Raw genomic sequence first — 288,358 nt, forward strand, 5'->3', positions numbered from 1 at the left:
CTTAACTGTTTCCCCATAATGCAATATTGATGGGGATCAGAATTTATAATGCGGTAACACAAATGTTTGTGATTTTTTTTTTTTAAATGTAGGCCAAATTTAAAGTTACAGTTTTTTAAGATACTTTGCTGAATAAACGACAAAAACATTCAAACATAAAAACAGTAATGTGTTGATGATTGATTAACCTTTAGCTCCATGCTGTAGCTGTGGCTGCAGGGAGTTTAGTTATAGTATACATCCATATACACTTCTCTATATTATGTATGCAGACCCCTGTTTCCTGCAGAGGGATGATGGAGATGTGGGAGGCAGAGCTTCTATTTTAGGGTCTTTGAGTCGAGCTCACTCTTTGCTTTGCCTCTCTTTCCCTCCTAACCTCAACTGGCAATCGTGCCATTCGCTATGTGCCCATTCCCCAGTGTCCCCTGAAGCACCTCCACATGTATTCAGCTCCCATTTGTCATTCCTGGGAATGTGGTGGCGTCAGCAGTTATGTCCCAACCTCCACTGATGGCACCTCACCACCACTACGAGGAGTTCCAGCCCCGCCTGAGGTCACCCTACTCCCTTATTACAGTTTTATACCTTCAGCGTGATGGATAATGATGATGTTGTTGCCCTATTTAGTCTGCTGTGGCAACCGTACTCACGCATCAAATGCTCATTCAGCTGCTTTTCATTTATGTGCTGGCTCACTTTTCATACATCTGTTAGCTGCACGGGTACATTTAATGCCACGGCTGAATTTGCTGAGCAGTTTTCCCTTTTCAACTAATAACCTATTTTCTTGTTATTAGATGAAAAAGGTGTGTGGAGAAGACTGGTGCGAAAAAAAGCCAAGTGGGCATTAACAAACAGTTTGACCTGTCATAACCTGTCATAGCAAGAAGACATTAACAACTCCTGTTCTGTTGTTTCCCACTCAGTCCCAACAATGTGACAGCGTGTACAATAGCAGGACCCTGAAACTGAGCAGCTAAATGGAACTCAGCCGCCGTGTTAATTATATCTGCTTCTTTCCTACTGTGACATTTCAAAATGTCTTCTGTGAGAAATCTTGTTGAGTCAGCATTTTCAATCTGACATAACTGAAATGTTCAATACAAAGCAAAGATTGGATCAAATGCTTAACAACTAAAATAGCCCACATTTCTACAGCCTTACAACCAGGCTTGGAATTTTGTCATTTTAGGGGCAAGGCCATTTGGCCTTCCTGTTCACACTTATTTTAAGGGCACAAAGGCCACATGAGAGGGCATAAAGGCCGTTTGGTTAAATTACGCTGGTTTTACCTTTCAGATTAATACCTTAACATTCTCATTCACCAAGAAACATTCATGCACAATATATTAAATATATTCAAATGGACCTTTTTGGAAAACGACAAATGAACCCGTTTTGAAAAGACAGCAAATGAATATATTTTGAAAAGATGGCAAAATGAATCTCCTGCCTGAGTTCATCTAAGAGTAAGGAAAGAGAAATGCCTCCTGCTGCCATAAAAAGGAACCTGCTGAGGTGGAATTTACATCAGCTAAATGTGGAGCCCTTGTTCCTGAGGTAGGGAAGACGTTAGCGCTATCCCAACTAGCTAGCTATCGCTAGTTTTCATGACGCAAAAATGTAACGTTAACGAGTCGACTTTAAATAGGCAAATACAATGGTAATTACCTATCAATAGTTAATAAGCAAGGAATATAGTGGAGGCTCAGTGTCTTTTTTATGTAGGACATTATATATATATATATATATAAATGCAAAATACCAACTTTTAAGGTTAAATTAAGCATTATTTGTGTCATTTTTTTTAAGGCCGACATAAATATTCAATCAATATCACTTTTAAATGAAAAATTTAAATTTCCTCATCTTTGATTGCCTACTTACAAAAAAACTAAGGGGAAATGGTCCAATGACTGAGCAAGATGGGCAATTTGGTGGCCATTTGATACAAATTAGAAGGTCAAAAACTCAAAATTTCGCTTGGGAACCATTTTTTTTTGGACTCAGCACCCTTGAGATATGTAAGGTAGGCCGGTTCCTGACTTGTACCCATAAATGCTCCTCACTTCTTATAGGAGGCCTTTATTCTGAAATCCGTCTAGACTATAAGGCCAGATGACATGAAACTGAGGGCCAGAGAGCCTGAGTATGCAACGAGGGATGGAGCAGTGCTATAGGCGTGCACAGTCAACGTTAGCTTGTGCTAAAACGCAACTATGCCACTACACATGCATGTAGTGGCATAGGAACATTATGGGAAGAGATTCTACAATATTGAACAAACTACAAAAATGTATTGTTACATTTCCACCAGAAGACATTGTTTTCTTTGTTAAATCAATTAAATTCTGTTCACAAAACAAAAGACATGATTTGTAAGATAGGCTTTTTACATAATGTAGAATCCCATCAGCTGCTGAGAGAAGATGTTCAGGCCTGCAGTAACTTGTTGAGCAGCTAACTGCAGCTAACTGCAGCTAACTGCAGCCTCATCTGAAAAGCTTTGACAGCTCTGCTCTCATCCCTCGTAGCTCCAACATCCACCTACAGGAACACAAAGGCCCCGCGGCACTGTACACTGATGACGATCTAATAAATTAAACTCAATTAATTACCATGTTTAGCATAATTCTGGAGTTTAACAAAGGTCTTTGTGGTAGATGTATGTATTACAACAATTATTCATTTTGATGAGCAGGGATTATAAATGAGGCAATTAACACGCTGTCAAATCGGAGGGAAAAAGCCTCGCTGCTCATTCTCGGAATCCTATTTTTTGCATGTAAACTTCAGACTTGGCGTGCAGCGGCGACGGCTGGTGTCAGGCTGTCAGACGCGGGGGGGAGGGGGGGGGGGGGCTGAGGGTCAGCTGGGACAGCCGTGGACAGTTGACCCCATCAAAACTCAGAGCGGCCGAGTTAAAGTGGAGATGTGGCGTCCTTCCATCCTCTCAAGTTAACCCGGTTTAACTCAACAACAACACAGACAAACACTTAGGATGTTAAACCCCTCCTTGCTACACTTGACACACACACACACACACACACATAGACAGAGACACACACATACTGGCTGCCAGCGAGTCCGGTCCCCAGGCGAGAGCTGGGGCTGCAGAGAGGGGGAACACATTAGCCTAATAAGGGCCATCTGGTGGCCATTCATTAACTTGACCATCCTTGAAGTCCCCGACCCAAAATGTCATTTTTCACTTTGCAGAGGAATCTGTTAGGTGACAAGATGAACTTGGGCCAAATTACCAAAGATGGAAAACGTGAGCGAAACAGGAAGACAGAGAGAAAGAGAGAGCATGATATAGAGGGGATGAGATATCCTGCTAGTTGGCTGTTGACACTTTTTTTTTATTATAAAAAAAACTGATATTGGAAAACTGGAAGAATAAGGAAGCACCGTCAATAGATAGATAGATAGATAGATAGATAGATAGATGGATAGATGGATAGATGGATAGATGGATAGATGGATAGATAGATAGATAGATAGATAGATAGATTACTTTATTCATCCCCGAAGGGAAATTCGGTTGTCACAGCAGTCCGGTATTCAAGTACAATAAAATACAATAGAATAAAATACTGAGGTAGCATAAATAAAAACAACAATAGAAAAAAACACAGAATAGAACAAGAACACTTAAGAAGTTAAAAAGAAGAACATCAGTTGGTAGGATGGTTGGCAGATGATGGTAATAATTAAACTGGTGATATGATATGATAGCAACTATGCTATAGTGGCTAGACGGTATATAATAATAATAATAATAGTACAGTATATAATATATATAATATAATATAATATGTAATAATAGATAACAATATAAAAATAAAATGAAAAATATAAATAAGGTAATAAGTAAAATAATATGATATATAATAATAATAGTAATAGTAATAATAATAATATATAAATAAGGCCACTATAATAATAATAATAGTAGTATATTACAGTATATAGTAATAATAATAATAATAGAGAAGAATAGAGAATAACAATAGAGAAGTGGAAGGCTTTCATGAAGTATTACTTGTGTATTGAAAGTTCAATGTCAGAAGACAAAAATAAAAAGAAACAATTTAATAGTCAATGGGGTTGTTAAAGGAGGGTCGGTACAACCAATTATTAGTATAGAACATTATAAGACAGATAAATTCTGAAGTAACTTTGATTTTGATGAAATACTATGAAACTGATATTGATGAAATTATGAAACTGCTATTTGTTTTATTTATTTATTTATTTATTTTTGTTCTTATGTACTTCCTGGTACCTAATATGATGACCCACAGAAATTAATAAAATAAAATTCAAAAAAAAAAAGAGAAAGAGAGAGCAGAGAGAGAAAGGTGGAGAACTGGTGGTGGAGGAAGAAGAGTGACAGGGAGTTGGAGCACCAGCGAGGCCAGAAAGGGAAGTTAATTAGCCAAAATTGTATCCGCTGGGGGCTGATCCCAAGCATTAGTGACACAGTGAAATGGAAAAACACATTCATCCCATTAGCTAATTCCTAAACATGTAGTCAACATTGCGGTCCAAACATTTAATGAATATAAGTTTTTCGGTAACACTTTACAATAACCATTATTTATAAACGGTAAACAGATCTATCTATTTATCATCATTTATAAACCGTATATAGGCCATTTAGAATGGTAAGTACATCATTTATTCATGTTTAACAAACTACATCATTTTTAAATGGCAAATAGATGGTATATTAATGTAAGTTTATAGTTACTTTACCATTAAGAAACCAATAAATTATAATCAATAGTTTATTAATAGTTTTCGTTGTATGTTAATGATTTTGAAATGATTCATATACCTTTAAGAAATTGGTTGAAAACATTTAAAGATTAAATATGTTTAGCACTTTGTAAATGGTTAATAATTAGTCTATAAAACATCTATAAACATCACTTAGATGGTTATTGTAAAGTGTTACCAGTTTTTCCTCTCCTTTATTTTGTGGAAAAATGTACACTGTAAAAATTTTCTGTAGCTATTACAGTGAAAAACTGCTAAACCATGACAGTAAAAGACCGTAAAATGATAAATGAGTTAATTCAGTTTAAGTAACAATGAAACATCGTAAATGTATATATATATATATATATATATATATCAGCCAAAACAGTATTTTTTTTTTTACAGTTTTTTAAAAATACATTACTTCACTGTAAAATACACTGGCACCGTGATTGTAGCAAAATATACTGTAATATATATACAAGCCATAATTTTTGCATTTATTATTTGTATAAATACTTTTTCTCACTGTTAAATTAACTAACCAATCTCTAACAGAAATATACTGTAATATTTAATGATAATATCTTTAATTTATGAAGCATTTATAAAGATTTTCTTGTCAATCATAATGCAAAACAGCGTTTCTTTTGATGGAAAAACTTTTTATTTTTTACGGTAAAATATGAAATAAAATGGCAATCTTTAATGTGAAATCAACAGTGCTAATATCCTTTTACCGTAATATTGGAAAAAGTTGCACCATATTTACTACGGTAAAGTTCTGGCAACCACAGCTGCCGGTTTTTTACCGTAAAAACAACAGTTGCTTTTTTACAGTGTACCATTAACCCTATAAAGCCTGAACCATTAAATAATTGCCAGATTTTTTATTTTTTTTTTTAAACTTGAGTGTTTATTGAACCTGCTGACAGATAATTTAAAAAAAAATCCAAAAACAATAGGGATATATGATTCTAATTTGTATCATATTTGATACATCAGTTCTTTTTGTGCAATTTGTTGCTCACAGTTTGTTTTTCTTGAACTAACAAAAACATATAAAACCCAACATTTTTAACCTTTTAAGACTTTACTTTCTTTTAACATTTTCCTCAAACATGCAAAATATTTTTTTCCATATAACACAACATCGTACATCTGCTGATATGAAGTTTTCACGCAGCAATGACTGATCCACCAGTGGAACCTGCATATCATTTTTGCTATATCTTGTATTTTTGTGCAATTTGTTGCTCGGTTGTTGTTTTTTTCCAACACATGTCAGGTTTTTCAGGAAAAAAATATCACACTGATGATGTATACTGCCCTACAAAGTCTAACTGCAGTAACTACGCAAAGGGTAAAACTGAAAAAAACTGCTTTAAAGTTTTTGAACTGGCCAGCCAAATGGGTTTTAGGTAGGTTAGTGATATGACACTTATTTCTACATGTATTGATGTGATTTTTATGCTCAAAATTACTGTCTAGATAATAATTTCCCAATCAAATAAACCTAAATTTTCTGTTATTCATGTCTTCAGTTTTCAACACAATGAAGAAATACAAGATAAGAAATACAGGCAGACTGCTTTGGTTTTGAGTTGGATTTTGTAGTTACTGCAATTTTTATATAATTAATTCTCTGAAATAAAGCAAATTTGAAATTTAAAGTGTTGTCACAAGATAAAACAGACATCAAGTAGTTCATTTTTAGTTATAACTCAATTTCGACCAAAATGTAGTTACTGCAGTTAGACTTTGTAGGGCAGTATAGGTCTCAAAAACTTGTGTATCAAATATGATACACTTGGCTTTATAGGGTTAAAAAATAACTTGACGCCTTAAAATAAAGCAAACATTTCCTCTGCCCAGTGTCCACCAAGACTCAGAAAATGCTTTGAGACTGGAGGTGGAAGGATTAATGAGGAGTCGCTGTGACAGTTACCTGTGTAGAGCATTTCAGACCTGGACTGACACTCATTTACCATGATAAGTGATTCTTAAATGAGTGTTCGCTCCGACACGTGAGCTGCAGAGCCCTGGTGCAACAGGGGGTCTGCACGGGTTTAATCAAGCTGTCTGATTAGATGCGTGCACAGAGAACCAGCAAAACACTCCACAAGGTCATATGCAAATGCACAGAGACGATTTCTTACTGTCTTAAATTCTTTCAAATGGTAATGTGAGTTTATGTATTATTTTATATAATCCTTGGTGCTGAGCGGTCATTGCTGTTTTTGCTGCAGTTCCCAGAGGATGAATGTGTTTTTATTTTAAACATCTATTGCTATCTATGTTCAAGGTTATTGAGAATTAATAGAATCGTCTTAGCATGTTAGCATGCTACAGCTAAGGCTGGTTTTGCAGATATTTTGACAATATTGTACCCAATTTGACCAGATGATGATGCTTAATGAGTAATGAGTAAACTGTTAACTGTAGCACTCTTACTCAAGTTACATATGTGGTTCTGCTTTGAAAGACATTGAGATAGGTTTAAACCTGCATTGTCTCTAACAGCCAGCAGGGGGCGACTCCACTGGTATCAAAAAGAAGTCTGTTACACTGCAAAAAAAGAAAAGTTGGGTGAACTCAAAATTTCAAGGCAACAAACTTCGATAAAATTTTAAGTTGGACAATTAAACTAAATATTTTAAGTTTTGTTTTTGAGTTTTCTCAACTCTGAATTTCTCTGGCACGATTGTAAAGCCGCTATGAATGTCAGCTAATGTTGTGACCACAATTTTGAGTTAGCATTGATACGCTAATGGCTACTCTTGTAGCTGTAACAAGCAGCACTGCTAGCATCAGTTAGCCGCTAGCATCAGTTAGCCGCTAGCTTTCGCTAATGACCGAATTTCCCAACAAAGAAATAAGAGTTATCAGAACTATTGTCCCTTGTTGTGAACCCCAACTTAAAGATATAAGTAACAACAACTCACCAACTTGTTTTTGAGCAGACAACTGGCTTCCTTTGTTGTGCTAACTTACATTATTGCCCTAAATGTCAATCATTTATATTTCCAAGTTTTACCAAATTAAATCACTGTTTTAGGCCAAAAAATACAACTTGGCTTTTTTTTTTTACAGTGTATCGTCAGGTCAAACAAAGGTTATTTGTCAAAATTTGGGGTGAACATAAGGAGCTGCTAAAGGGGACATTCAGTCGCAGTTTACCACCAACATGACTAAACACACAGTGGATTTATACTTTTGATTCTGACACTGCTTAAATATGAAACGATAACCGCCATGATAAGCGCAGATATATTTATATCTTCATCACTGAAGTCGCAGCAAACCAAAGCTGCAGACGACTTTAGAGCAAACATGCCATGCATAATTATTCCTCTCACACACCTGTTTGTGTCCTTGGGGATAAGGGGAAGCAAAAAAAGGTATTTTCTGCTGCTCAGAGACGGCTCCTTAATGAAGGTCTTCCTCCACAACAATCTAGGTTACCGACTGCATTTGCTCATCAGCGAAAACCAGATGGAGAGATTCTCAGTGGGTTGGACACGGGTCTCAGGAAACAAAAATGTCTTCACTGTTCTCTCATTATCTATTCTCACTATGGGCTTCAAAGGAAAGCATTTCCTGCAATGTGTCTTAAAGATGCATCTTTTAAAACATTTTGCACTGAAGCAGGTTGGGTAGAGCTTCCTCAAGGGCGATTTAATTCCTGTAGATGAGAAGCAAAGAGGGAGGTTTTCATTTACTTTCCCTGGTTGCTGCCACTGAGCTGCCAACCATCACACTGTGCTTTCCAAACCCTGGAGGTTGCCCAGTGGTCAAGTTGCCAGGCCGAAGGACTTTTTAGCCATATTTGTCTTTTTACCATCCAATAAACGCCTTTTGTTTGATTCCCTGCCAGAGTTTTTGCTGAGATATTCCCATTAGTAGGGCTGGACCACAATACGGCTGATTATCCCGTCCTTATTAAAGCTGCAGGGATGCCAGCAGTGGAGTAAACTGTATTTGCAGCACCAGGGATTTCTCTTTTGTTCTCGCAATAAAAGGGAAGATACAGGAATGTTGGCTAATGATGGCACAGATGACCATCTTGGCCCTCATTTGTAGTTAACAGGCAGCATGAGGCGTCACTCTTTCCCTCAGACCGTCACCCTTTCACTCCTATCTCCCACTACATGGTGTACCTGCAGGAACATCAAAGATAGCAGGAATTAGCCCGCTTCTTTGAAGGTGAACAATGCTACAGTGATGCTAATTCTCTCACCTCCATCTCCTCCGGAAACTTCAAATGAACATATCACGATCTGTCAAATGTGGCCTCATTTTTTCTCTCAAACAATGATTTAAAGCAAACAGTAGAGAGGGGATTATTTAGCTTGCATGTGAAAACATCAAGCGACAACTGACAATTTTTCTATCACTGACTGGTTTTTAATTTGTCATTCAAGAAGCTAGTGCAGACGCTGGTGTGGTTAACAGAAGCCAAAAGCTGCAGTCTCACATGTCTGAAACCGATTTTTGCACATCAGGTGTTTTGCCGTGGGCATGGCACCGAATCAATTCTATTTCTGACGAGACAGCTTTCTCTGGTGTTATTAGTGCAACACAGTGAGCACTGATGGAAGTGCCTTTAAAAGATGTGAATGAATACCTGGTGCGCCGACAAATTACTGTCAAAACAAATCCTCCGTCTGTGACAATAATATGGCAGAGATGATTTTCGCTCACATCTTTGATTCATTTAATTAGCTGGTTAGTGCACATGGCAACGATTGTGAGATAAGAGGATTGCACTTTATTTAAAGGTGTGATTAATGCGATCAAAATGGGAAAAAATATGGAAATGCGTTGAAACTAAAGATAGAAAACAAATCCAGTTTCACAGGATTCAGGTTTTTTTTTGGCATGTGAGCGATGTGACTTTTCCTTTGACCCTGCGTTTGTTCAGTCTATCAGTATATCAGAGTGTTGACTCTGTGGTTTGCCCACAGCACACACTACATCTGTGGAAAACGGCCAGTGTGTACTCAGGTTGATACTATACACACTGCAGTGACACAGAAAACAAACACAATCTGTTACTTCATATCTCTGCACTTTTATATTCAGTCATTTGTTTTATTTTTGACTTTGATATGAGAACTGGGTGAAGTGTGTTGAAGCTGGTTTTCTCTCAAAACGCCCCACAGAATAAATCATTACAGGACATTCACTCTGACTTAAACTGTCTACCATCAGTAGTGGAACTAAGACATTTGTATCCCACTAAACACACACACACACACACACACACACACACACACACTGTAGAGCTCTGCTTCACTGTGACACATGCAGGAAATGTGTGACATCTTGGGGCTTTTAACCCTTTGGCGGCCCGCGGGCCACATCCGGCCCGTTGGCTGTCCTTGTCCGGCCCGCGTGAAGTTACCCAGAAATTACAAATTAATACAACCGTAGTGCTTTTATTTTGAAGGCGATTTACGTATATCTGAGTTACCCGAGTTACCTTGGTACCTTGTGAATCCACCGTAAGAGCTAACAAACATTAGCATTAGCACTTGAGCAAAACAAGTACTTTTACTACAGTTAAGACAACAAATATAGACAATAATATATATGACAGAAGAAAATAAACTTTAACAAACCTTATGTCCTGTCAGCCACTTTAGAAACATTTTTCATACTTCATATCAACTTTATATGAGTTGCGGCGCACTCGTTATTATTTACCGTTCGTTTTTCATTTTCATTTTATTTCCTGTCACTACCTTTCAAAATTAAAACACCCGTTTCACACTGGACGGCACCTTTTCAAAATAAAGCATCACAACATTGTATATTTTCTAGGTGTTTTACAAACATGAAAAAACAAGCTATATAATACGAAAATACTAATAGGAACCTTGCTAAAGGTCATTTACAGTTGTGTTTAAAATAAATGTTAAAGTGATATAGTGATTGGAGTATTTACTACTTTTTACTGCTATATTTGATTTACTCCACATTAACAGTCTCATCATAACATGTGTTCCTATCAGTAGCAGCTCAAAACCAGATAATTTACTGAATTTTATAAAGTGATTGAATTAATATTGAGCAGAATTTAGTTCAGAATTTTGGTCCGGCCTCAGCAACCTTCGTGGTATTGGTCATGTGGCCCCTTGGGAAAATTAATTGCCCACCCCTGATCTAAAGGCTAGCAGTTGACAAGGATTGTGAAAGCTTTACATGCCTCCTGTGCCTTGTTATGCTTGCCAACATAGGATTGGACAGTGGCCATTCTGGGGCGGGGCTTAGTGAGGCCTACAAAGAGGATTGAATGAAAACAACCAATATTAATGTCTTTTATCTCCAGATTTGTGCCTACACAGTAAGTCCACCATAATAAAAACAGTGTAATGCTCCAGTCTTCATTGACATTTATGTAGAACTGAGCCCGAGTCATGGTTTATCATCCTTGTTGGATGTGCAGGTTCCATGTACACTGTTTTGATATTTTCCCTTGCAAGTTAACATGACCATCTAAAGCAGCTATTCTCAACCTTGGAGTCGCAAGATGATTTCTGGGGGTCGCCAAATCATTTTGGAAGTCAGCTCTGTCTCCACTGTGTTAAAGTGTTCATGTGTTTTAGTCTGTTTGGTCACTTAATGTCTTTTTTTGGTCATTTTGTGTCTTTTTTTGGTCATTTTGTGTCTTTTTTGGTCATTTTGTGTCTTTTTTTGCCATTTTGTGTCTTTTTTTGATCATCTTGTGTCTTTTTTGGTCATTTTGTGTCTTTTTTGCCATTTTGTGTCTTTTTTTGATCATTTTGTGTCTTTTTTTGATCATTTTGTGGTCAATTTGTGTCTTTTTTGATCATTTTGTGGTCAATTTGTGTCTTTTTTTTAATCATTTTGTGTCTTTTTTTTATCATTTTGTGGTCAATTTGTGTCTTTTTTGGTCATTTTTTTTTCCTTTTTTGAGCATTTTGTCTTTTTAGGCCATTTTGTGTCTTTTTTTGATCATTTTGTGTCTTTTTTTATCATTTTGTGGTCAATTTGTGTCTTTTTTGGTCATTTTGTGGTCAATTTGTGTCTTTTTTGGTCATTTTGTTTCCTTTTTTTGTCATTTTGTTTCTTTTTCGGGTGATCCGAACTGTGCATGTGAGATTATGTGTGAGTGGGGGTCGCGGACAACATGCATGTTAAATTGAGGGTCGCGACTCAAAAAGGTTGAGAACTACTGACCTAAAGGCTAGCAGTAGACAAGGATCCTGAAAGCTTTACATGCCTCCTGTGCCTTGTTATGCTTGCCAACATAGGATTGGACAGTGGCCAAAACAACCAATATTAATGTCTTTTATCTCCACATTTGTGCCTACACAGTAAGTCCACCATAATAAAAACAGTGTAATGCTCCAGTCTTCATTGACATTTATTTAGAACTGAGCCCGAGTCATGGTTTATCATCCTGTCTGGTTTGTATGTATTACCAAGGTATTTCAGCCAGCATTACTGTCTCAAACAGGATTATTTTCTCAATCCTATTGTAATTCCATTCACAGACTTGCCAGTTACATTTGGCGGTGGTTCCCAGTTACAGGTGCATCATTCCGCGGCCCAGGAAAAGGTTGTCATCGCCAAACTGTCACATCAAACCGTCTCTACCGCGTGACGGCGGCTGGTGTCGACTCCTGACTCTCGTTGGCATGAGAGCAGCATTTGACATCCATCAACCGTGTTGAGCCACGATGGAATTTTACTCACTTTACATTTCAAACATTCCTGGCTCACAGCTGGAAAATCATCATGAGTGTCAAGTATTTTAAAGTAGTGGGGAAAAAAAAAAAGCACGGTGACGCTCGAGTCCCGATGGCTTCACTCTGTACTACAGCGTGATATTTTCACTTCGGAAAGATGTCACCCCTCAGTCTCACTTCTCAATCACTTTGTCTCCCATGTGTTGTCTCACTGTGTGATGTGATGGGGCCCAGCGCTGAGTAAACACACTGCTGATATTATGTGGATCACAAGATAATGAAGAAGTCTCCACAGCAGTGTTCCTGCATACAGAAAAGAAAGATGTCAAAACCATTTCTCTCTTTTAAGAGTCACAATATCAATGCAATACAATATCACTGCAACAATAATACTGCCTTTGTGAAGCCAGGAAACTCATTTCTGACACCATAGTTTGAATTGGATTACTATTATTAGTATACACTGTAAAAAATGTTTGTAGAAATTACAGTAAAACACTGTCAAATTATATCAGAAATAGGGCGTGAAATTAAAAATGTAATATCACCGTAGTAGACACTTTTAATTACCGTAAATCAAAGAATAGCACAAACCTTTTACTTTTTTCTGTCATAAACTTTAGAAAACACAGTTTTGCTGTAAAAAATATTAGATTTTTTTATTTAAAATGAATGGAGAAATACCATAACGTCACAAGGACATAACTACCCTAAAAATAATAGCAGACCAAAGGACCTAACAAAGGACCTAAAATGACCAAAAGAGTCACAAAACGACCAAAAGAGACATACAAAAAAAATATATAAAATTATCAAATGAGACACAAAATTACCAAAAAGAGACACAATAGGGATAAAATGGCAAGTGATTTTTCAGTCTTAATGACAGATTTTGCTGATATTTACATTTAAATTTACAGTAGAAAACCCACTCACTGTATTTTTTACGGTAAAGTTCTGGCAACCACAGCTGCTGGTATTTTACCGCAAATTAAACAGAATATTTTTTACAGTGTGTATTATAATATCATGCTCCTACCTTTAAGAATAAGCTGTGTTTCCGAATGCTACAGGAACGGACTATTTGACATTTAGCCAATGAAAGAAAAAGATACAAGACCAGTATGTTCCAGCCAGATAAGGATCCTAGCAGGGAAATACTTAATCACCAGCAGGGAGACATATTACCCCGGTAACATCACCGTGGAAACTCTCAGGTGTCCTGGTCTCCAAAGGAATCTGCACCTTTGAAAAATGGAGCCTTGAAAGTGTTCATTAGTTAGCCAAGCATTGAGATTACCCTGCTAATGCTAGTGCGATTTAAAAGGAAAGATGTGGGCCAGGTGGAAAAAAATATTGTAAAAAGAACCATTTCTAAAGCAAAGTCGAACAGTTTCAGCAAATCTGTGAGTATTTCTAGCTGAGTAGCAGCTTTAGTAAGTATCCATTAATGGACATACTGTATGTCTTGTTTGAGTGTGGAGGAACCACTCAGAGGCCAGTGTAGGAGAAAGAAACACTGTTCAATAAGTGCTGTGTGCGGTTCAATAAGTGCATTGATCATCACACAAACAAACACATCACAGCCATGGCGGGAATCAGAGTGCTGGGCCAAGGTCAATACCTCTCAACCCGACCCCATGAAGTCTGCTTAGACTTGTTTTCCTTTGATCTCTAACACATCAGTCATTGGAAGTGAAATAACTAAATATACACTTACATCAAATGTTCAGCATGTTAGACATGTCTGCAGTCAGCCGAGTTTCATGCAGTTATGCAGATTATATTCTGTGATCATAGCAGATTGTTATTAAGATATGCAGAGTAAATTATTTTAGCAACCAGGATCTATTCTCTTAACCCTCTGGAGTCCATGAAACAACTGGCACATACACTGCAAAAAAGCCAACTTGTATTTTTTGGCCTAAAACAGTGATTTAAGTTGGTAAAACTTGGAAATATAAATTATTGACATTTAGGGCAATAATGTAAGTTAGCACAACAAAGGAAGCCAGTTGTCTGCTCAAAAACAAGTTGGTGAGTTGTTGTTACTTATATCTTTAAGTTGGGGTTCACAACAAGGGACAATAGTTCTGCTAACTCTTATTTCTTTGTTGGGAAATTCGGTCATTAGCGAAAGCTAGCGGCTAACTGATGCTAGCGGCGCTGCTTGTTACAGCTACAAGAGTAGCCATTAGCGTATCAATGCTAACTCAAAATTGTGGTCACAACATTAGCTGACATTTCATAGCGTCGTTACAATCGTGCCAATTCAGCACATTGCAGAAGTAAGGATTAAAAGTTATTACTATGTAAAATTATAAGTTAGTACAACTTACAGTTGAGTTGACAAAAATCTGAATTCACAGTTGAGCAAACTCAAAAACAAAACTTAAAATATTTAGTTTAATTGTCCAACTTAAAATTTTATCGAAGTTTGTTGCCTTGAAATTTTGAGTTCACCCAACTTTTATTTTTTGGAGTTGCCCCCTGCTGGCCATTAGAAATAATGCAGGTGGTAATAGGGGTCGATAAGTCCAGTGAGAAGTCGGGTCATATTTGGCGGATGGAAAAAGCTTATAAAAATGATTATTATTTTTAACAGCTTAAAATTGTCCAGTCCTTCAATGGCTACTATCCAAGGAAGCTTGATACCTTTCCTAACCCCACATATCCACAACACAAAATATGACAACACGTTAAATGCATTAAGGAAGGGCCACCTCTGTGCTGTGGGGACGTAGGCCTGAGGGAACATAGGGCCTAATTTTGACGGGGAGAAACATTTCTTAGAAATGAGGGAACAGGGCTGACCCACACTGTCAGAGTTTCAGTTCAGAGTTTCAGTGTTTCTACTGTGTCACTATCACTTAGTAAGTGACAAACTGAACTGAGGGCCAGACACAACAGACTGTCTTCTCATGCTGTTACCATCTCAGCTTGTTAGCTAGTTAGCTGTTGGTGGAAAAATGGTGGAAAAGGAGCAATGTTTAGGAAACATATGAAGTGTATTCAGGTTTTTTTTTCCCAGCCAATCATTTTAACCATCTCAGAATATCTTGCTGTCCCTCTTTGTGTCCTCAGTTGGCAAGATATCCAACAGCTGAACTCCAAAACACACAAATCCAAGGATGGCGAACGAATAAAGATCCCTAAAATTTGCTTGCAATGAAGCATCAGATGGCAGGTTGGCTCTGTAGCAAATGGAAAAAGTCTCAAAAGTCCCTGTGAGAGTGAGTCATTAGGGTTTACTCTACAAAACTTAAAACTTTTAAATGGTGACGAACACAGTCTGCCTCAACGTTTAACGCTCTTGATTTATTTAGACCTTTATTCTCTTTACAATAGAACAGGGATTCCCAAAGTGTGGTGCGTGGACCCCTGGGGGTGCGTGAGATGCTGCTAGGGGGTGCACGAGATGAAAAATGTAATTGCAGTCGGATAAATACACAATTACATTCCCCCCCCCCCCCCCCACACACACACACACACAATAAAGAATAAAATAAATAAACATTTCCTTTGTAAAATCAAAAACTGTAATATTAATTAATTAATAAATGCAGGCTATTCAATTTTGTGTAATTTTTTGTTCATTTTTGCATCTATTTTGTGGTTGTTTGGTAATTTTTACATGTATTTATGGTCAATTTGTGTCTATTTTGATAATTTTGTGTCATTTTTGCATCTATTTCTGGTTGTTTTGTGTCATTTGAGCATGATTAAACATGCTGCCTTTAATATGGCGATAAAAAAGCTTATTACATTTTGGTTTGTTTTTGAAGGTGTGGGGGATTGGGGGTGCGTCAACCTGGTTGGGACATAGAAGGGTGTGCATGGCTAAAAAAGGTTGGGAAACACTGCACTAGAATAACAGAAAATCCTCCACAAATTTTCCGTTGCGTTACTGGATTCAACACTCACCTTTTATCCGACAAAGAGACTTGTCCCCTTGAGCTACGGTGGCCTGTGAGTGACACAAACAGTTGTTACATTACAGGAGAGTCCAAACTAATTACAGATAGATCCAGAGAAAAATCATTGCCTTTATCGCCGAAATGCCTTTGTTGAGTGTTTGATTCCCCACAGATAAATGTGACTGCCACAGGGCAGAAATAAAAAATAACGTTGCCCCTTTAAACACATTTCAGCAGTCATTTCCACAAAGCACGTTACAGCGGGGAGATAATCCAGCGTTGGGATGGTTTGCTGTGAGGTATTTGGGTGATGCTTCATGGTTGGGTCAGCCAGCAGCTGCTGGAGGTGAGATATCTGGGATGAAGTCCTCTCCCCGAACGACGTCAACTCTATTTTAATTCTCCACGCAGCATGGTGCATTGACACCTGGGCTGAACACATGGTTAAAATTAGGGCCACTGCAGGGGACCTTGACAAACAAGTGACTTTGACTGAATTTATCAGGGCGTCCCTGGAGTCAGACACTTCTCACACACACAACAGTGGTGCAGGAAATGGAGTTTTGTTTTAGTTTGTGTTATCTAGCAGTGGCCATTTCCTGTCGAACACTGCAGTTATACAGCAGAAATGCTGCTTATCTGTTAAGTTAAACTAGTGTCAGCTTCTCTGGGTTATTGGTTGAAATGAACATGAAAATCTATGTTTATATACAGTTGAAACCAGAAGTTTACATACACTATATGAAAAGACACATATGCTTTTTTTCTCACTGTCTGACATTAAATCATTCAATCACTTTTCCTGTTTTAGGTCCGATAGGATTACCGAAATTATTTCTATTTGCTAAATGCCAAAATAATGAGAGAAGGATTTTTTTAGACAATTTTTTATTACTTTCTTAAAAATCCTTCCCTAAAAAAATCCTTCTCTCATTATTTTGGCATTTAGCAAATAGAAATAATTTTGGTAATCCTAACGGACCTTAAACAGGAAAAGTGATTGAATGATTTCATGTCAGACAGTGAGAAAAAAAGCATATGTGTCTTTTTATATAGTGTATGTAAACTTGTTTTAGTTTGTGTTATCTAGCAGTGGCTATTTCCTGTCTAACACTGCAGAAATGATGCTTATCTGTATGTTACTATGCATCTGCTTGACAAATGTATACTGTGGAATTAATTGTCATTTTTATGAGCCATAACATTCAGATAATAGAAGTACTATATATGCATATACACTACTGGTCAAAAGTTTTAGAACACACCAACTTTTCCAGAATTTAATTGAAAATGATGCAGTTTAATGTCTCAGTGTACTCTGAAATTAATGCACATTTGCAACATTTAAAATTCTTTATTGAGCATGATAGTGTTTTGAAAGTAAAAAAATGATTCAAAATCACATTTTATGTTGGACTAAAGGACTAAAAAAAGACACAAAATGACCAAAAAAAGACACAAAATGACAAAAAGAGACACCAAAAGACGCAAAATGACTAAAAAAAGACACAAAATTACTTACAAAGACATGCAAAGAATTCAAAAATGGACAAAATAGCCCAAGACTCCATAGAGTTAAGTTGTTAACCCATTTCTTGTTCCCTGAAAAAGGCCTACTTGTATAATTCTGAAATGTACATTATTTTCCAGTTTTGGTTAAGCTTACCTTTTTTTATTTACCTCTGGCAGTTCACCACTTACCTTTGGACCCTTTCAAGCTGTTCATTTGACTTGAACTGCTTGAATTTCAATAAAAAACTGGAAAAATTGGGGTGTTCTAAAACTTTTGACCGGTAGTGTATAATTCAGACTACTATTAAGCCTTTATTAAAGCAGAAATAAAACAAAAATACCTTTATTCATTTAATAAAAGCAAGGCTGCAGTAAATGAAGTAAAATATTAAAGACAAGAAAACAATATTTGCAGAATTTACAGTCTAAATCCGATAAAAATCAAAAGGTCTTTTATTTTCATTTCAATAAAGGTATTACAGCTTTTTCAAAAGGTGAAGTTTTTAATTTCATTTGTTTTGTGGTTTTGGATTTGGTGTCACCGGATCCGACACAAATAGGAATATAAAACATTTTTTGGAACCAATTAATTTGGCATAGCATAACAAATGCTCCTAAATTATTTTATTTCTTCCGAGTGAAACTTTAAAAAGAAAAAACCCCAAAAGGATGCAGTCTGTTTAGCCGGAGCTGCGGCTTGAATATTTCAGATTATGGATGAACTGTCGAGTGTCTGACAAGAGCCACTATATAAACTTTGAACACAGGCTCTCCGGGAGACATCGATAGTTGTAAATATTTAATTCAGTGCCTCCGACAATGCATGCCACTGAAACAAATCTTTACCAGATTGAATTCAAGATAAATAGCACGGAAATATCACCAAAGCTGATACACACATTTTTGTGCTGTCGTTTTGTCCGGGTGGCCTTGTTTGGGTTTCTGTTCCACGGATCACATGTTCCTTTATCTCACGTGTCAGCACTTCTTAAGCAGCACCTCAAGTGTTTGTCGCATATTATATGTGCAGATATAAATCTGATAACAATACGGTATTAGACGGCTTTTATACAGTCATTTGCATCACTCGAAGATTTATAATGAGTAATGCAAAGGTCAAATAGGTTAAATATGATCAGAAATGAATCTATATAAAAATAAAACTTATAAAATGACAGATTAAGAGATTATTATTGGACCCTGGGCCCACCACGTAGGACTCAGACACCCAGACTGTCTTTCAACAATATGTGAAGGTGAACAGGACTCTCGGGTGCTGCTGGTAGTTGAAAAACTGCAGCTGAACTTGAGTATTTAGTATTTAGTTCACAGCGGAGATAATGAGAGCTTCCTGCCACAGCAGACAACATTTTAAGGTGGTTCAGTTTTCAAGTAAAAAATAAGTTTCCCTGCCGAGAGTCAAGTCTGGAGATTACAGCCAAACATGATGACGATAAATCAGAATTGTGTTTTTGTTTGTATCTTATCCATATCATTTTTTAATATCTCCATTTTGTGTGTGACATTACTGAAGTTTGATCTGTTGCTTTATCAATTGTGTCCACACTGCAAAAAAGCCAACTTGTATTTTTTGGCCTAAAACAGTGATTTAATTTGGTAAAACTTGGAAATATAAATTACTGACATTTAGGGCAATAATGTAAGTTAGCACAACAAAGGAAGCCAGTTGTCTGCTCAAAAACAAGTTGGTGAGTTGTTGTTACTTATATCTTTAAGTTGGGGTTCACAACAAGGGACAATAGTTCTGATAACTCTTATTTCTTTGTTGGGAAATTCGGTCATTAGCAAAAGCTAGCGGCTAACTGATGCTAGCGGCTAACTGATGCTAGCGGCTAACTGATGCTAGCGGCGCTGCTTGTTACAGCTACAAGAGTAGCCATTAGCATATCAATGCTAACTCAAAATTGTGGTCGCAACATTAGCTGACATTTCATAGCGGCGTTACAATCGTGCCAGACAAATTCAAAGTTGAGCAAACTCAAAAACAAAACTTAAAATATTTAGTTTAATTGTCCAACTTAAAATTTTATCGAAGTTTGTTGCGAATTTTGAGTTCACCCAACTTTTCTTTTTTTGCAGTGCACTATCTGCACCTGTGCTGAAAAAAAAAAAGTTTTCCCTCTGAAATCACAGAAAACAAATCAATGTATTGAATTTGTTAGACACCCAAATTAAAAGAAGCAAAAAAAAAAAAACACAATTAGGATTCCCGCACTTCCATCCATTACTGCAGTGTCCAAAACAGTAAATAAAACAAGACCTACCTGATCAACAAATGATCAACACGGTTTCATTTTTAAACTTTTATTCACTTAAATTCTCAAGTGTTAAAGCAAGAACAAAACATTTATAATGTCCTTTGGTGGGATTTTATTACACTTTATTAATACTGTATATGTAAACTGATATTCTTTGATGCCAGCACGTTGCCAATACAAAGGAAAATCAACTGCACAACTAAAAGTATTATCAACAAATAAAAGAAGTGAATGAAAGAAATGGAAATCAAAAGAAAATAAAAAAACCATAAACAATTGCTTCTGCATTTGGATGTTTTAAATAGATACATTAAAGGTTGCCTTTTTTCCATCACAGTTCGGCAAAGATACAAAAGGACTACATGACTCTTTTTTTGTTTGTTTGCTCTGTCGAGAAAAGAACTTGCAAATACACCGATGGTTTTCTATGCACTTCTCGTCTGCTCGGGTGAAAACTATCCTCGGACCATGATCGAAGGGAGCGTGGCGCTCTAAGATAGAAAAGAATCAGACAGCTTTTATTGGAGTATCTTTTTGCAGGAGAGGAGAGGAAAGGAGGAGGAGGAGGAGGGAAAGGAGAAGGAGAAGGGGCTTCTTACACATGTGCATCACTAACATCGGACAAAAGAATCTTTCAACCAACAAGGGTTTACAGAGTAACGTTCACGAAAGCACAGGTCTGTGGCAGCATGGCGAGGAGGAGGAGGAGGAGGAGGAAGAGGAGGATGAACAGGAGGGAGGATGAGGAGCTCCAAGGAGAGACAGAAAGCTAGAGAGGGGTCGACGTGGGCGAGGTTTTGTGTCACAAAGTGGCAGTCCGGACAGATTTCCTTCTATCCACAATGCACTGACAGCAAAGAATGCTTCCTGTGTTTCCTCCTCGTAGTGTTGAAGTATAACGGTAACCAGTCAGTCAGCGGGGAAACGTTTTCTTTTCTTTCACATCTCTTCGGCGTCAGTCCAGCCAACATTAACTCGCAGAAGCGTCCCGCGAGGGGGGGGGGGGGGGATCGGCGGCCACTAGCCGGCTCGTTCTGAGAGCTGATTGGTCGCAGCTGTTGTTGCCGTGGCAATAAGAGAGGAAGTGAAACGAGTCTGTCATCTTCAGTTATCCCTTCTCAAACTGGAAGGAGCTCAGGTACCTGTATGGCTTAGAAGGGAGGGGGAGGGGGTCTCATTGTCTCTTTGCACGTTTTTTTACTCTTATTATTAGGCTCTTTTATTTTATAATATCTGGCATTTTTAGAAGTATATGTTTTTTTTTTCATTTCTATATATTCTTTGAAATTAAATGAAAAGTTTTTGCACTCATTTGTCTTTGTCTGGCACATTCCCTTTATCGTCAGCGCTATGAGAGTGTCCATTGAGTCTGGCGGCGGAGAAGCTCAGTACAGAACGGTCCAGAAAGCTCATGGTGGTTCTTGTTTTATGGGTGTTGATTATTTGAGAGAAGGGGGATGGGGGGGGTTAAGGTGGAGGCGGCCAGGCGGGGAGTTGATCACTCCCACCAGGTCCCGGGTGTCTTTAGAGCACGGCGGGCCAGCAGGACGCCTCTCTCAGCAGCGTGGAGCCCAGCAGCAGCAGCAGCAGCAGCCTGGGGGCCGATGGAGGCGTCAGGGGGCCCTGGCCTGAATCTGGGCCCCCGCAGCCGCCCAGCTCCGCCTCGCAGCGGGACTTCTCACACAGCAGGCCTGAGTAGTCTGAGGGACAGCTGCAGCGCACGTTGTTGATGCAAACTCCGCCATTTTGGCAGCGCAGGAGCTCGTTGTCACACACCCGGGCTGCACAATGTTAAAGACAAGAGACACGAGTCAGAGACAGACATGCAACAGAGTTTTGGGGCAACCTGGTCTCACAGAAATCCGTGGAATAGCAACGGATTTCGCTTAACTCAAAATCCGTGGAATAGCCACGGATTCGCTCAAATTTCCGTGAAACTGACACGGATTTCGCTACAATGCAAGTTAATGACATGTCATATCCCATCAGAAAAAGACACAAAATGACAGAAAAAAACTAAATTACTTTAAAAAAGACGCAAAATGTCCAAGAAAATATACAAAATTTATTAAAAAAAGACACAAAATGATTAGAAAAGACACCACATGACCCAAAAAAGACACAAAAAGACACAAAATGTCCAAAAAAATACACAAAATAAAAAAAAAGATACAAAATTATTAAAAAAGACACAAAATGAAATTCCATGGATATTTGTTCCTATTGGTTTGTTCCAAGTCACGTGACTTTCAAGGTCCCGGCGGTCAGAACAAAAAACATGGCGGACAGTTCTCTCATTTTTAGTGAAAAATCAATATTTTGACTTAGTTTCTGCATAAAAATGGATTTTGATCACATTTCTAGCGAGAAATATATGTTTTATTTTCTAAATATTCACTCAGTGAATGTACATAATCACTTTGTATGTTGGAATAGCCACGGGATATGACTGGCATTAACTTGCATTGTAGCGAAATCCGTGTCAGTTTCACGGAAATTTGAGCGATTCCGTGGCTATTCCACGGATTTCTGTGAGACCATGTTGGTTTTGGGTGACACTTTACTTGAAGCATATCATCATCAGATCAAATTAATTTCATATGATTTAATTATCTACTCAGAAACCTAATTAAATCAAACTTCAATGATCCCTGTTGGGGAATTAAGATTCCCTCATGCTCTTATTCTACAGAACCAATTAAAAAAACTCACTCTTCAAGTAAAGTGTTATCACATTTCAGATATGTTTCATCTGAACTCTTACAAGAATAATTATGTATTTACATATTGGGAAATAAACTCTTTTGATGTCTTCCTGTGCATTAGATGAAACGTCGTTCCTATTCTCATATTTGTACGGTAATTATGGAGCTAAAAAGCAGCTGTAGGTTATCTATGCTTGAAACGCTCTAAACTCTTTTGTTTGATCAGTATAAAGTCTGAGGTGTAAAAACATTTCGCTGTATTTTTGTGCCAGTAATTTACTGGATTGTCTGGTGGTTGCTTGGTAACCAGTAACAACCGTTAAATGCTAGTCTGGAAACCAGTTGAAAACTTACTGTTCATGACATCAATATTTCTCAAATATGTGTTTTTATTTTTAAGGTATATTCAGATCATGAAAACTTTCCAAAGCACTTTAAGACTTATTTTAAATGTAATTCTCAGATTCACTCTTATTCAACGCGTCAATCTTTAGATCTTCATCCTCCAAGATTTCTGACATGCAGAGGTCAATTTATTGTTCAATTTAGGGATTAAATTATGGATAAAAACCTTTTCCCATCTGGCAAAGGACTCCATCTCTGTAAAATGGTTCAAAAGATGTCTGAAAGCTCATTTAACTGCTATTTTGAAATTCTAGTTCACACACAAATACACTTGAGCTTATTTCCCAAAATGTATAATGACTCCTTCAACATCTCATTATGTAAAATAAAAAATCTGATATTAAATAGAAATGATCCTTTAGGCAAATTCTGCAGTGCATACATCCTAGTTACAGGTCAAACTGGACTCTATCAGGTTAGTAATGTTAGTATAAATCATGTTGGGAAGACACCATGTGGACTATTTCAACATTTCTACCTTTGGTCCCCATGTCGTGGTACCAAAACATGTGTGAGAGGTAATGACAACCTCATACATTTAAAATAACATCAAGCATTTGATAACACCATATATTGTACTTGACAAATTTATTAGACCACCTGTCATAAAAAACGAGAAAACATAAATATTTTAGAAATCGTTGTTTAAAACTAAAATGTTATTGTTATTTATTTGGCAAATAACTAACAGAATTCACCTTTTATACCCAAATTTGGGCCGACTCACTGGGAAGTCAGAAATGAATCAAACATAACATTCAACCACTAAAACTCGTTTTTCTCTTCAGGAATGCAAGTAAATAACTATGATTTGACATCTTAAACAAGGAATAATAATGTACTTTGCTGTTTGTTTGTTTTTTTACAGGTTAAATATATATATATATATATGGGTCAGTGACGAATAAGGGTTGGCAAGATGTCAAATGGTGTAACCACAAAAGAATGATTAATATTGAATATTTTATCCACCTACAGTGGACTTATACATACAATTGCTTCATTTTAGAAAACAGCAAATTAAAAAAACTTTTTAGTATTTCTTCATTTCCACATTTCGTCAATATTGAGCAGAACATATTCTAAAAACAAACATTTTTTATAGACCATAATGTTGCAATGCAGACATGGATTTTTTTAATTTTTTCTCTCATTTAAGATCACATTTATTTTCCTGTATATAATAATTACCGGTTATACCAACTGACACTGGGTTAGATCACGTCATTGACCCATATATATAAATAAAAATATTAATTTGCACTATAAAAATGTGATATATATGTATGTGTGTACCACATATTTATAGTCCAAATTTTTCCCCATTTACCCCCCCCCCCGAAAAAAAACCCTACAATTTGACATTTTCCTATAATAATGCCATACAATCGAACATTATTTACCTTTAAAAATGGCAAGAAAGAATCATAATCATTCCCTAGTGTGAGCCAAATCCCTTTTAATCATTTCCATTTCTTTAATAACAAAGTTGTCCCATCAGCAGCATTACAGCACAGAAATCCTCAAAGCCTGACAGGTTTTCCCCCAAACAGCAGCGTCTTTAGACAAACTGAACGTCAGGTGAAAATTGGTGTATATTTAGCGCTGGGACAGCGAGGCCACTCTATTCCCAGTGGAGCCAAGCTGTCAAGCAAGCTGGAGGCAAACAAAGCAGCGGCGCACAAACTAATAAACCAACAGAGACAAATAAACAGTGATAAACACAGGGGCCACTTCTGCCCATTCCACTCCTTTATGGGAGTGGAAAACAATGTGGTGAGCAATCTATGAACTCTATGGGACATAAATATCACAATAACAAATATCAGGCCTCTCTCCTAATACTCAGGATTGGATGCATGCTGTCTCCCAGGAATAGCCAAATAGGGCTTTGATGGGAGGCTTGTTAAGAAACATTGACTCTACGAATCCTATTTGTGCCACGTCTGTTCTGTAGGAGAATCAGCGAGCTGCTGTTTGCCTCGCTAAGTTTCGCTTCAGGCCACAGAACACCAATTACCATGCACAAGTAGATCCAAATAAGACATCTGAACTCTATCTTTTGTCTTTTTTTTGCCAACTGACATATCAATTTCATGACCAATTCTACCACTCAACAGAGACTAAAGTGATGAGTCAATCTATAAAAGCACTGTTTCTTTCTTTCTTTGGAAAGCTACACTGTAAAAAAATGTCTGTAGATTTTACGGTGATTTAAGTTGGTAAAACTTGGAAATATAAATTATTGACATTTAGGGCAATAATGTAAGTTAGCACAACAAAGGAAGCCAGTTGTCTGCTCAAAAACAAGTTGGTGAGTTGTTGTTACTTATATCTTTAAGTTGGGGTTCACAACAAGGGACAATAGTTCTGATAACTCTTATTTCTTTGTTGGGAAATGCGGGAAAGCGGTGAAATTCGGTCATTAGCGAAAGCTAGCGGCTAACTGATGCTAGCGGCTAACTGATGCTAGCGGCTAACTTTTTTTTGCCAACTGACATATCAATTTCATGACCGATTCTACCACTCAACAGAGACTAAAGTACACTGTAAAAAATGTCTGTAGATTTTACGGTGAAAAACTGCTAAACCATGGCAGTAAAAAACGTAAAATGATAAATTAGTTAATTCAGTTTCAGTAACAATGAAACACTGTAAATGTATATATCAGCCAAAACAGTATTTTTTACAGTTTTTAAAAAAAAAAATACATTACTCCACTGTTAAATACACTGTAAAATGTATATATACAAGCCACCACTGTAATTTTTGCATTTATCTTTTGTAAAAAAATACATTTTCTCACTGTTGAATGAACTAAACACCATATCTCTAACAAAAATATACTGTAATATTTAAAGGTAAAATCTTTCATTTATGCGTTTTCATTTATGAAGTATTTTCTTGTCAATTATATGGCAAAATAGCGTTTCTTTTGATGATAGAGTACAAATTTGAATAAAATGGCTTAAATCTTAAACGTGAAATAAACAGTGCCAATATATTTTTACTGTAATATAAAAAAAAGTTGCACCGTATTTATTACGGTAAAGTTCTGGCAACCACAGCTGCTACCAATTATTAACCATTTACTACATATTTAATCTTTAAATGTTTTCAATCAATTTCTTAAATGTATATGAATCTTTTCTTAATCATTAACATGCTTAATATGGTGTTAAAAATGTTATAATGAGTGCAACTAAAACTATTAATAAACTAATAATTATAATTTAATTGTTTGTTAATGGTAAAGTAACTATAAACTTACATTAATATACCATCTATTTGCCATTTATAAATGATTTAGTTAGTTAAGCAGTAATAAATTATGAATTTACCATTCTAAATGGCCTACATACGGTTTATAAATGATAATTAAACATTAATAAACTATCTGTTTACCATTTATAAATGATGGTTATTGTAAAGTGTTACCAAAAATGTTTTCTTGTGATTTTATTGCTATTAACATATAAAAAAAATGCAGAAATAACTACATTATGATGCTATTTTGAAAAAAAGTCTGAATTTATGCTTTATGCTAGGTCTGGCAAGCTAATAGCTTTTAAATTGCTTGTTTTTTGAACGTTCACTTGGTTTTCTCTTCATGATGAGGCAGCTCAACTTGAAATAAAGACGTCTCCTTCAGGATGACAAGAAGCAGATATGTATTAATTAATTAAAGCATCATGTTTTCCCCAAGAGGCCTTGATATGATCAGGGTGCTTTAATTAGACAATGACCTTTCATCTTGTCCATCTTATCTCTCCTTGCTTTCATGATAAATTGCTAACATGCTGTGTTTTTTTCTTCAAAGTGGTTTGTATTCCTTCTGTGCTCTAAATGCATCATAAAAAACACTGGAAATGCTCAAAGACATCATTGTGTATGCACACCTTTCAAAGTAAAACCCGCCCAAGGTCGACCATGTGCAACAGGCGGCCTGCAAGCTACGCTAAAGCAATGCTAGTTTGATAAAATATGCAAAATGATGGCAGCGTCAGGGTGGCTTTTTCTATTTGGAAGGCAATGGAGTGCTGCAGGGAGGGCGTATTTTTAGAGGCCAACCCAGAAGTTAGCATCACCCTGGTTTCCTTTGACAAAAAGCCAATGGCGCTTTTCCAATGGATTTTGGATTCTTGCAGAAAATAAGCTCTGTGGCAAACAAAAGTTTATGATACTTAGGTTTTGCTCAGCAACATAACCTTCACAAATAACACTTTGATGACTTCTAAAGTGCAATCTCCAGAAGAAAAAAGCTGACATAAAGAGGCTATAAAGAGGCTGTGCCATGGCTTCATAACTCAACATTTACCTGTTTAGATCCATAACTCAGCATGTGTTCAACATTATATCACTTATATAGAATGTGGTATGGTGTTTTTACCACAGAGAAATCTTTAAACTAAATTATGGAACCCATCCGTTTTTCAGTAGTCATCAAAATAACTCTGATTTGTCTTCTTTTACTATGTGCTTTTAAATGTGCTCACACCAAACATTAATTATGCTACTTGCGCAAGTTCAACCGTAGGATTGCATTTGTGTTTATTCATGTCCTGAGGTTGCATTGAAGCTCTATTTAGAACCGGTTCACTAAGGCGTGAAAAGACACTAAGTGTGAAAAACTGCTATTTTCTTTTAAAAGCAGAAAAACAGACAGGAACGAGTTATCCACAAATAAAAATGTTGTCATTTTCGACCCATTTTTAGCAGTTTCCAATGAGGGGCTGCAGCCCATGCGAGCTTGATGTTTATTATTCTTATATTGGGAGTGATGAATGATTTTAAGGTGAGCCACTACTTTAAATATTAACTATGAGGCTCAACACGGCGCAGCATGTTCACTTGACTTCAAAGTAGAGTTCAGGTAATGGCTGACCCCTGCAGGCAAACGCATTATTTGCTGCCAATCAAGCAATGCTAAAGTCCAGAATGTAACAGACATACACTACCGGTCAAAAGTTTTAGAACAGCCCAATTTTTCCAGTTTTTTATTGAAATTCAAGCAGTTCAAGTCAAATGAACAGCTTGAAAGGGTCCAAAGGTAAGTGGTGAACTGCCAGAGGTAAATAAAAAAAGGTAAGCTTAACCAAAACTGAAAAATAATGTACATTTCAGAATTATACAAGTAGGCCTTTTTCAGGGAACAAGAAATGGGTTAACAACTTAACTCTATGGAGTCTTGGGCTATTTTGTCCATTTTTGAATTCTTTTCATGTCTTTGTAAGTCATTTTGTGTCTTTATTGGTAATTTTGTCTCTTTTTTTGGTAATTTTGTGTCTTTTGGTGTCCTTTTTTGGTCATTTTGTGTCTTTTTTTAGTCATTTTGTGTCTTTTGGTGTCCTTTTTTGTCATTTTGTGTCTTTTTTTAGTCATTTTGTGTCTTTTGGTGTCCTTTTTTGGTCATTTTGTGTCTTTTTTTAGTCATTTTGTGTCTTTTGGTGTCTTTTTTGGTCATTTTGTGTCTTTTTTTAGTCATTTTGTGTCTTTTGGTGTCCTTTTTTGTCATTTTGTGTCTTCTTTTTGTCCTTTAGTCCAACATAAAATGTGATTTTGAATCTTTTTTTTACTTTCAAAACACTATCATGCTCAATAAAGAATTTTAAATGTTGCAAATGTGCATTAATTTCAGAGTACACTGAGACATTTAACTGCATAATTTGCAATTGAATTCTGGAAAAGTTGGTGTGTTCTAAAACTTTTGACCAGTAGTGTAGATTTTTTTTAAAACACCAGTAGAAAGTTTGTCAAAGATGTGTAACAGGGTCAATGAGATTAAAGGCAGTGTGAAGAAAGAGCAAAACCTGAGGGCTCAGAAAGTACCAGCAGGTGTTTTAAAGATGAGGAAGAATCTTTCAGTCTGGGTAGGAAGAATTCTTCTGAAAAGCTCTGCACCTTTATCTCTCTTCAATCTCTCACATTAACCATATCTCGGCATGTAAACAGAGCCAGCACAGGCAGTAAATGACAAGATTTGTAGCGTTTGCTTTTGATATGAGTGATAATATTTAGAGAGGGGAGCGATGAACTAGGTGTGCCTGTCTGGGACTGTGAGGTGTTTGACGAGAGATTTGAGTTTTAATTGCATTCTTCAGTCTGCATGCAGATCGAGTCTTGTCCATGCACATAAATACTGCAGCAGCAGGAAGCAAGGCGAGGTCAAGACTGAAAAGTTTTTGATATATTTTAGAGAAGTTTTCAAACTATTTCAGTAGTACAGGGGTGTCAAACTCGGGCCAAATTTGTCCTGCAGTGTAATTTTATTTGGCCCGCGAGGCAATACCAAATTATTATCTTATTATTGTACTATAAAAGCTGACCCGCCGGTATTATACGGTACATTTACCGCTAATACTACAAATCCCACAATGCCCTGCTGTTGTTTTGGCGCGTCAATCAGGACAGGACCCAGAAACGCTCCTCTGTGACAGTCGTCATAGCAACCTCAAGCTAGAGCTGTCTCCCAGCTACCCCTTCCCAAAAATGGAGAAAAGAAAGGCAGAATTTATTAACCTGTTGAAAAAGTTTATTTTGATATTTAAATCAGAAGGATGCAAATAGAAAAGAGGCATACGATTTTTATTTAATTTTTATTTCAATAAATTAATGACATTGATGTGTTTTTTATTTGAAATTTGATTTTGCATGTCTGCACTATTTAGTTATATATTGTATGTTTATAAGCGTTGCTGGTTCCATATTTAATGTTAAAGCAAAACATGTTTGGTATATATTAAAAGGTTTATTTGTTCAATGTTGGCCCGCGATTTTATTCAAGTTTTAAATTTTGGCCCATTGTGTATTTGAGTTTGACACCCCTGCAGTAGAAGCTCCTTGGGCAGGCATTATTTTAGGGGGTTCCCTTTTTTGTAGAAACCATTTCCTAATGACATGAATATACAAATGCCTGGGAACAATTAAGCACTGGCATTGTTCCCCCTGCAGAATGGCTTGAATCTTGTACCACAGCTAGAGTACTATGGTAATGACTTAATTGGGAGAGAGAAATAGGATGGTGACCACGTTTTATAACTCTGCCATAAACTGTCCATTTAATTTAATTTCATTATTATTATTGTTGTTATTTAATTAATTAATTAATTTTAATTATGTATACTTTCATGATTATTATGATTGTGTATTATTGTTTTATTGTTGTTTATTTATTTCCTCTCCATTTTTTAAAATTATTATTATTTTTTTTAATTAATTAATTTATTTTTTAAATATTTCATTTATTCATTATTATATGATTTAATTTAATTTAATTTATTATTATTATTTATTAATTAATCCATTTATTTTATTTTATTTTTTATTAACTCAAGTATTTGTTTTATGACTGTATGTTCGTTGTTGTGTTCATCGTGTATTACTTTTTGGGAAAAACCTCAATAAATAAAGTAAAAAGAAACCATTTCCTGTGGCCAGTGTGATGCAAACTCCCAAAGTAATAAGGTAATTATATTAGTCACTAAAACATTAACAAGAATACATTGAGAAATCTATAATAAAGGCAGAAATACTCAGTTGACCAGAATGCAATGCAGCCGGGTCTTTCGTCTTTAGAGACTGCTAGAATGACCAGAATGACACTATATATTCTTCTTCTTTTACTTATTGCTATGACACATGTAAAGCACAGAAAACACCTTCCCTTTGAAACAAAAAAAAAGCTAACTGAAATAAAAACAAACTAACTAAAAAAAATGGGAACACGAGGCTAAATCCAAATGAAATCACAAAAGAAAACATATCTTTCATGTAAATAAAATGTCCCCATGTTGGATTTCTACTCTTTCAAGTGTTGCAGTATTACTTCTTTAAACCTCTTTAGTCTCATTGTAGGAAGAATGAAAGTTTGAGGCTTAGAAGTTGTTGAGAACATACAAATACTTCACACAATAATATTTGTTTGATTTTCTAATCACTGCTTCATAGCTAATCTGACAAATAAAACTACTGATCCATTCTGTGCTCTGCCTCGCTGTATGTGACTTCCCATCTGTTTCCCTCGGCCCCGCATAAAAACACTTTTTTTCTATTTTCTTTCTTTCCTTGTTACTTGTAAACAATTAATTACTGCTGTTGTACAGCTTAGTATTATCACTATTCCACTGTTTATATGTGCATTTATCATATGATGGCAGCATGTGATGTGAGCTTTTCCCTTCACCTCCACCTTTTCTGTAGAAACAGATGCGTGCGCTGACAGAGAGTATTCACAATATACACACTGAATATATTAGTCAAAAACAGTGCATTTTTAATGAACATCCATCTGTGTCACGAACCTGTTAAAATAAACATATTATTCATTTTACACTGAATTTTCATCATAATGCACCTGACTTTAAAACACCTTTCTGTTGTTAAGTATTGTTATTATTTCCATCATGCTGCAGAAAACTGTGAAGAATTTCTCTTTGTATTGTTCAACCCCAACAGAAAATCAATTTCCTAAAAGGACTTAACTCTATTATTTGAGGGACTCACATCTGAACCTGTGATTTACCTGTTTAGATCCAAAGCTCAGCATGTGTTCAACATTATATCACTTATATAGAATGTGTTATGGTGTTTTTACCAGAGAAATCTTTAAACTAAATTATGGAACCCCTTTGTTTTTCAGTAGTCATCAAAATAACTTTACGTGATTTGTCTTCTTTTACCTTCTTATACCTTTTTACAATAACCAACTAAGTTATGTTTATACATGGTTTATAAGCCAATTATTAACCATTTACTACATATTTAATCTTTAAATGTTTTCAATCAATTTCTTAAATGTATATGAATCTTTTCTAAATCATTAACATACTTAATATGGTGTTAAAAATGTTATAATGAGTGCAACTAAAACTATTAATAAACTAATAATTATAATTTAATTGTTTGTTAATGGTAAAGTAACAATAAACTTACATTAATATACCATCTATTTGCCACAATGAGTTTATAGAAGGCGTGTGAATGATCAACAACTAATATTATTGGCAGAAATAGAGGGCCCCAAAATCGAATTCTGCTTAGGGCCCCATGGAGGCTTGGGCCGGCTCTGACAAAAAAATAATGCAGCATAAACAGTTTTTAATGGTGATTTTGTATCTCAAAGAGTTAAAATCTCTCCTCATGAGGTGTGTACTTTATTTATTACGGCTACCTCCTGTAGAGTTGTCACCAAAGTTCGACTTGGAAAAAAAACAATGAAAAATTGGTGACATTTGAAAACAAATGACTACACAAGGCATGCTTTTGCAAAAATGACCGGGGGAAATATAAACGGTAGACAGAAATAAATGGGCTGGAACTCAAAATGACCTGCATTCTCCTTTGAAAATGTTAGTGTTGGATGACATTGTCCTGGTGTGGACTGGCGAGGGGCTGATGGCTACTCAAACAGATCACAGGCAGCCTGTCAAGCAGTCAATATTGACTCAGCTGTTGTTTTGTTGGTGTGCGACATGGCTGAATAACTGAGTTACCGAGCAGCATGCAACCTGCCATGCCGTTGCCTTATTTTCTCTATGTGGCAACCTGCTGATTTTACATTGTAACGCAGCCGCAGCAATTGTGAAATGCATTTTTAGTCCGGCGGTTTAGGACCAGATTTGGGAATAAAGGGGACACGTCGGACAAAAGCACCACATTTTTTCCACATGCTCTCTATCACTATAGGTTTCAATTTTTGGTAGGAGCCACAGATCGGAGATGGCAGCCATATAAAATCTATGAGAACCAATATATCTTCCAAGCCACTTAGAAGGTCAATCTTTGTGTCAAAATATACATTTTCTGGGTGAAAGAATAATTGAAAGCTACTGAGAATATCACTAGATGATCAAATCCTGTATCTGCCCACATTAACGAATGTTTTTGACTATTTATGACTATTTATTACCATCCATTCACCTACCTGCACTGCTGCTTACTGTACATATCTCTACTGTATATATTTCTATAACTGTATATATCCTATAGCATATTCAATTCATACCTGCACTATATTTATACTCTGTGTTCATATGTAAATACCCTGCACTTTACTACTCTGCACTTCTGGTTAGATGCTAAACTACATTTCGTTGTCCTAGTACTTGTACTCTGTTCAATGACGATAAAGTTGAATCTAATCTAATCTAAAAAAAAATAGATTTGTTCATTTTCGCCATGTATTTACATAATTATTAGATTCCAAACATTTTCAGCTCAGGATTCTCTGCTGCAGCACTTGAAGCGAGTTGCCTACACTGTAAAAAAATGTTTAATTTACGGTAAAATACCGGCAGCTTTGGTTGCCAGAACTTCACTGTAAAAAATACAGTGAGCGTATGTAAATGTAAATATCAGCAAAAACTGTAATTTATACTAAATAATCCCATTACTTTTAGGATAATTGTGTCATCATGGTATTTCTCCATTCATTTTACATCAAAATTTTATATTTTTACACTAAAACTGTGTGTTTTCTGCAGTTTATGGCAGTTGAATTTAAAGTTTTATGATATTCTTTGATTTACAGTAATTAAAAGTATTCACTACGGTGATGTACAATGTTTCATTTGACAACCTATTTCTGATGCAATTTGACAGTGTTTTACTGTAATTTCTACAAAGGTTTTTTTTACAGTGTACCAGTCTGGGTGAAAATGAACATATCTATTTGATCAAATAATCATCTAGTGATATTCTCAACAGCTTTAAATGATTCCTTGACCCAGAAAATGTAGATTTTGACACCAAGATTGACCTTCTGAGTGGCTTGGAAGATGTATTGGTTCTCATAGACTTTATATGGGTGCCATCTCGGATTGGCCAGTTCCTTCCAAAAATTGAAACCTATGGTGATAGAGAGCACGTGGAAAAAATGTGGTGCTTTTGTCCAGCGTGTCCCCTTTATTTAGCTAAGCCGCCTGACTAGTTCGTCACTAGTTAGTGAATCAGATGACTTAGTGTATTGAGTTAGCTTATGTCATGTGTTAGGTCTGGGCCAGTTCTGAGCATGTGCAGCACATTCTTCCAGCCAAAGCTCAGGAATCACACAGAGGGAAGAAGAAAGAGATAGCAGAGAGAGATATTAGAGGTGAGGAGGAAACAGTCGGAGCTTCGTGTGGAGGTTTTGTGGTTCTACTTACATTTGCAGCCATCGTCCCACAAATATCCAGGTAGACACTGCTGACACTTAGGCCCTGTAGTGCCCTCCTTACATATACAAAATCCTGTGCCATTACAGCGAACACTGACTGAGCCAGAGGGATTACAATTACACTCTGGAAAAACAAGACACACACACACACACACAGGCTGGAAACAGGGTGTAGCTTTGACTTCCCGGCACACGTCTAAGGATTTTTTTCACATCGCAATCGGACCACATTCGTCAAACTCGACTATTATAACAAGGCGCTTTGTTAGGTAATACTTTCTATGAAGACTACATCTATAGTGCATTATGAGCGCATTCATAGTGAATTATAATGCTCATTATAATCAATCATAATGCATTATGACTGCATTCATAAACACATATAAAGCTTCATGATGCACTATATCAACAGTTATAAATATAGCTTATAATGACTTATAAATCCAAGTGTCTTATGAGTGCTCTTGACTGGTTATAAACTACAGGCTGACTGATGAGGCTTATAATACATTACAACTACTCATACCCCTCTATACACACACCTCAACAATCAATTGTTATAAGGACTCATAGGATGCCATAAGTATAAATAAATGATCAATGTATGCTTTAAGTAAAGTGAGGTTCATATAGACGCATCTATAATGCATTATAGCTAATCATGATGTTTCATGGTTAGCTATACTTAGTTTATAACCAGTCAAGAGCACTCATAAGACACTTGGATTTATAAGTCATTATAAGCTATATTTATAACTGTTGATATAGTGCATCATGAAGCTTTATATGTGTTTATGAGTGCAGTCATAATGCATTATGATTGATTATAATGAGCATTATAATTCACTATGAATGCACTATAGATGTAGTCTTCATAGAAAGTGTCACCCTTTGTTATTTAAAAAAAATATATCAATAGATTTAAAGACTCATACAGAAAAAATGCTACCATTTCAACTGTAATGGAGACAGAATGAGAAAAGAATGACTTATGCTAGATGCATGAACACTTTGTATTCACTACAGCATATTTGTATCATTCTAGAAATATTTTACTATATTTATATAGCTATACAACGTGCAATGAGCAAATATGCAAAGCATTATCAGTAGCTTTGAATAAGGATGAATAAAGTGAGCTAATCTGCACATGCTTTTCTAAAATCTGAGTCATTCATACAGGTAGAGATAGAAGAAGATGGAAAGAGGAGATGATATTAGATGGATAATGCAAGAAACAAAGAGAGTGAATGTTAAGGTTTCAGAGGAATGAGAGTATAGCACATTGAAATGGGCATTGTTGTAATATGTTCTTTAATTCTCTCTCATTTAAAAAATATATATTGTTTGGCATAAACTACTAATGCCTCATTATCATTAGCAGAAGAGAACGATCATTTGCCACAATTAGATTCTAGTTTAGTATCTTTAACCCTCTATGGTACGCATTATGAGGCCAGTTAGGAAAAATATGTTTGGAGTGTTTTTTTGTCTTAAAATAGACTAAATAAACATAATCTGAAGAAATTTCATAGTCATTTTTTTTGGGAAGGTTTTTGGTGCACACATCCACATCATTTATTTACTAAATATGTGTAAAAGATTCAGTAGCTTCAATGCGTAACATTTTAAATTCAATAACATTATAAAAGGAACTTTTTCAACTGGTTTTTTGTCTGAATTTTGCTTGTAGGCAACATTGAACCATTGAACCAACGGCCCATTGAAATGAATGTTTTCAACAGTCTAAGTGGATGAAACTATCAAAAATAAAGGTCACCTACTAGTCTAGACGGATTTCAGAATAAAGGCCTCCTATAAGAAGTGAGGAGCATTTATGGGTACAAGTCGGGAACCGGCCTACCTTATACATACCTTTACATATCTCAAGGGTGCTGAGTTCCCAAGCGAAATTTTTTGTTTCTGACCTTCTAATTTGTATCAAATGGCCACCAAATTGCCCATCTTGCACAGTCGTTGGACCATTTCCCCTTAGTTTTTTTGTAAGTAGGCAATCAAGATGAGGAAATTAAGTTTCTAGATCTATAGTCTAGAGTCAGAGCAAGGATATAGTGGAGGCTCAGTGTCTTTTTTATGCATATATATATATATATATATATATATATATATACATACATACATATATATATATGCAAAATACCAACTGGAACATTTAAAAGTGATATTGATTGAATATTTATGTCGGCCTTAAAAAATGACACAAATAATGCTTAATTTCACCTTAAAAGTTGGTATTTTGCATATATGTATATAGCCTATATATACATAACCGGCAACATTTTTTTAAAATTCAATATCAATTTTCATATATGAATTTAATTTGGATCATATTTGATACATCAGGTCTTTTTGTGCAATTTGTTGCTCACAATTTGCTTTTCTTGAACTAACATAATCACATAAAACCTAATATTTTTAACCAAATAAAACTTTGACTTTCCTTTTAACATTTTCCTCAAACATACAAAATATTTTTTTCCATATAAAACAACATCATACATCTGCTGATATGAAGTTTTCACGCAGCAATGACAGATCCACCAGTGGAACCAGCAAATCATTTTTGTTACATCTGGTATTTTTGTGAAATTTGTTGCTCAGTTTTTTTAAACATCAATTGAGTAATTAATCTGGTTTTTCAGGAAAAGAAAATATCACACTGATGATGTAGAGGTCTCAAAAACATATGTATCAAATATGATACACTTGGCTTTATAGGGTTAAGTACAGTACTTGAGTAAATGTACTTAGTTACTTTCCACCACTGGCAACACCGTACCATAGAGGGTTAAAAAAACAGGCTGTCAAGTCTCTGGTGTCCTACACTCAACTGACCTTCCAGCTTTTCCACAGCGACTGGAGCACTCTGCAGTCACTGACACCTATTTTGACAGTCCCTGACCATCACATTGCACCTTCTGTGGCGGTGCTGGCTGCACGTGGCTGCACCCGAGTGGCGTCCGGGGGTCAGGCACGAGGCGAAAGGTGACGGCGAGTGACAAACGGGGGGGTCAGTGAGCGAGAGGCAGGGTGACGGCTAGTCTGGCACACGGAAACGCCTCGGTGACTCTTAACGCCTTGTGACGGGTTTCAGCTGCTACTCTTGAGGCCATTTCATGTATATGACATATGCACTTGCGTGGCACCTCTGACTGGCGGTGTGACTTCTCAGCGACATTTCTCTCAGAAGTCTTGTTGCTTGTCAGACTCTCCCCTCAGGACTCACAAATGCACCTGGCACTGAGCGCCGAGAACTCACACTCCACATGCTAGCTAAAGAATCCAATAGGGAACCAAACTAATGCCTTAGGAACTACGTGAAATGCAATTTTCACACATTTTACACGTAGGAAAAACAGATGATGCAGTGTATGAATGCCTGCATAAAGGTCATGGACAAAATAACAGAAACACCAGATGAAAACGGCCTTTTAACTTTGACATCCACTACAATGGGGACACTGTTTTGACAGGTGAGTCATATTAAACTGAATGCATGTTTTCAGACAAGCATGAGGTAAATCACAAGCTAAATAGTAAAATGACATGTGCTATGTTCACAAATGATATACTGTCGTTCCTCAGAATACCATTTTGGTGAATATTAGCACAAACATGGGAAACAGCTAACCTAGAACTGCTAAATTGCTTGTTTTTTGAATGGAAAAATAACTACATTATGATGCTATTTTGAAAAAAGTCTGAATTTATGCTTTATGCTAGGTCTGGCAAGCTAATAACTTTTAAATTGCTTGTTTTTTGAACGGAGTTGGGATCAACCGAAGCGACGCTTTGCAGGAAAGTCTCAAAGCTAAAAGGTTATATGCGCACCAAAAATTCACTTTGTGTCTGATGTGATCACACTATAAGATATTAAATTGTTAGTTTAATTTTTTTGAATTACTCATAACCTTCATTTATCTTTTCTCATATTAAACTGAATGCATGTTTTCAGACAAGCATGAGGCAAATCACAAGCTAAATAGTAAAATGACATGTACTATGTTCACAAATGATATACTGTCGTTCCTCAGAATACCATTTTGGTGAATATTAGCATAAACATGGGAAATAGCTAACCTAGAACTGCTAAATTGCTTGTTTTTTTAATGGAAAAATAACTACAAAAATACTACGAAATAACTACATTATGATGCTATTTTGAAAAAAGTCTGAATTTATGCTTTATGCTAGGTCTGGCAAGCTAATAACTTTTAAATTGTTTGTTTTTTGAATGGAGTTGGGATCAACCGAAGCGACGCTTTGCAGGAAAGTCTCAAAGCTAAAAGGTTTTTTGCAACACAGCATCTTGAAAAGATACATGTCATTGACATTGCACAGTGCGAATGGTACAAATTTAATTCATATGCGCACCAAAAATTCACTTTCTGTCTGATGTGATCACACTATAAGATATTAAATTGTTTGTTTGAATTACTCATAGCAAACCAGATATTCCTCAGAATACCATTTTGGTGAATATTAGCATAAACATGGGAAAAAGCTAACCAAGAACTGCTGTGTCGCTTTTACTATTATGTTTTTTTTTGGCCAATTAAACAAAGGAGATATAACGTGTTAATTAGTTAAGAGAAAGGTGCTGGCAGGTGGAATTTGTCACCTTTGGACTAGCTGTTTCCAGTCTGTGCTACGCTAACCTGCTGCTGATTCTAGCTTCATGTTTAACATACTGACACAAGACTGTTTAAGGTGTTTCTATTAGTTTGTACACATGCTATATTCTTCTATATCTATCTGCAAATCCAATCATTTTAGCTTTGAATCAATGCTTAGCACTTTATGACCCTTAAATACAAGCTAACAGCTAGCAACTACTGCTGGACATTGATTAATAAATACAAACTAGAAGCTAGAAACCAACTATAACATAATAAATCAGTAAGTACAAGTTAGCTGCTCGAAATCAATTGTAATGCACTACATTAAAAAACACAAGCTAGCTAGAAACCAGTGTGCTACATGATTAAATACAAGCTAGCAGCTAAAAACCAACTATAACATGCTAAATCAATAGAAATATCTGTAATACCGTACCAGGAACTGGTCATTGTTCTTACTGTCTATTATTCCAAAACCCCAATAGTCCAAAAAAGGACTGAAAGTCCATTTGTTGCTCTGAATATACACACTGTAACCCTATAGTCCTAACAAAATCAAGTACGTAGCTAATTATTATGCAGAATGTAGATGACCTTAAGGGTGTTGTGTTCATGTTGTGGGTTTTAGTCTAGACGGATTTCAGAATAAAGGCCTCCTATAAGAAGTGAGGAGCATTTATGGGTACAAGTCAGGAACCGGCCTACCTTACATATCTCAAGGGTGCTGAGTCCAAAAAAAATGGTTCCCAAGCGAAATTTTGAGTTTTTGACCTTCTAATTTGTATCAAATGGCCACCAAATTGCCCATCTTGCACAGTCGTTGGACCATTTCCCCTTAGTTTTTTTGTAAGTAGGCAATCAAAGATGAGGAAATTAAGTTTCTGGATCTATAGTCTAGGGTCAGAGCAAGGATATAGTGGAGGCTCAGTGTCTTTTTTATGCATATATATATGCATATATATATATGCATATATATATATATATATATATATGCATATATATATATATATAAAAATACCAACTGGAACATTTAAAAGTGATATTGATTGAATATTTATGTCTGCCTTAAAAAAATGACACAAATAATGCTTAATTTCACCTTAAAAGTTGGTATTTTGCATATATATATATATATATATATATGACACTGAGCCTCCACTATATCCTTGCTCTGACCCTAGACTATAGATCCAGAAACTTAATTTCCTCATCTTTGATTGGCTACTTACAAAAAAACTAAGGGGAAATGGTCCAACGCCCAACGTCCGCCATTTTGATATGCAAATGAGAAGGTCAAAAACTCAAAATTTCGCTTGGGAACCTTTTTTTTTTTGATTCACCACCCTTGAAATAAGTAAAGTAGGCCAGTTCCCGACTTGTTCCGTCTAGACTATTTGTCTGTCTGTCAATATGTGTTTATCTCACGTGAGAGTGGTGTTTCTCTTAATAAAATGAATCAGATTACAGGTTGGGATTAGGGATAAGGTTTGGTTCTGATTAAAGTAGAAATACATTGTGACAAAATGATGATTCTGTATAATAATTACTTCTGTTTGTTAGGCTTAAAGGGTTATTTCTATATATTTAATTTTTAGCAGTGAGCCTGGGGCAATAGACAATTGATTGTTTTTGGGTCAGAAAAAAGTGCTTTCACTCTAATGGTCAGACGAATGGGGTTTCAGAATAAAAGGGCCACTATATTAACCCCAAATCAGTCTACAGTTATTGAAACCGCGCCTGAAAGGAATGATTTAAAATCACTCAAGCATTATGACAGTGTGTGTCTGACTACAGCTGAATGATCTTCCATAAAACACTCCTCCATTGTGCGAAAGCAGAAGAAACAAAACAGGAAGATGTGGAGACCACTGAACAGGGTATCCGCAGGGTCTTGAAAAGTATTAAAAGGTGATAAATCAATTTTGGGAAAATTAAGACCCTTAAAAAGTATTAAAAAAGTATTTTCACCACTTTGCTAAGTCTTAAATTTTGAAGGTATTTTTTCTCAATTCACTGTCCAATAGTTTGGGTCCTGAAAACATCGCAAGCGTGTGTGAATTTATTTGTTTCATTTAAAAACAAAGATGAACCGGTACATGAAAAAACTACTCTCTTGTGGATGCATTCGGAAATAATCTCCGAGAGCGCACTCCGAAATTCATGAAGCACACTCTGGCGCTCCCAGTGCATATTACGAACGCACCTTATGTCACGCGACGCCCGGAAAACGGAAGAGAAGGCTGGAATGAACGGTCATGGGCAATTGCAAGTTTGCGGAGTAGGGCTGCAATGATTCGTCGACGTTGTCAACAAAAATCGATAATAGAAATATTGTCGCCAGACGTGTTTTTCCAACAGAGTGAGGCATCTCACTTCATTACAATCTGTTATAGGAATTTTTTAGAGTGACCCTTCCATAAAGAAGATTGGATTCAGAGTAGTAAAGTTGAATTAGAATTTATTATTCTTATACAAGAAGGAGCGTTTAACAGTGCAACACACAACGAGGGGTTACAGAGAAAAAGGCTCCCAGAGGAGCTCTAACAGTTGGTTCTTATACTATTATTGATAATGGGCTGTCCTAACCCTTGCAAATTGTTAACAGACAATTTGCATACAGTGCATCTAGACGTTTTCCTTTGTTCCCTTAATCAGTAATCAGGATATCCCCAATCTAAATGTCCTCTGACCTGTCTCTAATCCTCACTCTGTTCTAGACTTCCTTTATTGATACTTTAACCTGAACCTTACCTCACCCTGCCAGCCTCAGCAATAAAGTCATATCAGAGAAGTATAAACAAGACATGTAAGCAATGGGGACTCCCATACTCATTGTAGGATTAAAACATCTGAAACACTGTATAAACCTAATTTTTATAACACAATCTCTGCCGAGCGCGAGCGGTAACGTCCACAGAAATGGCGGCGTCCAACACAGCTACGCGTACCAAAACTTCGGAAGTTTGGGAGCATTTTAGCCTGGATAAGGCCAATAAAAAAATTAATAACTGATGTAAATGGTTACATATTGAAGTGGCGGTGAGGTATTAAAAAGTATTGGGAAGGTCTTGCAAAAAAAGGCTTAAAAAGGTATTAAAATTAACTTGAGGATTCCTGTATCTACCCTGCTGAAAGACGTGGAGGCAGAAGGGTGTGTGGATGATGAAGCAGTGAGAGATGAGAGGTGACACTTTCTCTGGTGACAAGTCAAAGACAGGAGGAGGTGAAGGTGGAGAAAATGTTTGTGTGAAAGCAGGGAAGAGGCAGTGAGAGGGGCCGGGTGGCGGACTAACCTATGCAAACATTTTCATCATCCAGTTCTGCAGAGGTATTGCGGTAGTAGCCCAGCTTGCATAGCTGGCAGTGCTGGCCCCTAGTGTTGTGCTTACAGCTCACGCAAATGACGGTGTTTAGCAGCTCGATGTAGCTGCATCGGTTGGAGTGGCCGAAGCATTCACAGTCTTGCAAAGAGAGTGTGAAGGAAGGAAAGAGAGAAAAAGAAAGAAAGAGAGAGAGAGAGAGAGACGCGGTAGGGAGTGTTGGCATTGTTGCTGTTTGTTGCTGCGAGTGCTACGGCGGCGGTGGGGTTAGCATTTTTAGCGAGGCACAATAATGGCATGCAAGGTTAAATATGAAGGCTGCGTTTTGAGAAAAGGGGATGCTGGGAGAGTGATGATGGGGAGGGTCACTCATGGTTAGTCTCAGCCAGAGTTAGAAGACATCACATAAAGAAAGCACGGCGTTAGTAGGACTGGAAGAGGTCACATGACGTCAACACAGCACAACACGAGGCAAAGGGAGGCTCCGAGATGATGACACAGAAACACGGTCACACCGGGCGGGGAACACCACACAGCGAACGGCAGCTCAAACCAGGAATGAAATGGATCTTTTTCAACTCAGGGAATGGTGTTGGGGAGTTTTGAAATTGTTGTTTAATTGATCTGCTGAATGTCCTGAACGGTCGATATGGTTTGAAGATGAAACTTTCTATGGTTGGTGCTTCATATCACAACCCTCTGTAATCACATGCATGATGAATTCCACATTTGAGAAACCTTTAAGTCATCCAAGAAGTATTTTGAAATTGGCTTGGTAGCTGCTTTTAAAGGCTAGTTACAACCTAACTTATACTGTCTTTGAAAGCAGTCACACTCAAAAAAAGCAAACTGGGTGTCTGTCACCTAATCCTAAAAAAACATGTAGCTTCTACTATATGAAATTATGTTTTGTGTTGTGCTACGTTCTGGGAACAAGTTATTTTTTTGAGTGCAAGTACAATCAAAAAAATAACTTGTTCCCAGAACGAAATAAAATTATGGAAATAATTTCCACCTAAATAAAATGCTTTAATTAAGTCGTTGAGTGAACAAAACATAAATATGTCGGGTCAACATGATGTGTTTGGGTTACTGTTAATTAATTACCAGGGGTCAGTCCAACTAGATTTGTAAGGGTAATTGTAACATACTAACATAATTTTCTTGGGCCATTTAAACGTGTATGACATTATTAAGAGTTACTTTATTTGATAGGGTAGTTACAACTACTTTTTAAAATAGTGCAGGACATGAATTAATTGTGCTGAGCCAACAAAACAAAGTTAGGTTGAAGTGGTTTAGCCTAAAAGATTACCTTTATCATATGAAAATGAACATAATAGTAATTATTCAGGGAATAAATCATTTTTAAACAGATTATTATATTCAGCAATTTAACTAGGTTGTTTTAACATAAAGCATTCTAGTAAATTTTAAAGTGTTGCATTTTAAAACTACATGTTTTAAAACTGTTCAACCACAAAACATCATTTTATTTAGTAGAAGCTACATGTTAGACTAAGGAGAAGGTAGCAGACACCCAGTTTGCTTTTTTTGAGTGTATGCTGAGTTGCACTGCTAGAGAGTGTGTCGCCGCCTGCCATGCAGTGTTATGTCATGCTAAATTAGATATATGGAGTTGTAGCTGGAGTGTAAAACCTCATGCTGCAGTCTATGATAGTCTCTGGCAGCCCCGGCCTAAAGGGCTGCAGCCCCGGCTCGCCTCTCTCCGGCTGAGGATCAGTCCGCCATGCTGAGTGACCACTGACTCCACGTGTCACAGCCCAGACAGATGTGACCCTTAAGCCTCGCTGGCAGCCGCTTGGACAGAAAGCCCACGGATCCAGGATGGGGGGGAGGTGGTGGACGGGGCTTTGGTCCAAGGGATTGTGGTTATTAAGGATCTGTATTGAGGTCAGGTCTCTCTGTCCGGACACTAACAACCAGACGAGGCTTGGAAATGAAGGACTCCACTCTCACCTGAAGCAGAGAGAGTCTTATAGTCCACAATTTTTCCACATGCTCTCTATCACCATAGGTTTCCATTTTTGGTAGGAGCCACTTCATCAAGATTGCGGATCGGAGATGGCAGCCATATAAAGTCTATGAGAAACAATAAATCTTCCAAGCCACTTGGAAGGTCAATCTTGGTGTCAAAATCTACATTTTCTGGGTCAAAGAATCATTTAAAGCTACTGAGAATATCACTAGATGACTCACTGTAAATAATTTGTTGAGCAAGATCTGACATGAGATGAAAGCTTTACCTTGATTTGTTTGAGCAGTGTACATGGCAGCTAATCCTAATGCTATGCTAATGGAACATAGATTCCAAACATTTTCAACTCAGGATTCCCTGCTGCAGCATTTGAAGACCTACCAGTCTGGGTGAAAATGAACATATCTATTTGATCAAATAATCATCTAGTGATATTCTCAATAGCTTTAAATGATTTCTTGACCCCAGAAAATGTATATTTTGACACCAAGATTGACCTTCTAAGTGGCTTGGAAGATATAGCATTTCTCATAGACTTTATATGGCTGCCATCTCCGATCCGCAATCTTGGTGAAGTGGCTCCTACCAAAAATTGAAACCTATGGTGATAGAGAGCATGTGGAAAAAATGTGGTGCTTTTGTCCGGCGTGTCCCCTTTATTTAGCTAAGCCGCCTGACTATTAGTCCGAGTGTAAGATAAGATCTTCTACATTAGATGCTTCACTCTAACAGTCAGACTCTCAGAAGACAAATAATCTCTCCTTTCCAGAAATAGGCTAAGGTCATAAATCATGCACGCACGGGGAATAAAAAGTCTCGAGTCTCGGAAACACGTTTCCCAAAAATAGTTGTAGTCTCAAGCACTCTCTTTATTTGCACTGAAAAAGATATGATTCCAAGGGACTTTTATAGTGTTTAGAAACAATTCCATAGACGGATGAATCCTCAATGTGCCCTGTACAGTGAAAGGCATCAGTCCAGAACTGAGCTGGAGATATGGAGCATTGGGTTAGTGCTGCAAGGGTTAGGGGGCTTCCAGTTAAACAGAAACATCAGATCAGACAGTGAGCAGACTTCTGGGGGGCATTAATGTATGAATTCCAGCTCCTACCTCGCTTGCTGTTTGCAACGTGGACAGAAGGGGCAGTGGACAATGCAACCTGAGGAGCTACTAGACAAATTAAAAGAAGAAACAAACAAACAAAACAAAAAAACATGATATTGCAATTAAACATAAAACATGTAATGTCAGAGAATTAAGAATACTGAGCATCATGCTTAATAATAATAAATGTAACTGTAAAAAAGAGAAAAAAGAGAAAGAAACACACGCAATAATGATGAATGATGGCTTTGGGAAATAAGGAGTGACATTGCCAAGTGAAGTTGGCTGCATGTAGCAGCATCTGTTACAAATGCCTTAGATGCCGAACAATTCAAATATTATGGTCCCTCTTTTATGCTTCATTTCATTAACAAGTGCTTTGTATAATTCAAAAGCCTCTGTGTATGTTTCCCCAGACAGAAACTATCCCCTGACAAACTACTCTCCACCTCGGTGGAGGCCAGCCAAGAATTTTCACCCTATAAATTTGTGCACAGGAGCGTGGGCAAGGAAACTGGCTAGCAGTGAACACATCAATCCCTCGATTCCTTTACGGTCATAAAACAAACAGTGGGAAAAAGAAATAATAGGCCCAGCCTCTGCCATTGTACTGGGTGACATAAGCCCCTGACACATACACTGTGTGCGCTTGGCTGCAGTCATGGAAACACAGAGCTGAGTGGTTGCTGTGCTAGTTGTTTGCACATCACATCTGCACGATGGATTAAGCTGAGATGAGCCTAGCATCGATCTGCATAAAAAAACCACAGTGAAACCTTTTCTTCCTGATACGGTAAGATGGGATCGAGAGTCCCTGAAAGCTCTGCAGCTAATTAAAATCGAGTGTGTATGTATAAACGCACAGAGAGGATAATATAATGTACGGCACTGCAGAATGTTGCAACATGAGTGCCCTGTGAATGCACAATTCTCCTCTGAAGGAGTTAAAACCCTTTATCATGAGCAAGACAAGCAGGCTGAGAATGTTTTGTTTTTTTTTTGGTTCAAGAAAATAACCAAAATTGGAACTGGGGGAAGATACTAACCACAAATACTCATATCTATCAAAGAGTATTCTCTTTTCACACAGGATAAATTAATTAAAAGGTGCAATAAAACGGACATGTGCAATACAATTGATATGTGCAAAACACTCAATTTACCTCATGTATAAATTATACACTATAAAAAAAAAATCAGTTTCATTTACGGTAAAATACCGGCAGCTGTGGTTGCCGGAACTTAACCGTAAAAAATACAGTGAGTGGCTTTCCTACTGTAAATTTAAATGTAAATATCAGCAAAAAACTGTAATTTAGACTGAATAATCCCGTTATTTTTAGTGTAATTGTGTCATTGTGAGAACATGCTATTTCTCCATTAATTTTACATTGTATATTTTTACAGCAAAACTGTGTTTTCTGTATGTGTATGACAGTAAAAGTTAAAGTTTTGTGCTTTTCTTTGATTTACGGTAATTAAAAGTGTCTAATACGGTGATATACAATTTTTAATTTTACACCCTATTTCTGATGTAATTTGAGAGTGTTTTCCTGTAATTTCTACTAACATTTTTTACAGTGTAGCATTTTAAGTAGCCATTTATTTATTTTTACACTTATTTATTACATCACATGTCCTTGTTCTTGTTCTTGTCCTTGTTTAGAGTCGGTATTTTTTAAATGTTTTTACTCATGTTGTTTTTGTGTTATGATTGTCATAACTATGCACCTGATGCAGTGGCACTTTCAATTTTGTTGTATAGTGAACTATATAAAGACTATTTGATTTGATTTTGATTTTTGAGTATTTTCTTTTGCTTCTATGCAAACACCCCGAGATAAATGAATCTGTGAAAAAACAAAAAGTTGTTGCATATTCTCAGATGCCTACCTTCTTTTCGGTTAGCGACACCTAGGGATGACACATTCGGCCGAACTGCGTGCAATTGAGAGAAACCAGGAGTTATTCATGTGCACTTGTGTGATTTCTACAGATATTCTAGAGGTGTGTGAGGGGGGGGGGGACTACGTGGTAGTGTACACACACATAACTGGAGACACGGACATGTCCAGCAAATCAGTAAATCAGGAAACAGCAAATACAATGGGGGCAGGGCTGACATGGACGAGCAAAGAGATGCATCCAAAGACCCAGTAAGGACATTGGAGAGACGTTGTATGTAATTTGTGTGACTTCCATGGGCTTGCTGTGTATGTGTATGTTTATGAAAATGACAATGATGAGTGAAAAACTGAAGGAAAGAAAAAAAGAAAACGATAAAACCCTCTTAAAGTTGGTATTTAAGTCATGATTTATTTATGCAAGCGAGTCTAAACTATGTATAGCAAATGAAGAAGTTAGGGGGCATTTTGTTTAATTCATCACATCGACTATGTAATCAATATCTAATTACAGTGTATTTCTGGTGGAGGAATAACAATGAATAAATAATGGCAGGTGTTGGGACTTGGGATGACGGACTGCTGTGGGTAGCATAACCTCATAATTACATACAAGTCCGTATTTCCGTGTCAGGGAAATACTTTGCGGTTGGAAATGGAGAGGAGTCAAGCAAAGGGAGGAATACGGATACGTTTCCTCTTTGTGCCCCTTCATCTCTTCACTTGATCTTTCTGTCCTTTTGCTATTGACGCCATGAATCATGCAATCTTGGGTAATTAACATCCAGCGGAGTCTTGGCCAGAAGCCTATTAACCCGACTATGTGTGAATGGAATACAAGGCTGGATCATTTTAGACTAGTTTCCACATTGAATACCTGTTTCAAACCTTTTTTTCCCCACTTATGTTGTACATTTATTTTGCTGTACACTCAAAAAAAGCAAACTGGGTGTCTGTTACCTTCTCCTTAGTCTAACATGTAGCTTCTACTAAATAAAATGATGTTTTGTGGTTGAACAGTTTTAAAACATGTAGTTTTAGCATAAAATGCAACACTTTAAAATTTAGTAGAATACTTTATGTTAAAACAACCTGATTAAATTGCTGAATATATACTCTTTATTATTATTTATTTCCTGAATAATTACTATTATGTTCATTTTCATATGATAAAGGTAATCTTTTAGGCTAAACCACTTCAGCCTAACTTTGTTTTGTTGGCTCAGCACAATTAATTCATGTCCTGCACTATTTTAAAAAGTAGTTGTAACTACCCTATTAAATAAAGTAACTCTTAACAATGTCATACACGTTTAAATGGCCCAAGAAAATTATGTTCGTATGTTACAATTACCCTTATAATCTAGTTGGACTGAGCCCTGGTAATTAATAACAGTAAGGCAAATACATCATGTTGACCCAACATATTTACGTTTTGTTCACTCAACAAAATTGTTTCTCGCTAAATTAAAGCATTTTATTTAGGTGGAAATTATTTCCATAATTTTATTTTGTTCTGGGAACAAGTTATTTTTTTGAGTGTACATCAGGCTGGATCATTTTAGACTAGTTTCCACATTGAATAACTGTTTCAAACCTTTTTTTTCCCCACTTCACTACTGCATTGGAATTAAATAATACATTAGCTTTGAGCTTGGCATGTCTACACACTGTGACAATCACTTTTAAGCCCACCCCCCCCTCGCTAACATTACCAGTCATTGATTTCAAACCTGCATGAACAAACGACTATCATGCACTATCTCCTGTCTCATCCTTTTCTTTCATTTTTTATCTTCCCAAAAAATGTTTCTCAGTGGATCCTGCTGGGGGATTCTGGCATCGGTGACGACTGCGACATCTCCAGTGGGTTAAAGCCACTCGAGTCACTCGATCAGAGGCTCTTTGAAAATGACAGATTAACAAATAAAGAGAAGAAGGGCACACCACATCACCACTCAGACTCTTGTCTTATGTCTCGTAAATTGTCAAGTGATTTTTTTTTCACATCATTATGTTTAGATCCTCTGTTGCTCTGTTAAGTGTTCAGCAGCGAAGCTTAAAAACTCACTTATGACAACATGAGCAATTAATTAATAGCGTGCATTATCGGAGAAAAATAAAACACACATGAGCAAACCCCACTGTCCAAATCTATAACATCTAATTGGTAAAGTAGGTTCATTTTTAATTATTCTGTGGTGGCAATTGATTGGATGTAATACACATCTGGGTTCCATTAATTATTTTGTTATGGGGAATATTCAGGTATAAAGCGAGCTAAATGAGTGGTGACGGATTTTAATCAATGCCATACCCATAATGAAATGCAATCTTGCAGAGCAAGAATTGTTTTTTAAAATATTAATTTCACTTTAATGGTCCGCATTAGGCAATTCTGCCTGGCTTAATAAACTTGAAATGGAATTGAGAAAAGTCAATAAGGAATTCAATTACCTTCAAACAACACCATGGAAAGTGCTGTGCTTTCTTTCCTCTTCCACAATAGCTTTACTCCAAGTCTATTTAACAACCTCAAGGACCTCCTAACCTTTTTTTTTTTGGTCCACTCTCTTCTTACTTTATTAATAACGCAGACATAAAATTGCTTTGTGTTTGCACAGCCTCATCCTCTTCAAGCCTGTGCAGTTTTTAGTGTCCTGCCGGTTCTTTGGGAAGCTGCTGTGACAAGACAGCTACTCGTGAGAACTCGTGAGAACTCTAAATCCCTGTGGGCCAATCTGGATGAGAAGTGAAGACTTTGGTTTGTCAGAGTGTCCTTTCTACATCACCCCCACCCCAAACACACACACACACACACACACAACCGCACAGACACACAGCCGCACACTTATCAGCATGCACACTCTCCCCGTGAAGGATTTGAGGACAGCCTTTGGACATGGTCTGGCCTGGCATTTGGATGGGACCGGAGAGGACTGATGTGAATATGTATGCATGTTTATACAGAATGTATGAGGAGCATGCACACACACACTAAGCTGTCGTCGGGCCATGCGTGGAGGAGAAGTTTCATTTTTTAAAGGTGAGAGGAGAGGTGAGGCAGGGAGGCAGGCAGGGGGAGATTGGGGAAGGGGCTGGTTTTGGTTTTCTTGGCCACATGTCCATTTCTGACTCATGACATAGCATCAGACTTTACAACCAGTGTTCACTTAAACTCTAAAGCCTGATTAAAAACCACCTGGGAATAATCTGTTTTGTCCCCGTGTCTCACACAGCGTGTTTTGGGAAGTTGCCCAATAATCATCTTAGCCTTTAAATGATGAAAACAAGTGTGCCTGGTCGTCCATGTGTCCCTCGGTGTGTAAGAACTTGGCGTGGTACCACTTGGGCATTAACGAGATACTGAGTGGAAATAATTCAACATTCACAGGATATTTTTCAATTAAATTTTTGCACAAAATATTTTCCCTTTAGTTAACACCTTTTTGGGAGGCCAGAGCTTTTCGAGCATATTTACAGTATTTGGATACTTTTACTTTTTACAAATATTGTCATTCTTTTGATTCAACTACTCATATTTTCTATGAGAGTTCCAAGAAGCTTTGAGGTCAGTAGATGATTTTTTTTTTTTTTTTTTTTAAATGCAATGAGGTTTTTAAACTTTGAGACTGTGGGAATGGCCACACACACACTCAGAGACCCTCACCATCCTTACTTTAGCTGCTTAGTTTCACTGACATTTTGGATCATCAGATGGTATCATGATTATGTTATTGAACCTTATAGCTGCAATTGAGCCAACAGAGCCTAATATTCCTGTTTGACATAACTTCAGACTAAAAGAAAAAACCTTAAATAAAGGTCTGTCCTGGTGCATTTATTAGTTTTTGAATATAGGAAAGTGGGAAAAATTAACCAAATCACACTAATTATGCTATTGCAAATACTGACTGGAATTTTATAAAGGTTGTTTTTGCAATAAATTTTTTGGCTCGAGCTCTGCCTGGATATATGCATGTTTTTTGTTGCCCACTTTGGTGTTTATTTGAACCTGGTCTCACAGAAATCCGTGAAATAGCCACGGATTCGCTTAACTCAAAATCCGTGGAATAGCCACGGAATCACTCAAATTCCTGTGAAACTGACACGGATTTCGCTACAATGCAAGTTAATGACAGTCATATCCCGTGGCTATTCCATGGATATTTGTTCCTATTGGTTTGTTCCAAGTCACGTGACTTTCAAGGTCCCGACGGTCAGAACAAAAAACATGGCGGACAGTTCTCTCATTTTTAGTGAAAAAAATCAATATTTTGACTTAGTTTCTGCATAAAATTGGATTTTGATCACATTTCTAGCGAGAAATATGTGTTTGTTTTCTAAATATTCACTCAGAGAATGTACATAATCACTTTGTATGTTGGAATAGCCACGGGATATGATTAACTTGCATTGTAACGAAATCCGTGTCAGTTTCACGGAAATTTGAGTGATTCCGTGGCTATTCCACGGATTTTGAGTTAAGCGAAATCCGTGACTATTTCACGGATTCCTGTGAGACCATGTTGGTTTATTTGTATGCTAGAGTGGATCATCAGAGCCAATAATATTACAGCTCCATTACAGATGACTATACACTGTCATCATTTAACAGGTATGTTGATCATTGGGGCCAACTCATCAAAAACTTGCATTTCTCTTTAGCCCTCGTCCTGTGGGTCAGGATCAGACAGGGAAGGGGGCAATTTGCTAATCAATCTGGCCCGGGAACAGAGGATACTCCCGAAGAACAGAGCAATGAGAAAAAAGATAAAGAGAATTGAGCCAGGCTGTGAATGCACTTTGACTTGTTCAATACAATCCTACGGTTCCTGCATCACACAGCCTTCCAGGCAGCGGTAACTTGAGACATGGCACCTCTCTTCTTCCTCCCCCTCCTAAGGGGCTACTGGTTGACGAAGATAATACCAGCCGAGGCGCTTGCGGCTTATATTAAAATGACCTCCTGTGACATTATACTGCCAGAGAGGTCTTGGCACTTTAATAAAGTCTAGATGCCATTTATTTATAATGCATGGGAGAGAAGAAAAAAAAAAAACAAATGACATTCTGCATGCAGAGCCAGGCAAGTGTTATCTGGTTGAGTTGAGTCTGGATAAAGTAAATTAATACGCCCGTATCACGACAATATAGCCCCCAGCTATTGCTTATCTGTCTCCCCAAAAACCAAGGTTGGTCAACAGTTGTTGAGTGATCCGTCAAAGAAGATTGGAATCAGAAATGAACACTTGGCACCAAGTTGGGGGTTGTATGGTGAAGGTTGGCACAATAGGCAAAGCAAAGCATCAAGCATTCATATAGCTCATTTGTAACTTGTACTTACTAACTGGACCAATGTTATTTGGAATACCTGCAAGAGAAAAGAGAAAAAAACACCAATTAAGACATACAATTGGTTTTCAGAAAACAACTACAGCATTTGTCCTTGAGACAAGCAGTGTATTATTAATCCTGCCATCCTCCCTCAAGGTTGACTGAGTTCCCACCCGAATACTCGTGATTCATCTTCAGCTGTATACACTTGGAATAACACATACTGTAGTGTGCGGCATCTAAAGCTGCACTAGTCTTGATCATGATTTGAAAGTGTTGTCTGCTGCACGTTCAGCGTCACGGTTCTTTGCTTTCTTCTGCTTCCCTCCATTATTCCTGCTTTGATGTCCCTGTTGTTGCCAGAAAAAGGTCATTGTTGCCCTCTCACACAGCACAAGGTACACACCTCCCAACATCAATGAAAAACCAATTTCAGCAAACACCACGGGCTCACAGACAGACAGTCATATTTTAGTAATTTTCAAGTAAAAAAGTTTCATGCTGCTTTAAGACACTGCTCAGCACCAATTGTGGTCCCAAACTAGACAGTTTTTCTCATATGAAACTAGACGCCCATCCATTTGTACCAACATGTGATGATATCTTGTTAGGAAGGGGGTTAAATGACACAGACATGGCCAGTGGTGGTTCTTCACAGGGGCCTCCAGGGGCCACTGCCCCTGTGAAGAAGCCTTTGGCCCCTGCTGTGGCCCCTGTGTCAAATTAATAATAAAATGGTCAATTTATAACAATGAACAATGGAACAATTCAAACCTTTTTTTTTGTTCAAACAATATCTCATTGCACACAAAAGGAACCCAGAATGTTACATTGTATAATAGTTTAACTCTATGGAGTCTTATAGGGCTATTTTGTCCATTTTTTAAATCCTTTACATGTCTTTGTAAGTCATTTTGTGTCTTTTTTTGGTCATTTTGTGTCTTTTTTGGTCATTTATATGTCTTCTGTGGGTGTTTTTTTTGAGTTATTCTGTCTTTTTTGGTCATTTTGTGTCTTTTTCAAGATATTCAAAGATTTTGAATGCTTAAATATCATCTTTGCCATTTTTTCATGTGCTAATGTGCCCCTCTGATTAAACACTGGCCCCTCTTTGGCCCCCACAGTAAAATTGGTCTAGAACCGCCACTGGACATGGCCATTTTCGAAGGGGTCCCTTGACCTTGACCTCATGATATCCGGGTGAAAATGGGTTCTACGAGTCTCCCATTTACAGACATGCCCAGTTTATGCTCCTCCCATGTAGTTTGGGGCCAGAACAATGCCGTTTTTCTAATGCAGTACATATGTATTATTTTCACCTATTATATTTGAATATTTCTGCTTACTGGGGTCTCTATGACTGGAAAGCTAAGGGTTTTGAATAGATTTTTTCAATTCTTGGGTGGTAAAAATGGCAAAACCTAGCACCAAATCTGTTTCACAAAGGATATCAACCCATTCTGATACCCTAAAATCACATTTAGCCTGGACTAGAAGTTATCTAGAACTACCCTGCTCAGCACATCACTCTTTAAAACATGTTGCCATGCAAACATTAGACTGATGTCTAATGCTCACAGACACACAACATATCAGTTGCCATCAAACTCTGCCTCTGATGCCATATAGGAGGACATATCCTGCTGCCTTTCTGCCCATTCCTCGATCAAGCAGTCCCTTGTGCCAGACAGCCACTGAGCAGATAATACAGTCTGTCTCATCCCCATGGTGACCAGATCTCTCCCACACCAGGACGTTGGCTGGCTGTGGATCTGACGAGATTGAGACGTTCACAGGATTCCTGAGCGAACCATTTTACCATCTGATCTAACCGTCGACATCTTGGTTTGGGTATTAATTAGGACTAAGGCAGCTTCAGACACCATGAAGCACAGGCGGCGTCTGAAAACACTTTGCCATGTTTCTGTTTGCATCTGTGTGATTCAAAGGAATGTGAACACACTGTGTACGGTGTACTTTTTGTCTGCATTCGTTTTCAGAGGAATTTGCTTTCAGGACATCGATGCCAGCTCCACTTTTTCTAATCATCTGTTTGAACGGAGGCCCTCCCTCCCATTTGCTCTACCCCCTGCCCTCAATAAGGCAGCCGGCCCACAAAAACAAACAACTCCCTCACCATGGGAAGAGGAAGCATGCTGGGCGAAAGGAGAAATGCGCCCACGTAAACTAGAGAGGAAGAAATAAAATGAAATGGGTGCTTTCTTCCTCTCTAGCTTATGTCTCTCTCCCGTCATCCGCTTACCAGCACACCTTCGGCTGAGGAAGACGAGGAGGCAGGGAGGCATCTGTGCAGGATTTTTGGGTTGGGCCTTTCATCTAATGGAGCCGTCACGAAATATCTCCAAGTACTCAGGGGAAACATGAGGATTTCCTGAGTGTGTGCATGTGTTTGTGTACGTGGACTTTGATCAAACTCCTGTCATTCAATCACTTTCCCTCTGATCTCTGCCTGCAAGCTGTGTTTAGGAGCCAAATCTGTGACCTGTCGGAGAGCTGGAGAGTGCAGGAGGCTACGCTGACATATGGAGGAGGAGCGTAATGGATGTCAAACCTCAAGGGGCTGGGCAGATGCTAACCAGGAGACAGGAAGGACAAGAGCAAGGACAGTCACAATCACAATCACCCTATTCTAAAAAGTACAGTTTGATTTGGCAGCAATGGTTCTGAATGTCACAATATATAATGATAACAGAATAGTCTACATCAATTTACAAACACGATAAACTATTAATTAAAGGTGTGTGAAGTATAATAGCACTATAATACCAAAATAAGTTGGAATCAACTGGCTGATCCCACTCTGAAAAGTACAACTACCGTAATTTTCGGACTATAAGTCGCGCCTTTTTCTCCATTTTTCGATTCTGCGGCTTATATAACGGTGCGGCTAATCTATAGATTTTACAGGTTACAGTCCACCAACTTTAACTCTCTGGGCTCTATGACCGGTCCGCGAGGAGCGGCGGGCTCCAGCAGGAGAAGCTGGAGGCAGGTGTACGTACCAGATCGACTCGGGGTCCTTCATATACTTTTAGGCTATTTTTCACTTGTCTGTGTGTATTTGTGTCGAAAGCTACTTAGTTTGTCGGCCGTAATCAGCGGCAGACGAAGGACCCCGAGCCAATCTGGCAGGGCGCCGGAAAAGAGTGAAACAGGTAGCGCGCAAAAGTAAAAGCGAAACCGAGAGACAGAACGAGAGACAGAACGACATTACGAGAGCGAGATAGTTTGTGCAAAGGAAGTTTTCATGCACAAACCCTCATTATGGAAAACAAACGTAGAAATGCATATGATGCAGCTTTTAAGTTAAAGACAGTCAATCTGGCTGTAAAAGAAGCTTCCTCAAGCAGCCATCTCTTTCCCCACAATCCCCTCTGTGCACCAACCCTTACATATGGTAATTAAACATTAAAACACCTGCGGCTTATAGTCCAGTGCGGCTTATATATGTACACATCATTCAATTTAGCTGCTGCGACTTATACTCCGGTGCGCCTTATAGTGCGGAAAATATGGTATTTATACAATATGGCTAATTATGAAGTTACGAGATTCATGCACGTTTTTGTAATCAAGTAATATTTATGCCTCTTTGACTGTGAAGGCTACAGTCCAAAGACATGCACTCAGGTTTAATTGGTGACTCTAAATTGCCCGTAGGTGTGAATGAGAGCGAGATTGTCTGTTTCTATATGTCAGCCCTGCGATAGCCTGCGACCTGTCCAGGGTGAACCCCGCCTCTGTCAGCTGGGATCAGCTCCAGCGGATAAGCCGTAAAGGATAATGAATGAATGAATGAATGATTGTGAAAACTACAACATAGCAATCATTACAGTTGCCCCAAACGGTGTACATGGGAAAAGACAAACACAGCAAAAGAAGCTTACAGAAAGTGTTGTCTTTATTTTAGCTATTCAGTGGAAACCCACAGCCAAAAGTGTTATAAATGGATTATATATATTATTATATTATATAACAGTCATTTTAACTCTAACATAAGCTACAAAAGACCAGCTAACTAGCTACATCATGACCAAGCAACATTTCCAAGGCCAAAAGTTCATTTTTGCATCTTGCTAACCAAGCTAGCTAGCTAGCTAGAACCAGCAGTAGCTAATAACCTAACCCTTTTGTCCAAATATGGTCATTGCTTCCTTGAAAAAGCCCCCCAGCCAAATAGCCAAACTTAAGGTATTAGAACAGGAGAGCACAAACCAATGGGTGACTTTAAGGTGACTTTGTCCACTCCTTAGATACAAAACCTGGCAGTAACTATTTTAGTAAAGCATAGCAACAGCAACTAAGGGATGCAGGTGAATTATTGTTGATTTTACATAATGTGCAATACTAAAGTAAAATGTGTACCCAATTATTTTGCTATTATTTTAGATATACAGCAGAAGACAGCATTATTATGTGCCAACACATTCTTCTTTCTTATAAAGTCAAAAGTGTGAGACTGCAAGTGTTTCTTTAACTGACCTGTGAAAAAGGAGAGAGAGAGAAAAAACCCAGTAACGCAGTACTAAAACGGGCTGGTTAAGTAGCTGACAGTGCAACAATACACAGGCGCTATCTCCATCTAGTCTGGAGATAAGCAGGGGACCCACTGCATTAAATGTGGAGGGATATAAATATAAAAGCAGAGAGAAGGAGAGAGAGGTGACTCCATTTGTGTGCATCACCAAACTGTAAGTTCACCATTTGAGCAGAGCAAATATTCTCCATAAACGTATTTATACAGAGAAAATAAACACTGTGCTGCACTGTACATGAATGCTGTTTGCTTTCTAAATGTCTGAAGGACTGAAAGTGTTGAACCCATCATACCACTGTGAGAAAAGTGATGTTACAAAGGCAGTGGTGGAAAGTACATTTACTCAAGTACTGTACTTAAGTGCAATTTTGAGGTACTTTTACATTACTTGAATATTTCTATTTTATGTGACTTTATACTTCTACTCCACTACATTTTTAGGCAAATATTGTACTTTTTACTCCACTACATTTAGCTGCCAGCTTTAGTTCCTTTTCAGGTTGAGATTTAACATAAAAACTTTAAAGTCATTATACATTTTTTTAAGTTAATCCTCACAACAGTATATTAAGTCGTTAAAATCAGCCCCATCTTTAAAAAATGAAAGCATGACTTGCATAAATGCATCAATACAAATAAGCTAATAATATATTAGATCAGCTATTCTCAACCTTTTTGAGTCGCGACCCCCAATTTAACATGCATGTTGTCCGGGACCCCCGCTCACTGAACAGAATCTCACACGCACAGTTCAGATCATACAAACTCAGTTGATACAACAAATTTTGGACAAATAATGAAGCACAAAATGACCCAAAAAAGAAACAAAATAACCAAAAAAAGACACAAAATGTCTAAAAAATGATCAAAATAAGACACAAAATGATCAAAATAAGACACAAAATGACCAGAAAAGACACAAAATGACCAAAAAGACACAAAATGTAAAAAAAAGACACAAAATGACCAAAAAAGACACAAAATGACCCAAAAAAGACACAAATTGACCACAAAATGATCAAAATAAGACACAAAATGATCAAAATAAGACACAAAATGACCAAAAAAGACACAAAATGACCAAAAAAAGACACAAAATGTAAAAAAAAAGACACAAAATGACCAAAAAAAGACACAAAATGACCAAAAAACACATTGACACATGAACACTTTAACACAGTGGAGACAGAGCTGACTTCCAAAATGATTTGGCGACCCCCAGAAATCATCTTGCGACCCCAATTGGGGTCGGGACCCCAAGGTTGAGAATAGCTGTATTAGATAATACATAACAATGAGTGGGGCCGTTCTGCATAACGAGTACTTTTACTTTTGATACTTTAAATACATTTTGATGCTGATACTTTTGTACTTTTACTTCAGTAAGTTCTGAATGCAGGATTTTTACTTGTAGTGGAGTAATTTCACAGTGTGGTATTAGTACTTTTACTGCAGTAAAGGATCTGAATACTTTTCCCACCACTGTACAAAGGAGAAATGACTACTCATTTGACAAATGACCCTTTTGTCAAACGGTCTGGTTCAAGGCCAAATAACCTTTTCTTCCAGGTCACGGTGTGGAACACCAGTCAGTGCAATTATTTGATGCTTTATGAACAACCTGTGGGGTTCCAGCAGATGTCCAGGATCCCATGTCGGGTCATTCGATTAATTTTCAATCACCGTCATTTCCAATCCCCTTCACCTGCCTGGCCCCGCCATTATGGGCCACGGCTGCAATCTAATTTTGTCCTATCACACAGGAAGAGCATTAGGAGCTGCTTATGTTGACGGTGTGCTCCATTGATTTTTACGAGTTGTGCTGGGATCATAGTTTGCGAGCTGCTGGGTGGTGAACATGATCTCCGAGGGGGGTGTGCGATTCACCGAACATGATCTGTGCACGTGAGGCTTCAGTGCATGTGACACAACACACACTGTAAAAAATGTCTGTGGATTTTATGGTGAAAAACTGCTAAACCATGACAGTAAAAGACCGTAAATTGATAAATGGGTTAATTCAGTTTCAGTAACAATGAAACACCGTAAATGTATATATCAGCCAAAATAGTATTTTTTACATTTTTATTTTTTTTAATACATTACTACCACTGTAAAATACACTGGCACCGTGATTGTAGCAAAAATATACTGTAATATATATTTACAAGCCATCATTTTTGCATTTAATTTTTGTAAAAATACTTTTTCTCACTGTTAAATATACTAAATACCACATCTCTAACAGAAATATACTGTAATATTTAATGGTAAAATCTTTAATTCATGCGGCATTTATAAAGTATTTTCTTGTCAATTATATGGCAGAACAGCGTTTCTTTTGATGGAAAAACTTTTTATTTATTATGATAAAATATGGAATAAAATGGCAATCTTAAACGGGAAATCAATAGTGATAATATCATTTTACCGTAATGTTACAAAAAGTTGCACCGTATTTATTACGGTAAAGTTCTGGCAACCACAGCTGCCAGGTTTTTACCGTAAAAAAACTTATGCTTATGTCACAATAAAGTCGAGACCAGCATCACTCTTTGCTTAGCTTGTCTTTCACTGGCATTTTTTACTTGCATATTTATATATGTATATAAAACTTTACCCTGACTGAGGTCTGAATGCATCTTTAATTGGAAGAGTTACTAAAAAGTTGGCAATCTGCAAAGGGATTTGAATTTTTTTGATAAATAATGAATCCATTGCTGTGCATTTGGCAAATTTAATTTTTTATTAGTCTGTTTCAAAAATAGTATTTTTTACATTTTTATTTTTTTTAATACATTACTACCACTGTAAAATACACTGGCACCGTGATTGTAGCAAAAATATACTGTAATATATATTTACAAGCCATCATTTTTGCATTTAATTTTTGTAAAAATACTTTTTCTCACTGTTAAATATACTAAATACCACATCTCTAACAGAAATATACTGTAATATTTAATGGTAAAATCTTTAATTCATGCGGCATTTATAAAGTATTTTCTTGTCAATTATATGGCAGAATAGCGTTTCTTTTGATGGAAAAACTTTTTATTTATTATGATAAAATATGGAATAAAATGGCAATCTTAAACGGGAAATCAATAGTGATAATATCATTTTACCGTAATATTACAAAAAGTTGCACCGTATTTATTACGGTAAAGTTCTGTCAACCACAGCTGCTGGTTTTTTACCGTAAAAACAACAGGGTTTTTTTTTACAGTGCACAAACGTGGGCATTAAAATACAGTAGAGAGCCTGAGTCATGGCGGGCATCAGCCCATTTATAATAATAAGTCTCACACATCACAGAGCCGTGTGGTTGATGTTCATCCTCCACTGGTTCAGTTCCAGTTACGCTGTCATCCATCCAACACCATCACTGTAACCTTGCTAATGGATTATCAGAAACCAATAATAAAATGTTCTCCCATGGCTCTATGGGCTTTAAATCTTTGGCACACATCCTGTTTTTCCTCACTGAACAAGCTATTTCTATCATATATTCATCCTCAATGTGTCACATGGACAAAAAGAGGACATGAAATTTGCAATATAAGATTCTACTGAGCAAATCCAGTTGTTGGCGTGGAAGTCAGATTGTGGGTAGGCGTCATTACATTGTTTCTGTCAGTATCTATTCCGCTGCTTTGACCTTCAATGTGTCTCACCTGTTTGCCTTGGCGCTACCTGGACGACTCTGGAAAGAAGCTTATCTGCTGAATTTCCACCCCAGGCAAAGTTGGTAATTACTTTCCCTGGCTGCCATCATTTTATAGCAATCCATCATCATCTGGAGCTCTTTGGCTATATAGAGCCCAGTGATGGTGACAGGCATCGCTAACTGGTTAGCAGCGGAAAGGCTGCCAAAACACAAGCACACAGCATGCAACTTGATTGAATTCCTCAGGAGCAAAATTACGGCTTGCCTCGCTGGAGTGCCCGGCTCGCTCGTTCCCACTCGATGTGTAGATCTGAATTGAAGGTGGCAAGTCTTAAAGTGCCCAGGAGCCAAGTTGGAAGAAGAACAGTTTAAGATTTCAGGGAAGGAATGAGGTGTACGTCGGTGGCGGTAGCTATGGGGGAAGGAATAAAAAAAAAAAAAAAAAAATCTGGAGATGGAAGAAACAAATATTTGAAAGAAAGATTACCGTCACAGCTGCACAGAGCCGAGATGTGGAAAAGACAGAGTAAACAAGCTCGGTCTCTGGGGTGGTTGGGGGTGTTGTGGGGGAGAGAGAGAGAAAAAAAACGCGAGCATGAAACAAAACCGAGAGATGGAGCGAGAACAGGCGGAGGCAGAAGAAGAAGTAGAAGAAGAAGAAGAAGAAGAAGGTGGTGGGGAAGAAGGGCAGAAAGAGCAACAGAATGAGAGGATGCAAAACAACAGGCGATGAGTTTTACAGAGAAAAAAGAACACGAATGGGGGTAAAATGAGAATTCAAATAGCTGTGGATGAAGGAATAAAAGCGTAAATGAGTGGGTGTTGAGAGGGAGACGATGGAAGTGGAGCTATGTGCAGAAAATGTGTTTATGTGTGTAGTTGCATAAACACATGGCACTAAATGAATACACAGAAGAGCTGCGAGCCTGATGAAAAAACTCATATTCTACTCAGAGCCGTCTGGCTCACAAGCCTCACTCTATTTAGATTTTAAGAGCAAGGACACTCAAATTAAAAAAAGTCAAGAAATAGGATGGTATGGGAAAGAAAAACATTAATTTTGCTGAAACTCTAAATGGAAGACGTGTAATGTGATTACATGAGTGCTTCATTAGTGCTTCATTAGTAAAGTAATGTGATTACATGAGTGGACCACATAGAACACATTTCTGATGTTTAAGCCTCCTCAAATTGACCCAATATGTTTTGACTATTCCTTCTTTCCTCCCTCCTCCTGCCTTCCTCTCTTCTTTCCTCCTTCCTTATTTCCTTCCCTCGCCCCTCCTTTCTTTCTTTCCTTCCTTTCCTCCCTCCTTCCCTTCTTTTCTTTCCTCCTTTCCTTTCTCTCTTCTTTCCTTCCTCCTGATTTCCTCTCCTTTCCTCCTTCCTTCCTTCCTTCTTCCATCCCTCCCGCCTCCATCCCTTCCTCTATCCTCCTTCCTTCTTCCCTTCCCTCGCCCCCCTTTCCTTCCCTCCTTTCTTTCCTTCCTCCTTCCTTTCTGCCCTCTTTCCTTCCTGCCTCCCTCCTTTTCATCTTTTATTTTTTCCTTCCTTTCTTCTCCTCCTCCCCTTTCTTTCCTCCATCCTCCTTCCTTTCTCTCTCCTTTCCATTCTTTCTCCTTTTCCTCCTCTCTTCTTTCCTTCCTCCATCCTTCTTTCTTTCCTACTTTCTTCCCTCCATCCTTTTTTACTTCCCTTTGCCTCCTTCCCTCTTCTTCCTTCCTTGACCCGAGGAAAACAGGAGGGTTAAAAAAAAAAATATATATACTACCCCTAAATGTCTAAGATCTGTGATATGACATATATATGTTACAATGGGCTTTTATGGCATTTATGTTTATAATATTTTAAAATAAAATAAAAACTAGACACATTTCCTGCTTACAGAGACACAAATTTGCCTTTTTCTTTTGCATCTCCACAACATTTATCAAAATTGTGACTTTAATTTGTTCAAGAAATATGGTCAGAACAAGTGAATGAGTTAAGGTGAAGCATAAAGCTGAATATGGGAGATTCTAGAAGACTTAAAATGTTTGTTACACCCGTGTCACCGTGGGTTCTTATGGGTTAATTAGTGCTTCATTAGTAAAGTAATGTGATTACACTAGTTAGTAATGTGCTACCCGGGGCTCATTAAACCATTTTAATGCCCCTAATAAATATTTAAACACATTTTTAAAGGCAGATTGCTGTGTTCCAATCTGAATCTCAGAGACCCATATACAGCAATGGTTATTTGTCTTCACACACAAAGGAATAAGATTTATTCTACAGTGGCATTATCAGTTCCTGAGGGATTTGGTGGAGTCATTGAAATATGTATAGAATCCTACTTCCCCATGCACAAGAGGGAATATTAATCAGGAAAGTATAAATTGGTGTGTATAGAGTATATCTGTGCAAATGAGTGTGTGTGTGTGTGTGTGTTTGGTTACATTTCCATGATCAGCACCTCCCAGTTGGACTGATAATAAGGCTGTAGCATCTGGTAGCTCCACATTATGTACACTAATTAGAGAACAATGGAAGAAAAATGCTTTTAGCACGTCATATGAAATAATATTTGTTATTATTGTGACTGTCACCTCCAGATACACTGTAAAAAAATTGTTTTTTACGGTAAAAAACCAGCAGCTGTGGTTGCCAGAACGTTACCATAATAAATAAGGTGCAACTTTTTTCTAATATTACGGTAAAAAGATGTTGAGACTGTTGATTTCACGTTTAAGATTGCATTTATTCAATTTTTTACCGTATAAATAAAAGGTTTTTCCATCAAAAGATTTGACATATAATTGACAAGAAAATACTTTATAAATGCCGCATAAATTAAAGATTTTACCATTAAATATTACAGTATATTTCTGTTAGAGATATGGTGTTTAGTACATTTAACAGTGAGAAAAAGTATTTTTACAAAAAATAAATGCAAAAATTATAGTGAAGGCTTGTATATATATTACAATATATTTTGTTACAAACAAGGTGCCAGTGTATTTTACAGTGGAGTTATGTATTTTAAAAAAAAACAGTTTTGGCTGATATATATATTTACAGTGTTTCATTGTTACTGAAACTGAATTAACTCATTTATCATTTTACGGTATTTTACTGTCATGGTTTAGCAGTTTTTCACGGTAAAATCTACAGACATTTTTTAAAGTGTAGCTAGAACCAGCAGTAGCTAATAAAAAAATTAAGCTAATTAAGATTGCATTTATTCAATTTTTTACCGTATAAATAAAAGGTTTTTCCATCAAAAGATTTGACATATAATTGACAAGAAAATACTTTATAAATGCCACATAAATTAAAGATTTTACCATTAAATATTACAGTATATTTCTGTAAGAGATATGGTGTTTAGTACATTTTACAGTGAGAAAAAGTATTTTTACAAAAAATAAATGCAAAAATTACAGTGATGCTTTTTGTTACAAACACGGTGCCAATGTATTTTACAGTAATAGAGTAATGTTTTTTAATTTTTTATTTAAAACCTGTAAAAATACTGTTCTGGCTGATATATACATTTACAGTGTTTAATTGTTACTGAAACTGAATGAACTCATTTATCATTTTACGGTCTTTTACTGTCATGGTTTAGCAGTTTTTCACCGTAAAATCTACAGACATTTTTTACAGTGTATGACAACACTTATTTTCATTTTAATCCGGGACCAAGAGCTGCAGTGAGACGGTGAGAGGGCTAATGTGGATCTTTTCTGCAGGCAGAGGATGAATCATTACAGTGAAATCCAGTGCATGTCCACGCCTCTTACTGCTTTGATCAAAGGAGATCCGTAAACTCTGAGGCTGGCTTCCGCTAAATCCGAACAAGTGTTTCCTAATCCTGTCCTGACAAGGAAATCGACTCATTTTATCAAGCTGCAGACGGAACAAATGAACACCTCATTTCTAAAAAGTTTCTGAAATAATTATTGAAATATTTTGTTGTTGTTTTAATGAATACACTTATTTGCAAAATGAAAAAAAAAAGCTTATTTTTCGAGACAATGCGATTTGTTCAACTAGATCAGAGGTGTCAAACTCTGGCCCACGGGCCAAATTTGGCCCGCAGTATAATTATATTTGGCTCAGAAAGGCAATACCAAATTATTATTATTATTATTATTATTACACAGTAGATCAGTGTGTAGCAAACTGAGCAACAATTAAAGTTGTCTTTATGCACTTTTTCTTGCTAGTCCAAGGCTTGAATGGCTGCACATTCATTGAAGGATATTATTATTAATCATTTGGTTTATTATTGTTATTTTATTCTCACATTTATTTTTAGCCTGTGTAAAAAGATTACTGTTAAATTTAAATTTAAAGAAGGCCGCATATAAAATAAAGGGACATACGATTTTTATTTACATTTTATTTAAGAAATGAATGCCATTGATGTGTTTGTTTGTTTTATTTGATATTCGATTTTGCATGTTTGCAATATTAAGTTATATCAAGCTTTGCTTGTTCCATTTCGTTTGAACTTGTTAAGGTCAATTTTTTCAATAAATATCAATGTTGACCCACGACTTTGTCCAAGATTTAAATTTTGGCCCACTGTGTATTTGAGTTTGACACCCTTGAACTAGATGGATACATTGTGACTGAATTACCTTTTAGTGTCTAAATACTGGAACCAGAAACAGTCCATTTGTGCATAATCATCAGAAAAGGTAGTCTTAATGATGATCCATCATCCAACTCATCTCTTCAACCTTGGATGCACAGCTCTTATGTCACTTAAAATGACTATGTACATGCTTATGTCACAATAAAGTCGAGACCAGCATCACTCTTAGCTTAGCTTGTCTTTCACTGGCATTTTTTACTTGCATATTTATATATATACACTACCGGTCAAAAGTTTTAGAACATCCCAATTTTTCCAGTTTTTTATTGAAATTCAAGCAGTTCAAGTCAAATGAACAGCTTGAAAGGGTCCAAAGGTAAGTGGTGAACTGCCAGAGGTAAATAAAAAAAGGTAAGCTTAACCAAAACTGGAAAATAATGTACATTTCAGAATTATACAAGTAGGCCTTTTTCAGGGAACAAGAAATGGGTTAACAACTTAACTCTATGGAGTCTTGGGCTATTTTGTCCATTTTTGAATTCTTTTCATGTCTTTGTAAGTCATTTTGTGTCTTTTGGTGTCTTTTTTTGTCATTTTGTGTCTTTTTTTGGTCATTCTGTGTCTTTTTTTAGTCCTTTAGTCCAACATAAAATGTGATTTTGAATCTTTTTTTTACTTTCAAAACACTATCATGCTCAATAAAGAATTTTAAATGTTGCAAATGTGCATTAATTTCAGAGTACACTGAGACATTAAACTGCATAATTTTCAATTAAATTCTGGAAAAGTTGGTGTGTTCTAAAACTTTTGACCAGTAGTGTATATAAAACTTTACCCTGACTGAGGTCTGAATGCATCTTTAATTGGAAGAGTTACTAAAAAGTTGGCAATCTGCAAAGGGATTTGAAGGGATTTTTTTGATAAATAATGAATCCATTGCTGTGCATTTGGAAAATTTAATTTTTTATTAGTCTGTTTCAACAGGGGGATCTCCGGGTCTGAAAAGTGAAGGCAATTAAACCTGTCTTCAACGTGCATTATTTCTTATAGCCAGCAGGGGACGACTCTACTGGTTAGAAAAAGAAGTCAGATTTTGTAGAAGTCTATGAGAAAATACCATACTTCTTATTTGAATTATTACTTCAGTAAACCTACACATCTTATTCAGCGTTGGGTTGTACTATAAGACACTAAGGAGTCGGCTGATCATTTTCTTTCTGTAGGTACCTTTTATTTTAAGCTTGTTTTATGCTAGCCAAACTTTCCTGTTTTTGTGCATTTTTTAAAGCTTATTTTTTAAGTGTAAAGAGTGGTAGTATTGTCATTCTAGGCAAGAAAACCATTTGGCATATTTTCCAAAATGCAAATGCTGCAAATGCAACTATGTTTTAGAATAGTAAGTTTTACAATATTCAGACTTTCTTTTTAAAGTCCCATTTGATTGTTTGTCTGTTAATTAGCAGGATATCTAATAAGTAGCTACATGACAGATTTCAATAAAATGACATAGCCTATGAGCTGAACTACACTCAAAAAAGCAAACTGGGTGTCTGCTACCTTCTCCTTAGTCTAACATGTAGCTTCTACTAAATAAAATGATGTTTTGTGGTTGAACAGTTTTAAACATGTAGTTTTAGCATAAAATGCAACACTTTAAAATGTACTAGAATACTTTATGTGAAAACAACCTAATTAAATTGCTGAATATATACTCTTTAAAAATGATTTATTTCCTGAATAATTACTATTATGTTCATTTTCATATGATAAAGGTAATCTTTTAGGCTAAACCACTTCAACCTAACTTTTGTTGGCTCAGCACAATTAATTCATGTCCTGCACTATTTTAAAAAGTAGTTGTAACAACCCTATTAAATAAAGTAACTCTTAATAATGTCATACACGTTTAAATGGCCCAAGGAAATTACGTTAGTATGTTACAATTACTCTTACAAATCTAGTTAGACTGACCCCTGGTAATTAATTAACAGTAACGCAAACACATCATGTTGACCCGACATATTTACATTTTGTTCACTCAACTAAACTGTTTCTCGCTAAATTAAAGCATTTTATTCAGGTGGAAATTATTTCTATAATTTTATTTCGTTCTGGGAACAAGTTATTTTTTTGAGTGCAATCAGGACTTTTTATGGTTAGAACCAACATGTGACCATTCATACAGTGTGAGCACATCTGAGTAACTCTGGGCAGAGTTTTTAGTGATCCCATAGACATTCAGCACTAAAGCTCAGCTTATCTGTTCTTCCGACATACTACACCCATTTGCAGACACATACAGGGTGCAAAAAAAGTACAATTCTCCAAATCCACTTATCAGTTTAAAGTTAATTTAAGGGTTTTTCCTTTAAAATTACATTCAGGATACATTTTTACTATTTGAAATCAACTTTTCAAAGGCCACCCATTACTGCCCTCATTCACCGCCGGCTCCTATCTCCCTCACTATCCTCAGCCCTACAGTGAAATGAACTGCCATGGTTAATTCTCAAACTGATCCCTCTCCTTCTGTCTCCACAGAGGGAGAAAGTGAGAACGAGTGAGGCTGAGAGACGGGTGGGATGGTGTGGAGGGGGGTGGGAGACATAGATGGAGAGAAGGAAAGCGAGAGAGACAGAGCCACCCCAGAAGGCTGAGTTAGCTGTGACAGAGAGTGATGCCCACTTCCCCTCCTTCTATCTCCGCCATCCTTTTCTCTCTATCACTTTTTAAATCCTGTTCTTCTTCTTCGTGCCATTGTACAACGAAATATCACTCCCTCCCTCCCGTGCTTCACACCCCATCCGGATGATGATTCATCGATCTCCTTATCGCATCAGACGACTTGATGGGCATAGTAAAAAGAAATTAAATCTTAATTAAATTTTCATCTTTGACAAATTTGTCTCCGAAGAGCTGCCATATGCTCACTGGGTTTGGGGGAAAACATTGAGAGAGAAAGAGACTTCTGGAATTAGACTTGAATGGGCTTGAGAACTACAAAACAGCACAAGGTGCATTTTTCTGTCAGCCTTGTGCATTTTTTTTTTTCAATTCAGGAGGGATAGCCTTGCATTTCTATAGATTTTTCACTGCGTTATTACATTATGGATTTTTTCCCCTCCAAGACAAAGTATAATAATGCACTTTATACTATGACTGTTTTTCATCACTTGCAGGGCATAAGGAGTGTGTGTCCTTGTGCAGTAGTTATGAATGTGTGTGAATGCTTTGAGGAGTGGAGGTCTGGATGAGCACCTGTGTGTGTGTGTGTATGTGTGTGTCACCTTTTTTAATAATGTGCTGTCAATCTGGACTCTGGGAATGGCCATTTCACTAACCCTCCCTAAGTCTCATAACACGGATCCTCCGGGAGGGAGAATAAGTCATCAGCCGCTGGCCGAGAGTCCTCGAGCAGCGCAGGGGAAGGCAGAAATCACAGCGGATGCAATAAGCGGACAGGGCGGGATAAAACTTTGGGCTTTCAAATGAATGCCAGCACACCTGAACTTATAGAACTGCTGCTCTTCTCCTGATGCTTTAGCTGATTTATGGCAGGAGAACTGGAGGAAATAAACAAGAACAGGATTGATGTTTAAATGCTAAATGTGAAGGGTATATCTGCAACCATGTCCATCCATCCATCCATCCATCCATCCATCCATCCATCCATCCACCATCCATCCATGAAGCCAAACATCCATCAAAACATTCATATATCCATGCATCCATCCATCCATCCATCCATCCATGCACCCATCCATCCATCCATCCATCCATCCATCCATCCATTCAACCATCCATCCATCCATCCATCCAGGAAGCCAAACATCCATCAAAACATTCATATATCCATGCATCCATCCATCCATCCATCCATCCATGCACCCATCCATCCATCCATCCATCCATCCATCCATCCATCATCCATCCATCCATGAAGCCAAACATCCATCAAAACATTTATATATCCATGCACCCATCCATCCATCCATCCATCCATGCATGCATCCATCCATCCATCCAACCATCCACCCATGAAGCCAAACATCCATCAAAACATTCATATATCCATGCATCCATCTATCCATCCATCCAACCATCCATCCATGAAGCCAAACATCCATCAAAACATTCATATATCCATCCATCCATCCATCCATGCACCCATCCATTTATCCATCCATCCATCCATCCATCCATCCAATCATCCATCCATCCATCCATCCATGAAGCCAAACGTCCATCAAAACATTCATATATCCATGCACCCATCCATCCATCCATCCATCCATCCATCCATTCATGCACCCATCCATCCATCCATCCATCCATCCATCCATGCACCCATCAATCCATCCATCCATGTACCCATCCATCCATCCATGCACCCATCCATCCATCCATCCATCCATCCATGAAGCCAAACATCCATCAAAACATTCATATATCCATGCACCCATCCATCCATCCATCCATCCATCCATGCACCCATCCATCCATCCATCCATCCACCCATCCATCCATCCATCCATTCATCCATCCATGAAGCCAAACATCCATCAAAACATTCATATATCCATGCACCCATCCATCCATCCATCCATCCATCCACCCACGCAACCATCCATCCATCCATGCACCCATCCATCCATCCATGAAGCCAAACATCCATCAAAACATTCATATATCCATGCACCCATCCATCCATCCATCCATCCATCCATCCATCCATGAAGCCAAACATCCATCAAAACATTCATATATCCATCCATCCATCCATCCATAGCTTTTCTACCCCTAGCGTTTTTAAAAACTCCACCTGAGGACCTGGCTCGTAGCTCAGCTGCTCACCTCAGCGCCACTAGAGCGCGGTACATGGGGAGTACTGTGTGACACTGTGTCCTTGTTTTGTTCGTACCCCAGGAAGAGCAGCTGTTACCTTTTCTGTGGGAGATCCAAATAAATAACAAACAAGCCAGTTTGGTATGTGAGAAGAGAGAGAACTGAGATATTATAATATATTCCAAATTTTGCATGACTTCTAAAAAGCTTTGCATTCCTCCTTCTACTCAAGGAAAGTTTATCTGAACAGCCCATTTTACAAAGGGACGGCCTCATGAGGGAACATTTTTATATTCTTATTTGAAATCGTACTAATCGAGTGCTGCAAGTCAGATTCAGCACTCTCTCTCAACTGATGAAAGCCAACTGTTTAAGAGTAGGTGCAAATTCAGGAGATTTGATCATTAGCATAAACGCCCCTCTGCTGCTACATAAGGGTTCCAGTCGGCTTCTGACAACTTCCATTCACAAAAATGTCATAAAAGAGTTGCAAAGAAGAATATCACACTGCAGAGGTTCAAGTCTAAAATCAGCAGATAAAAGTGGAACATATTTAGCAGTGTCGAGCCGAATACTTGGATCAAGCAAGTATCTAGTATGGATAATGTACTTTTGGGGAGTATAATATAAGTTACATGTGTTTACATGTGTATTTTCATTGTGATATGTTTGGAAGAGATTGATTAATACAGTTTTGAGAAGATATACACTTAAATAAATCACATTGTCAACATAATTTCATGGAAAGAGGTAAATAATATTTTATTCCAACTTTATGGGCAACTGTGTTGTTCTCTTAGTCATGATTAAAGACATTGTTCGAAGCTTAATTATGAGACTCAGTGGACCCAAAACAATTATTACTACAGGTTAATTACCTGCAAGTGTCACTTAACAAATCACTTCATACAAGTGTTCCTTGCACCAGGCCCACCGTCTAATTGGTCCACATGAACAAAGGTCCCACCACAGAAGAAGACAATGACAAATGTCTCATATGATGTGACATCACCACAAGACATAAGAAAAAAAAAGGCTAATGTAAAGCTGGCCTACTTTCTCCAACTGCAGCAGGAGTAAATAACTGCTTCTATCCTACGTTAGCACTGCAGCTGCAGCTGGAGAACATCATTTATTAACTCCATTACTTTCAGTGTAGTAGAGTGCTTTAGTGTAAAGCAGCGGTTCCCAAACTTTTTCAGCCGTGCACCCCCTTCTATGTCCCAACCGGGTTGACGCACCCCCAATCCCCCACACCTTCAAAAACAAAGTGCAATAAAAATTTTTATAGCCATATTAAAGGTGGAGGATGATGACAGGCTCAGGATCAGAGGCAGAAAGCAGATCAGTTGGGAAAATGTTATAATATTTTGAGCTGCGTTGAACAAAAATTGCAGCAAATTTAAATGAGCGTGGATTGAACACAACCCCGTCATCATAACACAGGCTGGAAAAATGATACAAGAACAAGAAGATAACTTCTTCTACGCTTCATTATAAGATCAAAAACAACCAAAAATAGATGCAAAAATGACCAAAGATGACACAAAATAATCAAAATAGACACAAATTGACCAAAAATACATGTAAAAATTACCAAACAACCAAAGAATAGATGCAAAAATGACCAAAGATGACACAAAATTATCAAAATAGACACAAATTGACCAAAAATACATGTAAAAATTACCAAACAACCAAAAAATAGATGCAAAAATGACCAAATTAGATGCAAAAATGAACAAAAAATGACACAAAATTGAATAGCCTGTATTTATTAATTAATTAATAACACGTCTTTATTGTGTGGGGGGAAAAAAATGTAATTGTGTCATTATCAGACCGCCATTACATTTTTCATCTCGCGCACCCCCTAGCAGCAGCTCACGCACCCCCAGGGGTCCACGCACCACACTTTGGGAATCCCTGGTGTAAAGCAATGCTAGTGTCCCTTGTGAACTTCACAATAGTAACAGTCAAAGATCATGCAGTGTGTGGACTGAATGGATCAACCATGGCCATGGTAATTGGCAACATAACTGATAGTCTTGGTGCAATATGTTTATTGGAGATTGTTCCAAATGATGACAATTGTGACCCTGCTACAGTGTTTATAACATGTTGTTAGGACCTGCCATTCCTTCAGGACCAGACCTTGGAGTCATCGGTGGTTGCAGATATTGGGGGAAGCGGGGAAGCCTTCTGTTGGTCTACCTTTTTAACGCAAAACATTTTTTTTATGTGGCACAATTATAAACTAAGTCAATACAAAGAGGCTAATAGTGCAAATCGATAATATTCAAGTATTTCCAGCCTGTGTAGCTGCGTAAAAACTGTTTGCCTGTCGCTTCTTACAATTGACAATTTGAAATTTGATTACTTTTTTTTTTTTCAAATTGTCATCATGTTATAGTTATTTCAGCTTTGTTTGATCTGCTTGTTGCAATGAATGCACAGCTTAGTCTGTTTATTTTGGGTTCATAGTCCTGTGGTAGCAGCTTTTATCCGACACATTTCCATGTCCGAACAGTGGAATGTTTTAAGTCTCGTCTCAAAACGATTTTCATTCTTATTCCCTGGCTTTTTAACACTGCGTGAGTTTTGTGGTCCTCTGTCTTTTATTTCTTTTATTTCTTTTACTACTCTTAACTATGTCTTTTATTTTATTTTACTATGTTTATCTGTTTGATTGTATTGTTTTATTTATGGCATCATTTTCGATTTATACACTTATTATTTATTGCTGATTGGTATATGGAATTGTTTGTTTTATTGTTGATTTTATGTACAGCACTTTGGAGACGTTTGTGTTGTTTAAATGTGCTACAAATAAAGGGGATTGGATTGGGATTGGACATTTCCCGGAGAAGGTGGTGAAAAGCTGTGTGCTCCTTCTAATGATGCTATGAACCCAGACACTACAAGTTTTGGTTTGCTTCCACAACATTTCGGCGATGGTTAATGACGGAAAAAGAAATGGCGGAAAGATATATTGTTGGAATAGATACTCATAATGTAAGTAGAAATTATCTTAATATAGTTCAGCAGTCAAAGACGTGAATAACACAAGACGAAAACTTGTTTTGCATTTGGTTTAAGTCAAGACTTGTTTCTTTTCGGGGTGAAAGAAATGCATGATGCAGTCATTTGTACATATTTTTCTTTTCCCTTGAATTCGAAAAATGCCAAAGAATTTGTAGATGAAACAGTCTTTTCAGAAAAAAATAACAAAAAAAGCAGCACAACAAGAAAAATTCACGAGGAAATGAAGTGTTTTCTTGAAATGTGCAGACTTTCTCTACTGTCATTCCAAAGAAAGAAAAGCAAAAGAATAAAAGAACAAGAAAAGAATGGCTGCAACATATTTGCACCAAACTTTTTTTTTTATCAGAGTTTGTTAATAGTTTAAACACTAAATTTGAGTTAGTCACCCAGGATTGCAAAACAGAAGATTGGGGATAGAGTGAAATCATTTAATCTACAAATGAAATATAATCATATAATCATTGACTTGTTTATCATAAAACACTGCTCTCAGTTATTACTGTGCTTCATCACAGCAGTGCTTATTTAATTGGTAACACTTTACAATAACATCTAAGCGATGTTTATAGATGGTTTATAAACCAATTAGTATTAACCATTTACAAAATTCTATACATATTTAATCTTTAAATGTTTTCAAGCAATTTCTTAAAGGTATAAGAATAATTTTGAAATAATTTACATACTTAATATGGAGTTAAAAATGTTATAATGAGTGTAAAGCTATTAATAAATTAATAATTATGTTTGTTTATGGTAAAGTAATCTATTTGGCATTTATAAATTATAGTTCAACATTAATACATTTTCTATTCACCATTCTAAATGGCCTATATACGGTTTATAAATGATGATTAAACATTAATAAACTATCTGTTTACCATTTATAAATGGTCTATTTACCATCTATAAATGATGGTTATTGTAAAGTGTTACCATTTAATTTAGTCTGGATGTCACTTTCCCTTAAATACAGATCAAAAAAACTTGTAATTGAAAGTAAAAATGAACTTTACTTTCAATTTACATATATACATACTTAATATGGTGTTAAAAATGGTGTTAAAAATGTTATGAGTGTAAAGCTATTAATAAATTAATAATTATGTTTGTTTATGGTAAAGTAATCTATTTGGCATTTATAAATTATAGTTCAACATTATTACATTTTATATTCACCATTCTAAATGGCCTATATACGGTTTATAAATGATGATTAAACTATCTGTTTACCATTTATAAATGGTCTATTTACCATCTATAAATGTTGGTTATTGTAAAGTGTTACCATTTAATTTAGTCTGGATGTCACTTTCCCTTAAATACAGATCAAAAAAACTTGTAATTGAAAGTAAAAATGAACTTTACTTTCAATTTACATATTTACATACTTAATATGGTGTTAAAAATGGTGTTAAAAATGTTATGAGTGTTAAGCTATTAATAAATTAATAATTATGTTTGTTTATGGTAAAGTAATCTATTTGGCATTTATAAATTATAGTTCAACATTATTACATTTTCTATTCACCATTCTAAATGGCCTATATACGGTTTATAAATGATGATTAAACATCTGTTTACCATCTATAAATGTTGGTTATTGTAAAGTGTTACCATTTAATTTAGTCTGGATGTCACTTTCCCTTAAATACAGATCAAAAAAACTTGTAATTGAAAGTAAAAATGAACTGAGACCCTGACCCAGCACTCTCAGTTTGTACATACGGAGGAGAGAGCATGCCTGGTCCTTTCAGTCAGAGCACTGACTTGATGTCGTGGGTGTTTTGTAAAGGAGGAAGACGGTAACGAAGAGTGAAGTCAGACACAGGTCACCTGCTGCTGCTGCTGCTGCTGCTGCTGCCTCTGGGCTGACTTTCCTTACACTCGTGTGGATGTGGAGGTCAGGTATGCAGACTCAGAGTCTCACAGATGGAATAAGTGCACTGCACATACTGTACTGCACACTGGAGAGTCCATTGCTAATAAAAAGGCTGTTTGTGTGCATGTTACACTCAGAAAAATACCTTAACAAAATAAAATTATGGAAATAATTTCCACCTAAATAAAATGCTTTAATTTAGCGAGAAACAATTTCGTTGAGTGAACAAAATGTAAATATGTAAATTTGTGTAAATATAAAAAATGAAAGAAAAGGATGAGACAGGAGATAGTGCATGATAGTCATTTGTTCATGCAGGTTTGAAATCAATGGCTGGTAATGTTAGCGAGGGGGGGGGGGGGCTTAAAAGTGATTGTCACAGTGTGTAGACATGCCAAGCTCAAAGCTAATGTATTATTTAATTCCAATGCAGTAGTGAAGTGGGGAAAAAAAGGTTTGAAACAGTTATTCAATGTGGAAACTAGTCTAAAATGATCCAGCCTGATGTACACTCAAAAAAATAACTTGTTCCAAGAACAAAATAAAATTATGGAAATAATTTCCACCTAAATAAAATGCTTTAATTTAGCGAGAAACCATTTTTTTGAGTGAACAAAATGTAAATATGTCAGATCAACATGATGTATTTGCGTTACTGTTAATTAATTACCAGGGGTCAGTCCAACTAGATTTGTAAGGGTAATTGTAACATACTAACATAATTTTCTTGGGCCATTTAAACGTGTATGACATTATTAAGAGTTACTTTATTTAATAGGGTTGTTACAACTACTTTTTAAAATAGTGCAGGACATGAATTAATTGTGCTGAGCCAACAAAACAAAGTTAGGTTGAAGTGGTTTAGCCTAAAATATTACCTTTATCATATGAAAATGAACATAATAGTAATTATTCAGAAAATAAAGAATTTTTAAACAGCGTATTATATTCAGCAATTTAATTAGGTTGTTTTAACATAAAGTATTCTAGTAAATTTTAAAGTGTTGCATTTTATGCTAAAACTACATGTTTTAAAACTGTTCAACCACAAAACATCATTTTATTTAGTAGAAGCTACATGTTAGACTAAGGAGAAGGTAACAGACACCCAGTTTGCTGTTTTTGAGTGTAAGTTGCTAATTTGGTGCAGTCGTCCTCGTGTTTGAATGCTCCAGAAAAAGTTCTAAGCTGTGTTTACAGGCTTTGTATTTCTGTGTGTAGTTCTGATTTAGTGTTGTTGTAAGTGTGTGCTTTTACTATCAACGGCTTACAGTCTGACCAGCCAACACTGCTTTCTTTGCTAATGCAATTTGTCCATATTTAGCATCGTTTGGCATGATATTGCAAATTCTTGGTCCAATTCCAGCTTCTCTTCAGAGGATTTCCATGTCACAACATCCCTGTTTTATTAGGCTAAACCACAACACGAGGCTACAGAACAGAGGATAACATCAAACTACTCTTTGGTGAAACTACATACGACATTTTGGACACATGTACTTCCACAGGACTTGATTAATCAAATACAGAAAAGTTGTCCTCCCCGCTGTCTTTGCTTCTCAACCTTTTATCTCGCTGAAATGTTGTTAATTGCTTCATGTTGCTTTGAAACCTCACAGCTCAATATCTTGGTATTAAAGCGATGATTGTCAGAACTTTCAAAGATAACATACGGGATGCTGCTAATTGGCATTCAACTTTTATCACGTCTGTGTAGATGGCCCTTTATTTTCATTCAAAGTTGCATGGAAAACCTCCATTATTTCGTCCAGTGCTGGTAAAACCTACACCTAGCAGGATAAGAACCTCTAATGGTCGTACTGATTAGATGGGAGGGGAAGAGGAAGGCATGGACGTGACTAGGAGCCAATGCATCAAGATTGCAGATCGGAGATGGCAGCCATATAAAATCTATGAGAACCAGTATATCTTCTAAGCCACTTAGAAGTTCAATCTTAGTGTCAAAATCTACATTTTCTGGGTCAAATAATAATTTAAAGCTACTGAGAATATCACTAGATGATCAAATAGATATGTTCATTTTCGCCATGTATTTACATAATTATTAGATTCCAAACATTTTCAGCTCAGGATTCTCTGCTGCAGCACTTGAAGCGAGTTGCCTACCAGTCTGGGTGCAAATGAACATTTCTATTTGATCAAATAATCATCTAGTGATATTCTCAACAGCTTTAAATGATTCCTGGACCCAGAAAATGTAGATTTTGACACCAAGATTGACCTTCTGTGTGGCTTGGAAGATGTATTGGTTCTCATAGACTTTATATGGGTGCCATCTCGGATCGGCCATCTTGATGAAGTGGCTCCTACCAAAAATTGAAACCTATGGTGATAGAGAGCACGTGGAAAAAATGTGGTTCTTTTGTCCAGCGTGTCCCCTTTATTTAGCTAAGACACCTGACTAATTACAATGAGGGCCCTCACAAAGATAGAAGTACAAGAATGTGTGTGTACTCACAGATATTAGCGGTGCCCTTGGGGATGGGCAGGTAAGAACCAGCGCTCCACGTGCGCCCCTGGTAGTTCTTCTTGCAGCGGCCACAGTCGGGCCCAGTGGTGTTGTGTTCACACTCACAGCTCAGCTTCTCTTTGTCATAAACACAGCTGTTGGCGTGAAGGTTGCACTTGCACCTGTCAAAGATGGAGAAGGGTGGTGGGGAGGGTGGGGTGAGGGGTTGGAGGAGTTGAAAGAGGACAACCACGTCAACATGAGTGAATTTTCTGGCGCTGAATGAACAACAGACAGCTTTTATTTTGTTGGACAATGTGGCTGAAGGGCAGCTTGTCCTTGACTAGCAGTGGCACTGGAACACAGTCAGAACGGCTGAAACTGTCTTCAACTTCAAGAGGAGATGGTTCAAAGGAGGCACGAACAAATCTGGCATCATTATTTCCTCCTTTTTCTTTCTCAACCCCCCCTCCACTCCCTCCTTCGCTCGGGAAGGTAGCTCAGTTTTAATTGTCCCACTGGAGGATGCATAATTGTGGTAAGGTCACAGTGGAAGAGAGGGACAAAGAGGAGCAAGAGGAGGCTGAAAACACGCCAACAAGCACCGGGACAATGGAGCCGCCGAGCCACGTACACTACCGGTCAAAAGTTTTAGAACAGCCCAATTTTTCCAGTTTTTTATTGTAATTCAAGCAGTTCAAGTCAAAATGAACAGCTTGAAAGGGTCCAAAGGTAAGTGGTGAACTGCCAGAGGTAAATAAAAAAAGGTAAGCTTAACCAAAACTGGAAAATAATGTACATTTCAGAATTATACTAGTAGGCCTTTTTCAGGGAACAAGAAATGGGTTAACAACTTAACTCTATGGAGTCTTGGGCTATTTTGTCCATTTTTGAATTCTTTTCATGTCTTTGTAAGTCATTTTGTGTCTTTTTGTGTCTTTTTTTGGTCATTTTGTGTCTTTTTTTAGTCATTTTGTGTCTTTTTTTGGTAGTTTTGTGTCTTTTTTTAGTCATTTTGTCTTTTGGTGTTTTTTTTTAGTCATTTTGTGTCTTTTTTTAGTCATTTTGTGTCTTTTGGTGGGTTTTTTTGTCATTTTGTCTCTTTTTTTAGTCATTTTGTGTCTTTTTTTGGTCATTTTGTGTCTTTTGGTGTTTTTTTTGTCATTTTGTGTCTTTTTTTGGTAATTTTGTGTCTTTTTTTGGTCATTTTGTGTCTTTTTTTAGTCATTTTGTGTCTTTTTTTAGTCATTTTATGTCTTTTGGTGTTTTTTTTTTTGTCATTTTGTGTCTTTTTTTGGTCATTTTGTGTCTTTTTTTAGTCCTTTAGTCCAACATAAAAATGTGATTTTGAATCTTTTTTTTACTTTCAAAACACTATCATGCTCAATAAAGAATTTTAAATGTAGCAAATGTGCATTAATTTCAGAGAACACTGAGACATTAAACTGCATCATTTTCAATTAAATTCTGGAAAAGTTGGTGTGTTCTACTGCAAGGCGACGGATAGCTCAGAGTTAGCCAGAGGGCGGCATGGAGCAACAGCACGGATACGTTCCCTATGACAAATTAATATGAGATGAGATCTCAGAAGCATATTTTCAGTTTGGAAAGAGGGAGTCCCTTAAGGTGCACTAAATCCTCACTCACATCCTGCTCACCAGAACCTTCATTTAACAATAAACTCAGCAAATTCCTTTTCTGCTGTGGCTAGATGAGCATTGAGGGGATATCTATCTGTTAAATTAATTTATGATCCTCATGCAGCACAAAGGTACTCTGAGGAATATGGGAGAACTGGTAGACGCTTTTTTTAAAAAGAACTTTGCAAAAGAGAACAGCATGAGCGGGTGTGAGTGTAAAGTCCTTTACAGAAAGGTTGTGATGGATACATTTAAATGCTTTATTTAACATTAAAAACATGGTTAATTCTCAGCATATAAGCCTTAAAATGTATCTATATTCTGTTCCTTTAATGAGTGTTTCCTATGATTTTTCCACCCCATGTTTTTCCTGTTTCATTGGTTTTCTACTAGAGAATTTTAAACTAAATATTTTAAGTTTTGTTTTTGAGTTTGCTCAACTCTGAATTCAGATTTTTGTCAATTCAACTGTAAGTTGTACTAACTTATAATTTTACATTGTAATAACTTTTAATCCTTACTCCTGCTAACTTCTGCAATGTGCTGAATTGGCACGATTGTAACGCCGCTATGAAATGTCAGCTAATGTTGTGACCACAATTTTGAGTTAGCATTGATACGCTAATGGCTACTCTTGTATCTGTAACAAGCAGCGCCGCTAGCGTCAGTTAGCCGCTAGCGTCAGTTAGCCGCTAGCATCAGTTAGCCGCTAGCTTTCGCTAATGAATTTCACCGCTTTCCCGCATTTCACAACAAAGAAATAAGAGTTAGCATAACTATTGTCCCTTGTTGTGAACCCCAACTTAAAGATATAAGTAACAACATATCACAAACTTGTTTTTGAGCAGACAACTGGCTTCCTTTGTTGTGCTAACTTACATTATTGCCCTAAATGTCAATAATTCATATTTCCAAGTTAATCACTGTTTTAGGCCAAAAAATACAAGTTGGCTTTTTTACAGTGCAGCTTGACATCTAAAGATGCAATGTGAAACGATATACTCCAATAATGTCAGCACTAGCAGGTTTGATTCTCTAAGATAACATTATTGTTTCCAAAGCACCTCATGAGTCACCATACGGTGCCAATGCCAACACTACGGTGGCTGCAACTTTATATAAAAACTGGAAATCTAACTTCCAACACACATGACTCATCCTAAAATTATGGAACCGTGTCTGTGTTTGTTTATTTCCGGATAAAAGGCTGTGAGGCAGACAGAATGGCACTATTGAGAACTGTCTCCCTCCTTTGAAAGTGCCCTTTTTCATTCAGCTATTTTTACATTTTTTTTTTTAAAAACTGGGAGCTGAAAGGAGCATGCCCAGCTGAAAGGCATGTCTCTCAGTCCTGAGGCAAAGGTGTTGAGGAGATGACACAGATAGCCCCACAGTCCTGTTCGCTAACGTCTTAGTTAGAAGCTCTGGGAGCAGCTGGCCTCTGTCACCCTGCCCATGCTGCTCCACCACAGCTTAGCTTTATCCTGGCAGAAATTGAATAATTTGGAGTAAAAGCGCAGCCTTAAACCACTCATCACTGCTTGACCCTGATACTCAACACATCTGCTATTCACCCCAAATGCAAGGGCTGCATGCCGACTCAGGTTGGGGTCCGACACCTGGTTATATTTTGGATCCTGTCTGAGGTTGTTGTAATGAAAAAGAGACAGACACCACTCTTTGTCATCATGAGTGCACTGTGAGCAGACATTTCATGCTTATCATATCATTCTTTAAGCTTCTCAGTGCATTAATTCTGATTTGGGGCATGCAGTATTTGGAGTAAGAAGCTCATGAAATATAAGATCCAATAACAGATTCTAAAAGATAAGATGAAACAACTGACAGATTCACAGAAGTGCACTGCAAAAAAGCCAACTTGTATTTTTTTGGCCTAAAACAGTGATTTAAGTTGGTAAAACTTGGAAATATAAATGATTGACATTTAGGGCAATAATGTAAGTTAGCACAACAAAGGAAGCCAGTTGTCTGCTCAAAAACAAGTTGGTGAGTTGTTGTTACTTATATCTTTAAGTTGGGGTTCACAACAAGGGACAATAGTTCTGATAACTCTTATTTCTTTGTTGGGAAATGCAGGAAAGCGGTGAAATTCAATAGCGAAAGCTAGCGGCTAACTGATGCTAGCGGCTAATTGATGCTAGCGGCTAATTGATGCTAGCGGTGCTGCTTGTTACAGCTACAAGAGTAGCCATTAGCGTATCAATGCTAACTCAAAATTGTGGCCGCAACATTAGCTGACATTTCATAGCCGCGCTACAATCGTGCCAATTCAGCACATTGCAGAAGTTAGCAGAAGTAAGGATTAAAAGTTATTACGATGTAAAATTATAAGTTAGTACAACTTACAGTTGAGTTGAGAAAAATCTGAATTCTGAGTTGAGCAAACTCAAAAACAAAACTTAAAATATTTTGTTCAATCGTCCAACTTAAAATTTTATCGAAGTTTGTTGCCTTGAAATTCTGAGTTCACCCAACTTTTCTTTTTTTGCAGTGCATATGAAGAACTACTCTAGTGTTTTCAGAGAAATAAGAGCAGAAAGGCTTTTTCATTGGAGACACTCAAGGAGTCCACTTTGAGGAGCTTAGCTGTGCCACCCTTCTGTAAGACTGGATTAAATCTTGAGCATCATAGTGATATCCAGTCGACACGGAGACGTATATAGTGGGATTGATTGAGAAAAAGTGGTTCGTGTTGAGTCAGCGTCCATTAGCGGCTAAAATCAAGCCAAGATCAGAATCGAACAGCACTGTTTAATGCTCTTTCTTTCCTCCTCTGTTATGAAGTCTGCCTTGTTAGTGTGTGTATGTGTGTGTGTGGGGATGTGGTGTGAAGCGACTTCACATCGAGCCCTTTGTGGTTTAACCTTCAGCTTCTTTTAACATTGCCAACATTTTAATCAGCGTCCAGAAATGATAGAGCCGTCGGCATAATGATGGAGACCGCCAGTGATGCCCTTAGGGTCCTGTGCCCACCAGTGCTGTTGTGCTGCCAATCAGCAGTGGCTTGTGAATGTGAATACCAGGGGGAGGCTCCAGCAACAACAGCTTCAGAGAAGGAGCCAAGCAGACGTGTATTTAACAGCATTTTAATAGCAGATTTCCTCCGGGGGGCCAGTACGTATACAGTGGTGGAGGCCTGCTTCATATAAAGCTCTGTGGGCTGTCGCCTCCTGACTTCCCATCAGTCTTTGTATCATTCTCTTCATATCTCTCATCTCCATCCACCTATTAGTCTGTCATTTTCCAACTCCAGTATCTCCCATTAATAAATATTCATGTAGCTAAGGCATCTTTGTTTTTGTGTGGTGCTCTCAAAGTGATATTGCTCGAGGCATTATTGAGTGTGCCAGCCACCGCCTGTGAGCTAAAGGTCCTGATATGTATTCATAAAATTACCCATGAGGCTATGAGCTCAAATTGCTAGACCGGCAAAAAAAGAAACAAGTTTAAAAGAAAACAAACCTTGACTGAAGTTTTGATTCCATTTTGTCTAGAGGAAAGGCAGCAAACATATCCTCATATCTGACAAGAGTTTAAAGTTCTCCTTGAAATATGGGAGACAGAAGATATTGTTGGGCGCAAATTTATTATTTTCCTTATCCTGGTAGAAATGTGAGCAGAGCAGCCCGTTGAGACCTAGCTTACCTGGAGCAGTCTGTCTATGACCTCTGCAGTAATGGGATTCTGATTGACACCATGGGTGCAGACGACATATTGCACCTTTCCCACTGATGATGCCGGACACTACAAACAAAAACAGAGCAGCACAATGCTCCGTTTCCCCCCAAAACGGTCCCTTTCCTTTCTATCACTTCAGCCTTTATCTTAAATGTCAATTTTGGTTCAATTTGTTGGCATTAGAAAAAGAAAACATTTACACAGTCACTGCATTAAAAAACAGTATAGACCTAGGTTGAAAATCTGTGCGAGTTCCATGGACAGCAACCACGTCATACCAGTGGTGGTTCTAGACCAGTTTTACTGTGGTGGCCATTGTTTAATCAGAGGGGCACATTAAAAACAGCAAAGATAACATTTAAGCATTCAAAACCTTTATTTTAGCTTATTTAAAAATCTCATGTAAGTATATTTGGAAGAAATTGATTGAAACAATGAGACCATGGGTGCAGACGACATATTGCACCTTTCCCACTGATGATGCCGGACACTACAAACAAAAACAGAGCAGCACAATGCTCCATTTCTCTCAAAAACGCTCCTTTTCCTTTCTATCACTTCAGCCTTTATCTACATAATTCCATTCAGCCAAGTTCATTCCCCGACATTGCTCCGTTTTGCTCGTTGCAGCTTCAAAGCCAAAAGTATCAGCTACTAATTGATAGTAATTACCCATAATCCAAGCCTACAACATCCCCGACGCACAAAGCTGCTGATCCCAACAAATTGAGCAGACTAAACTCAACATGGTCCTTAAGTGGGTTAACTAAGTGAAGCAATTAAATTTCAATCTAACGCCCAGGTGTTTTCATACGAGAGCCAATTGGGTCAAACACTCTGTTAATAAACGCTTTTTTTTTTCAGCTTGTGTCTGCAGTCAGTGTGTGCTGTAAATGAGAGACAACACACCGGGGGTGTAAGGGGCGGGCAGCGGTGTCGGGGGGCGGGTGGTTCAGAGAACACTCCGGTTTAATTGTGTGTGATGAAAATAAAATAGAAACAAAGGAGTGGCTGTTAAAAAGGCCTTGAGCTGTGTGTATGTGTGTGTGTGTGTGTTTGTGCAGGTGATTTGTTGTCGGTGGATAATTGCACACACAGAATTTAATTTTCTGTACAATATATTTATCCCACCTGATCTCGCCAAACACCCACACACACACACACACACACACACACACACACACACTCACTCCGAGATATAGCTCTTACCCATCGACATGTAGCTTGCAGCTGACGTCTGTATTGGCTTTAAACAGATCCTTCTGTCTGCTAACGTGTTACCTGCTAATTGCCTCCTCTACTTCTTTCCCCCCAGCCTGCAGTGCATTGTGGGAAGTGGAAGGAGTGAGATATCAGCTCCAGCTCTCCTGGGATGGACCTCAGCCCCCAACCTCCCCCTAATTATATCCTTCTTTGCCAGCAACTCCTTTCCTCTCACTAAAAAGTGGGCAGTTAGAGAAAAGTGGAGGCTGTGAGAAAAGTCATGCCTCATTCTCTGTATTACTTCTCTCTCTCTTAAATGTCAATTTTGGTTCAATTTGTTGGCATTAGAAAAGAAAAACATTTACACAGTCACTGCATTAAAAAACAGACGTAGGTTGAAAAAATCTGTGCGACGGCATGGACGGCAACCACGTCATACCAGTGGCGGTTCTAGACCAGTTTTACTGTGTTTAATGCCAGTGTTTAATCAGAGGGGCACATTAAAAACAGCAAAGATGATATTTAAGCATTCAAAACCTTTATTTTAGCGTATTTATCTTTTTCCTCTATTTATCTTTATACTTAAAATCTCATTTAAGTATATTTGGAAGATACAAACAAATTGATTGAAACAATGAGACTTACCAACTATTTTTGTACGACAATGACATTTCTCATTTTTGTGCACAATTCCTTTTTTTATTTTGAAAGTGCAGTACAGTGAGAATAAACCTTTTTTTATATATATACACAAGCTTTTATTGCACAATTAAACTACTGGCGTCACCCTCTAGTGGCTGTAGTTATTAGAATGGAAGGTGAGAAAATGGAGTATAAAGAACAACAAGGTCGGCTTTCAGCATGTTTTCCTAAGCCATACCATGAAAAAATGTTTTTTAAAGGTGACCATTATATTTAGGGATGTGGATGATCTCCTGCTAACAACAGCGGCGCTAATTTAGAATTGTATAATTGTAGTAATTTAGGAAATAGGAAATCGTATTAGAGGGCAGGAGCAAACAACATGTGTTCGTATGGTTTGGACAGCTTTCTTGAATCATATTTTTACTCAGGTGCACAGTTTTCATTGCAGTCTGTATACATGCAACACAGATAGAATAGGTCTTTATTTGTCATTGTCACATGTACAACGGAATTCAAAGTGCTCTCCAGTCAGTGCAACATTTAAGAGTCTATAAAAATATAAATATAAAAAGAAAAATATATTATATTATCGTTTTTTTCCAGTATTGAGGGTGGTTATTGCAGTTGGATAAAAGCTGTGTTTGAGTCTGTTACATCACAACAACACACATGAACACATGACTTTAGTGATAGAGTTCACATCAGTAGCCATTTTTAAAAACAGATTAAAAACCTATCTTTTCTCTACAGCATTTGGTTGAACTGTGTACGTGAAGTTGTGAGAGTGTGTGCACATGTGTGAGTAAGTAAGTGTATATGTGGTGAATATGGAATAACTTGTCTACCTGCACTCTTCAATTAATTTGTAATCGATTTTTGTTTGATTTTTCTGTGTTTTTTGTTGTTGTTGGGTTTTTTTTAACTGTAATTATGTGTATACATTGTGAAGCACATTGAGTCTGCCTTGTGCATGAAATGCGCTCTATAAATAAAGTTGAATTGAATTGAATTGAATAGAGTTGGGTCTCTACAGAAGCAACAGTCAGTGCTGAGTTGTACTGCCAGGCTGTGCTCATATTCACACAGTTAATATTGGAAGAGTGATATGCTGAAGTAGCCAATTAAAACTGGTAGTGACACACAGAGTAGTGACCCAGCTGCTGAACTCCAAATTATTTTAATGATTGTTTTGGTGAGCTGATGAGTGATTCTGTTGTATGTTACTCACAAAATAATTCATTATAAATCTGAAGAAATAATGAGATCTTGAGATTTACGAGCAGCCGAGACAACAGAATGATTTATTTTGTGATGCTTGTCATTGCAAGTGCAACTTCAGTCCATCTCTGGTTCCCTGCACTGTAAAAAAAAACCCCGTTGTTTTTACGGTAAAAAACTGGCAGCTGTGGTTGCCAGAACGTTACCGTAATAAATACGGTGCAACTTTTTTCTAATATTACGGTAAAAAGATATTGACACTGTTGATTTCATGTTTAAGATTGCATTTATTCCATTTTTTACCGTATAAATAAAAGGCTTTTCCATCAAAAGATTTGACATATAATTGACAAGAAAAAACTTTATAAATGCCGCATAAATTAAAGATTTTACCATTAAATATTACAGTATATTTCTGTTAGAGATATGGTGTTTAGTACATTTAACAGTGAGAAAAAGTATTTTTACAAAAATAAATGCAAAAATTAGAGTGATGCTTTTTGTTACAAACACGGTGCCAATGTATTTTACAGTAATATTTTCAAATTACAATTTTTCTCTGTATTGTTTCAGTGTTGTTTATTGTTTATTATTACTGTCATTGTTGTCTTTATTGTTCTAATTTGTAATTGTTTCATTGTTGTTTATTATTATTGCCATTGCTGTTTTATTATTATTGTTTTGTTTTTAATTGTTTATTGTAAGGTGACCTTGAGAGTCCTGAAAGGCGCCTATAAATAAAATGCATTATTATTATTATTATTATTATTATTATTATTATTATAATAGAGTAATGTTTTTTTTATTTAAAACCTGTAAAAATACTGTTCTGGCTGATATATACATTTACAGTGTTTAATTGTTACTGAAACTGAATTAACCCATTTATCATTTTACGGTCTTTTACTGTCACGGTTTAGCAGTTTTTCACCGTAAAATCTACAGACATTTTTTACAGTGTGCATGGAGGTAAATGTGCCGCCTGCCTGCATCAATCGGTCCGAGCCATCCATCTATCGAATGCTCAGCATTACTAATGTATGCAGTTGGACATGCTATCCAAGCAGGAGTCAATCAAGAGGTCTTTACTGCCTGTGACATGCCAAGCCAGTTCGATAGAATCGACATGCTGGGCCTCACTGATACTGCTCTCAGCTAAAGACTATTGGCTGTGGACTCGGCGACAGAAATGCACTGCGGAGGAGAGAGAGAGAGAGAGAGAGAGAGAGAGCTCCGTCACTGGGAGGATGGAGCCGTACTGATTCAAGGCGAGGCAGGTGGAGGAGAGATATTAAGCCATCTTGTCATTTCATAAGTGACATTGCTGACTGGAGCCCTGAAAGGAAGTTACTCCCCAAAGATCCTCCAGCATTGATCCGTTTGGGTCAGTAGCTAGTCCGCAGACTGAGAGAGGTTAGACTGCATTTGACCCCTGTGTGTGTGTGTGTGTGTGTGTGTGTGTGTGTGAGAGAGAGAGAGAGAGAGAGAGAGAGAGAGAGAGAGTGTAGTGTAGAGTGTAGAAAAAAAGTGTAGCAGCATAGCCACACTTTTCTCAACATTTTTCTACAAGTACCTACCAAATACATAGTTAATTTTGTCCCCAGTATAATTTTTTTGCTATGTTATTTTTTCAAGTTTTCACATACATACCATACATTGAACTCAAAAGTAGGTGACTAAAATGGCATTACAAAAGTTACACCCGTTGCCAATAGCAGTATGCAAAACAGACATTAAAAATAATAACAGTAAAAAAAAGACAGGAACAGGGGGGTACAAATAGATTAATACAGGCTATGATAGTGTTGTTGCTACAATCATTTAACATATTTCACATTTTTAAGGTATATAACAAAGGGAAAAAAAGTAGATTTGGTATTGGTATGGGTCAGTAGCTAGTCCGCAGACTGTGTGTGTGTGACCCCAGTGTGTGTGTGTGTTTGTGTGTGTGTGTGTGTGTGTGTGTTCTTGTACTTCCTACATAGTGAGGACCAGAACACATTTTTAACCAACAGAGTGAGGACATTTTAGCAAAGTGAGGACATTTTGGCCGGTGCTCTCAAAATGAGAGTTTAAAAAATGAACTGAAACTGTATTTTGTGGTTACAAAACTAACTTATAGTGAAAATGTCCTTCGTTTTCGTCATTGTCAACTTTTTTCATCCATAATGAAGATGGATAAGACAAAGGAAATGAAGGCAAAATTTACTGTGACCTCTTTTAATCTCCCACCCAACAAATAAAACAAATAAAAACTAAAGCATTTCAAAAACATAAATACTAAACTAAAACTGGCAAACTCCCTCTAAAAACTAATTGAATTTGAAAACAAAAAATCACAATGAAAATAAAACTAAAACTAATGAAAAATCCAAAACTATTATAACTTTTCAAGGGAATTCACTATTACAATGAGGGTCCTCATGAGTCAGTATTTTTTTGGTCATTTTGTGTCTTTTCTGGTCGTTTTGTGTCTTTTTTTTTTATCATTTTGTGGTCAATTTGTGTCTTTTTTTGGTCATTTTGTTTCTTTTTTTGGGCCATTTTGTGTCTTTTTTTGGACATTTTGTGTCTTTTTGGTCCTCACAAAGATAGAAGTACAATAATGTGTGTGTGTGTGTGTGTGTGTTCTTGTACTTCCTACATAGTGAGGACCAGAACACGTTTTAACCAACAGAGTGAGGACATTTTTACAAAGTGAGGACATTTCCTCACTTCTTTAAAGGCTTTTCTGAGATTTCAGACTTTGTTTTAAGGGTTAAAGGTTACATGATAATGATAATTAACTGAAACTGTATTGTGTGGTTACAAAATGAACTAAAATTACAGTGAAAATGTCCTTCTTTTTCGTCTTTTTTCATCCATAATGAAGATGGATAAGACAAAGGAAATAAAGGCAAAATTTACTGAGACCCCTTTTAATCTCCCACCCAACAAATACCCCATTACAAAACACTAAAACTAATAAAAAACTACACTAAAACTAAAGCATTTCGAAAAAATAACTACTAAACTAAAACTAGCAAACTCACTCTAAAGACTCATTAAAACAAACTGAATTTGAAAACAAAAATTCACAACGAAATTAAAACTAAAACAAAAGAAAAATCCATAACTATTATAACCTTGCAAGGGAATTCACTGTTCCAATGAGGGTCCTCACAAAGATAGAAGTACAAGAATGTGTGTGTGTGTGTGTGTGTGTGTGAGAGAGAGAGAGAGGGACAGTGTAGAGTGTAGAAATAGCCACACTTTTCTCAACATTTTTCTACAAGTATCTACCAAATACATAGTTAATTTTGTGCCCAGTATAATTTTTTTGGGTAACACTTTACAATAACCATCATTTATAAATGGTAAACAGATAGTTTATTAATGTTTAATCATCATTTATAAACCGTATATAGGCCATTTAAAATGCTAAATACATATTTTTATGAATGTTTAACTCACTAAATCATTTATAAATGGCAAAAAGATGGTATATTAATGTAAGTTTATAGTTCCTTTACCATTAACAAACAATTACATTATAATTCATTGTTTATTACACTCATTATAACATTTTTACCACCATATTAAGTGTGTTAATGATTTTGAAATGATTCATATACCTTTAAGAAATTGGTTGAAAACATTTAAAGATTAGATATGTATAGCACTTTGTAAAATGGTTAATAATTGGTCTATAAACCATCTATAAACATCACTTAGTTGGTTATTGTAAAGTGTTATATTTCACATTTTTAAGGTATATAACAAAGGGAAAAAAAAGTAGATTTAGTATTAGTGTTACTATTTGACTGACAAGCTATCTCGGGGAAGAGGAGTGTATATAATAGCAGCAAATATGGAAAATAATTAAATCTGCAACTTCTTAATTGTCACCAGCCATTAAACTTTGGCAACCCGATTCCTTGTTACATAATCCCGATGTCTGGAGCAGACATTTCCCATGGCGAGGCCCACCAGGGGCCAGAATCTGAAGCCGGGGTGGGACCCAAAGAGCAGGTGTAATTACAGAAAATGTTGGCAGCTTCCCAGCTAGCAGAAGGGCTAACTGTTAGCATCTTAAACCCTGGCTGAGGGTCATTAATAGCCCAGTGGAAACAGTATTCATTGTTGTGTTGAAAACGGGAGCACCTGATAGACCGGCCAGAGGTAAATAAAAAAAGGTAAGGTTAACCAAAACTGAAAGATAATGTACATTTCAGAATTATACAAGTAGGCCTTTTTCAGGGAACAAGAAATGGGTTAACAACTTAACTCTATGGAGTCTTGGGCTATTTTGTCCATTTTTTAATTCTTTTCATGTCTTTGTAAGTCATTTAGTGTCTTTTTTTGGTCATTTTGTGTCTTTTTTTAGTCATTTTGTGTCTTTTGGTGTCTTTTTTTGTCATTTTGTGTCTTTTTTTGGTCGTTTTGTGTCTTTTTTTAGTCATTTTGTGTCTTTTGGTGTCTTTTTTGTCATTTTGTGTCTTTTGGTGTCTTTTTTTGGTCATTTTGTGTCTTTTTTTAGTCCTTTAGTCCAACATAAAATGTGATTTTGAATCTTTTTTTTTTACTTTCAAAACACTATCATGCTCAATAAAGAATTTTAAATGTTGCAAATGTGCATTAATTTCAGAGTACACTGAGACATTAAACTGCATCATTTTCAATTAAATTCTGGAAAAGTTGGTGTGTTCTAAAACTTTTGACCAGTAGTGTATATATATATATATATATACACAAGCCATCATTTTTGCATTTATTTTTTGTAAAAATACTTTTTCTCACTGTTAAATGTACTAAACACCATATCTCTAACAGAAATATACTGTAATATTTAATGGTAAAATCTTTAATTTATGCAGCATTTATAAAGTATTTTCTTATATGGCAGAACAGCGTTTATTTTGATGGAAAAACTTTTTATTTTTTACGGTAAAATATGGAATAAAAGGGCAATCTTGAACGTGAAATCAACAGTGCTTTACCGTAATGTTACAAAAAGCTGCGCCGCATTTATTACGGTAAAGTTCTGGCAACCACAGCTGCCGTTTTTTTTTTTTTACAGTGTAGCAGAAGGGCTAACTGTTAGCATCTTAAAGCCTGGGTGAGGGTCATTAATAGCCCAGTGGAAACAGTATTTGTTTTGTTTTATTAAAGGATCCCCATTAAAATACATTAGAAAAGTGCAGCACAAATTTAAAAGACAGTTTGTAGAATCAAACCATTGAATTATAGCCATTTGGATTAAATGTTTAGGAATAATTGGTCAAATGCATTTGATCAGAAAACAAATAAAATACAAAAAAAAAAACAACCAATACAGCTTTAACCAGTATCATTGATTGTAATCCTGGACATCATGAATCCAGGCAAACATCGCTTCTATAAAGAGTAGCGTCCTTTCAACCAAAATAAACGGAAAAAAAATAAATAAACCCCCCAAAAAATATAATAAGCCCAACACCTAACATTAACCACTGACAAAGTACATCTTTAATTTCTTTTTGAAGGATATTTTGCTTTTTTCTTGACGGATATCAAGTGGTAAATCATTCCATATATTACTCGTTCTTTTCAGAGAATTAGTTCTTGGATGAGCTTGCACAATATCAGCCTTGTCTGCCTTCCTGGTGTATACATGTATTCATTGTTGTGTTGAGAACGGGAGCACCTGATAGACCAGAGGGGGCTCTAACTTTTCCACTAAATTAAATGAGAGGCTGCATGGCCTCTGGTGATTAATGAGAACGACATGAGATGTAGAGAATAGCTTGAAGGAGGTTGTGCAGGTGTGAGAGGAGGAGAGAGATGAAGATTTGGAGAGAGAAGAACTGGGTTTGTGTGTGTTTACATCTGGGCCATGGCTTTTGTATTTGCACATTTCAGGTCAGGGTTGGTGGCATTTTTTAGACTCTAATGAGTCAGAAAAAGTCTGTATTTAATATGGAGCCAACTTGATCTTTTGTGCTGCCAAAATAGAATTCATTGTTATTGTCAGTGTGGTTTGAACAATGAAAATCTGGACTTCAAGCTGTGCACTGCAAAAAAAGAAAAGTTGGGTGAACTCAAAATTTCAAGGCAACAAACTTCGATAACATTTTAAGTTGGACAATTAAACGAAATATTTTAAGTTTTGTTTTTGAGTTTGCTCAACTCTGAATTCAGATTTTTGTCAACTCAACTGTAAGTTGTACTAACTTATAATTTTACATTGTAATAACTTTTAATCCTTACTTCTGCTAACTTCTGCAATGTGCTGAATTGGCACGATTGTAACGCTGCTATGAAATGTCAGCTAATGTTGCAAACACAATTTTGAGTTAGCATTGATACGCTAATGGCTACTCTTGTAGCTGTAACAAGCAGTGCCGCTAGCATGAGTTACCGCTAGCCGCTAGCATCAGTTAGCCGCTAGCTTTCGCTAATGACGGAATTTCACCGCTTTCCTGCATTTCCCAACAAAGAAATAAGAGTTATCAGAACTATTGTCCCTTGTTGTGAACCCCAACTTAAAGATATAAGTAACAACAACTCACCAACTTGTTTTTGAGCAGACAACTGGCTTCCTTTGTTGTGCTAACTTACATTATTGCCCTAAATGTCAATAATTTATATTTCCAAGTTTTACCAAATTAAATCACTGTTTTAGGCCAAAAAATACAAGTTGGCTTTTTTGCAGTGTGTGCAGCATACAGGTACAAGTAAAGTTCAAGGAAATACTTCAAAGCAAATGAGAATTAAAACTAAATTTACACAAAATACAAGCGGATAAAACAGACTATAATGAGATAAAGTGACCATTTAAATGCAGAAAGCATTTGCAGATAATAAATGATAAAGTGATCCGTTAAGCAGCCTGTGAAAGGAACGATGCACCAATAAAGATTGCATGTTTGGGTAATGTAATATTTACTGCAGGATATTTGTACAAACTGTAAAATATGGGAGGAAGAGATGGAAAAGATATCCAAATGGTCACTGAAACTGATTTACTGTTGCAGATTGACCGCTGTCGCAGGGGATTGTATTTATGATTTACCATCATCATAAATCAACAAAAGCAGGTGGAAAATTTGCAGCATAGTTATTTTATAGAGTAAACAGAAAAGACACAGAGAAGAGCTGTTAGTGCAGATACTCAGCTGAGGGGCAGTTTGTTCTAATGAGCCGAATCTGAATGGTTTGTTGGATCCCATGCTTTTTTTTTCCAGCCTAAAAAAAATACCCATTTCACAGTTTGTGTGTTGGTTTGCACCCCAGATTCCCAAACGTATGAGCACAAGCAGTGAAAAAGTGAGTTTTTCATGTGATGCCACCTTTAACTTAGTTTTATATGAGGATAAATCCCCTGAGATCCACTATCTCATTTTCAAGGGAGTCCTCAGACAAGTCTCTAATGAGTGAATATAATATATTCATATATACGGCCACACCGAAGTCTTTAGCTGGCTAAACGAGACAAAAGCCGCGCTGCTGAAGCCGACATGCTTCTGTTCATGTAATACAATATTGGAGGGTGTTTCGACTGCAAAATATGAGGGATTCTCTGCAAACGATCATTGAAATTGATTTATCATTGCAGATGTATTTGTGATAATAACATCAGAGAAAAGCTGGTGTCAAGTTCGCCTTAGTTGTTTTTATTGGGCAGAGAGGGAAAGAGAGAGATATGGAGCCTATCGGCCTTCTCAGCATCACCACTTCAGTTATGTAAACTAGCTATTTTGCAATAAAGACCATGTGAGAGGCAGAAACAAAGAATATTGCAGTAAAAAACACGTCAAGAGCAATTTATCCACATCACAAAACAAGCCAAAAGACCAGTTTCTGATCTGCAACATTGTTTTCAAACCAGGGACTCTAACAAAAAACATTTTTTTTAATGTAGGAATCAAAAAATCTTTCAATTATTTTTTATTTGTAATTCAAGAAAGCCTTTTTAATACAAATACTGGCCTTTTGCCTGAGTGCTATTGAACAGTACAGTAGAAAAAGGCTTCCCAAGCGGGTAGCACAAAGAAGAAAGTCACACATAGAAAAGAGCCGCTAAATGCAGATTAGTGATGAGATTATTTAACATGCAATGCATGCACAAATACAGGCACTTATTGCACGAAGCATGTGTGATTAAAGGTCCAAAATATGTTTTTTAACCAATATTTAAATTTCAGCAGCATTCGCAATACACACCTTAAAGTGGCAGTCCTTAAAATTTTCTTTTTTTTTATCAAAACAAGCTTTTGAAACTAAGTTTTCTGATTTGGCCATGAAATAAATGTATGTACACCCATTGTTACCTCTTTAGATAGCAGTTTGCTCTGTCAGTGGCGGGGTCCGCCATTTTTTTTAACTGTAGTACACATGCGGCAGGGATAAACAAAAGATACAACACACATGTGATGTATAATATTATAGAAAAAAAACAACAGCAACATTGTGTGTATGAGTTACATAATGAAGTTATCTGGAATGGAGGCGTTTTCTGCCACCATTGATTGATAAATCTATTATCTATTTTGTCAGGTGCCAAATAAACCAGAAATGTAATCTTAAGGATAATAACTGTAAATTGTCCAAGAGACACTGTACTGCTACAGAGCTAACTGTTAGCCTGTTAGCACATACACACTGTACTGCTACAGAGCTAACTGTTAGCCTGTTAGCACATACACACTGTACTGCTACAGAGCTAACTGTTAGCCTGTTAGCACATACACACTGTACTGCTACAGAGCTAACTGTTAGCCTGTTAGCACATACACACTGTACTGCTACAGAGCTAACTGTTAGCCTGTTACCACATACACACTGTACTGCTACAGAGCTAACTGTTAGCCTATTAGCACATACACACTGTACTGCTACAGAGCTAACTGTTAGCCTGTTAGCACATACATACTGTACTGCTACAGAGCTAACTGTTAGCCTGTTAGCACATACACACTCTACTGCTACAGAGCTAACTGTTAGCCTGTTAGCACATACACACTGTACTGCTACAGAGCTAACTGTTAGCCTGTTAGCACATACACACTGTACTGCTACAGAGCTAACTGTTAGCCTGTTAGCACATACACACTGTACTGCTACAGAGCTAACTGTGTAGCCTGTTAGCACATACACACTGTACTGCTACAGAGCTAACTGTTAGCCTGTTAGCACATACACACTGTACTGCTACAGAGCTAACTGTAGCTAACTGCCGCTAACGAGGTCGGCCGGCTTGTTAACAAGAGGCTCTTGTTAACGAGCCGGCCGACCTCGTTAGAGCTCGTTAAGACGGAGTCGCTGGATTTGTCTCCAGTCATTTATGAGGAGATATTGATATTGATATTGATTTCTTACGGCACACTTGTGTGCCGCGGAAAAGCGGTTGGGAATCACTGCCATAGGGAACCGGGTTACTGCTCCCATATTAATGGGCTATACATTGTTCCAGAGTTGCATGTACCCCATGCACACTGTTTGACCATTTTAGACTTAAAATCTCAAGAAAAAACACATAAAAACGACTGAAAACGGACTAACTCCAATGCATTTCAATGGATGTGGAAGCAGAGAATGTCTGAGTGTATTGAGTTAGCTATGCGCCTGACATGACGTGTGAACAGCAGCTTATTACAACCCATGTTCACAATTATTGTTAGGCGTCACCCTCTAGTGGCTGTAGTTATTAGAATGGAAGGTGAGAATATGGAGTATAAAGAACAACAAGGTCCGCTTTCAGCATGTTTTCCTAAGCCATACCATGAAAAAATGTTTTTTAAAGGTGACCATTATATTTAGGGATGTGGATGATCTCCTGCTAACAACAGCGGCGCTAATTTAGAATTGTAGAATTGTAGTAATTTAGGAAATAGGAAATCGTATTAGAGGGCAGGAGCAAACAACATGTGTTCGTATGGTTTGGACAGCTTTCTTGAATCATATTTTTACACATTTTAAACTTAAAATCTCAAGAAAAAACACATAAAAACGACTGAAAACGGACTAACTCCAATGCATTTCAATGGATGTGGAAGCAGAGAATGTCTGAGTGTATTGAGTTAGCTATGCGCACTGTGATTGGCTCATTGCGTTTGGGGGTGTGGCTTAGCCATAGGTGAATTAACTCAACAGCAGTGTCAGTAAACACTTGCTACAAAACTAGCAGTGACATAAATACGCGTCTCTTATCAAAGCTATTGATCATTGGATCAGCAGCATCTCAGCCATCAGCCAGCATCACCACACAGCCATTGTGCTCCAGTGAGTAACATTACCTTGCTAAAAGAGCAAAGGTCTGGAAAATTCAGAACAGCACTTTTTCTTTGTTTGATTGTTATTCTTCCTCTCTTTTGTCAGGTGCAGCTCTATTGTATGCTCCTGTTCTGCTTGAAGGCTAAAGCACCGTTGGATGGCCATACATAATGAGCGTCTGCATTCATTGGCCTCCCCAAAAGATAACTCGCTCAGAATCGCTTTTCATGACTCAATGATCCCATTATCAAGCAGTTTTTATTCATCACTCCCTGTCGTCTTCAGATCAGAATCAAATATCTCGCTTGGGGAGTTTTGGGATCTTAACACATCAGTGCTGTTACTGAGTGTGTGTGTGTGTGTGTGTGTGTGTGTGTGTGTGTGCACGAGGTGAATTAGGCAAACAGGAACAGTATGATGACGCTGTCAACACTTCTCCCTCTGTTAGAAATATCTGCTTCATCTTATGAGCAGAAAATACTGCCATATGGTGTTTTCTTCACTCACGATGCTCTCTTCTAATGTCACCATGCTGCTATGGCTAGCTCAGTGGGACGTCTGACTGATAAGAAGGGTGGCCAACTCTTATTGGTATTTTTTTGGATTATGTTGCACTTTGCAGCTCATCACCACTTCCTTTCACTGGGGTCAATGTGTCAATGTGTTCAGGTACACTGCAAAAAAGCCAGCTTGTATTTTTTGGCCTAAAACAGTGATTTAAGTTGGTAAAACTTGGAAATATGAATTATTGACATTTAGGGCAATAATGTAAGTTAGCACAACAAAGGAAGCCAGTTGTCTGCTCAAAAACAAGTTGGTGAGTTGTTGTTACTTATATCTTTAAGTTGGGGTTCACAACAAGGGACAATAGTTCTGATAACTCTTATTTCTTTGTTGTGAAATTCGGTCATTAGCGAAAGCTAGCGGCTAACTGATGCTAGCGGCTACACTGCAAAAAAAGAAAAGTTGGGTGAACTCAAAATTTCAAGGCAACAAACTTCGATAAAATTTTAAGTTGGACAATTAAACTAAATATTTTAAGTTTTGTTTTTGAGTTTGCTCAACTCTGAATTTCTCTGGCACGATTGTAAAGCCGCTATGAATGTCAGCTAATGTTGTGACCACAATTTTGAGTTAGCATTGATACGCTAATGGCTACTCTTGTAGCTGTAACAAGCAGCGCCGCTAGCATCAGTTAGCCGCTAGCATCAGTTAGCCGCTAGCTTTCGCTAATGACCAAATTTCACAACACTTGATAGATAGAAATATTGCACGACAACAAAGAGCAAAAGAAATGGATCAGGTGAGCCATGTAATGTAATGTATGATTGGGAACAATTTTTTTTCTGATTATCCAAAAGCACATGAATGCAGTGAAAATGACTAAAGTGAAAAACTATTTGTGTATTTATCACACATAAAACCACATCACAATGAATTCTGATTTCATATATTGGTTTAAAATGCTGCATATAAGGGTGATTCTTCAATTAAGGGAGTTTTTCTGTCCCCAGGGTAGATTTTCAAGAAAAAAATGTTTTTTAGGAAAAACAATTTTTGTATTTGTTAAGGTTAGGTTGTAGTAGCTATGAAAAAATAACTGTGTCTCAATGATGACATTTTAATACTTTTTTCAGTGTGTTGAAAATTGAAATGGGCAAGAATTTCACTGTTTTGGGCAGTGATGGTAATGACAATTTATCTGTTTATTACCTTATAACTAGAATATATTAGCTTAATTTACTATTTACTACTTTACTATGATACATAATTGAACAGTGACCAATTGTACTTACAAATATTTAGAATATGATTCATAAAGAGCATGTTTTGTACTTACTGGAATGATTGTGAAAACTTGCTTTTCAAATCATTTTGTATTAAAATCAGTGTTTTGTTTTTGTGATGGTAATGACATTTTGCTCTGACAACTTTGAAAAAATTATAAAAATATCAAAATCATCATGAAATACAATCAAAGCTATGCTAAGATCTTTGTTCCAGACCAATTGATAAACTTTTTGAAAGAGAAAAAACAGAGATTAAAGAACATTATTTTTTAACATTTGGGGACAGAAAAACTCCCTTAATTGAAGAATCACCCACAACCGTATTCAGAAGCTCACATTTCATAAGTTAAATATAGACTCGTGTTTATAGTTGTTCTGAGTGTTTTATGTTCTTCCAGATGGCATTCACTATGCAAGTGTTGCCAACATCTCCCCCACTCTGCACCAGTCACCAGATCACCAGTATGGTGGTGGGTGCTGCAAGCGAAGGAGAGGTCAATGAGGGGATTAGTCATGAAACCCTGACAGGAGGGCCCATTATGAGGGCGGCGGTGGCCCACAAAGACGGGGGGAAGACGCGTGGAAAAAGGCCTCTCCATTAATGAAATGGGTCACCACATGAATGTTGAATGTGCTCCGTCGACAGTGAGGAAGAGAAAATGCCTCTGATATGGCTGGTTTCACAATAAGAGGGGAATTGGCTACCCTAACTTGGAGATAAAAAGGCTTTATGAGAAATCAGATGAGAAAATGGTTCATTGGACCCATTGAGATTGTCATGATTTTAATGTAACTCCATGGTAAACGGTAATTAATCATTAGTTTGTGTGGAGCTACGCTGTAAAAAATGTTTGTAGAAATTACAGTAAAACACTGTCAAATTGCATCAGAAATAGGGCGTAAAATTGTGTATAACTGTAGATGCTTTTAATTACCGTAAATCAAGGAATAGCACAATTTTTACTTTTACTGTCATGAACTGTAGGAAACAGTTTGCTGTAAAATATAACATTTTCATGTAAAGTTAATGGAGAAATGCCATGATGTCACAATGACACAATTACCCTTAAAGAAATGGAAATATTCAGTCTAAATTACAGTTTTTGCTGATATTTACAGTAGAAAACCACTCACTGTATTTTTTACGATGAAGTTCTGGCAACCACATCTGCCGGTAATTTACTGTAAATTTAACAAATTATTTTTTACAGTGTATTAATGAACTGGGAATCAAAGATGCTGCCTGTATTATCTTTATGTGTGTGTGTGTGTGTGTGGGGATTTTAGATTGAATTCCTCCTGAACTAGATTTGGATTTATGGAACAAATATAGGATGGATATTGCCTGGAGGATATGCACACACACACACACACACACACACAAGAGCCCATTTACACACACATACTTTGGAAATACTGTATATGAAGCCAGCACATCCCAGTGAAGCGCGAGTTGTCTTGTCATGCAGGGCACATCGCAGTGCAGTCTTCCAGTCGGTGACATAATTCGTATTTGTTGTCTGTGCTGGCTACTAATAAGGTTAAACCCATTGGGAGAGAAATCAATGCACAAAATATAAGATCTGCATTATCAGCGATGCAGCACTCCAAAGGAAAACAAGCGTTGCTATAGAGTTGAAGTGTAAACTCCGGCTTGTGAAGTGAAAAATGAATGTTGCTTCATCCCTGAGAACGGGGAAGAGGATTTGTTGAGGCGTCCTCTGCTCCGCTGATAAAATCTTCATGTCACTTGTAGCTTTGCTCCTCATATCTCTGGACTCGGTCGATTCCTCCGGCCTGTGATAAATAGTGAGGGATTGGCTCGTACACCTTCTGTGGGTTAAAGTGTCAGTGACATGGTGGCTCATCACTGGATTTTGTTTGTACATAAAGCTCTCCGTGTATTTGATTTTATCTCACGACTGAGCTGTTCTGGAGCATTTACACTACAGCTGGGCTTTGTTTTTCATGTTGATGGTCTCACCGGCATCACTTTTAGTAAGAGAAGGCACAAGTACATGTCAAAGAATTGTAGTTTTTATGAGTCGGCTCCTATTTATTCCACTGAACAAAAGTCAGTGGCAGCAACATAGCAATGCGCTCACAAAGGCAATGAAGACAAATACTGCAAACTACACTGTAAAAAAAAATCTGTTTAATTTACGGTAAATTACCGGCAGCTGTGGTTGCCAGAACTTAACCGTAAAAAATGCAGTGAGTGGCTTTCCTACTGTAAATAAATATACGTAAATGCTGGCAGTGAAGTAGTTTTGAGGGGTGACGTGAGCCGTGGAAGTTACATAACAAACGCTAAGTTACATAAAAAGTAATTTACTTTTGTTTCACGCACGTGAAGAACCCTGTTCTCCTGGGTGAATTCTGGAGTTTGTTTGCTCATTTGTTTGTTTTTTTCTGCTCAGAGCATCTAAACAACACTTTGATAGATAGAAATATTGCACGACAACAAAGAGCAAAAGAAATGGATCAAGTACATGTGGAAGAATTGTAGTTTTTATGAGTCGGTTCCTATTTATTCCACTGAACAAAAGTCAGTGGCAGCAACATAGCAATGCGCTCACAAAGGCACTGAAGACAAATACTGCAAAGTCAAAATGCCTCTCCATAAATCAGGGGTTCAAAAACTGAAAAGCCAGGGTACAGAAAAAACAAGAAAATGAAGGGAGTAGGAAGGTCACGGCCAAATTTCTGGCCAAAAAATTTGAAGAATGACAAGGTATGACAGAAGGAGTTAAGTGTAGATAAGATGTAAATAAAAACCACTATAGCAAGCTCAGTTGTATAATACTGATACTATAATGTTTAATGCATCCTTTGGTACCAACCACGCCATGAAATCTTGTCTGGAAGCGGTTAAATAAGCCTCCAATATCTGGGCCCTTAACAGTCTTTGCCTGAATAATGTGTTGTTGGTATTAGAGCTCAGGGTCAGTAGTGTTGTTGGAGTGGATATGAAATAATTACCGTACCTGTCCATAATTCCTAATGGCTGGCCTGGTAGCAACTCCTCACAGCTTAAAATTAACCGCTATTCAAATCAACACCTTTTTATATGATTTCTTTTTCTTCAAACATAGCTAGTTTTTAGTTGTTAATTGTTTTGTTAGGTATTTTTGGGGCCAGTCAGTTAAAAAAAAACACTTAGTAATAAAAATGGAGTAATAAAACTGACTTAGGGTGGTAAAATTGTGTGTTATTTCATTAGATTAAATGGGAAAAAAGACACTGTGGCATTATCTGCCATGAAACAAGTTGCATATTGCACTGTGTGTATTCTTGGGCTCTCATCTTAGGTTTACTACACTGTAAAAAATGTTTGTAGAAATTACAGGAAAACACTCTCAAATTACATCAGAAATAGGGCGTAAAATTAAAAATTGTATATCACCGTATTAGACACTTTTAATTACCGTAAATCAAAGAAAAGCACAAAACTTTTACTTGTCATAACTTTGTCATACACTTTAGAAAACACAGTTTTGCTGTAAAAATATACAATGTAAAATTAATGGAGAAATAGCATGATCTCACAATGACACAATTACCCTAAAAATAATGGGATTATTCAATCTAAATTACAGTTTTTGCTGATATTTACATTTAAATTTACAGTAGGAAAGCCACTCACTGTATTTTTTGCGGTTAAATTCTGGCAACCACAGCTGCCGGTATTTTACCGTAAATTAAACAGATTGGTCTGCTGCAATTAGCTTTACATGTCTGACTCCTGCTCCAGGGGTTGGGGTAGGAGACAACAAGTTGACAACAATGATAGTTGTTGATAACAATACATGCATACATCTTGTATTAACCCTCTATGGTACGGTGTTGCTTTCAGGCAACATTCCCCTTTTTGGCCTGTCAAATTTCTACAATGCATGTTTTTGAGTGATGTGATACTTTAAAGAAGAGGGAAGAGTCTAGGGAACCAATAGCAATGCTTTAATTTGTCACATGACCTCCAGGAGGCCATATTGAAACACTATTTTGCAGACTTTTTTCAAAGGAAACAGCTTTGTCATTTTGCACCACAAAAGATCACTCGAAACATAATTTCCTGGCCCTTTTTACATCTGGAAAAAATATATTCCTACTAATAGGTGAGCAAACCTTCATTTTTGATAGTTTCATACATTTAGACTGTTCAAGACATTCATTTCAATGGGTCGTTGGTTCAATGGTCCAATGTTTCCTAGAGGCAACATTCAGACAAGAAACCAGTTAAAAAAGTTAAAGGCAACAAACCCCAAAAACTTCCAATAAAAAAAAATAAGATTATAACATTACTCCAGGTTATGTTTATTTAATCTATTTTAAAACAAAAAACACTCCAAACATTTTTTTTCCTAACTGGCATCATAATGCGTACACTGTAAAAAATAATCTGTTTAATTTACGGTAAAATTCCGGCAGCTGTGGTTGCCAGAACTTCACCGTAAAAATTACAGTGAGTGGGTTTTCTACTGTAAATTTAAATGTAAATATCAGCAAAAACTGTAATTTAGATTGAATAGTCCTGTTATTTTTAGGGCAATTGTGTCATTCAGTCACATATCATGGAATATCTCCATAAATTTTGCATGAAAATGTTATATTTTTACAGCAAAACTGCATGTTTCTTCCAGTCGATGACAGAAAAAAGTAAAAGTTTTATGCTATTCTTTGATTTACGGTAATTAAAAGTGTCTAGTGTGTAGTGTCTATTTACGCCCTATTTCTGATGTATTTGACAGTGTTTTACTGTTATTTCTACAAACATTTTTTACAGTGTACCATAGAGGGTTAAATTGTTGAATTTGATCCCATTTAACGGTCAACCACAGACCTTGGGTCCCCTTGGAAACGGGGTCAACTATCCCTCTTTAACCCCAACAAATTTGTGTAAAAAAAATATTTGACTTGTAAGAATGATTTCACAGCACTATTATCTATTTCAAAAGCAAAGATGGTCATTGTGACCTGAGTGCCTGCAGAGGATTCTATGGGACTCTTTATCAATGCACGCAGCAACTTCATTCAGACAGCAAATACTCTTCTGTTTGTGTTATGAATATTAAAAAATGAAATATCATGGGCCTTATGAAAGAACAGTACAATAGGTTTAAGCTGGATTGTCTTTGGAAAGGGGCAATTCAGCAAACAGAGACTAAGCAGTCAAAATCCATCCTTCTTTCATCCTGCCATTTGTATGTGAGAGTGGTAGTCAGCGTGGGGAAAGACAGAGGAGCTTTTAAAAGGCAGCCAGAAGAAAAAAGGTAGTTTATACATGGAAATAGTCTGGGACTTAAAAGTCCACCTTAGCACTCGCACTCATATTCACCTTCTGAAGACACACAGGATAAATAAGAAATGTGCTACTCAGAGATGCCCTTGAACAATGAGAATAAAGTTTTTGTTTGTTGTAACAAAATACACTGGAAACTCAAACAAGTGAAATCTTTTTCCTCATAACTGCAGCAACACTCAGAACATTGCACAATTTGTTTTCCTTCATAGAGAAGTCTTTTGTGAACAGGGAGCCTTGGATGCATGTTCTCCCTTTGTTCCACCTTTCTATCCACATTGTACCGGCTCTGAATGACACAATAGTTTCCATCTGTCACATATATATGAAGCCCAGCTGGAGATGACATAATCACATGTAGGTATGGAGCTTTTATCTCTTTAATACACGTGTGTCCTTTAACAAGGAGTCTGGACCTTGTGTGATTTTACACTAACTATGTTCTCCAATAGGACTTCAGTACTTAGAAATGATATATTGATTTTCCGCTGCTGATGAGCATCAGTGTATGAATGTGTGTGTTGTAAAGCACTCAACATGATCTCACAGAAATCCGTGGAATAGCCACGGATTTCGCTTAACTCAAAATCTGTGGAATAGCCACGGAATCGCTCAAATTTCGGTGAAACTGACACGGATTTAGCTACAATGCAAGTTAATGATTTTTCTGGCGAGATCTTCACCACAAAGTGATTGTGTACATTCACTGAGTGAATATTTAGAAAATAAAACATATATTTCTCGCTAGAAATGTGATCAAAACCCATTTTTATGCAGAAACAAAGTCAAAATATAAATTTTTTCACTAAAAATGAGAGAACTGTCCGCCATGTTTTTTGTTCTGACCGCCGGGACCTTGAAAGTCACGTGACTTGGAACAAACCAATAGGAACAAATATCCATGGAATAGCCACGGGATATGACTGTCATTAACTTGCATTGTAGTGAAATCCGTGTCAGTTTCATGGAAATTTGAGTGATTCCGTGGCTATTCCACAGATTTAGAGTTAAGCGAATCCGTGGCTATTTCACGGATTCCTGTGGGACCAGGTTCAAAGCACTATATAGGTTGGCCAGCTTGCATGGCAGCCATCAGTGTATGAGTGTGTGTGTGAATGGGTGAATGTGTGTGTGTGTTGTAAAGCACTATATAAATGCATCCATTTTCCATTTAACTACATTTGACTATTTTATTGCTCCTCTGTGAAACATGGTACTATGTCGGTGAAGATAATGGAAAGCCTGTTTTAACTTGCCTGATTAGTTTCCTGATCTGTGCTGTTTACGCCTCGGGGTGAGGCCACATTCACCTCTTAAGCTCCATTTTTAATGTGTCTTGGAACAAAAAGTGCACTGGATAGTGGCATACAACTTGAAAATGGAATTTTAAACAGGCATGCAAATACAAAAAGGTTGAGATAAAAGTCTGTGACGGGCATCCGTCTTTCATGAAGCCACATGCTACTCTTCATATGATATTAAATCACTGTGATTCAATGGAATGAGTGAGTGGATGGGTCAAACTCCTTGTCAATCAGGAGACCCATTTGTGTCCCATTATGTAGAAATAAGAGTTTTTAATGTCTAACCCAGGATAGTGGTTTTGTTTACTGGAAGTAGAGGTTTTCTTAAGCCTTACCCTGTTTTTTTCCTGCTGATCACATGCTGATGTTAGCAGGTATAACGCTAACCATGGCCACTTTTATTTACCCTTTATTTAGTAACTAGCAAAAAAAAAGAAGCAAAAGTGCAGCTGCGAAGGGAATGAAGAGAAGAGAATGTCATTAGATTTGCAGGTATTTTGACGTGACGATGGCATGAGATTAAAAGTCAAGAATACATTTCAGAGACGGGGCAGAGTCATTGTTCTGCAAGTCACAAATTAATCTCAAGTCGCTGCACTCAAGTTCTGGTTCAAGTCCTAGCTTAAGACTGACAAGACTCATGTCAATTCCAAGTCCTTAACTTCCTAAAGAAGTCATAATACGCTCTTCACCAAGTGAAATGTCATTTGAGAACACGTTTAGTGAATTTACAAAATGCTTTTCAAAATTTGTGTTTATTTCTTAAGACAGGTTTGTTCAAACAAGTGCAACAAGTCTAAAGTCTAAGTCATCAAATTTGTGACTCAAGTCCAAGTCTTGTAAGCCCAGTTTATCTGCAGTTCGCGCCATGGGGAATATAGTTATGTCTGAATTTGAAAATTGATCTAATAACTGTTAAGACATTCCACTCAAAACCACAAAAGTCAACCTCCTGTTGGTGCCAGACACCATGGATATTTGTACCAAATGTCATGCTAATCCATGTAAAAGTGGCTGAAGTGGTGGATAGACAGACTGATCTATCTATAGAGCCACGCTGCCAACATAGCTAAAAATGAACCTGGTCTCACAGGAATCCGTGGAATAGCCACGGAATCACTCAAATTTCCGTGAAACTGACACGGATTTCGCTACAATGCAAGTTAATGACATCATATCCCGTGGCTATTCCATGGATATTTGTTCCTATTGGTTTATTCCAAGTCACGTGACTTTCAAGGTCCCGGCGGTCAGAACGAAAAACATGGCGGACAGTTCTCTCATTTTTAGTGAAAAAAATCAATATTTTGACTTAGTTTCTGCATAAAAATGGATTTTGATCACATTTCTAGCGATAAATATATGTTTTATTTTCTAAATCTTCACTCAGTGAATGTACATAATCACTTTGTATGTTGGAATAGCCACGGGATATGACTGTCATTAACTTGCATTGTAGCCAAATCCGTGTCAGTTTCACGGAAATTTGAGCGATTCCGTGGCTATTCCACGGATTTTGAGTTAAGCGAATCCGTGGCTATTTCACCGATTCCTGTGAGACCATGTAGCTAAAAATAACGCCTCTCTTGTTAATGAGAGCTAATAGAGCATCTGAACCAGGACTTTGATTGACAATCTAGGAATACGCCCTATTTTTGCCGTGGTAGCGATGGCCCGTGTTGCCAGCAGCCATATGCAGAAGACTGTCCACAGCAGCTGTGGCCTCTAGATATGCTGCATACGCTCTGCTGCTGCCAACGCCATCCACCTCATATCCTGCCTCCGCCTATCGCATTTTTCAAATCCACCCTCTCCTCATATTCTTTCTTTTTTACCTTCACGGTTCACATGTGTACTGCTCGGGGAGGTTTTTTGCAGCTGGGAATATCAAATTAATTGGACAGGAGGACCAGCTTCTATATTAATACCGCCTCACAGAATCACACCCACCACAGCTGCCTCTGGATGGGGGCATGTTTGAGTCAATGATTGAGAATGGTAAACACAGGAAATAAATCCCACCTTATTGTTCTCGTTATATCCATTAACGAGCATTTTAAAAAAGTGAGAAATCTAAGGAGGATAACAAGGACACTGCAGGTGTTGAGACTGGTCAGAAGGACAAATGGAACTAATGCATCATATTAGGATTTAGTTCTTGCACAGATATTTGTCTCTGCTTCTCTGCAGCTGCATTGTTTGTAGAAATTACAGTAAAAAACTGTCAAATTGCATCCGAAGTAGGTTGTAAAATTGAACATTGTACATCACCGTAGTAGGTACTTTTAATTACTGTAAATCAAAGAATAGCATACAACTTTAAATTCTACTGTCATAAACTGTAGAAAACACACAGTTGTGCTGTAAAAATAAACAATTTTCATGTAAAATTGAATGGAGAAATACCATGGTGACACAATTATCCTGAAAGTAATGGGATTATTCAGCATAAATTACAGTTTTTTGCTGATATTTACATTTACATACGCTCACTGTATTTCTTACGGTGAAGTTCTGGCAACCACAGCTGCCGGTATTTTACCGTAAATTAAACAGATTTTTTTTTGGTCCCAAAAACTGCAAGAAGCTGTGTTGTTCAAACACCCATGCATACTTATCAAAGCCTTATCAAGCAAGCACTTTCAGGACATAATGGCGAATGTTCAATCCAACAAAAAAAATGTACACATATTATTCAGGTAGATTCTCAACCTATAATAGACTAGATTATTTTTTTTATGTTCAAAAAAGATGTAGAGTTAATTGAAACATGTACAATAGGGATAAAGGACTTATCAGATCACGCCACAGTGAGTATAAATATAAAAATTAAAATTTCTTTTGAGCTCCTCATCCTTGCAGACTGAAGCAGGGAGGGCGCCAGCTAGAGACGAACCGAGGGAGGAGGATCAAAGGTAGAGAGGTGGAGGAAGTGAGGAGCGACAGATGATGGAGGTGTTGATGGAAGAAGAAAGAAAGAGACAAAGGGAGTAAAGAGGCAGCTGGAGCTGTTGGTAGCATCTGAGGAACCTGGTCTCACAGGAACCCGTGGAATAACCACGGATTCGCTTAACTCAAAATCCGTGGAATAGCCACGGAATCACTCAAATTTCCGTGAAACTGACACGGATTTGGCTACAATGCTAGTTAATGACAGTCATATCCCGTGGCTATTCCATGGATATTTGTTCCTATTGGTTTGTTCCAAGTCATGTGACTTTCAAGGTCCCGGCGGTCAGAACAAAAACATGGAGGACAGTTCTCTCATTTTTAGTGAAAAAATTAATATTTTGACTTAGTTTCAGCATAAAAATGGATTTTGATCACATTTCTAGCGAGAAATATATGTTTTATTTTCTAAATATTCACTCAGTGAATGTACATAATCACTTTGTATGTTGGAATAGCCACGGGATATGACTGGCATTAACTTGCATTGTAGCGAAATCCGTGTCAGTTTCACGGAAATTTGAGCGATTCCGTGGCTATTCCACGGATTCCTGTGAGACCAGGTTGCATCTGAGGCAGCGACTGACTGGTTGGTTGAGCTCCGTCAGGACAAGAACCAGAGATACAAGAAGATAAAGTGAGCAGAAGTGTCCTACTGAGATAAATGACGGTGTATAACAGGTCAACCCCCATCAACCAAGTTTCAAAATGTCTTTTGAGGAAAGCAAAGTAGATCCAGTCACATTCAATCCGCAAACAAAGATACCAAATCTTGAAAGGTAACCGTGAACCTTCAATGAGAGGAGAGATGATTTCAGTTGCAAACTAGAGGTCACACGTTAATAAACCGTCCTACACTTCCTTCCCCGGTGGACCCTCAAGAGTAGGAAGCTCACAGCTTCAAACTGAACTGATTCTAAAGACGGCAGAATGAAATAAAGAAACATTTCCCTGCACACTTTGAAGTGAGAAGGTGGATAAACAGAGCAGAGAGGAGCCAGAGATACACTCAGGTCACGGAGCTATTTACTTTTTACGATTTGTGTTTGTTATCTAATCTCACAGTGAATGAGTATCACTACAATACCTTATGAAAATAATAATGATAAAAAAATAACATTTTCAGTACTGTATGTGCTAACAAGCAGTGGTGGAAAGAAACAAAGTACTGTCTGAATATACCTGTATTCACCCTCTACTCTAGCTCCACTACAGAACAGCCAGTCAGCAAGGTTATAATAGTTTTGGGTTTTTCATTAGTTTTAGTTTTAATTTCTTTGTGAATTTTTGTCTTCAAATTCAGTTAGTTTTAGTTAGTTTTTAGAGTGAGTTTTCTAGTTTTAGTTTAGTTTTTAGTTTTTGAAAATGCTTAGTTTTAGTTTAGTTTTTATTAGTTTTAGTGTTAGTTTTAGTTTTTTGTAATGGGCTATGTGTTGGGTGCCAGATTCAAAGAGGTCATAATAAATGTTTCCTTTATTTCCTTTGGTTTATCATCTCAGCCCCAATAAGGTTATTAACTCTTACAGTTCTGGGTGTTTTGTATTTTGGTTCTAGTGTAAACATCCCAGTCTCAGTAAACATATTCACCATGTGTTGCATGTTCAAATAGAAACACTGAATTATGAATGAAAAAAGTTGACAAAAACGAAAACTAAGGACATTTTCACTATAATTTTAGTTAGTTTTAGTTTGTTTTGTAACCACACAATACAGTTTCAGTTAGTTATTGTTTTTTTAAAAACTCTAGTTTTTATTTTTATTTCAGTTAACTTGAACTTGGTCATTTTGTGTCTTTTTTATGTCTTTTTTTGATCATTTTATTGTCAATTTGTGTCTTTTTTGGTCATTTTGTTTCCTTTTTTTGGTCATTTTCTGTCTTTTCTAGTCATTTTGTGTCTTTTTTGGTCATTTTGTGTCTTTTTTGATCATTTTGTGGTCAATTTGTGTCTTTTTTGGTCATTTTGTTTCCTTTTTTTGGTCATTTTGTTTCTTTTTGGTTGATCTGAACTGTGCGTGTGAGATTGTGTTCAACACGCATGTTAAATTGGGGGTCGCGACTCAAAAAGGTTGAGAACTACTGGGTTATGGGACGATCTGCTGCATTGCTTTCCTGCACAAAGTCACATTACACAGTGGTCTGAGTGCTAATGGTCTAATAATGGCAATGTCATCTTTGCATAAGCCTGAACAGTGAAAGAAAAAAGTGACAGTGTGGATAGCAAAGTGACAGATTGATAAATGGGGGCAGAATGAATTGGGTGTATGATTACAACCGCTTTACAGCTCTGAGTGGCAACCATGAGTCACGCTTATATGCTCCACTCTCATTCCATCATTCTACAGTAAATATGATAAACATTCGACTTATAGTGTCTTTGACATTTCAGATACCTCACTGAACTCCTTTTTGCTAACAAAACAAAAGGCTGCACTGCAAAAAAGCCAACTTGTATTTTTTGGCCTAAAACAGTGATTTAAGTTGGTAAAACTTGGAAATATAAATTATTGACATTTAGGGCAATAATGTAAGTTAGCACAACAAAGGAAGCCAGTTGTCTGCTCAAAAACAAGTTGGTGAGTTGTTGTTACTTATATCTTTAAGTTGGGGTTCACAACAAGGGACAATAGTTCTGATAACTCTTATTTCTTTGTTGTGAAATGCGGGAAAGCGGTGAAATTCGGTCATTAGCATAAGCTAGCGGCTAACTGATGCTAGCTGCTAACCGATGCTAGCGGCTAACTGATGCTAGCGGCTAACTGATGCTAGCGGCGCTGCTTTGTTACAGCTACAAGAGTAGCCATTAGCGTATCAATGCTAACTCAAAATTGTGGTCGCAACATTAGCTGACATTTCATAGCGGCGTTACAATCGTGCCAATTCAGCACATTGCAGAAGTTAGCAGAAGTAAGGATTAAAAGTTATTACAATGTAAAATTATAAGTTCAAAAATCTGAATTCAGAGTTGAGCAAACTCAAAAACAAAACTTTAAATATTTAGTTTAATTGTCCAACTTAAAATTTTATCGAAGTTTGTTGCCTTGAAATTTTGAGTTCACCCAACTTTTCTTTTTTTGCAGCGTATGATAGACGTTCATCTGATAAACATTCGACTTATAGCGTCTTTGACATTTCAGATACCTCACTGAACTCCTTTTTGCTAACAAAACTAAAGGCTGTGGGTCAGCTGATTGCAGCCTTTAAACCAACATGCTAACAGATGGTCCCAGTGATCTGGACCTCTCGGCTCGGCCTGTCCCACTAACACGGCATTCTCCCACTCAATGACTAATGCAGACTGCTGATTTTTTAAAAAAAAGGCTGAAATGCAGAGCACAGCGGAAGGTAAATAGATGCTTATGGTGGCACAGAGAGAGAGAGAGACTAAGGAGGGTAGACAAGTGGAATGACTTATTCAAGGGAGAAGTGGGCAGGGAGAAACATGAAATTAGCACAAATAGATTATCTGTCGACAACAGGCAGGCCTAAGAGCAAGCCAAGCACTGTGGAGGGAGAGGGAGCGGGGGGGAAAGCAGATTGACTTCTTGTTTGTTCCTCCCTTAGGGGAGATCCGATAGAGCCATCACTCACCAAATTGCTGATCTGTAGTTGAAACAGCTGTATCCAAAGCACACATGCGCTGAACTACACGCCAATTAGAATGCACAATAGTTTGACCCGTGCTCTGTGGGAGAGATGAACTGTCTCATCTGTTTTATTTGTGTATGCCTCAGATGAACGCTTTGTTTTTGTTTTTTACCATACATGGATATCTGTCGGTTTGGGACTTGTTCCAATAACATAACAGAGGAGTTGGGATTGTTTTTTTTTATATATATATTTTAGGAAATGTGCTTATTTGCTGTCTCCCTGATGGTTGGATGAGGAGATAACACTCTCACATCTGTGTTGGTTAGCTCAGTAGTTCTAAGCCTTTTTGAGTCGCAAACCCCAATTTAACATCCATGTTGTCCGCGACCCCCGCTCACTGAACAGAATCTCACACGCACAGTTCAGATCACCCAAAAAAGAAACAAAATGACCAAAAAAAGGAAACAAAATGACCAAAAAAGACATAAAATTACCAACAAAAGACACAAAATGACAAAAAAAGACACAAAATGACCAAAAAAGACACAAAATGACCAAAAAAGACACAAAATTACCAAAAAATACACAAAATTACCAAAAAAGGAAACAAAATGACCAAAAAAGGAAACAAAATGACCAAAAAAGACATAAAATACCAAAAAAAGAAACAAAATGACCAAAAAAAGGAAACAAAATGACCAAAAAAGACATAAAATTACCAAAAAAAGACACAAAATGACCAAAAAAAGACACAAATTGACCAAAAAAGACACAAAATGACCCCAAAAAGACACAAAATTACCAAAAAATACACAAAATTACCAAAAAAAAGGAAACAGAATGACCAAAAAAGACACAAAATGATCAAAAAAGACACAAAATGACCCCAAAAAGAAACAAAATGACCAAAAAATACACAAAATTCCCCAAAAAAGGAAACAGAATGACCAAAAAAGACACAAAATGACCACAAAATGATCAAAAAAAGACACAAAATTACCAAAAAAGACACAAAATGACCCCAAAAAGAAACAAAATTACCAAAAAATACACAAAATTACCAAAAAAAGGAAACAGAATGACCAAAAAAGAAACAAAATGACCAAAAAAAGACAGAAATTGACCAAAAAAGACACAAAATGACCAAAAAAAGACACAAATTGACCAAAAAAGACACAAAATTACCCCAAAAAGAAACAAAATTACCAAAAAATACACAAAATTACCAAAAAAAGGAAACAGAATGACCAAAAAAGACACAAAATGATCAAAAAAAGACACAAAACGACCAAAAAAGACACAAAGAATTAGAATGCACAATAGTTTGACCCGTGCTCTGTGGGAGAGATGAACTGTCTCATCTGTTTTATTTGTGTATGCCTCAGATGAACGCTTTGTTTTTGTTTTTTACCATACATGGATATCTGTCGGTTTGGGACTTGTTCCAATAACATAACAGAGGAGTTGGGATTGTTTTTTTTATATATATTTTAGGAAATGTGCTTATTTGCTGTCTCCCTGATGGTTGGATGAGGAGATAACACTCACATCTGTGTTGGTTAGCTCAGTAGTTCTCAACCTTTTTGAGTCGCGACCCCCAATTTAACATCCATGTTATCACATGAACAGAATCTCACACGCACAGTTCAGATCAGCCAAAAAAGAAACAAAATGACCAAAAAAAGGAAACAAAATGACCAAAAAAGACACAAAATGACCCCAAAAAGAAACAAAATTACCAAAAAAAAGACACAAATTGACCAAAAAAGACACAAAATGACCCCAAAAAGAAACAAAATTACCAAAAAATACACAAAATTACCAAAAAAAGGAAACAGAATGACCAAAAAAGACACAAAATGACCACAAAATGATCAAAAAAAGACACAAAATGACCAAAAAAGACACAAAATGACCCCAAAAATACACAAAATTACCAAAAAATACACAAAATTACCAAAAAAAGGAAACAGAATGACCAAAAAAGACACAAAATGATCAAGAAAAGACACAAAATGACCAAAAAAGACACAAAATTACCAAAAAAAGATACAAATTGACCAAAAAAGACACAAAATTACCCCAAAAAGAAACAAAATTACCAAAAAAATACACAAAATTACCAAAAAAAGGAAACAGAATGACCAAAAAAGACACAAAATGATCAAAAAAAGACACAAAATGACCAAAAAAGACACAAAGAACTAGAATGCACAATAGTTTGACCCGTGCACTGTGGGAGAGATGAACTGTCTCATCTGTTTTATTTGTGTATGCCTCAGATGAACGCTTTGTTTTTGTTTTTTACCATACATGGATATCTGTCGGTTTGGGACTTGTTCCAATAACATAACAGAGGAGTTGGGATTGTTTTTTTTATATATATTTTAGGAAATGTGCTTATTTGCTGTCTCCCTGATGGTTGGAGGAGGAGATAACACTCTCACATCTGTGTTGGTTAGCTCAGTAGTTCTCAACCTTTTTGAGTCGCAACCCCCAATTTAACATCCATGTTGTCCGCGACCCCCGCTCACTGAACACAATCTCACACGCACAGTTCAGATCACCCAAAAAAGAAACAAAATGACCAATAAAAGGAAACAAAATGACCAAAAAGGTCATTAGATTACCAAAAAAAGACACAAATTGACCAAAAAACAACGCAAATTGACCAAAAAAGACACAAAATGACCCCAAAAAGAAACAAAATTAACAAAATATGCATAAAATTACCAAAAAAAGGAAACCGAATGACCAAAAAAGACACAAAATGACCACAAAATGATCAAAAAAAAACACAAAATGACCAAAAAAGACACAAAATGACCCCAAAAAGAAACAAAATTACCAAAAAATACACAAAATTACCAAAAAAAGGAAACAGTATGGCCAAAAAAGACACAAAATGACCAAAAAAGACACAAAATGACCAAAAAAAGACACAAATTGACCAAAAAAGACACAAAATTACCCCAAAAAGAAACAAAATTACCAAAAAGAAACAAAATTACCAAAAAATTACCAAAAAAAGGAAACAGAATGACCAAAAAAGACACAAAATGATCAAAAAAAGACACAAAATGACCAAAAAAGACACAAAGAATTAGAATGCACAATAGTTTGACCCGTGCACTGTGGGAGAGATGAACTGTCTCATCTGTTTCATTTGTGTATGCCTCAGATGAACGCTTTGTTTTTGTTTTTTACCATACATGGATATCTGTCGGTTTGGGACTTGTTCCAATAACATAACAGAGGAGTTGGGATTGTTTTTTTTATATATATTTTAGGAAATGTGCTTATTTGCTGTCTCCCTGATGGATGGATGAGGAGATAACACTCTCACATCTGTGTTGGTTAGCTCAGTAGTTCTCAACCTTTTTGAGTTGCGGCCCCCAATTTAACATCCATGTTGTCCGTGACCCCCGCTCACTGAACAGAATCTCACACGCACAGTTCAGATCACCCAAAAAAGAAACAAAATGACCAAAAAAAGGAAACAAAATGACCAAAAAAGACACAAAATGACCCCAAAAAGAAACAAAATTACCAAAAAAGACATAAAATTACCAAAAAAAGGAAACAGAATGACCAAAAAAGACACAAAATGACCACAAAATGATCAAAAAAAGACACAAAATGACAAAAAAAGACACAAAATGACCCCAAAAAGAAACAAAATTACCAAAAAAGACACAAAATTACCACAAAATGATCAAAAAAAGAAACAAAATGACCAAAAAAGACACAAAATGACCCCAAAAAGAAACAAAATTACCAAAAAATACACAAAATTACCAAAAAAAGGAAACAGAATGACCAAAAAAGACACAAAATGAGTAAAAAAACAAACATAAATGACCAAAAAAAGACATTAAGTGACCAAAAAGACTAAAGCACATTAACACATGAACACTTTACCACAGTGGAGACAGAGCTGACCCCAAGGTTGAGAACAGCTGGGTTAGCTCAGCATAAAGAATGCACACAGCTCTCTGTAAAACCACAGTATGTCAGATTAAATCACCTTTGTAGAAGGCTAGGCTACATGCTAACAGCACAAGCTAACACAAGAGTATCAATCTTTGCACCTCATTCTTTCATCGAAGTGAATCAACACTATCTCCCCTTTATGTCCTGATAACCAATTCTCACTGATAGAATAATTTGCTCCATTCTTCACTTGACACACTATCGCAGATGTGCAGAGCTTTTATTGCACAGCATGCAATTATAGTGAGTGGGAATGATGACTAAAGTGTGAATACTTGATGTATTATTTACTTTCTGTGGGCGGTGGCAATGGGCAGAGCAATATGATTGCTACGGAATGATTTCACACTATTTTTAGTACATGTTTTGATAAAAGTTCAGATTTGATTAAAGATATTTTGAGAATGTATCTCATACCAAACTGTGAAACTCAATGTAACATCCAAATGCCCTAACATATTAGGCAAACACTCACAACGTTGCTTTGATTCACCATTTCTTTGCTCATCAAAAGTCAAAGTAAACTTAAAGGAGTAAAAATAAAATATCAAATCTGATGTAGTGGAGCTAAAAATCTTCTCTTTTATTCAATGCATCTTTCTTCTTTGTCAAAACCTGTCACCTACATTACCCACAATGCAACTTGACCACTAACAGTTCAGTCGCAGAGTTAGGTATGTTATAGAATTGGCTCTCCATATTTGCTGATATCAGCTGAATTCAAATCAGCTATTTATTTGTCACAAACTACATGTGATCCAGAGGTGTGTGTGTGTGTGTGTGTGTGTGTGTGTGTGTGTGTGTGTGTGTGTGTGTGTGTGTGTGTAGTGAACCAGCCCTGTCTCCCAAAAATGACTTTCCCATAGAACGGAACTGCAATTACATTTTGAGAGAAACCTATATTTTCCAGAATTACGTTTGTTTTTGACATGTCATAAATGTGTTTCTCATTAAAGTCTCTGTAACTTGGTGAGGAGGAAACATTGTACTTTTACATAATAATTTATGTAACAGAAACCATGATCTTTCACTAAGCCTAACCAAGTAGTTTTATTGTCAAAACCAAACCATAAACTGATCAAATATAAACTTAGTCTGTTTGATGTCTGGTGGCTCTGAGTGTGCCAGCCATCGCCACTCTTGGCTAATTAAAAAATGGGCAAAGAGGTGGAGTGTGAATCAAGGTTATAATAGTTTTGGATTTTTCATTAGTTTTAGTTTTAATTTCGATGGGAATTTTTGTTTTCAAATTCAGTTAGTTTTAGTTAGTTTTTAGAGTGAGTTTGCTAGTTTTAGTTTAGTTTTTATTTTTTGAAAATGCTTAGTTTTAGTTTAGTTTTTATTAGTTTTAGTGTTAGTTTTAGTTTTTTTGTAATGTGTATGTGTCTTCATTTCCTTTGGTTTATCATCTCAGCCCCAATAAGGTTATTAACTCTTACAGTTCTGGGTGTTTTGAATTTTGGTTCTAGTGTAAACATCCCAGTCTCAGTAAACATATTCACCATGTGTTGCATGTTCAAATAGAAACACTGAATTATGAATGAAAAAAGTTGACAAAGACGAAAACTAAGGACATTTTCACTATAATTTTAGTTAGTTTTAGTTAGTTTTGTAACCACAAAATACAGTTTCAGTTAGTTATCGTTTTTTTAAAAACTCTTGTTTTTATTTTTATTTCAGTTAACGAAAATGTTTTTTCAATTTTAGTTTTCGTTATTTTGTTAGTTTTCCTAATACCAAATGTTTTTTGCCCAAATTTAAATACGCTGTTACCATTTTGAAATAAAAAAAACTAGCCTATTTGATTAAGACTGCAACCATAATCTGGTAGAAAACACATGATGTGAAACATAATTGACAATGCAGTTTTGTTGTATGGAAACATAATTTGTGAGGAGACAGGGTTGCTAATGATTTAAAAAAAATAAATATAGAAGAAAATGTTTTTGTACTCTTCTGTGAATTGACTTTTGCTGTGGGTTGGTTGCAAACTAAAACATTTCCAGGGACTAAAGTTAAAGGTAAAGACTTGTTCTACTCCTCCCTTTGCATAACATCCAAATGATCTTTTTTAGAGTTTATAATTGCAAAAGTTATACTGCATGTGAGCTCAACCAAAGCAGACCCTTGGAGAATTAAAACCACAATGGGAGCTGTCCACGGCAATATCCTGAGATGTTGGGCTCCATGGCCAGCGCGGGGATTCACGCTCACTGAACAAGACTCTCTCTCCATGAGGCTGAGAGGAGAATCTGGACCGAGAAAAGGTTGCTGCATCTAATGACCAGTTTGCCCCTTCAAGTAAATTTCCTGTCTACCCTGCAGTCAAAGCGACTGTGAACCCTTGAGGTTGTTTCTGACCTTCCCTGATAATGCCCCGTGGCACATATATGCTTCTGAAATTGAATCACAACTCCCACAGGCACAAGGGTAAATTGGTGAAACAAACTTTCCTTTCCCATATCTTCTTTTTCGCAAACAGGGTAGAAGAAAGCAGGAAATTTAGTTCAAGATATGGGGCTTTCATTATTTTTAATGCACTGACAGCAGGGAACAGGTTGGAACTAATAGCAAGTCTGTTGCCAGATTGGGAGGTTATTTAAAACTTTGGCCTCTAAAAAAGGATTGTTATTGTGGATTTTGGCAATTAAAAACCATAACGGTGGCATGATATAAAAGTAGTGCCACCTACACTCTCAGAAAAAGGGGTACAATACGAGTCCTTTTTTTGTCCCCCGAGGTACAATCTACACTAATGTACCCCCTAGGGCCAATTATTGGACCTTAAGGTACCCATATTTACCTTTTTGAGGGCCAAAAAGGTACATATGGGTACCCAAGTGGTAAAAGGTACAAATATGTACCCTTCCTTTTACATGCTGGGGTACAATAGACAATCTGTGTTAGGCTCTACAAATGACAGTAGCCTAAATATTAATTATTATTTAAATAATTATTTAGTCTTTCTTCAGCAGTAGGTTAGTTATACTTTTTTAATTTTAAACAATTTTACATTGTTTAGTTAAATGAAAATGAAATGTGAAAATTAAAAAAAAACATTCTGATAAAGTGAAAACTTATTTGTCTTTTGTATAATGTAGATACAAAAAAATATATAAAATTAAATACTGGTACAATACTGTACCCTATAATGGCTAATTTTGTAAAAGGTCCATTTTTGTACTTCAAAATAAGGGTACAAAAAAGTACCTCCTGAGGGTACTGCCCCAGTGACAAGCCATTGTACCCTTAAAGGTACAATTCTGTACTCTATTTTCTGAGAGTGTACAGTTCTTGCTGGTAGGTGGATTCTTTGGTTTGTGGTGGGTAGTGTTTTTCGCGGGTGAGTATTTGGTGTTTATCCCTCGAGCTGTGTTATAGGAATGGAATGGGGCCGGGTCTTCGTATATAATTCAAGGCAGGGACCCAGAGCCCCTTCAGAGAATCAGAGTGAGACAGGGAGTGGGGGGACAAGAGAGAAACCGAGAGCCTGAAAGAGATCTTTTAGTCGCCCGAATCTTCTCCAGCTTTAATTACACTATATTGATCACAGGCAGGAGGGAGGAAGAGCGACTGTCTCCCCCCTCTCAAGCGGAGAGGGGGGAGACAGTTGACCAAATTGCCTGCTGTAGTTACTGTAAAGCATGTAAAAGAAGAAAGGGAGAGCAATTATGCCAAAGTCATACAGTAGATAATTAGAAAATCCTCCCAACGATCCACACTTTCTCTCTCTCCACACCCGTTTAGCCCTGCTGATACAATAAAACAGTAAGGGTGTCAAATTCATTTAAGTCGCCAGGCACTATGCATTGTTCACATCCATCTCACAGCTCCATGCTTGGTTTGATTTGAAATTCTTTGCATCGATTTTTCCTCCCCAGCGCCTTTGGTCCGGTCCTGGCTTGTAATCAACCATAATAGAACGGCCATGCATGACACCTCAGGCTTCCCTCGAACAACTTGAGCTGCATGTTACAGATGCAAAGAGGTCTACTTGTGCAAAGTTGTGCTTCTTCCCTTCCTTTTTCTATCTTTTCTAGGTTGACCTACTTTGGCAAAGAGCTTAGGTTCCTTTCTTTGTTTCTCACACTGTTGTGGCAAGGGCAGAAAATCTGCAAGCTCTCCTACTGTATTTCCCTTCCTCTCACTCCTGATCCAGGGGGATGGCAGCTGAGTCCAGCACAGTGAAATATGCCAGATTCAACCTCACTGCCCCTGCAAAATCGCTCCCGCCGAGTCTCACAGAACTGTATTCCGGGGGTTAAGGAGCTTATGTCTCGTATACGACGCATGGAGAAAAGGGGCTGAGCAGAGATTCGCCATGGGAGGGGGGGAGAAGAAGAGTGAAGCCTCTCTGTGTAGAGTGTATCTCATTATGGCTGAACTGTGTGTTACCTTTAGTAAACAGTGGGGAACATTTCTCATGCGAGCGTCACTCTAAAAGCAGCGGTCTGGTAAACGACAGCGGCCCGATGGCGGCGAGCAGCCATTGCTCAATTCTACGGCCCCACAGGGATGTTTGGAGTTTGGTCATGATTAGTCAGATAGAATAAATAATCTGCGCTTATGACAGCCTCCTTCATTTCAGCGGGTGTTGAATGGATGCCCCGTCCAACTCTTTTGTGTTAGTAAATTCCCTCCAGTTATTTTTGCTGAATGACCTTCTCAATCATGAGAAAAAAGTCAAAAATTCAATTTCTGAGCGAGGCATTCATTATCATAGCCCCTTATGCTCAAGGGTACCTGTCCATTTACAGAGTATTAGAGCCATGTGTAGTATGGCTGTACTCCATTTTAATGGCACATTAAGGAAATCAACAAATTAGAGATTCATTAACTACACTGTAAAAAAACAAACTGTTGTTTTTACGGTAAAAAACTGGCAGCTGTGGTTGCCAGAACTTTACCGTAATAAATATGGTGCCACTTTTTGTAATATTACGGTAAAATGATATTAGCACTATTGATTTCCTGTTTAAGATTGCCATTTTATTCCATATTTTATCATAATAAATAAAAAGTTTTTCCATCAAAAGACACGCTGTTCTGCCATATAATTGACAAGAAAATACTTTATAAATGCCGCATGAATTAAAGATTTTACCATTAAATATTACAGTATATTTCTGTTAGAGATATGGTATTTAGTATATTTAACAGTGAGAAAAAGTATTTTTACAAAAATTAAATGCAAAAATGATGGCTTGTAAATATATATTACAGTATATTTTTGCTACAACCACAGTGCCAGTGTATTTTACAGTGGTAGTAATGTATTAAAAAAAATAAAAATGTAAAAAATACTATTTTGGCTGATGTATACATTTATGGTGTTTCATTGTTACTGAAACTGAATTAACCCATTTATCAATTTACGGTCTTTTACTGTCATGGTTTAGCAGTTTTTCACCATAAAATCCACAGACATTTTTTACAGTGTAGCTTTTTTTTAAATTGTAGACATTTGACAATATTAATGCAACTAATGTCACAGCTGCAAACACATTCTGACAGCTATAGCCAGTTGAGGTCTTTAAATGATTGCCTAATCTTTGCTCTCAGCTGAGAAAACTTTCACATCACCACATCGGTTAGAGCAGCTATTCTCAACCTTGGGGTCGGGACCCCAATTGGGGTCGCGAGATGATTTCTGGGGGTCACCAAATCATTTTGGAAGTCAGCTCTGTCTCCACTGTGTTAAAGTGTTCATGTGTTAATGTGTTTTACTCTTTTGGTCATTTAATGTCTTTTTTTTTGGTCATTTTGTGTGTGCTTTTTGTCATTTTGTGTGTTATTTGGTCATTTTGTGTCTTTTTTTGTGTCTTTTTTGGTCAATTTGTGTCTTTTTTGCTAATTTTGTTTCCTTTTTTGGTCATTTTGTGTCTTTTTTTGTCATTTTAGTCTTTTTTTAAGTCATTTTGTCTTTTTTTGGTCAATTTGTTTCTTTTCTGTGTGATTTTGTGTCTTTTTTTAGTCATTTTGTCTTTTTTTTGGTCATTTTGTTTCTTTTCTGCGTCATTTTATGTCTTTTTTTGGTCATCTTGTGTCTTTTTTTGGTCATTTTGTGTATTTTTTTGGTCATTTTGTGTATTTTTTGGTCATTCTGTGTATTTTTTGGTCATTTTGTTTCTTTTCTGCATCATTTTGTGTCTTTTTTTTGTCATTTTGTGTCTTTTTGTGGTCATTTTGTTTGTTTTTTGGGTGATCTGAACTGTGCGTGTGAGATTCTGTTCAGTGAGTGGGGGTCGCGGACAACATGCATATTAAATTGGGGGGGTTGCGACTCAAAAAGGTTGAGAACTACTGTGTTAGAGCAACTGATGTCTGCTGTGTGTGAGCGCTGAGCACTACTGATGTTTCTATTTGCAGTCATCTTCTAAACTTTGAATTGTTGTGACGTTCTGCCACTCTGCACTTCTGTACTGCAAGCCTCTCATGTGTGAAAAGCAAAACAAGAGTAATTAAATCTTCATTCTTCCTTCACCCCTACAACCATATTCACATCTGTTAAATTGAAAAACCACACAGTGTAAAACAGATCCACTTAAGCCTATGCCCCAGTGACTCTTGTAGTAGCGTCAGGAAGCGGGGGCAGCTTTTGTCGGCCTTTCCTCTAACTATATAACGCCGTCTTGTTTTCATGTTATATGACCCTCTGTGGACTCCGTAAATCAAACACTAATTACAACGTGCAGTGACCTGACGACTGAAATGCTACCTCTGATTTCTTTCACGGGTTAATAGACAGCTGAGTGAATCTGGCGTCCAAAATAGAGTGCTTCAGCAAGCCGTAAGCAGCTAGGTTAATTAAGACATGCTGACAAATAGTGAACTCTGCACATCATTATGGATCCGCTGCCTAATTGGAAAGAATGGTAACGGTAAACGCATTTTTCTTCACTATTGGGTAGCTGAACTGTCGGTGCAATATAACCACTGAAAAACCACTGAGGTAGTCTAAACGTCTTTCTTCAGAGAAATAGTCCACTCATAGCACACTTTGTTGGAGCCCTATGGTTCCCGATTTAGTTCACTGGTGCAAATTTCCTAACAAATTTGGAATTGATCAAATAACCAAAGCAAACTGACATGCACACTTTGGACTTTTGGGGTCCTTCAGTGTCTGAGAACCATCCTAGAAGACATCATTGGCAAAGAGCTAGCACTTTAAATGCTGCTCTGGCTGATACGATAACATCAGAATAGGAATTTGACCTCTCAAGCGTGCTCTGATATCAAAAGTGAAACATAACAGGAAATAACAGGACATTAAAACCTTCGTTACACAACAACACTGAGGCACAAACCTGCAAGATAAAAGAGACAGAGTGTTGTCTGCTACCATTTGGATTTGTCTGTCACCTTGACATTTGTATCTGTTTTTGATACTTGCAAAATAAATCCTGCACAAGGCTGCTATTCGAATCAACCTGCTCGTCAGTTGTTTTTCTTTTTAAAGATTTTCCACAACCAACCTGGTCTCACAGAAATCCGCGGAATAGCCACGGAATCGCTCAAATTTCCGTGAAACTGACACGGATTTCGCTACAATGCAAGTTAATGACAGTCATATCCCGTGGCTATTCCAACATACAAAGTGATTATGTACATTCACTGAGTGAATATTTAGAAAATAAAACATATATTTCTCGCTAGAAATGTGATCAAAATCCATTTTTATGCAGAAACTAAGTCAAAATATTTATTTTTTTCACTAAAAATGAGAGAACTGTCCGCTGGGACCTTGAAAGTCACGTGACTTGGAACAAACCAATAGGAACAAATATCCATGGAATAGCCATGGGATATGACTGTCATTAACTTGCATTGTAGCGAAATCCGTGTCAGTTTCACGGAAATCTGAGCGATTCCGTGGCTATTCCACGGATTTTGAGTTAAGCGAAATCCGTGGCTATTTCACGGATTTCTGTGAGACCAGGTTCTCCACAACACTTTGCAAATGGCATGTTTACAGAAATTTTCAGGACTTACCTGCCCTGGACTTTGATGTCCGAAATGGCATAGAAGTATCTGGACAGGTTGTTCTCGTCCACCATGGTAGCTCCCGTCGCCGGCCGAAGCAGACGGACTCTCAGGTCTGTGATGGTGAAGAAGTCCCGCAGGTTCTTGGTCGTGTCCAGCTGGCCATAAAGAGAGGCCATGTTGTGGAGGCGGGGCCCAGCAAACAGCGCAAACCGGTCTTTGATCTCAAATCGCACTGTTTTGTCATACTTCCACACATAACCTCGTGAGTAGTCCTCAGTGCAGATGATGTCCAGCAGGGTATGCTGAGTCAGGTCCTGCACCGTCTTGGGCTCCATGGTGAAGGCGTCCAGGCAGTCGGTGGCGTAGAACTGGTACGGCTGCCAGCTTCGTCCATAATCCAAAGACTTCTCTAGGACCATCTGCTCGGGCCGGCCGGACTCGAAGGTGAGGACGATGTCATCGGTCAGCTCGATGGTCTTGTTCCAAGAGAGCGTGATGTTGACCAGGAGGGCTTTTGGGTACTTCTTCCAAGACGTGGACTGCCAGAAGGTTGTGGGGTTGCGGCCCTCAATGTCAAACATGAGCTCCGGAGGGTGGGCGAGCTCCTCTGTGGTGGCGTCACATTCATTATTACACATGTAGGGGTTCTCCTGCAGAGAGAGAGCAGAGAAGACAAAGTAATGAAAGGTTGTTAGTCTTGGTGAGTAATACCCAGGGGTGGTTCTACACAGGGGCCTCCAGGGGCCACTGCCCCTGTGAAGAAGCCTTTGGCCCCTGCTGTGGCCCCTGTGTCAAATTAACAATAAAATGATCAATTTATAACAATGAACAATGGAACAATTCTAACCTTTTTTTTGTTCAAACAATATCTCATTGTACCCAAAAGAAACCCAGAATGTGTACATTGTATAATAGTTTAAATCTATGGAGTCTGATACATTTGTGTCTTTTTTGTGTCTCTTTTTGGTAATTTTGTGTTTGTTGTTGTGTCATTTTTAGTTATTTTGTGTCTTTTTTTTGTCATTTTGTGTCTTTTTTTGTCAATGGTGTCATCTATGTGTCTTTTTTTTGGTCATTTTGTGTCTTTTTTGGTCATTTTGTGTCTTTTTCAAGACATTCAAAGATTTTGAATGCTTAAATATCATCTTTGCCATTTTTTCATGTGCTAATGTGCCCCTCTGATTAAACACTGGCCCCTCCTTGGCCCCCACAGTAAAATTGGTCTAGAACCGCCACTGGTAATACCAAACCAGGTCGTTTTCAGACACGAGTATGATGAGAACTCATTGTGAGCATGGCGTTGCATCTCTTGCACATCACCACGTCATTAGGCGGGACGTTTACATACATACATTCCTCCATTTTCATTGTGTGTCTGTATTTGCTGCAGTTAAATGAACAGTGATTAATCATCTAAACAATTATAAATGTAGAGTTGGTAACACTTTACAATAACCATCATTTATAAATGGTAAACAGATAGTTTATTAATGTTTAATCATCATTTATAAACCGTATATAGGCCATTTAGAATGGTAAATACATAATTTATTAATGTTTAACTAACTAAATCATTTATAAATGACAAATAGATGGGATATTCATGTAAGTTTATAGTTACTTTACCATTAACAAACAATTAAATTGTAATTAATAATTCATTAATAGTTTTAGTTGCACTCATTATAACATTTTAACACAATATTAAGTATGTTAATGATTTTAAAATTATTCATATACCTTTAAGAAATTGGTTGAAAACATTTAATGATTAAATATGTAATAAATGGTTAATAATTGGTCTATAACCCATCTATAAACATTACTTAGTTGGTTATTGTAAAGTGTTACCGTAGAGTTTAATACATGCTGCTCTGCTGTACCTTTAGTTATCCATATGAATTAAAAAACAAGTCACCTGAACTTCATCCACTGAGAAGTTCTTACTTTTACGCAAATGCTCACATTTTTATGATTTATTACTCAACTTGGCAAACACGCCATGCTGCATTGATTCCTTTCCCCCCCATTCACATGTTTTTTCTCATGATGGCTGTATATAGATGACAAAAGGTGTTTTATCTTGATTCAACCTTTATAGTCTAGACGGAATTGTCGAAAAAAGTGAAAGTGAGGAGCATTTATGGGTACAAGTCAGGAACTGGCCTACTTCACTTATTTCAAGGGTGCTGAATCCAAAAAAAAATGGTTCCCAAGCGAAATTTTCCATTTTTGACTCTCATTTGCATATCAAAATGGCCAAATTGCCCATCTTGCTCAGTCAGTTTTTTGTAAGTAGCCAATCAAAGATGAGGAAATTAAGTTTCTGGATCTATAGTCTAGAGTCAGAGCAAGGATATAGTGGAGGCTCAGTGTCTTTTTTTATGTATATATATATATATATATATATATATATATATGCAAAATACCAACTTTTAAGGTGAAATTAAGCATTATTTGTGTCATTTTTTAAGACCGACATAAATATCCAATCAATATCACTTTTAAATGTTTACGCAAATGCTCACATTTTTATGATTTATTACTCAACTTGGCAAACACGCCATGCTACATTGATTCCCTTTCCCCCCATTCACATGTTTTTTCTCATGATGGCTGTATATAGATGACAAAAGGTGTTTTATCTTGATTCAACCTTTACCTGAACAAGTAATGAAAGGTTGTTAGTCTGGGTGAGTAAAACCAAACCAGGTCGTTTTCAGACTGAGTATGATGAGAACTCATTGTGAGCATGGTGTTGCATCTCTTGCACATCACCACGTCATTAGACGAGACGTTTAGGGATTTTTAAAGCCCTAAGCTGAATCACAATGAGGGTATCATGTGCATACACATGCTCTGCTGCTCTAGTGTGCAGTCATATATGAATATTTGAAGCCACGTAGCTTTATGTTGCACATTCATCTTTTAAGAGTCTCTGCTAACTCTTGTCATTACAGCGCATTTACTTCCTCTCTGTTGCTTTGTTACATCATGTCACTACAAATGTCACATCATTCCCAGTCCGGAAATTAAGATGTATGCTTCCTCCTGCTCTCCAATGTTGGAATCACAAGAACAGAGTGTTGTATGTGTCAAGAGGCCCAGAGGAACAAGAACACATTCATAAACTGACTTGATAAAATGAATAGCACTGAAAACAGACAACACTGTCTCCTTTCACACAGATTTTTCCAGAGTGAGCTCATTGGCTCTGCACATATCGGTAACACTTTACAATAACCATCATTTATAAACGGTAAACAGATAGTTTATTAATGTTTAATCATCATTTCTAAACTGTTTATAGACCATTTAGAATGGTAAATACATAATTTATTAATGCTTAACTAACTTAATCAAGTATAAATGGCATATAGATGTATATTAATTTATAAACATGTCTATTAATGTAAGTTTATAGTTACTTTACTATTAACAAACAATTAAATTATAATAAATTGTTTATAAATAGTTTTAGTTGCACCCATTTTAATATTTTTAACTCCATATTAAGTATGTTAATGATTTTGAAATGATTCATACACCTTTAAGAAATTGGTTGAAAACATTTAACGATTAAATATGTAAAGCACTTTGTAAATGGTTAATAATTGGTTTATAAACCATCTATAAACATTATTTAGTTGGTTATTGTAAAGTGTTACCCACATATCTTTAAGTATCTTGGGTTGCTTTTGTATCTTGTATCTTATATATTACATTTCTCCAACTTGATTCATTAACACTCAGCAAAATTCACTCTTCAAACAGACGAGGACACTTAATGTACAGATTTGCCTCAAAAAAATAACCATACTGCACTTATGTAACCTGCATTCTCTCGCCAACTGGCCATCACTCCAACCCAGGTAAAAAAATAAATTATATCATTGGCAAAATCCCTCCATATCTACTCACTCTCTCAAAAACCATATTTAATGTGGTAGTAAAGTTGTAGAATGGTCTGCCCTTCAGTCTGCCCTTTATTTGGTCACCACTTATTCCACTTTGCTGCTTCTGATGTCTGAAACAAGTTGCAAAAGTTGCTAAAACTCCACACCTTCATTCTGTTACCCTCCTTTAATAACTCATTACAGGTGATAGTTTTGGATCACTGCACCTGCTGTTAAAGCTGCTGATCTGGGACCAGCTAGACAGGAACAAAGTAACTCTACTTGAGTATTACTTTTTTTCTGGAAACTTCTGACTTTTACTCAACTAAATTTGTAGGACAAATAATTGACTTTTGACTCCACTAATGTTTCCAAACTACTTATTACAGCTTTGACAGGCCATGCATGTTACTATATGGAGTTATGTTGTTCAAATGCATTCTGGCAACATTACAAAAAAAGAAAAAAAGTACTGGTAACACTTTACAATAACCAACTAATTATTAACCATTTACAAAGTGCTTTACATATTTAATCGTTAAATGTTTTCAACCAATTTCTTAAAGGTATATGAATCATTTCAAAATCATTAACATACTTAATATGGAGTTAAAAATATTAAAATGGGTGCAACTAAAACCATTTATAAACAATTAATTATAATTTAATTGTTTGTTAATGGTAAAGTAACTATAAACTTACATTAATAGACATGTTTATAAATTAATATACATCTATTTGCCATTTATACATGATTAAGTTAGTTAAATGTTAATAAATTATGTATTTACCATTCTAAATGGTCTATAAACAGTTTATAAATGATGATTAAACATTAATAAACTATCTGTTTACCGTTTATAAACGATGGTTATTGTAAAGTGTTACCAAAGTACTTTTATATTCTAAAGCATTTCTAGAAGAAGATACTCCAGGACTTAAAAAAAATGGACTGAATGAATTTCACTTGGAGTAGTATTTGACAAGGAGTATTTATACTTTGACTTGAAGTACTGAAGTTATGTACTTTGTCCACCACTTCAATTGTAATGATTTTATTTTGTGTAATGTTGTTTATTGCACTAGTTCCAGCTATGTTTCACATCTTCTATCCACTTGCCTCTTAGCCAGGTTGTCATTGAAGATGACTGGTCCTCATTTGCCCTGTCTGGTTATATAAAGGTCAAACTAAATAAATAAATACATAACTTTATTCCTGTCTCTTTGTATCCCTCGTGTCTGAATTTGACTTGTGGTTTTTTGGAGTTACTCGGCAAGCTTTAAATTCATCATGTTCCTCGCTTGAAAGAGGTCTTTCCAAAAACATTTGTCCGATTTACCACAAATCATTACGGGGCGATGTTCTCTCCTTGCTCCCTGGGGGCTCCATCTAGCTGTCAGGGGGAGGAGGCGCTCCTCCAAGAGGACCTTTCAAGTGCTACAAGCTCCAATTTATCAGGACAAGATAATCCACTACTTGATTAGGTGGGAGATGTCACCCTGTGTGTGTGTGTGTGTCGCAGTGAGTGTGGCGATGTGGTGAGGACACAGGCTCCTGATGTAAGACAGTCTAATGAAGCGTTGAGGCAGAGATTGAGTAAGTTAAAGGGAGAAACAGCTCTATTCGGCTAATAAGCCTTGCAAGTTCTCCCTAGTCCTCCAAGGCAAGGTGACAATGAAACAGGGCCCTGTCAGGCCTTCTGACTGGTGGAGGGCCCCATTAATATCCTGTCTGGACCGTCCCCTACAGGCTTCTCCCGGCACTGGACCTCGTGGCCGGGAGGAGGCAGACTGGCAGTGGAAAATTCCATTCGGGTTTTAGTGTACCGTCTCATGGTGGGAGGTTAGGTGTGCCATTAACTGCAGCATCTGGTGCACCGTGTATCCTCAGACAGATGTGTAATAAGTCATATGCGACAGTTATGCCTGCTTAGGGGGTGAGCACAGTCTCTAAAAAACACACTTGGCATGCAGGACGGCTGACTGTGTTGCTGTGGCTTGTTGGAAATGTGCATTCATCGAGGGAGACCTAAAACTGTTATTCAATGACAGCGGAGCGCTCTGCAAGGAGCTCAGGAGTAGGCTTAGGAGGAGAAGCTTCTCTTTTACTGCCCCATTAATACTAGTAATTATACTGTATTTCTACTGTATTATACTAACTGGACAACAGAAGAAGGACCCGAACTCACATACGCCTTTTCTGATTAGCACCCTGTGGTACCCTTATACACTGTAAAAAAAAAAAATCTGTTTAATTCATGTTAAAATACTGGCAGCTGTGGTTGCCAGAACTTCACTGTAAAAAATACAGTGAGCGTATGTAAATGTAAATATCAGCAAAAACTGTAATTTATACTGTATAATCCCATTACTTTTAGGATAATTGTGTCATCATGGTGTTTCTCCATTAATTTTACATGATTTAAAACAATGTTTTACAGCAAAACTGTGTGTTTTCTACAGTTTATGACAGTAGAATTTAAAGTTTTATACTATTCTTTGTTTTACAGTAATTAAAAGTATCTACTACGGTGATATACAATGTTTAATTTACGACCTCTTTCTGAAGCAATTTGACAGTGTTTTACTTTAATTTCTACAAACATTTTTTACAGTGTATGCTTGACACGTAGTGTTTAGAGACATCTGTGTTTTAATTAAATCTTTGCTTGAATTCAAGTTCAGTTACACAATACTCCATTTTTACACTGAAGAAATATCTCTATGCTCTTATAGGCTGCGTGCTGACTTTTCTACTGATATTGTGACAGTATTTAGGTTAATTTACCTAGCTAATGTCCACCACAGTTAATAAAAAGGACATGCATATATGACAACATTACCACATAATATCCTGCCATGAAAGGTCCAGCTTTAGTCTTAACCTCCTGGGACCCTGCGTCCTCATATGTGGACATTTAATTTTAGGTTTGCTGGACCTTATACTTAATTTTGCTTAACTATGAGCTGTTGTCCTCAGTAGTCAGTACATTAATCAGTATAAAAATCAAATGGCAGCATCTTGGTAAAGTCAATCAGCAGCTTATCCCCAGAAAAAAAGTGGACCAGGTACAAAAACTGATCAGATTTTATGGTTAAAACTTGTTTATTTGTGCTTAATATGGTTTGTAGTCTGACTATTTTTTAACAATAGCAAAAAGCTACGACACTGCTAGTCAGGAAGTACTCATTTGAGAACGAATAGACTTTTACTGTCGTTCTTGTGAGGGTGTAAATGTAAGGGAATAAACAGTTTTAAACACTAGTGAATTAATTGTGTTATACAGTAAAATTAACCCTTTTTTCCCCAAAAACTACTTCCTGTTCAAAGACAATGCCTAGTTTGTGTACTTATCAGGTCCTACTGATCCAAAATATCTAGGAGAAACTAACAATATATACAAAACAAAAGCTTGGGTCTCAGGAGGTTATAGAGAAAAAATAAGCAACACTCAAAGGGATTTCTTTATGTGATATGAGCAGTTGTATCAGGTCAGAAGTCAAGTTTTCTCTTCCTTTATGACTAAATCAGGCAGATACAGTGATCAGCTATTACTGAAACACCCACACACACACACACACACTCACAAACTGCCAGCACATCTCTGTAATCAGACAAAGATGTCTCCCTATCGATCCTTGTGGCCGAGCAGCTGAAAATCTGCTGCGTGTAGCACCTGGCAACCCCGGCCAGTGGTCCAGCTCCCCAAACACACAGGTTAAAAACCTTTCATTACTGTCTCCTCCGCTTCTCGCCTGACGACAAAATACTGCCTTTATGAAGATCAATAACCTCACCGGTCAGAAGAGAAAGGAGATAAAATGCTGAGTGCGGCCTCATGAAAATCAATGGCAGATTTCTGTGTTTTACTGTAGGGCAGCGCTGAGGGCTCCGTTAGCCGATTAATGGTTTGGCACACATTAAAATAATTGACAGCGCCCTGCATGGCAACGCAACATTTCTGTAATTACAAAAGATGTTTCTATTAATCCCAGAGTGATGATAAGTGGCCAGGATGTGGGACACACATCCCAGATATTACAAAACCAGTGCTGAGGTTGCTGGAGCAGACACACTGTAAAAAATGTCTGTAGATTTTACGGTGAAAAACTGCTAAACCATGACAGTAAAAGACCGTAAAATGATCAATGGGTTAATTCAGTTTCAGTCACAATGAAACACAGTGTATGTATATATCAGCCAAAACAGTATTTTTTATAATTCAAAAAAACAAAAACAAAAACATTACTCCACTGTAAAATACACTGGCACCATGTTCATAGCAAAAATATACTGTAATATATATATATATATATATATATATATATATATACACACAAGCCATCATTTTTGCATTTATTTTTTGTAAAAATACTTTTTCTCACTGTTAAATGTACTTAACACCATATCTCTAACAGAAATATACTGTAATATTTAATGGTAAAATCTTTAATTTATGAGGCATTTATAAAGTATTTTCTGGTCAATTATATGGCAGAACAGCGTTTATTTTGATGGAAAAACGTTTTATTTTTTACGGTAAAATATGGAATAAAAGGGCAATCTTGAACGTGAAATCAACAGTGCTTTACCGTAATGTTACAAAAAGTTGCACCACATTTATTACGGTAAAGTTGAGGCATCGACAGCTGCCGGTTTTTTACCGTAAAAACAACAGTTTTTTTTACAGTGCAGGTCACGCTAAATTGGTGCTAATAGAGACGTCGTGGACCCAAAACACAGCCACTTAATCCCATTATTACCATTGTGATGCTGTGAGCACATGTTTGTGTGTGTGTGTGTGCAGGTGGGTGTTCATGTATACCAGCGGTTCCCAAACTTTTTTAGCCGTGCACCCCCTTCTATGTTCCAATCCCCCACACCTTCAAAAAAACAAAATGCAATAAGAGTTTTTATAGCCAAATTAAAGGTGGAGGATGATGACAGGCTCAGGATCAGAAAATGTTATAATATTTTGAGCTGCGTTGAACAAAAATTGCAGCAAATTTAAATGAGCGTGGAGTGAACACAACCCAGTCATCATAACACAGGTTGGAAAAATGATACAAGAACAAGAAGATAACTTCTTCTACGCTTCATTATAAGATCAAAAACAACCAAAAATAGATGCAAAAATGACCAAAGATGACACAAAATTATCAAAATAGACACAAATTGACCAAAAATACAAATACCAAACAACCAAAAAATAGATGCAAAAATGACCAAAGATGACACAAAATTATCAAAATAGACACAAAATGACCAAAAATACATGTAAAAATGACCAAACAACCAAAAAATAGATGCAAAAATGACCAGAGATGACACAAAATTATCAAAATAGACACAAATTGACCAAAAATACATGTAAAAATGACCAAACAACCAAAAAATAGATGCAAAAATGACCAAAGATGACACAAAATTATCAAAATAGACACAAATTGACCAAAAATACAAATGCCAAACAACCAAAAAATAGATGCAAAAATGACACAAAATTGAAAAGCCTGTATTTATTAATTAATTAATAACACGTCTTTATTGTGTGGGGGGAAAAAAATGTAATTGTGTCATTATCAGACCGCCATTACATTTTTCATCTTGCGCACCCCCTAGCAGCAGCTCACGCACCCCCAGGGGTCCACGCACCACACTTTGGGAATCCCTGATGTATAGCAACATGTACATGGCTGTGGGTGGATTTTTCACAACATCATCAGGAAACTGCTGCTCTAAATTCCTTCGGTGTTGTCCCCATTATTGTCAAACTGTTCAGGCTAATTTTACCAGCCGATGAGAGGAATAAAAATCAACAATGAAGCAATGTGGAGGATAATAAATGAGACTAATTCCATTCAGCTGCGCTCCACAGACCAGCACTATTTGTAGCGTTTAGGTCACAGGGAAGTGGTTTCCCCTTGTTTTGCCTGCCGAGGCTTATAGACATGTTGCAGATAGAACTACTTGCCTTTATAGCACTTGTCTGAAGCAATTTAACTCTAAAAAACAAGGAAATCTCTTGCTGTTTGTTTCTCTTCAGAGAGAAGAACACAAGTGTGTTTGGTTTATACTGGAAGTCAGTTTAAAATGGGAAAATGTTATATTTTCTAACTTAATTTCTATTGGCAATGCAATTGATGTGACTTCTAATCATCCAATTGATTTAATACTAGCATATGATCATATGATTAATTATGAAATATATTTCCACGTTTTAATCTCTCTCTCTCTCTCTCTCTCTCTCACACACACACACACACACACACATATATTCACACTCATATTGACCTGGCACTATTCATATGATCCTTGACAGTTTGGCATATTTATAAAAAATGAAGGAAACTCAGAAAAAATGTCAGAAAAAAACAATTATTGGGGACATTTCTGTGATTTTAGGATAAAATAATAAAAATACAAATGTCCAAAATTAGTTTTTGATGATGTGAAGTCGTGCAGGATATGTTAGAGATAAAGGTAATAAACACATTGGCTTGTTATATTAAAAAAAGTAATATTAATGCTTTTCCTTTTACTCCCTGCCAACAGTAATTCATTACACTACTTGATACATTACTTCTCCTTTACAGCCCACAAAATTGGTCATTGCATCCAGTTATAAAAAAAGCTCTCTGCTGCAGGAATATATATATATATAATATTATATATATAATAGCACTTTATCTTGGTTCATGTCACTGATTGGTCAATCAAGGTACGGAAACGACAACTTGTGTTGTGATGTACACACAAATACACTGTTTTTTTTAATAATTGCTGAACTGAACTGTGTTGGTTTGTTTTAGAAAAATACTAGATGTTCTATGATTCATTTTGATGTATATGTTGAAGGAGTTTTAAAAATCCCAGCTGCCACACCAGGTTCCTATCTCCCTACTTCTGATGCATCCTCCTCTTCAGTGTTTCCTGGAGTGAAAGCCGGTAACTAGTGATGCGTGAGTTGACCCAACAGCAACCCCAGTTGGGCAACGAAATCTCACAGAAACTTTGCATGCAACAGTCACCTTCTCCTCCCCTCGGTCTCTTTCTGTTTCTTTCTCTCTCTCAGTGCTGTGGAGCTCAGTTCAGCACTGACTACAGAACATAGCTATTATTTCTCAAAGATGTGTATTAAATGAAATGACTAGCTGGTGAAATCAAAGGCCTATGTTGCAAACAGAATGGGCATTTTTATCTTGTTGCAATCTAAAATGATATAGATCTGACACTGCATGCACCATGTTTTCTTCCCGCCGGAAGAAGAATCATCTTCAGGTAGAATAAATATCTGTTTCCATTGCATTATTCATTCTCTTGAGCAGCTATTCTCAACCTTTTTCAGTAGCGACCCTCAATTTAACATGCATGTTGTCCGTGACCCCCGCTCACTGAACACAATCTCACACGCACAGTTCAGATCACCCAAAAAAGAAACAAAATGACCAAAAAAGGAAACAAAATGACCAAAAAAGACACAAAATGACAAAAAAAAAGACACAAAATGACAAAAAAGACACAAAATGACCCCAAAAAGAAACAAAATTACCAAAAAAGACACAAAATTACTAAAAAAACAGACACACAATTACCAAAAAAGACACAAATTGACCAGAAAATTATCAAAAAAAGACACAAAATGACAAAAAAAGACACAAAATGACAAAAAAAAACACAAAATGATAAAAAAAAAGACATTAAATGACCAAAAAGACTAAAACACATTAACACATGAACACTTTAACACAGTGGAGACAGAGCTGACTTCCAAAATGATTTGGCGACCCCCAGAAATCATCTCGCGACCCCAATTGGGGTCCCGACCCCAAGGTTGAGAACTACTGCTCTTGAGAACAATGTACTCAGGTTTTTTAAAGAGATGCATTCCTCCATCTTTCATTGTGTGTCTGTATTTGCTACAGTTAAATGAACAGTGATTAATCATCTAAACAATTATAAATGTAGAGTTTAATACATGCTGCTCTGCTGTTCCTTTAGTTATCCATATGAATTAAAAAACAAGTCACCTGAACTTCATCCACTGAGAAGTTCTTACTTTTACGCAAATGCTCACATTTTTATGATTTATTACTCAACTTGGCAAACACGCCATGCTGCATTGATTCCCTTTCCCCCCATTCACATGTTTTTTCTCCTGATGGCTGTATATAGATGACAAAAGGTGTTTTATCTTGATTCAACCTTTATAGTCTAGACGGAATTGTCCAGAAAGTGAAAGTGAGGAGCATTTATGGGTACAAGTCAGGAACCGGCCTACTTTACTTATTTCAAGGGTGCTGAATCCAAAAAAAAATGGTTCCCAAGCGAAATTTTCAGTTTTTGACTCTCATATGCATATCAAAATGGCCAAATTGCCCATTTTGCTCAGTCAGTTTTTTGTAAGTAGGCAATCAAAGATGAGGAAATTAAGTTTCTGGATCTATAGTCTAGAGTCAGAGCAAGAATATAGTGGAGGCTCAGTGTCTTTTTTATGTATATATATATATATATATATGCAAAATACCAACTTTTAAGGTGAAATTAAGCATTATTTGTGTCATTTTTTAAGACCGACATAAATATTCAATCAATATCACTTTTAAATGTTCCAGTTGGTATTTTGCATATATATATACAGTACAGACCAAAAGTTTGGACACACCTTCTCATTCAATGTTTTTCCTTTATTTTCATGACTATTGACATTGTAAATTCATCAAAACTATGAATGAACACATGTGGAATTATGTACTTAACAAAAAAGTGTGAAATAACTGAAAACATGTCTTATATTCTAGTAAGCAAAGGGTGGTTACTTTGAGGAATCTAAAATACAAGACATGTTTTCAGTTATTTCACACTTTTTTGTTAAGTACATAATTCCACATGTGTTCATTCATAGTTTTGATGCCTTCAGTGAGAATCTACAATGTAAATAGTCATGAAAATAAAGAAAAACGCATTGAATGAGAAGGTGTGTGTCCAAACTTTTGGCCTGCATAAAAAAAGACACTGAGCCTCCACTATATCCTTGCTCTGACCCTAGACTATAGATCCAGAAACTTAATTTCCTCATCTTTGATTGTCTACTTACAAAAAAACTAAGGGGAAATTGTCCAATGACAAGATGGGCAATTTGGTGGCCATTTGATACAAATTAGAAGGTCAAAAACTCCAAATTTCGCTTGGGAACCATTTTTTTTGGGACTCAGCACCCTTGAGATATGTAAGGTAGGCCGGTTCCTGACTTGTACCCATAAATGCTCCTCACTTCTTATAGGAGGCCTTTATTCTGAAATCCGTCTAGACTATTACCTGAACAAGAATCCTTTATGCTAAACATGGTAACAAAGGGGGTGGGGAGTATTTATGTCATTGTCATCATCGCCAACAATCAGACATAAAGGTCAAAGATCCATGAAAAGCAGATGTGTGTAAACAAAGACAAAGGAAGTGTAGAGCATGTAAGCTACTGAGCTTTTGACCGAGTCTAGTTTTAAAATAAGATATGACCATGGTGGCTGACAGTCTTGGCCCGGACACGCAGTAACCGCTGATGGAGGATGGGACTGGAGGGAATATAAATTTACTAACTGCCGACAAGCCATCTAGATAGATGGGCTCCCACCAATCAAACCAAGCCGTTTGTGTGACAGATGTCTTGGACTTGTAACCCAGACAGAAAATTGAATCCACGCTCCATCATTTCCTCTTTCTACCTTTCCCTCTTTCTTCTTTATTTTATTTCTTGCACAAGTACATTTCATTTTAAAAGTGACCAGTGTGCTTGAGAGAAATAAATCACTGTAAACATGGAATCTGATCTGGTTTCTGACTTGAAAATCTTTCATATGGAATTAAAGATATAATTCATTAATGATGGACATTGTGAAGTGCAATATGTTTTCTGTATTAAATAGTTATTAACTATTTTGAACCATAGACATTTTAAGTGTTAATGTAGCCATCTGACTCATGGGTACAGAATCATTCATAATACACACACACTGCAAAAAAGCCAACTTGTATTTTTTGGCCTAAAACAGTGATTTAATTTGGTAAAACTTGGAAATATAAATTACTGACATTTAGGGCAATAATGTAAGTTAGCACAACAAAGGAAGCCAGTTGTCTGCTCAAAAACAAGTTGGTGAGTTGTTGTTACTTATATCTTTAAGTTGGGGTTCACAACAAGGGACAATAGTTCTGATAACTCTTATTTCTTTGTTGGGAAATTCTGTCATTAGCGAAAGCTAGCGGTTAACTGATGCTAGCGGCTAACTGATGCTAGCGGCGCTGCTTACAGCTACAAGAGTAGCCATCAGCGTATCAATGCTAACTCAAAATTGTGGTCACAACATTAGCTGACATTTCATAGCGGCGTTACAATCGTGCCAGAGAAATTCAGAGTTGAGCAAACTCAAAAACAAAACTTAAAATATTTAGTTTAATTGTCCAACTTAAAATTTTATCGAAGTTTGTTGCCTCGGAATTTTGACTTCACCCAACTTTTCTTTTTTGGCAGTGCAGTTTTATAACCCTGTGTTAGAAAGATCTCCTGGGGTTCATGAAGATTACCAGACTGCATTCAATAATAACATTTTTGTGGATATTTTCCAATATAGTTACTGGAAATAAGATATGTCCTGCCTTGTAGATGCAACCCTTATCTACACAATTTATGATACTGATATCGATATTGTCATTTACAATATGAAGTCAATTGCTTGTCATGTCAGCTTCAAGCATTGTTAGGAAAATTTGTTTTTTTCACCATACACTTCTATGAACAAAACATAGAAGGATGGCTGAAGATATTTCAAGAAATAAAACATTATGTTTTGTACATTCAGATGCAATTTGGACTCATACAATGCAGGCGGACAAACCTCCATCCAGCCAATAACGCCCACATAAAACTCTAGCAGTAGAGAGACAAAGACAGATGGAGAGTGATTGGAAAAGTTTATCTCTAAACACATATCAATAGCAGAGCCCAGGAACTCTTAATGAGAGCAACAAATTGCTTCCTCACCACACGCTCCAGCCTTTGCAGGTTTAGGAAGAAACACTTTCCATGCAACAGTTTATTAGAAATAAATTTAAATCACTATCAAATCACACTCTCACTCTTTGCTTTCCATCTTCAAGGGCTGTCTTTAAAGATCCCGTTTGTCTGTTAGGAGACTGTTTTTAATTGCCACAGAGGTTAAAAAGACATTTAGATTAAAGATCATGTGCTGCAGTTAGATGTCAATAAATCATTACAACAATGGTTTAAAAGAGACTCTTTCACAAAGGGACAATGCTTTGTGGAAGAGTGCTGGCAAAAAAAAGTCTTCCTGGTCATCCATTACTATTAGCTTCCAGTTTATTCCAGTAAAAGATGGAAATATATTGTGTCTGTTAGACTTATTCCAAAACTAGCAATTTTCACATCAAGAGATATTCTACCCAAATATGGCATGATACCAAAATCTTATTAGTTTACTTTAATTAAACTATCATCCATCCATAAATCCATCTGGTTATTATGTAATTGAGCGATACAGCTTCATAGATATGGGTTAGAAGGGGGCTGTTCCACCTAATGTTAGCTGCAGAAGCTATTATCAGCCCATGAAATGTCCTGTTATATTATTATTTATTGCTAGGTGCCGATCTGTAGTGGCTGTAATGATTAAGACAATATAAAGGGGCAGAAAAGTTCACATGTGGAGCAAGGTTTGGATGGTGGAAGGCTCCTAGAACACAGGAGACTGGGCTGATTCATTCATTAAGTAACACAACCATGTTTCTTCCCATAAACCTAATAATGTAGTTTTGCCAATTTATAAGATATTTTTATTTTTTATTTTATTTTTATTTTTAAACATTATTAAAAACCTATTTATTCTCCTTGGCGTTCAGTCCCAGCTAGGCAGGAATCCTTGGCTTTCTTTTTACTTTTTTACCCTTTTATTCGTCTTTTTTTATCTCTAACTCTGTTTTGGATTTAGCTTTTATTACTATTTTATTCTATTTTATTTTATTGTTTTACTGTTTTTAGTATTTTATTATTTTTATTCTTTTTATTTATACCCAGTTGTGTATGATTTATTCTATTTTAATAACTGTACAGCACTTCGGTCAACTGAGGTTGTTTTTAAATGTGCTCCATAAATAAACTTTGACTTGACTTGACTTATTTTTAAGGTATTTAATCCAAGCTGATTTTTTTTCCTGAAATACCAGTTAACTAATAGTAAAAACTGCTACAACTGCAACATCCGTTTTACAGAAATTCCCAAAGCAAGCCGATATAAACGTACTTTAATTTCTATATTTTTGTTATTTTACATACTCTTCTATTACAACTTTGCACCACGTGTGTGAACATGTCATTGCATCAAACGTATAGATTTTCTTCCACCTTCTCCCCAGACATGCATAATCTTTTTCCTTACATCTATCCATTTCTCTTCCATGTCTTTACCTCCCTTTCCTCAGGTGTGTGTGTGTGAGCGGGGGGGTTAAAGCTATATCCCTGCTGCATTAATGAGACCTTGTGTTCCACAATAGATTTCTTCACCCCGACCCAGGGGCTTGATTGAAGCAGTGCTCTCTCAATTTCAAAACCTCTCTCTCTCTCTCCAGTCATGCCAACACCTCCACTGGTTCCCTCTGCTCACTCTCTCTCACATGGTGATGGGTGGTGCAGACAGAAAGAGGGGCTTAACCTGGACGAGGAATGAATATTGGATGCCAGTGTGACAGATTACAGTGGTAATAGACACCCAGGCCAAATCCTCACAAGGATTACAATCATATTTTCAAATGGCTCAGGGTCGGCCGGAGGTCGGCCAGGCTGGACCACGGTCAACAAGAAACCTCACACACCTCACACACCTCACACACCTCACACACAACAAGAAACCTCACACACCTCAACACACAACACACACCTCACACACACCTCACACACACCTCACACACAACAAGAAACCTCACACACCTCACACACCTCAACACACAACACACAACACACCTCACACACACACCTCACACACACCTCAACACACCTCACACACAACAAGAAACCTCACACACCTCAACACACCTCACACACCTCACACACCTCAACACACCTCACACACACACCGCACACACCTCAAACACACCTCACACACACACCGCACACACCTCAACACACCTCACACACCTCACATACCTCACACACCTCAACACACCTCACACACCTAAACACACCTCACACACCTCAACACACCTCACACACACACACCGCACACACCTCAACACACCTCACACACCTCAACACACCTCAACACACCTTAACACACCTCACACACCTCTCACACACCTCAACACACACCTCTCACACACCTCACACACCTCACACACCTCAACACACCTCACACACCTCACACACACACCGCACACACCTCAACACACCTCACACACCTCACATACCTCACACACCTCAACACACCTCACACACCTCAACACACCTCACACACCTCAACACACCTCACACACACACACACCGCACACACCTCAACACACCTCAACACACCTCACACACCTCAACACACCTCACACACACACACCGCACACACCTCAACACACCTCAACACACCTCAACACACCTTAACACACCTCACACACCTCTCACACACCTCAACACACACCTCTCACACACCTCACACACCTCACACACCTCAACACACCTCACACACCTCAACACACCTCACACACCTCACACACCTCACACACACACCGCACACACCTCAACACACCTCACACACCTCACATACCTCACACACCTCAACACACCTCACACACCTCAACACACCTCACACACACACACCGCACACACCTCAACACACCTCAACACACCTCACACACCTTAACACACCTCACACACCTCTCACACACCTCAACACACACCTCTCACACACCTCACACACCTCACATACCTCAACACACCTCACACACCTCAACACACTTCAACACACCTCACACACCTCAACACACTACATGTTCAGCTGGCCAACTGTCTCACATCATGTATGGTTTTAGCATAGATTTTAATGCAGATTTTTGAAAAAACAGTCATTGTTATAGTAAGCTTTGGACAAGAACAGAAATAAAGAATTAGAATTAGTACTCTCAAATGTGAGGATTCATTATTTTTCTTTTTTTTATGTCATTGTGAATGGAATAATTGTATGCTAACAGGATTAAATGAACAAAGAAAAATCAAACCCATCAAGTTGGTCTCACCATTTGTTGCACAGCCACACAAACACAGAGACCCTCAGCAGCTTGAAGTGGACCACCGGCCGACAGATCAGAGGGTGCAACAAATGAAATATGCTGCTTTGTGGCACCAGTGGGGGAAATTCAATAGTGATCTAAGGCAACGTGCTGCACTGTTCAACCACCTTAAGCGCCGCGGTGTGGGCCGTCCAGTGGACTGAGGGGAGGTTATGAGGCGAGACGATGTGTAAATGTCCTTGTGTTGCGTTCCTCGCCATCAGTGGTGGCGATTCAGAAGATTCATGAGCCTTAAAACAATGGTGGGGAAAGCCTTCAGCACGCAGCCTCTGCACATTCAGAGGATATAAAAACAATTTTATATTCCATTATCTTTTATATGGCAGTGTAAGGCCCACCGGGTGCCACTGCGATATGGTTTGGCGGACAGGACGATATCCCCTGCTTAAGAGATGGTATATTTGTGAGAGCGAGGCTGCACAGCCATCAATAGCCTCAGCCAAGGGTTGTTTGATGGCTCTAAGTATCCCTTTATCACAGACAGTAAACTTGACCGCTTAATGGTACAGTACAGTGCATTGGCACATTTAACTCAAAGTAAAGGAAACCTATTTATGCAGCACAAAGTGTACAATTAATGTGCAAGTCTTATGTGCAATCTTGCTGTTTTCTTTATGGTAAAATAAGTTCTGTTGTATGTGGAGAGCTATCCTCATCTCTGGAGATAAAAGGTGAATGTCATCTGTCAGCATAAAATAAATCTATGAACCACATACAGTAGGCTTACAGTACACAATTTGACTTTCAGATGTTTATTTAAATTTAAATAATAATGTGCAAGTTTATAGTTTAGCCATTTAATTTTAGCAAACTATTTTGTCTGTTTATCACAGCTGCTAGCTCACCATTTAAACTGATTAGTACTTTCTCTGTAGCTAATCATTTCAACCATTTTGCATTCTTTTAGCTATTTCAACTATATATATATATATATATATATATATATATATATACGGTGTATATATGATAAATGATCTGTTTCAAATATCTAACAATTTTCTTTTAGCTCAAAAGAAAAGGAAATTCTAAATTAAAAAGACAGTTTGCAGAATCAAACCGTTAAATTATAGCCATTTGGATTAAATGTTTATATATATATATATGTATATATATATATATATATATATATATATATATATATATATATATATATATATATATTCTTTTCACAATTAGTCTCAATTAGCTAAAAAAAACACTGATTTTTACAATTGTGAAATACAATTGTGACTTAATAAAGAAGGTCCACAGACAAAAGTGGATTACTGTGACAAATATTTAAAGAATACCCAGTTATTTTTTTTAAACTTGGTCGTTATTTGAACAGAGACATTAAAAATGCTACATTTTGGTTTAGTGCTGTCTTGCCTGGTCATTTGGATTCCGCATTATGCTTGTCATACGTACAATACTGTGACGTTTACAATGAAAACTGCTCAGCCTGCAGCTATAACGTAGATTTCCTTCTTTGTAGCGTCAAATTGTCAAGAAACACCAAATCAGGAATGGATCACTGTTATTTTCCACCATTCTCAAGAAGACAAGTGTCATTCATCGTTTATTAAGATGACATTTCTACCGCGAGCCAATACACCGGGGCAGAATCGATCTGCTGGCTGCTGCAATGCTACATCTCTCAATCAAACTGTCCAGTCGGATAACATGAAGAATTCTTCACCATACATTAAGACTTGAAAACAAGAATAGCCTGTAGCCATGATCACCCCTCATCTTTTAGCTGGGAAACCCCTCAGGAGTGACATCATGAAGCAGAGGCTATATCACACAACCCCCACCGCCATTACTCTCCCTACCACCACCCTTTCTTTCATTCACAGGTATTTTTAATGGTATAATAACGCTACATATCCTGTATAGAAGCCCTCCAGAGAGACATGGATCACTGTCACCTTGACCGAGCTAAGAGGCTAACCCCAGCACAGGGAGCTGCCCCGGCTCCGTCCCCATGGAAACGCACCCCGACCTGCCTGCAATAATATGGCGTCCTTACAAATTAGTGCTAGATCATTTGCTGTCCTGATGTCAGTGGGGAAAGAAGTACAACACACACAGGGATATTTGAGCTATAATTAGTCTGGCAAACCATGCTTTAGCCTTAATAGCTACAATTTCATTACACATTGCAACATTTTGTGGTTTAAAAAACCCCAACAACAGTACAAGGTTAAAAAAAATAAACTAGATTTGCAACTATCCTTTGATTCTGATGAGGAAATAACGTTGTTCTCTCTCTGTTAATGTAGCAGTGTTCAGCTGGGAAAACTGAACATATCTAACTGAAATAAGCAATTATATCAAATGAAACTATAGTACAGGAACAAAAAACACAAAGATGAGGATAATGGGAGCTATAAAAAAAAGAAAGATACGAATAATGCAATTACACCAAGTGTCAAATTGTTGTTGCTTATGTTTAACCAGGCGGTAATCTCCGTGTCTGAGCATGGAGGCCACCAGGAAGTGCATAAAGCCTAGCCTGGCTAACACCAGACCAAATCTCATTGGAGATTAGGTCTGGACACCTTCAATGCATTTCTCCGTAGAGGAGGTGTGGTTTACGATCCTCCAGAGCCGTTTATTGGACGCTTAGAATGTCTATCAAAGCGTCTGTAGGTAGCTCTTAGCCAATCAGATCAGTTATACCAGATGACGTAGTAGAGCAACAGAGATGGATGTTTGTTGTGTGTGTGTCTGTGAGAGAGTGTTGCTGCTGCTTTGCTTCTCCAGTTCTCGCTTTCTGCAAGATTATTTATTTTCACGCTTTATTCCCCCTCATGTCATTCAGCCACACACATCCACTGATTTTATGGGCAATAAACAAGCTGCTGGGGGTCTCTGGGGGCTCCGCTGTCCCCCGATTCGGAGCGAGATCACCGGCGGTGACCGGCGGTCTCACCGGCTCGGCGCAACGAGCCGCAGAAACCGCCCGTGCGGCGCTAATAGCCCCGCTACCGGTGATCTCGCTACGAGCCGGGGGACAGCGGAGCTGCCGAGAGACCTTTCGCCTTTCAACTTTCGCTCTAAACTATTTAAAACACCATCTACAGCTAAAGAGAGTTTCGCGTCCGCAGCAGCCATGTTGGATCCGGAAAGCTTCCAAGTGCCGAGTAGTACGCGTCATCGTCTCACCGTCCCTCCCCGCTCTGTGATTGGATCCCTAAAACAGGGCTAAGATAATCGCCTCGTTTCCAGACTGCCTGGAGGTTCGAAATCAAATTCGAGCGCGCAAGGCAGTCTGGGTATACCCAGGCTACATAAAGCCTGCAATTCACCGAAAATTCCAGTAGGGGGTGCTAAGTTTGGCTGCAAAAGAAATCTGCCCATTCATTTCAGTGCTAAATTTGAAAACTTCTCACTTGATTTATTACCTCAGAAAAAATTTTCAGGGACAACATTATGGTCTCAATCGCTAGTAAAAAATCTTCTTCAAGACAATTTGATGTCAAGAGTTCTAATAATGGCCCCATTTCGAAGAAAATAGAAGATAAAGAATCGTATGATTTGGGGCGGGGCTACCTTTGATTGACAGGTCACTGACAAGGCGAGCCGTCACCAGGAGAGAAGCAGAGCAATGCGTATCCATGGAAACGTGTCAATAAAGTTATATATAACGTTATGTAGATAGAAAAGAGGACGTTTACCGATTTGGTCTCATAACTTTGACCCTTTGGCACCTGCTATTCGTACTGTTGTGGTTATTTTGGCATCTTTTTTATCCATTTACTGCAATTAAATCACAGCAAAATCTGTTTAATTTGGGTTCATACTGCTGTTTAGTGCCAGTCATCCAGATGCAGTTTCTAGAGTTAAATTCACCAGGTTGTATGTGCACCCACAGATGATGTAATGAACCAAGGCACATTTGGCTTTTTTATTGTATCAAGGACTTCCACAACAGGTACAAAGCAGCAGTGTTGCTGCTACCTTCACCAGAACATCTTGCACAAGTAACCCAATTTAGATTATTAGATTTGTTTTTTAGCCATTTCTTTTGGTGTGAACACAGCTAAAGAAAAATAGGCCAAAATGTTTTATTTAACCTATATTTAATTCCTTTGTAAATGGCTGCTTAGCCATCCAGGCCAGTAGAGAGATCCTGAAGGCGTATTAGTGTTTGGAGGAGTGCCACAGTTTTTAGGTTCCCATTTGGAAGCCCTGCAAATCAGATAGACTTTTAACTGATAAAAATAAATTGTATCAGGAGAAAAAACTACTCGCCTGGCCTGCTGCCACTTAGGAATAAGCAGAAAAGCGTACAGTGGTGTATATATTGCACTTACAGTCATATAAGTACCATCACATTTCACTCCAAGCAATTCCTTTTCAATCAAGCCTCCGTCAGCTAGCTTCACCCCTCATTAGCAGCTCCACAGAGCGCCGTGAGAACGTGAACCATCTATTCCCGGTAATGAGGGATTCTATGACTCGGTCAGCAGCGGCCGGAGCAGGGGGTAAATTTAGCGCCTTATAATTATCTCAAGGGGGTCTGTACACTGTAAAAAAAAACCTGTTGTTTTTACGGTAAAAACCTGGCAGCTGTGGTTGCCAGAACTTTACCGTAATAAATATGGTGCAACTTTTTGTAATATTACGGTAAAATGATACTATCACTATTGATTTCCCGTTTAAGATTGCCATTTTATTCCATATTTTATCATAATAAATAAAAAGTTTTTCCATCAAAAGAAACGCTGTTCTGCCATATAATTGACAAGAAAATACTTTATAAATGCCGCATGAATTAAAGATTTTACCATTAAATATTACACTGTGTAACTGTATTGTTCTATTCTGTGTTTTTTTCTATTGTTGTTTTTATTTATGCTACCTCAGTATTTTATTCTATTGTATTTTATTGTACTTGAATACCGGACTGCTGTGACAACCGAATTTCCCTTCGGGGATGAATAAAGTAATCTATCTATCCATCTATCTATCTATCTATCTATCTATCTATCTATCTATCTATCTATCTACAGTATATTTCTGTTAGAGATATGGTATTTAGTATATTTAACAGTGAGAAAAGGTATTTTTACAAAAATTAAATGCAAAAATGATGGCTTGTAAATATATATTACAGTATATTTTTGCTACAATCACGGTGCCAGTGTATTTTACAGTGGTAGTAATGTATTAAAAAAAATAAAAATGTAAAAAATACTATTTTGGCTGATATATACATTTACGGTGTTTCATTGTTACTGAAACTGAATTAACCCATTTATCAATTTACGGTCTTTTACTGTCATGGTTTAGCAGTTTTTCACCATAAAATCCACAGACATTTTTTACAGTGTAGGATTAGGTGGGGGAGTGTTGGAGATGTAAAAAAAAAAAAAATCCAATCAGTCATGATTTACAGAACTTACTGGATTTCTATTTTTGTTACTCCAGTCTTTGGGGTCTCTTATTTTATTTATTTTTTAAGTCGGAGCTTTTAAGAGATGATTAAAATCAATAGTGTGGTAAAGCTCGGCATTCCCAGTGTGGATATTTAACGGAGCACAGAGTAGTTGGGATTCAGCTCCAGGCCTCTCTGTCAGATCACTGAAGGTCTATTTAGTCATTCTACAGGGAGACTTTCTTCTTTTTCTTTCCCCCTTTATTCTTCTTTCTCTGTCTCTTTCCTTACCCTCCATTTTTTCTTACCACTGAATGTGAGGAAATGATTGGCAGATGACTCCTGGGAAAAAGAGCTCGGGCCTTTTCCTCTCTCCGAGCTCTCAGGATGACGACACTCAAACACACTGACAGGCAAAGAGGACACACACACACACACACACATACACTGATCTGGACACAAAAATTATTTCAAAGGCAAGTCACACAGAACCCTTAAGAAAAATAAGGATAAATACATGTCAAAAACGTGTTCCGGTCCTCACTATGTAGGAAGAACAAGAACACACACACACACACACACACACACACACTCATATTGACCTGACACTATTCATATGATCCCTGACAGTTTGGCATATCTATAAAAAATGAAGGAAACTCAGAAATTTCCCCAATAATTGTTTTTTTCTGACATTTTTTCTGTGATTTTACATCAAAGGAGCTTAAAAACGCAGCATCAGCAGAAATTATAACCACAGACAATAATTGTGTCTCTTGCAGTCACTATGGATGGGCAGTGCAAGTCATTTCCATATTTATATTTGAGCTCAAGCATTAAAGTATCATGGAGTACTTGAGTGCTCAAATAAAAATAAAAATGTCCAAAATGAGTTTTTGATGATGTGAAGTCGTGCAGGATATGATAGAGATAAAGGTAATAAACACATTGGCTTGTTATATTATAAAATATAAAAAAATATAAAAAAGTAATATTAATGCTTTTCCTTTTACTCCCTGCCAACAGTAATTCATTACTCTACTTGATATATTACTTTTCCTTTACAGCCCACAAAATTGGTCATTGCATCCAGTTATAAAAAAAGGTCTCTGCTCCAGGAATATATATATATATATATATATATATATATATATATATATATATATATATAATATTATATATATAATAGCACTGTATCTTGGTTCATGTCACTGATTGGTCAATCAAGGTATGGAAACCACAACTTGTGTTGTGATGTACAGTTTCATTCACAAATTAACTTTGTTGTAAGCTTCACAACCGTTCACAACAAGTAAATAAATAAATAAATAAAGTGTCATTATTCTAATTTGCCTAATCTTCAGCGTGAACATGATTGGGAATGTTTTGAAAGTACAGTTGTAATACATTATTTGACTTGGGAGGAACTAAAACATTATTACTGTAATTAAATTGGATTAGTAATTTATTACACTACTCGTTAATGTAAAGTAATATTATTACTGTAAGGCGTTATTAGTAATATTTTACTGACCAACACTGGAAACAAATTATTAAATTGGAGGCTTTGTAGTGTGAACCAAGATGGCAACGTCAACACACTACACCTTCACTTCCTCTGTTCTTACATTTTCACAATAAAAGCCCTGGATACAGTATATGTGGCATCACTGCTTACCAGTTGGAACCTAAATTCAATCAGAGTACTTCACTAAGAGGCTGCATAGCAACATAGCCTATAGAGAAGCTATAAAGCTTCATTCACACTACATTAGCTAGTAATGTTAGCTAATGTTGCTATGCTAAGTTGTGAACTTACCATTAGATGAGTTGACTTACATATGTGGTGAATATACAACTTGGTGTAGCCTAAATACTGTTATCTACACTACCGGTCAAAAGTTTTAGAACACCCCAATTTTTCCAGTTTTTTATTGAAATTCAAGCAGTTCAAGTCCAATGAACAGCTTGAAAGGGTCCAAAGGTAAGTGGTGAACTGCCAGAGGTAAATAAAAAAAGGTAAGCTTAACCAAAACTGGAAAATAATGTACATTTCAGAATTATACAAGTAGGCCTTTTTCAGGGAACAAGAAATGGGTTAATAACTTAACTCTATGGAGTCTTGGGCTATTTTGTCCATTTTTTAATTCTTTTCATGTCTTTGTACGTCATTTTGTGTCTTTTTTGTCATTTTATGTCTTTTTTTGGTCATTTTGTGTCTTTTTTTAGTCCTTTAGTCCAACATAAAATGTGATTTTGAATCTCTTTTTTATTTTCAAAACACCATCATGCTCAATCAAGAATTTTAAATGTTGCAAATGTGCATTAATTTCAGAGTACACTGAGACATTAAACTGCATCATTTTCAATTAAATTCTGGAAAAGTTGGTGTGTTCTAAAACTTTTGACCAGTAGTGTATGTTGGAAAAAAATCATACTAAAAATGACTTAATTATTGTGTTTAACATTTACACTGTACACATTAGATTGGCGGTTAGCATTAACCACTTGACATTGTAGCACATAGTAGTAGTATATTAACAGTTATAAAGCAAAAATAAAGCCCCATAAGAGTACTTTATATGTTCAAAGAATACTGATGGAGTATATCCCCGCCAGTTAACACATCTTGCTTTTTTTTGCCGTGAAAGGATAAAAATAAGTGCTATCAGTGTAACAACTAAATAAATTCTTTCTCTCAAACTATAGAAAATACAATCAATACAAAGGCAGCCATTCAAAATCCGGTGAATAAGTCTGAAACGGGTAATTCTCTGTCATCAGACAGCATTCAGAGAAACTCGTCAATACCAACAGCAACAATTCACAAAAGCGAGAAGAGACACTTGATACGTTGAATCTCTGAAAGAATCTCCTCTTCATCACCTGGCAGGCTAAAAAAAAAAGGCAGCACACTGTAAAAAATGTCTGTAGATTTTACGGTGAAAAACTGCTAAACCATGAGAGTAAAATACCGTAAAATGATAAATGAGTTAATTCAGTTTCAGTAACAATGAAACACTGTAAATATATATATCAGCCAAAACTGTTTTTTTTTTAAATACATAACTCCACTGTAAAATACACTGGCACCTTGTTTGTAACAAAATATATTGTAATATATATACAAGCCATCACTATAATTTTTGCATTTATTTTTTATAAAAATACTTTTTCTCACTTTTAAACCATATCTCTAACAGAAATATACTGTGATATTTAATGTTAAAATCTTTGTATTATGCGGCATTTATAATTATAATTAGTATTAGTATTTTCTTGTCAATTATATGGCAGAACAGAGTTTCTTTTGATTGAAAAACTTTTTCTTTTTTTACAGTAAAATATGGAATAAAATGGCAATCTTAAACATGAAATCAACAGTGCTAATATCATTTTACCGTAATATTAGAAAAAGGTGCACCGTATTTATTACGGTAAATTTCTGGCAACCACAGCTGCTGGTTTTTACCGTAAAAACAACAGGTTTTTTTTTACAGTGCAGTACATAAAATAAAACCTAAAGGAAGAGTCTAATAGTGGCAGCCAGCGACAATGAAACACAAGTGGATCCACTTGATTCCACGACAATAACTTGAAGCATCCGCCGCCATCGTAATCACAATCCTCCAAAGGGAGTCAAGGGTTCTCCGCCAGCTGATTGTCTCTGAGCTCTTGATGAGCCGCCATTATAAAAGATGAGAGACAAGTAGAAAAAAAAATACAGAAAAAGGAAATCAAAAACTTTAACAGGGCCAGAGGGAAATACTACACTAATCAACTCCACTCTGCTGAAATTATAGAGGAATTAAGCACTCTGTTAGTGATTAATTAGACCAAGAGATTCAAACTAATGAGACCACACAGAGTAGCAGTAGTGTGTGTGCAAGTGTGTGTGACAGGGGGGGTGGCCTGTAAAAAAAAAAAATGTAGTGTACGTTTCTGGCACTAAACACAGCAGAAGCACACCGGTTTGAGGCTGCAACCCACTTTAAAGAGGGATTAGATGCAGTGGTTGGTCTTGTGATGGCTGCACACAGGCTGTGCTCATTAAGCAGTGAGCAGATAAGCTTAAAATAGCTGAAATAAAGGGAAATAAAGGGATATGTGCAAATGGTGGAGGGAGGAGAACATCTTTGTTTACACTCACAGGATTACAAAAGCATTCAAGCACTGTAAAGTCAGATTTAACATAAATGTTAATGTTTAATGTTTGTATTTGGACTGTAAAAAAGGGAGGGCTCAATGTTGTGCAGTTAGCAGCAGCAGGGGCTCATGGGTTGTTTATTTTTGTGATGTTGTCAAATTTCATGTAAATTTCGCTAATGACTGAATTTCACCGCTTTACCGTATTTCCCAAGAAAGAAATAAGAGTTATCAGAACTATTGTCCCTTGTTGTGAACCCCAACTTAAAGATATAAGTAACAACAACTCACCAACTTGTTTTTGAGCAGACAACTGGCTTCCGTCTACATATATATATATATATATGGTTTGATTATACTAATTTGAAAACAAAAATTTACAACAAAATTAAAACTAAAACTCATGAAAAATCCAAAACTATTATAACCTTGCAAGGGAATTCACTGTTCCAATGAAGGCCCTCACAAAGATAGAAGTACAAGAATGTGTGTGTGTGTGTGTGTGTGTGTGTGTGTGTGTGTGTGTGTTAATGAGCTGCTCTCACAACAGCAGAGTCACACTTAGTTACAGCGGATTGGTAGATTTCAGGCACATCTAATGTCTTGACAGACACTATAGAACAGAACCAGAATGGCTTATTCAAGTGTGTTTTTATAGTTGGTGACTCTGGGGAAATAGTGTGACGAACATCATTGGCTTTTTACTATTTCACAGCTAAAAGAAGTAAAAAACAGAAACATTAAGAGCTGCCACATTCAAGGAGACTCTCCTTTCAAAGTAGACACCCTGGGAATGTGCTGAGCCCTCTTTCAGCTTTTAATATTTTTAATATAAGTGCAAATTATAATGTACAGTATAATCTGGGGCACACCATAATGTGATTTCCCCTGGATGTATATTTCCTTGTTTGTAGAGGTGTTAAAGTAGGTTTTTGTAAAATGGAAGAACAGTGCTGACTGCAGGTTCCCATGTCCTATTTTGGTACTTGACTATTTATGAACTCCTACAGAGATATGTGCAATCAAAACAGAATTTGTGCAACCACAGTGAGATTTCACCTTGCATTTCAAATTCCAAGGAAGGTTTGCTCATTAACCAAGATGCTGGGGAATCTTTGTGCCAACTTTTTTCATTAAGTCCTGTAAAGAGGAGCATTTTCTTGGGAGGTCTCTAGACACAAGACCTTTCTATCTGACGCTGTGTAAATAAAAAACAGAATGCATCAAATTCAGAATTCACTGTACTTGTTCATGTAAAAAGGTTTTAAACGTGGATAGGACATGGAGTGGAGTGAGTTAGGAGTGACTGATCAGAGCTGCATTAGAAGTGACAGCTCTTCACACCATCAGCTGAGACAGCATATGTCAATATCTATTATTGTTTTATTGATGGAAACAGTTAAATTAATTTTAATGAAGTAAGCGTTTAGTTTTTATGCACCAAATCTCTGGAACAAACTCCCAGAGAACTTGAGGTCTGCTGCAACTCTTTCCATTTTAACCTGTAATTTTTATTCATTCGCTTTTAAATGTCTTCTAATGTGTTTTATGTATTTTAATCTTGCCCCTGTAAAGCACTTTGAATGGCCCTGTGTCCGAATTGTGCTATATAAATAAACTTGCCTTGCCTTTAATACAACTAGTTTAATCAACTAGTTATATTAATCAGGTAAATCCTTCAAATGACACATTTATAACTTGTACGCTTTGATAAATGAGACTTCTCCGCTTGTTTTCAACCACGTAGCATTAAAGAAAGCAGTCTGCAGCTTTTCATTCAGGACAGTATATAGAAACAGCGAGGTTGTTTAAATCCCAGGCGCTCCTTCCAGGATCTCTGTTTCACCTCTCAACATGCTTTTTCAGTTCCTCCTCACCCTTGGCTTCCTGTTCAGCTATTCTGTATCACCCCCATCCTCACACAGCGAGCCGAGGCGAGACTTTCTTAGCTGTGACTGACAACAATAACAATGCATGGTGAAGCGAGGGTGCAGCGCCGTGTGTTTCCAGCCCCAACAACGTCTCACACCGCTCCTCGCCGAGCAGCAAAAGATCTCTCTCTTACTCCTGTACGTGCCTCTCCTCTACCACCGCCTCTTCTTTAACTTCTCCTCTTTTGAAAGTTGATTTCATGCGACGTGACAGAGTGGTGGAAGCCATGGGCGGAGGTGTTACAAATGCTCTGTCACCACGCTAAACATGGCAGGAAGCGAACGCCTCGACAGCTCTCGGATACGACTTGGGAAATCGACGATGACGCTCTGCCTCGCCACCGCCTGTTTGACTTCAGCCTTTATCTCTCATTTCAACTACGCTGGCAAACTGTTCTGTGCCTGCCTGCCCTCTTCAGCTGGCCTAGTTTAGAGGCTGGCGAGGGAGAGCGCGCGCTGGCGGGGAAAAACAAGAGGAAAGAAGGCGAGCGCCGGATGCCAAAGGGAAACATTCTTGGTTCAAATGATGCATGAAAAAATAAACACGGTTCAGTATTTGGTAAAACTGGTTTTTTTTTATATGTTTGGAGTAAAAGACCGTCTAGAAACAAGACACACAATCAGAACAGAGAGCAAACAACAGCAGCTTTTTATGATGCAACAGGGATCAACATGGTCTCACAGGAATCCGTGAAATAGCCACGGATTTCGCTTAACTCAAAATCCGTAGAATAGCCACGGAATCACTCAAATTTCCGTGAAACTGAAACTTTTTTGATCATTTTTTGGGGTTGTTTAGTCATTTTGTGTCTTTTTTGGTAATTTTGTGTCTTTTTTTTGTATTTTTGTGTCTTTTCTGGTCATTCTGTGTCTTTTTTGGTCATTTTGTGTCTTTTTTTAGTCATTTGGTGTCTTTTTTTGGTCATTTTGTATCTTTTTTGGGGGGAAACTTAAGGAAATATGCTGCACGTTGAATTATGAGAATGAAGGATCCAGCACTTTTTTGGAACTTCCTATTGGTTTGTGTCCATTTTTAGTGAAAAAAAAAATCAATATTTTGACTTTGTTTCTGAATAAAAATGGATTTTGATCACATTTCTAGCAAGAAATATATGTTTTATTTTCTAAATATTCACTCAGTGAATGTACATAATCACTTTGTATGTTGGAATGAGACCATGTTGGTTTGGAGTAAAACACTAAAAGACCATCTAGAAACAAGACACACAATCAGAACGGAGAGCAAACAACAGCAGCTTTTTATGATGCAACAGGGATCAACTATGTCAATAGCACTCAAACTGGCGTTTCATTTCAACGTAAATAAGGAATCAGTGAAGCGTCGGTGGAAAAAATAAAGTTAATGCATCTCACTGCGGAGTATCAAACTTCAGCCTTTCCTCTGACTCAACAGTATCGACAGAAATGAAGGCTGGCTGTAATTCAGCCTTCCTTATAGATCTCATCTCTGTGGCATTATCACACCACTGCCTGGATTTATAAAATATCTATGTGGCTGTGTGTGTGTGTGTGTGTGTGTGTGTGTGTGTGTTCTTTAGTGTGTGTACGCAAATCACCTGTAATTTAAATGTTGGTCGGGACATTGTTTAAGCTTCAGTTGGAGGATTGAATGTTGCATTGAGGAACAAAGAATAAAGTTGATGTTGGATCTGGACAACAAATGATTATGTGTCTTTGGTCTGGGGCACCTCATGGTTTGGACGAGGCCCCTTAACTTTGTTTATAATGTTAATAATAGAGTGTAGAATACGATTGAGGAACATGGTCTCACAGGAATCCGTGAAATAGCCACGGATTTCGCTTAACTCAAAATCCGTGAAATAGCCACGGAATCACTCAAATTTCCGTGAAACTGACACGGATTTCGCTACAATGCAAGTTAATGACAGTCATATTTTTCTGGCGAGATCTTCACCAAAAAGTGATTATGTACATTCACTGAGTGAATATTTAGAAAATAAAACATATATTTCTCACTAGAAATGTGATCAAAATCCATTTTTATGCAGAAACTAAGTCAAAATATTGATTTTTTTCACTAAAAATGAGAAAACTGTCCGCCATGTTTTTTGTTCTGACCGCCGGGACCTTGAAAGTCACGTGACTTGGAACAAACCAATAAGAACAAATATCCATGGAATAGCCACGGGATATGACTGTCATTAACTTGCATTGTAGCCAAATCCGTGTCAGTTTCACGGAAATTTGAGTGATTCCGTGGCTATTCCACGGATTTTGAGTTAAGCGAAATCTGTGGCTATTTCACGGATTCCTGTGAGACCAGGTTGCCACGGCAGTGTAAAATATCTTATTTCAAAGCCATGGATGGTAATATGCTGACAATCAAGTATGACTGGATTAAATGGATTCATTGACAATTCACTAAAAATGTTGGGTAGTAATATTACGCCACTAATTCAGAAAATAATGCCAAAGCACATGAGACTACGAGCACAGACACAGTGGAAGTGGTCTCGTTTCACTGACTCTACACTGTGGAACTGCAGGCAGGCACACACACACACACACACACACACACAGACAAACACACACACGCTCAGACTGCAGCCCTTGGAGGGAGCCTGTTGGCAGCGAGACAGAACAGTGTTGCCAAACCTCCTCCCAGTTTTAACTTCTTAATGTGAATATGACAGCCAATCTACCTGAATTAATAAACATCCTAAATATCAATAAACCGTGAAAACAAGCTGTGGTGCTGTGTGGAAATTTAACGTAACTGAAAACTGTAAGTATCAATTTAACACAGTTTCAATCAATTCATTCAATTCAATCAATTTGACAGTCAGTTCTACCTCCACAGTGAACCTGGTCTCACAGGAATCCGTGAAATAGCCACGGATTCGCTTGACTCAAAATCCGTGGAATAGCCACGGAATCACTCAAATTTCCGTGAAACTGACACGGATTTGGCTACAATGCAAGTTAATGACAGTCATATCCCGTGGCTATTCCATGGATATTTGTTCCTATTGGTTTGATCCAAGTCACGTGACTTTCAAGAACAAAAAACATGGCGGACAGTTCTCTCATTTTTAGTGAAAAAATCAATATTTTGACTTAGTTTCTGCATAAAAATGGATTTTGATCACATTTCTAGCGAGAAAGATATGTTTTATTTTCTAAATATTCACTCAGTGAATGTACATAATCACTTTGTATGTTGGAATAGCCAATTATTTTCTTCTAGTGAAGAGCAATGCAGGGTACGGGTGTCCAGCTAGTTAACTGTTACCTAAGCCAGCTATTCTCAACCTTGGGGTCCCGACCCCAATTGGGGTCGCAAGATGATTTCTGGGGGTCGCCAAATCATTTTGGAAGTCAGCTCTGTCTCCACTGTGTTAAAGTGTTCATGTGTTAATGTGTTTTAGTCTTTTTGGTCACTTAATGTCTTTTTTTGGTCATCTTGTGTTTTTTTATTGGTCATTTTGTGGTCAATTTGTGTCTTTTTTGCTTAATTTTATGTCATTTTTAGTCATTTTGGTCAGAGAGATGTTTTAGTTGTTGTCTGCTTCATTATTTGTCCAAAATTTGTCTTATCAACTGAGTTTGTATGATCTGAACTGTGAAATTCTGTTCAGTGAGCGGGGATCACGGACAACATGCATGTTAAATTGGGGGTCGCGACTCAAAAAGGTTGAGAACAGCTGACCAAAGCTATGAGCTGTAACTTAACTAGGTGGCATTGATCTGGCGTTGGTTGCTTTGTAACATTAGCTGATAAATTAATTTGCAAACAGCAAGATAGTTAGCATAACAAATCAACATAATGACACATGACCAAGAACATGATATCAAATAATGCTAGTCAATCACGTTCAGTCTTTGGTGTATCATTCTTTAGGCAGAGTTTTAAGCAAGAGGGCATTTGAAACCTTCTATTGTGAAGTGTCTTCTGAAGCTTTCTGTATGGAGGGTGAGAATCTTAGGGCTTGAAGTATGCTGTGCGTTGACAAACACTTGAATGGCTTCGTGCACTTTAGTGTGGGAGGAATAAAGGCTGTATCCTGTATACAGGTGCTGTATCATCTTCAATCTCATTTCAAGGCCTTGAAGTCCACTGCAGCTATGTTGCACTTTGTATATGACCCATGAATGCAAGCACAAAGTGGCAGCCATGCCAAGGACAGTATGCATGTTGTGAAATGATCACAGTGAAAGTAAACACAGATACAGTACATTTACTTGTAGAGAGTTATATCATCAGCGTAAAGCTTTAGATGCCATTATAGCTGCACTGGAACGTATTATGTACAACTATGAGGCAGGGGAAAATGTTTTCTGTTCTCCAAGATGATCTAGCAGCTAAACCTGGATTACAAATACACATCCCCAAGGTTATAATAGTTTTGGATTTTTCATTAGTTTTAGTTTTAATTTCGTTGTCAATTTTTGTTTTCAAATTCAGTTAGTTTTAGTTAGTTTTTAGAGTGAGTTTTCTAGTTTTGATTAGTTTTATTTTTTGGAAAATGCTTAGTTTTAGTTTAGTTTTTATTAGTTTTAGTGTTAGTTTTAGTTTTTTGTAATGGAGTATTTTTTGGGTGCCAGATTCAATAAGGTCACAATAAATGTTTCCTTTATTTCCTTTGTCTGATCCATCTCAGCCCCAATAAATTTACTAAGTCATAAAACCAGATAGTTGAAATAGATTTCATATCAACCAAAAAGGTTTATGTATGAAAAAAGTTGTCAAAGACGAAAACGAAGGACATTTTCACTATAATTTTAGTTAGTTTTAGTTAGTTTTGTAACCACACAATACAGTTTCAGTTAGTTACCGTTTTTAAAAAAAACTCCCGTTTTTATTTTTATTTCAGTTAACGAAAATGTTTTTTCAATTCTAGTTTTCGTTATTTCGTTAGTTTTCGTTAACTATAATAACCTTGCACATCCCTAACTGTTAGCATTTGTAGCCTTATTATGTCCACAAATACAGCCTATTTAAGCATGTTAATATTTAATGCCTTTTTCCAAATCATCAGTACACTTTTCAGTACTTTCTCACTTTTTGCTTCCAATTTGCCTTGTATTGCCGAAATGTGTTGAAAAGATGACCTGATTGGATTCTGAAGGCGGTGTGTTGTTCAGCTAGGTAACAAAAGGTTGTGTGTTGGTGCCCAGGAAGGAATTCAGATGTGGAGGAAAAAAGGGCAGATAAAGGTTGAAAAGAGCAACAAAGAGACAGAGAGGAGCTTCAGAGTTGTGATTTTGTGTGTAGTTACAGTTTTTCAGAAATGCACGGGTACACAAGTTGAGTAGAAGTACTGCTATACTTTGCTAAATTACTGCTAAAACAAAAGAAGAATATCCTCCTTGTGAAAACCCTGTATTTGAATATCTCAACTCAACTCAACTTTATTTGTAAAGCACTTTAAAACAACCACAGCCGCAACAAAGTGCTGTACATAAACAAACAGAACAAGAGACAATAAAATAAATAAAACAGGAATAAACACTAAAATAAATAGATTCATTGCTTTTTTTTAAAAAACAATTTAAAAAATAAATAAAAGCAAACCATAAAACACTAAAACAAGAGCAGAGTCTCATGCGTGGTTAAAAGCCAAGGAATAAAACAACCTGGTCTCACAGAAATCCGTTAAATAGCCACGGATTCACTCAAATTTCCGTGAAACTGACACGGATTTCGCTACAATGCAAGTTAATGACAGTCATATTTTTCTGGCGAGATCTTCACCACAAAGTGATTATGTACATTCACTGAGTGAATATTTAGAAAATAAAACAGAAACAAAGTCAAAATATTGATTTTTTTCACTAAAAATGAGAGAACTGTCCGCCATGTTTTTTGTTCTGACCGCCGGGACCTTGAAAGTCACGTGACTTGGAACTAGCCAAATCCGTGTCAGTTTCACGGAAATTTGAGCGATTCCGTGGCTATTCCACAGATTTTGAGTTAAGCGAAATCCGTGGCTATTTCACGGATTTCTGTGAGACCAGGTTGGAATAAAAATAGGTTTTAAGATGAGTTTTAAAAATGGACAGTGATGAGGCTAAAGGCAGCTCATTCCATAGTTTGGGGGCTGCAACAGAAAAAGATCTGTCCCCTCTGAGCTGCCGAATATGGTAAAACTGTATAAAAATCAAACGAGGTTACTGAACAACAACAACAAAAACGAGAAGCAGAGAACAGCAGAGACGGACAGCATTGCTTCTGAGAAATCCTGGTGTGTTTACCTCAACCTGAATCTCCTCACAGCAGGTTCTCTCAGCCAGGGGAGGAGGAAGGGTGTGATCAGCAGCCAGGCTGGAGCTCAATAATTCAGGCTGGTCTGCTCCTCACCTCAGCCTGCTTCACAAGCCTACACACTTCCAAATGCTCAGCTTTGTACTGTACCATCATTCACCACACAAGGTGACATACTGTACGTGCAGTTAGCCTTTAAACCAGGGCTGTCAAACTCAAATACACAGTGGGCCAAAATGTAAAACTTGGACAAAGTCGCGGGCCAACATTGATATTTATTGAAAAAATGGACCCAAACAAGTTCAAACGAAATGGAACAAGCAAAGCTTGATATAACTTAATATTGCAAACATGCAAAATCGAATATCAAATAAAACAAACAAACACATCAATGGCATTCATTTCTTAAATAAAATTTAAATAAAAATCCCTTTATTTTATATACGGCCTTCTTTAAATTTCAATTTAACAGTAATATTTTTCCACAGGCTAAAAATAAATGTGAGAATAAAATAACAATAATAAACCACATGACTAATAATAATATCCTTCAATTAATGTGCAACCATTCAAGCCTTGGACTAGCAAGAAAAAGTGCATAAAGACACTTTAATTGTTGCTCAGTTTGCTCCACACTGATCTACTGTGTTCAAGCCAAAACACCAGCAGAGCATTCTGGGATTTGTAGTATTATTTGCGCTGTATAATACCGGCGGGCCAGCTCTGGTTGTCATTTGGTATTTCCTCGCGGGCCAAATATAATTATAGTGCGGGCCAAATTTGGCCCACAGGCCAGAGTTTGACACCTCTGCTTTAAAGGAACACTCCACCGTTTTTTCATATTAAAACATGTTATTGGGTCAAGTAAGACGAGTTGATACAGACCTCTTGTGTCTCAATGCGTGCACTCAATCGCCCTGGCGCGCGGCGCCACTTGGCTAGCACTTAGCTTAGCCCAGTTCATTCATTAGGATCCAAACAGATGGACAGTTAGAAGCCACCAAACTCCTCCACGTTTTCCCTATTTAAATACAGCTGCACGAGTAGTTAAACGACCAATTATGGCGACACAAAATAAAACGTGGCGCTTTTCTAAGCGGATAAAAAGGATAACTATCTATATATAAGTAATATCATCACTCCTGAGGGGAGAAGATTTTGCTATTCCGCCATACATTATAGTTCTCCTTTTTATCCGCTTCGAAAAGCGCCACGTTTTAGCTGTATTTAAATAGGGAAAACGTGGAGGAGTTTGGTCGCTTCTAACTGTCCATCTGTGTGGATCCTAATGAATAAACTGGGCTAAGCTAAGTGCTAGCCAATTGGCGCCGCGCGCCAGGGCGATTGAGTGCACGCATTGAGACGCAAGAGGTCTGTATCAACTCGTCTTACTTGACCGAATAACATGTTTTAATATGAAAAAACGGTGGAGTGTTCCTTTAAACTGTGCACATGAACAGCCACATTCAGATCAGTTCTGCTGCTACAACTGAAACGCTGCAGGCCTGGTTGGAGGTAATGGGAGAGGTGAGTGATTAGGAGTTGGCACGCCTCAGCCCTTCAGCTCTGTCAGACGATTAAATATGATTGTTTGTTGCTTTCAGAACATTAGCTGATTACTCCACAGGCTCCACTTACGCGGTGTTTTATGGCCGACAATAAGCCTAAATCATTGCCATAATGCTGGTGTAATTCAACGTAATGATTGTTTTACATGCAGCGGAGGTATGATGCTTCCCTGCGAGTATTTCCATGCTGAACAGATGCTGATATGACACCCTGACTACTCAGCTTCATTACAAATACTAAATGTTAAACTACAGCCGCCTTACTGACCTAAATGAAAGTATAGCTTATAATTAGATCTGGTAACACTTTATAATGAGTACACACTATTAAGCATTAGTTAAGCATTAATAAATACTCAATTCATCATTTATAACGCATTTTTCTGACATTACCACACATTAGTATGTAGTTTATAAACACAGTTAAAAATGTTTTATTCATCATTGATAAGCACATTAGTTATGGATTAGTAAATACTGAATTCATCATTTATAAAGCATGTTTCTGCCGTAAATACTTATTACTATGTGGTTATATACCATCATATATAAAATATGAAAATATATAAATATATACCATCATATATAAAATATGAAAATGCAATCATTAGGACATTATAGATGAGCTTATTAATGAAGAGTAAAACATTTATAATTGTGATTATAAACCACATAGTAATGAGTATTTATGGCAGAAACATGCTTTATAAATGATGAATTCAGTATTTACTAATCCATAACTAATGTGCTTATCAATGATGAATAAGACATTTTTAACTGTGTTTATAAACTACATACTAATGTGTGGTAATGTCAGAAAAATGCCTTATAAATGATGAATCGAGTATTTATTCATGCTTAGCTAATGCTTAATAGTGTGTACTCATTATAAAGTGTTACCTTAGATCTTAAAAAATTCACACTTTTTGCCAAAATTGAATTCTGGTGCCAGATTTACCAATCCAGGAATAAAACGTTGTTGTGTGGTTTCTCCATAGAGACTTTTAAAAAAGGACTAAAAACTTTCCTTTTTAGCAAAACCTTTGGTTCCTCCCATCTAGATGGTTTTTAGATTATGTATGTATGTTTTCTGTTTTTAGCTGTTTTTTTTCCCTTTTTTATCCTTTTTATAATTAGAATGTTATGCTTTTAACCTGTAGCACTTTGAGATTTCCTGTAATGTAAAGTGCATAACAAATAAAATGTATTATTATTATTATTATTGTGTTTCAGAATGACTGTGACAATGAAACCCCAATTCCACAAGACTTAAATACAACAGAATGCTATAATTTGCTTTGTGACATACTGTATTGTTCCCTATACTCTTCCCTCTTTTTTAAAGTATCGCATTACTGAAAAACATGCATTGTAGAAATTTGACAGGCAAAAAATGGGTATGTTGCCTGAGGGCAACACCGTACCGTAGAGGGTTAACGTAAAGTCCCTAATATGTCCAGTAGGTCTCAAGAGCTTGCACTTCTTTGGGTCCTCAGTAATACTACCGCCAAGTGTGAAGCACATCAGATAAATGGCTGTTGAGAAAATTGAAGGACATACATACAAAAAACATAGACATAGAACGAACATTTAACTACTATTTGCAACCTGGTCTCACAGAAATCCGTGAAATAGCCACGGATTTCGCTTAACTCAAAATCCGTGGAAAAGCCACGGAATCGCTCAAATTTCCGTGAAACTGACACGGATTTGGCTACAATGCAAGTTAATGCCAGTCATATCCCGTGGCTATTCCATGGATATTTGTTCCTATTGGTTTGTTCCAAGTCACGTGACTTTCAAGGTCCCGGCGGTCAGAACAAAAAACATGGCGGACAGTTCTCTCATTTTTAGTGAAAAATCAATATTTTGACTTAGTTTCTGCATAAAAATGGATTTTGATCACATTTCTAGCGAGAAATATATGTTTTATTTTCTAAATATTCACTCAGTGAATGTACATAATCACTTTGTGGTGAAGATCTCGCCAGAAAAATATGACTGTCACTAACTTGCATTGTAGCGAAATCCGTGTCAGTTTCACGGAAATTTGAGCGATTCCGTGGTTATTCCACGGATTTCTGTGAGACCATGTTGACTATTTGACTAGTTCAAAATGACTTTGCAATGGCAACTGAAAGCATAAAAATGGCTGCCACTCTGACCATCCTGTTATGTTGATTTTAATGGGAATGTCCATTCTACTTTTATTCCATTTCTAGAGTGACAGAGACTCCATTGATTTGAGTCAGTCTCTCTACCAGACACATACAAACTGAAACACTCAGAACTTCAATAATTGCAGCAGCAAACTGCAGCAAATGTCAAATCAAACTGCCCGTCAATTCTCAGCAACACGAACAAAACTCGCTCCATGCCTGGTTGCATTCCCTGAGGGTGCATTTTTCCTCTTTCAGAAGAGGAAAAACAAAGACCATTGTGAGAATATCCACTTGCTAATTTGAAAAGCAAACTAAACAGCGAACACGGCTGACTTGATGACAGCTGTCAGTGTGACAAGAGGTATTATCAGGTGGGATTTAAATTGTTATGCTGGAGGCAGCCAGGCGGTGTCCAGAAGGGATTTGAAAAGACTCGGTTCGGGAGGAGGGGGGATGTTTAGTGGCTGTCACTCAAACATATATCGTATTTCTACCAGGCTTTTATGTAAAAGTTTTGTGCTGAATATTCATAAGGTATAACTTATAACGGCCCCGAAAAAAAGGTAAAAACAAGAACTACACCGCAAGCAATTATATAACAAAGGTAAACACTGGTTCAGTGTACAGTAGCTGGAAACAGGGCAAGTTTTAATTTTCACTGCTACTGTAATTGCTTCAGGGAACAGCTACGGCAGTTAGAGAGGAACAACTGGGTCTGTTATGTGTAAATGCTTTTAAGCTTAACACATTAAAATGCAAGGGTGACATGGATATCGTGGAAGCATGAAGGACTTTTCAGAACAAGATTCACATTATTATTTCCAGAACCTGGTCTCACAGGAATCCGTGAAATAGCCACGGATTTCGCTTAACCCCCTATGGTACGGTGTTTCCGTCAGGCAACATCCCCATTTTTTACCTGTCAAATTTCTACAATGCATGTTTTTTCAGTAATGCGATACTTTAAAAAAGAGGGAAGAGTATAGGGAACCAATAGCAATGCTTTAATTTGTCACATGACCTCCAGGAGGCCATATTGAAACCCTATTTTGCAGACTTTTCCAAAGGAAACAGCTTTGTTATTTTGCGCCACAAAAAATCACTCAAAACGTCATTTCATGGCCCTTTTCCATCTGGAAAAAATACATTCCTATACTGATAGATGAGTAAACCTTCATTTTTGATAGTTTCATACACTTAGACTGTTCAAGACATTAATTTCAATGGGTTGTTGGTTCAATGGTACAATGTTGCCTACAGGCAACATTCAGACAAGAAACCGGTTAAAAAAGTTCCTTTTATAATGTTTTTAAATTTAAAATGTTTATGTATTGTACCCTGTTGAAGCTACTGAATCTTTTACAAATGTTTATTAAATTAAATACATTTTAAGAAACTCTTTTTCACTTGTGCACCGTTATGATACAATGTTGCCTACGAACAACAAACCCCAAAAACTTCTCAATAAATAATTATGAAATTCTTCAGATTTTGTTTATTTAGTCTATTTTAAGACAAAAAAAACACTCCAAACTGTTTTTTCCTAACTGCTTACCATAGAGGGTTAACTCAATCCGTGGAATAGCCACGGAATCGCTCAAATTTCCGTGAAACTGACACAGATTTCACTACAATGCAAGTTAATGACAGTCATATCCCGTGGCTATTCCATGGATATTTGTTCCTATTGGTTTGTTCCAAGTCACGTGACTTTCAAGGTCCCGGCGGTCAGAACAAAAAACATGGGGGACAGTTCTCTCATTTTTAGTGAAAAAAATCAATATTTTGACTGAGTTTCTGCATAAAAATGGATTTTGATCACATTTCTAGCGAGAAATATATGTTTTATTTTCTAAATATTCACTCAGTGAATGTACATAATCACTTTGCATGTTGGAATAGCCACGGGATATGACTGGAATTAACTTGCATTGTAGCCAAATCCGTGTCAGTTTCACGGAAATTTGAGTGATTCCGTGGCTATTCCACGGATTTCTGTGATACCAGGTTGTATTTCCAACAGGAAGTTGCAGAACCACAGCATAAGATGCCTGAACTTCCCCACAACACCGCAACAGAACACTTTATAAAATCAATTAGCAGTATGTGCAACAAGGAAGTAATGAATTTGAAATGTTCTAACCTAAGTAGGCGTTTAACAGGACTGGAGCAGGGGAGTAAAGCAATCTGATAATGAGCCTTTTCATTTGTGGTCTAACAATGTGCTTCTTCAACCACAGATACTGATCCACAGGTCAGACAGCAGTCTGGAGGTCCAACTGGACTGTTGCATTTTCCAATTAGTCACCTCACCTTTATGTGCATGTTACCAAGACAACACAGCGATGAACCAAACCAGATATTTATATGACATTTAACTGTGTCATACCATCTCTACCACAGAGACCATTATGTTTCACTGTCTTATATATATCATGTTTATTTAGAGAATATTTTAAATACAAATATTAACTGACAAAGCTGACAGGACCTGCAGACACTACACTGTAAAAAATGTTTGTAGAAATAACAGTAAAACACTGTCAAATACATCAGAAATGGGGCGTAAAATTAAAAATTGTACATCACCATATTAGACACTTTTAATTACCGTAAATCAAAGAATAGCACAAACCTTTTACTTTTTCTGTCATAAACTGGAAGAAACACACAGTTTTGCTGTAAAAATATAACATTTTCACACAAATTTATGGAGAAACGCCATGATGTGTGAATAAATGACACAATTACCCTAAAAATAATAATAATTATTCAGTCTAAATTAGTTTTTGCTGATATTTACATTTAAATTTAGAATAGACAATCCACTCACTGTATTTTTTACGGTGAAATTCTGGCAACCACAGCTGCCGGTATTTTACCGTAAATTAAACAGATTATGTTTTACAGTGTACTCACTGAATAAAAGGCTTCATATAGCTCCAAAAACTGCCTGAGAGGGGACATGCAGGGCAAAAAAAGCCCTCACCGCTGCTCATTGCTTTGAGGAGACTTCAATGACTGAAGGAGACTCAGGTGAGTATCAACATTTTTTTAAAACTTAGATCTTCTCTCATCTGGAATATGGCAGCAGGACAGAAAACAGCAAGAGGACAGTGTTCTCTGCCAAACAGCATCCAGCTGACCTGGAGAGTCAAACCAATGTAGAAGTGCTTTAAACCTGCATTCTCTCTCATGTCCAGCAGGGGGCGACTCCACTGGTAGAAAAATAAGTCAGATTGTATAGAAGTCTTTGAAAAATAGCTTCATTTATCGCTTTACTTAATCATTTCCTAATGAGTTTAGGTCTCATTTGCTATAAATGATGGTCCAATTGAGAGTAAAATAGATGATAAAGCAGGGTGTGTATTCTTGTCACTGTGTTCAATGAAAATACTGAATTTGTTTTTCTCTTGGAAATCTGACTCTGTCACAGGATGCTTTCAGTTCATGAAAGTTAATTGTTACCTTTTGGTCACCAAAAAATAGCTAGTTTAGCTCTCTAAGGCAGCAGTTCTCAACCTTGGGGTCGGGACCCCAAATGGGGTCGCGAGAGGATTTCTGGGGGTCGCCAAATCATTTTGGAAGTCAGCTCTGTCTCCACTGTGTTAAAGTGTTCATGTGTTTTAGTCTTTTTGGTCACTTAATGTCTTTTTTTGGTCATTTTGTGTCTTTTTTTTTTATCATTTTGTGTCTTTTTTGGTCATTTTGTGTCTTTTTTTGATCATTTTGTGTCTTTTTTGGTAATTTTGTTTCCTTTTTTTGGCAATTTTATGTCTTTTTTGGTCATTTCGTGGGTTTTTTTGGTCATTTTGTTTCCTTTTTTGGTCATTTTGTTTCTTTTTTGGGTAATCTGAACTGTGCGTGTGAGATTCTGTTCAGTGAGCGGGGGTCGCGGACAACATGGATGTTAAATTGGGGGTCGCGACTCAAAAAGGTTGAGAGCTACTGCTCTAAGGTGTCTGATGTTATTTTTTCCTGGAAAGTGCATTCTGTTTTAAACCTGCTGCAAGCACTAGCATAAGCTTAGCATTTGACCTGCTGTAAACCTGCTGTAAGCACTAGCATTAGCTTAGCTGGTGTAGCTCCATTAGTGTAGCTGGTGTAGCACTAGCATTAGCTTAGCATTTGACCTGCTGTAAACCTGCTGTAAGCACTAGCATTAGCTTAGCTGGTGTAGCTCCAGCCTCTTGTCCAAATGGTTACTTTAAAAAAAAGATTGTAACACCAAAAGGCCAAATACTAGGCTGGGTGCCATGCTAGTGGCTACATCCATTTCTATTATAAATTTTATGTTCTGCCCCCCAACACTGTGTGGTCACTGCCCCAGTCTGTCCAACAGTATAAGATGTCGTATTGCCAATTGAATATCTCAGTTGTGCACACTTGAAACAAGTTAAAAAGGCAGCCTAACAAGGCTAAGCACTGGTGAGGCAGAAGCCTGTGAGCACCGTCAGCCATATGCCAGCCTCCGCCTACACTTCCCAGCAGGCTCTGCCCTCTTGTTGCAGACCTGTTTCTGACTGCTGCCAACGTTTCACTGGCAGAAATCTTCTGCAAGACATGCATCCACTCACTCAGCACAACAGTCTAACACCTTCACTCCCGGAGCCAGTGTCCCTTTATTTTACTGCGCAATAACAGTGGATTAAGGGCATCTCACATAATCTTTGTTATGAAGTTCTGAACATATTAAAGTGCTTACATAATCAAAACAATTAGTCCGGCCGATTACATGCTAATGTTGCTAATCACCATGTGAAACTATCCTCCGTGAACAATGCTTTAACAACGTTCCAGTTTCCAGCCCTTGCAGGATTTAGCTGCTTTTTTTTTGATCCCCTCTCAAGTGCTTTGCCATTGATAATCTATTTCAAATAGGTTCTCACATATACAGCATATAAAGTCAATATGGCGCACTGCAAGAATCGTCACTTTAGAAATAGAGCAGCCCTACAACTTCCAACAAAGACGATTCAGAGGTGAAATCCAGTAGGCTGGCGCAGCGAGCAGCTTACCCTGTGTTCTTATCTCTTGGCAGAGCAAAGCTGAGTCGCTCAGTGCCACATGGCACCCGGATACACAGCGAGACACAGTCACACACACCAACACACATATAGTCACACGTTGGCTCTTATGATCTGTTCCCCAAAAGCACTTCCGCAGGTTCAAAAGAGTCAGTAGCAATGAATCAGGGGCTGGAGCCAGGTTCTGCTCCGTTATATCATTAACACCAGGGTAAAAGCTGGAAATATGGCAGTTTCCTCTTGTTATCTGATCTAAATCTGGCTGTGTTTTCTCTTTATGAACTCATAGATAATCTGCATCACAGTCAACAAAGGGATTTTTGGTAACACTTTACAATAACTATCATTTATAGATGGTAAATAGACCATTTATAAATAGTTTATTAGTGTTTAATCATCATTTATAAACCATATATAGGCCATTTAGAATGGTGAATAGAAAATGTAATACGGTTGAACTATTATTTATAAATGCCAAATAGATTACTTTACCATAAACAAACATAATTATTAGTTTATTAATAGCTTTACACTCGTTATAACATTTTTAACACCATATTAAGTATGTAAATGATTTCAAAATTATTCTTATACCTTTAAGAAATTGCTTGAAACTATTTAAAGATTAAATATGTATAGAGTTTTGTAAATGGTTAATAATAATTGGTTTATAAACCATCTATAAACATCGCTTAGATGGTTATTGTAAAGTGTTACCGGATTTTTTTTTATTATTATTTTAAAAAATCTAGAGATGTGGCAGCCAAGCAGAAGAGGAGGAGGAGGGCTTGTGACTGATTTATTACCAGAACAGGTTGTAAAATAAGTGTGGGTTTAAATAAAAGGAATAAGTAAAACTCTGTTCTCCATCGACACCTACAGTAGGGGTGTGCTCTTGAGAAAGCCATTTAATCCCAAGAAGCTCAATTGCAAGTCGAAGAACCGGTTAAAATAGGCACTTTTCACACCCTGAATGAGCATGAAATATCTAACTATAGATAGAAAAAAAGATGATCCCAGGTATAAAAGCTAAAGTGGAGAGGCAGTGTGATGCAAAACCTAAAACCTCTAACAGTAACAACTCTGGTTTCACCCACCATATACACTACTGGTCAAAAGTTTTAGAACACACCAACTTTTCCAGAATTTAATTGAAAATGATGCAGTTTAATGTCTCAGTGTACTCTGAAATTAATGCACATTTGCAACATTTAAAATTCTTGATTGAGCATGATAGTGTTTTGAAAGGAGATTCAGAAGATTAAAAAAGATTCAAAAAGATTCAAAATCACATTTTATGTTGGACTAAAGGACTAAAAAAAGACACAAAATGACCAAAAAAGACACAAAATGACTAAAAAAAGACACAAAATGACAAAAAAGACACAAAATGACTAAAAAAAGACACAAAATGACCAAAAAAGACACAAAAAGACACAAAATGACTAAAAAAAGACACAAAATTTCCAAAAAAAGACACAAAATGACTAAAAAAAAGACACCAAAAGACACAAAATGACCAAAAAAGACACAAAATGACTTACAAAGACATGAAAAGAATTCAAAAATGGACAAAATAGCCCAAGACTCCATAGAGTTAAGTTGTTAACCCATTTCTTGTTCCCTGAAAAAGGCCTACTTGTATAATTCTGAAATGTACATTATTTTTCAGTTTTGGTTAAGCTTACCTTTTTTTATTTACCTCTGGCAGTTCACCACTTACCTTTGGACCCTTTCAAGCTGTTCATTTGACTTGAACTGCTTGAATTTCAATAAAAAACTTGAAAAATTGTGGTGTTCTAAAACTTTTGACCCGTAGTGTAGCTACAAGTCTTGCCCTCAGACAGACAGACAGGCAGCTGAATGGTAGTATCAGGACTGAATGGGTGTTTAAAGGAGGTGGGGTGGGTACATTAGGGCAGCTAATTAGGATTATTATCAGGACATATTTTATTCAGCTGGGACTAAAACAAATTGCTCAGTCGTTGCAGAGAAAAATTGAAAATGAGCAGAATTAGTGACAGCTAAACTGCACATTTTTAAACCAGTTGTGTATGAGAAGCAGTGTTGCTACATGCTTTACCTCAGAGGATTCACTGGTACCATGTGAGATTCAACATGACTGTTTTGAGAAATCTTATCAGCAGATTAAACATCAAATACAACATTTTGGCTGTCAAAGCAGGGAAGCACAGGAGCAAATAAAAACATTAATGATGGCTCCATCCAGGTCCCCAGTAAGTGACGGAGCCTTCACAATAAAAGAGCCCTGGAACTGGCTCACCTAAATGGAACGCAGCCAGCATTAATGTTATTAATTCCACCTGTGCTTTTCCTGCTTTGACAAGCCAAAAGGTGTATCGTAGCTGTAAATCACAGAATAGGCATTAACGGTTGAAGAAATGTGGAGTATATCTATATCGCTACAGATAAAGATTGATATCGCTGGCACCAGTCTGCTAAATATAAGGTTAGCTTAGTTTAGCAATGAGATTGGAACTGGTTACCAGGCAACCAAACTCCAAGAGGTCACTGTTTCCCAGCTGACAGTCCAGCAAAATCACCACTTTTTACACTTTTTTGTACAGATGAAACAAACTACAATAATTCTTTAAGAGCACCTCTGAAGCTCACACTGCAAAAAAGCCAACTTGTATTTTTTGGCCTAAAACAGTGATTTAAGTTGGTAAAACTTGGAAATATAAATGATTGACATTTAGGGCAATAATGTAAGTTAGCACAACAAAGGAAGCCAGTTGTCTGCTCAAAAACAAGTTGGTGAGTTGTTGTTGTTGTAGACTAATATTGTACCTCTGGTGGCAATTTTGTGCCCTTATTTTGAAGTACAAAAAGTGGACCTTTTAAAAAGGGTACAAATTAGGCCTTTAAAGGGTACAGTAAAGTATCATTATTTAATTTCATATATTTTTGTGTATCTACATTATACAAAAGACAAGAAGAAAGGGTACATTTATGTACCTTTTACCACTTGGGTACATATATGTGTCATTTTGGCCCTCAAAAAGGTACATATGGGTACCTTAAGGTCCAATAATTGGCCTCGGGGGACAAAAAAGGACTCGTACTGTACCCCTATTTCTGAGAGTGTACGCAGCATGAAGTTAGTGTTGGCATATAGGCACATAAAGAAAAAAGAAACGTCCCCATGGTCTGATAGGTGAGGTATGAAGACATATGAATCTAAAAGGGCAGGTCAAAGTCAAATCTATCAGCCATATGAAAATATTCAAAAATGTAATTCACAGCTGATGTACAATTGTCTGTTTCAGTGTTTTTCTCATATTCTCTACAGCAGTAAGGGTGATGGCAAGAAAGCCAGCCAGCTAATAATACGTGTAGAAGAAAGCCCTTGATGAGATCCAAGGGAACTGAGGCGAGGAGGGGGTAGCAGACTCATATCAAACGCCAACGCTCCCTGCCACAGCGTCTGCAGCTTGGCGTGTCGCCCTCGTGTTTACGGTGGGGGAATAGTCTGAAGCCACGCTGAATGTCGTTGAAAGAGAGCCTTCAACGTGACAACAATGTGTGTCCCAGAGTAACAGCTAATGCCTGGCACCTCCAACTAAATCATTTCATTTAGAGCCTCTGATGTGCAGACAGAGGGGATGTAAAATGCATTTCCACGCCAAGCCTCTCAATCGCTCGCTGTCCTTGCGAGCATAATGAACAGATTACCGTTTGCACCCTTGTCACATGATACTGACAAGTGCCTGGCACCTTGCAGGGGAAATGTTTTCGCTGCATTTACTCTCATTCCAGACTGAAAAAAAAGGGACTGAAACTAGTTTAGCAGCCACAGGAAATAAAACAAGTTGCTAATTAGGGGAGCAATGGACCGAGGCAGACAGTATTGCCTGAGTGGACGGCTTGGGAGATGGAGAGGTTGAAATGCCAAGTGTCTGTATCGCGGCACCCTGAGGCCAAAGTCCTGCAGACACTGCAAGTCTACACCCAATTTACCAATTACTCTCTCTGTCCTGACTGGGGTTAATAAAATGCTAACCATCTCAATATCCATGACGGCACTTTGCTAACTACCTCCCCTCTAGTTAAATTCAGCTCCTCTTGTCCTTTTCCCTCCCGTAGAAAGAGACTGTAACTCTTGCCTTGGCTTAATCAGGAGGATTGCTTATTAAGGAAAAGCTCTCGGGTACTTCCTAAATTGGGGAGAGGACAGTCTCGCCAGTGCGATAACTGCAGATTTATGTCAGAATTAGGTGTAAATAGCTGCACTGGTTCTTCCCTTTTCTTTAATTAAGCAAGCACATCTTCCAGGACTTGGTCTTGTGCGCTGACCACTCCGGTTCCCTCTGCTGAGCAGATGTTAGCTTACAAAGCAACTCAGCCATGTGTAGGACAGAGCACAGAGGAGCCATTTTACAGTTGAAATGGCTAAAAAGCCCAGTGACAGTTGTTATGTGTTAGTTTGTAGTTTTCTTACGGATCCAACATGGCTGCAGCTGTAGACGGCATTTTAAAAAGTTAAGAGCCAAAGTTTATTTTAAAAGAAGAATAACGTTTGACTTTACACTCCTGTTTCACCACCAAAAAGGATGTTTTAGCCTTAATGCTTCCGACAGGATTTGGCAAAATCCTAATCTACCAACTAGCCCCGCTACCGCTCGCTGCTGTAACCACGGTGATCTACCTACAAAAAACTTGGGGAAAATGGTCCAACGAAAATTTCGCTTGGGAACCTTTTTTTTTTGATTCAGCACCCTTGAAATAAGTAAAGTAGCAGTAGTTTACACTCCTGTTTCACCACCAAAAAGGATGTTTTAGCCTTAATGCTTCCGACAGTATTTGGCAAAATCCTAATCTACCAACTAGCCCCGCTACCGCTCGCTGCTGTAACCACGGTGATCTGGCTACGAGCCGGGGGACAGCGGAGCCCCCAGAGACCCCCAGCAGCTTGTTTATTGCCCATAAAATCAGTGGATGTGTGTGGCTGAATGACATGAGGGGGAATAAAGCGTAAAAATAAATAATCTTGCAGAAAGCGAGAACTGGAGAAGCGCACAGAGGAGCCATTTTAGTGTGCCCACAACAGTTCAAATGGCTAAAAAGCCCAGTGACAGTTGTTCTACTTGTGCATATTCCAGTATAGGAGAGTTTCTAGCAAGAAGTGTCATTTCAGTTTACATATTTTGTTGTCTGCTGTCTTTTAGAACTTGTAATGCAGCCTGTTTGCAACTATCAGTGAGTAGTCATCCGAAATGATACATGGCAGCAAATGTCAAATTACTTCTCAGTGTCAGATCAAGCTGAGCGCACAGGAAAATGAAAATGTTCTATGAGAGTGTAATATCACTTTAAAAGACTGCCGACTCTGTACTTTGAAGACAATTCCATCTGTGGCCTCTCATCTCCCAGTTCTATTTTTGAAGCTCCAAAAAGGTGCGAGTCCCAACAAACTTTACACTTTCTCTTAGCTGCAGTTATATCTGCCGGGGAAAAAAAATACCTGAGATGAGCAGCGGAAAAATGCTCTTACGCAGTTCATGAGGGGGTACTCAGCATTCACATTCAGCATTCAATTTCCATCACTGATAGCGCTGCTATTGATTCAGAGTTTGCCCTATTCTCGGTGTGGGCCAGACACAACAGATCTTAGGGTTTGGGAGCTGTCAGTCAAGGTAATCCAGGAGTCTTTCTCTGAGCCTGTCAGGGTGAAACGTACAGACTCACATTTCCGTCAAACAAGAAGACGACAGAATGGCCTAAAAGCTGTCTGAGAGGAGAGAACGCTCCTCAGAGACAAACAGCCAAGAAAAACTTTTGCAGAAGTCGCTCCCACTTTATTTCCCTTTACTTATCTGAGCTATAAAACTAATTAGTGCCTTGGGCCAACAACAACAAATATAGACTTAGGCATTAGGTCATACTCCAATTTGCCTTTAAAACAGCCAATTATTAAATGTTTCCTTAGCAGGTTTTCTCTAAACTTTGTTTGCAAATGGTTTAGTTTTGACACCAAGAAATTAAAGAGGAACTTGTGTATTTTTCCAGCCTTTTTTAAATATATATTTTCCATGTTTTTATGTCCAAGTGACTAATGCAAACAGCAATTCTTGAAAACGCTCCAGTATTGAGTGAGAGCACTGGAACTGGCAGCCAGGAAGGGTCGTTGCCTCAAAATCTACTGAAAGTGCTTTTGTGTTTTTGACAGGCTAAGATTGTTATTATAAATGTCTGACAACATTATGGAAATGAGGAAAAGTTGTTGTTATTTTGTCATACTTTTATGTGTACTGATGTCAGTTTAACATAGTAACACTGGCCTGTCTACACTCAGTCTGCAGCAGGTCTTTCCACTCCTGGAACAGCATTTCTTAAGGGAAATGTGCTCTGGTATTGTATTTCTTCTCCTCCTGGACTGGCAGAAGACCAACTTAATCAAGTCAAAGTTAAGTCTAAGACCAAGTCCTTCCAACTCTGAGCTAAAATGTCCCTTAAAACATATATTCATCCCTAGTTCTTGCAGTTTGGATACAATAAAAATGGAAGTTCTTTGTTTTTGGAACTATGATATCGTCCCTCCAGATAGAAGTGACAGAACTTATCTAAAATGATCCAAAAACAACATTGATCTTCAAACATCAAACAAGTCTAATGCATCATGTTGGTAGAAAAAGCCAACTAGACTAGACGTTCTGTCCAACTGATCCCGAATCAGCAGCCAGGAGGAACTTGACCAACAGCCAAGCTTGAACCAAGACAAGTGTAAGACGTCTTGAGACCTGAATAATCGGAGTACTACAGACTTGGCTGGCAGAAGTCATCCATTATATTATATTATTGTATTCATGCATATTTTATTTTGTGCGGGCAGTACATTTTACATTTTATTTTACTTATTTTTATCCCATTTTTAATTTATTTTATCTTATTGCATCTTACTGTTCTGTTGTTTACTACATCTCTTTGTATTGTGTTATGTATTTATTGTTTGTGCAGCACTTTGGAAACCTTGTGTTTGCTAAAATTGTGCTATATAAATAAAGGGGATTGGATTGGATTGGATCCAAAATGGTCACAGCAGACCTTGGCATTTAGTTTGTACAATTTTCGAAATGCCAAACACCAACCATTGTCTTTATCAGAAATCTTTTAAATAATATTAGTTTTCTTTATGTGAACACCAACTCTCCAGCACTCCTTTCTCCAACTTTCAGACATGTTTTCACTGTTATCTTTCAGCAATGAGACGCTTCTCACAAGGTTTCAGAACAAGACTTTTCCATTTTGCACTTGCCCCGAGTTAGCCAGTTAGCCTGGGTATACCCAGACTGCCTTGCACGCTCGAATTTCATTTCGAACCTCCATCCAGTCTGGCAACCAGAGAGGTTTCTTAGCCCTGTTTTAGGATCCAATCACAGAGCGGGGAGGGACGGCAAGACGATGACGCGTACTACTATTACATTGCACTTTACGGCCCGTTTGTCAGCTGCATTACTCCAAAATAGCCATTCAATTGTATTAATGCAGCTCCAATAAAATAAATACATCAATTTGTTTTCAGCAAACTCCAGTGCATTCTTGAAGACCAGGTCCCCGTGTGTTCATGACATGAATTTAATGCCTTTTTACTGAACCAATTTGGAATTATGGAATGCTATAATCTTCCAAAATGGCCATTCAATTGCATACATGCTGCATTTTAAAAGCCAACAAAAGGAGTGAATCAAATTGTTATCAGCAAACTCCACTACATCTTTGAAAAACAGGGCCTAATTGTTATTTTGTGTTAAAGAGAATTGCTGGATAGTCATTTGTTTTCCATGTATTCATGTCACACAAAAATATGCATCTAATTCAATTCAGGTTCGAGTCAAATTGTTAAAAAATCATTTTACTTACAAAAAAGGGGCTAAAAAAAATTCACCATGCCAGGATGGGTGAAGGCAATCGGGTCGGCCGGCCCTGCCAATGAAGTGTCCCTTATTTATTTTTCGGGGAGTTGGCAACCCTAGGTATAACTGATCTGATTGGCTAAGAGCTACCTACAGACGCTTTGATAGACATTCTAAGCGCCCAATAAACGGCTCTGGAGGATCGTAAACCACACCTCCTCTACGGAGAAATGAACGGCTGGTTTCCAGACTATTAGCTAGGCTAGCCCCGAGTGCTAACACTGCAATATGTTGGTCACCTGAGGCAAATATCATCACTTTAGTAAAATGGCAGCATTGCAGTTTGACTGCACCCAATGGTTAAAAAATGTAAGAAAGGCAGGATTTGGAACAACATAATCTAAGTGCGCATGTTATTCTGAATATCCTTGTTTTCCCACATCACAGCAGCTGACATTAGCACCGCATATACAGTAGGTTACATCCTAAAATAGATGTGAACAGTCATCAAAACAGTAAGGTGAGAGATGCGGTTCAGGATTCATGAAAGCTTGTGGTGTGAATGTAGACACAGACACAAATAGAAACAGACAGAGACACACGCATAGATGCCGCATACACAAATCACTCCAAAAAAAACTAAACATAAAGGCTTTTATTGTGCTGATAAGGGACGGGAGGCCCTGCTGCTTTGAAATAAATGCTGAGTGGTGGAGGGAGAGCGTCTGACCCCCCCACCATGGATAGAAATGAGAGATGGGATCAGTGGGATTACTCCAGTCACAACACTGCTACTTATCTGCTGCAATTAACATTAAAAGCCCCCCAACACAAATAAATGAAAACATGAGTGCTTCTAAATATGAATGCCACCGTATGCCATGCTCTGATGCTCTGGGCTCTGGAAGCTTGTGTGTATTGGCCTGTGTGTGTGTGTGTGTGTGTTTGTGTGTGTGTGTGTGTGTGTGTGTGTGTGTGTTCTTGTATTTCCTAGATAGTGAGGACCAGAACATGTTTTTAACCAACAGAGTGAGGACATTTTTGCAAAGTGAGGAAATTTCAGCCGGTCCTCACTTCTTTAAAGGCTTTTTTTTTAGATTTCAGACTTTGTTTTAAGGGTTAAAGGTTACATGATAATGATAATTAACTGAAACTGTATTGTGTGGTTACAAAACTAACTAAAATTATAGTGAAAATGTCCTTCGTTTTCGTCTTTGTCAACTTTTTGGACAAGACAAAGGAAATAAAGGCAAAATTGACTGTGACCTCTTTTAATCTCCCACCCAACAAATACCCCATTACAAAAAACTAAAACTAATAAAAACTAAACTAAAACTAAAGCATTTAAAAAAATTAAAAAAAAACGAATCTAAAACTAGCAAACTCACTCTAAAAACTCATTAAAACTAAGAGAATTTGAAAACAAAAATTTCAATTTCAACATGCAGGAACACATGGTAAATATGTTTACTGAGACTGGGATGTTTACATTTCAACCCAAATACAAAATACCCAGAACTGTAAGAGTTAATAACCTTATTGAGGCTAAGATGGATAAACCAAAGGAAATGAAGGCACATACCCATTACAAAATAACTAAAACTAACACTAAAACTAATAAAAACTAAACTAAAACTAAAGCATTTAAAAAAAATAAAAAAAAAATCTAAAACTAGCAAACTCACTCTAAAAACTCATTAAAACTAAGAGAATTTGAAAACAAAAATTTCAATTTCAACATGCAGGAACACATGGTAAATATGTTTACTGAGACTGGGATGTTTACATTTCAACCCAAATACAAAATACCCAGAACTGTAAGAGTTAATAACCTTATTGAGGCTAAGATGGATAAACCAAAGGAAATGAAGGCACATACCCATTACAAAATAACTAAAACTAACACTAAAACTAATAAAAACTAAACTAAAACTAAAGCATTTAAAAAAAAAAAAAAAAAAATCTAAAACTAGCAAACTCACTCTAAAAACTCATTAAAACTAAGAGAATTTGAAAACAAAAATTCACAACAAAATTAAAACTAAAACAAAACAAAAAAAAACTAACGAAAAATCCAAAACTATTATAACCTTGCAAGGGAATTCACTGTTCCAATGAGGGTCCTCACAAAGATAGAAGTACAAGAATGTGTGTGTGAGTGTGTGATCCCACAGAGGGAAGGGGCTATTGTGAAAATCAGTGTTAGAGCAAGTGAGCTCTGAGGGGAAATCCACCCCAGAGGTTCAAAGAGCAATTAGAAGTCAACGGATCTCTGCAGCAGCAACCACTGGATCTGCACCTATTCTCAGAGTACAGGGGGCTGACGGAGGGGGGTCCAGAACATCATTTTCCATGAGTGATGAACTGTGAAATGCAACAAAAGCCCCCATTACCGCAAGAGGGATTTGAAGCCCACAGAGCAATAAAAGAGAAAGGGGAAAAAAGAGGGTTTGTCAAATAAAATACATGAGAGAAAGAAAAAAATGTCTGTGTCATAGAATTGAGAATGTGCAGGCCTATATGCTCAGTTTATATCATGCACGGGTCTTCAAATCCAGTGAGTGCAGTGAGCATTTAACAGTGAGACAATGTGATATTTCTGGGTGACTTGTAGTCAATAGCGTGAGCCTTTAAGATATTCAGAGGCTAAATCCGAGCTATGAGAGATCGTTCCTCCCTTGACTTATATTCAATACTAATTTTCTGGGAATTCATCATGTCCGTATCTGGAAACCAAAGCTGTATGAGTGAAATATAATGTTGTTGTTTCCCAAAATGAAACATTAGCCATTTTCCTATTGACATCATTCTCACAGAGAATAGTTTGCAAGTAGCACTTTCACAGTCTAACACAGAGCTGGGCAATGGGCGGCCCGCGGGCCACATCCGGCCCGTTGGCTGTCCTTGTCGGCCCACGTGAGGTAACCAAGAAATTAGAAATCAATACAACCGCAGTGCTTTTATTTTGAAGGCGATTTCCCGGGTTTTGAAGTTACCCGGGTTACCTTGTAAAAAACACCTATTGTTTTTTGCATAAAGTTAATAAATTAACAATTAACAAGTTAATAAATTCCTTGGTCACCTTGTGAATCCACCGTAAGAGCTACGAGGTGGAAAAAAATAGCAAACATTAGCATTAGCACTAGAGCTAACAAGCACTTTTACTATAGTTAAGACAACAAATATAGCCACTAATATATATGACAGAATAAAATAAACTCTAACAAACCTTGTGTCCTGTCAGTCAGCCACTATAGAAGCCTTTTGATACTTTATATCAACTTTATATGAATTACGACGCACTCGTTATTATTTACCGTTCGTTTTTTCATTTAACCGTTCCACCTGTTATTTCCTGTCACTACCTTTCAAAATTAAAGCACCCGTTTCACACTGGACAGCACCTTTCAAAATAAAAGCATCACAACATTGTAAAACACCTAGAAAATGTACAAACATGAAAAACAAGCTGTATAATATAAATACACTAATAGGAACCTTGCTAAAGGTCATTTACAGTTGTGTTTAAAATAAATGTTAAAGTGATGTAGTGATTGGAGTATTTACTACTTTTTACTGCTATAATTGATTTACTCCACATTAACAGTCTCATCATAACATGTGTTCCTATCAGTAGCAGCTCAAAACCAGATAATTTTCTATATTTTATAAAGCGATTACATTAATATTGAGCAGAATTTAGTTCAGAGTTTTGGTCCGGCCCCTGCAACCTTCGTGGTATTGGTCATGTGGCCCCTTGGGAAAATTAATTGCCCACCCCTGGTCTAACATGTAGTTTTACATTTAAATACAAGGGGGAAAAAACAGGAGATTTTCCATTTTTTCCATGTTTTTTAGCTTCCCCAAGCGTTCCTCTCCATATTTTATGGAAAAGGAAGAAATGTTTTTCTTCAAACTTTGAAAAAAAGAGAAAAAAGTCAGCAGAAAACCCTGTGGGAAGCTGTAGAGTCAAGGAGGCCCCCTGTTATCTTGTTATGGCAGCGTAAACGGTGAGGCAACACTGAACGCCTTGATGGAGCCCAGATAGACGAGTCACACACTCACACAACAACACAACATCACAACATCACAAACACACCTGATGTTGTCTGCATACCAACTTTTCACCAACTTCACTTTTACAAACTTTCTGTCTGGAAGTAAACATTTCCTTCCATTTGCACTTTTACTCTCTCATTTCTATTCAGATTGACCCTGTAAAAAAATCACACAATAATGATAATGGTAAGATAACAGAATTGGTGGCGATTGTGTTAACCCTCTATGGCAGCTATTCTCAACCTTGGGGTCGGGACCCCAATTGGGGTCGTGAGATGATTTCTGGGGGTCGCCAAATCATTTTGGAAGTCAGCTCTGTCTCCACTGTGTTAAAGTGTTCATGTGTTAATGTGTTTTTGGTCACTTAATGTCTTTTTTTGGTCATTTTGTGTGTTTTTTTGGTCAATTTGTGTCTTTTTTGGTCCTTTTATGTCTTTTTTTGATCATTTTGTGGCCAATTTGTGTCTTTTTTGGTCATTTTGTTTCCTTTCTTTAGTCATTTTGTGTCTGTTTTTAGTCATTTTGTGTCGTTTTTTTGGTGATTTTGTTTCTTTTTTGGGTAATTTTGTGTCTTTTAGGGTAATTTTGTGTCTTTTTGGTGATTTTGTTTCTTTTTTGGGTAATTTTGTGTCTGTTTTAGTCATTTTGTGTCTGTTTTTAGTCATTTTGTGTCGTTTTTTTGGTGATTTTGTTTCTTTTTTGGGTAATTTTGTGTCTTTTAGGGTAATTTTGTGTCTTTTTGGCGATTTTGTTTCTTTTTTGGGTAATTTTGTGTCTTTTTTGGTAAATTTTGAGCCTTTTTGGTCACAGATTGTGTTCAGTGAGTGGGGGTCGCGGACAACATGCATGTTAAATTGGGGGTCGCGACTCAAAAAGGTTGAGAACTACTGCTCTATGGTACGGTGTTGCCCTCACACAACATGCCCTTTTTTGGCCTGTCAAATTTCTACAATGTATCTTTTTGAGTGATGCGATACTTTAATAAAGAGGGAAGAGTATAAGGAACCAATAGAAATGCTATAATTTGTCACATGACCTCCAGGAGGCCATATTGAAACACTTTTTTGCAGACTTTTCCAAAGTAAAAAGTAATTTAGCGCCACAAAAAAAGCTCTCAAAACGTAATTTTTTTTTCATGGCCCTTTTCCATCTGAAAAAAAATAATATTCCTACTAATAGGAGAGTAAACCTTCATTTTTGATAGTTTCATGCAATTTATTTTCTAATTAAATAATGGAATCTTGTTAAAATGCAACAATGTACCATTATGGAAAATTGCTTTGTTGTTGTTAATTCAGATTATGTTTATTTACTCTATTTTAAGACAAAAAAAAAAACTCCAAACATTTTTTTTTCCTAACTGGCATCATAATGCGTACACTGTAAAAAAAACCCTGTTGTTTTTACGGTAAAGTTCTGGCAGCTGTGGTTGCCAGAACTTTACCGTAATAAATATGGTGCAACTTTTTGTAATATTACGGTAAAATGATATTATCATTATTGATTTCCCGTTTAAGATTGCCATTTTATTCCATATTTTATCATAATAAATAAAAAGTTTTTCCATCAAAAGAAACGCTATTCTGCCATATACTTGACAAGAAAATACTTTATAAATGCCGCATGAATTAAAGATTTTACCATTAAATATTACAGTATATTTCTGTTAGAGATATGGTATTTAGTATATTTAACAGTGAGAAAAGGTATTTTTACAAAAATTAAATGCAAAAATGATGGCTTGTAAATATATATTACAGTATATTTTTGCTACAATCACAGTGCCAGTGTATTTTACAGTGGTAGTAATGTATTAAAAGAAAAAATGTAAAAAATACTATTTTGGCTGACATATACATTTACGGTGTTTCATTGTGACTGAAACTGAATTAACCCATTTATCAATTTACGGTCTTTTACTGTCATGGTTTAGCAGTTTTTCACCATAAAATCCACAGACATTTTTTACAGTGTACCATAGAGGGTTAAAGGTGATAATGCTGCTTTTGATTATGTTGATGATTATAATAGCTTTGGTCAGGTCAGGCAGCAACACCCACATATAAAAACAGTATGCTTGCTACAACATGAATGAAGCCAAAACCCTGCTGCAAATGCACTCAAGATCAAAAACAGATGAATGTGATGTAAGAATATGTAAGGCTGGATATTTCCTCTCTCACATTTACTCAGACTGAACTACGCCACAACTTGCCCACAACAGGCAGTGTGGTTTTCCTGCCAACACCTGTTTAATGGACTTCTCTGGAGCCGGGCCTGGGCTGGCTGACAAGTCTGTGTTTGTGTCTGCGCCTGAAGAGCTGGAAGTACGAGCGGTCGGAGGAAATAAGAAAATGATAAAAATTCAGACAGTGCCCGACGCTCATGCAAAGTTTATGGCAGCGGCTGGGTCTGAGAGAATATGATGAGATCCTCCCGTGACCGCGCGGTGTATAACCTTCACATTCTGTGCTGTGTTAGACGATATTCTCACTGTACAGATAGAGTTTCAGCTAAACGTATCAAGATACAAAATGAACGCTTATGGGTAGAGGTAGAGGTTTGCATATCTTTAAAAAACCAGGCTGGATAATACAAGAACTAGGGATTAAAACTAAGACCTACATAGTAAAAAATTTGCAGAAATAACAGTAAAACGCTGTCAAATACATCAGAAATAGGGCGTAAATAGACACGAGACACTTTTAATTACCGTAAATCAAAGAATAGCACAAAACTTTTAATTTTTTCTGTCATCAAAATCTTTGAATGTCTTGAAAAAGACACAAAATGACCAAAAAAAACACACAAAAAAGGCACATAAATGACACCCAATGACCAAAAAAGACACAAAATGACCAAAAAAAGACACAAAATAACTAAAAATGACACAACAACAAACACAAAATTGCCAAAAAAAGACACAAATGTATAAGACTCCTTAGAGCTAAACTATTATACAATGTACACATTCTGGGTTTCTTTTGTGTACAATGAGATATTGTTTGAACAAAAAAAAGGTAAGAATTGTTCCATTGTTCATTGTTATAAATTGATCATTTTATTATTAATTTGACACAGGGGCCCCAGCAGGGGGCAAAGGCTTCTTTACAGGGGCAGTGGCCCCTGGAGGCCCAAATTACATTTTCATAGAAGAAGAAAAACACGAGACTGATTCATAATTACTGCACCCACTGCATTGTAGCACTGAGGAACACTTTGACTGACCAATGTTGATGGATGCCCCATCCATCAATTCTGTGTGAGTCCTGAGGAGATTTCAACAGACAGGTTGCCCTAATTAGTGGCAGCAGTCTGAGCTTTCCAGATGGTTTCCAAAAATAATATTTTATTTTTAATGTCCTGTAGTAATTTGTCTGTAGGCTTACTGATCTGTTGCAGCAGCAAGATTCAGAGCTCCTCTCCAGCAGGAACAAAATATGGTTCAAATGCAGCTTTTAACCAACAGCAGCACTTTTGTCTTGAGTGACAACTCTGTGCTGGCAGTATACTGAAGACTGGAGCAGCCTCACGTTGTTATCTAAACTGTTTTCTGTCAAATGATGTGGCAGTATATGGTGTCTGGGTGGAGCTGAGGCCTGGTGACAGCACACACCTGTCACTCAAAGTGGTCCCGCCCTTAATTATGTATAGCTTGAAGCCTTGTTATAATTTAAAGAGGTGAGTTTTATATAAATTTACTACCCGTATAGTTGTCATGAATGGTGTAATTAGCTTTTAAAGAAAATTTTCTTTTATTTCTGCTGGAAAGTTGGACATTTTAACATGGGGATCTATGGGGATTGACTCAAAATTTCAAGGCAACAAACGTCAATAAAATTTAAGTTGGACAATTAAACTAAATATTTTAAGTTTTGTTTTTGAGTTTGCTCAACTCTGAATTCAGATTTTTGTCAACTCAACTGTATGTTGTACTAACTTATAATTTTACATTGTAATAACTTTTAATCCTTACTTCTGCTAACTTCTGCAATGTGCTGAATTGGCACGATTGTAACGCCGCTATGAAATGTCAGCTAATGTTGCAACCACAATTTTGAGTTAGCATTGATACGCTAATGGCTATTCTTGTAGCTGTAACAAGCAGCACCGCTAGCATCAGTTAGCCGCTAGCATCAGTTAGCCGCTAGCATCAGTTAGCTGCTAGCTTTTGCTATTGAATTTCACCGCTTTCCCGCATTTCCCAACAAAGAAATAAGAGTTATCAGAACTATTGTCCCTTGTTGTGAACCCCAACTTAAAGATATAAGTAACAACAACTCACCAACTTGTTTTTGAGCAGACAACTGGCTTCCTTTGTTGTGCTAACTTACATTATTGCCCTAAATGTCAATAATTTATATTTCCAAGTTTTACCAACTTAAATCACTGTTTTAGGCCAAAAAATACAAGTTGGCTTTTTTGCAGTGCATGGCTGAGTGCCCTTCTTGTTTATTATAAATTGTATAAGCTGATTATTCCAATAGGATGCAACTCATGCTGTTTCAATGCTTAGACAGAATGAATAAAGGGCCACCACCTATAATTATAATGAGGATTGTTTTTTAGAGATTTTATTCGCTGAGGTTTATTCTGGTTGGTCTAATAGTGAAGTATGAGTGCTGTGTATTGCCTCTGTTCCTGCAGCAGGATATATGTTATCACTGGTAGTTGCATCAATGGTAATGTGTCATATTGAAACACTACAGGGTATTTTATGGCTCCTCAGATGATGAAAAGTGCTCTACCCATAAAAAGAGAGTACATAAAATACAATAGTGAGATACAGTGTAGTGCATGCTACTTCAGCTTCACATTTAAATTGTTTGTTAAGGGTTGATTAGACTAATTAAATCACACACAAAGAGTCAGAATTCCCTTTAGCACGGATTAACAACATGTGCGAACAATTCAGACAAGTCTCAAGCACTGCCTGTTGAATTATGCAGAAATAATAACTCCAGTCTTGTTTTGCACTGCAGATAGCCATCACTAATCAAACAAAGAACAATGACTTTTGCTTCAAGAGTTAGTGAATTACACACATCTTTCCATTTAGCTTGTTTAGTTTATAGCCTGTGCCTCTGTCACAAATTTCGATAAACCTTTGATTTGGTTTGGTCAGGCAAAGATGAAAGACAACGCATAAAATGGATTAAGTTGACTTACTCCTGTGATGTTAAACACTTCTATTGAATGAGTAATTAGTTTTTCAATGCTGGTTAATTGCTACTACATTCCTGAAGGAAGCTGACCTTTCTGAAAGTCAATCAGCAGGTCTGAAAAGCCAACCTTTGTGCTTGTTTTTGCAGTCCCGCCTTCTGACAAAAAAAGCCAATATAAACAAGTTTATGAGACAGAATGTCACAGACAACATGGTAGCCCTGTGAAAAAGCCACCGTCTCCTTTCTCTCACTCTCGCCCTCCTCTAACCCTTTCACTGACGGCTACAATGTGAAATGAGACATATTGCTGCTGACAGCGCACTCGATTCTCAAGGAAATGTCAGCGTGGAGCCTGTTGAGGCAGCAGCACACTTTCAGAGTGAGGTACAGGGTAGTAGGGGTTCAAACATTTTGTCTGTCTCAAATCTCTAATCAGGATCAGCTTAGGAAAAGGTCAGATTTGTATCTGGTAATGTAAATCCATGGGAAGCACCCCTCACTTGCATTCATTGGCCAAAACACCTACACTGCAAAAAGCCAACTTGTATTTTTTGGCCTAAAACAGTGATTTCAGTTGTTAAAACTTGGAAATATAAATTGTTGACATTTAGGGCAATAATGTAAGTTAGCACAACAAAGGAAGCCAGTTGTCTGCTCAAAAACAAGTTGGTGAGTTGTTGTTACTTATATCTTTAAGTTGGGGTTCACAACAAGGGACAAAAAATGACCAAAAAAAGACACAAGATAACAACAAAATGACCAAAAAAGACACAAAATGACCAAAAAAAGACACAAAATAGTTCTGCTAACTCTTATTTCTTTGTTGTGAAAAGAGGTGTAATTCGGTCATTGGTGAATGCTAGCAGCTAACTGATGCTAGCGGCTAACTGATGCTAGTGTCTAACTGATGCTAGTGTCTAACTGATGCTATAGCGGCTAACTGATGCTAGCATCTAACTGATGCTAGCGGCTAACTGATGTTAGTGTCTAACTGATGCTATAGCGGCTAACTGATGCTAGAGGCTAACTCATGCAAGCGTCTAACTGATGCTAGCATCTAACTGATGCTATAGCGGCTAACTGATGCTAGAGGCTAACTGATGCTAGCGGCTAACTGATGCTAGTGTCTAACTGATGCTAGCGGCTAACTGATGCTATAGCGTCTAACCGATGCTAGCGTCTAACTGATGCTAGCGGCTAACTGATGCTAGCGGCTAACTGATGCTAGCGTCTAACTGATGCTAGCGGCTAACTGATGCTAGCGTCTAACTGATGCTAGCAGCTAACTGATGCTAGCGGCCCTGCTTGTTACAGCTACAAGAGTAGCCATTAGCGTATTAATGCTAACTCAAAAATGTGGTCGCAACATTAGCTGACATTTCATAGCGGCGTTACAATCGTGCCAATTCAGCACATTGCAGAAGTTAGCAGAAGTAAGGATTAAAAGTTATTACAATGTAAAATTATAAGTTAGTACAATTTACAGTTGAGTAGACAAAAATCTGAATTCAGAGTGGAGCAAACTCAAAAACAAAACTTAAAATATTTAGTTTAATTGTCCAATTTAAAATTTTATCGAAGTTTGTTGCCTTGAAATTTTGAATGCACTCAACTTTTCTTTTTTTGCAGTGTAGAAAAGTCCTGTATGGAGCCTGGATGGGTTCTTGGAAATGATCCTCATGTAAGAGACAGCAGACACATAATGAACATGCTGTGGCTCCATCGTGAGTTTCTAGTCGAAGGTGTAAAACATTCATTACACTTCACCATCAGTTACAGGCAACACCCTTTAGAAATGTTGTGGGATTTTTTTGTAGCTGTGTTACCATCAACACATTTCTATGCTCATTTTTGAAGATTCACATAAGAAAAGCTTGATGGAAACACCAAAATTAGAAAAAAAAAAACTTTTGGAAATGCACATAAAAGGGTTGTTTTGTCTTTTTTTTTAATTCATGCATTAAACAGGAAATAGAAGCAGTTTTTTTCCAAATAATTTCCGATGTTTAACTCACATGACTGATCAGCTGTTTCCACAAGTTTACAAGTTTCCTAATTGAATCCCATTCTTGAAGACTTCTCTCCATTTTCTCTCAAAGTTGTCTGATTAGCAACCTCTTTTTTGTTGTTTTTTCTCTCTTATGCAATCTCTTCTTCCTCTACTGTTCACTGACAGATTAGCCTAATGCAATACACTGCTATCTTCTGATGAAAAATGATCCATATCGACTATACTGTAAAGCATTTCCTGTATCAGCAAATAATGTACATATCTGACACAGAACACTTCATTATATGGCAGTTAAAGTGAAACATATACACACAGAATGCTCACCAGTGACTCCAATATCTTTCATCAAGCAGTGCTGCTGGTTTAAAAAGGGCCAAATGTCAATTTTTAAAAGCTTAAATCAGTGCATCAAATTAAATATCTCATTAGCTAAGCAGAATAATAAAGACATTTTTTTCTCTTATCATGGTACAGATTTAATGACCTTTCATCAGGCTAAAAAAAAAAGCCACATGCTGCACCACCTTTTTAATAATCTCCTTCGTTTCCTCATTTAGATTTGATTGGCTATGAAATGCACCGGTCTGCCGGGATTCAGGTTTCAGCACTCATCAGCACTTCCTGGTTGTAAATTGATGGCACAAATAGAGACATACAGTACTTTCACTGTAATGCATAAGGACATCGACACACACACACACACACACACACACACAGGAGCATGGTTAGTATAAATTATGGAGTTACACCTAGAAAGGGGCTTCTTCTATGTTTAATGCCATGTGAGTCAAAGAAGAAGCAACACTTGCAAGGTTATGGTGGTTGGTAAGTAGCGCGCTGAACTGAGTGGATGCTACTTCAGTTTAAAGCGTGCAGTGGAATAATTGGAAGTGATAATTCTCTTGATTGTCTGTCTGAATATGGTACAGCTGCTAGACATGAGGACACAGAAACTGTTTCATTAGTCAGTCTGGTTCATGTGACTGCTCCAGTGGACGCCTGGCCAGCTAGTTAGCTTGCTTGCTAATTCCACCATGCTTTCAAGCTACACTGGTTACAGAGCAGGAGCCGAACAGCTGAGACGGGTCTAACTGCAAGCTAGCAGCCTACATGACACGCCCACTTTACTACACTATGTACACTACCGGTCAAAAGTTTTAGAACAGCCCAATTTTTCCAGTTTTTTATTGAAATTCAAGCAGTTCAAGTCAAATGAACAGCTTGAAAGGGTCCAAAGGTAAGTGGTGAACTGCCAGAGGTAAATAAAAAAAGGTAAGCTTAACCAAAACTGAAAAATAATGTACATTTCAGAATTATACAAGTAGGCCTTTTTCAGGGAACAAGAAACAACTTAACTCTATGGAGTCTTGGGCTATTTTGTCCATTTTTGAATTCTTTTCATGTCTTTGTAAGTCATTTTGTGTCTTTTTTGGGTCATTTTGTGTCTTTTTTTGGTCATTTTGTGTCTTTTGGTGTCTTTTTTTTGTCATTTTGTAATTTTTTTTTGGTCATTTTGTGTCTTTTTTTAGTCCTTTAGTCCAACATAAAATGTGATTTTGAATCTTTTTTTTAACTTTCAAAACACTATCATGCTCAATCAAGAATTTTGAATGTTGCAAATGTGCATTAATTTCAGAGTACACTGAGACATTAAACTGCATAATTTTCAATTAAATTCTGGAAAAGTTGGTGTGTTCTAAAACTTTTGACCAGTAGTGTAAGTGATGTCCAAATGAAGCTTTATGAAGGATTAGTTGTATTGGTTGACCCTCCTAGAAGGTGCTCTCAGCATCACTAGATGAGTGACAACTTTGCATTGACTTTTACATTTATGGGGGTTTTGAGAATGCACAACAATCAGAGGTGTTAATTAGTCCTTCTGGACAGGTTAAATAATGGGACCCAGCCTCCTCTGCAACAGTACATATTATTTGTATGAAGTCAAAGCTGCTCTCTTGAATCCTGCTCAAAGTCAATCATGAGCTGGTCGCGGCTCTGCGACCTGTCCAGGCTGTTAAAGTCCCGTCTGAGTGGAACTGGAGGGGACAGTGAAATCTCATATGATGGCAGATTTGTGTGCCAGAGTTCAGTGAATGCCAGCTTATTGCTATCGAAAAGGTCACCGGGCTAGAAGCAGAATAAAAAGCCTTTACTGGGGAGGTTTGGTGTGTGTATGAATGAAAGTGTGTGTGTGTGTGTGTGTGTGTGGGATGAAGGCCGCAACCTGAGGTAACCATGCTCATATAAGCGCCACGCCCTCCAGCTGCAGCATCTCTCTCTCCTTCATCAGGCTCTGGTGTCTGTTACCTTCAGCCCTCCAGGAAGCAGACGCAAGGCTTTCAAATACACCGCCTCTACCAGCAGAATCCACAATTTTGAGTTAGCATTGATACGCTAATGGCTACTCTTGTAGCTGTAACAAGCAGTGCAGCTAGCATCAGCTCGCCGCTAGCATCAGTTAGCTGCTAGCATCAGCTCGCCGCTAGCATCAGTTAATAAATATATATATTTATCCTACATGATGGTCGATTAAAAACTATTTCACAATATGTAAGACAGATATTTAGGAATATTTAGCTGTAACAAGCAGCGCCGCTAGCATCAGCTCGCCGCTAGCATCAGTTAGCCACTAGCTTTCGCTATTGAATTTCACCGCTTTCCCGCATTTCCCAACAAAGAAATAAGAGTTATCAGAACTATTGTCCCTTGTTGTGAACCCCAACTTAAAGATATAAGTAACAACAACTCACCAACTTGTTTTTGAGCAGACAACTGGCTTCCTTTGTTGTGCTAACTTACATTATTGCCCTAAATGTCAATAATTTATATTTCCAAGTTTTACCAACTTAAATCACTGTTTTAGACCAAAAATACAAGTTGGTTTGTTTGCAGTGCATGGGTTGTGTATTTTTGTGATGTTGTCAAATTTCATGTAAATCTGCATTTTAGGGGCTGTTTATTTCACCAATTTAAAAACTTACTTATTTGCAGTGGTGGAATGTAACTGTAGTAAAAAAGTACATTTACTCAAATACTTTACTTGAGTATTACCATTTTATGTAACTTTATATTTCTACTTTGCTACATTTTGAGGCAAATATTGTATTTTTTACCCCATTACATTTAGCTGCCAGCTTTTGGTTACTTTTCAGGTTGAGATTCTAATTAAACTTTAAATTCCAACTGTTTTAGGCCAAAAAATACAAGTTGGCTTTTTTGCAGTGAGTTTGGCTAGGTATAGGCACCAAAAACTACTTGATTAAATTTTAGGAACAGAATGGTTTGGCTGAAAATATAGTAAATATTTTGGCATGAAATAACTTTGACCAGATGTGAGGGAGTTGAGGGTGGTGTGTGTATGAGTGAAAGTATATGTGTGTGTGTGTGTGTGTGTGGGATGAAGGCCGCAACCTGAGGTAACCATGCTCATATAAGCGCCACGCCCTCGAGCTGCAGCATCTCTGTCTCTCTCTCCTTCATCAGGCTCTGGTGTCTGTTACCTTCAGCCCTCCAGGAAGCAGACGCAAGGCTTTAAAATACACCGCCTCTACCAGCGCAGAATCAATTACCAGAGAGATGAAATTCTCCGATAACGCGGCCTAATGATAATTGCCCCGAATCTGCAATGATCTGACTTACGATACAAACCACTATTGGCAGCGCAGCAGCAGCGTATTGGCAGCCAGAGTAGCTGGAATATCAATGATAATTGTTCTGATGTTGATTTGGAGCCACGTTACTGCCTGGGGTAAACATAAACCAATTCCAGAGAATTGGGCTCTATGGCAAGTGGCAGGGGTCATATTTCACAGATGTTTGTGTGATTTGTGATGAGTACAGTAGAGCAGAGGGAGGAAATGGTGATGTGGGAGCTAACCACTGCCTGGTTAATTGAAGCACTCGTATCACATTGACTGCCGGAGACACGAGGGCGACAGCGCGGCGCAAACTCCCACTAATTCAATAAACGATCATCAGACTGTTAAAAGGCTGGCTATAATAATAATAATAAACTCCGTTTCCACTGCGCGTCCAGAAATAGAACGGCTCCACTGGAGCGTCACACACGGATGGCTGCCGTTCATCCACGATTCATCCACAACACAGCAAACACCAGACACGCTCCAGGTTCAAATGTGGATCAATGGGAGGTCACGGGGCCCGGAGGGACAACAGACGGTGACCCCATTTTGATGATGACCTCCCAGATATGGCTTCCTACCCGCCCTACCCAACCTCTTCTGCCTTCAACCAACCTTGGCCGATCACAGGAGTCAGCATTTTTCCAAAAGTGCCTGAGAGATGTCGGGCCGAATAATGTGTCCTATGAATAAAACACATTAGCTACAAAACATGTTGAATTATTCACATTTCAGAGCCTCCATGCCGCCCCACGCAGGAGATATTAGTTCTTGCTTTGAGTCTCCGTCTCCCCCATGTTCACTCCGTCTCACGTCTCTCTTGATCATTCTCTCTCTGTCTTTGTCATCTGTGTTTTGTTAATCCCTCTCTATTCCTCTGTGTCTCCTCTCAGCTGACTTTCTGCTGATGGCGACTGTCTATTTATACTCCTAAACTTACTACTTTTCCTGGAACATCTCACTATTTATCTAAAGAGCTCTTGAAGCTGTTGAGAGTTGCATTTGTTCTGAGAGAATCTTTGATGACTTGGTAACACACGACGGCCCAAAATGGATTCATCATTTAGCGTTAATCTGAGGCGACCAGCTGTGAGTTTCAAAGTGAAAAGGACCCGGAATAAGGAGGAGGGCGGTTTGCTAATTAAATACTTGACCTAATATGCATCTTTTGCTCATTTTTATTTTCAGCTCCACCAGGAATTTATGATTTTCATGATTGCGATGTAATTTGCAGAATCAACAGCACTGCATGAACTTCAAAGGGCAAAGCAATCAACCAATCACTGCTTTTTATTGTGCTGTTTGAATATGAAATCCCTCTCATCCCACAAAATATCACTTGTAAGTCATCATGATTAAACAAGTGCGCAACAATGTGAAGCCCTTCATCAACAAGTTGATCGAGGCAAATTTGTTCTGTGACTCAACAACACTGACATTCTATATTTGTGAAATTAAACAGAAAAGAGAGTTAATTGGTTCATTATTTCAGAAAGCCCTTCTAAATGTGTTCTAGGTCATCAAACAACTATATAATAAGCAAAACACCAAGAATGAAAGTTAGTTAATTGGTGGAATTCTTGTCAAACAAAGAAGATTATTTAAACACTTTGATTCTTACAATAACAATAAGGAAGTCTGATGTTATATCTGGTTTGTTTGGGAGTCTGCAGCTCTGCTACAGCTCTGTGAGGTTGTTCTTACCCTCTAACACCACCCAAAGGAGTGTTTTCTAAACTGTCGCAGTTTTCAATATATGGTTTACATTGAGAAACAGTTGCAGCACTGCAAAAAAAGAAAAGTTGGGTGAACTCAAAATTTCAAGGCAACAAACTTCGATAAAATTTTAAGTTGGACAATTAAACTAAATATTTTAAGTTTTCTTTTTGAGTTTGCTCAACTCTGAATTCTGATTTTTGTCAACTCAACTGTAAGTTGTACTAACTTATAATTTAACATTGTAATAACTTTTAATCCTTACTTCTGCTAACTTCTGCAATGTGCTGAATTGGCACGATTGTAACGCCGCTATGAAATGTCAGCTAATGTTGCGACCACAATTTTGAGTTAGCATTGATACGCTAATGGCTACTCTTGTAGCTGTAACAGGCAGCGCCGCTAGCATCAGTTAGCAGCTAGCATCAGTTAGCCGCTAGCTTTCGCTAATGAATTTCACCGCTTTCCCGCATTTCCCAACAAAGAAATAAGAGTTATCAGAACTATTGTCCCTTGTTGTGAACCCCAACTTAAAGATATAAGTAACAACAACTCACCAACTTGTTTTTGAGCAGACAACTGGCTTCCTTTGTTGTGCTAACTTACATTATTGCCCTAAATGTCAATAATTTGTATTTCCAAGTTTTACCAACTTAAATCACTGTTTTAGGCAAAAAAATATAAGTTGGCTTTTTTGCAGTGAGTTTGGCTAGGTATAGGCACCAAAACTACTTGATTAAATTTAAGGAACAGAGTGGTTAGGCTGAAAATATAGTAAATATTTTGGCATGAAATAACTTTGACCAGATGTGAGGTAGTTACAGTAGTTACCTTAAGTAGATGGTGTAAAACTTGGCATAGAACATGATGTAGCGACACATGGAAGTAAAATGATAACGTTAACTTGAAACTTGGTTTCACTGGAGACACAAACCGGTCACTCCTGGGACAAAGTCCAGTATAATTTTGATCTATGCACCAATTACTACAACCACTAGAGGGTGTTGGCCAACAATAAACATACATATGGGTCATAATAAGCTGCCGTATCAACAACATATGGGATTGTTTCTAGGGGGAAGACAGTCTCGTCTGTACTCAGGCACAGTTGTGTCTAACAGCAGCCTGCTAACATGCTAACAATGCTAACACAGAGGTTCCCGAATTGGGGGTGCACCATGTAGGAGGGGCCCAAAGTTACAAAAAGGTGTGTAGGCAAGGCTAAATATAAATTATGCATAGTTTTGCACACAGTTTGTGAAAGCACTGTCAGGTAAACGTTAAGTTGAGAATGATTCTATAGCAATCGTTACAACTTCCTTAACAAAGACAAAAAAAATATGACGAGGCATTCTCGCCCATCTGCACCATACAGATAAATAGGTAAGAAGTACTGCTGCAGTGCAGTTACAGTCATTCCCCATCTGCAATGATGGTGCAGAGACACGAAGAGTGCAGATGTGGAATACTGGAAAACGCTGACCAGTCTGAGCAGAGACATGGAGCTTTTCAGACAGAGGTTGAATACAGTTATATTCAGACATTCCTCACGAGGAAACATTTGTTTGTTTTTTTCATACAAGTATGTAATGTCCCCTTTAAGGGTAAAAATGATCATAGTGACTAATAATGAGAGTGAATATTATTGTTGGATCACTGTTTGAAAGCAAAGCAATGAACACTTCCAGTGCTGCATGTGCAAAGGTGTAAATGTAAGAAAACAAAAACATTGTGCACTGGCACTTAAAATAGTGCTCCACTTAAGTTCTCATACATACTGTTGTATTTTTAGTCCACCTGTGCACTATTTCACCCAGAGATTGTTTGAATTTTTAGGCCACCCACTCATCCAACTCTGCTAAAAGACTCGCTGACGCAACAGAGGAGCTGAAATCACAACGAATGAGGTGAACTGTATTTTTATGATCCTCTGCTGTGTGTCGGGAGTGAAATGAAGATGTGTGTTTTCATCGGTAAACTCACATAACACAGTTTTTTTTTCTGAAAGTAAGCAGCGTCAACAGCACATGAGACAGTGTTTGCAGTGCACACCGAGAAGCAGCTCTCTAAACAGCAGAACATGACGTCAATGGGCACAAACCTCTATTCCTTCAGCCCCGCCATCGTATCTGAGTCACACAGGCTTTGAAAGTGTCTGTCATGGCTGTAGGGTCAGAACAAGCCGAATAGATACACGATACACACACTCAGATAAGAGCCGCCTGCGTCATATGTGTACGACTTTTAACCCTTTGATGCACAACATGGGTCTAAAGTGACCCGACAGTTTTTATGTTCTATATCTTTGTAATAATTCATCGTTCACTATTCCAGGTTTTCCTCAATTAGTTTGTTTTTGATCATCATACATTGTATTTTTTTGGTTTTCCTTTATTAATTTTTGAATAAAATCCCTTTTTCTGTCACTACTCTTCTAATACACAACATGGGTCAAAAATGACCCATATCCATTTTTTAGTTTATTAGCTTACTAAGCTAACTACTTAGCTAAATTCTTGGCTAAGTAGCTTGCTAAGCTAACTACTTAGCTAAATTCTTGGCTAAGTAGTTAGCTTAGCAAGCTACTTAGCCAAATAGCTATGTAATAATACAAAACATTTTTTTCTTCAAAAAGTATGAGAGGCAAAATGGAAATAATGATCTGTTGTGGCTCTTCTGTGTGGAGTTTCCTCAATTAGTTTGTTTTTGATCATCATACATCCTATTTTTTACGTTTTCCTTTATTAATTTTTGAATAAAATCCCTTTTTCTGTCACTACTCTTCTAATACACAACATCCATTTTTTAGCTAAGTAGCTTGTTAAGCTAACTACTTAGCTAACTTCTTGGCTAAGTAGTTAGCTTAGCAAGCTACTTAGCCAAGTAGTTAGCAATGTAATGATACAAAAACTTTTTTTCTTTATAAATTATGAAAAGCAAAATGGAAATAATGATCTGTTGTTATCAAAAACAAGATATTTAAAGAATATTTAGAATGTTCAATCATAAAATAAGTTGATATCAAAAGATAGAGCACAGAAATATATATATATATATATATATATTTTTATATTTTTCTATCCTTGAAATGTTTTTCTTTATTGTTTTACTATTTATTCTGTTTGTTTTGAGACATGTCTATGGTGAAACCAAAGAGGAATTTCCACTCAGTGGATAATAAAGTTTTCGTATTCGTAAACACACAGCAGCATTAAATAACATGGGGAATGAATGCGGGTCATTTTTGACCCATGTTGTGCATCAAAGGGTTAAAAGGAGCGTTTCTTCACTTTTGCATGTACTCACCAGGGCACAGTAGGTCTCCGGAGGGTCTCCACAGGTGATGTTGGGGGGGTCCAGAGTAACTTTCAGGTACTGGGTCATGTCTGCTGCTTCTGGCTGGCAGGCCATGTAGTCCCAGGTTAAGCCTTCGTCTGAGTAAATCTGGGACTTGCACACATCGTAGTGGCCCCACGCTGCAGGGTAGTGCTGCATGGCCGCCTGGCACAGCCCGGTCCACAGCGCCTGCAGCGTCAACGCAAACTGGAAACGCATGACTGGTCCTCCTCGAGGAGCTGTATCTCCTTCTGAAGGTGTACTAACAAGGGATCCTTCTACTACAACTCACTCAACTGGAGTGAGGAGGCATGCCAAACTTCCCTCAGGTGGAGCGAGCGGTTTAGAAGGGCTGTTGTTTTTCTTTACTATTTCTGTCTCTGTCAGGTTTCTGCAGTGCTGGATAACTAGAAGGGATGGTGAGGTTGCCAGCCCATTGAGAAGATAAGAGGAGAGGACTGAGGGAGGGAGGAGGACGGTGGTGGTGGAGGAGAAGGAGGAGGAAGAGGGGGGAAGGCGAGAAGGAGATAGCCCTCTGACACGCTGATAGGAAGATGAGTGACAGGTCTCCTCAGCTCGCCTGGCTGTCAATCATGGTCCTCTTCCTGCGTGGCGATCTGGTGCTGCGGAGAAACGAGAAACAGAAGAAGAAGAGAGGGTGAATATAGCTCCCTTATGGGAGCAGGGTTTGACAATGAGAGAACATTAGCTGGCGCCACGGCGCGAATAAAAGGTGTGTATGTGAATAGAAAGTTGGACGGGGGCAGATGGAGGCGCTATGTTGATGTTTGTTGTCCATCAAAACACAGAAAATCAGTCAGAGAGGCCATCAGGATAAATTGGATCCTGCTGCTTTCACACCAAACCCTCATCTCACCCAGCGCTATCAGGCCTACAGTGTTACATACAGCTTAGCACACACCCCCCCCACACACACACACACCCCCCCTCACACCCCCACACTGTACAAGCTGTACGAAGTGACGGTGTTGTCTCAGGCCCCGTTTATATGAGGACGGTCTGAACAGAAGACGTAAAAGTGGCGTCACGTCTTCACTTTTTATTCCTCGTTTAGACGAGCGTTTTCAGGAGGAAATCTGCTGCATACGGTGACGCAAAAGTGTGTGAAATTCGATCGTATGCAGCCAGGCGGCATCACTTAAAGCCATAAGAGCATCTTTGGGCATGCAGAAGTTTTCACGCCACACATTTTCATCAGCTACTCCTTCCACAAAGTTCTCCTCCATCACTAGATCTCCCAGGTCTCGTTCACAGCCGTCTGGCTCCTCCCACCAATCGCTGCATCCAGAATGTGATGGAGGTAATTCCAGATCCTTCTCTGTTCACTAATACTATCTGTACATATCCTGGACATTTGGTGGAAAGACTCCTGTAAGTTTATTAGAGCTGCCAGAGCAGCTTGAAGGTCCCACCATGGAAATAATCCCACGTTTCTTTATTTCCTGTCCTGGAGCATGTATGTGACGTAAACACATACGTGACGTGAGCAGATCAGATCAGAGTTTTGTGTCTTGTCAGTGTAGACGACACGCTACGGAGGAGAGGATTACACTTTTACACTTTGGAGGGTGGTTTCAGATTTTTGCGTCTTTAAGCCCCAAAAACGCCGTCACCGTCTAAACGAAAGGCACTTCACATAAAATATTTTGTCGTTTTTACCCGCAAGCGTCCTCGTGTAAGTGTAAGTTTGACTGTATAATTTCCATGGTGACACTTAAACTGTCTGTGGAGCATATTACTATTAAATACTATTGTTGATAATCAGAGGAGTTCTGGGATAGGAGAGTGTGAATGAATATGGCCTTTGTCTGAAATGGTTCATAAAATTAAACTTGGAGAAATCAGCTATATCAATTTATATCATCTAATTGTGAATTCACCTTAGAAATAATTAGCAACGTGTGTGTTTAACACCATTTTTCAATAAAAAAAACACCATACCTACACTGTGGCTGCTAATTGATCACTGACCACTGCAGGGTCAGCACACACACATACACACACACACACACATACACACTGCCTCTGCTGACTGATTAAGCTGCACTAAAACCTCTACCGGTCTGTGACTCCTGTCTCCGACCATCGACTCTGCTCTCCATCAATCACCTGCAGTTGTGCTGCTGTTTGAAGGCGGGAAACACGCCACATACCTGTTTCAGGCTCAGCCAACCGGCTGGCTGCTGCGTTTCTGGCTAGAGAGACACGCTGGTTGTAGACAGCCTCATTTAAAAGACATTTTAAGGTCAATTCAAAAACAAAATCAAGAAATGCAAGAATGTTTCCCTTAAAAATGGCTATTCCTGGTGTTACTCACACACTGTAGCCAATAGAAGGAGCTGCAGAGGTACACTACCGGTCAAAAGTTTTAGAACACCCCAATTTTTCCAGTTTTTTATTGAAATTCAAGCAGTTCAAGTCAAATGAACAGCTTGAAAGGGTCCAAAGGTAAGTGGTGAACTGCCAGAGGTAAATAAAAAAAGGTAAGCTTAACCAAAACTGAAAAATAATGTACATTTCAGAATTATACAAGTAGGCCTTTTTCAGGGAACAAGAAATGGGTTAACAACTTAACTCTATGGAGTCTTGGGCTATTTTGTCCATTTTTTAAAATTCTTTTCATGTCTTTGTAAGTCATTTTGTGTCTTTTTTTAGTCATTTAGCATCTTTTTTTGTCATTTTGTGTCTTTTTTAAGTCATTTTGTGTCTTTTTTTAGTCATTTTGTGTCTTTTGGTGTCTTTTTTTGTCATTTTGTGTCTTTTTTTGGTCATTTTGTGTCTTTTTTTAGTCCTTTAGTCCAACATAAAATGTGATTTTGAATCTTTTTTTTACTTTCAAAACACTATCATGCTCAATCAAGAATTTTAAATGTTGCAAATGTGCATTAATTTCAGAGTACACTGAGACATTAAACTGCATCATTTTCAATTAAATTCTAAGTTCTAAAACTTTTGACCAGTAGTGTATATGTTCCTATATATGTCCTGATGCTCAGCTACATAAACTTTAGACAAAAGGAAAAGTGAGGCCAGCTCACAGCGGTTGGCAGATATAAATGGCTGCTTTGTAGCTGGAGAAGTAAATCACTGTATGTGATATAGTGCAGCAGCTCCTGCTATGGGCAGCTCCACCACTTAAGAGGAGAAAGTTGAAAGCAGCACTAGTCACAAGATATTTATGTTAACATATGACTGTTTTTATCCTAAGTTGCAAAGTGGGACTATATCAAGAGAGAGTGGCCACTTTATCCTGTTTAAATGAAAGTCTGCTGTTGTTCACTTTATCTAAAAGTTTAAAGCTGCTATAATCAATGTCCTTCTGGACACTGGGTTGCAGAAGCATTAGGTAAAAACATGAGTAGGAAAAAAAGGGGCCAAAATAGATAATATTAATGTACCACAAACAGATTGCTTTTATAGAGATGTATAAAAAGTCTGGATTTCAGCACGAAAAAAAAGTGTAAAAAGCAGCACCATGAGTTGAGACAGTATGATTAGATGACGTGTGTAATGTGAGAATGCAAGAGTATAAAAAGTGTAATATAATTCACTAATATAGGAGTTGTGTTCACATTTAACAGCTTACAGGAAGCCTGAAGCTGTGATGAAACAGCTATACACCTTCCACATGATTCAGATGACTCATCCAGGATGTGCAGGTATGGAGATTTGACATTCAGAAGAAAAAAGACAGTGTTGGGGCACATTTGTACAAATATACACTACTGGTCAGAAGTTTTAGAATACACCAACTTTTCCAGAATTTAATTGAAAATGATGCAGTTTAATGTCTCAGTGTACTCTGAAATTAATGCACATTTGCAACATTTAAAATTCTTGATTGAGCATGATAGTGTTTTGAAAGTAAAAAAAAGATTCAAAATCACATTTTATGTTGGACTAAAGGACTAAAAAAAGACACAAAATGACCAAAAAAAGACACAAAATGAGAAAAAAAGACACCAAAAGACACAAAATGACAAAAAAAAGACACAAAATGACTAAAAAAAGACACAAAATGACCAAAAAAAGACACAAAATGACCAAAAAAGACACCAAAAGACACAAAATGACTAAAAAAAGACACAAAATGACCAAAAAAAGACACAAAATGACCAAAAAAAGACACAAAATGACAAAAAAGACACCAAAAGACACAAAATGACTAAAAAAAAGACACAAAATGACTAAAAAAAGACACAAAATGACCAAAAAAAGACACAAAATGACAAAAAAAAAGACACCAAAAGACACAAAATGACTACAAAAAGACACAAAATGACCAAAAAAAGACACAAAAAGACACAAAATGACTAAAAAAAGACACAAAATGACCAAAAAAAGACACAGAATGACTTACAAAGACATGAAAAGAATTCAAAAATGGACAAAATAGCCCAAGACTCCATAGAGTTAAGTTGTTAACCCATTTCTTGTTCCCTGAAAAAGGCCTACTTGTATAATTCTGAAATGTACATTATTTTCCAGTTTTGGTTCAGCTTACCTTTTTTTATTTACCTCTGGCAGTTCACCACTTACCTTTGGACCCTTTCAAGCTGTTCATTTGACTTGAACTGCTTGAATTTCAATAAAAAACTGGAAAAATTGGGGTGTTCTAAAACTTTTGACCGGTAGTGTATTTATAAACATAAATAGGAGTGAATAGTTTCAGCATTTCAGATTCACACTTTTCCATTCAGAGCCATTTCAATCTGGTGGAATGGAAGTTATCATTTTGAGGAAGAGCCAAGGTCAGCAGCAGAGGCTCAGCAGCATGGAGATATATCATATACAAAGCAGCAAGTGCACAAGAAGAAGAAAAAACTTTAATGCCACTGGAGTCGAGATGGTGTGGGCAGAAAAACTGTATTCAACAAGGCGCCGCATGCAATAAGATGAAAAATGTCTGCAAAAACTGAAAAAGAAATCTTGCAAATGAACCCTTATGACATAATCCACAGATATGGCTGGAAACTGGGATACAGTTTTGCACAAAATGATCGAAAAATTTAACTTGGAGAAATCAGCTACACTGTAAAAAATATTCTGTTTAATTTACGGTAAAATACCGGCAGCTGTGGTTGCCAGAACTTTACCGTAAAAAATACAGTGAGTGGGTTTTCTACTGTAAATTTAAATGTAAATATCAGCTAAATTTGTCATTTAGACTGAAAAATCACTTGCCATTTTATCCCTATTGTGTCTCTTTTTGGTAATTTTGTGTCTCATTTGATAATTTTACATATTTTTTTGGTCATTTTGTGTCTTTTTTTGATAATTTCATGTCTCTTTTGGTCTTTTTCTGTCTTTCTTTTGGTCATTTTGTGTCTTTTTAGATAGTTTTGTGTCTCTTTTGGTCATTTTGTGTCTTTTTAGATAGCTTTGTGTCTCTTTTGGTCATTTTGTGTCTTTTTAGATAGTTTTGTGTCTCTTTTGGTCGTTTTCTGTCTCTTTTTTTGGTCGTTTTGTGACTCTTTTGGTCATTTTAGGTCCTTTGTTAGGTCCTTTGGTCTGCTATTATTTTTAGGGTAGTTATGTCCTTGTGACATTATAGTATTTCTCCATTCATTTTAAATGAAAAATCTAATATTTTTTACAGCAAAACTGTGTTTTCTAAAGTTTATGACTGAAAAAAGTAAAAGTTTTGTGCTATTCTTTGATTTACGGTAATTAAAAGTGTCTACTACGGTGATATTACATTTTTAATTTCACGCCCTATTTCTGATATAATTTGACAGTGTTTTACTGTAATTTCTACAAACATTTTTTACAGTGTATATCAATTTATGATACCTTATCAGTTTTCAGTTGGGAGCCAATGAAACTGCAAGAGTATTTGCTCCTGGGAATACTATATAATATAATCTGGCTATAGGATATTTCAAGCCAACTTTCCACACGCATCTTGCAAATGAACCCTTATGACATAATCCACAGATATGGCTGCAAACTGGGATACAGTTTTGCACAAAATGATCGAGAAAGACAATGTAAAATCAGTGCAAGAAAAAAGACAAGAGCAGGTGTTAGTAGAGTCGGAGGCTGGAGGAAAGAGGAAGAAGTTAAGGGGGAAAATGAAGCACCTTAAATGTAAAATGTAAGAATGTCAATGGGGGAGATGTCAGCAGGTGAGGAAGCAGCCAATTATCCAGACGAACTCTTGGCACCGAGCTCCCTGTTCCCATTAAGAGACATAATATTACCGTGTTAAGGACGAGACTAAAGAGATGGCCGTAAAGTGTCTGCATGTGTGAGAAAAAAAAAGTGTGTGTGCTTCACGTGCAACCTCTGGATACGGCCAGGTTCAAGTCACGGGTAATGAGACAACAAGCGGTGGCGAAGCTTTGATAACAAGAAATAAGAGATCACAAAAAGCGGGGTCATTATGACTCCGGCGTCCTGGACACGGCGGCCCCTTCCTCTCATTACTCCCCGCTTATAACCCTCCGCCGGCCCCAAGGAGAAGAGGTGAGGGAGGGAAAAAGGAGAGCAGATGGAAGAAGTGTGGACGTGCATTTTAAGTGAGAAAAGGGTTTATTTTAGGGCAGGTCGCTTCCTCCGGCCATCGATCAAGGTCCGAGGACACGAGAGGAGGAAGTCTAAAATTCTTCCATGTACGGGAATATATAATATACTGCAGCGGTAAACACTCAGTAGCAGCAGGAGGCTGCCATGACTGCCAGACATGCTATTTTTGTGTTGAATTTTCAAAATAAAACAAAATGCTTAGTAAAGGCCTACACTCAAAAAAAGCAAACTGGGTGTCTGCTGCCTTCTCCTTAGTCTAACATGTAGCTTCTACTAAATAAAATGATGTTTTGTGGTTGAACAGTTTTAAAACATGTAGTTTTAGCATAAAATGCAACACTTTAAAATGTACTAGAATACTTTATGTTAAAACAACGTTTTAAAGTGGCAAATCTACAAGAAAAAGAGTCACAGATTTAAGAGATTTAAAGTGGCAAATCTGCATGAAAAAAGTCGCAGATTTACAAGAAAAAAGTGTGAAAAAACAACTTTTTTCTCGCAGATTCACCACTTTAAATCTCATAAATCTGCACATTTCCGTATGTTTTTTTTTACACATTCTGGCTGTATGTAATATCCTCCGATATTCTCTAGGGTTGAAATTTGTAATTTGCAAGTATTTCAATGAGTGTCCTATTAAGGGTTAATAATATCATACACGTTTAAATGGCCCAATAAAATTACGTTAGTATGTTACAATTACCCTTACAAATCTAGTTAGACTGACCCTGGTAATTAATTAACAGTAACGCAAACACATCATGTTGACCCGACATATTTATGTTTTGTTCACTCAACAAAACTGTTTCTCGCTAAATTAAAGCATTTTATTTAGGTGGAAATAATTTCCATCATTTTATTTCGTTCTGGGAACAAATCATTTTTTTGAGTGTACTAGCAACATATTTATCCAGCATGTTTTATCAACAGCATTCCCTGCAGTATTTTATTAGGAACTAAGGTTGTCAAAAGTATTAATAAGTCTTTGATATGATCACTGTTAATTATGCATACTAAAAAAAAACCAGATCACCAATCAGATTTTGAACCCCAGGCTGCACAAATGAAACATCAGGGCAGAAAATCAGCTGTTTGCTGTTATGTGTGTTTAGTGACTTTTTCTATCTGCAGGTTGTTCATTTAGAAAACACATTTCTTTCCTATTTTGTGTGCCTTTATAGGTTTTTTTTCTCCCTGTCTTGGTATCAAAAGCAATAGAGTATCTTTTCTTATACTAGTATTTTATTGAGATTTAAAATTCTGTTTGATGAAGGAACAACTTAAAATGTGAAAATGGACATAAAAAGTAAAAATATAAAACACTTTTTTGTATTTAACAAAAAGGAAAATGGACACTTTTTGGAGATATTTGCAGCAGGACAGTTGAGTAAACTAAAATGTTTCTTCTGCTGTGTATGAAGGTAAATTAAATAACCTCAAAGATTCCCTACAGACCAATACAAATACTCTGCTTTAAATATTAACTTGTGCTGATATGATTTTTCCACAAAAATGTTCAAATACCTGCTAAAAAATTCTTAAAATTAACATCTTCTCCTTCCCCCTCGTTGGAAATGCAGAATCTATGAATATGCAAAACACTTTTTCATTTCAAAGGTTCAACTGCTGGACACATGACTAATTTAACTTCTAGTCTCAGTTAACTGGAGGCTTCCAGTTCCCACATCACACCTGCTATTGGAGCGTGTTTGGCTTGTAAACTGCTTGTGATGCTGCAGGTTTAGAGAGTTTCCTCCTGCAGCAGATACACTGTAAAAAAAAAAACTGTTGTTTTTACGGTAAAAAAACGGCAGCTGTGGTTGCCAGAACTTTACCGTAATAAATGCGGTGCAACTTTTTGTAACATTACGGTAAAGCACTGTTGATTTCACGTTCAAGATTGCCCTTCTATTCCATATTTTACCGTAAAAAAAAAAGTTTTTCCATCAAAATAAACGCTGTTCTGCCATATAATTGACAAAAAAGATTTTACCATTAAATATTACAGTATATTTCTGTTAGAGATATGGTGTTTAGTACATTTAACAGTGAGAAAAGTATTTTTACAAAAAATAAATGCAAAAATGATGGCTTGTGTGTATATATATATATACACTGTAAAAAAAAAACTGTTGTTTTTACGGTAAAAAACCAGCAGCTGTGGTTGCCAGAACTTTACCGTAATAAATATGGTGCAACTTTTTGTAATATTACGGTAAAATGATATTATCACTATTGATTTCCCGTTTAAGATTGCCATTTTATTCCATATTTTATCATAATAAATAAAAAGTTTTTCCATCAAAAGAAACGCTGTTCTGCCATATAATTGACAAGAAAATACTTTATAAATGCAGCATGAATTAAAGATTTTACCATTAAATATTACAGTATATTTCTGTTAGAGATATGGTGTTTAGTACATTTAACAGTGAGAAAAAGTATTTTTACAAAAAATAAATGCAAAAATGATGGCTTGTGTGTATATATATATATATATATATATATATATATATATATTACAGTATATTTTTGCTATGAACATGGTGCCAGTGTATTTTACAGTGGAGTAATGTATTTTATTTTATTTTTTTTTAATTGTAAAAAATCCTGTTTTGGCTGATATATACATACACTGTGTTTCATTGTGACTGAAACTGAATTAACCCATTGATCATTATACGGTCTTTTACTGCCATGGTTTAGCAGTTTTTCACCGTAAAATCTACAGACATTTTTTACAGTGTGGATGTGAAACGGCCTTCTAGTATCAAACAGCACATGCATCATTGTGCACAGTGAAGGTCACACATCCAGGTGAAGGAACAATAAGCACAATGCCTTTTTGTTTGAAGGACAGGCTTTAAAAAATGTGAAAAAGATCTTCAAAAAAATCTAGAAATAAAAATGAAATATTGATAGTTAAAGCAACAATTTGAGGATGAAACAAAAAAAGAATAAAACTGGTAATAACTTTTTAAAAAAAAAGATATTAACAAAAGAAGAGTTTTTTATGGGATGTGTGAAGAAATAAAACAATCTTCAAACATGAAACACTTCAAAATCAAATATAAAAAGCATGTCTTCACACGATATAGGGATGAAAACGGGTGTGTAAAATGACAGTAGGTGGTTATTGTTGACGTTTTATTTTTTAAATGTGTTACTATTTTTTCTTTTTTGTGTGTTTTTGTTGTTTGTTCATTGTTGTCTCATTATGACTACATGGGTGTATGTGTACTTAAGTTAATAACAAGTTATGTGTGTTAATAATGGTAATAATGAGTTTATAAACTACATTACTATGTGTTATACATACCTATATATAAATATTATTGTTATATAACTGAATATAGTAAATTAACATAGGGAGAAGGGATTTAATAAGCTTTGGCTCCTTTTGAACACAAATAAGTGTTGAGTCTTGTTGTTGTTTGTTGTCTTGTATTTATTGTTGTTCGTTTGTTTTTAAATGTTCATGTTTTATTTTGTGTTCAAATAAATTCTCAATCTCTCAAATCTCAAAGAAGATGTCTATAAATATATGTATGCCGGAATTAAACCGCTAAAAATATTCAAATTAAATCAAATGCAAGGTTTCAGTGAGGAGTTCAGTTTCTCATGATTATCTTAACCCATAAGAACCCAGACCTATTTATTCTAAAAGGAACATTATGGGGGATATACCACAGACCGAGTGGACCACATAGAACACATTTATGATGTTTTAATAAAAAAATTCTACCCCTAAATGTCAAAGATCTGTGATATGACATATACGTCACATTGGGCGTTTATGGAAGTTATGTTTATGATATTTCTTATTTTAAAATAAATAAACTCGACACCTTTTCTGCTTACAGAAACACAAATTTGCCTTTTTCTTTGCATCTCCACAACATTTATCAAAATTGTGACAGGATAGGATTATTTTTTTGTTCATATTTGGTCAAATGTACTTAGATTAGAATTATTAAATTGGTTTAAATTTAGCCTAGTAACAAAAAAATAAGCTTTTTTTACATTTCTGTTTCCAGTCACACACATATTTTGGAGAAGTCACTTCTTGTCAAAGTCAAACAGTCTTGCTGAGGGACTTAATGAGTTAATGTGAAGCATAAAGCTGAATATGGGAGATTCTAGAACATTTAAAGCATGGGTGTCAAACTCGCGGTCTGCGGGCCATTTGCGGCCCTCGTGACGATATTTTATGGCCCCCACCTTGATATGAAAGATTAATGTGAGTTATATAAATGGCACTTTACCGTGTTGTGTGTGGAAGGATTCTTTAATTACCTTTTTGGGTAATTTTGTGTCTTTTTTTAAATAATTGTATCTTTTTTAAATAATTTTGTGTCTTTTTAAAATAATTTTGTGTCTTTTATGGTAATTCTGTGTCTTTTTATGTAATTTTGTGTCTTTTTAAAATAATTGTGTGTCTTTTGGCGGTAATTTTTTGTCTTTTTTGGGTCATTTTGTGTCCTTTTTGGTAATTCTGTGTCTTTTTTTTTTAATTTTGTGTCTTTTTAAAGTAACTTAGTGCTCTTTCAGTCATTTTGTGTCTTTTTTTGGTCATTTTGATACTGCCTTCAGCGGCCCCCAGGTAATTTGAGTTTGAGACCCCTGATTTAAAGTGTTTGTTACACGGGTGTCATCGTGGGTTCTTATGGGTTAATGCAGTTTTAGATTTTAAAGGAAGAATATTTACTATGGAAACTATTTTCTCACATTTAAAAACAGCCGAATTAAAAAAATCAACTATTAGCAGCTTCAGGTCAAATCTATGAAGCATATATCAACATATTTCTCCAGTAGAGCAGTTAGTGAGGTGACAGGGGACTGAAGGAACCAAACCTGCAGCGCTGCGAGCTGGATTTTATATTTAAACACATGAATCTTTCACCAGCCTGGTGGACCCAGGAGAGGGTTGGTGTGGCTGTGAGTTCATCCACCTCCACCCAAACACCACCCCATGAACCCACCACTCCCCGGTCCCCGGAGCCCTCGGTGTCCCCTTCTGTTTCGTCCCCGGGGCCACTCGAGCATGACTGAGTGTTTCTGCAAATCACAGGGGAAACGTTACACGCACGTCCCCAGAGCCGCTCTTCTCTTTACTACCAGGACTCACTTTTAACCCTATAAAGCCTGAACCATGAAATAATTGCCAGAAAATTCAATTTTTGTAAAAACTGAGTGCTTATTAACCTGCTGACGAATTTTAAGAAATAAATAAATTGCATATATGAATTCTAATTTCTATCATATTTGATACATCAGGTCTTTTTGTGCAATTTGTTGCTCACAGTTTGTTTTTCTCGAACTAACAAAAACATATAAACCCTAACATTTTTAACCTTTTAAGACTTTGACTTTTCCTTTTTCGTCAAACATGCAAAATACATATTTTTTCCATATAACACAACATCATACATCTGCTGATATGAAGTTTTTTAATGCAGCAATGATCCATTCGTGGAACCTGCATATCATTTTTGCTACATCTGGTATTTTTGTGCAATTTGTTGCTCAGTTTGTTTATCTTCAACACATGTATACATCAGGTTTTTGATGATGTAGAGGTCTCAAAAATTACTGTATCTAATATGATACACTTGGCTTTATAGGGTTAAATCATGCACGTCCTCAAACGAGTCCCTCATATCTGTCTTTTTTTCCATCTTGTGAACGAAGAGAATAAGATCCTGCATTTCTCACAGTAATTAAGCTGCAAATGTCCTAGCAACATATTTATCCAGCATGTTTTATCAACAGCATTCCCTGCAGTATTTTATTAGGAACTAAGGTTGTCAAAAGTATTAATAAGTCTTTGATATGATCACTGTTAATTATGCATACTAAAAAAAAAAACAATCAGATTTTTAACCCCAGGCTGCACAAATGAAACATCAGGGCAGAAAATCAGCTGTTTGTTGTTATGTGTTTAGTGACTTTTTCTCTCTGCAGGTTGTTCGTTTAGAAAAAAAAATAATAATAACACATTTCTTTCCTATTTTGTGTGCCTTTATGGGTTTTTTTCTTCCTTTATTGGTATCAAAAGCAATAGAGTATCTTTTCTTATTATACTAGTATTTTATTGAGATTTAAAATTCTGTTTGATGAAGGAACAACTTAAAATGTGTGACAAAGTCACACGTGAAAATGGACATAAAAAGTATAAATATAAAAAACTTTTTTTGTATTTAACAAAAAGGAAACTAGACACTTTTTGGAGATATTTACAGCAGGACAGTTGAGTAAACTAAAATGTTTCTTCTGCTGTGTATGAAGGTGTTAGAGCACTAGACACTAAATAACCTCAAAGATCCCCTACAGACCAATACAAATACTAAAATGCTTTAAATATTAACTTGTGCTGATATGATTTTTCCACAAAAATCTTCAAATACCTGCTAAAAAATTCTTAAAATTAACATCTTCTCCTTCCGCCTCGTTGGAAATGCAGAATCTATGAATATGCAAAACACTTTTTCATTTCAAAGGTTCAACTGTTGGACACATGACTAATTTAACTTCTATCATCATCTGCAGGTTGTTCGTTTAGAAAAAATAATAATAACACATTTCTTTCCTATTTTGTGTGCCTTTATGGGTTTTTTTCTTCCTTTATTGGTCTCAAAAGCAATAGAGTATCTTTTCTTATACTAGTATTTTATTGAGCTCTTCTTTCTCACGTTAAACCTAAAAGTAAGTGATTAATTACTCAGTGGACATCTGGAACTATTTTCATACCTTGAGTTTTTATGACCCGCCCTGTTTCTGTTTTCCTCCAACCACTTCATCTCCCATCCTTCCACTTTTTAATTCTTGCTCTTATTGATCATTTTCTTTTTTTTGTTATTGACCAGTGGTTTGTGTGGGTTCAGCGTTTCCTCCTGCAGCTGTGTGTGTGCTGCCAACGTTTCCAACTCACTCACCCAGACTGCGTTTCTGTCGTTCTTTGATCAGAAAAGCCATTTCTGTCCTCTCCCAGGACACACTGCACAGAATTATCAGCTCATAATCTCACACAAATCACCCCCGGTGGCCCACAGGGGGCAGTACTTACACACCTGCCTGTCTATTTAAAAACTCAACAAATTATGCTATTATAAATGTGCCAAAATTGAAAGAAAAAAAATGTCCACTTTAGCTCTAAAGGATGTGCTCAGCACAGAGTAAGGTGGAATAATTACAAGGTTACCACTGATATCCCTGCTATTTTCCCCCCTTTCATTTTTAATTTCACGCATTTTATGCACTTTCAAGGGCAATTTCTGACCCTGCTTCAGCCCTGTCTCTACCTACTTTCATCTTTTCTGCCTCTACCTGTTTCATATTCCCCACCAGCACCCAAGTGAAAAAGAAACAAGAGCGCAGGAGAGAGAGAGAGAGAGAGAGGCAGAAAGACAGGAGGGCAGACAGTCAGAAACAGATGAAAGATATATAAAGATAGAAGCTGGTCCGGCTGCCTGCTCTCCACCAGATTCCTCTGCCTGCCTTTCCAGAATCCCTAATCTCGCCTGTTAACAACCTGCCAATAGGGCGTCTGTCCTCATGAATAAACATATGGAGAGTGGAGCATGGCCCTGCAAACATGACAGCCAGCGTTGCCGTGGAACAGCGAGCACGCCTGTAATGCTTCCCCGGGGCTCGCCTCCGACTCAGCCCATCACTTAGCGCTCTTTTCCACTTCTTAAAATGTCGCCGCCTTCAATCGGCAGGCTTATGATCTTTTAATAATGACGACAGGTAGCAAATGGCTGGAGTGCTGACAGCTGGTTAAGTGACTGTGCTGTGGGGACGGACGGGTGGGTGGGCGGCTTCAGGACCAATCAGAGCCCTGACTCTGCTCTCAGGTTAGACAAACAGACAAAGATGGGCTTGTTTTCCACTTCTTATATGATAAAATCAACCTGGTCTCACAGGAATCCGTGGAATAGCCACGGAATCGCTCGAATTTCCGTGAAACTGACACGGATTTGGCTACAATGCAAGTTAATGACATGAAAGCACATGAAAAAATGGCAAAGATGATATTCAAGCATTCAAAATCTTTGAATGTCTTGAAAAGGACACTAAATGACCAAAAAAGACACTAAATGAGAAGACAGAATAACAAAAAAAACCCACAGAAGACATAAAAATGACAAAAAAAGACACAAAATGACCAAAAAAAAGACACTAAATAACTAAAAAAAGACACAAAATGACCAAAAAAGACACAAAATGAGAAGACAGAATAACCAAAAAAACCCCACAGAAGACATAAAAATTACAAAAAAAGACGCAAAATGACAAAAAAAAGACACAAAATAACTAAAACAGACACAAAAAAGACACATAAATTACACCAATGACAAAAAAAGACACAAAATGACAAAAAGAGACACAAAATAACAAAAAAATTTCGCTCAAATTTCCGTGAAACTGACACGGATTTGGCTACAATGCAAGTTAATGACAGTCATATCCCGTGGCTATTCCATGGATATTTGTTCCTATTGGTTTGTTCCAAGTCACGTGACTTTCAAGGTCCCGGCGGTCAGAACAAAAAAAAAAGCAGACAGTTCTCTCATTTTTAGTGAAAAAAAATCAATATTTTGACTTAGTTTCTGCATAAAAATGGATTTTGATCACATTTCTAGCGAGAAATATATGTTTTATTTTCTAAATATTCACTCATTGTTGTCTTTTTTTAGCATAGATAATATACATGCAGTATAATTATTTATTAGACAGTGTGTGATATTCGATATATTGGGTAGAAATAGGTTTTCACAACCCTAAAACGGAAGAACTACAACAAGTGCGCTGATGTCGACATAAGTACTGAAGAGAGGTCTAGGGAGTTGTAGTTTTTTTTAATAAAACAGGGTTTCCCCTAAAATTTGAAATTTTCTCATTTTTAGTGAAAAAAATCAATATTTTGACTTAGTTTCTGCATAAAAATGGATTTTGATCACATGTCTAGCGAGAAATATATGTTTTATTTTCTAAATATTCACTCAGTGAATGTACATAATCACTTTGTATGTTGGAATAGCCACGGGATATGACTGGCATTAACTTGCATTGTAGCCAAATCCGTGTCAGTTTCACGGAAATTTGAGCGAATCCGTGGCTATTCCACGGATTTCTGTGAGACCATGTTGGATAAAAGACAACCTGTCTGAGAAACCTAACTAAGCATGCAATAAAAACATATTGAGCTAAAGCAAAGTGTCTGACAGTGGAAGAATTTCATTAGTTTGCTGCACAAATTTGAGTTTCCCGTGTTTTTTTTAGAGTCTTTTTCCAGTCCCCACAAGACAGATTTGTGAGAATGAGTGGCGAGGCGATATTAGTGCTGGCTATCAGAAAGTCCTGCGTGAACCCTGCTGAGGTCATCATTCCTTTAACAGGATGTGGCTCCTCAAATCCAGCGTCTTCTGCAGCCAGCAGACAGGTCAGGCCTCTGAAGGCGAGCCGGTCCCTGCCTTCTGAGGACGTGCTCCACTCGCCTCCACCAGCTGCATCTGCCACAATCCTCCATCACTATAACCCCACCCCCACCTCCTCCACCCTCCACCCTCCAACCCCCGAGCTGCTGAAGCTGCCACATGCACTCTGCGTGTGCGAGAGCAGCACTTTTGACAGGGTGACTGTGGCGACGCTGCCCCGAGTCGAGCTGAACACCCTCGGGCGTCAGTTACTCCACTCAAAAAAATGATCCAAGCCCTTCTTAGATGTGACACATTCATGTATTGTTTATCCAATGAAAATATATCAATTAAAATCAAATCAAAAGTAGTTTAACCCTCCTGTCAAATTGATCCAATCTGTTTTGACTATTCCTTCTTTCCTCCCTCCTCCTGACTTCCTCTCTTCTTTCCTCCTTCCTTCCTTCTTTCCTTCCTCCTCTATCCTCCTTTCTTTCTTTCCTCCTTCCCTTCTTTTCTTTCCTCCTTCCGCTATCTCCTTTACTTTCTCTCTTCTTTCCTTCCTCCTGATTTCCTCTCCTTTCCTCCTTCCTTCCTTCTTTCATCCCTCCCGCCTCCATTCCTTCCTCTATCCTCCTTCCTTCTTCCCTTCCCTCGCCCCCCCTTCCTTTCTTTCTTTCTTTCTTTCCTTCCTCCTTCCTTTCTGCCCTCTTTCCTTCCTGCCTCCCTCCTTTTCTCCCTCCTTCCTTCTTTATTTTTCCTTCCTTTCTTCTCCTCCTCCCCTTTCTTTCCTCCATCCTCCTTCCTTTCTCTCTCCCTTCCATTCTTTCTCCTTTTCCTCCTCTCTTCTTTCCTTCCTCCATCCTTCTTTCTTTCCTTCCTTCTTTCCTCCATCCTTTTTTACTTCCCTTTGCGTCCTTCCCTCTTCTTCCTTCCTTGACCCGAGGACAACAGGAGGTTAAGAAGTGGAACCTAAATGTATTAATTTACTCTCCTGTTCTTCCCTTCAACCCAAAAAGAATGACTTTCAGTTTTCCAATTCTATGTTTTTAGGTTGAATGAACACAATTTCTTTATTTTAGCTCTCCTCGACATAAATGAGTTGAGGTCACTCAATTTAAATACAATACATACATGTTTTTAATTTTTTTTGTTCGACCAAATGTAAAAAAGTGAGCTACATTAACTCAAATACATTATATTGCATCATGTTTTGAGTTTGGGCTACATCTATTTGTTGGATGGAAATTCTGCCCACAATTAAATTGAGTTCATCCAATGAGTTATTTTTTTGAGTGTACAGCAGTGGACGGAGCCCAATGAGACAGTGAGACAAGATCACGCCTCCACCCTCCCTCCATCCATCCCTCCATCCCTCCATCCATCCCTCCATCCATCCCTCTCTCTCTCTCTCTCTCTGTCCCTCTCCTTCGCCACCAAGCATGCTTCTCTTTGCGACACGGGAACACCTTATGCATTATTAAAGACACTTTTCCTAAAAGGCTGCTAGCACATTATTCTGCAACCACAGTGACATGTCTGGATACTCAAAATGTCCACTTTAGCTTTAAAGAATGTGCTCGCCCAGGTAGCTGTCTCAAGCAGAAAGAGCCACATGGTTTAAAGCGACAGCATGCAGGAGATGACTCACTATAAGCTGTTATTATTTCATAAGATAATAACACATTCACTAAGGCCATAAAGGTTACTACTATCTGTGACGGTGGCTTTTTAAACTTGAAATCTAATGATTATCTAACTTTAAATGCAGCGTGCTCATAATATCCATTCACTCTTTAGCCCGTTGCCCATCATGTTTTATGATAATAGTTATGAGCACGTTCTTAAAAGAGTAATTGCTGGGTATTATCCAATGCAAGGCCAAGCTGAAACCATGTGGGGTTTGCAGATTATAACTATTATGAATAATGTGATATCTAAAGAGCATGCACAGCCTCAATCTTGTGTGTAATAATAGCTGCCTCAAGTCTTGCACACGGGGCTATAAAGCACATTCAATTAGGAGTGAAGCAAAGCAAAGTGTAACAGGCTGCTGAGAGTAAAGCTAGGCCAACTGGCTGCAGCAGGACACACGTGTAATTATGCGTGATAGATAGATAGATAGCAGCGATTAGAGGAGAAGTTCCACAAGGGGGCGCCTCTAAAAATGACCTGAAGACATGCTGCTAAGTTTTTAGATGCATTCAAGGTCGCCTAATCTGAAAATATTCATCTTCCTTTTGTGGTTCAGTCTGAAAAGTTGTTTCTGCTCTCAGCCCACTTCTTCTTATCTGTTCATTCCAGGAGATAAATGCATTGAGGCCCGAGCCAACTCACTTCCAACCACAGCTACTTTAACCGCTCCAACCCACAGAAAGTAAACTTTACAAGCAAAATGGGAAAACTTACATTTCTCGCAGGGTTTACTCCCTGTCCCCGCCCTGCTCTGCTCTTTAACGCCGTTCAACAAGTTCAGAGCAGCAGAATGAACATGAATGAAGAGAAGAAGCTCTTTAAGATGCGCTCCTTAAAGGGAATGTGATGAGTACGCACGTCAGTCTCTGAGGAATCGCTGTGCGCACCATCATCTCTCACTCTTGTTTAGGCGACCGAAAGAAAGAAAGAAAGAAAGAAAGAAAGGGGGGGGAGAGGAGAGAAAACGATCAAGAGGAGGATTTTCCTGCCACTTCAAAACAAATGACTGATCACCGTCCTGAGGGCTCGGTCAGCACCGCGCCAAGTGGAAACGGGAGGATTTCTGAGCAGCAGCTCCGGTGCCAAAGTGTCCATCATCCTCTCTCCAAGTGTCATTCCATCAAGGCGTCAATCTGATGTCCGCAGAAACAGGAAAAAAGCCACTTCTGCAAAAGAAACTTTGACCTGCTGGCGTGCGTCCTTCCTCTTTATAATTCCTTCATTTCCAAACAGTCCTGCTCGCGGATCTCTGCGTCCCCACACACTCTCTCTCTCTCTCTCTCCTTCTGCCTCGCTATGAAAAGGTTTCAGCCACTCAACAGGGACATGAATCTCACCAATTAGACTCGGCGGCTGAGAGAATCCGCTCGCATCTTCTCCTCCTCTGGTCGTTTCCCGGCACGGGAGCAGCACCGACCGCCCAGACGGAGATGACGGGGAGGATAATGCGCTCCGAGGCTCTATTAGATGAGACGCACACTCAGCTTGTTTCCTTCCCCCCCTACGCACACCTATGGTTTCTCTCCCCACCCCTCTATAGCCCGTCTCCACCTCGCGCCTTCAACACCCCCCCACCCCCACACACACATCCACACACACCATCCCTCTTTCGGGACCCGTTAGGAACTCAGGAGGGAGGAGGATCGCCTGGAGTTGAGCCTCCGCTTTTGGTTTGGAGTTCACGCGAGTCGCCTGATCGCGGTAAATTATCCAACAAATGCGCGCGTTAATAGTCTCCAGGGAATTATTGCATCCGGGTAAAAATATTAGAAGGAAAAAATCCTGGCTCCCAGTTGGCTTGTTATTACTGGGCAGCCAACCAAGAGTAGAAAAATCTAACATATTTAAAGTGCAATTGCATTTGTGTTTCCTTCTCCGCAGATGTCCAATTCGAATAAGGCTCAAAATACCACATCCCACTGCTGAAAGCTGCTTATTACTAATCTTTTTATATATCTCATGAAGTAAATGCCATATCCCAACCACATGTAACAATTTAGAATGGTGCGTAATTGTTCCAAAAAGTGATTTATCTCTATTATGTCAATAAAAAGCAGCGTACCCTGTGTTTATGTTGCTGTCCTGTTATTCAGTAAGTTGTTTAAAGTCCAAATACACAGAGGAAGTCATCTGAATAAAAACTAACAAAAGGAAGAAGGTGTCACTCCAGCGCGAGGGCGTCAATGAAGGTGTCATTCCAAAAAAAAAAAAAGTGTTCAAGTAGCGCGGATGATTGGGCAATATAGAAGTAAATATAAGTGCAATGTATTATAATTCCACATAACTCACAGATCTGCTGTTACACACTTTCCAGCTGACTGGCGACATCTTTTCTGCGTCTCTACTCTACAATAAATTGCTAACATGGACAATTCAGCAGCTCTGGAGAGTGAGACGTCTCCTCACACCTTAATTGATAGACTCAAAGAGTGAGAGGAGGAAGAGAAGAGAGAGAGAGAGAGAGAGGGGGGAGGTGTTAACAGGAGTCAGGTCATGACACTTGGCGCACAGGTTAACCTCGCAGCGGGTTGACAAGCGTCTCCACGGCTCAATGTGTCGTTCTGCAGCTTCTACAGGCCGGAGAGGCCTGGTGGTCACCTGCAGCACCTGAGCTGCTGAGACGCATCGTGATTAAAAGAGAGAAAGAAGGCGTGCGTAAAGTGTAAAGTCTTGTAATCACACACAGATTGTTTTTAAAAGATTAGATACAAATGCAAGATGGTTATGCAGCGTGAGAGATAAAAAATAAATACAATAATGAATTGAATAAACTAGAGAGCTGTCTGTGTTATCTATAAATGACAAGAATCATGTGTGTGATTATCTGCAGAGCGTGACTGATTCATTTTAAATGCCTTGGATGCCCATGCAGACACGGCTCTGCGCGCCCCATGTGTCCTTTACAGCCTCGTGTTTGCACACAGGTGAGTTCCGCACAGAAAAGGAAGATCACAACAGTTTAGTGTGTGGAACAGATCACCTTGTTACACTGTGGAGACTTCACTATTCCAGCTGCACTTGATTTCTTTTTCATCGCAGCAAACGTGTCGCTTATGCTCATTCCCACGCATGCAAAAAAAAAGCCAGAGCACTGAATGAAAGCAGACAAAGATAACAAGAAAAAAAAATAACATCTGTTCCCAAAATAGTCGGCTTACTTTCTCTAATCACGACGCACAATTCTGTTCTGGCCACCCACTCGGCGCGCGTCGTAGCGGAGCTTCAAAAGTTTACGCGCCCCGGCGTTCCGCTTTGGAGATGAATGAAATGAGAAAAGAAATAAGCTGCCGGAGCGTCTCACCTTGGTTCTTCAGAGCTTCATACCGTCGAGGACAGCCGCTCCGGGTCGCCTGTTGCAGCCACATAAATCCGCTTTAAAACGGGACATGTTTGGTAGCGCGGCGCAGGGAACGCGGTCTCGCCCGTGGAAGCGACCAGCTTGTCTCCGCCGCTCCCGGGGAATGGAGGAGAGCTCCCGGTACCGGCGCCACGTCACTTTACAGCCGGACACACAAAGTGGAGACGACAGGAGGGAAAAATCCTCCAAGCCAAGTGGAACGGTTTAAAAAAAGTTGCTTTAAAATGAAGCAGGTGATTTAAAAAAAAAAAAAAAAAAAGTCCAATGTTCCAAGTGTCTCGTGAGAAAGAGGCTCAGAGACAGAGAGGGAGCAGACTCGCTGCTCTCAGACACAATGAGGCTCTGAGCCTTTGACTACTGACTTCACCTCAAGTTGATTTCTTAGCTGAAGCCTGTGAGAGCAGCTGAGAACACCAGCATCTCCTACCTGCTACAGTTAGCCTGTTTTAGAAGTCTTTTAGTTACATTTTTACCACTGAAACATATTTTATTGGGACAAATCAGTGAGATCACAGGCAGATGTGAGCAGGAATTTGTGGGGAATCTATTGGATTGCTTTATGGCATGAATGGAAATGGTTTTATTGCAGAAAAACACAAGAAATATAAAACTTTCAGGAATGGTAAAATCATTTCCTGATGTAAAACCATCTCACAGAGACACAGAAAGCAAAGATAGAGGCTGCCACTCTTTCCTGTTTAGAGTCATTATTCAGAAGTATAAAGATGAATTCAACAATGTTTAAAACGTCTACATTTGAATAAATGTATGTCTTTTATGCAGCATTGACAGATTCCCAGTACAGGAGCATGTAATGGATAAAACGTTACCCACAGTGGAGATCAATGGATTAATCCAACAGATAGATACAATTTAATATTGTTTCAATTTTCTTTTCTTTTTTTAAATTACTATATGATGCCATTTGCTCATTTGTCCCCACTTGTTTTTTTTTTTTTTGATTGATTGAGAATTTATTTGAACACAAAATAAAAGATGAACATTTAAAAACAAACGAACAACAATAAATCCAAGACAACAAACAACAACAAGACTTATTTGTGTTCAAAAGGAGTGGGAAGAAGCCAAAGCTTATTAAATCATTCTCCCTATGTTAATTTACTATATTCAGTTATATAACAATAATATTTATATATATGTATGTATAACACATAGTAATGTAGTTTATAAACTCATTATTACCATTATTAACACACATAACTTGTTATTAACTTACAAACACATAAGTACACATACACCCATGTAGTCATAATGAGACAACAATGAACAAACAAACAACAATAACACACAAAAAAGAAAAAATAGTAACACATTTAAAAAATAAAACAGTTGTAGGTGCATATGAGCCAGAAATGAAGTTCTGAAAGCCAGAAATCTCCACAACAAACCAGATTGATTTGGTTATAAGTATTAATGAATCACACCAACCAAACCCTGCTGATATGAAGAGCAGGAACATGGTGATTGTTAAGGTTTTCTAAATCTCATCTTGAACTTGCTACACTGTAAAAAATATTCTGTTTAATTTACGGTAAAATACCGGCAGCTGTGGTTGCCAGAACTTTACCGTAAAAAATACAGTGAGTGGGTTTTCTACTGTAAATTTAAATGTAAATATCAGCTAAATCTGTCATGTAGACTGAAAAATCACTTGCCATTTTATCCCTATTGTGTCTCTTTTTGGTAATTTTGTGTCTCATTTGATAATTTTACGTATTTTTTTGGTCATTTTGTGTCTTTTTTTGATAATTTCATGTCTCTTTTGGTCGTTTTCTGTCTTTTTTTTGGTCATTTTGTGTCTTTTTAGATAGTTTTGTGTCTCTTTTGGTCGTTTTCTGTCTTTTTTTTGGTCATTTTGTGTCTTTTTAGATAGTTTTGTGTCTCTTTTGGTCATTTTGTGTCTTTTTTGATGGTTTTGTTTCTCTTTTGGTCGTTTTCTGTCTCTTTTTTTGGTCGTTTTGTGACTCTTTTGGTCATTTTAGCTCCTTTGTTAGGTCCTTTGGTCTGCTATTATATTTAGGGTAGTTATGTCCTTGTGACGTTATGGTATTTCTCCATTCATTTTAAATGAAAAATCTAATATTTTTTTACAGCAAAACTGTGTTTTCTAAAGTTTATGACAGAAAAAAGTAAAAGTTTTGTGCTATTCTTTGATTTACGGTAATTAAAAGTGTCTACTACGGTGATATTACATTTTTAATTTCACGCCCTATTTCTGATATAATTTGACAGTGTTTTACTGTGATTTCTACAAACATTTTTTACAGTGTAGTCAAACAGTGGACAGGTGAAGGCTCCAGTTGGCGATCTCAGCTGTTGAGACAGCTCTCCACCCAGCTGCCTCTCTCTCTCTCTTTCTCTCTTTCTCTCTCCTCTGTGAGCCCAAGGGCAACTCGCCTTACATGAACCTCTTTTTCTAATTCACTCAGCTACAAGAAAGAGGAGTACACAGCGGAAAAGCTACCAAAGAGCACATTTAATTCCCTCGTATTGACTCAATACAATGACACAGTATAATGTGTTCACTCACAATACATTTTTGAAGCTCATCTGCAGACTGTTAAGCAGTTTTCTGTCTTTTCTTCAAGGCCTGAGAAGCTCAAAGCTCGGTGCAGGAAAGGTTTGCACAGTGCTTCTGTCAATGAAACCAGAAACTAATAAAAGGTTAATGTGCTTAAACACCAATACGTTTATTTTGGTATATTAACACGCCTTTGTGTCATGCAAGATGTGTCTGGAGGTCAGAATGAAAAGGGGATGAGTTTGAATGTGGAGGATTATTATCACACACACACACACACACACACACACACACACAGACACACACACACACACTCAAAAAAAGCAAACTGGGTGTCTGCTACCTTCTCCTTAGTCTAACATGTAGCTTCTACTAAATAAAATGATGTTTTGTGGTTAAACAGTTTTAAAACATGTAATTTTAGCATAAAATGCAATAATTTAACCCTATAAAGCCTGAACCGTGAAATAATTGCCAGAAAATCCTAAATTTTCAAAACTGGAGTGTTTGTTGAACCGGCTAACATTTTTTTTAAGTCAATATCAATTTTCATATATGAATTTAATTTGGATCATATTTGATACATCAGGTCTTTTTGTGCAATTTGTTGCTCACAATTTGCTTTTCTTGAACTAACATAATCACATAAAACCTAATATTTTTAACCAAATAAAACTTTGACTTTCCTTTTAACATTTTCCTCAAACATACAAAATATTTTTTTCCATATAAAACAACATCATACATCTGCTGATATGAAGTTTTCATGCAGCAATGACAGATCCACCAGGAACCAGCAAATCATTTTTGTTACATCTGGTATTTTTGTGAAATTTGTTGCTCAGTTTTTTTAAACATCAATTCATGTATTCATCAGGTTTTTCAGGAAAAAAAAAATATCACACTGATGATGTAGAGGTCTCAAAAACGTATGTATCAAATATGATACACTTGGCTTTGTAGGGTTAAAATGTACAAGAATCATTTTCGTTAAAACAACCTAATTCTAATGGGTTAAGATTTCAAATCAATTCTGCTTACAACTCCAGAGCAGTAGGTGGCAGTCATGTGCACATTCCTAATTAGTAGTTTTTTGGGTTTTTTTGGCCATTTTCAAGGGTTTATTGATAGTGAGAGACAGTGTGAAGAACCTGGGCTTCTACCCTATTAAATTAAGTAACTCTTAATAATATCATACAAGTTTAAATGGCCCAATAAAACTACGTTAGTATGTTACAATTACCCTTACAAATCTAGTTGGACTGACCCTGGTAATTAATTAACAGTAAGGCACACTGTAAAAAATGTCTGTAGATTTTACAGTGAAAAACTGCTAAACCACGACAGTAAAAGACCGTAAAATGATAAATGAGTTAATTCAGTTTCAGTAAAAATGAAACACCGTAAATGTATACATCAGACAAAACAGTATTTTCTTCATTTATATATTTTTTTTTTACAGTTTTTAGATTACTCCACTGTAAAATAAACTGTAATATGTATTTAATGTAATATATATACAAGCCACCACTGTAATTTTTGTATTTATCTTTTGAAAAAATACTTTTTCTCACTGTTAAATGTACTAAACACCACATCTCTAACAAAAATATACTGTAATATTTAATGGTAAAATCTTTAATTTATGCGTTTTCATTTATAAAGTATTTTCTTGTCAATTATATGGCAGATCAGCGTTTCTTTTGATGGATAAACCTTTTATTCATACAGTAATAAATGGAATAAAATGGCAATTTTAAACGTGAAAACAACAGTGCCAATATCTTTTTACCGTAATATTAAAAAAAGTTGCACCGTATTTATTACGGTAAAGTTCTGGCAACCACAACTGCCAGTTTTTTACCGTAAAAACAACAGGTTTTTTTTACAGTGCAAATACATCATGTTGACTCAACAAATTTACATTTTGTCGCTCAACAAAATTGTTACTCGCTAAACTAAAGCATTTTATTAAGGTGGGAATTATTTCCATAATTTTATTACGTTCTGGGAACAAGTTATTTTTTTTAGTGTAGAGAGACACACACACACACACACACACAGACGGTGTGTCTTCAGATCCATCAGTGGGTTCAATAGATGGCTCTTTACTCGAGAGGCCGATAATCACGTGGCCCCGTGTTCCGATATCTCACCTCCACCCCTGTGTGTTGTTAAGTTTCTTTTTTTTTCCATTCTTGTCATATTGCATGATGGTTATTAGAAAATTGATGGGTAAAGCTGTTTTTGCACAGCCCTGTCTGGCGGACGCCAGGCACAGAGCTATTGGATTTTTACGCCTGTTCAATGAAGGGTAATGTTGCTTCATCCGGAGGAGAGAGAGTGTGTTAGTGGAGAGAGAGGGGGAGGGAAGTTATTCATAAAGAAACGCTGTGTTTAAGCTGGTGTTCAATACACTTTTATGTGGTAAGATACAGCTGAGTCATCAAGCTAAAACAGAGTGAACAGAGCTCGGACTGACAAATGGAAGTTCAGGTAAATCTGAGTGGTAGTAATAGAAGTATTCCTGTGACCCTGCGTCCTCATATGTGGACATTTAATTTTAGGTTTGCTGGACCTTATACTTCATTTTGCTTAACTATGACTACTACTACAGCATTTTACTGTAATTTCTACAAACACTTTTTACAGTGTACTAAACTGCACCATATTGAGTATTATTTATTTAGTATTTTTTAGTATTATTATATATATTTAGTTTGCCCTTGAAATGTAGTGGAGCAGAAATAAGGTCAGATTTAGCTGAAGTACACTACTTAAGTAGTTCTCAACCTTTTTGAGTCGCGACCCCCAATTTAACATGCATGTTGTCCGCGACCCCCGCTCACTGAACACAATCTCACACACACAGTTCAGATCAGCCAAAAAAGAAACAAAATTACCAAAAAAAGGAAACAAAATGACCAAAAAGACACAAAATGACCAAAAAAGACACAAAATGACCCAAAAAAGAAACAAAATGACCAAAAAAAGGAAACAAAATGACCAAAAAGACACAAAAATGACCAAAAAAGACACAAAATGACCAAGAAAGACACAAATTGACCACAAAATGATAAAAAAAGACACAAAATGACCAAAAAAGGCACAAAATGACTAAAAAAAGACACAAAATGACCAAAAAAAGGAAACAAAATGACCAAAAAAGACACAAATTGACCACAAAATGATAAAAAAAAAAGACACAAAATGACTTAAAAAAAAATCAGAATGACCAAAAAAAGACATTAAATGACCAAAAAGACTTAACCACATGAACACTTTAACACAGTGGAGACAGAGCTGACTTCCAAAATGATTTGGCGACCCCCAGAAATCATCTCGCGACCCCAATTGGGGTCCCGACCCCAAGGTTGAGAATAGCTGCACTACTTGAGTAAATGTATTTAGTTACATTCCATCACCGGTGACTTCTAACCCGGGTTAGTGCTGTACATCAGCTGCTATAAATGTTTTATATGCAATAATGGCGGTGAGTAAATAAAATTGCTATATTATAAATATTTAAGGGAAAAAACACGGCATTGCATTAAACAGCACAAGTCTCCACATTTTAAAAGAAACCTTTTTCCCTTCAGTTTGGAGTAGATTCACTGAGTTCATATTTTGTTTGGACAAAGAGCCGAGGAGACAAATAAAAAGCTGGATCTTTGTGAGTTTTTCCTGTTTACATTATACAGACGAGGTGAATTAGGATGCTGGCTGTTCTAGACCCATTTTACTGTGGGGGCCAAGGAGGGGCCAGTGTTTAATAAGAGAGGCACATTAGCCCATGAAAAAATGGCAAAGATGATATTCAAGCATTCAAAATCTTTGAATGTCTTGAAAAGGACACTAAATGACCAAAAAAGACACTGAATGAGAAGACAGAATAACCAAAAAAACCCCACAGAAGACATAAAAATTACAAAAAAAGACGCAAAATGACCAAAAAAAGACACAAAATAACTAAAAAAAGACACAAAATGACCAAAAAAGACACATAAATGACACCAATGACAAAAAAGACACAAAATGACCAAAAAGGCACAAAATGAGAAGACAGAATAACCAAAAAAAAACCCACAGAAGACATAAAAATGACAAAAAGACACAAACTGACAAAAAAAAAGACACAAAATGACTAAAAAAAGACACAAAATGACCAAAAAGAGACACAAAATAACTAAAACAGACACAAAAAAGACACATAAATTACACCAATGACAAAAAGAGACACAAAATAACTAAAAAATTTCGCTCAAATTTCCGTGAAACTGACACGGATTTGGCTACAATGCAAGTTAATGACAGTCATATCCCGTGGCTATTCCATGGATATTTGTTCCTATTGGTTTGTTCCAAGTCACGTGACTTTCAAGGTCCCAGCGGTCAGAACAAAAAACATGGCGGACAGTTCTCTCATTTTTAGTGAAAAATCAATATTTTGACTTAGTTTCTGCATAAAAATGGATTTTGATCACATTTCTAGCGAGAAATATATGTTTTATTTTCTAAATATTCACTCAGTGAATGTACATAATCACTTTGTATGTTGGAATAGCCACGGGATATGACTGTCATTAACTTGCATTGTAGCCAAATCCGTTTCAGTTTCACGGAAATTTGAGTGATTCCGTGGCTATTCCACGGATTTTGAGTTAAGCGAAATCCGTGGCTATTTCACGGATTCCTGTGAGACCAGGTTCATACAAAGAGTCCTAACTTCTCTTGGGAGGTGAGACACTTAGTAAGAGTTGGACCAACTCCAGGGTTCACATTGCAGTATACGGGAAGCCTTTAGGAGGAGTGGATCTGCTGCAGCACTTGAAGCGAGTTGCCTACCAGTCTGGGTGAAAATGAACATTTCTATTTGATCAAATAATCATCTAGTGATATTCTCAATAGCTTTAAATGATTCCTTGACCCAGAAAATGTAGATTTTGACACCAAGATTGACCTTCTAAGTGGCTTGGAAGATTTATTGTTTCTCATAGACTTTATATGGGTGCCATCTCCGATCCGCAATCTTGATGAAGTGGCTCCTACCAAAAATTGAAACCTATGGTGATAGAGAGTATGTGGAAAAAATGTGGTGCTTTTGTCCGGCGTGTCCCCTTTCTTCTCAAATCTGGTCCTAAACTGCCGGACACTTAATAAGAGTCGGACCAACTCCAGGGTTCTCATTGCAGTATACGGGAAGCCTTCAGCAGTGAACCAGGTCAGTCTCAGCACCTTGGTGCAGCTGCTCCGTTTGGACTTTGTGTCAAAGGTTTATCACCCTGAGTCTCAGCCTGGAACACTAACCCTCCGCTCCAATCTGCTGCTGCACACCTCTGCTGTTTATCCAATCCTGGAAGCACGGTGTCCTAAACCCATAACCCAACCTGCCCACATTGAAATATCATATTAAGTTATAAAACAATACCTGAGAAGAATTACATAGAGGCATAATCCAAAAAGTGCATGATTGAAAAAGGATTAGCAGAGGGGGAGAATGTGGCCACACAGTTTGGTGGATTTGTACTTTGCTCGCAGGCTGAGAGCCGTCTGCCTCGGGCTGATTGTGGATCGGGGCCATCCCGTTCAGATTTACGTGCCCCGGCGAGTGATTTGGGATTTACTTTCTTAACAGGCGGCGTCCAGATCTGTCCTTGTTGCACGGTGTGTGTCCGTCCGTGAAGTCACGCCTCGCTGCTTTCTGTTGGATGCATTCGTGATAGGCAGTGGGGTTTTTTTTTGCAGCTCAGGGCTAGAATAAATACTGTTTCTCATTTAAATAAGTGTACTGTTTTATTACTGTTGAGGAAAATATAGGAAGATACAGCGAGGCAGAGTTATTTTAGGATTTAGTAGCAGGCACAAGGGACAGTCGCAGACAACATGCATGTTAAATTAAATTAATTAAATTTTTTTGGTCATTTTGTGTGTTATTTGGTCATTTTGTGTCTTTTTTTGATAATTTTGTGTCTTTTTTTAGTCATTTTGTGTATTTTTTTGATAATTTTGTGGTCAATTTGTGTCTTTTTTAGTCATTTTATGTATTTTTTTGATAATTTTGTGGTCAATTTGTGTCTTTTTTGGGTCATTTTGTGTCTTTTTTAGTCATTTTGTGTCTTTTTTTGATACTTTTGTGGTCAATTTGTGTCTTTTTTAGTCATTTTGTGTCTTTTTTTGATACTTTTATGGTCAATTTGTGTCTTTTTTTGGTCATTTTGTGTCTTTTTTAGTCATTTTGTGTCTTTTTTTGATACTTTTGTGGTCAATTTGTGTCTTTTTTAGTCATTTTGTGTCTTTTTTTGATACTTTTATGGTCAATTTGTGTCTTTTTTTGGTCATTTTGTGTCTTTTTTAGTCATTTTGTGTATTTTTTTGATAATTTTGTGGTCATGTTGTGTCTTTTTTGGTCATTTTATGTCTTTTTTGGTCATTTTGTGTGTTATTTGGTCATTTTGTGTCTTTTTTTCATAATTTTGTCTCTTTTTTAGTCATTTTGTGTATTTTTTTGATAATTTTGTGGTCAATTTGTGTCTTTTTTTGTCATTTTGTGTCTTTTTTTAGTCATTTTGTATCTTTTTTTGACAATTTTGTGGTCATTTTGTGTCTTTTTTGCATAATGCATAAATGCATCAAAAATAATAATACAATAATATATTTGGACAATCTGAGTGAATCCATTATGCATTGCGAATACTTTTACTTTTGATACTTTAAGTACATTTTGATGCTGATACTTTTGTACTTTTACTTCAGTAAGTTTTGAATGCAGGACTTTTACTTGTAGTGGAGTAATTTCACAGTGTGGTATTAGTACTTTTACTTGAGTAAGGGATCTGAATACTTCTTCCACCACTGGACATTTAAATAAGTGTACTGTTTTATTACTGTTGAGAAAAATATAGGAAGATGCAGCGAGTTATTTTGGGCTTTAGTAGCAGGCACAAGGGTCAGTTAGTTCCTCTTCCTGTTGCTAATGATAATGATGATAAATGTTCTGGCCTGCCGGGCCCCAGAGAAATGAAGTCCACCTCTCTGGGGGTTGCTCACCAAATTAGCTTTTGTCAATAAAATGTTCCTCACAGGATATGCTGACAGAAATATTGGTTACAGTAACCGAGTGTGGGAATTGAATCCCATTGGCTTGTTCGTCATTAGCATACAAGGATGAATGAGCGGCCATGATTAGATCCAGTCGGGTTTCAGCAGCGATCGAAAATGAGCTCTGAAGAAACACCTTCAATGATTTCCCTGCAGTTTTTATGTGAAGGAAAAAGTTTAGTTTTTTTCAAACTGTGTGACCCTTCGAGGGTTTTATATGCATGTTAATCTGGTCACTAAACACACCAACAGGAAGAAATGACTGCAGGAATGTGTCTTTTTTTAGTCATTTTGTGTCTTTTTTAGTCATTTTGTGGTCAATTTGTGTCTTTTTTTGGTCATTTTGTGTCTTTTTTAGTCATTTTGTGTATTTTTTTGATAATTTTGTGGTCAATTCGTGTCTTTTTTTAGTCATTTTCTGTATTTTTTAGTCATTTTGTGTATTTTTTAGATAATTTTGTGGTCAATTTGTGTCTTTTTTTAGTCATTTTCTGTATTTTTTAGTCATTTTGTGTCTTTTTTAGTCATTTTGTGTATTTTTTTGATAATTTTGTGGTCAATTTGTGTCTTTTTTTAGTCATTTTCTGTATTTTTTAGTCATTTTGTGTCTTTTTTAGTCATTTTGTGGTCAATTTGTGTCTTTTTTTGGTCATTTTGTGTCTTTTTTAGTCATTTTGTGTATTTTTTTGATAATTTTGTGGTCAATTTGTGTCTTTTTTTGTCATTTTCTGTATTTTTTAGTCATTTTGTGTATTTTTTAGATAATTTTGTGGTCAATTTGTGTCTTTTTTTGGTCATTTTGTGTCTTTTTTAATCATTTTGTGTATTTTTTTGATAATTTTGTGGTCAATTTGTGTCTTTTTTAGTCATTTTGTGTATTTTTTTGATAATTTTGTGGTCAATTTGTGTCTTTTTTAGTCATTTTGTGTATTTTTTTGATAATTTTGTGGTCAATTTGTGTCTTTTTTTGGTCATTTTGTGTCTTTTTTAGTCATTTTGTGTATTTTTTTGATAATTTTGTGGTCAATTTGTGTCTTTTTTAGTCATTTTGTGCATTTTTTTGATAATTTTGTGGTCAATTTGTGTCTTTTTTAGTCATTTTGTGTATTTTTTTGATAATTTTGTGGTCAATTTGTGTCTGTTTTAGTCATTTTGTGTATTTTTTTGATAATTTTGTGGTCATTTTGTGTCTTTTTGTGGTCAATTTGTGTCTTTTTTAGTCATTTTGTGTATTTTTTAGTCATTTTGTGTATTTTTTTGATAATTTTGTGGTCAATTTGTGTATTTTTTTGGTCATTTTGTGTCTTTTTTAGTCATTTTGTGTATTTTTTTGATAATTTTGTGGTCAATTTGTGTCTTTTGTAGTCATTTTGTGTATTTTTTTGATAATTTTGTGGTCAATTTGTGTCTTTTTTTGGTCATTTTGTGTCTTTTAGTCATTTTGTGTATTTTTTTGATAATTTTGTGTTCAATTTGTGTCTTTTTTTAGTCATTTTGTGTATTTTTTTGATAATTTTGTGGTCAAATTGTGTCTTTTTTTGGTCATTTTGTGTCTTTTTTAGTCATTTTGTGTATTTGTTTGATAATTTTGTGGTCAATTTGTGTCTTTTTTAGTCATTTTGTGTATTTTTTTGATAATTTTGTGGTCAATTTGTGTCTTTTTTAGTCATTTTGTGTATTTTTTTGATAATTTTGTGATCAATTTGTGTCTTTGAAGAAACACCTTCAATGATTTCCCTGCAGTTTTTATGTGAAGGAAAAAAGTTTCGTTTTTTTAAACTGTGTGACCCATGGAGGGTTTTATATGCATGTTAATCTGGTCACTAAACACACCAACAGGAAGAAATGACTGCAGGAATTTAAATGGACTACTGACAATTATCTCAAAATCAAAGCAAATTACATTATGGTGATTTACATTTTTCCTATTTTAGTTTCAGAATACATAATTCATTTTGTCACAGAGGGCACTATTTGATTTTTAGCAAGGTGACAGTGTGGTATTGAATGTTGAAAGAGCCTGAGATGAATCACTTTAGGGCACCATTGATGTGAACTGGTTTACATATTTCCATTTTTTGTCAGACTGTAATATATTGTATTTAATATTGTACTTTTTTCAGGTCACTGTAACACACTAATATCAATGCTGTCATTTTTTAAATGGAGTGCTAGACATCAAACTTCATATTGTAATTTCCAGGGTAATACAGTAGGAGCTGAGTAAAAGGAGCTGAATGGTCAACACAGATAGAGGAGCTGCATATTGTGGATTTCTTTGACTTGTGACTTTAGATTTACATTGTCTATTACAGCTATTCTCAACCTTGGGGTCGGGACCCCAATTGGGGTCGCGAAATGATTTTTGGGGGTCGCCAAATCATTTTGGAAGTCAGCTCTGTCTCCACGTGTTCATGTGTTAATGTGTTTTAGTCTTTTTGGTCACTTAATGTCTTTTTTTGGTCATTTTGTGTCTTTTTTTGATAATTTTGTGTATTTTTTAGTCATTTTGTGTATTTTTTTTGATAATTTTGTGGTCAATTTGTGTCTTTTTTAGTCATTTTGTCGTAAGTGATGACGTAAGTCGCGAAAACTGCCCAAAATTTTGCATTGAAATTAATGGGACGGGCGACAAAAAATGAGCGAAAAATAACAATAATTGGAGATTTTTAAACGCCTACTTCTCAGGCATAATTTCACCTAGAGACTCCATTTAAACTTTAAACAGTAGACACAAGTCTTGTGTATCGGTGTATTAATCCACGTTTCGATAGGTCGTATAGTTTTTTATCAATCCCTGTTCAATGACCATGATCATTTTTGTAGAAATTCTGAGATTATAATGGGTGTGTATTGCACGGAATGTTCGTGTCACAGTGTGTGACATCATCGCCAGAGTGTAGAGGGAGAGAAGAAATTGTCAAAAAATACATTTTAAAACTGCGCTCCAGGCTGCAAATTCCACTCTACAGAAATAATTTATACATAGAAATGTAGGAAAATTTGTCTTCTCCCTCACAATCCTCTGGTAAAGCTATCAGAGTTATAGTTTGGGCGTAGGACGCACAGATGATCCACCAACACCACCAACAGCCTCATTGGCTCCCATATTAAAAACGCAGGAAGATTTCTTAACAAGGGAGATGTAACAGTTTTTTTTAGATCGCTCTAACAAAGCTATTTTTTCATTTTTCTTGAAAAAAAAAACATATGTAGACGTTCAGGAAGAACTCAGGACGCTCAAAGTGAAGTCGGATCAGTGATAGGTATTATGGTTTTGCCAAAAATGCTTTCTGTTCGAGGCCAGAAATTCCAGTCTGTCCACCTCTGCTGTCACTCTTCCGGGACAGGTGTCAGTTAATTCTGTTGATTGCTGTGATCTGATTGAAATTTTCTAGTTTTTACTGCTATATTTGACTTACTCCTCATTAACATAGTCTTATCATAACATGTATTCTTAACAGTAGCAGCTTTGTGATTGTGACCATAAACTCATTAGGAAAATGTTTCGTGAAGTAATAAATCAAGTGCAAAGTAGGGTCTTTTTCTCATAGACTTCTATACAATCAGCCTAGCTGGCCATTAGAAACAATGCAGACAAACAATGCATACTGTGTACCGCTGTGCTTTGTAGTTTATTTCTGGCTTTGGTTGGATTGTGTTTGCACGCCTCTGCTGAGTGACTATCACTGTGTGTTCCCAAAGGTCAACTGTTATATATGAATCTCTCCTCAGGCTGCAGGCTGGTAACTATGAACATACATGTGTAGAAAAATAAAAAATATGGCCCACATTCTCACAATGTTCTGCAAACATCAGCTTCCTTAGTTAGGATGGAGACGGGCTAAAGCAGGGGTGGGCAATTAATTTCCCCAAGGGGCCACATGACCAACACCACGAAGGTTGCAGGGGCCGGACCAAAACTCTGAACTAAATTCTGCTCAATATTAATGTAATCGCTTTATAAAATATAGTAAATTATCTGGTTTTGAGCTGCTACTGATAGGAACACATGTTATGATGAGACTGTTAATGTGGAGTAAATCAAGTATAGCAGTAAAAAGTAGTAAATACTCCAATCACTATATCACTTTAACATTTATTTTAAACACAACTGTAAATGACCTTAAGCAAGGTTCCTATTTATGTTTTTGTATTATAAAGCTTGTTTTTATAAGCTTGTTTTGTAAAGCTTGGTGCTTTAATTTTGAAAGGTAGTGACAGGAAATAACCGGTAGAACGGTTAAATGAAAAAACGAACTGTAAATAATAACGAGTGCGTAGTAATTCATATAAAGTTGATATAAAGTATCAAAATGCTTCTATAGTGGCTGACTGACAGGACACAAGGTTTGTTAGAGTTTATTTTATTCTGAAATACATATTAGTGGCTATATTTGTTGTCTTAACTATAGTAAAAGTGCTTGTTAGCTCTAGTGCTAATGCTAATGTTTGCTATTTTTTTCAAAATAAAAGCACTGCGGTTATATTGATTTCTAAATGCTAAAGGCATTTTAAATGTGTTGCCCCTTTCTTTCTCTTGGAACAATGTACAGAAGGAAATAAAAGTGTCAGGGCTGTTTAGTGTTGCTGAGTTAAAGTCAGCTTTTCTTTTGGTCGATATGTTGTCTTCTAAATATATTCTTTACTTTGTTTTAAATGGTTTTGGACCCTTATTGAACTTTTTATGCACCTGAACTCAATACTGTCTGTACTCTTCTGCAGTGTGCAACATCAGTTAATGTTTCATGTATTTATTGTTGTGAGAATGTTTCAATACTGCCCCATAACCAGTTCGTTCTTAACCCATAAGAACCTATGGTGACACAGGTGTAACAAACACTTTAAATCTTCTAGAATCTCCCATATTCAGCTTTATGCTTCACCTTTACTCATATATACCCAGCTATTTTGTGCATTTTTGAATAATTTTCATGTCTTTGTAAGTCATTTTGTGTCTTTTTTTGTCATTTGTGTCTTTTTGTGTCATTTTGTGTCTGTTGTTGTGTCTTTTTTAGTTATTTTGTGTCTTTTTTAGTCATTTTGTGTCTTTTTTTGATAATTTTGTGGTCAATTTGTGTCTTTTTTGGTCATTTTGTGTCTTTGTGGTCAATTTGTGTCTTTCTTAGTCATTTTGTGTCTTTTTGATAATTTTGTGGTCAATTTGTGGCTTTTTTAGTCATTTTGTGTCTATTTTTGATAATTTTGTGGTCAATTTGTGTCTTTTTTTTGTCATTTTGTGTCTTTTTTTGGTCATTTTGTGTCTTTTTTGGTCATTTTGTGTCTTTTTTAGTCATTTTATGTATTTTTTTTGATAATTTTGTGGTGAATTTGTGTCTTTTTTGGTCATTTTGTGTCTTTTTGGTCATTTTGTGTCTTTTTTGATCATTTTGTGGTCAATTTGTGTCTTTTTTTGGTCATTTTGTGTCTTTTTTTAGTCATTTTGTGTCTTTTTTGATAATTTTGTGGTCATTTGTGTCTTTTTGTGTCATTTTGTCTCTGTTGTTGTGTCTTTTTTAGTTATTTTGTGTCTTTTTTTTGTCTTTTTCAGTCTTTTTTGGTCATTTGTGTCTTTTTTAGTCATTTTCTGTCTTTTTTAGTCATTTGTGTCATTTTTGGTCTTTGTGCGTCTGTTGTTGTGTCTTTTTTAGTTATTTTGTTTCTTTTGTTGGTCATTTTGTGTCTTTTTTGTCATTTTGTGTCTTCTGTGGGGTTTTTTGGTTATTCTGTCTTCTCATTTTGTGTCTTTTTTGGTGATTTTGTGTCCTTTTTTTGTGATTTTGTGTCTTTTTTAAAGTAATTTAGTGTTTTTTTCAGTAATTTTGTGTCTTTTTTTTTGTAATTGTGTGTCTTTTTTAAGTAATTTAGTTTTTTCTGTCATTTTGTGTCTTTTTTTATAGTAATTTTGGTCATTTTGATACTGCCTCCAGCGGCCCCCAGGTAGTTTGAGACCCCTGTTCAAGAAGATTTAAAGTGTTTGTTACACGATGTCACCGTGGGTTCTTATGGGTTAAAAAAGAAATATTCCGGGGAAAAGACAACTGTGTAATCTTTATCATCAGTACACTTGGTAAATCTATCCAGCTGAGGAACAGGACAAACATTTCGGTCAGGAAGCAAATCAGGAAGATAGTGATCTCAGACAGCTCTGACTGAACTCAGAGTTGTTGGATATGAGGAGATTCTGTGAGAAGGTAAACAGTGGAAGACATGGGTAAGAAAAGATGATACTGTCATCTAATTTTGTGGTTGGATGGAACCAAAAGTGAACTTCAGGCATAATGCAAAGTGCTCAGCAACAAAGCAAACAATAAATAAAAGCTGCTGCAGAATGCCAAAGACCTCAGACTGGGTGTTCAAACAAGACCTCAGGCATAAAGGCTGAGCAAATACACACTGGAATAGCTGCAAAATAAGGATGTGGAGGCAAAAAGTAAAAATTTGTGTAATAATTTACACTGTTTATATGTTTCCTGTCCAACTTTAATGAGGTTGAACAAATCAACAAACACAGAAAATCCCCAACAATCAGAATATGAAAGGAATAAATATGATTCTAGAAAATTGTAATGTAATTTATTATACTAAAACTCACTTTATTCTTATTAGTCTAGACGGAACTGTCCAAAAAGTAAAAGTGAGGAGCATTTATGGGTACAAGTCGAGAACTGGCCTACTTTACTTATTTCAAGGGTGCTGAATCCAAAAAAAATGGTTCCCAAGCGAAATTTTGAGTTTTTGACCTTCTCATTTGCATATCAAAATGGCGGCCGTTGGTCGTTGGACCATTTCCCCTTAGTTTTTTTGTAAGTAGGCAATCAAAGATGAGGAAATTAAGTTTCTGGATCTATAGTCTAGAGTCAGAGCAAGGATATAGTGGAGGCTCAGTGTCTTTTTTATGTAGGACATTATATATATATATATATATATATATATATATATATATATATATAAATGCAAAATACCAACTTTTAAGGTGAAATTAAGCATTATTTGTGTGTTTTTTTTAAGGCTGACATAAATATTCAATCAATATCACTTTTAAATGTTCCAGTTGGTATTTTGCATATATATATACATAAAAAAGACACTGAGCCTCCACTATATCCTTGCTCTGACCCTAGACTATAGATCTAGAAACTTAATTTCCTCATCTTTGATTGCCTAATTACAAAAAAACTAAGGGGAAATGGTCCAATCACTGTGCAAGATGGGCAATTTGGTGGCCATTTGATACAAATTAGAAGGTAAAAAACCCCAAAATTCGCTTGGGAACCATTTTTTTTTGGACTCAGCACCCTTGAGATATGTAAGGTAGGCCGGTTCCTGACTTGTACCCATAAATGCTCCTCACTTCTTATAGGAGGCCTTTATTCTGAAATCCGTCTAGACTATATCCTTATGTCACGAAAAACACATATTGTGACTCCAACCCACCGAGTGCTGCACTGTTCTGTCTCTCAGTGTCCCGCATTGAACAATGAGTGTTGAAATCAGTTAGATTACGCACATTGTCTATTGATTGGCTCCTAAATTGCTGTGCGATACAAGACAAATAATCCCATTTCAAGTTTCAACACTTGTTTCTAATGGTTTCCAAACCATTTCAGGCAGGAATGGATCACAATTAGTTTAGCATTTAGCAGCAAAGAGTGGCCGTGCATGCATGAGTCTGATTCAGTGGCTGCCTGCGCTGCGTTTGACATTTCCATTCTCGGGACACCTTCCCTTGTTCTGTCTTGCTTTTTTTTCAAGCACCTGTAGAAGGAGACTGTGCGTGCACATTAGGCTACACTGTAAAAAAAACCCTGTTGTTTTTACGGTAAAAAACCAGCAGCTGTGGTTGCCAGAACTTTACCGTAATAAATACGGTGCAACTTTTTGTAATATTACAGTAAAATGATATTATCACTATTGATTTCCCGTTTAAGATTGCCATTTTATTCCATATTTTATCATAATAAATAAAACGTTTTTCCATTAAAAGAAGCGCTATTCTGCCATATAATTGACAAGAAAATACTTTATAAATGCAGCATGAATTAAAGATTTTACCATTAAATATTACAGTATATTTCTGTTAGAGATATGGTATTTAGTATATTTAACAGTGAGAAAAAAAAAATTAAATGCAAAAATGATGGCTTGTAAATATATATTACAGTATATTTTTGCTACAATCACAGTGCCAGTGTATTTTACAGTGGTAGTAATCTATTAAAAAAAAAAAAAAAATGTAAAAAATACTGTTTTGGCTGATATATACATTTACGGTGTTTCATTGTTACTGAAACTGAATTAACCCATTTATCAATTTACGGTCTTTTACTGTCATGGTTTAGCAGTTTTTCACCATAAAATCCACAGACATTTTTTACAGTGTAGCTGCAAGTGTAGAGTTTCATTTGAATGAAAAGCGTAAAGGAATTTATTTCTGTCTCTCTCTGACACAAAAGTGCTTCTTGGGCAACAAAGAGACTGAAGGAGCCACCTCATACTGTAAAGCCCTTTCACAATAAAGCAATGACCCAGGAAAAAACTCTGCTTGACATTTGACAACAAGGATGTGACCTTGGTCACTAGCGGGGCTTTAAGTCAGCCTGACTGCTTGACATTTGAGAGAAAGAATGAACATGGGTCACACTGTAGAACGGCTTTATAGTTTAAGGCTGAGAGATATTACAAAGGCTTGAATACAATTTTGAAACATTTGATTTAATTGATTAAGTAAAGTGCGAAAAAAACACTTTTTTGTAATAACGCTAAAAGTGCTCTACTTTTATCAGCACAAAAAGAACCGTCTCTACCTTGTTAATTGATTAAAGTGTTACCACATTTCTTTAGTAAGAGCTCAGAAAAGGACCAAGAATCCAGCCGGGCATCGCTAGTCTGAACACTCTTTGATTTCAAAGGGACATCAACAGCTGCAGAAATAAAAAATGCCTCTGAATAGACCCTCAACCAATCGGAGCAATGAAGTATGTGACATCGAGATGAAAGTCGAGGCGGAGCTTGGTCCGGTTTCAAGCAGGAAAAACAAAAAACATGGCGGCCAGGTGAGCAACTATCACAAATCACAGGTAAACAGGCCTTAAAATGTGTTTTTGAAAACATTTTCCTCAGCATCAACCTGAACACTGTCATCTTGCAACAAGCTAAGATTTTCAGAGATGCACTGCAAAAAAGCCAACTTGTATTTTTTGGCCTAAAACAGTGATGGTTGGTTTGGTGAAACTTGGAAATATAAATGATTGACATTTAGGGCAATAATGTAAGTTAGCACAACAAAGGAAGCCAGTTGTCTGCTCAAAAACAAGTTGGTGAGTTGTTGTTACTTATATCTTTAAGTTGGGGTTCACAACAAGGGACAATAGTTCTGATAACTCTTATTTCTTTGTTGGGAAATGCGGGAAAGCGGTGAAATTCGGTCATTAGCGAAAGCTAGCGGCTAACTGATGCTAGCGGCTAACTGATGCTAGCGGCTAATTGATGCTAGCGGCTAACTGATGCTAGCGGCGCTGCTTGTTACAGCTACAAGAGTAGCCATTAGCGTATCAATGCTAACTCAAAATTGTGGTCGCAACATTAGCTGACATTTCATAGCGGCGTTACAATCGTGCCAATTCAGCACATTGCAGAAGTTAGCAGAAGTAAGGATTAAAAGTTATTACAATGTAAAATTATAAGTTAGTACAACTTACAGTTGAGTTGACAAAAATCTGAATTCAGAGTTGAGCAAACTCAAAAACAAAACTTAAAATATTTAGTTTAATTGTCCAACTTATTGAAGTTTGCTGCCTTGAAATTTTGAGTTCACCCAACTTTTCTTTTTTGCAGTGTGTGAAAAAATTTCCAATGTCTGTATTCACTTTAATTGACCATCAAAAGTACTTGTTGGTTACGACAAAACGTGCTCCAAAGCTCAATGGATGCCTGTTAGTGATACAAGGACTAATACGAGACTGAGGCCCTGTTTACACCAGGACGCTCGCGGGTAAAAACAACAAAATATTTTATGTGAAGTGCCTTTCGTTTAGACGGTGACGGCGTTTTTGGGGCTTAAAGACGCAAAAATCTGAAACCACCCTCCAAAGTGTAAAAGTGTAATCCTCTCCTCCGTAGCGTGTCGTCTACACTGACAAGACACAAAACTCTGATCTGATCTGCTCACGTCACGTATGTGTTTACGTCACATACATGCTCCAGGACAGGAAATAAAGAAACGTGGGATTATTTCCATGGTGGGACCTTCAAGCTGCTCTGGCAGCTCTAATAAACTTACAGGAGTCTTTCCACCAAATGTCCAGGATATGTACAGATAGTATTAGTGAACAGAGAAGGATCTGGAATTACCTCCATCACATTCTGGATGCAGCGATTGGTGGGAGGAGCCAGACGGCTGTGAACGAGACCTGGGAGATCTAGTGATGGAGGAGAACTTTGTGGAAGGAGGAGTAATGGACAAAAAAAGACAAAAATTGACCCAAAAAGACACAAATTGACAAAAAAAAACACAAAATGGCCAAAGACACAAATTGACCACAAAAAGACGCAAAATAACCCCAAAAAATGACAAAAAAGACACAAATTGACCAAATAAGACACAAATTGACAAAAAAAGACACAAATTGACCAAGAAAGATGCAAAATAACCACACAAAAAATATGCAAAATTGCCAAAGATAGACAAAAATTGACCACAAAAAGACAAACTGACAAAAAAAGACACAAATTGACCACAAAAAAGACACTAAATGGCCAAAACCAGCCAGACGGCTGTGAACGAGACTTGGGAGATCTAGTGATGGTGGAGAACTTTGTGGAAGGAGTAGCTGATGAAAATGTGTGGCGTGAAAACTTCTGCATGCCCAAAGATGCTCTTATGGCTTTAAGTGATGCCGCCTGGCTGCATACAATCACATTCACACACTTTTGGATCACCGTATGCAGCAGATTTCCTCCTGAAAACGCTCGTCTAAACGAGGAATAAAAAGTGAAGACGCGACGCCACTTTAGCGTCTTCTGTTCAGACCGTCACCATGTTAACGGGGCCTCAATGTCCAGTTTGTTGCTCCACATAGAGCTTCATTGACACTCCAGCTGGAGCTCTCTGCAGAAAAACTCGTCACTTCACGGGAGACTGCTTTCTTCTTGACAACTTTCTACTGTCCACTGATCACATGCATCATAGGTTTGATTCCTGTACCGTTTATTGTTTGCATCTGCTGTCATGTTACACTTATGTAACTCAGAATTTCTTGAAAAGTTAAAAAGCATACAATGTTTTTTCATCACTGATGTCTCCATGTTTTAGTGTCAAACCTTTGGCATCAATCAGCTGGAGGAGTTATTTTGCAAAATCCACTAAAGTCAAGAACTCTGAAGAAAAGACAGTTGAAATCAATATAACCGCAGTGCTTTTATTTTGAAAAAAATAGCAAACATTATCATTAGCACTAGAGCTGACAAGCACTTTTACTATAGTTAAGACAACAAATATAGCCACTAATATGACTAAATGAATTACGACGCACTCGTTATTATTTACCGTTCGTTTTTTCATTTAACCGTTCTACCGGTTCTTTCCTGTCACTACCTTTCAAAATTAAAGCACCCGTTTTAAACTGGACGGCACCTTTTCAAAATAAAAGCATCACAACATCGTAAAACACATTGAAAATGTACAAACATGAAAAAACAAGCTATATAATACAAAAACATAAATAAGAAGCTTGCTAAAGGTCATTTACAGTTCTGTTTAAAATAAATGTTAAAGTGATATAGTGATTGGAGTATTTACTACTTTTTACTGCTATATTTGATTTACTCCACATTAACAGTCTCATCATAACATGTGTTCCTATCAGTAGCAGCTCAAAACCAGATAATTTACTATATTTTATAAAGCGATTACATTAATATTGAGCAGAATTTAGTTCAGAGTTTTGGTCCGGCCCCTGCAACCTTCGTGGTGTTGGTCATGTGGCCCCTTGGGGACATTAATTGCTCACCCCTGATTTAAGGGCAGATTTACACTTCAGATTGAACAAGAAGCTCTGATTTGGGGTTTGGATAACTTAAATAGCCTTTTCCCAATTCATCATGACCATAATTTAGAGTTAATCAGATTATTTTATGTCATTGTGAACAAGGTTATTATAGTTAACGAAAACTAACGAAATAACGAAAACTAGAATTGAAAAAACATTTTCGTTAACTGAAAATAAAAATAGAAACTAGAGTTTTTAAAAAAAAACAATAACTAACTGAAACTGTATTGTGTGGTTACAAAACTAACTAAAACTAACTAAAATTATAGTGGAAATGTCCTTATTTTTCGTTTTTGTCAACTTTTTTCTTTCATAATTCAGTGTTTCTATTTGAACATGCAACACATGGTGAATATGTTCACTGAGACTGGGATGTTTACACTAGAACCAGAATACAAAACACCCAGAACTGTAAGAGTTAATAACCTTATTGGGGCTGAGATGATAAACCAAAGGAAATAAAGGAAACATTTCTCTTTGAATCTGGCACCCAACACATAGCCCATTACAAAAAAACTAAAACTTACTAAAACTAATAAAAACTAAGCATTTTCAAAAAATAAAAATAAAAACTCACTCTAAAAACTAACTAAAACTAACTGAATTTGAAAAAAAAAATTCAAAACGAAATTAAAACTAAAATTAATGAAAAATCCAAAACTATTATAACCTTGGTTGTGAAAAGGCAGTGATGAAAGCAGCATGTTTAATCTAACATCTTTCTGCTGATTCACAGTCTCTAGATGTGTGTTTTCTTCTTCATGGGTTCAGAATGTTGCAACATAAAGTTCCAGGAGGAAACCAGACGTCTGCAGTTGAGAATGTGATGCAGCCATTATTATATTATATTATATTATATTCACTCCATCCCAAACTGACAGACAATGCCCTTGATTTGTAGACACTATAGCTTGTGATTAATTCCCAATGTGTTCATTACAGAGTGGCTTCACATTTGTACTGATGACACTGAAACAAATGAACACCATATCTCAAATGATGATAGGCTGCGAATGATGAATTATCATCTTACATTTTCAGGAATGTGTGTATTTATTAACTGCTGTATAATTAGAATGCAGGAAATGTGCTTTATGCTATAAGACTCATTCACTTTCATCTTTGGGACTTGAATTCAATGCAGAGATAGACTTCATCAGCAAAGTCTGCTGTCTCCTTCAGTTACATAAAGCTTTAATCAACACATTGTCCTTGGTTTGACCTGAGAGGAACATAATATTCCTCTTAATAAATAAATAAAGCACCTACAGAAATAGTGGCTGAAGAATGAGTATGCATAAAATTATCATTTCAGAGTAAATTCATTATTGGTTTCAAATTTAGTGTGACAAATACGGCTAAACGGCAGAATGACAACGCAGAATTTCTAATTATATTAAGAAAACAATGTATAATTTATTGTAAATAACATTTTTGGTAACACTTTACAATAACCATCATTTATAAATGGTAAACAGGTAGTTTATTCATGTTTAATCATCATTTATAAACCGTATATAGGCTATTTAGAATGGTAAATAGAAAATAGTGGGGCGGATTAGCTCAATATTTTACAACAATCGTTCACTTTGTGATAAAAGCATGAAATTTGGTAGATGTGTTGGTGAATATGTTTCGAACAAATCTGGATATTGGGCCACCTCAAAAGCGCCCCCTAGTGGCCGTGGCAGGCATTTGTTATACAAATAAATCAATAATGAATAAAAACTGCCCTTTTAATAATACCAACTGGTGAAGAATTGTATATTGTTGGAAAGCCTGATTAGTCACCTTTACAACGAGGTACAGCTTGTAAGGATCGTGCATTCATGGAATGAGCAACGGGGCTAAACGTGTGGGTAGCACCCCCCAAAAATGTGCATCCCCTGTGTAGTGGGGTGGATTAGCTGAACAATCGTTCATTTTGTGATAAAAGCATCAAATTTGGTACACTCATTGCTGAATACATGTTTAATGAATCTGGATATTGGGCCATCGCAAAAAAAATTCTGATGGCTGTGGCGGCCATTTTTAAAAATGGTCATTTAAAAGCGGCCATTTTTAAAAATGGCCGCCAGTGGTTACTGGCGAGGAATGCTTTGCCTACCCTACAGCTGCTGTTTCATGTTTTCAGCACCACAAATATAATTTAGAGACATGTTAAAGTGACAAAAGCTTTATTACAGTCTAATAGAAAAGAACATTAACTTTGTATAACATTTTATTAGGTCTTGATATTCCCATTCACAGGCTACGGCCTCCTATAGCTATACTGAAAAAATAATTTTCAATATTGTATGATCTGCAACAATAAAAACAAAACACATTTAGACAGAGAAAAAAATCATACATTTTAAAAATTCTACTAGGGTTACTTGTAGCAGGTTACTCTTTCTGGCAAAATCCTTGTACTGAGGTGTGTGACTTAGTCAGGCGGCTTAGCCAAATAAAGGGGACACGCCGGACAAGAGCACCACATTTTTTCCACATACTCTCTATCATTATAGGTTTCAATTTTTAGTAGGAGCCACTTCATCAAGATTGCGGTGATGGCAGCCATATAAAGTTTATGAGAAATGCTATATCTTCCAAGCCACTTAGAAGGTCAATCTTGGTGTCAAAATATACATTTTCTGGGTCCAGGAATCATTTAAAGCTATTGAGAATATCACTAGATGATTATTTTATCAAATTGATATGTTCATTTTCACTCAGACTGGGCAACTCGCTTCAAGTGCTGCAGCAGGGTATCCTGAGTTGAAACTGTTTGGAATCAATGTTCACGGGAGAGTGTGGATTAGCTGCCATGTACACTGCTCAAAAAAATCAAGGGTACGCTTTCAACTCATGTCAGATCTTGATCAACAAATTATTTACAGTGACTCATCTAGTGATATTCTCAGTAGCTTTAAATGATTCTTTGACCCAGAAAATGTATATTTTGACACCAAGATTGACCTTCTAGGTGGCTTGGAAGATATATTGGTTCTCATAGACTTATGGCTTATGGCTTATATGGCTGCCGTCTCCTATCTGCAATCTTGATGAAGTGGCTCCTACCAAAAGTTGAAACCTTTGGTGATAGAGAGCATGTGGAAAAATGTTGGTGCTTTTGTCCGGCGTGTCCCCTTTCTTCTCAAATCTGGTCCTAAGCCGCCTGACTAACTGTGATGGAGTTATAAAATACATTTAAAAAAAGAACCACATGGGCAAAGGAGACATTACATATAGTGTGCCTGTGTGTGTGTGTGGAGGGATGTCCACATTCCACAGGACATAATTTAACAGTGTCTTATTAAGCTTTCACACCCAACAGCCACTGATACATGTTCCAAGCTAACTAGCTAGCTTAAGTACCTATTTTTGCTATCTTGCTAATTTACTTTTCCGCCAAGGCCCATGATGATTGTTTTTCTCTTTAGCCTTTATGATGTTCATAGCATATTTTATTCATAATTATAACAGGTGAAATGAAATATTTAGACATACCTTGATGGACAGTTCACTGCACTGCTTGTCCCAGGAAGCAAATGCTAGTCAGCTCATTTGCTAGCTAGCTCGATGGCTAGCCCGATTGTGGTGGGGCAGGAAAAATAACTGAAAGAGTGTCTAACTGGATTTTTGTTAATGTAATATGTGTATTTACATTTTTTAATTTACGTTTGTATATTTAGTTTACATTTTTTAAATATTTTAAGAAATAATTTAAATATTTTTTGTAATTTTAACGAAGAAAATGACTGCTATGGCCACTAGGGGGCGAATTTGCGATGGCCTAATATACAGATTTGTTTGAAACATATCCACCAACACATCCACCAAATTGTGTGCTTCTATCACAAAATAAACAATTCTTGTGATTTATTGAGCTAATCCGCCTCACAGGGGATGCACATTTTTGGGGGTGCTACCCACGTTTAGCCCCGTTGCTCATTCCATGAATGCACGATCCTTACAAGCTGTACCTCGTTGTAAAGGTGACTAATCAGGCTTTCCAACAATATACAATTCATCACCAGTTGGTATTATTAAAAGGGCAGTTTTTATTCATCATTGATTTATTTGTATAACAAATGCCTGCCACGGCCACTAGGGGGCGCTTTTGAGGTGGCCCAATATCCAGATTTGTTCGAAACATATTCACCAACACATCTACCAAATTTCATGCTTTTATCACAAAGTGAACGATTGTTCAGCTAATCCGCCCCACTAAAATGTATTAATGTTGAACTATAATTTATAAATGCCAAATAGATGGTATATTAATGTAAGTTGATAGTTTCTTTACCATAAACAATTACATTATAATTCTTAGTTTATTAATAGTTTTGCACTCATTGTAACATTTTTAACACCATATTAAGTATGTAAATGATTTCAAAATGATTCTTATACCTTTAAGAAATTGTTTGAAAACATTTAAAGATTAAATATGTCTAGAATTTTGTAAATGATTAATAATTGGTCGATAAACCATATATAAACATCACTTAGATGTTTTTTTTAATTGTCATTTACATATATTTGTCTAAAACTACAGTTGTGAATTTCAAATAATAGGTACACTAGGAAACCTTTATTATATAATTAATATTTACCTTTTTGTAAAAAAAAAAATATATTAACTTGGCAATGAATTTGTCATGGTGACCCTTCAAATTAAAAAAGTTTTGAAAGTAGTTTAATGTCACAAAAATGCTTGTGTTGATGTCAGAAATGTTTTAATTTATTTGTCAAGTTTGTCAAGTTTTTAAAAAAAATGTATTTATTTATTTATTTTTTGTGTCATTTATTTATTCACCTATATTTCTATTTTATTTATTATTATTATTATTATCGTGTGTTCTTGAAATGTACCTTTTGTGACATTTGATACACTTAAATGGACATTCGACACATTATATTGTGTATACTTTGTTTTGATATGTTAGTTTGTGTCTAATTTTTATTTATTTGCCTTTTATTATTATCTTTATTATTTGTGTATGTATGTTATTTGTCACTCTGAAAATTGACAATAAAAATATTTTGAAAGAAGAAGAAAAAAAAAGAAATGTTTTAATTTATCTCACAGATATAGATACTAAAAAGTTGATTATTGGAGTAAAAATGAAGCTAATGAAAGTCAGTGCAGTTCTTCAGTTCACAGTACAGTAATTTAATATGTTTAAAGCTGTTTAAACAGGTTATGGACGTATGAATAAAGCTGTGTAAGAATATTTGTAGTGATGTTGATAGGATTCTTTCTGTACACTGTAAAAAATAATCTGTTTAATTTACGGAAAAATACCGGCAGCTGTGGTTGCCAGAACCTCACCGTAAAAATTACAGTGAGTGGGTTTTCTATTCTAAATTTAAATGTAAATATCAGCAAAAAAATGTCATTTAGACTGAATAATCCTGTTATTTTTTAGGGTAATTGTGTCATTCATTCACACATCATGGTAAATTGATATACATTAATATATAAAAAACGTTATTTGATTGCTAAAATGACATGAATTGATATGTACGTTTTAATTTACTTCATTTATCATTCATTAACTTTTTCATTTCCCTAGTAATTCATTTTACAATGCAATTTTCCTATTTTTATTTATTTAATTATTTTTGTAATTTATTTATTTATTATTTTTTTTTTTTATTTAAAAAGTATTGAAATTAATTAATTATTCTCACATTTATTTATTCCTCTATTATTTCCCTCTGTATTTTCCTTGCATTTATTTTCCCCAAAATGTTTTATTGCTGTATTATTTTCTTATATCATACATTTCTTCTTCATTATGCAAAAGAGGGTATTTCTCCATAAATTTTGCATGAAAATGTTGTATTTTTACAGCAAAACTGTGTGTTTCTTCCAGTTTATGACAGTAAAAGTAAAAGTTTTGTGCTATTCTTTGATTTACGGTAATTAAAAGTGTCAATTTTTCATTTTACGCCCTATTTCTGATGTATTTGACAGTGTTTTACTGTTATTTCTACAAACATTATTTCCAGTCAGGACTCATGACACATTAAAAACAGTCAAAGCTTATTTTTATTAGGGTCTAGTTTCCATTTGTTCAATAATGAACGCAGTTGGTGAACAATTCTCTTTGAAACACAGTTGTTAGTTTACCAAATTATAATCAAACTCCCTGTAATATAATCTGCCAAAATCCTTCTCCACTCTCTGCACACTGCCTCTAAAGTGAATCAACGACTGATCAGTGACCAGATAACAGTTTTTCTTCAATAAATACATGACAAATTATTAAACGTTCCCATCAAACTGCTAAATGTTAAAAGAGATTTATTATTATTGATTGTTGCCGAGGATAAAAAATGTCATTTTCACAACTCAGTCACTTGGATAAAGCATAAAGTCTTTGATGCCTAAGAAGAAAATACTTTGTTGTAAAAATAATAGTGTTTGCTATTTTGCAGAATGTTGCAGTAGAATCTCAACAGTGGATAAAGTCAGTGGTTTCTGGCAACAGATGACAGTGTTAGCTTTAAACCAGAATAATGAGCCAATTTAGTTAGTTATTAAAAAACTGAGCAGCAGCCAAAGTAAAACACCTCCTGCCTGCCTGACTGCAGCTAGTCCAGCTCAATATATCGGTCTAATCCTCGTCTGAAAGCAGCATTTTAAACAGATTCAGCACAATATGCATGACTAAATTTATTAGAATATCAGATGTCTGCAGCATGGTGTTGAATTTATTCAACAATTTGTTAAACATGGAATTAAAACCTGCAAAACTCTGCTTTACAGCGCTACAAACCTAAAACTATTCAGTGGTCAGAAGACTTTTTCATGTTTCTTCTGATGGTCAAATGTTCTTTTAAATCAGGGGTGTCAAACTCTTTTGCCAATACCAAATTATTATCTTATTATTGTACTATAAAAGCTGACCCGCCGGTATTATACGGCGCATTTACCGCTAATACTAGATTTATTATTGTTATTTTATTTTTAAATGTATTAACCTGTTGAAAAACTTTATTTTGATATTTAAATCAGAAGGATGCAAATAGAAAAGAGGCATATGATTTTTATTTAATTTTTATTTAATAAATTAATGGCATTGATGTGTTTTTTATTTGAAATTTGATTTTGCATGTCAGCACTATTTAGTTATATATTGTATGTTTATAAGCGTTGCTGGTTCCATATTTAATGTTAAAGCAAAACATGTTTGGTAGATATTAAAAGGTTTATTTGTTCAATGTTGGCCCGCGATTTTATTCAAGTTTTACATTTTGGCCCATTGTGTATTTGAGTTTGACACCCCTGATATAAATGCTTTTGCAGCCCGACAACAAAACTATTAAAATAAATAAGAGATCTGAAATGATTAATTGATTAGTTAGATATTAAATTATTATTATTATAACTATTATTAACTGAGAGACAGCGAGTGACACACAGCTGTTTGTTGTTTTGTTTTTATTTTACTTTTTCTTCTTTTTTTTTTTGCTGGGACAGTTAGATTGTATAAATTATATGTTGATTGTAATTCAATGATTGTAAATATTGCTTTCTTTTATTGTTATTAGTTTTTCTTTTCTTTTAAAATGAATAACAGAATTATAATAATGTATTGTAAATATTGCTTTCCTTATCTTGTTATCTTTTTTTCTGATGCTCGCTTTGGCAATATTACGTCATGCCAATAAAGCCAATTGAATTGAATTTAATTGAATTATTAAATTAAATTGTTTGAGGGACGTATGATTGAAAAATACCAAATACGCATCTTTCAGTTTCTTAGCTGTCATTATCAACCGTTTATCATTTATAACAGCCTAATAATAAATAAGTAATTGAGTACAGTATTAGTTTGCAATTTTCAGTTAATTATAACAGTTTCACACAATTACTGTTATCATCATCAATGACCCTTAAAGGAACAGAAAAAAAGGTTTTGTTTGTTTTTTTTACACTTTATTGTAATTAAAACTGTAAATGTTTCTTTCCCCTGTTGAAAATAAATAAAATATTCTTACCGTAGATAAACAAATGTCCATGGCATCATTTAATTTTTATACCACAGTAAACTGTGATACCTGTTGGTTGGTCAAAGCATTTATTCCAAATGATTTATCAAAAATATAATGGTGAATTATACACTGTAAAAAATAATCTGTTTAATTTACGGAAAAATACCGGCAGCTGTGGTTGCCAGAACCTCACCGTAAAAATTACAGTGAGTGGGTTTTCTATTCTAAATTTAAATGTAAATATCAGCAAAAAATGTCATTTAGACTGAATAATCCTGTTATTTTTAGGGTCATTGTGTCATTCATTCACACATCATGGTATTTCTCCATAAATTTTGCATGAAAATGTTATATTTTTACAGCAAAACTGTGTGTTTCTTCCAGTTTATGACAGTAAAAGTAAAAGTTTTGTGCTATTCTTTGATTTACGGTAATTAAAAGTGTCTAATACGGTGATATACAATTTTTCATTTTACGCCCTATTTCTGATGTATTTGACAGTGTTTTACTGTTATTTCTAGAAACATTTTTTACAGTGCAGCACTATTCAGTACTAATGCAATTTTGTGATATAAAATAGGTCCTCAATTCTGTAAACTGAACACAGTAAGAAATTTAAAAAGAACATCAGGGTTGGCTTGCAAAAATACATTATTCTTGTTGTGTGAGGTTAATAAGGACGCACAAGAGGAGGATATGGATTATTGGTGTTCTAATTTAGGTGTGACATTATGTATAAGGTGTGAAAACAAGCATAAAATAAGAGCATGTACCAAGGTTATAATAGTTTTGGATTTTTCATTAGTTTTAGTTTTAATTTCGTTGTCAATTTTTGTTTTCAAATTCAGTTAGTTTTAGTTAGTTTTTAGAGTGAGTTTGCTAGTTTTGATTAGTTTTATTTTTTGGAAAATGCTTAGTTTTAGTTTTTTTGTAATGGGGTATTTGTTGGGTCCAGATTCAATAAGGTCACAATAAATGTTTCCTTTATTGCCTTTGTCTGATCCATCTCAGCCCCAATAAGTTTATTAAGTCATAAAACCAGATGGATTAAATAGATTTAATATCAACCAAAAAGGTTTACGGATGAAAAAAGTTGTCAAAGACGAAAACGAAGGACATTTTCACTATAATTTTAGTTAGTTTTAGTTAGTTTTGTAACCAAAAAATACAGTTTGTTATCGTTTTTTTTTTAAAGTCTCGTTTTTATTTTTATTTCAGTTAACGAAAATGTTTTTTCAATTCTAGTTTTCGTTATTTCGTTAGCTTTCATTAACTATAATAACCTTGACATGTACTGCAGTTCACATACTGATTGTAGTAGCTAATGTTTTTTTGTGTTTACTCAAAAAAATGCATCCAGCATGTCGATGTTTAAATGTCAGCTGCAGTCACTTTATTTATTTGTGAGGCCTAATCAGACCTTATATGTATATGGATTGTTAACTTTTGGTCAAAAATACAAGTCATTGTTCCTCCAGAGGTCACAATGAGCAGGTTGGGAATACTGACAGACAATATTACTGATATACACTACCGGTCAAAAGTTTTAGAACAGCCCAATTTTTCCAGTTTTTTATTGAAATTCAAGCAGTTCAAGTCAAATGAACAGCTTGAAAGGGTCCAAAGGTAAGTGGTGAACTGCCAGAGGTAAATAAAAAAAGGTAAGCTTAACCAAAACTGGAAAATAATGTACATTTCAGAATTATACAAGTAGGCCTTTTTCAGGGAACAAGAAATGGGTTAACAACTTAACTCTATGGAGTCTTGGGCTATTTTGTCCATTTTTGAATTCTTTTCATGTCTTTGTAAGTCATTTTGTGTCTTTTTTTAGTCATTTTGTGTCTTTTTCTGGTCATTTTGTGTCTTTTTTAGTCATTTTGTGTCTTTTTTTAGTCATTTTGTGTCTTTTTTTAGTCCTTTAGTCCAACATAAAATGTGATTTTGGCTATTTTTGAATTATTTTCATGTCTTTGTAAGTCATTTTGTGTCTTTTTTTGTCATTTTGTGTCTTTTTTTTTGTCCTTTTGTGTCTTTTTTTGGTCATTGTGTCTTTTATTAGTCCTTTAGTCCAACATAAAATGTGATTTTGGCTATTTTGTCCATTTTTGAATTATTTTCATGTCTTTGTAAGTCATTTTGTGTCTTTTTTGGTCATTTTGTGTCTTTTTTTGGTCATTTTGTGTCTTTTGGTGTCTTTTTTTAGTCATTTTGTGTCTTTTTTTAGTCATTTTGTGTCTTTTGGTGTCTTTTTTTAGTCATTTTGTGTCTTTTTTTAGTCCTTTAGTCCAACATAAAATGTGACTTTGAATCTTTTTTTGACTTTCAAAACACTATCATGCTCAATAAAGAATTTTTTGCAAATGTGCATTAATTTCAGAGTACACTGAGACATTAAACTGCATCATTTTCAATTAAATTCTGGAAAAGTTGGTGTGTTCTAAAACTTTTGACCACTTTTGAACTTTTGTGTGTGATTTAAACAGTAACACAGTGTTTTATTCCACTATGAGTGGGCTTCACTGCTCCAGTCCGGGATGGAGAAGGTCTTGGACTGTCTTTTCTGCTCTCCTATCGTGTAGTCCACGTGGATGCATATATGTCTCGCGCTCTCCTCGGAGGGGAACATGCTGATCTCCCCGGTCACCGCCGTGTCCTGCACCACGTCCACCGGCGCGTCCAGGTACAGCACCGCCTGCTTCCAGTGCGTCTCCGGTTTGAACGGGGACGTGGAGAGCACGAGCGCCTGCGGCTTGTTGTCCGGGCAGGGGAAAGTGACCGTGAAGTGCACACAGAAAGCGTTCACGGCCGCCGAGCCGAACGACTCGCACCGGAACTTCCCCTTCACGGACCGGAGCTCCTCCACGGTCACCGAGTACAGGTCGAGCTCTGCGAAGCGGGCCGGGTGGGAGAGCACGTCCTCCACGGTCACCGAGTTCACGGTGATGTCAGAGTTCATGATGCACCTGCGGGCGAAGTCCGACATGCAGGACATGTCCACCCCGTACTGCTCCTTGACGGTGTACCAGAAGTTGAGGCGGTCCTCCACCACCGGGTCCCCGATGGGGGAGATGTAGAGCTCGGCTTTGCTCGGCAGGATGACCCCCCCCGGTTTGAGCCACTTGTCGCGTGCGTAAAGCACCGAGTTGAGCATGGACTCGTGCAGGAGTGCATACCCCATCCACTCGCTCACTATCACCTCCACCTGCTCAGGTAGGTCCACGGTCTCCACGGTGCCCCGGATCACTTCTATCTTGTCCTCCATGTTGTTTTTTTCCACTATTTTCACCGCCTGCTCGGCGATAGAACACGCCTCCACCGCGTAGACTTTCCTCGCGCCGGCTTGAACGCAGAACATGCTTAAGACGCCGGTTCCAGCCCCGACGTCCAGGACTACTTTACCCCGTATGGACTCACCGTTCCTCAGGATCGCCATCCGGTACGTGTTGGTGCGCACGTGGTCCGCGATCATCTCCTCGTGGATGGTCACATCCGTGTAGCTGTCGAAGTAAAGTCTGTCCTGGCGGCTTTTATCCAATTTTCTTTTCTTTACGACATGAGACATCTTCTCTTCTCTTCTCTTCTCCTGCTGCTGCAGCCTCACTGTGTTGTTGCGCTACTTCCGGGTTGTGACATCTGGGACTTGTAGTTTTCCACCGCACACAATACGAGGAACACGTGGTCATATAAACTACAATTCCCACAACAAGAGACAGTGACGCAGTGGTGATGCATTCAAAGTCAGTGTGAAGATGGTACATATGAGTTCTACTGGGTATAGTCCATAGACTGTATAAAATATATATCTATACACATATATATATATATATATATATATATATATATGTATAGTCGCGAGAAATGACAGAAACGGCGCCTCTCTTTTTTCTGGCTTCGCATCAGTTTTCTGTTATAGTCTAGACGGATTTCAGAATAAAGGCCTCCTATAAGAAGTGAGGAGCATTTATGGGTACAAGTCAGGAACCGGCCTACCTTACATATCTCAAGGGTGCTGAGTCCAAAAAAAATGGTTCCCAAGCGAAATTTTGAGTTTTTAACCTTCTAATTTGTATCAAATGGCCACCAAATTGCCCATCTTGCTCAGTTGTTGGACCATTTCCCCTTAGTTTTTTTGTAAGTAGGCAATCAAAGATGAGGAAATTAAGTTTCTGGATCTATAGTCTAGGGTCAGAGCAAGGATATAGTGGAGGCTCAGTGTCTTTTTTATGCATGCATATATATATATATATATATATATATATGCAAAATACCTACTGGAACATTTAAAAGTGATATTGATTGAATATTTATGTCGGCCTTAAAAAAATGACACAAATAATGCTTAATTTAACCTTAAAAGTTGGTATTTTGCATGTGTATGTATATATATATATATATATATATATATATATATATATATATATATATATATACATAATGTCCTACATAAAAAAGACACTGAGCCTCCACTATATCCTTGCTCTGACTCTAGACTATAGATCCAGAAACTTAATTTCCTCATCTTTGATTGCCTACTTACAAAAAAACTTGGGAAAAATGGTCCAACGACCAACGGCTGCCATTTTGATATGCAAATGAGAAGGTCAAAAGCTCAAAATTTCGCTTGGGAACCTTTTTTTTTTTTATTCAGCACCCTTGAAATAAGTAAAGTAGGCCGGTTCTCGACTTGTACCCATAAATGCTCCTCACTTTCACTTTTTGGACAATTCCGTCTAGACTATTAGAGCTGTCTGTCAGATTTGTCAAACTTTTTTATTAATTATGTAATTCTTGTTCTGATGTTATGAAAGTGTTCTGAGAGTCAACTTTTATTACTTCTTATGCCTCTATTATTATTTTTGCCTCAAGAGGCTTTGTCTCTTTATAAATAACAATTTGTTCTTAATGACTTGCCTGGTTGAATAGACCAGTAGTTCTCAACCTTTTTGAGTCGCGACCCCCAATTTAACATGCAACACCGCGACCCCCGCTCACTGAACACAATCTCACACGCACAGTTCAGATCACCCAAAAAAGAAACAAAATGACTAAAAAAATTAAACAAAATGACCAAAAAAAGACGCAAATTGACCACAAAATGATCAAAAAAGGCCACAAAATGACCAAAAGAGACACAAAATGACCAAAAAAAGACCCAAAATGACTCAAAAAGAAACAAAATGACCAAAAAGACACAAAATTACCAAAAAAAGGGTTGAGAATAGCTGGAATAGAGTGATAGAACCTTGCTTATTAGACTTTTCTGGGGGCAAATGTGCCACCTGTAACAGCTGATATTCTGATATTGGATAGTGGGCAGATACTGACTCAAATAACTTGGTATCAGGGTAAAAGGAGCAGATAATATCCAATTCAAATAGATGTTTAGGTACTATATGTATTATTTGCTGGAATTTTAATTCCTGTTAAAGTTTTGTCCAGACTCCAATTTGTTGCTAGATTGAGAAGATTGTAACCAAGTCACTGCTGTATGATTCAGTATTCTAATTGATCGTATAAGGTCGGAACATTTATATGTACTTACACATTTATATGCTGTCACTTCCACACAGTGGTTATCTGATTGCTACTCAGTATTGGGACATAATAGAACGATTAATACTTTAAAAATGTTTCGTCTGAGAACAGTTAGCATAACCGTTAGCATACACTGACATTTTTAGCAGTAATTGGACATTGAAAACTGTCTTTATTTAAGTGTTCAAGTGTTTGATTTGTTAGTATGCCTTTATTAATTAAATAAATGTAATATTACATTATCATTCCTGTGTTTATTTTCACAAGGCAACTGTTTACCCTCATAGATACAAGCAATTATAAAGCATACAGTTAATGTGCAAAAAGTGACACACCTTGTAGTTTATAATGACCAGAAGTGGAAGAGGGATTAAGATCCCTTGATTACTCCACTACATGTAAAACTCCTGCATCAACAATTTACTTAAGTAAAATGACAAACCTATCAACATCAAAAAGTATGAAAAGTGAAAGTACTCGTTATACAGAATATTCCAAAAATATTACTGCATTATTATTATTATTATTTTATATATATATATATATATATATATATATATATATATATATATATATACATATATATATATAAAATACTTACTTGTATAATTCTGAAATGTACATTATTTTTCAGTTTTGGTTAAGCTTACCTTTTTTTATTTACCTCTGGCAGTTCACCACTTACCTTTGGACCCTTTCAAGCTGTTCATTTGACTTGAACTGCTTGAATTTCAATAAAAAACTGGAAAAATACAAATACATAATCATTTTAAGTTCATGTTTTCATGTTAAATCTTGACCTGAACTTGAACTTTATTAGATTCATGCTATCTTTTTCACATAGAGGGTTTTATCTTTCAAAGTACTTCTGAAAGAAATCAGAAGCAATATATTATCTGCAGCATTTCCCTCTATAATTAATCCAGGGTCCAGTCATTTATTGTGCATCTGCTGCAGCTTGTCTATCTGATAACAAGCTGCAGAGCGCAGCATGGCCATTACCAGTTCTGAGCTCGCTCCCAAGTTATGGCAAGCAGAACACAGCTGCTTGTGGCTCAGCTCTTCTCTCTTCTAGACGCTCCTCTGGGAGCCTCTGCACTCTGTTTCAGAGATCTTTGGCAAAAAGATACTGGACAAATGAGCAGGAGCTGTATCCCATTTCATAAAGATGAGTAAAAGAGAGAAGCTAGCAGCAGTTTGAGAGGAGAAATACAGCAAGATGCCAGGTATTTTGTTGTTTTCAGGACTAGGAGACAGCACAGTGTAATGCTGCAAATGTCAAATAACAGCACTGCAAAAATAAGGAGAAAATATTGCTGGCAAATGTGTGTATTTGTGGGTGTGTAGGTGGGTGTATGTGCGTGCATTCACATTTACATGCTTCTAAATTTGGATTCAATGCTGCCTTTCAAACACAGGCACTCCTGGGAAAATGTGTGCATTTAATAATTCAGTCTTTTCAAAATTATATAGAGAATAAAGCAGGGAAAATAATTCTGCACAAACTGATATGTTTTCAGCTTGAGTAATGGAAACAGCAACCATCAAGGGGAAATGAGCCATACCTTTGTAGTAAACACTGACTTGATATTCAAAGCTCCAGTTTTCCCTTTTGGCTATATTTGATTTATGTTAAACCAGAAACACAATAACACCGAACATTATCTAAAAGATGCAGTGTAATCCTAAAGTGAGCCAAATATCAAAGCTGAACACCCACAACCGGCTGGTCAAAAGCAAAATTTGGACGAAGTGCAAAGGAGGAATGGAAACGTACAATAGTATAGATTACTGAAGCGTGGAATACAGACAGTGGGATTCAGATTTCCAGTCTACGCACTTGGCACGAGGCGTCGTAGCCAGTAGACATAACAGACAGACAAGCAGCTGTTGGCCATGTCGTCCTCCTCCTCTCAGCTTCAGGTAGAAGCTGCCAGGCCCAGACACAGCCAGCAGCCAGCCCCCACTGAGACGCTGCCATGCTTTACCTTTATCCTTAAAGGAAGGAGGTGGCAGTGTGTCTGTGTTCATGCAGAGACAAGTCGGATATCCAACTGAGTCAGGTTTGGGTCAGCGCGTGCATCATAGCTGGGTTACAGTAACCTGGGAAGATCATACTCTATTAAGGGGAAATGAGGTTAAGATGTTTCCTCATATAAAACTTTTACAATAGCACAGAAACATCCAAAGCATTGCAGTACAGTGCAGCAGCGTGCCTGGACACCCTTGCACTGCAAAAAAGCAAAAAAATGCTTAGTTTAAGTTTAGTTTTTATTAGTTTTAGTGTTAGTTTTAGTTTTTTTGTAATGGGGTATTTGTTGGGTGCGAGATTCAGAAAGGTCACAATAAATGTTGCCTTTATTTCCTTTGCCTTATCAACCTTAGCCCCAAGTTTATTAACTCATAAAACCAGATGGATGAAATATATTTCATATCAACCAAAAACGTTTATACACTGCAAAAAAGCCAACTTGTATTTTTTGGCCTAAAACAGTGATTTAAGTTGGTAAAACTTGGAAATATAAATGATTGACATTTAGGGCAATAATGTAAGTTAGCACAACAAAGGAAGCCAGTTGTCTGCTCAAAAACAAGTTGGTGAGTTGTTGTTACTTATATCTTTAAGTTGGGGTTCACAACAAGGGACAATAGTTCTGATAACTCTTATTTCTTTGTTGGGAAATTCGGTCATTATCGAAAGCTAGCGGCTAACTGATGCTAGCGGCTAACTGATGCTAGCGGCTAGCTGATGCTAGCGGCTAACTGATGCTAGCGGCTAACTGATGCTAGCGGCGCTGCTTGTTACAGCTACAAGAGTAGCCATTAGCATATCAATGCTAACTCAAAATTGTGGTCACAACATTAGCTGACATTTCATAGCGGCGTTACAATCGTGCCAGATAAATTAAAAACTTAAAATATTTAGTTTAATTGTCCAACTTAAAATTTTATCAAAGCTTGTTGCCTTGAAATTTTGAGTTCACCCAACTTTTATTTTTTTGCAGTGTGGTAATCGTATATTGCTTTTTAGGTAAACCGTTATTTATAAGAATACCTTATTAGTGTCTTGCCCTCCTACTTTACTTATATCCTTTTTAAAGTCTCAACTCAACATACAGCCTAGTTAGTTGCTTAAGTTTCTGGAATTCAGAGTTTATGATGATTTTATGTTTGATGCAACTTAATGAACTCTGTCATAATTACTATTATTTTTTCAGTGGGGTTTTTAAAGAGGGCACACAGGAGAACTTCAGACTGCAGCCAAACTTGGCCGAAATCAGATTTTTTTGCTCATATGACATATGAAATCTGTTCTTTTATTTTTTTCAAATCAGACCTGGGCCTTCTTTATATGTGGTCCTAAATCAGATGCAGGTCTGATGTTTTCCTCAGACAGACAAAAAAATTGGATCTGAGCAAAAAAAATCTGAATTGAGCATTAAGACCTGCAGTGTGATTGTAGCCTTAGACTGTATAGAACTTCCAAATATGCACCATACTACTCCCCTACTGCACACACAGTTCATGTGCATATTGCATTTTGTGGATGCGTTGCATTTAATTTTGAGGATGTGCACAACCAGAGCTTTAGTAATGTTCTTTTTTAATGGACGCAGAATATGCAAGGCAGCAATCAGGCAAACGTGAACGTGGTGTGCAAGTATATCTCCAGATATAAGCTTAATTTTGAACATAAACTGGAAAATTATCACTGTAATAATTATTTGTTGTGATGATTGTGAGGTAAGCAGTCGTAAAAAATCATTCAGCATTGGCAATTTACTAGTATACTGTATAGGCTGCTTTCTTTCTGTTTGGTGGATTTGTGCACAATACTGTTGCACAGTCTGTTGTCTTTTATCTATATGAACAGAAACACAAAAATGGACACATGCATTTACATGTGCACACATCATATCACCTCCTACTACCATCTAGTCCCAAACACTGCCTGTCAAATCTCCCCGTTCTCAAATGAGTTGAAGATTTTTTTTTTTTTAAAGCCACATATTTGCACAGCTCATCCGCTTTAATTAAACTTGGCCAATTCTTGTTTGCACATCTAAATCATAGCCGCACATTCAGCTGATGGGGATTATGATCAGGTCTAAGGAAGGGCAAAGGAGTGCTTGAGCGTGTTTTTGTGTGTCCTTATTGTGTGTGTGTGTGTGTGTGTGTGTGTGTCGCTGGCCTATTTGTGCCTGAAACATATTGTATAATGCAGACGGGAGGAGAGATGGTGGAGAAGGAGAAGGGTTGGTCAAGCATGGCGGTCATTTTGTATCTTTTTTTTTGTCATTTTGTGTCTTTTTTTGGGTCATTTTGTGGTCAATTTGTGTCTTTTTTGGTCATTTTGTTTCTTTTTTTGGTCATTTTTATTTTGGTCTTTTTTTTGTATTTTTTCTTCTTTTTTTTGGTTATTTTGTTTCTTTTTGGTCATTTTGTGTCTTTTTTTGGTATTTTTTTCTTTTTTTGGGTTATTTTGTATCTTTTTGGTCATTTTGTGTCTTTTCTGGTCATTTTGTGTCTTTTTTTGGTATTTTTTTTTCTTTTTTGGGGTTATTTTGTTTCTTTTTGGTCATTTTGTGTCTTTTCTGGTCATTTTGTGTCTTTTTTTGGTCATTTTGTTTCTTTTTTACAGTTATTTTGTTTCTTTCTGGTCATTTTGTGTCTTTTGGTATTTTTTTTTTCTTTTTTTGGGTTATTTTGTTTCTTTTTGGTCATTTTTTGTCTTTTCTGGTCATTTTGTGTCTTTTTTTGGTCATTTTGTTTCTTTTTTAGGGTTATTTTGTTTCTTTCTGGTAATTTTGTGTCTTTTTTTGGTATTTTTTTTCTTTTTTTGGGTTATTTTGTTTCTTTTTGGTCATTTTGTGTCTTTTCTGGTCATTTTGTGTCTTTTTTTTGGTTATTTTGTGGTCAATTTGTGTCTTTTTTGGTCATTTTGTTTCTTTTTTTGGTCATTTTGTGTCTTTTTTTGGTATTTTTTTTTTCTTTTTTTGGGTTATTTTGTTTCTTTTTGGTCATTTTGTGTCTTTTCTGGTCATTTTGTGTCTTTTTTGTCATTTTGTGGTCAATTTGTGTCTTTTTTGGTCATTTTGTTTCTTTTTTAGGGTGATCTGAACTGTGCATGTGAGATTGTGTTCAGTGAGCGGGGGTCGCGGACAACATGCATGTTAAATTGGGGGTCGCGACTCAAAAAGGTTGAGAACTACTGGAATAGAGTAATAGAACCTTGCTTATTAGACTTTTCTGGGGGCAAATGTGGTGGGGATTATGATCAAGGAGTGCTTGAGCGTGTTTTTGTGTGTCCTTATTATATGTGTGTGTGTGTGTCGCTGGCCTATTTGTGCCTGAAACATATTGTATAATGCAGACGGGAGGAGAGATGGTGGAGAAGGAGAAGGGTTGGTCAAGCATGGCGGCTCGCTGGAAGCCCAATCACTTTGGACAATGAGGGGTGTCGTGGAAAAATCCATAACTGGCTCTCATTTTTTCATCTTCCTCCTCTCTTAAGCACCAACATTTCCTCTGTGTGTGTGTTTGTGTGTGTGTTAAATGGAGAGAAGGAATGTTTTCATACTGTGCAGAAAGAGAGACAAAGTGGGAGGCTATATCAGTAATCAAAACAGAGAAAGTGGAGGAAACAATAAGTAAAGAGAAGAGTAAAGAGGGGAGGGAGATAAAGGGGAAGCAGAGTGAGCTCTTTGTACTAGAAGCCCATCAGCAGCTGCTCTTCTTCTTGGCCAGCTGCTGTCAGCATGCAAAGCCTCATGGGAACTCTCTGCATCCTGTCAGTATTACTGGACCTGTCAGCTGCTGCAAACACACAAACACACACACACACACAATAGACCCAGTAGATATGTATATACCTGCACAAACATTATGCAAATATGTGTATTATACACACACACATGCACATATGGTAAAGGTTATACACACTGTAAAAAATGTTTGTAGAAATAACAGTAAAACACTATTTTTACAACAAAGTATTTTCTTCTTAGGCATCAAAGACTAGGTCATTGTGTGTCTTTTCTGGTCATTTTGTGTCTTTTCTGGTCATTTTGTGTCTTTTTTGGTATTTTTTTTTTCTTTTTTTTGGTTATTTTGTTTCTTTTTGGTCATTTTGTGTCTTTTCTGGTTATTTTGTGTCTTTTTTTTTGGTCATTTTGTGGTCAATTTGTGTCTTTTTTGGTCATTTTGTTTCTTTTTGGTAATTTTGTGTCTTTTCTGGTCATTTTGTTTCTTTTTTTGGTAATTTTGTGTCTTTTTTTGGTATTTTTTTTTCGTTTTTTGGGTTATTTTGTTTCTTTTTGGTCATTTTGTGTCTTTTCTGGTCATTTTTTAAAGTATTTTCTTCTTAGGCATCAAAGACTAGAATTAGTAGAATTTAAAGTTTCATACTATTCTTTGATTTACAGTAATTAAAAGTATCTACTGTGATGTACAATGTTTAATTTTATGACCTATTTCTGATGCAATTTGACAGTTTTTTACTGTAATTTCCACAAACATTTTTTACAGTGCACAGCTGCCGGTATTTTTCCGTAAATTAAACAGATTTTTTTTTTTACAGTGTGGTTGCCAGAACCTCACCGTAAAAATTACAGTGAGTGGGTTTTCTATTCTAAATTAAAATGTAAATATTAGCAAAAAATGTCATTTAGACTGAATAATCCTGTTATTTTTTAGGGTAATTGTGTCATTCATTCACACATCATGGTATTTCTCCATAAATTTTGCATGAAAATGTTATATTTTTACAGCAAAACTGTGTGTTTCTTCCAGTTTATGACAGTAAAAGTAAAAGTTTTGTGCTAAAACTAGTTGTGAATTTCAAATAATAGGTACACTAGGAAACCTTTATTATATAATTAATATTTACCATTACCACACATGCACCAGTTTCGGTGTCATGATCAGCCGTTTCAGAGGAAGGCAGACTGCTGAGCAACAAATACGAAGGTGCAATGGCTCGGTATCGATTGTTCCCGCGGATCAATACGCTGCTACTTTGATATCTCACTCCCAGAGAAAGAGAACGGCGGTGTGTCATAACACACTTTCCATCCCTTATTCGCCTCCTTATTCACCTGTTTCTTACAGCAAACATAATTCATCTCACCCAAAAGACTGTTTCACGCATGGATCCATCTGGGTGCTTCTTTCCAAGAGTGTGTTATCTCGTTTCATGCTGTGACATCTCCCTATATGGACACAGTGTGTGCCAGGACTTATCAGTGGAAAACTTATAACAACGGACTGAGAAAAATTTCCTGCCCCAGGTGTTTTCATTCCCCTTGTTTGTACAGTCCACGAATCACCTCACACACACACACACACACACACACACACACACACACACACATGTCTTTAATAGTTGTGAGGACCACCACTTCCCCTAGCCCAACACACACATTTCAGGGTTTACCATCTCTGTTAGGACCTTCCCTGAAATTCATACAGATGATTAATTAAGGCCTTTAGAGGCTATCCTAGCATTTTCTTTGTGAGGACTGAAAAAAATGTCCTCACAACTACAAATGTCCTCACCATGTTGGTATTCTGCCATGGGTTGGTCCTCACAACTATATGAAGACAAACACACACATACACATACATACATGTCTTTAATAGTTGTGAGGACCACCACTTCCCCTAGCCCAACACACACATTTCAGGGTTTACCATCTCTGTTAGGACCTTCCCTGAAATTCATACAGATGATTAATTAAGGCCTTTAGAGGCTATCCTAGCATTTTCTTTGTGAGGACTGAAAAAAATGTCCTCACAACTACAAATGTCCTCACCATGTTGGTAATCTGCCATGGGTTGGTCCTCACAACTATATGAAGACAAACACACACATACACATACATACATGTCTTTAATAGTTGTGAGGACCACCACTTCCCCTAGCCCAACACACACATTTCAGGGTTTACCATCTCTGTTAGGACCTTCCCTGAAATTCATACAGATGATTAATTAAGGCCTTTAGAGGCTATCCTAGCATTTTCTTTGTGAGGACTGGAAAAAATGTCCTCACAACTACAAATGTCCTCACCATGTTGGTATTCTGCCATGGGTTGGTCCTCACAACTATATGAAGACAAACACACACACACACACACACACACACGAACCACTCCCAAGCCAGCCAGCTGCCTTTCAATTGCCCCAACCAATCACTTTACAGGATCTTGGCCTGTCAATCCGGAGTCCCGGTAATCAATTCATTAATTACATCCCTTTCCCTGCAGACTCACTTCCCTCATGCCACCCCAGTATCAGTTACATTACACTGCAATTAGATTAAATTACTAAGAACAACCTGCTGGTGACAGCCGTTATGGCAGCGTCAGGGGGGTATTATGCTGACTACATGATAAAAACCCACTGCGCAATTTGTAAAATGGAAATATTGTCTGTTTTTTGTTAATGGAGGTTATTTGATAAGTGCATGAATGAGGAGATACTGTAATAGAGCCATCGCCATTCTGCAAATAACATGTCTGGGGTAGTTGGGCTGCTTGAAAGCTATTTTTTATGATATCCTACAGACATAAAACAAGACCAACAATTATTATAAAATGATACACTACCGGTCAAAAGTTTTAGAAGACCCCAATTTTTCCAGTTTTTTATTGAAATTCAAGCAGTTCAAGTCAAATGAACAGCTTGAAAGGGTCCAAAGGTAAGTGGTGAACTGCCAGAGGTAAATAAAAAAAGGTAAGCTTAACCAAAACTGGAAAATAATGTACATTTCAGAATTATACAAGTAGGCCTTTTTCAGGGAACAAGAAATGGGTTAACAACTTAACTCTATGGAGTCTTGGGCTATTTTGTCCATTTTTGAATTCTTTTCATGTCTTTGTAAGTCATTTTGTGTCTTTTTTTGGTCATTTTGTGTCTTTTTTTTGGTCATTTTGTGTCTTTTTTTGGTCATTTTGTGTCTTTTTTTGGTCATTTTGTGTCTTTTTTTGTCATTTTGTGTCTTTTTTTGCCATTTTGTGTCTTTTTTTGTCATTTTGTGTCTTTTTTTAGTCCTTTAGTCCAACATAAAATGTGATTTTCAATCTTTTTTTTTACTTTCAAAACACTATCATGCTCAATAAAGAATTTTAAATGTTGCAAATGTGCATTAATTTCAGAATATACTGAGACATTAAATTGCATCATTTTAGGCCCTCCAAGAACTGCATGGTAAAAAAAATCTTAAATTCAACGATGGACTTTTTAAAACTTGATGGTGGATTATAGACTAGTTTATTTGCAAAAACCTTAACTTTTTACCCTAACCAGGGAGCAAATCAGTCTATAGACATCCATTAAAATATTCTCATGGTTAACCTTTGACCTCTCTAACCTCACCTCTCTAAGAACTGGATAAACAAAGTATCTGTTATTTGGTCTGATATAATTCAGGCCATCACCAAATTCTTCCTCTGGGCACCATGAATGTCCTTACAAATTTTCACAGCAACCCATCCAGTAGTTGTTCTGTTGACAATAATCCACTGAAATCTATGAATAAAGTAGAAAGCATATGTAATTACAAACAGCAATAAAGTTATCCTTTGCACTTTTTTATTTTGCACAACTCTTCTACAAAGCATTCCTTTTCTCAGCTGCACAAAGAAGATATGTAAATGTTGAATCGTTTTGCTTGAGAAAATTCTGCATATTTTGACGACTTGTTCATTTTAGAACATGAATCATAATTCCACAGCAGAGACAGCCTTTTTTACTGTAAATGACTAATAATGGATAAGTAAAATCCTGCTGCCAATATATGCAGAAACAGGTTTGTAGTTAGGTATCTGGGACTTTCTGCTCAGGAGCCAGTTGTGTTCAGGATTAGCTGATAATCCTGTTTGCTACGTGAGACTTTAGCTCTTCTTCTACTTCTACAATAACATCAGGACGAGGACTATGGATCACCAGCTGCAGACCACTAAGGAATCAATTCTGCTCCCATTTTTTTTCCTATGAGAAGCAAGTAATTCACTTGTGGTGCAAAGCAAGCACGCAACCTGAAGCAAAGGGCAAGACATGAGTTACAAATTCAGCCAACTTCATGCAAATGCATGCTGTGTTCGCCATGAGAGGATCAATCCGTTTGGCCAAAGAGGTTATTTGACATTTTGTATAATGCTTCTTTGCAGATTTCACACATTTCAGAGTTGTATTTAAGAGCCAAAAGGTAAGAGTCAAGTATATTACCAGTAATGACTGATAAAAAGAATAGTTTGACAAGGGTTGACACCAAGGTTATAATAGTTTTGGATTTTTCATTAGTTTTAGTTTTAATTTCGATGTGAATTTTTGTTTTTAAATTCAGTTAGTTTAGTTTTTATTTTTTGAAAATGCTTAATTTAAGTTTAGTTTTTAAACTAAACTAAAACTATGTCTAGATGTACTAGAACTCTGTCTTGTTCTTCCAGTGGTCATATCATGTTAGCATCTTGCTAATGGGCATGTATTAGTATTATGCATAGGATTTTTTATTCAGTCAAATGTAACATTTGCTGAGTTTGTTGATTTTTTAAAAAACTTTATTGAAGGTTTGGACAAATAAACTCAACTTCTCATGAAAGCCACGGGTATAAGCTCTCAAATACTTTTTGAATTTCATTTTTATCTGCTACAGAGGCTGAAAATCTATTATTTAGTAGGTGTTGAATCTCCAGAAAAACTTCAGGTTTTAGGGGGTCATTTGAAAATCGCCCAGAGGTTTTCCAGGCGCTTTAGGCCTTAATGGGTTAATCAAATCAAATGTGATCATAAGTCTATTAAATGATATCTATTGTGAGTGAAAATGACAACATGGATTGTAACAATTGTTGAATCCATCATGTCATTCATGTGTGTTTACGACAAAAACAGAGTCAAAGCAAGTGTTTTTTAAAGCGTGATTCATTACTTAGTGTCAGGAGATTTCCATAACAACACAATGGTGTAATGAGTAATGTTTGTGTTCGGGAAATTAGCATCATAGCGTCTTCATTCCCCCTTTGATGCGGCGCTGCCTCCTGCGCTGTGCTGTCACTTTTAATTCTGCTCATGTACTTTAGGCCAAGTTAAAGTCATTCACTGGGAAAGAATTAATTTAGAAATGCTGTCACCTGCCACGATTAGACCCATTACTTGTTTACTGCCTCCGGGGCAGTGTATGGATGTAGCATTTGTGTGCATGATATAACAAACAGCGGAGGAAATGCTGAGGTTCCAAGGTTTCAACTGAGAAAGAGTAGATAAACATGCACGGAGAAATTTGAACAGAAGAAGCTATAAATTGGAAAGATATGTAACATCACAACACATTGTTCAATTTGGTTTTAATTCCAAACGCCTCACAGTTACACAGCTATTTGTTGCTTTGCCGTTATGCAAGGTCATCATAAGTCAGACAGCTGTGTTCTCAACTTCATTTGTGTTTATTTTTTTCCCCTCAATAAATAGAGTGAGAGAGAGAGAGGGAGGCCTGTTCTTCTTCTGAGGTGATAAGATCCTCCCGGCTTGTTCTTCACACTGACCTTGGGTGCTGCAAAGTAAAAATCGATGCTCTTTCAGGAGGACAGAAGGCAGGATTCACTTTCTGTTAAGGTACCGTGCATCTTCCACAGAAGGAAAGACAAGGGAAGAGAAAACCTGTGGTGTTAGTTAGTGCGTGTCAGTGCAGGGTTTATCTGAACAGATAGACACAGACACACACACACATTAAAGGATGGGCTGAGGGAATAGCTCAGCAATACTGGCATATTGTTTAAAGTCTCAAATCAGACCTGCCTGCTGCCTCATGGGGCTGATGCATACAAAAAAAACACCAAAACAGCTTTATGTGGCTTCATATACGTATTATTATTATTATTATATTATTGTATTATTGTATGTATAAATATAATAAAAATTTTAATTTCAAGAATAAGGTGTCTTTTGTATTCAACATAAAATCAATATGATATGAAGATAAACAATGGTCTTCTAAATTGTTAATAACAAGTATGAGCTGACTTTAATTTCTCAGAAAATATGATATGAAACATTTTTTTTTAGAAATATCATTCAAAGACTGCTTTTTGTTTTTTAACATCACACTTTAAAATTCAATGTATTTAACTAACTGGACTCCAACTGGCAACTTCCAGTCCCATTACCCAGAATGCAACAGTGCAAACAGCTCAGGACAGAGTTCTCTCTAATAATGCTGAAGAATAATGTATAATCCACTTAAAGCCCAGATGTTGTTTGTTAGTGTTTTTAACAGCAGCGTGCAGAATTGAATCACTTCGTTAATTCATTAAGTTACAGTTCAGCTACAGTTCATCCAGGAATTGTGCTTGTGATTGTTTCTAAGTTGTAGATGAATCAAACTAATCTGATTACTCTAGTTGTGTATATGCATGTGAACACAGTCAGTAAATGGAAAAAAAAAATATCTGCAGGTAACCTAATTATTTAATTAAAATGTTTAATTTTGTACTAAAGTTCATAATTCAATTTGAAAATGCTCACTAATGAAATACAGGTTTACCAAGTGGTTATTTCATATAATATAGAATATTCATTTATTGAATTACCAGAAAACATGCTATACCGTGATATGGATCGCCACCGAGATATGAAATGATCTACATCGATGTAGAAAATTTTGCCCGTAAAGCCCAGCTCACTTAAAAATATCAAATTCACTCAATATATACATATAAACAGATTTCAAAAAGTGAGTTTACTTTGACTCATTATTTCCTGCAGGCAGAGAAGTGGTGCTGCAAGTAATAACATTTTATTTGAGCTAATAGAGACAATAAGTGGGGTGTCACTGATGCATATGGAATGTTCCAAATCTTGATTTAGTCTGATACAGATACATCTAAATACTTGGAAATAGCTTACAATATCAAAATATATATTTACATTTAACATATCATCATTTTTGGATGATGGTTAGTCGTCATTTTTAAATATCCTGTCTCCAAATACCTTTTAAATGACTACTGCATCCCTGTTATCCTGGATTTCAATGTATCTGTTTAAGCTGTGTACTGATTTTTATATTTATTTACAGTAAGTCTTAATATACACTACCGGTCAAAAGTTTTAGAACACCCCAATTTTTCCAGTTTTTTATTGAAATTCAAGCAGTTCAAGTCAAATGAACAGCTTGAAAGGGTCCAAAGGTAAGTGGTGAACTGCCAGAGGTAAATAAAAAAAGGTAAAATATGACGTACATTTCAGAATTATACAAGTAGGCCTTTTTTCAGGGAACAAGAAATGGGTTAACAAATTAATTCTATGGAGTCTTGGGCTATTTTGTCCATTTTTGAATTCTTTTCATGTCTTTGTAAGTCATTTTGTGTCTTTTTTTGGTCTTTTTGTGTCTTTTTTGTCATTTTGTGTCTTTTTTTGGTCATTTTGTGTCTTTTTTTAGTCCTTTAGTCCAACATAAAATGTGATTTTGAATCTTTTTTTTACTTTCAAAACACTATCATGCTCAATAAAGAATTTTAAATGTTGCAAATGTGCATTAATTTCAGAGAACACTGAGACATTAAACTGCATCATTTTCAATTAAATTCTGGAAAAGTTGGTGTGTTCTAAAACTTTTGACCAGTAGTGTGTGTGTGTATATATATATATATATATATATATATATATATATATATATATATATATATATATATATATATATATATATATATATATATATATATATATATATATATATATATATATATAGAGCAAGAGAATGAGAGAGAGAGAGAGAAATCAAACGTTGCCTGGTGAGCCAGAGGTCTTTGGACTCTCAGACTTTGTGTCATGGAGACGCTGACTGAGGACAGGTTGGGAGAGATTTAGCTCTACAGTATTGCTTTCCTCAAACCAAATCAGAAAATCCATTCAAGCACATTAGCACAACTGCTAATTGCTAGGCTCTGTGTGTCTTATTGCACACATTGATCTGTCCACAACCTCCTCCAGTTGAAATGGAATTGTGAAATTAAAGACCCTAAGTGGACAGATAGAGGATTTTGTGCTGCGTGATTCAGATATGATGAATAGAAAAAGGTGCTATAAAACCTGGAAGACCATTAGTGCATTTTGTCCAGCTATAGCATCAAATCTCTTTAGCTTAAAGTGACACATGCTTTATAAATTCTGTATGAATAATTCAAGTTTAAGGACATAAATGTCTCAGAATAATCAAATCACTCCTGCAGTATATATGTGTGTTATTTCAAGCATCCTGTTCTCTAACCGTATTGGAAAAAAGTAAAATCCATCGTCCACATGCAGCCAAAAATACTCTGGAACTAATTTGTTAATCCAGCCTCACTGATTTTCTCATTTTCATTTTAAATTCAGCACAATGGGGTTGGAACCATGTGGTCCAATGCTGCCGTAATACTGGACCGTCAACAATGATGTGATCAACTGTGGTGGGGAGTGCCGATCACTTATCAATCAATGTGTCAGAAAAAAATAATTTCTGCATCTGGAAGAATCTATGGTATGATGGGCAAAAGTGAACCAATATACACTACTGGTCAAAAGTTTTAGAACACACCAACTTTTCCAGAATTTAATTGAAAATGATGCAGTTTAATGTCTCAGTGTACTCTGAAATTAATGCACATTTGCAACTTTTAAAATTCTTTATTGAGCATGATAGTGTTTTGAAAATAAAAAAAGATTCAAAATCACATTTTATGTTGGACTAAAGGACCAAAAAAAGACACAAAATGACCAAAAAAAGACACAAAATGACAAAAAAAAGACACCAAAAGACACAAAATGACTAAAAAAAGACACAAACTGACAAAAAAGACACCAAAAGACACAAAATGACAAAAAAAGACACAAAATGACAAAAAAGACACCAAAAGACACAAAATGACAAAAAAAAGACACAAAATGACAAAAAAGACACCAAAAGACACAAAATGACAAAAAAAGACACAAAATGACAAAAAAAAAGACACAAAATGACAAAAAAAGACACCAAAAGACACAAAATGACAAAAAAAAGACACAAAATGACAAAAAAAAGACACAAAATTACCAAAAAAAGACACAAAATGACTTACAAAGACACGAAAAGAATTCAAAAATGGACAAAATAGCCCAAGACTCCATAGAGTTAAGTTGTTAACCCATTTCTTGTTCCCTGAAAAAGGCCTACTTGTATAATTCTGAAATGTACATTATTTTCCAGTTTTGGTTAAGCTTACCTTTTTTTATTTACCTCTGGCAGTTCACCACTTACCTTTGGACCCTTTCAAGCTGTTCATTTGACTTGAACTGCTTGAATTTCAATAAAAAACTGGAAAAATTGGGCTGTTCTAAAACTTTTGACTGGTAGTTTAGCTGAGTTTAATGGGACAGGCTTAAAGACCTGTCATTCAGTGGTATAGTCAGGTGTTTCTCTACAGAAAAGCTTGGGACATATTCACTTCCAGCTGCACATTGTGTTTGATTACAGTAGGTTTAGGCACTAGTAATGTACGGGTCAGGGTTTTTAAATATTTGCAAATCCGACATGACCCACAAATCGCCAACTGTATTATAAAAGCACAACTGTCAGGACAGAGAGGAGGAACTCTCCATGGTGCTGATCTGGTCGATCCTCCCCTGAGTAAAGCCCTCACTAGATACAACATTAAATGGGTCCAAAATAACTCCACAAACTCATCTGCAAGTAGTTGATGGAGCTTGTTGAATGGGTTTGCAAGGCTGTGGGGCAGCTGGTCCACTATATGAATGCCGATTCAAGTTTGGTGTACCCATCTTATCGGCGGAATATTAGTCTAGACGGATTTCAGAATAAAGGCCTCCTATAAGAAGTGAGGAGCATTTATGGGTACAAGTCAGGAACCGGCCTACCTTACATATCTCAAGGGTGCTGAGTCCAAAAAAAATGGTTCCCAAGCAAAATTTTGAGTTTTTGACCTTCTAAATTGTATCAAATGGCCACCAAATTGCCCATCTTGCACAGTCATTGGACCATTTCCCCTTAGTTTTTTTGTAAGTAGGCAATCAAAGATGAGGAAATTAAGTTTCTGGATCTATAGTCTAGGGTCAGAGCAAGGATATAGTGGAGGCTCAGTGTCTTTTTTATGTATATATATGTATGCAAAATACCAACTGGAACATTTAAAAGTGATATTGATTGAATAATTATGTTGGCCTTAAAAAAATGACACAAATAATGCTTAATTTCACCTTAAAAGTTTTGTATTTTGCATATATATATATATATATATATATATATATTCAATATATTCAATTGGGAAATGTATATTTGTTCTTTCACATCAGCTCGTCCTGATCGATGAGTTAAATGTTCAGTACATAAGAACTTATTTGGAAAAGGCGTTTCCATCCCGAGTCTGGCTCATTAACTATTTGTCGAAAAAAAACAAAAGCCACCCAAAAACCAAACTTAATGAAATGATTTTACATGAGTTTACAGCACTATCCAAGTTATGTCTTCCCCCACTGATTTCTACAGTGACACAAACACTAACATTTCTGAATGAAACCTAAATATCTTGTTGTAAAAAAGTCCATTTGTGTTGATGGAGAAACATATTGTGAAATGATTACATTTTTAACCTAAAGCCAGCCAATTAACCTACTATGCTTTGAAATATCAACTGACCTACTTGGACCTTTTCTTTCCATTTTCCTTTTAATAATAAAACTGCACTATGGAAACATTCATGACCCTTTTGAAATATTCTTACAGAACTCTAATTGGAGTGTATCACACAGCTTAATGACATGTTGGTCTTATCTTCTGTTTCCTCTGCAGTGAGCTGTTAACCAGCATGTGAGCTCACTGTTACTCCAAGCTGACCCAAAGTAAAATGTACAGTCTTGCCTTGGGTGGTTTTGATGTCCTTATTTGAACCTGTCATAGTGACTATGTGGGCCCCAGGCAAATCTAGTCCGTGTCCTCAGGCAGAGTAAACAAAGTGCAACTGTCCAGCCCAAAACACACTTGTTTTCTCATATAAAGAAACCTCATAGCAGCTGTCTGTTTGCTTTAAAACCACATATTAAATGTTATGTTGCTTATTTTTTTGTGAACATGACGTGCTCTATTTCCCACGAGGTTCCACCCAAAGTTCTACCTGCTTAACCCTTTGATGCACAACATATAAATATGTATAAATATATAATGCACAACATGGGTAAAAAATGACCCACATTAATTTCCCATGTTATTTCATGCTGGCTGTGTGTTTGAATATCTTTTTTTATTACAACAGATCATTATGTCCCTTTTTCCTTTCATACTTTATAAAGAAATAGTTTTTGTTTACACACATGGGTCAAAAATGACTTGTCCATTAGAAGCGTAGTGATACAGGAAGAGTTTTTATTCAAAAAGTAAGGAATGAAAACAAAAAATTAGGATGCATGATGATCAAAAACAAGTTAATTGAGGAAAACCTGGAACACTGAATGATGAAATTAATTTATTGCAAAGTTATAGAAAATAAAAACTTAGTCGGGTCACTTTAGACCCATGTTGTGCATCAAAGGGTTAATAACAGTGGTGGAAGAAGTATTAGGATCCTTTACTTAAGTAAAAGTACTAATAAAACACTGTGAAATTACTCCACTACAAGTAAAAGTCCTGCATTCAAAACATACTGAAGTAAAAGTACAAAAGTATCAGCACCAAAATGTACTTAAAGTATCAAAAGTAAAAGTACTCGTTTTGCAGAGTGGACCCACTCAGATTGTTTTATGTGTTCTAAATATATTATAAGATTATTTGTATTGATGCATTTATATAAGTAGCATTTTACTGTTGTCCAGATAGGACTAATTTTAACTACTTAATACACTGTTATGTTTTATAAATGTGTAATCATATTAAATATTTTTTCCTGTTGAATCTGAAAAGTAACTAAAGCTGTCAGCTAAATGTAGTGGAGTAAAAAGTACAATATTTGCCTCAAAATGTAGTGGAGTAGAAGTATAAAGTAACATAAAATGGAAATACTCAAGTAAAGTACAAGTAACTCAAAATTGTACTTAAGTACAGTACTTGAGTAAATGTACTTAGTTACTTCCCACCACTGGTTAATAACAATGCAGCTGCTTCTAAAAAGTGTTGCAAAAGCTGCTGCCTTTACTTTGAGCTTTCTAAAAAAGTTGCACTTGGGGATGTGGTGAGCCATGACTCTTCATTTTGCTTCGTGTTCATCCCCCAAACAATGACATCGTCTATCTAAAGCGGTGCTGTGCACAAGTACCTCCATTCTGACCTCTAATTGGCGAGGCAGTATGTGCCGGAGGGAACATTACACTGCATTCCTAAATGGCTACTCTGGGCCACTGCACAGGACATTTAGTTAAATTTGGTCATTCTCCATCCCTGGAGAGCCGGTAAAGAGTTTGCCACATCGCCTGGAAGAAAGTGCAAAGAGATACAATGTGCTGCGGATGACAGAATTCTGCTGCGAGGTCCCTGGATGCAGTCAGGATGGCAGGCCGCACAGCATGGAGCTAAGTAATGCCCCACTGCATCTGGCTAATAAGCTGTAAATAATCATCTGTGCTTCAGAACCCTCTTTTACTCTGTATTCTTTCTCGCTTAATAAGAAAACATTCAGTTGGATCAAGCTTTTTCTCTGCAGCGTGGGGAATGGTCCCTCCTGGAGCATGCCTTGTTTTTCAGCATTACCTTAACATACCATGGTTGTAAATTACAGACAACAGGACTTCAGCACACTCTCAGTGAACCTTTGTTTTTGTAAATAAATCAATATGAACTCATGCTGGCTTTTTTCTTTTTCAAAAATATTGTAACTACAGGACGAGGGCAGTCAGAATGGTCTTATGATGGGATATTTTGAAGGTTTTCAAGGCTATTTCTGTTAATGTTTGACACAAAACAATAGTTGTTGGACATTTTTATTTTTTTACTATTATCTACATTTTTGTTTAGCAGCCATTGTAATCATAATCTTTGTTTGGTAGGTTAATCAGTGTCTTCTCTCCAGCTTTTTCAAAATGACACAAATTGTTTCTGTTCAGTTTGAGTTTGCAGTTAGTACATTTAAAAACATTTACATACATTTAAAGTACATTTAAAGTACAGTACATAATCACTTTGTATGTTAGAATAGCCACGGGATATGACTGTCATTAACTTGCATTGTAGTGAAATCCGTGTCAGTTTCACGGAAATTTGAGTGATTCCATGGCTATTCCACGGATTCCTGTGAGACCAGGTTCATATCAAAGTTGTGTTTACAGCTTGTTGCAATGCCCTCAAGCAGCCAACAAAAAGAATCAGTTAACATACACTACTAGTCAAAAGTTTTAGAACACACCAATTTTTCCAGAATTTAATTGAAAATGATGCAGTTTAATGTCTCAGTGTACTCTGAAATTAATGCACATTTGCAACATTTAAAATTCTTTATTGAGCATGATAGTGTTTTGAAAGTAAAAAAAAGATTCAAAATCACATTTCATGTTGGACTAAAGGACTAAAAAAAGACACAAAATGACCAAAAAAGACACCAAAAGACACAAAATGACTAAAAAAAGACACAAAATGACCAAAAAAAGACACAAAATGACAAAAAAGACACCAAAAGACACAAAATGACTAAAAAAAGACACAAAATGACCAAAAAAGACACAAAATGACCAAAAAAAGACACAAAATGACAAAAAAGACACCAAAAGACACAAAATGACTTAAAAAAGACACAAAATTACCAAAAAAGACGCTAAATGACTAAAAAAAGACACAAAATGACTTACAAAGACATGAAAAGAATTCAAAAATGGACAAAATAGCCCAAGACTCCATAGAGTTAAGTTGTTAACCCATTTCTTGTTCCCTGAAAAAGGCCTACTTGTATAATTCTGAAATGTACATTATTTTCCAGTTTTGGTTAAGCTTACCTTTTTTTATTTACCTCTGGCAGTTCACCACTTACCTTTGGACCCTTTCAAGCTGTTCATTTGACTTGAACTGCTTGAATTTCAATAAAAAACTGGAAAAATTGGGGTGTTCTAAAACTTTTGACCGGTAGTGTAGCTTTAATAATAGTTTTCTAATTGGTGGATGTGTGTTGTGTTTAACTACAGATCTCCAGTCAGGATACTAGGTTTAGCTTTTGAAGGAAGTTGGAGCATTTATTGCTTGTTGTAAAAAAAGATTATTGTTTTAAGGCACAAAACAGTTACCACTTAACTTTAGATAGCATCTCCACTCTAGTAATTACATGGTTTCCACTCAAGATCAGCTTATCTGATCAAACGGATATTGGCATTTATCTTTATCTTCGTCTGGCTCTAGTGATGCTGGAGCAGGAGGTGGAACAGCAGTCACCTCCTTTCTTTGACGGGAGCCAACTGGGATGTGCTCTTAGTTTTTTAAGAAACACAAAAGTGCTGCAGTTAGCACCTTTAAATGTTTAAATTGTTATGTAAAAATCATTGGAGACCAATTGAATTTGATTTCATACTCTGGGTCGGATGCAGCTGTCAGCACCAGCATTCATGAAAACACCATCACATCCAGCAAATACAGAGTGATGATTAAGCACTTGAGCTTTTGGGAATCATTTATTTTTTTAAATAATAAAAGCTCATGTATTCTCTCCAATATAGCAGACTTGCTGAAATCCAAATGTAAAAGTGGTCTCCCATGTGAAACCAACAGATCGAATTGGATCCTAAACTGGGAAATAACGTTATTATATTTATATTCATACTTATTGTGTTTGTGATAGATTGTTTGATCTGCCCATAAATAATACACAGACTGTGTTATTTTAAACTCATTAAACGAATACTATATTCTTAGAATGAACATTTGTATATCAATTGCTCACCCAGTCTGATCTGGAATTCTTGAAGAAAACTCATCAAGTACACTGCAAAAAAGCCAACTTGTATTTTTTGACCTAAAACAGTGATTTAAGTTGGTAAAACTTGGAAATAGAAATTATTGATATTTAGGGCAATAATGTAAGTTAGCACAACAAAGGAAGCCAGTTGTCTGCTCAAAACAAGTTGGTGAGTTGTTGTTACTTATATCTTTAAGTTGGGGTTCACAACAAGGGACAATAGTTCTGATAACTCTTATTTCTTTGTTGGGAAATGCAGGAAAGTGGTGAAATTCATTAGCGAAAGCTAGCGGCTAACCGATGCTAGCGGCTAACTGGTGCTAGCGGCTAACTGATGCTAGCGGCTAACTGGTGCTAGCAGCTAACTGGTGCTAGCGGCTAACTGATGCTAACGGCGCTGCTTGTTACAGCTCTGAGAGTAGCCATTAGCGTATCAATGCTAACTCAAAATTGTGGTCGCAACATTAGTTATTACAATGTAAAATTATAAGTTAGTACCCAATAAATATAATATTCCAAAAAAAAAAAAAAAAACTCCTCCTAAAATTATAAGTTAGTACAACTTACAGGTGAGTTTCATGGCGGCGTTACAATCGTGCCAGAGAAATTCAGAGTTGAGCAAACTCAAAAACAAAACTTAAAATATTTAGTTTAATTGTCAAACCTAAAATTTTATCGAAGTTTGTTGCCTTGAAATTTTGCGTTCACCCAACTTTTCTTTTTTTGCAGTGTAGCCTGACACACTTAAACTTGAGTGAGTAAGTATTTTACTGAGTATGTAATACTGTAGAAAAATAGCTGAGATTTAAAAGCACATTTTCAGGAGCTTTGAGAATGTAAGTGACTCCAATGCAGCAACATGTGGTACCTCAAGGCAGCTATTCTCAACCTTGGGGTCGCGAGATGATTTCTGGGGGTCGCCAAATCATTTTGGAAGTCAGCTCTGTCTCCACTGTGTTAAAGCCTTCATGTGTTTTAGTCTTTTTGGTCACTTAATGTCTTTTTTTGTTCATTTTGTGTCTTTTTAGGTCATTTTATGTCTTTTTTTATCATTTTGTGGTCAATTTGTGTCTTTTTTTGGTCATTTTGTGTCTTTTTTTGGTCATGTTGTGTCTTTTTTTGGTCAATTTGTGTCTTTTTTGGTCATTTTGTTTCCTTTTTTGGTCAATTTGTGTCTTTTTTGGTCATTTTGTTTCCTTTTTTGGTCAATTTGTGTCTTTTTTTATCATTTTGTGGTCATTTTGTGTCTTTTTAGGTCATTTTATGTCTTTTTTTATCATTTTGTGGTCAATTTGTGTCTTTTTTTGGTCATTTTGTGTCTTTTTTTGGTCATGTTGTGTCTTTTTTTGGTCATTTTGTGTCTTTTTTGGTCATTCTGTGTCTTTTTTTAGTCATTTTGTGCCTTTTTTGGTCAATTTCTGTCTTTTTTTGGTCATTTTCTGTCTTTTTTTGGTCATTTTGTTTCCTTTAATGGTCAATTTGTGTCTTTTTTTTGGTCAATTTGTGTCTTTTTTGGTCATTTTGTGTCTTTTTTGGGTGATCTGAACTGTGCGTGTGAGATTGTGTTCAGTGAGCGGGGGTCACGGACAACAAGCATGTTAAAATAGGGGTCGCGACTCAAAAAGGTTGAGAACTACTGCCTTAAGGTATAGCTCAGCCATCAGTAACATGTAACAACTTTGGAGTACCAAGTCAGCTGGATGAGACATCTGAGACAGTCGAAGCTACCAACTGTTCAAGGCTACAGTGCTTTAATCACTGCAGTAGCATTAACTTTGTATTGTTTAATCACTGAAAACAAAAGGAAACCAGCTCTGTTAGCAGAAAAAGTTCAATGTAACGCGTGTAATTACATTGAACTTTGTAATTCTTTGCATGATCAAAGTCTCCGCTGCTGCTTCACTTGTGTTGTGAGTTATTTCAAACCTCCTATGGTGTCTGACAAGTGCAAACATGCTTGATGACTCTATGAATACAGCCGCAGCCTTTGTGTATCTGACATAATGAGACGACGCTAACGACCAAATGAATTGCTCGTCTAATGAATCCCCTCGCTGAAAAGACCCAGCAGCTCCTCTGCGTCTCCTACAATAGGAACAAATTTGACAGTGGCGACCTTTTCAACCTTTCCTCATATTTCCCTGTGATAGCATGAACAAGACCTTTTCTGGAAGATGAGATTGCACACTGTTGTCTGTAAATTAAAAGCAACTGCTATTAAAAGATATCCTCCCATGCTTGTTTTTTTTTTTCAGCTCCAAAACTCTATTTTTCATCACCTTCTTTTTGGAGTGAAAAACTCCATAACTCTTTGCTAGAAAAGGCTGTGTGAGAGCATTTACTTAACCCATAAGAACCCAGTTATCCATAAAGGAAGGTTACGGGGGATATATCACAGATCAAGTGAACCACGCAGAACATATTTATGATGTGGGTTTTTTTGGTCATTCTGTGTCTTTTTTTAGTAATTTTGTGGGGGGTTTTGTGTCTTTTTTAAGTAATTTAGTTTTTTTCTGTCATTTTGTTGCTTTTTTTGGTCATTTTGTGTCTTTTTCAGTCATTTTGTGTCTTTTTTTGGTCATTTTGTGTCTCTTTTTTAGTAATTTTGTGTCTTTTTTTTGTCTTTTTTAAGTAATTTAGTTTTTTTCTGTCATTTTGTGTCCTTTTTTCTAGTAGTTTTGTGTCTTTTTTGGTCATTTTGTGTCTTTTTAAGTCATTTTGTCTGTCTTTTTTGTGTCTTTTTTAAGTAATTTAGTTTTTTTCTGTCATTTTGTGTCTTTTTTTGGTCATTTTGTGTCTTTTTAAGTAATTTAGTGTTTTTTCAGTCATTTTGTGTCTTTTTTTGGTCATTTTGTGTCTCTTTTTTAATAATTTTGTGTCTTTTTTAAGTAATTTAGTTTTTTTCTGTCATTTTCTGTCCTTTTTTTGTAATTTTGTGTCTTTTTTTGGTCATTTTGTGTCTTTTTAAGACATTTTGTCTGTCTTTTTTGTGTCTTTTTTAAGTAATTTAGATTTCTTTGGTCATTTTGATACTGCCTCCAGCGGCCCCCAGGTAATTTGAGTTTGAGACCCCTGCTCTAGAATATTTAAAGTGTTTGTTACATGGGTGTCACCGTGGGTTCTTATGGGTTAAAAAGGCTGTAGATATTCCTGCAGAACTCAATAGATGGGTGTAATGCAACAAAAGAGGAGATGGGCTGATTTGTCTTTTTATCGACTTCCAAATGTAGGCTATCAACCGCATTAAATCATTTTAATCCCCTTTTATTGTCATGTTAATTAAGAAATGGGAATGGCCCAATTACACACCTTAATTAGCAAGTAAACACACACAACAAACAAACAAACACACACACGCAAACAAATCCATTCCATCATGTAGAGTTTAGCGTGTCCCGCCTCCTGTCTGTCCTCCACATCTGTTACAGGGCCTCTGCTTTCCTTCAAGGTGACTAATTTAATTTCCCTGATTTGACTGACCTTTGCCAGAGTTGTTTTGATGCCAATGATTTCCTGTCCCTTTACCTCAGCATTCGCAGCAAACAGAGCAAGTGTAGCAGTCTGGTTTATGTTCCCTGTTCTCTCAGATGAAATGTGAAGTGAGCTGTAAAGAGATCCTTGTGTGTTACAGAGGGTCACCACCTTTTATACAGTCTATGGTCACCGCCTTTTATACAGTCTATGGTCACCGCGCAGAAACAGGTAGGCTTCCAAACAATGTATTGAAGTGCCATGTTGATGGGTTTGAGAGTTCCTTGAGCTTTCAACAGTATCCACTATATTGGCAGGTTAAGTTAGATTTTTTCTTCATGTGGCTGAAATATCTACACAGCAAAAAAAAAAGAAAAGTTGGGTGAACTCAAAATTTCAAGGCAACAAACTTCGATAAAATTTTAAGTTGGACAATTAAACTAAATATTTTAAGTTTTGTTTTTGAGTTTGCTCAACTCTGAATTCAGATTTTTGTCAACTCAACTGTAAGTTGTACTAACTTATAATTTTACATTGTAATAACTTCTGCAAATGTTTCGACCACAATGTTGAGTTAGCATTGATACGCTAATGGCTTCTCTTGTAGCTGTAACAAGCAGCGCGGCTAGCATCGGTTAGCCGCTAGCATCAGTTAGCCTCTAGCATCAGTTAGCCGCTAGCATCAGTTAGCCGCTAGCATCAGTTAGCCGCTAGCTTTCGCTAATGACAGAATTTCACCGTTTTCCCGAATTTCCCAACAAAGAAATAAGAGTTATCAGAACTATTGTCCCTTGTTGTGAACCCCAACTTAAAGATATAAGTAACAACAACTCACCAACTTGTTTTTGAGCAGACAACTGGCTTCCTTTGTTGTGCTAACTTACATTATTGCCCTAAATGTCAGTAATTTATATTTCCAAGTTTTACCAACTTAAATCACTGTTTTAGGCCAAAAAATACAAGTTGGCTTTTTTGCAGTGTATTCTTCTTCTCTTAGGATCTGGACTAGTATCATTCATTTTTACAGTATGTGTGGCAGTTATGCATGTCACCAGCATAAAAGTCCATAAAATCAGAGCTCAAGAAATGAAAAGCTCAAATTAAACTGTAGCTCTTAAGTACTGCATGTACTGTACTGTGCTCTGGTGTAGGACTTTCCTACATGCTGCCTTAAAATGACTAAATTTCCAGCATTCTCCGTTTAATCAAAAGTGACAAAACATGCCGGAGGTGCCAGTTAGTCAGATCCAAACTGAGGTCAGGGAAAAGTGAATAGCTTAAAGTTGAAGTTCAGTGCATTGTCAGTGGCGATGACTGGCTGAGTAATATGTAGATTCAGGGGAATCACTTCCTCACTCTCCAAACATGCACTACATACAGAGCCGGCTCAAGGCATAAGCGAACTAAGCGACTGCTTAGGGCCCCATGGCCACTAGGGGGCCCCCAAGAGCAATTAACAAAAAATATATACATATTTTGTTTAATATTTTGCATGCATGAGTGACAATTTCTATATGATCAAAGATATATTATTGAACAAAAATACAATTTTATGTCAACAACACCAAGATAAAGGAATGTTTTCACGTTTTTAGTTGAATGTGATACATTTTTAGATTAAAAAACACATGTGACACCCTGGACATCATTCATTCATTGGTACCATTTGTCTCATTATTGCATTGGTATTATTTATGTAATTAACTGGGACACCCCCTTAAATGTGTGAAGACATATCAGGCTGATAATAGCATAATGTAAACAACACTGCCAGAGCCGCAATGAGTTTGTAGTAGGTGTGTGAATGATCAACAATCAATATTATTGGCAGAAATAGAGGGCCCCGAAATTTTGCTTAGGGCCCCATGGAGGCTTGGGCCGGCTCTGACTACATATGATGTAGACTCCACCATGTTTGGTCATTAAGATTTACATTAGTCATTCGGTGTGTATGGAGGATTTGAAGCTATCATGTTTTTTTTCCAGCATGACAGGAGGACTCATTCACTCTTGGTCTGATGACAATTAAGCCTCTGGAGGCGAGAGATGATATTTCTGGGGTGTCAGCAGATATAGGGATAATATATCTGGGCCAAGACTTTCTCTTCCATGTGCTGGTCATTGTTTACCGTCCAATTAGCATCTTGAGACCCGAGAATAGAGTTGGAGTTGAGAGACGATGTCTGTGACCAGATTGCTTCTCAAGTAGCCAGTTTAGCTAAGTTAGCCAAGCTACTTAAATGTTAAATCACCGGGAGACGATAGCCGTGGGTTCCCAGATTGCAATTTAACCAATGTGTTCCGCCTCTTTAGCGCTCCACACTGACTGTTGACCTGCAGACAACCAGAGCCCGCTCAAATGTGACTGATATATGGCCCCATTGCATTGGTATGCAGAGTCTATTCATAGAGTTTTGGTGGATTATTTTTGCCAGATTTGCATGTCAAAGTAAGACATTTTGGTTTGTATTTATGTAGTCAAACATTACATGGACACATGGCTGTTATAACAATCGATGTCAGCCAGCTGTGAAAATCCTTTGTCTGTTAACTTATCACATACACAGGGCAACTCTTTGGATCAACATGACAGGAATTTAATTACAACAAAATCACGGAAAAAGCATTTTTGGCAAACAGCTATAGGCTAAAAACATGCTGTACCAAGTCCATTGAGGGCCACTTTTTGGCCTTTGCACTTTCATCTAATCAATAAAAATGAATTCCTTACCCCACACTGCAAAAAAGCCAACTTGTATTTTTTGGCCTAAAACAGTGATTTAAGTTGGTAAAACTTGGAAATATAAATTATTGACATTAAGGGCAATAATGTAAGTTAGCACAACAAAGGAAGCCAGTTGTCTGCTCAAAAACAAGTTGGTGAGTTGTTGTTACTTATATCTTTAAGTTGGGGTTCACAACAAGGGACAATAGTTCTGATAACTCTTATTTCTTTGTTGGGAAATGCGGGAAAGCCGTGAAATTCAATAGCGAAAGCTAGCGGCTAGCTGATGCTAGTGACTAATTGATGCTAGCGGCTAACTGATGCTAGCGGCTAACTGATGCTAGCGGCTAACTGATGCTAGCGGCGTTGCTTGTTACAGCGACTAGCCATTAGCGTATCAATGCTAACTCAAAATTGTGGTTGCAACATTAGCTGACATTTCATAGCGGCGTTACAATCGTGCGAATTCAGCACATTGCAGAAGTTAGCAGAAGTAAGGATTAAAAGTTATTACAATGTAAAATTATAAGTTAGTACAACTTACAGTTGAGTTGACAAAAATCTGAATTCAGAGTTGAGCAAACTCAAAAACAAAACTTAAAATATTTAGTTTAATTGTCCAACTTAAAATTTTATCGAAGTTTGTTGCCTTGAAATTTTGAGTTCACCCAACTTTTCTTTTTTTGCAGTGTAGATATTATGATGCACTAAACCTAGGCATGATGTGGGGCATGAAACCCCCCTTTTTGTTATCTTTGGTGCCATTTTTTACTGTAAATAATACGCTCCCCCACCGTTCCCAAAACCTACTTCAACACTGTCACAACTGCAATTTTTGTACTAGAATAGTGAGCACATGATCACCCACCAATGTGATATGAAATTCCCCAAAGCAGTTGATTTTTTTGCTGTCTGCCCAAAAAAGAACCTTATTAACAAATGAAAATGCCAGCGTACAGTCCTTTGTTCCATTCAGGGAGCTTCCTGTGGGCCGTGCATGGTGTGCTGCCCATGGGAACTGTGTCTTTAACAAAAGGTCTGTCTGTGGCAATGACCTGCATAGCAAGCAAGCACATCTTTTTTATTTTTGCATTTGAAAAGCACTGGGAGTTTAATGTCTGGAAGCTTTTATTTGGATAAAATACCTCATCCAAATGTATTTTATTCTGTCTGTTTTATAGACAGATTTAGATTTACTGATAAAATGAAAATATTGGCTGCACTGTGGATCATTTCTCTGCTCATCCTTTGCAGTGCCTCAGCCCTGGCCTAGTATATATGCAGGTAAACCTTTCAAAGCTTAATTGCTCAGATCTAAAATACTTTAAATGCTATGGTGTGCCATGTTGCATCTGCTATATTAATAGACAATTGCATTCATTTGCTAGGGAGCATTGTTTCTGTACTTCATTATTTATGCCAACTTTCAGAGTGTGCAATCCCCTGCAAGGATGATTTGTTAGTTTTATGTCAAAAACTAAAATGATATTTTGTGATTATAGGGTGTATCATAGATAATTGGCCACTTGTTTTGACAGTATATAGCTTATTTGGACCAGATGTTTGTGCATGATTTGTGCAAACAGGAGAGGTAACTGCTCTTTATGTTAGAAGCTCCAGTGGGGTATTTAAATCATTTTACTCTTTATCAGCCAAATTGTGGCTAATTACAGTTATCCAGAACCAGCTTGGCTGAGCTGGCAAGCTATCTAATTGGGTGGAAGCCATTGTTTGCTGTCTGGGAATTTAACTTGAACTAAAACCAAGCAAGAAGACACTTATGTCTTAGTTTAAACATACAATGTCTTCATTATATTAGAATGCAGTGTTTTCTAGGTTTTAGGGTTTCACATCATTCTTTCTCCAAAGTGCTTTTTTTTGTCCTTATAGTGCCTTATAGCGTTCCTTTTTAGGATGAAATCATCCCCACCTTGTAAGCTGTAAATGTAGCTGTAAAAGTGATCCAGTTGACATGAATTCAAGCTCACCACAGCCACTGTTCTCTAAGAAGAATGAACTTTCTAACTTTCTACAGCCACCTTTTAAGCCTACAGGGGTATTTGATGTAAAAAAATAAATAAAAATAAAGGTTTTCGCCGAAAGAAAGATGTTTCTGTTTCTCAGACGTGACAAAGGCTCACGAGTCATAAAGGGTCATAAAGGGACTCACTTTTTTATGAATGCTAAAGACACAAATTGACCACAAAATGGCCAAAAAAGAAAAAAAATGACAAAAAAAGACACAAAATGACTAAGAAAAGACACAAAATGACCAAAAAAGGAAACAAAATGACCAAAAAAGACACAAAATGACTAAGGAAAGACACAAAATGACCAAAAAAGGAAACAAAATGACAAAAAAAGACACAAATTGACCACAAAATGATCAAAAAAGACACAAAATGACCAAAACAACCCCGAAATGACCAAAAAAAAGACATGGAATGACCAAAAAGACTAAAACACATGAACACTTTAACACAGTGGAGACAGAGCTGACTTCCAAAATGATTTGGTGACCCCAATTGGGGTCCCGACCCCAAGGTTGAGAATAGCTGCACTAGGCAGTTGTGAAAAAGTTGTGAACACCACATTGATGTATCGTCACCTATTAAGTGGATATGGCAAAGGAGTCGTATTTCTGGCCTCCTGATAAATACCAACATTAAGTAAGGTCAGTACGTATTTACTCTGTTGGAGCTCAGTTTTTGGTCTCTAACACACAGCATTATACATACACTTATGCTTTGGGGTTGTAAAAAAAGGCTGCAGTTTTGTTGAATTTAGGCTACAAAACCACTGATCTATGTTTAGGGCAAAACACCTCCTGGTAAGGCGTTATAAAAGACAGGTTAAACAATAAATAAATGTATGTGAACATGTGACAGTGACAAAAAAAAATGTAAAAATGTGATGCACAAAACATGAGTCATGGAAGTTTTTTTTATGTTTAAATCACAATTACTAATGACTAATTACTTTTGTTTTCACATGGAACAAGAACCTTGTTCTTCTGGGTGAAAGTTCAATTTCTGTTTGTCATTCATAATTAGTACAGCTGCTAGAGCTACAGTCTAAATTATGAATATGGGTCATATTTTGCTTCCTATGGGGTTGTTTTTGAGGTGAGGCCAGTCTGTGTCTGTTGGCAGTGTACAGTAGGTGTTCAGAGCTTTTTTACAGAAAAAAAAAAGTTGCAGAAACCAACAGAGAGTGAACCAAAACAGCACAGATGCAGTGAAAGGATGGAAAGAGAAAGAGAAGAAGAAAGTGTTGGAAATGATTAAACTGTCAAAGGTTCAGCCTGGTGAAACTCATTTATTCAACTCTGACGGCTCATTTCTGAAAGGTTCAGTTTTAGTTTGACCTTGGATGGAAAGCAACACATCTATACATGTAATCACCTCTCCTTTCATCCAGACACTTTGCTTTTGCTAAAGTCTTAGGCTACGTTTACACGAGGACGGTCTGAACAGAAGACGCAAAAGTGGCGTCTTGTCTTCACTTTTTATTCCTCGTTTAGACGAGCGTTTTCAGGAGGAAATCTGCTGCATACGGTGACGCAAAAGTGTGTGAAATGTGATTGTATGCAGCCAGGCGGCATCACTTAAAGCCATAAGAGCATCTTTGGACATGCAGAAGTTTTCACGCCACACATTTCCATCAGCTACTCCTTCCACAAAGTTCTCCTCCATCACTAGATCTCCCAGGTCTCGTTCACAGCCGTCTGGCTCCTCCCACCAATCGCTGCATCCAGAATGTGATGGAGGTAATTCCAGATCCTTCTCTGTTCACTAATACTATCTGTACATATCCTGGACATTTGGTGGAAAGACTCCTGTAAGTTTATTAGAGCTGCCAGAGCAGCTTGAAGGTCCCACCATGGAAATAATCCCACGTTTGTTTATTTCCTGTACTGGAGCATGTATGTGACGTAAACACGTATGTGACGTAAACACATACGTGACGTGAGCAGATCAGATCAGAGTTTTGTGTCTTGTCAGTGTAGACGACACGCTACGGAGGAGAGGATTACACTTTTACACTTTGGAGGGTGGTTTCAGATTTTTGCGTCTTTAAGCCCCAAAAACGCCGTCACTGTCTAAACGAAAGGCACTTCACATAAAATATTTTGTCGTTTTTACCCGCAAGCGTCCTCGTGTAAACGGGGCCTTAGTTCTATGAAAGCCATGTAAAACATTCCATCATGTAAAAAGCTGGAAACCCTGTTCCAGGGTAAATGACCAAGAAATCAGCGTTCTCCAGGAACAATCTAGCTGTGGAAACGACATTGGTTGACGTTGTTGAATCTCTCGTCATCCTTCAACACTTCTTCTTCTTCTTCTTCTCCAGTCCGCTCAGATGATGCACTATGCTGGAGACAATACTCTTTTACAAGGAAAGCTTTGGCTTGCATTTTCTAACCTCTGCCACTGAAGGGGCCACACCTGCAATATTACAGCTTGCTTATCTTTCTGCCTTAAAACGACCAGTTCCATATTCTCTCTAACCTGTGAGTGACAGCCAGCTATATTACATTTTATTACCCTGCAATGGAAACGTAGTGCGATAGGGCTCTAATCGGGGACAGGCAGTGGCATTCTTTTACATGGAGCGGAGCTCAGTCACTGCATGGGCAGCTGATAGGACGAGGATAGGGTGATAATCTTTAAACGGGGGGCATTTATTTTTTCCGAGCTCCACCGGCCACTGCTGCAACAGTTGTTCATCTGGAGGGGGATAAAGAGGCAGCAACCAGGGGAAGTGAATCTATTCGTGTCGTGTATGGGCAACTTTTAAGACACTGAGTTGAGGAAATGCGAGCTGGAAACAATATCTGCTCCAGTTCCAGCTCTGCACACCATTAGGTCACCGTGCTCTGCAGGACAGACAGTCTCAGGACACCACTCGCCTGGAGACTCAACATATCAGACTGCTTACCAGCATATTTAAAATTTGATGCAGAAGCACTTGCATTTTTCATTTATGTACAGGAGATTCACTCCAATGCTCTGAGGGATGGTCTTAAGCAAGAGCCTCAGTAATAACAATCCAGAATGAAAATAGGCTGTAAAAGTCTGAGGAATAAGAGCAGTTGTTGATAAACCTCAGATCATTCAAATATTCTCTCTTCAGCAGAGAATATTAAATATGTCCTGCTCATGAGATGCATACAGCCAGGTAATTCCCTCGCAGGATTTACAGTCCTTGCAGCCTCTCCGCATGCAATTAGGAGAGCCTCGGCTTGATTTGTTCCATTCCTCTTCTTGTTCGTCGCAGCGACTTTAATAGTTCTTCTGCATTCTTATTGCCCTGACTCAAGTAATAAAGGGCTTTCTGATACTTTCAGGTGACTTGAATGTAGATTTACTATTTTATTTATCCTCCTATCATGGGATTAGTTTTGCTTGAGGCTATGATGGCTGTGTGTATGAACACCATTGTAAAACGGGTAGGCACTACTTAATTGAAGTAAACTAGTTTAAGATGTATGACACAGCTGTCACACAATGTAACATAATTATTATTCAAATTTCTACCATTATTGTGTCCTACTACACTGTAAAAAAAACCCTGTTGTTTTTACGGTAAAAACCAGCAGCTGTGGTTGCCAGAAATTTACCGTAATAAATACGGTGCAACTTTTTCTAATATTACGGTAAAATGATATTAGCACTGTTGATTTCATGTTTAAGATTGCCATTTTATTCCATATTTTACTGTAAAAAAGAAAAAGTTTTTCAATCAAAAGAAACTCTGTTCTGCCATATAATTGACAAGAAAATACTAATACTAATTATAATTATAAATGCCGCATAATACAAAGATTTTAACATTAAATATCACAGTATATTTCTGTTAGAGATATGGTGTTTAGTCCATTTAAAAGTGAGAAAAAGTATTTTTACAAAAAATAAATGCAAAAATTATAGTGATGGCTTGTATGTATATTACAATATATTTTGTTACAAACAAGGTGCCAGTGTATTTTACAGTGGAGTTATGTATTTAAAAAAAAACTGTTTTGGCTGATATATATATTTACAGTGTTTCATTGTTACTGAAACTGAATTAACTCATTTATAATTTTACGGTATTTTATTGTCATGGTTTAGCAGTTTTTCACCGTAAAATCTACAGAGATTTTTTACAGTGTACTACTCTTTTACACGTTGATTACTTTCGTTCCACTGAGCTCCGGATCATTTTGCGAACTCAGCTGTCATCTGCTTTAAATCTTGATGTCTCATTCAGAATCTTATGATTTTTTCACCTTGGCCGGGATGTTTCTGCAGCCCTTTCATAACCGTGCAGTCAAACACTCCCTCGTCAGGAAGACTGAGGTGTCTTTCCCTGGAGTTCCCCCGCCTCAGTCTAAGTGTCAGCCTGCAGCTTATTAAAGCATTTTCAGGCTGGAGGTTTCAGCCAGAGAGCTCATGCCATTATGTGTTGCCCGTGGCCCTGTGAGCGGCTTCAACCACCGGCTACAGAACGCCAGGTGATTTAATATGGCCTGAAGAAGGTCTGTATGGATAATCCTCCCTCATATGCAGACGTCGACAGGCGCTCAGTATTCTTTATGTTCCTGTTCCCTTTTCACTCAGCTGTTAGGTGATGGGCATCCACTGGAACCAGTACACTCAAAAAAATGATTCAAGCCCTTCTTAGATGTGACACATTAATGTCTTGTTTATCCAATGAAAATATATCAATTAAAATCAAATCAAAAGTAGGTTAAGAAGTGTAACCTAAATGTATTAATTTTCTCCCCTGTCCTTCCCTTCAACCCAAAAAGAATGACTTTCAGTTTTCCAATTCTATGTTTTTAGGTTGAACGAACACAATTTCTTTATTTTAGCTCTCCTCGACATAAATGAGTTGAGGTAACTCAATTTAAATACAATACATACATGTTTTTAATTTGAGTTTGACCAAATGTAAAAAAAAAGTGAGCTACATTAACTCAAATACATTATATTGCATCGATGCACTTGTTTTGAGTTTGGGCTACATATATTTGTTGGATGGAAATTCTGCCCACAATTTAATTGAGTTCATCCAATGAGTTATTTTTTTGAGTGTGCAGAGGGAGCAGCAAACGTTTGTTATGTATACATAAGTGATGTCCAAATGAAGCTTTATGAAGGATTAGTTGTATTGGTTGACCCTCCTAGAAGGTGCTCTCAGTTTAAAGAAAAAGGCTTGGCAATTCACTGTTGCTGTTGTTAACACTTGTTAACCCTTTGATGCACAACATGGGTCTAAAGTGACCCGACAGAGTTTTTATGTTCTATATCTTTGCAATGAATTATTTTCATCATTCAGTATTCCAGGTTTTCCTCAATAAGTTTGTTTTTGATAATCATACATCCTAATTTCATGTTTTCCTTTATTTTATTTTTTTGAATAAAATCCCTTTTTGTGTCACTACTCTTCTAATGCACAACATGGGTCAAAAATGACCCGTATCCATTTTTTTAGCTAAGTAGCTTGCTAAGCTACCTCCTTAGCTAACCACTTAGCTAACTTCTTGGCTAAGTAGCTTGCTAAGCTAATAACTTAGCTAACTTCTTGGCTAAGTAGCTTGCTAGGCTAACTACTTAGCTTACTTCTTGGCTAAGTATTTAGCTAAGTAGCGTGCTAAGCTAACTACTGAGCTAACTTCTTAGCTATGTAGTTAGTTAAGCAAGCCACTTAGCCAAGTAGTTAGCTATGTAATAATACAAAAACGTTTTTTCTTGATAAAGTATGAGAGGCCAAATGGAAATAATGATCTGTTGTTATCAAAAACAAGATATTTAAATAATACTTATATTCAATCATAAAATAATATTCAATAATATTCAATCATAAAATAAGTTCATATCAAAAGACAGAGCACAGAATCACACAGCAGCATTAAATAACATGGGGAATGAATGCGGGTCATTTTTGACCATGTTGTGCATTAGAAGGGGGGTCAATATGTTGTGCATCAAAGGGTTAAACAGAGAGTACCATCTCGTGGGCTAACTGATGCTAGCGGCTAACTGATGCTAGCGGCTAACTGATACTAGCAGCGCTGCTTGTTACAGCTACAAGAGTAGCCATTAGCGTATCAATGCTAACTCAAAATTGTGGTTGCAACATTAGCTGACATTTCATAGCGGCGTTACAATCGTAACGTAATACTTACAGTTGAGTTGACAAAAATCTGAATTCAGAGTCGAGCAAACTCAAAATCAAAACTTAAAATATTTTGTTTAATTGTCCAACTTAAAATTTTATGGAAGTTTGTTGCCTTAAAATTTTGAGTTCACCCAACTTTTCTTTTTTTTGCAGTGTGTGTGCGATGGTTTAGCCTTGAGAGAGAAAAATACTTGCTGGTTTGCTGATGTTGACCTTTGAATGAAGCCTGGTATCAGTCAATGATCAGCCAATATGATGAGGATGAGTTTGTGATTTTCCTTAATGGCTGCAGGGCTGCCAGTAGTAAACATGTCCTGGTAAATCCCTTGGGCAGCGCTGTGATCACAGGCAAAAAACAGTTTGAGCCACAGCATGAACTGAGGCATCCAGCCAGGTTGGGTCTCATGGATCGGTCAGATACTCTCCATAACTGGACAAGAAAATATCAAAGTGAGAGTCAAGATCCAAAATGTGAAACAAGGGATTTTAAGGTCAGATAGAGAGCTGAGTGTATCCATCCTCATTGGCCAAATAATTACTGTATGTTTTTTATTTACACTATTGGTCAAAAGTTTTAGAACACCCCAATTTTTTTCCAGTTTTTTATTGAAATTCAAGCAGTTCAAGTCAAATGAACAGCTTGAAAGGGTACAAAGGTAAGTGGTGAACTGCCAGAGGTAAATAAAAAAAGGTAAGCTTAACCAAAACTGGAAAATAATGTACATTTCAGAATTATACAAGTAGGCCTTTTTCAGGGAACAAGAAATGGGTTAACAACTTAACTCTATGGAGTCTTGGGCTATTTTGTCCATTTTTGAATTCTTTTCATTTTGTGTCTTTTGGTGTCTTTTTTTGTCATTTTGTGTCTTTTGGTGTCTTTTTTTGGTCATTTTGTGTTTTTTGGTGTCTTTTTTGTCATTTTGTGTCTTTTTTTTGTCATTTTGTGTCTTTTTTTGGTCATTTTGTTTTTTTTCTTAGTCATTTTGTGTCTTTTAGTGTCTTTTTTTGTC

General features: G+C 36.9%; 2 protein-coding genes across 7 annotated transcripts; both read right to left on the minus strand.

Moving 5' to 3' along the window:
• Window positions 1-12,129: 12,129 nt before the first annotated feature.
• On the minus strand, window positions 12,130-217,120 carry ntng1a (netrin g1a). Of its 6 annotated transcripts, none has more exons than XM_059327481.1 (8): window positions 216,819-217,120; window positions 195,825-196,477; window positions 123,376-124,019; window positions 77,828-78,000; window positions 52,774-52,800; window positions 42,392-42,559; window positions 16,413-16,455; window positions 12,130-12,791 (listed from the first exon to the last, which is right to left on the minus strand). In XM_059327481.1, the coding sequence occupies exons 2-8, from the start codon at window positions 196,071-196,073 to the stop codon at window positions 12,662-12,664; spliced, it is 1,434 nt and encodes a 477-aa protein (XP_059183464.1). In that variant the 5' UTR covers window positions 196,074-196,477; window positions 216,819-217,120; the 3' UTR covers window positions 12,130-12,661. The 6 variants fall into 6 exon arrangements, with proteins under 6 accessions (XP_059183464.1, XP_059183460.1, XP_059183463.1 ...); XM_059327477.1 differs by lacking the exons at window positions 12,130-12,791; window positions 16,413-16,455 and adding exons at window positions 20,212-21,977; window positions 34,448-34,582; XM_059327480.1 differs by lacking the exons at window positions 12,130-12,791; window positions 16,413-16,455; window positions 216,819-217,120 and adding exons at window positions 20,212-21,977; window positions 34,448-34,582; window positions 214,855-215,060.
• Window positions 217,121-248,803: 31,683 nt separating this feature from the next.
• On the minus strand, window positions 248,804-250,130 carry prmt6 (protein arginine methyltransferase 6). The gene has a single exon (XM_059327487.1). It carries the CDS (start codon window positions 250,114-250,116, stop codon window positions 249,058-249,060), a length of 1,059 nt encoding a protein of 352 aa, XP_059183470.1. The 5' UTR covers window positions 250,117-250,130; the 3' UTR covers window positions 248,804-249,057.
• Window positions 250,131-288,358: the final 38,228 nt, after the last annotated feature.

The sequence above is a fragment of the Centropristis striata genome, chromosome 23 (assembly GCF_030273125.1).
Source record: "Centropristis striata isolate RG_2023a ecotype Rhode Island chromosome 23, C.striata_1.0, whole genome shotgun sequence".
Classification (NCBI taxonomy): domain Eukaryota; kingdom Metazoa; phylum Chordata; class Actinopteri; order Perciformes; family Serranidae; genus Centropristis; species Centropristis striata.

Bases quoted from the DNA above. Each gene is read 5' to 3' on its own strand.
- prmt6 (XM_059327487.1), bottom strand. From the start codon at position 250,116: ATGTCTCATGTCGTAAAGAAAAGAAAATTGGATAAAAGCCGCCAGGAC.
- ntng1a (XM_059327477.1), bottom strand. From the start codon at position 196,073: ATGCGTTTCCAGTTTGCGTTGACGCTGCAGGCGCTGTGGACCGGGCTG. The intron at 78,001-123,375 runs GTAAGTCCTGAA...CATCTTTGACAG, and splicing joins GACATCAAAGTCCAGGGCAG to GTGCAAGTGCAACCTTCACG. The intron at 52,801-77,827 runs GTGAGTACACAC...TTTCTCTTGCAG, and splicing joins CAAGGGCACCGCTAATATCT to GTATTCCAAATAACATTGGT.